The sequence below is a fragment of the Pantherophis guttatus genome, chromosome 3 (genome assembly GCF_059756535.1).
Source record: "Pantherophis guttatus breed Tessera chromosome 3, ASM5975653v1, whole genome shotgun sequence".
Taxonomy (NCBI): Eukaryota; Metazoa; Chordata; class Lepidosauria; order Squamata; family Colubridae; genus Pantherophis; species Pantherophis guttatus.
The window spans coordinates 139,697,320-139,946,549 of record NC_142065.1 but is presented as its reverse complement, the minus strand read 5'-3'; the positions used below and the strand labels follow the sequence as shown (position 1 = coordinate 139,946,549).

The 249,230-nt window shown below is 38.8% G+C and overlaps 1 protein-coding gene across 3 annotated transcripts; it reads right to left on the bottom strand.

Annotated features, from left to right (window-relative positions):
* Positions 1 to 23,176: 23,176 nt before the first annotated feature.
* LOC117662488 (cadherin-6) lies at positions 23,177 to 218,185 on the bottom strand. 3 transcript variants are annotated; one of them, XM_034411936.3, is made up of 12 exons: positions 217,613 to 218,185; positions 103,617 to 103,981; positions 62,365 to 62,659; positions 58,394 to 58,513; positions 55,717 to 55,884; positions 52,662 to 52,849; positions 45,858 to 46,111; positions 36,524 to 36,660; positions 32,039 to 32,160; positions 29,926 to 30,043; positions 29,229 to 29,480; positions 23,177 to 25,790 (listed from the first exon to the last, which is right to left on the bottom strand). In XM_034411936.3, the coding sequence occupies exons 2-12, from the start codon at positions 103,842 to 103,844 to the stop codon at positions 25,300 to 25,302; spliced, it is 2,373 nt and encodes a 790-aa protein (XP_034267827.2). In that variant the 5' UTR covers positions 103,845 to 103,981; positions 217,613 to 218,185; the 3' UTR covers positions 23,177 to 25,299. The 3 variants fall into 3 exon arrangements, with proteins under 3 accessions (XP_034267827.2, XP_060547115.2, XP_087746379.1); XM_060691132.2 differs by lacking the exon at positions 217,613 to 218,185 and adding an exon at positions 216,688 to 216,895; XM_087890253.1 differs by lacking the exons at positions 103,617 to 103,981; positions 217,613 to 218,185 and having other exon boundaries at positions 62,369 to 62,446.
* Between the last annotated feature and the right edge of the window lie 31,045 nt (positions 218,186 to 249,230).

Sequence of the window (249,230 nt, the reverse complement as noted above, 5' to 3'; positions counted from 1 at the left end):
AGTATAAGACAGGGTCTTATTTTCGGGGAAACACGGTATGCACATAGAGATATGTTCTCTGATTTATAGTTAGGGAACTTGTGCGGTTTGAATACATTAAGCAAAGACCTAACTCTAGAGAAGGCTCTAATGCTGGGAAAGATTGAAGGAAAGAAAAGGATGACCAGGAGCAAGGTAGATAGTCTCAGTTAAAGATGCAATGAGTAGACCATTGGAAGACCTCAACACTAGATTAGGGTTGGATTGTCATAGAGAACATCTATGCGGCTGCTAAAAGTTGACAGTGAGTTGATGGCCCATAATTGGTCAAAACTGCCGCACAGAAATGGCTTTTACAAAAATATATTGCTGCATCATTCAGGCACAATTTTCTTCTTTTTTTCCGTTTCACGAGGCCAGTGTGGTTTACCCAGCTTTAGGACAGGTGAGCCTATGAAAACATAGGAGCTAGGATCTCATAAAAGTTTTAAGGAAGAGTAAATGATGTGTAACTGACCAAACTGTCTCTTGAAAAAAACAGGTTCTTTGTCATTTACTCAGTTGGACGAAGAGACCACACTTGATATTAGTGTATGATGGTTAGAACACAACTTCACCGAGTTCTGCAATGCAATGATCGAATTATTGTGGGGAAAGCAAATATACAGGATTCTGGGTCCATTGGTATTTTAATGACCAGATCCTTAATGGCAAAATTCAGCACAGGTACTCCTCGACTAACAACTATTTGTGTGGTGACCAGTGGTGAAATCCAGCCGGATTTATCCGGCTCGTGCGATCCGGTAGAGCCAGCAGTGGGAGGCTCCGCCCACCAGCCTGGACATCATCACATCCCGTCTTTGACCCTCTGCACATGTGTGGAGGAGGCGCGCACGCTCACATTTGCAATCCGGTAGTGAAGGTAAGTGCATTTCACCCCTGGTGGTGACCATTTGAAGTTACAAAAGCACTGAAAAAAATAACTTTTTCACACAACATTTGCAGCATCCCTATGGTCTCATGATCCAAATTCAGACACTTGGCCATTGGCTCACATTTATGATGGTTGCAGTGTCCCGGATTTTGGGGTGACCTTTTGCAACCTTCTTCTGACAAGAAAAATCAATTGTCAGAAGCCAGATTCACTTTACAGCCCTGTTACTAAATTAACAACTGCAGTTGATTCACTTAACAATTCTGGCAAGACTCCATTAAATGTCTCACTTAGCAGCATAAATTTTGGGTTTAATTGTGGTTATAAGGCCGAGGACTACCTGTAATGATTGAACAAAGAAACCAACATGTACATTTCTCATTATCATTGTTGAGCCACTATCTTCTTATATCATTCCATGAGATCTTTGTTTTCTGTAGAAGAGAGGGGATGTCCATAACCTCAAACCAGTGGTGAAATTCAAATTTTTTACTACTAGTTTACTACTGGTTTACTACTACTGTGGGCATGGCTTGATGGGTGTGGTGTGGCTTGGTGGGCATGGCAGGGGAAGGATATTGCAAAATGTCCATTCCCACCCCACTCTGCGGCCAACCAGAGGTGGTTATTGCCGGTTCTCCAAACTACTCAAAATGTCCACTACTGATTCTCCAGAACCTGTCAGAACCTGCTGGATTTCACCCCTTGCTCAAGCCTTTTTTTATAACTATCAAGGTACCCCAGGATCCTGTCACTGAACTTTACCAACTAATCACAAAAGCATGGCGATATGATATCTTATTATTATCCAGTGAAAAAGTAGGTAAAAGAGTATTAAGCCCTTTGGGTAATTTAGCCCAAGAAAACAGGAAGGGAGGGATTTTCTTCCCTTATCTTTGTCTTGATGTATTATATTCATATTCAGACTATGTGTAAAGTTCAAACTGACCAGAATTTATCTTGATGAGCAAATGCTGCTCTTTCCTTCCTCTATGCTTTAGGAATACTGTATTAACAATGTCCTTTAGTTTCCTTTTAACATTATTCATCTGCTACCCGGTTGCAGTACTTTTAGCTGATGTTTTTTGGTGCAAAACATTGACATAACAGAGAGCGCGAGAAGGCAAGCAAAGTTCCAACCAGACATTTAAAAGGAAGTTTTGTCTCTTGGGTCAACTTTGTCCTTTTGTGATTGGTTGTGCATTTTATTTAATGATACTGACCTTTGTAGTGAACGTTGGCTTCTGATAAAGGCTAAAATTGTTGACCTGCTGGGACTTGCTGCTTCAGAAGTGTTTCTTTGTTGTTGTTTTTTTACTAGTTCAGATCTGTAAAGATAAGTCTTTGTTGACTCAATTGCCTTTTATCTCACTTTTGAACCTGTCCTGTATTTTTTGATTGATAAGGTTGACTTGAACCAAACCAGCTTTTCAGTATTATTTTTTTTTAATATGCCTTGTTAAATTTCTATAAAAAATGAAATATTAAAAAAAGAAAAAAAGGTAGGAGAAGGCACAAAGAAAAAAAAACAAGAAATAGAAGAAGGGTGATTTTCAACTTTCTTCAATAAAGTTATAATGTATTTGATCTAAGCTTCAATGATACATAATATTTCTATAATTATAAACATTTCCAATCATTAAATCCTGAATCCTAAAATTAATGGAGCATTTCTTTTGATTTCTAGCAAAAAGTCCTAAAGTAGTGTTCACATAGAAACAAAGCAAGAGAAAGTCTTTTCTTTAATCAAGAACTGAACTGATTGCCTTGACAAGCTGTAGTGTGTAGTTTCTATAGACTAATCTACTACTACTAATCTAATGAGAAAATGGGACTGTTATGGAGGGCTGACCTAATAGGGCTGTGAAGGTGCATAGGCATATTAATTGGAAAAAATAGCCATTTCCTTCAAAATAAATTTAGTTTAAATGTTTATTTATTAAAATTAGAACAATTAACCAGTGGAACAACTTGCCTCCGGAAGTTGGGAATGCTCCAACCCTGGAATTTTTAAAGAAAAGATTGGAGAACCATTTGTCTGAAATGGTATAGAGTTTCGTGCCTGAGTAGGGGGTTGGACTAGAAGACCTCCAAGGTCCCTTCCAACTCTGTTATTTTGTTATTTTAAATAAATAACTTTTAAATTTATTAAAATATACTTGCTGTTCATCCCGCAACAAGGCAATTTGGGGAGGGGAGAAGCTTACAATGTTAAAAGCAGTAAAACCATAATAATAAATATTTCTAATGACAATAAAAATATAAATGATAATTAAAAGTTAGTGTTGTGTGCATGAGGTACGCTTATTTGCATTTGATTTCTCATTTCTGATTGACATCCTTTGGGCCGGACACAATGGTGGGTTTCAAAATTTTTTACTACTGGTTCTGTGGGTTTGGCTTGGTGGGCATGGGATAGCTTGGTGGGCGTGGCTTGGTGGGCAGGACATGGGAAGGATACTGTAAAATCTCCATTTCCTCACAATCCGCTGGGACTCAGGAGGCAGAGAATAGATGGGGGTGGGGCCAGTCAGAATTTTTACTACCAGTTCTCCGAACTACTTAAAATTTCTGCTACCGGTCAGAACCTGCTGAAACCCACCTCTGGCCGGACAGAGACAGCCAAAGGATTGGATATGGTCCAGGGCCCATAAAATGCCCAGGTCTTTTTTTAAAAAAATTTGATTTATATGCCGCCCTTCTCCGGAGACTCAGGGCAGCTTACAATGTGTTAAGCAATAGCCTTCATATTTTTGTATATTTATACAAAGTCAGCTTATTGCCCCCACAAACTGGTTCCTCAATTTACCTACCTTAGAAAGGATGGAAGGCTGAGTCAACCTTGAGCCTGGTGAGGTTCGAACTTACAGTAATTGCAGACAACTGGTGTTAATCACAATGCTATCAGTCTGTTAAGCCTCCAGGCCCTACATTAAGTGTAGCGACTGGTGGCCCTTACACATTAAGTGTGGAATCATCTCTGGATGCAGACATCAAACCTGGTATGAATATATAAAAACAGATCTACTGCTTTTCTGTGGAATTAACTTTTTGTATCAGATTGCTGAGCAGGAACAAGTTTGGAGAGGTAGAAAAAGTGATATGGCTACAATCCAAAAAATATATATTTCCCTTCTGAGAAACTCAGTGAGATAATTGCCTTGCATTTAGTGCACACGTCTTAGATTCAAGACTTGGGATAGATTAGGGCAGTGGTTCTCAACCTGTGGTCCGGGGACCCCTGGGAGGGGGTATAAAATCAGGTATAAAATCTCTTAAGAGCTAAAATCTCTCTATCCTTTTAAATTTAAATTCTAGTCCTGCTGCTAGAGTAAAAAGTGAACCAAATTATTTAGAAAATGATCATACCTCCAAAGGACTGACCAGATGTTGTCTTACAGAATTCGCTACCTCTTAAATCATGCTATCCTATAAGAGATTTCTATGGGCTGATGTTTCGTGCCTCTACATACTCTACTGTATTTCATCCATAGATATGTAAGTGATGATGCAAATAATCGGTACTTATTTATAGAAGGAGCAATAACATCTCTCTTCTGCTACCAGGGCAAAAAACACTGCTTTGAGAGCATTTTTGAAAATCTATTCATTGCTATCACCAAAGGCATAGCATTAAGTCCAGCTGGAGTAAACTATCACTGATATTTGTATATGATACTGTGGTTTAGACAGTCACTTTTAAATTGCCCTTAACAGCTAATAAGAGAGAGTGTCAATGGCACTCGAGAGATTCATTCTTTAATTATGGCACTTTTTAAAATCTAAATAGGTCATAAATTCCAAGAAAATGGTTAGGGAGTTTGTTTAGTAGGGCTCTGTGCCATCTAGTTTAAAGTCACCTTCCAGAATTACTGGAGTTAGCCAAGATTGGTAAAATTCTGGCTGAGATAGCAAGTTCAAAATAAGCTTAATAAACTATGAACGTATATGTCTGTCTTAGATGGGGAAAATTGCCTTACATTCAGAAACTCTAAAGAATCATGGGGACGGATGGAAAAAGTTGAATAAATGTTTAAAATGACATTATCTCGGTAAGCCTAACATTCCATACTTTTATCATCTTCTGATGTCCCTTACATGAAAAAGAAATAGAAACAAACAAGAATGGCCAGAACACTTGAATTTTATGGGACTATTTATTCCGTAATTCCCATTGGCATCTAGCTAATGAGCCTCATGGTGGATATTTATGTAGTGGATACTTTTGAATGTTCCAGTATTCTAATTATTCTTCTGTATTTAGAACATTGCATTCTTTTGTATTTAGCCTAAATTTTTCCTTCCCTACCTTCATAGCTTCTTTTTATTTCTTATTCACAAAAAGTTCAATTTTGTTAATTAAATCCTTTCTTTTAATGTTTCCTTGAAACATTTTTTTGTCTAATGTTACCTTGAAACATTTTTTGAACTATGAACTCATCCCTCTTGGCTGTTTTCTTTTTCATATTACAAAACCTTTTTTTTTTTTTTTGGTGCTGTGATACATTATTTCTATCCATGCATATTATTTGCAGGAACATTCATCCTAGAACTATAATGGACACTTTCTACCATCATTTTGACACTACTGTATAGCTATTTCAAACTAATAGCATTTATCCTATTCATTCTTATTCATTTTCCCTATGGCACATAATAGGTATATACACATAATTTTCAATTCAGTGAGAATAGAGTAGCTTTATTGAATATCAGTGATGAGAAGCAATAAATATGTTGGTTGCTAGCTAGAGATTACTAGATGGACAATAGAAACCAGGAAGAATAAGACTAAATAATATAGTATATTGGTAAGAGTTGAATATTTCTGCTATTTTATCAAGCATTAAGGAGAGTTCTTATTATAATCTCAGAAGCAGATGCATAATAGTAAAAGTTTTTGGCATTATGTGGCAATTCATTTCACTTCTAAAAGATGAATTGAAAATCGGATAATTTAGAAGGCCATGTATTAAAGAACTGCATTACCCATAACATTTGGTTGAGGCATCAAGATTCCTTGGTAAGGAACCTGTCAAATTCCAGAAGGATGCATGTATGGGTTCTAAATGCTCCCTCCTTGCTATTGTAACTGTATAGCAGAGCTTAACTCTTCATCCAAATCTGCATCCTTGTCTAACAGGAGATGAGGAGATAAGATGGTTCATCCTTTGCAATCTTGCTCTTTGGATTGTGTGTTGGAAAAAGACTGGTTTGCTTTTTTTATCAGGAATTATCAGAAAGATTGCCTGATAAGTATGAGCCTTGCCAGGTGCCTATTACTAAGAGTTGCTAATATTGGCTTGGGTTTGCTTCTTAAATTGCTTCCTGATGTGCAGCTTCAAAAGCACAGGTGTCTTGAGAGGAAACTTAATCCAACAAAGCCCCACTAGAAGCGTATCCCGCAGTCCCTGGCAAGATCTTCCTTGACAAGATCTTTAAGAAAGATTATCTTTCTGAATGTAAACCAAACTAGATGCTCCTGTGCAAGGAGAACTTTGGCAATCTGGCTCTTGTCCATCCCAGTTTTTCAGTCAGGACAAAAACATTGTGTCAAATGAAACGGCTGAGTGCATAACTCTCTTTTATGCTAAGAATGTCAATCCCTTGTTGACTTGATTGTTTAAAACGACAAGATATGAGTGCAAAACATTTGGATGATCTCCTAGTGGGTGGCAAAGTGACAACTTTTGCTGCCTTCTAATGGTCTCAGTGTTACGATTAGGAATAATGGAGAATTGCCTAAGGATTATCTGTACCCATTCAGGCCTGGATATGGGAAGAAAATGGCATTGATCATGCTTTTGGGTGATCTCTGGTGGGAGCAGGATGGGGATAGCACATTCACTGACCATGGTATCCTTCTGGATTGGCTTCAGAGGTTGGGAGTGGGTAGAAGAGTGTTGTGCTGTTTCTCTTCCTTTCTCTGAGGCCAGTTCCAGTTGGCATTGATTGGAAGTGAGAAGACCCACTCTTGGCCTCTACTATGTGGGATGCCACAGATTTGGCACTTTCTCCACTTCTGTTTAACATGAAGCTTCTGGGGGAGATCATCCATCACCATGAGGTGAGATATCATCATATGTATTATATATACCGTGTTGTATACCTTTGCCCGTAATAACTTAAGTGATGCTTTCCCAGTGCCTGGAGACTATGGGGGTCTGGATGGCTTCAACTAAACCCTGAAAAGATTGAATAGCTTTAGGTTTTAGGTGCTTCTGTATTGGGGGATTTACCATCTTGGACTCCTGAAATTGGAAATCTCATTCACAATTTTTTTTTAAATACCTAGGCGAAAGAGGGAAGGATTAAATGCATCATTGCATATACTTTCACTAAAATCACACTTCTTGTTCTGCTAGATATGTTAGGGTGTGACTGTTAATGTTTCAGGCATACTCTCTTGAAAATGATAAACTGATTTATTTTTCACTTTTCCCATTCCCATTATGCATATCCATCTCAAGATATTTCTTGGTTCTCTGAGGACCTCACAGAGATGAAATACCAAAGGTAATACTTGAAAAAATAATGGACAGTGACTTCGATTGAGCATGTGGGAAAGCTCACTTTAGGAATTACATGATGGCAATAATAGTGGCAGAATATTGTTATTTTCCTACTCTAATCATATCCTCAGATAGCTATCCCATTCCTTGCAGAAACGAGTCACCATTGTCTGTAGGGCTAATGTCAAGAATATTCTAGGTTGATAAATAAAATCACTTGATAAAATCACTTGATAAAATCATTCTAAGTTGGACTCTGAATAGACAAAATTCTGTTGTGACTGAAAGGAAGTGTTGTGCGGTTACTTGTATGTATGCAAACTTTTTATTTCTGCAGTGAAGAGAGTCCTCAGGATTGGTAGTATTGGGCCATTTCTTAATTATATCCATATCACTCCAGTCTGGTGAAGGCCCACATGGGAGGTGACATGTAGTTCAGCCCATGAACTGATTGTCAGTTTTGGAAACCAATTTTTTTTTTATTTTAGCTTCCTGACTGCCACATATTTTAACCTGGGAAATTGGGAGGTTTTTTTTTTTTTTTTTGTTGGAGCAGTGGAAAAATAGCCATAACAACATTCTTTGCTCTGGTAGTCAAGGACATTTGCCTGCACCTGGATGGGAGTGACTGGGGATTGTTTCCAGTTGAGCCTGAAGGATGGATTGGACCATGTGATGAACTTGTGGGTGTGGAGCAGGATTGTGAACTTTCAACTAGGTGGGGAAAACCTGGAAGATTTCAGATTCAGGTTTCCCCAGATGTGCCAACATGACATCTCTAATAAAGCTAGAGTAAATCTTTAAAGCCCTTCATGGCTTGGGACCAGATTATCTGAGGGACTGTCTCTTGCCGGTCACATCTACCCAACCCATTAGAGTGGGGAGGCAGGGAATGCTGCGGGTCCCATCCCCGAGGGAGATACACCTGGTGGGACCCAGAAGAAGGGCCTACTCTGTGGTGGCTCTCTCTCTGGAACATCATCTCCCCAGAGATTAGAATGGCCCCCACCCTAATTCTCTTCCAGAAGGTGCTGAAGACCTGGTTCTGCCAGCGGGCCTGGGGAACCCAGAGCAGGATGGAACCCATTAAATGGCTCATGTGATCGGCTGTTGCTAGGGCGGGAGGTGGGGGTTAATGGTGATTTTATTATATTAATTTATTTGATTTTTTATGAGTTTTACTGTTTTTTAAATGTTTTTTTATATTCTGTAAACTGCTTTGAGTCACCATAGGTGAAAAGGTGGCAATATATATATATTTATATACATATAAAACAAACAAACAAACAAACAAACAAACAAACAAACAAACAAGTGGAACTTTGAGGAACGTATTGCCTTGGAGTTTTATTTCGTTGGGGGTATCTTTTTGAACCCTGACATTAGTATCAGCTTCATTGAAAAAATTGATGTTTCCACCTGACTTGAAGCAAGTGGTGCTAATTCACTACTTAAGAGGTCATAATGGATGCAACAATCCTGGATAATATTTTTTCCAGTTTCCAACCTTTCCTTTTTAGGGAAGATGTTTAAGAAAATAGCTTCAGTTGACCTTGAAGGAAACAAATCATCTGGACCTTTTTCTTTTTTCTTTTTCTTTTTTTCTTTTTGTTTAAAGACAATGAATTCTCAATTACATACGATTCTTTTTAGCTTTTCCTCACCTATCCATTTACCTTCTCTAGGAATACGCCGTTAGCTTTTATTTTTTTATTAACTCAGATAATCCCAAACAATAATATTCTTCTTCCTCTCATTTGTCCTTCCAAGCAGAATCTCCCACTTTTCATTTTGGCATGTCAGGTGTATATGGATATATTAGACTGTAGCACCAGAGAAACAGAATTATCAGGAATCCCTGAAGACTATTGCTAAATTGGGGTTGGCAACATATTATTGGGAATGCTGAGGAGGGGATATAAGCAGTCATGATCAAAAGAACATGTAACTTGAAGAAGCTTGTAGTGATGTCTACCAAATTTATCATAGACATAATGCTTCAAAATTGTGGCCTAGCTTTCAAATACTTTCCAGTAGGGAAGAGCAAAATCGTTACAAGCACTTTCATATCCCAGACTAAAAATACACACATCGGTTACAAAGAAATGTGGGGCCTGTGTGCCCTCATAATGCTCCATCTTTTCTGAAATCATTGCCCTCCTCTGATGAAAAGAACTACTGTATAGGTGTTTGAGAGGCATGGATGATTCCCCCCTGCTAGTTCTGTTCTCTCAACTAACATGCCAGAATCAGGAATGAGTCAGAGTGAATTATTTGGCTAGTAGTTTTCCCATAAATCTAATGAATACCCAGAGATTACAAAGACGTTCCAACCTGAAAGCTTTCCATCATGTTAGAGGTTCATTTCTCCTCCCTCCCTCCTCAGTTGCTACCCTTCAGTTTGTATCGTTTGCAAAGTCACATTCAAAACTTTGGCAACAATAAAAGAAAATGATAAACCCATGAAACTACAGACACTTTAAAAAAAAGAAGTGATGTCTGTGTTTGTAAAAGAGTACAGTACTCAGTCATATTGATTTGCTTCTGAGAGTTCTTTTGGCTATATCAGGGGTCTGCAACCTTAAATACTCAAAAAGCCATTTGGACCTGTTTCCCACAGAAAAAGAAAATACCGGGAGCCACAAAACCCTTCCTGTGCCTGACTATTTCTTGAGCGGCCACAAAACTAGCATATGTAGTTGAATTAAATGTTCTGAAACTATTCTTTTCTTGGATTTATCCATGGCTGGCCTACCAAGGGTTGAAAAGCTCAATAAATCACGTGCTGGTGGATGTCGCACATTGGCGGTTGTGACCCATATTTTGAGTGACAGGGAGCCTCAGCAGAGGGGCAAAAGAGCCACATGCGTCTTCAGAGCTGCAGGTTGCTGACCCCTGGGCTATATAAATATCATTAGAAATCTTTAACGATCTAACTCTACAAGGCCATTGTTTTGGTTACTTTTATTTCTGTCTCCCTTTCTTATTAAAAAAAGCGCAGAGAAGTAGGATTTTAGCTGGAATGGTCCTCTTATCATCTGAAAGTGAAGGGTTTTTTTTAAAAAAATATGCAAAATGTTGAAAAATACAGGCAAACAGATATCATTGCACTGGTTTATCTCCATGTTGTTATGCGCTTGTAATAATACAAAGAGCAATTTAAATTTATCTGAATGGAGGGAGTAATAAAGATTCTTGATTCTTGATGAAGGAGAAAAACTGTTTATCGTGTCTTGATCATTCGGGAGAGGAAATTTGGGAGACAACTTAAATATGACTTCAGCAACCAGACTTCCTTCTTCAATGGGAGGGATAGTTTTGTTTGTTTTGTTTTAATAAGCCCATTCTACTCATGCAGGCTGGGTGGGCCTATGTTGGATGTTTGTCCAAAGAACTCCATCTGTCAGTTCTTCAGATCTAGAAGAGATTTCTCTGCTGCAGTGCCTGCCTTTTGAAACATCTTACCCTTTAAGGCAGTGGTCCCCAACCTCTCCAGCTCTGTGGACCAGTGGCAGGAGCAGCAGGGGAGGGGATGGTTTCACCATTTTTGCAAATGCAGCTTTGCACATTTGCCTGTTCCCAACCATTTGGGAACAAAACAACTACTTCATAAATGCATGGCACATACTGTATGTTGTGGCTCCATTGCCTGAACCTGGGCTATCGACAGATGCAGACTCTGAGAGTAAGGGAGAGGAATTGGTAAGGCCACCCTCTCCAGGACCCTCCTCTCTGGCAATGCCTCTGGAGGACACCGAAGGCCAAGAGATAGGCCCAGAGCCAAGCACGTCCCCGCAGCCACAGGTGGACAGCGACGAAGGAGATAAGTGCTGGCTGGATCCTCGACAGCAGCGCAGGGAGAAGCATGCGCAGCAGAGAGGAAGGCATGCCAGAGATTAGCTGAGTCATTGGACCACACCCCACAGAGTATAAATGTGGGTGTGGTGGCCGGTTCAGTTTGTGATGAGCAAAAACTAGAAATAATCCATGATCTCTGCGTTACTGGACTTCTGCCTGCCTTGTCGGACTGCATTTGGACTAATCCTTGTATTGCTGAAACTTTGCCTGATTTATCAGAATGCTTGCAGTCTAATCTTTGTTTTGTGTGAGTAAAATCTGAATTGGCAGCTAGCCACTGGGTTGCTGCCAGCTTTATCTTCAAAGACTTTGTCGTGTGGCTTATTAACTCCGAGCCATCTGTGGGGGTGCGTGTGTGGGACGGGGACAGAACACTATAGAAGAACAAACCTGTTGTGGAGGTTTTGTAGACTGCAACCTTATCCACTTACAAATGCACCAAACAAACAAGCCAGAGGAGTTTAAAACAAACTAGCTTAATAAAAGAAACAAAACGAAATCTACAAAAGAATATCAGTAGTCATCTCCCTTTCAGCAATGTCCATTCAGCTCTTTTTGGAGTTGCTCCATGTGATTGGAGCCCAGGTCTTCCTTCCTCAGAAGGAGGCTTTAGTGACCAGCTCTTGTCTTTGACCCGGGAACCGGCTGGCTTCAGTAGATGCAGTAGAGAAGAGTAGAGTAGTGTGGTGTGTTTCCTGCTGGAGAGCAGCTCCTTATATACCTTGTTAGTGTCAGTTACAAAAGCCCGGGAAATTCAAAGTCAGGAGCTGCGCTCTGATTGGCCAATTCAAATATCCAAACCAGAAGCCAATCAATAGGCACAGCAAACCGTGAGAGAAGTTTTCTCTCACAAAACCCATCAGGACAATATTCAGCAGTCCATCTGCATTTGAAAGAGAAAGGCCACTCTTTTGAAGACAGCAAAGTCCACATTTTGGATAGAGAAGACCACTGGTTTGAAAGAGGGGTCAAAGAGGCCATCATTGTCAAAATTGAACTGTCCTCTCTCAACAGGAGGGGAGGGATATGATCTACCTACAGTCTACAATACAGTTTTTTTCAGAAGTTCCAAGAAGACTCCACACACATTTGCACTACTCAGGTAATCCTCAGGACACAGATAAACCTCCAAGTGGCCTCAATGACTCTCTAAAAGAATGCAAATGACCAGCTGTCTTCATGGAGTATAAATCCTTCCATTTCCCACCATCCAGACAGACTTGAATAAGCTTCTTGGATGAGAAGCAAAACATCTTCAAAGGAAAACAAGAAAGTCCAATTGCCTCTTGAAAAAGCACCTTTCGGACAACCATGGATCTGGATGACTGAGAATCTCCATACATATTTTGACTATGTTTTCACAGGGCCTAAAAATAGTAGGTTTCCAATCTTTCCTTTTTAGAGAAGGTTGTAGAAAGAGTGATCACATGGCAACTTCAAATAACCCTGGATAAAGTGAATTATCTAGACCAGATTTAGTCTGCATTCAGACAATGGTTTAGGGATCAGTGGCATTGATTGCATTCATGGATGACTTCTGGCGGGAACAGGATGGAGGTAGTGCATCCATTCTCTTCCTGACCTCTCAGCAGTGTTTGATACCATCAATCATGGTATTCTTCTGAGCTGCTTCTTGGAGTTGTGGGTGGATGGCACTGTATTCTGCTGGTTTTTCTCCTTCTCCTTCCTTCAGGGCTGGTTCCAACCAGTGTTAACAAGGGGGGAAAGATTCAGCCCACAACCCTTACTTTATGGGGTGCCTCAGGGCTCAATACTTTCTTCTCTCCTATTTAATATCTACATGAGGCTGTTGAGTTAGTGGGATGAAATATCACCAATATGCAGATGACACCCAACTCTATATCTCTACCCCAAGCCCCTTGAGTTATTTAATGGATGCCCTACCCCTTTGTCTAGAAGCTGTTGAGGTTCGAATGGCTGTGCCTCAACCCTAGCAAACCTAAGTGGCTCTGAGTATTTTTTATCATCTGGAGACATGTTTATTCCATCTTTGGCTCTGATAGGGTAGCACTACTCCATGCACAATCTGACTCATGTCTTCTACTTGAAGAGCAGGTGGCAGTCTTGGCTAGGAAGAGTCTATGTGTACTTTCAGATGATGTGCCAGTTGCACCCCTTCCTGATTGGGAGGTCTGAATGAGTCACCCATGCTTTCTCATTTGGATTACTGCAATGGGTGCTACATGGGCTGCCTTTGAAGAGCTTTTAGAAGTTTCAGCTGGTGCAGAATATAATGGCACAAGTAGTAAATGGCATCATACACAACACACAAGTAAGACCTCTGTTACTTGAGCTACTTTGACTACTGGTGTATTTCTGAATGCAATCCAAGGTGCTGGTTGTCACTTTTAGAGCCCTACATGGCTTGGGATTTGGTTACTTGAGGGACTAACTGTCTTTGTCCAATTCTATCTATCCAATTTGGTCCAGCATTCTGCAAATCCCATCAGCCAGAGTGTCAGCTAGTGGGAAGAAGAAGACAAAGGAGCCCAGAAGAAGAGAAGAAGGCCTTCTGTGCTGTAACCCCTGCCTTGACTGCAGGGTATAAGAAGTAGGGGTACAGTCTTCAAAGATTAGAATGGCCCTGTTGATCTTTTGTAAAGAGTTTAAAAATTTGACTGTGTCCCCAAACCTGGACTTCCAAATATTTTAAGAGCGTAGTTTCTTGGCTTTACTGCTAACTGTTTACTTAACTTGATTGCTGTCTATATATTTATTGTTTTATTGTTCTATTGGTTTTAAATGTTTCATTGTTTTAAAACTGTAAACTGCCCAGAGTCACTTGGTTGAGATGGATAGCCATAGATACTAAATAAATAAATATGTATAGTCCGAGGCCAGGCTGGAACATGGAGATAAATCTTCCTGCCCAAGATGCACTAAGTATCTTTTTTAGAAATATGAAACTATTGACATAATATTTACTTTACCAATAGAGACACTGATTCAAGCTTGGTCTGTTCCTCTGTCTGGATAGCATATCATTCTAGACAAAGTTGAGTGCTGCACTTTTTTTTTTTTAAAATAGCTGAAAGATACACCATTAGAAACATTGCTTGGCCTCTGAGCATTGGAGACATGACACCATTCAGGTGATATTAGGGAGGCTGGACTTTTTCTGCACTTATTTTTGTATATAAGGAGTTGAAAGGAACTTTTAAGAAGAAAATAGATAAGTCTAATGGAGTATTTGTTTTCTCTTTAAAGTAGAAAATTGCACCAATGATTTTCTATGATTTGCTATATAATTTCAGCAATGCTATCTTGGAGAGGAACTGAGTTAATAGAGAGGGATGTATGTTGTCCTATAATCACTCATTTTTGGTCAATTTTTTAAAAAAATCTATATACTACTAAAACTCTGTTTATAAAGTTCCATTGGGTGAAATGGTGCATCATTGGACAACAAATTTTAAATCAAATGGGATAATTTCCAAAATGTGGGACCCATTACCCTGTTGTAATTGAAATTTCAAGAAAACGAGTCCTTCCAAATTAGTTGAGAGAATGGGAGTGGCAATCCAATTAATCTGGAGAATACCTAAGTGTAAGAGTTGAGTAACATCATTTGCATTATATTATTTGAATTTCAAGCTGGCATGTATTTAGAAACACATAGGCACATGTAGGATTATGTTTCATATTTTAATATTTGTGTATAATATTATATGTACTTAATATTTGTCAAGCTATCTTTTTTAAATATTGAATCTCCTGAGTTAGCTAGTAGCGATGACAGGAAAGAAAATCTGTAGAATATCAAGGGCATTGTAAGGGTATTTTTGTAATTTACAGGTTTCAAAATTGAGCTCTACCTACAGTAGTATTGGAGAAAAAAAGTTGTCATTGTCACTACAAACTAAATCCTGCATCCACTGCTGAGGATTTTGTGCACTGTGAAAGTCATGTGGATTTTACTATCTGAGATACGTCAGCCTTACAGCAAAATGTTTCTCTGTGTTAAGTATGTTCCCATCCTGTCTTCTATCTCAGGTGATTTAAAGCAATTGCATTGGAAGAATAGCCTTTCAATCTTGTCAAACGGTGCCTTCCCCCCCTTAATATATACTCAGGTCCATTCATTTAATTAAAAGAAATCGATATAAAAAGGGAGCATTTTAAGGATTTGAAAAACACTAATCATAGCAAGCACTTTCAAAATTAATGTAACTCCCCCCCCAAACATTATATGGTTAAAGTACCTACATTTATTGTAAGGCATGAACATTAAGGTGATGTGTGTGGAGAGAGAGAAAGGTGTTCTTTTTAAGAATAAGTACAATGGAATTGGATCATAAGAGTTGATCTTAAGGAAGGCTGAGCACTGAAGAATTGATGCTTTTGAATTGCTGGTGCTGGAGAAGACTCTTGGGAGTTCCTTGGACTGCAAGATCAAATCAGTCCAACCCTAAAAGGAATCAACCCTGACTGTTCTTTGAAAGGACAGATAAGTTGAAGCTCAAATACTTTAGCCACCTAATGAGAAGAGAGGACCCTGATGTTAGGGAAGATCGAAGACAAAAGGAGAAGGCAAAGGATGAGATGGTTAGGTAGTGATTGACACAATGAACATGAATTCGGGCAAATTCTGGGAGACAATGGAGGACGGGGGGGGGGAGTCCTGTGCTATGGTCATGGAGTTGTGAAGAGTTGGACATGACTTAGAGACTGAAAACAACAACAACAACAACAACAATAACAACAATGAACCATGGAAAATAACCTTTGAAGAGTTGTCTTCTGCACCAGTTGTGTGGTCAGAGTGAAAGTAGCAACAACATGGTCATTTTTAAAATTTTTATTTTATTTAAAATGTCTTTACCTGAATGCCTAATACTATACAGTTTTAATAAACACTAAATTAATAGACTTTAGAAAACTAAAAGCTTATCGAAAGTGTTATCTGGATGTATTTACATAAACAGTGCAGTCTTGTAGAGAATGCCAAAAAAAAAAAAAAGCAAACAAATGTTTTTGGATGAAACCTGCCCTTCTGCAGGCACCTTGCCTCTCTTCTGGAATTGTACAAGGGTTCAGGTCACATTTCCCATTTGAATCATTCTGAATTCCCCACAATTCTCTCCCACCCTCACCCCCCTCTTTCTGATTATGGACACACACTATGCAAAAAGAAACCTAGGGAGAGAAAGATGGCATGGCTGCACAACATTGTTTGATCGGCCGTATTAGGACAGGGTTTTTTTTCCCCCTCCCTTTTGGAAACACCCTTTGCCTTTACCAAAACTATCACATTTAGAAGACAAGAAAGTAAAACCTTGATTTTACAAACTGGGAGGAAAGAGCGTTGGTAATGCAGGATTTACATAAAGTAAATGTAAATTTTGGGTGATGTATATACAATTATGTTCTTTATTTAAAACAAGTAAATTCCAGTTTTGTCCGTCATATCAAAGTCCATGCACCAAAGAGGTCTGTAAAATTGAGCTTTTATTGTGCACCTGGTGTAAACGGCCCACATTTTCCTTCTTCCTATTCCAAATAAAACTCAAGGCAACTTTTCTGCTTTGCCTCCTAAATTTAGAGTTCACAAATGGCCTTACTTCTGGGCTTTTACGGCAGTTTGATGTGGAGAAAATGGAAGTTAAAAGCCTTCACTGCCATGTGGGTAACTTTCTAAATATCTGCAGCTGAATTGCTGTAAGGTTCAATATGTTTTTAAAATGGACGGTTTTATCTATTACGTATACTGTATACCAGTGGTGGGATTCAGATAATTTAACAACCGGTTCTCTGCCCTAATGATTTCTTCCAACAACCAATGTGCCAAACTGCTCAGAAAGTTAACAACCAGTTCTCCCAAAGTGATGCGAACCGGCTGAATCCCACCACTGCTGTATACCTGTTATTAAAAAACAGGTCAATAGTATATTTCCCTCAAAATTGCTGGTCCATCGCTCTTCCCCTTCCCAAAGACTCTGCTGAGTTTGTCTGAATGTCAGAGGAACTTCCTTGAATTCAATTTGCTTGCTTTAAGGGGACTTTCTTATATGCAAGAAATCTTGGATGAGAACTTTAGCGCTGGAAAGTGTTGATGCGTTGAAGATTGTCTCAGCAGTCCCTACTTTAAACTGCTAATACAGGAAATGTAAGAAATCAATGACATAAAAATAACAACTTGCTTCATTCACTTCTAATAATTACGCCAACCATAGCATTTTCTCTTTAGAAAGCCTTTAAGCTGTTAAAAGACATCAAATACGGTTTCAGTCAGCACTCCTCAATTCATTTGCACACAAATCTCATAATAGCTACTTGACTATTTCCATATCATTACTAGCTATATTACATTGATATGTGGCTATTCTCTCGTATAAATAAGGATGTTCTGAGATTCTGGCCAGTCCTTCAATTAGCAAAAAGTGGCAATCAATGTAAAAAAAATAATAATAAATCAAAATACTCTGCCTTTATCCATCTCCTATGATGATGCAGAACCTCAAAAGTATGTTATATATAGGATCAGTATTAATGTTTATCCTATTAAATGCAAGACATATAGATGTTATATTCCTTTTCAAATGTTCCATTGATTTTGGATACATGTATATTTGTAATCAATAGACAATATCTAGTCTCAAATAGACTAGAAAGACTAGACAAATAGACTATGCTAGAAAGCAAAGGGTCCATTCCTGAGTATGCTGATCTAGAAAAAAAGATTCAGTGATTGAACATAATAATAATATGTCAGGCTCCTAGTCTAAAATCTTTGTCCTATTAAAAATAAGATTTTGCCCAGTTCATTTTGAGTTACACAAGGATGAAGCCCAGGTATTAAAAATAGATGATTCTGAAAGTGCTAATGGGACTATAATTTATTTGTTCATAAATGCTATCAATTCAGATCCTGTTCCTGGGTTCTTGGAAAGTATTTAGTGGGATACATTGGCAGATATGTATGGAATGGCACCATAGTCAGAAGATGTTAAAAGGAACAATTGAGCATCAAAGGACATGCAAAGGATTGTCCTGTGGGTATCTTATTTTAACTCAGAATTGAGTCCTATTGTATTCAATAGGAATTGTGCCTACAGAAGCATTTATAGGATTTCAGCCAGCCTTAATATGTTATGTTTTCATACTGGATTATCTAGTCACATTTCTATTATTCCACCATTAGATAATACAGTATACTATTTTACTTTTTTCCTTTTGTTGTTATTTCATTCTGGCACTCAGAATTCAAGGAATTTTGCTTTGAGTTGCATTTTCTGTTGCTTGAGGAGAAATAAAGGTCTTAGTTATATATCAAAAAACTATGAACCAATGCCCAGATGGGGCCTATTATTGGAAAAATCCATGCTCGTAAATTGCACAAATAAGAAACTTCAGGTGATTAATGCATAATGTGTCAGCCTCCAGAGAAGACCATAATTCATTTTTTTAATTCAGTTTGGCATCTTAATTTTGATGCTAGTATGTTAAATAGTTTATATAATATTTATGCACAAGCTGTGGGTGGCTTACTGTCATTTTATTGACAAGGCGAAACATTTCATCAATAAAATGCAAACTTCTGGCTCAAATAACTGGTATTAGTGTCAGTAATTCCGGGAGGTGGCGAAAGAGCCCTCTAGTTAAGCCATCAGATGTCACAGAATTAGTGTCAGTAATCCTAGCTAAATTAACCTGAGCCATCAAAGGAAATCTGCTGTATCAGGAGAAATGTGCAATCATTGTCTTCATAGCATACACTCAGCATCCTAAACTGTTTGACTCATTTGACAAAAGAGGGTTTAAGGAACACCCTTTTCTATGGCCAACATGAGGCGTTACAGTGAACACTGTTTTCTACACACCTCTGATTTCAACCAATTTAACACTGCTTTTAGGTGGGCTGACAAATGATTAATCTCAAGCTTTACATTTCAGAAGTTGCATATCATACAAAGAACCTTATCAAACACAGTCTATTGTTATCATTATATTATTATATATTACTATCATTATATTAACCTAATCAAACCCAGCATTTTTTGTCACAATTGATCAGCTACATGCATTTGGCACGCAAGTTTGGTGAGCAATTATTCTCTTGTGTTGTTACTTTTCAGCAACCAGTATTAAGGCAGGATGTTGTGATTCAACAGTAAAGAACCCTCAATATTAGTAGGCATTGATAGTTTGTTCTTTGATGAACCTGTTCAGTCTCCTTTGAAAACTCTCCAACAGCTTGCAACAAATTTCACAGTTTAACAAGATGCTACCGTGTTTTCCCGAAAATAAGACCCTGTCTTATATTTTTTTTGAACCTGAAATAAGCGCTTGGCCTTATTGCCATGCGCTCAAAAGCCTGATTGGTCTTATTATCAGGGGATGTCTTATTTTGGGGAAACAGGGTATGACATCCATCTCTCTCTCTCTCTCTCTCTCTCTCTCTCTCTGTCATGTCCCCTCCCCCCTGCTATGTTTGCTCCATTGTTCTGTATGAATGAGCAAAGGAGACACGAAGACAACACATTACATGACATAACAAAGCAAACTCTATTCCTTATGCTCTTGCATATAATATTGTATTGCTGGTATGAAAGAGTAGAGTTTTCATTGTGACATTTTTATACGTATTTGACCCTTTTAATGGCATGTGATTAAGAGCAGACAATTACAGATGGGCTAATGTTCTGCTGCATTTAGTTTCAATGAATTATCTTGAGGTTTAACCATAGGCGAGAGGGAAAAATTCTCCCTACACATTATGTATGACATGCATTATTTTATATACCCACAACATCTGTCTTCTTACCCTCCTCAATTTCAAGCTAAACAGCTTGAAATTTGTGTAGCCTTTTCTTACAAGGGAGTTACTTCAGCCTCCTCATAATTTTAGTTGCCCCTTTTGTAACTTTTCTAGCTCTGCAATAGCCTACTCTAAAATGCAGAATTCCTCACATACTGGTTTGGCACCTACCTCCTTACTCTGTTGTGACCAGGACTATACTCAATACCTTCATTTGTTCTCTCACAAATTTGTTTAAGGGAATTATTATATTGGTAGTTCTATGTTCAGTTCTCTTCTTAATAATGCTAAGTACAAAAGAATTTACCACTTTTTTTGTCACACTTGTGCAGCTGATATTTTCATTGAACTGTCCATTTTGACTCCAAGATGGAGTCATGAACTTTCTTGAAGACTGAGCACATTTATCACCATGAATTATCACCATAAAGTGATTGCTTTAATTATGATTTGTGGCACTAGCTATACTGGTCTAATTCACAAATAATCTCAGATTATAAACCATGGATTATAAACCATCATCCCTAGATTCACTCATTACACTAAATCAAAATTAAACCACATTTTGCATTACCATGCAATGCAGACTCATTTTAGATAAAACTAAATAATATAGCTAAATAACTATGGCTTAGGTTTTTTCAAAGAAATCCCTCAAAATGTCTTACATATAAATTAAATTTCACTCTGATTGTTCCTTATTGCTCCTTCATTATCAAACTAATTTGGATCAACTCCAAATTTATATCTTTTACTTCAGATCAGTGTACACATACTTAATATTAATAATCTAGTTCTCCAAAACAAATTAATCTATTTGTAGCATAAAATAAATTATTTGAAAATTACTGTCAGGAGACAGTACCTAAATTTCACGCTCTCAGTACCTATAATTTCACTCTTTTGTTAAAATGACACTAAAATTGCTATTTGGTTATTTGCAGCACAGTATTCTGTGGAATTAATCTCCTTAAAATAACATAAGTCAAGAGATGTACAAAACCTGAAACATTTAACTGATTACTTTGGAATCTTATGCACTCTTTGATTTGATTTTCTTACTTGCATCATAAGATCAGAAACACACTGATCTTATTTTATTCTATTTTTTTTTAAATGAAAACAGATGATGAATAATTTCATTACCTATAATGTATGATAGCATCCCCAACTTAACTCTTCATTGGGTTACCTACAACTCCCATCCTTTCTCGGTAAGCATAGTTTATCGGAAAATGATAACAGTAGCAGCACCACAGATCTGGAAGACATCAGGTTGGGAAATATAATAGGACATATACATGCCTCAGTCCTACTGATCTCTTTGCCAAAACAGACCTAGCAGTTTTTTAAAAAAATAGTAAACCATAATGTCCAAAAACAAAGGGAATTTCTACATAGCCATTTTTACCCACTAATTAATTTTTTCCATACTGCCCTATAAATACTATATTCTCATCACTATGCCACTCTGTGTTTACCAGCTGCCCATGTTCCCTGTAGCTTACTAATAGTATGTAACTAGTGTCCCATATCTGTTTGTAGTAGTGGTGATGGTGGGTTTCTCCTTTTTTTGCAACAAGAACAAAAATACACCCGAGTCACTGTTTAGCATAATGGCCAATTTGTTTCTCAATTCAATGTACTCTCAAGAGGGAAATGGCACAGTACCATATAAACTTAGTTTCTGCAGGAAAGGACAGACTGGAAGATTTGGGCGATAGCTACCAATTTGAAACCTCTTATCTCAAATTTCTTGTGGGAGTTCTGAAGAATTGTTCTCTGGGGTTGCTCCCCAGTCTCAGCAGAGCTGAAAAGTATTGACTCAGCTGTAGAAGCTTGATTAAGTTATGAGAATACACAAAAGGCAAGTGCTATGCGATGGAGGGTCCCGAAGATGCCAATCTACTTCCAAATGGAACAATCAGTAGTAGTTGTTGTTGTTATTGTTATTATTATTGTTATTATTATTGTTATTATTATTATTATTATTATTATTATTATTATTATTATTATTATTATTATTATTTTATATGTAGATACAGCAGATCTGCTCTGGAAATGCTTACAAATTCTACTTTTTGTGTCATATTTTTGTATTCAGATCTTTAAGATGTTATTAAAGAAAAGCAAAAATTGCTGGTTTGAAAAAAAAACAATTCAGTAATTTTTTAAAACATTTTTTTTTAAAAAAAAAACCCCAATAAATCGGTTTCTTAAAATTGGACAGATTTAAATGAGAGATTCTGGCAATCGAATAACGAGTAATTGGGTTCACGACTTAAAGCAGTGGTTCTCAACCTTTTCTTGACCACGGACACCCTCTAAATACCTTTTGTGGCCACGAATCACGGCCACAGACCACCAAGACTCAACTCAAGATTTAAATCATATCTTCAAGATTTTGTGGATCCCCTGGGATGACATTGCACCCCCTCCCAGGGTTCACGGACCACGGTTGAGAACCACTGGCTTAATGTTTTAATAACAATTAGGCTACAAAGCAGTACTGTTTGGAAGTCTCTAATGAATCAGTGGGGCTCAGTTATGAGTAGATATGCCTAGGATTCCAATATTGAGTTTTTCTGATAGCAGTTTAGTATTTTTTAGCACAGCAAAATAGGTGGGTCTGATTCATTGTCCCTCTGACTTTCTATGTAAACCCTTAGCAATTTTTTAAAGACAACTTTTCCAGCCCACTGGACCTTAGTAAACTTCTGTTAACTGTAATACTAAAAAGCTGTTTTATAACTATATCAGACAAAGGGATTCAGGAACACGCAGTGGTGGGTTGCTACCGGTTCGCCCCGGATTGGGTGAACTGGTAGCGGTGGTGGTGGGAAGCTCCGGCCACCCGCCTGGATGTCTCTGCACATGCACAGAAGTGCCACGAGCGTTTACCCACGAGTGAACCGGTAGCAGCCAAAATTGAAACCCATTATTGGGAACACCTGAATGTAATTGTGCACGTGTGCATGTGCATGTGCACACATGCACCCCCCCTAATAATATAAATATTGCAATAGTAATTACAGAAGAGGAAATTCTGCAATTAAAAGAAGCTATATCATGTTCATAAGCTTGGATCTACGATACGCAAAAATGAAAATAATAATAATAATACAAACATTTATTTTAAAAATGCGGCCATTAAATAAATCAGAGAGCTCATAAGGAACTCCTATTAGACCTCTTTTTGGTGCTGATTGTGAGGCAGATGAGTGGATCAAGGAGACATTAAAGCCAAGGGAGTTCAAGCATGTCATGTAGCTCAAAGCTTTCTCTGCTCTTTTCAGCATGCTCAGCATGCAACTGAATTTCAGGTAGTAGCACTTCAGCCTTGCTTTGTGTCTTGTTTTTGTTTTGCATTTCATTGCTTTTTTTTTTTCTTTTAAATTTTGACTCTGTAACATCTGCCCATGTTTCATATTTCAATCCTATACAGAGCCATCTCTGATGCACCTCATGGCCAATGCAAATGCTTGTTAATTGGTGTGGCTGAAACCCTTTGCTCAGCAGTGGTTTAGCAGCATGAACCAGTGTTCAACTGAATTATTATTGCAAGTCGTATCAAATGCAATTTCCTGCTGCTTGCTTAGCCAGGCACTACTGTAGTACTAGTTCCTTATTTCTCCCATGTTTTTTCCTTGCTGCACAATATAGTACCTGCTGTCGGCTTAATCCTAGGCACTAGTACCAGAGTATTTTGTTAAGAAGGAGGAGGTAGAAATAATAGCAATCCACCAGCTGAGCAAGTGGGGAGTGATAAAGAGAACATAACAGCCTTTGTTTTTTGCTGATATGAGTTGGTATTGAGAAATAATTAATATGAATTGAACTCACAAAATACAGAGTAGAAACCCTCTTCATGTATTATAGATTGGATCCAGACTCTGTCCTGCTTACAATAGAGTGACTTAAATCAGTGGGAATTAATTTAGATATTTCTAACTTGAAATTCATTGATTTCAATTATTCTACTCTTATTATTATTAAGTTGGTTTACTTGAAATCCATACATGTATTTTCAGCAATACTCTGCTTCCTTGATACACACTGTTACAATCTCTATACATTACCTTACCTAATAGACTACTTTCCAGAAATAGAATATTTCTTGCACTACATTACTGTAGCCCACATACTGAATTGGCTAGGACCACTTACCAGGCACATATATACACAAACATATCTCTCCTTTCTTCTCACTTCTGATTGTCCATTATTATTATGTTTTGATAGTTTGAGGAAAGTGACCAATTCAAAATTAACCCTAGCATTCAAAAGACCATTGAATTACTTAAAAAGTATCTTACAGGTAGTTGTCACTTAATGATGGTAGCTGGAACCAACAAGCCCATCGTTAAGTGATGCAGTTGTAAAGCCAATTACCACATTGACCAGGCTAACTTAACAGTGGCAGTTCCAGCACTTCCAATTGTTGTTGTTAAATGAATCCCGCATGGTCGTTAAGCCAGATGTTATGTGATCATGACTTGCAATTTACTGCTGGCTTCCCTATTGATTTTGCTTGTGGGAAGGTAGAGTGAAGGTTGCAAATGATTATGGGATGCTGCAACAACTGTAAATGCAATCAAGTGCCCAAATTGCAATCAAGTTATCATGGGAATTCTGTGATGGCACAACTTCAAGGCTTGGATTGGCCATAAACCCCCTTGTTTGGTGCCATCTTAACTTCAAATGCCACTGAACAAGTGGTTGTTAAGTGAGAACAATTTACAGCTCCCTTGTAGCTTTTAAAAGACCTATACTCTTTTCCTATAATATATAAGCCATATCATTTCCTTAAAATAGGGTGTTCAATATATATAATTTGCATAAAAATGTGTCTTGGGTGAATAATTAAAATATAGGTTATTTGGTGAGCTATAACATTAAGGTAATCCCATTTACAAAATTAGCAGAAACATATTAAAACTAGTATTCCATTTCTGTTTGGGGGGGTAAATTCTCCCTCAATTGCTTTGCCGTTTGGCCGTTGAACTGCCTAAATAAAAACGCGATTGAAAAAATAACAAAGGTTTGGTGGGGTTTCTTCCTCTCTTGGAAGCTGAAATTACAGTGGGAATGACATCAGATCCACAAAGACTGCAGTCAAGAAACAATTCAAACCGATAGGTTTAGAGAACCCTTTCCGAGAATGGTTGATATATAGAAAGAAGTAGCGACATCACACATTTCACTGCTGTTTCTTGAAAAAGGAAAAGGCAACATTATTAGGAGTCTTTATCACTGTCTTCACCACCATACATATCGGCCAACTTCCTAAAACGAGGCCCCCAGTCACTGAGGTAATCATAGTCCTGGTCTCCATCTGTGGTCACCGACTCTAAAGAGCTAAGAGAGTCAGCCACTGAGCCACTGCCTTCATATGCATATGTAGCTAATGAGTCATAAGGGGGTGCAGTTGGATCTGTATCATTCTCCTTTAACCTTTGGCTAATAAAATCTCTGACATCAGTGTTGTCTCGTACCACTGGAGTCCGGCGTGGCATGAACAGCGTTTCTGGCACAATGTCTCGGCGCAATTTATTGTCCTCTATGGCTTCAGGATTTCGCAGCGTGCCAATATCAAAGGCTTGAGTGTCTTCCTCTCCGCCGCCTTCGTCATTGTAACTGACAATGTTATCTCGGATGTCCTCTTTAGAGATGATCAAAGGCTCTTTCTTTCTTTGCCGCCTCAGAGCTGCAAACAGCACCACAGTAACTGGTAAGAAGAAATAAATAAATAAATTGAGCAAAGTCGGCTGAATTGAGAGGGACATTAATTCTCCAGCTAATTAAAACGAAAGCAAGCTACCATGAAATTTGTATTCTTTGGAACTTGTTTTGTTTTCTTTTGCAAGAAGATCTGCAAAATAGTACAATCCATAACTCATTCTCACTTTGGAGCTCATCCTTTTAGGAGTTGTTAAGTACAAGAAAGGTTTGGTGAAATGCAGGGTTCAAGCTAAAATGTAGATGAATTTCAGTTTGGTTTCCTGTTGCAACAGTGCAATCCTTTTAAAGTCACAGAAGTGATTATTTTGAGGCGAGACAAAAGAACAAGAAAATTCAGGTACATCAAATGTTGATGATGAACTGCTGAAATTATTTGAATTTTGTTCTCTAAGGATTTTTTTAAAGTGAGACAGTATCAATATTATACAAGGAAAAAAGGTATAGTAACACTTTAAAAATGTCTTCCTTTAAAACATTTATTGAAGTATATTATAATTCTTTAATCTATGCTATTTAAAAATAGGCAATTTGAGTATTTTTCTAGTTGCCTCTGGTGCTATATTTGCTTTTTGACACTTAAAAAAATTGGGAGCCCAGATTTGGCTCTCAAATGGCCAACTGCCAAAATCTAAGTATGAAAAATTAGGAACTATTATTTAGAACTGGTGGTTTAAAATAGTAGCCCCAGGGATGAAATCTACTTACCTTCCCAACCAGTTCGGAAGTGCACATGCCGACAACCAGGCGGGAGGGTGGAGCCTCGCGCGCCATCGCTACCAGTTCTCTGAACCACCGGCCGCCATCACTACCGGTTTGGCCAAACCAGGCCAAACTGGGAGCATTTCTCCCTGAGTAGCCTCCAACCTTTTGGGCACCAGGGACTGGTTCCATGGAGAGAGGTACCAGAGGGGGTGTGATTCAGAAGCTGCCTGCATCCCACGGATAGGGCTTGGCTTGTTTGCACGGCCTGGTTTCTCGCATGCTGTGGCCCAATGCTGGTCCACAGACCAGGGTTTGGGAACCCCTGGTTTAAAATGTGGACTTACCTCCAACCATTTCAGGAATTACAATATTTGAATGTGAGTGCTGGCATAAATAAAGCTTCAAACACACAACTACCAAAGTTCTCAATGATACTCTTAATAAGGTCTTTCTCGCCTTAGTTTAAACTTAGTTTCTTTTAGTTTAAAGAATAACTAATCCAAATAATTTAGTTTGGAATATTTATTAGATAATTCTCACTAAATTCCAAATTCAAAGATGATTGGCATAAAATAAAAATAGACATTTAGCTATAGTCTCAAGCTGACTGCCCCATTCTTTGCCCAACTTCACTAAAATGTGGAAATAAAAATATTAGTTTTCTTATTGATGGAAATCATGAAATTATCATCTTCTTACAAAAATCTTACAAAAATATTCATGTTGTTAACGGAGCTACTCCATGATTTTCAGAAGATCCTCAAGGAAGACAACTCTACTGAGTCCCTTAGCTTAGTCTTCAAATCATAAATGAAGAAAAATAGAGAGTCTTACACAAATGAGACTGCTTATCCATCCAACCTAGAATTGTCGTTTTTGGCTAGCAGAACTTCTCAGGAATAGTTTTTTCCTCTTAAATGCAGATCACATGGGAAAACCCTATGGTGTTGAATATACAAATAAGGTATCCCTAAAATAACTGTTTGGAAATGGGAAGATATGGAAAGGATCATGCAAAAGTTGCATAGCCTTAACAACTTATCTCATCCTTTGATCAAAATGTTAATCTCTGTGCCATATAAATTCTGTCTCAGTCCAAACGGTCATTTGTGCTCTATATATCGTCTAATACTTTACCAACCAGTGTAAAAATACAGAGCTAATTTGCATTTTTAAATTTATTTTTAGTCTGGTACTCTAATATCACCAGAAATGAGATTTCATTCAAAGAAATAAATATGCAAATTGAATTTGTGCAAAGTACTAAGTAATTCAGCTCAAAATATAATTGTGTTCTCAGTTCTCAAGCTGGTTTTTTTTTCTTCATTTTAATGTGAACTTGTAGAATAGGTCTTCTTAATGGTAAAAAAAAAACATGTTAAAAGCAAAGCTGAGATGTTGCTTTTCTTCTGGCTCTTCAGCAATTCTTAGCATTAAAGCTGGGTCTACTAAGATTGAAAATAAAATATATAACCAAAAGCAAATGAATGATCAAATCATCTGCTTTGTTACTCTTAAAAATAGAATTTGTAGTTTGATTATTTTTGCTGTTTTTGGTTAACTACCTGGCATTAATATTGTATTGCGGATCAAAGGAGAAGAGAAAGATGGTATCAGCTATTAATTGCATTCCACTGCAGGCTATAGCACCACAATGCCAATAATTATTATTTTAAGCCCCATCCTGACAACATAATTTATTGATTCTTAGATTATAGAGTTATAGGGGAAAAAATCAAGAAACTGTCAAGAAGACACCCTCTTCCCCAAAACTGGCAAGACAAGATTTTATATCCAAATAGGTAGAAAACCCCACACTCATTCTCACAAATGAAGTTATCTAGTTGGAAAATGAAATATCTGCAAACAGGCAACTAAGCTCAGAGAGCATCCACAGTTCAATCACTGAGCTACAGATCATCTCATGAATTGGTGAATTTTTTGAAAACACTTTAGAATTCCAGTTGATGAACCGTTCCCACCTGCATCTACCAAACATGTCCTGACAGCATTTTGTTGTTGTTGTATGATTACCTGCTCTGACTTTAAGCAGAGGTAAAGAAAGATCAGAAATAGATACAGCAAAAATTATGAGAGCATAGTTTTCTTGTCATGTTGGTTAGCATTTCAACCCAGCAATACCTCTATCAAGCTGGGGAATGATAGGAATAATAATGTCCTGATTGGAAGTAGAAGGATATTTGTGGCAGCTGCATTTAAGGAATTAGTATGCCCACAGCTTCTTAGTGGGTGAACTTTAAATTATATGTATTTGAATTGATCCATGTGAGTTCCTCCATAATTATAACTGCAGAACATATTTAGGATTAATAATTCTGAACTGTTTATAGAGGATATGTACTTGAGTTTGTTGATTAGATAGCAAACCCACTGTAACTAACAAGTTAGCAAAATAAATTTGCGATATTTGATTCATGTGTAGAAATAGGAAAGATGGCATGAGTATGGAGATAGCTGAAACTGAAATAGAGGTTTTCTCTTTATCACAATCAATGTATTGGGTATCACTATTGATGAATTCTCAGAAGACACAGAAAGTAAAAAATGCATCATGGGCTAATTCTATCTATACTAAAAGATGACTCTACTAATAATTTGTCATAGTTATATTCATGTGTAATATGCTTCCTTTGTTCCTTAGCACAATTTATGTTCTCCATCCTACTCCCCATAGCCCTTGAGTTCATGCAAAGTCCTTTACCTAACAATATAATTATACAAAGGAGAATTGCGATCAATGCGCCTGTGCTAAGGCCAGTTGGGTGGATCAGTGCTTCAGCATTACAGGACAGCATTTTGCCTCTTTGGTCACAGGCACACACTCGAATTGTCACCGTCTCTGTGCTACTCTGAACTGGATACTCATTGTCTGAGATTATCACTGGTAGGAGGTATATATTCATTTCATGACGGTTATATCTCATTTTCTTTGTGAAGATTCCAGCTGTATTATCTGAAAAAAAAAAAAGAATGTAAAAATGTGGTAAGGAATGGGAAGTTTTAATTGTGGAAAGGAAATTAGGTACCTATTTATGTTAAAAGTAAATAAAATATTTAGATTAAAAGAATATATTATAATGGTATATATATGATATACTAGAAATATATGTATAAAAGATATATTAAGATAAGAAAGAGAAAATGTATAAATATGGATTACTGATGTGAAGATGTTAAAAAGAAGATGTAAATATCTGTTTTTGTTTGTTTGTTTGTTTGTTTTTAAAAAAACTGTTTAATAAAAATTATTAAAAAAATAAAATAAAAAATAAATCACTCGTGCCAGAGTAAAATAGAAAAAAAAAATGTGGTAAGGAATGAGTTCTTTCTGAATGTCAAAGCCAAATAAGAAAGAGAGAAAGTATGCAATAAAAAACAAAAACAAAACCCAAGGATACCTTTGTTGTCGTGAAGGGTGAAATTGGAGCTACTGGCTACTTCTGGGGCCAAAGTGAATGAGAATTTGTGCCCACCAAAAGCATCATCTTTGTCAACTGCACTGAGAGTCTGGATGAGCTAGAAAAGTAAAAAATATTGTCATTTTATCTTTACTTATGGCACACAGACCAATATCTACACCTTGTTCTTATTCATCAGAAATAATAAATAGGCTGAAAGTAATCAATTAATAATAACAAACAAGGTAACAAATAGCGGTGGATAAGATATTTTTTTTTATTGTATACTAATCTTTCCTCCGAATAGAACACTTTCCCCATGAAAACTGGGAACTTGGGTGGGGAAAAAGGCTTTTACTGTTGCTTTTGTATTGGTATTGTAATTAGAGAGAGATTTATTAATCCCCCAACATATTCGCATGTTTCAGGCATCACTGAAGGTCAGAGATTAACATATCTGTCTCAGGCTATGTCTCTTTTTCTTCCATTCAATCATGTCTGATGCTCAGAGACTGCCTGGACTAGTTCCTTAATTTTCTTAGTAAGGATTTTTTCAGAAGTGGTTTGCCATTGCTTGTGTCATAGGGCTGAGAGAGAGAGACTGGCTCAAGGTCACCTGGCTGGCATTGTTCCTAAGGCCAGAATAGAATGGTTTTCAGTTTCTAGCTTTATGCCTTAAACACTACACCAGTCTGGCTCTTGTTATATGTTTATTTCTCTGAAAATATTATGCATACGCACGTGTGTTTGTGCATGTATACACACACACACACAAACATACACACACACACACACCACATCATAAAAGTAGGATTGAGGAAAAACATTCCCTCCCTCACTGCAAAATAAAAGGACTTGCAGATTTTCCATAAATTGAACACTTATGGGGGAAAAAACCTCCACTGTAACACCAATCACAATTGGAGACCTGGCTGGCACCAATACCTAAAAGATTCCCTCGATATTTGGAAATATTGAATTTATCAGATCTGAACATCCTTATGGTACACACACAAAAAATACCCTGCTTAGAATTGTCCACAGGTAGTCCTCAACTTACAACAGTTCATTTAGTGACCGTTCAAAGTTCCACAGCAATGAAAAAAGTGACTTATGGCCGTTTTTCAGACTTACGACTTTTGCAGCATCCCCATAATATCACAATAATGTGATAAAAATTTCAGATGCTTGGCAACTGGTTCATTGCTATGCCCCAAGATCATGTGCTCCAGAGGTGGGTTTCAGCAGGTTCTGACCAGTTCTGGAGAACCGGTAGCGGAGATTTTGAGCAGTTTGGAGAACCGGTAGTAAAAGTTCTAACTGGCCCCGCCCCCATCTATTCTCTGCCTCCTGAGTCCCAGCTGATTGGGAGGAAATGGTGATTTTACAATATCCTTCCTCTGCCACGTCCACCAAGCCACGCCCAACAAGCCATACCATGCCCAACAAGCCACACCCACAGAACCGGTAATAAAAAAATTTGAAACCCACCAATGATGTGTTCTTTTGTGACCTTCTGACAAGCAAAGTCAATGGGGAAGCCAGATTCACTTAACAACCAGGTTACTAACTTGTCAACTGCAGTGATTCACTTAACGACTGTGGCAAGAAAGATCATAAAATGGGGCAAATCTCACTTAACAAATGTCTCACTTAACAACAGAAATTTTGGGTTCAATTGTGGTCATAAATTGAAGACCACCAGTATATCCTTGGTTAGGACTTGAATTATAATGTTTTTGCCAGTCTCTGTTTTATGAATCAAATAGAAGATTACACATAAAATAATACTAACTGGTTGTTTGGATTGTTGAATAACCAGAGTTTGGATCTGGTGATATTTGCCCCATTAAGGCTGCAGATTCTCTATACATACTCACCACTGGTTTATCCAAAGAAAGAGAATTTTCTGTCAAAAGGAACAGACGAAGGGCAGAATGGCAGATAGTGAAACAAAGTGCTAGAAAGAACCATCTAAACCATGCAAAATGCCAGTTACAGTCTGGGTCAAGAAATGATGAGTTGATTTCATTTACCATTGCTGACAGCTCCTTGCAACACAAAAGGCACAAAACACCAGATATTTATTTCTTTTAAAACACAAACTGCTAACCTGCTCAGCTTTTGCATTTTCACAGACGAAGGTCTCATAAAACATGACAAACTCTGGAGCGTTGTCATTCACATCCAGGACTTTAATAAATACTGGGACTTGGCTGCTTTCTTTTGGGTTGTCTGTAATAACACAAAGGGAAGGTATTTTAACAGGAGGACAAAGAGGTTTGCTTGTTTGTGGGTTTGTTTGTTTGTTTTTTGCTTTTTCAGGGCGCAAGACATTCGTGAAGTGAATTCAAGCAATGAGTGATAACATTCTTTTACTACCCAGGACTGACAATTTATTGTCTGAGGAATAACAGAAGCAGAATAGACTAGCAGATGAATGGATAGTATGTTATTTACTGCACCTAAGTGTGACATGGCATACAATCCTGTCCTTCGAAGAATGAGAGTGGTTAAGGCTTGGCCTATCTCCTCTCCTTTCCATCTGCTCCTTGAGATAGCTGCCTCATTCTTTATAATAATATGACTGGTTCAAATTCCATCTTATGATTTCCCTTTCCCTTCCATCTGTATAATTCTCTGATATAATGTCACCAAAGAGATCACCACAAATCCATAGGATTCTTTTTCACACTATCTTCCCCTCATCTATATTACTTCTGTTGCTACTACTACAAATAAAAAATGAAAGAAAGGAAAAAAAATTACAATATTAAAGAAGAGCCCTTCTTGTAATTCTTGAGATGCTACTATTTGCACATATGTGGTTGATTAATATAAACAGATCAAGTGGGAATGTGAGTCAGTGATCACCAAGGGTTTAAGGAAAGGGAGCAAGTGGGGGAGGATTTACTATTAGAATTTTCATTTTGATTTGAGTAAAATTGAAAGACAAACTTTACCTGCTTTTATTTTTCTTATCTGTGCTAACATAAACAGAGATCTGACATGCTGTTGCTTGCAACTCTTTTTCCAAGGGTGAACTTCAAAGGAAGCATTGATATAATATTCACTTTATAGTGGGCAGGTTAATCTTTTCTCTTCATCATAGGCAATCTGAAATGCTTTGGTCCACTTTACTATAATGAAATTTTAGCTTTCCATTTCCATATCAGTTTTCTTTATTTTTAGTTTCAGCCTTATAACCTATCTGTATCTTAACAGAAGTCCTGTTGGAAATAAGTTTTCCTGGAAACCATAGTGCCTCTTAAAGGCAAGTTTCCTAACTTTAGCTCTGTTTTCTTATTCACCTTATCAATAGCAATCACAATCACAATAGCATTTAGACTTATATACCGCTTCATAGTGCTTTACAGCCAGTGGTGGGATTCAAGTAATTTAACAACTGGTTCTCTGCCCTAATGATTTCTTCCAACAACCATTTTGCCAAACTGTTCAGAAAGTTAACAACCGGTTCTCCCGAAGTGGTGAGAACTGGCTGAATCCCACCACTGTTTACAGCCCCCTCTAAGCAGTTTACAGAGTCAGCATATTGCCCCCCAATAATTTGCGTCCTCATTTTACCCACCTCAGAAGGATGGAAGGCTGAGTCAACCTTGAACTGGTCAGGTTCGAACTCTTGGCTGCAGGCAGAATTAGCCTGCAATACTGCATTCTAACCACTGTGCCACCACAGCTCTTGCCCCAATTCACATTTTTAATAGATAAATTTGAATATGACATCCTGGTACTCTGTAGATATTTTCAATTGCAATTCCTAGTAATTTCACCTAAAATGTAGAAATACTTATTGCATAGAATTCAACTATCATACTGGCTTCATTTAAGTACTTTATTATGAAGTGCTCCTCACAGAGAAATACATAGTAGGAACAAGCAGCTGGGAAGGCAAAAGGGATTTTGTGGAGAAAAGAAATATACTGGAATTTACTCCTTACTACCCATATTAATTATTACAGTGGGTCTTAATACTATTGCTATGTATGATTGTTATTATTTGTAAGTGATGAGTATCTTTTATGTGTAGTTACCTTTAATGGGCATACCGTATCTGAGCTATAAAATCTGGGGGAACGGGCAATAGTAGCAAATAAAGAGATAAAGACATCTCTGTTTACTGTCATCTCATCATCCTCTAGAATTTTGTAGCCCAGATATAATAGCTTTATATTATACAGGAAAAAGAAGATGGTTTAATTTATTTCAATGCCACATTTATCTTCAGTTGTTCTGATCCTATGAACCATGGAAACTTATAATTGTGCAGTAATGAATATGTTACTCTTTAATGTACCACAAGGCTCTGCTTTTCATCAAATGTGCTCTTCAATATGTTCATAAACTACTTAGATGAGGGAATAAAAGGGGAACTCATCAAATTTGCAGATGACACTAAGCTGACAGGAATAGCCAACACCCCAGAGACAGTCTCAGGATTCAAAAAGACAGACTTAAATAATGGATCCTATTCAACAGCATGAAATTTAATGTGGAGAAAAGGAAGGTTTTATATCTAGGCAAGAAAAAACCAATAGTACACCTACAGATTAGGTGAAACCTGGCTCAAAAAAAGTAACTGAGAGGGACCTTGGAGTCCTAGTGGACGATCACTTAAACATGAGCCATCAGTGTGCAGCAGCCACCAAAAAAGCTAATATAATTCTTAGTTGTATAAACAGAGGCCTAGAATCAAAATCATGTGATATATTAGTACCGCTTTATTAATCTTTAGTAAGACCAGAGGTTGGTTTCAGCAGGTTCTGACCAGTTCTGGAGAACTGGTAGTGGAAATTTTGAGTAGTTCGGAGAACCGGTAGTAAAAATTCTGACCGGTCCTGCCTCAGCTGCCTCCCAAGTCCCAGCTGATCAGGAGGAAATGGGGATTTTGCAGTATCCTTTCCCCGGAGTTGGGTGGGAATGGAGATTTTACAGTATCCTTCCCCTGCCGCGGCCACCAAACCATGCCCACCAAACCATGCCACGCCCACCAAGCCACACCCACAGAACCGGTGTTAAGATTTTTTGAAACCCACCACTGAGTAAGACCACACCTGGAATACTGCATCCAGGTTGGTCACCTCATTACAAAAAAAGATATAATGGAATATATCCATTCTTTGCACCTTGGAAAAAGTGCAAAGAAGAGCAAACAAGATAATTAAGAGCCTGGAGACAAAAACATATCAAGAACGGTTGCAGGAATTGGGTATGGCCAGTCTAGAGAAAAGAAGGACTAGGGGTGACATAATAGCAATATTCCAGTATTAGAGGGGCTGCCACAAAGAAGAGGGGGTCAATCTATTTTCCAAAGCACCAGAAGGCAAGACTAGAAACAATGGATGGAAACTAAACAAGGAGAGAAGCAACCTGGAATTAAGGAGATTAACAGTGAGGACAATTAACCAGTAGAACAGCTTGCCTTCAGAAGTTGTAGGTGCTTCATCACTGGAGGTTTTAAAGAAAAGACTGGATAGCCACCTATCTGAAATGATATAGGCCCGGGATGGTGAACATATGGCAGTTTTTGCCCTCCCCAGACTCCTAGAAAGGCTCTGGAGCCTGGGGAGAGAGAAAAACAGGCCCATTGGGCCATCACATGCCAGGAGCGGGGGTGTGTGTGTGTCATGCACACAAGCATAGGGGCGGGGCACATAGAATTATTGGTGTGGACACACGCATGCGACCCCCACGCGCTCCCCCCACTCCTGGCACGCAATGGCAAAAAGGTTAGCCATCACTGGTGTAGGTTCTCCTGCTTGAGCAGGGGGTGGACTAGAATACCTCCAAGGTCCCTTCCAGCTCTATTCTGATTGATTGATTAAATTGCCATTATCAATTGAAGGAGTGAAATATCACTACTTCCTCCATCACCTTTGCTTGGACAAAACTGGACACAGTGAAGGATGATATACGTGGCTGACATTTTCAAAGACGACAAAACATGCATTTTGCTTTCACTGCAATCTAATTGCCCTGACCCTAGCTCTTGAAGCATATCTACCTGAAAGTTAGTCCCATCAATAACAACTATGGCATAAATGGATTTAAGAGTGATGAGCTGGTTTTTATTTCTCCTAATTAATTCTGATCCTAATTAAGTTAACAGGCTTTCGACAGAAGTAAGTGGCTTTTAAATTTTATTCTTGCATTTTGGTCAATTGGTTTTGGCCTGAAATTCCCAGGAATGAAAAACATACAGAATTTCATTCTCCTCCCTGACGTGATAAATCTGTATCTTTTTAATCTATATAACTTCTTTGCAAATCAGCAACTGCTGACTGATAGTCAATAACCAGAAGAATTCTTCTGGCTTGTTTGATATGAAATGAAATGAAATGAAATGAGGAGCCTCTTCATTTTCTTTCTGTTCAGGCATTCAGTTGCCTCTTCATAAATTATAGCCAAGGGAAAGATGAGAAAAAATAAATAAGCTCTTTTAGGTTTATGTCTTTAACTAACGGCAAGCAACCAAAGCATATAGACCTGACTTCTTTTCAGCCATGCTTGGCTAAAACGCTGCACTTGTTAGAGCAATGGTGTGTGTGTGTGTGTGTATGTGTGTTTACAGGCAACTTACTGATTTCAGCAGCTATTACTGTAATGTTATGCCACAATAACATTTCTCGGTCGAGAGGTTTGGAAGTAAATATTGATCCATTTCCAGAATCAATGTTGAATATTCTGTCCATATCAGTATGCCGATCCACAGAATACCTACAAATAGAAAGACAGATAAGAAATGGGTACCATTTCCATTTCACAGATCTTTTCAATTCCCATTGCTTTCTAAACCTTGGTAGGGAAAAACCAATAAACTTGATCTATTTTTCAGCTTAATTCTGTATCCAAAGTCTCATTCTAATTCCTATTCTGTTGCCTTTTGGAAAATGTATTGGAACATAACTATTTAGTCTGTTTATACACTGTTTTGTCTCTGGTGGTCAATAAACTAAAAAGTGCAGACTTATGTTACTAGAGCTGCATTCCATTGTAATGGACTTTTTTTTTAAGTACATACCCTGTTTTCCCCAAAATAAGACATCCCCTGATAATAAGCCCAATCGGGCTTTTGAGCACATGACAATAAGGCCAAGCGCTTATTATAGGGTTCAAAAAATATAAGTCAGGGTCTTATTTTTGGGGAAACACGGTACAATTGCAGTTCATGTCACTGAATACAAAGTCATGATACCCATACTTATCACATGATCAAGTATAACACCGAGATACATAACGTGTTTAGGGCTGAAGCACATGCATGATACTACAGCTTCAGAAATGGGGAGGGGTCCTTTTCTTAAAAAAAAAATCTATGTTTGCTCGTACATTTATGATTGGATTGAAATGTAACCTCTCCCCTCAAAAATTAGTTGCCTGACATGATACCAAGAAAAAAAAAAAAAAAAAAAAAGCAGAAATGAAGGATAAGCACTAATTCCTGGCTTGTTAAGTCTTTTCTCTACTCCTAGGTCCAAGATAAATTGAAAGGAAAGTCACAATGTTTTAAACTCTCCAATTGATAGGAATTACAAGATTGTACAGTGATTATGTATCTACAGCAATACCAATTACAATAAATTAAAAGTAGCAATCCAACTGTTTTGAATTTCATTAGGACATAATTGCAGAAGGAGTGTGGGAATAACAGGTGGTGAATCTGTAATACAAATGTGCCAGACACTGCAGTAATGGGAACATGTGAGGCTGTGTCTTGTTTCAGGAGCCCTTATTCCATATGTTATTCCAGAAATTCATAGTGATTATGTGGCAGATGATGGCTATTCAGGAAGAAGTTGCTGGCTTGCAGGCACTACAAATTTATAAACTATCATTCAGCCCACTGAAACCATTCATTCATTCATTCATTCACTTACTCACTCACTCACTCATTCATATGACTTCTAGGCAGCTTGCAATAATCCATAAAGAGGAAAATAAAGCTACCCCTCTCTCCAGGAATCAGACCAAAACACTTTAAAAGGTAATACTGCTAGTTAGAGCTCCTTTTAAATAAGAAGTTTAAAGTATTTTTGGCAATCACAACAGAGGCTGGTTCCATTCTTTAAGGGAAACAGTGAAGCTTTCAGAAAGCTTAAAGTTATAAAGATCATGAGATGATTTTTTTTAAGTTCAAGGGAAAGGAACTTCAGGGCTTACTCATATATTCATTCATTCATTCATTCATTCATTCATTCATTCATTCCATGGTGCACTAACTAGGTCTCAAGGACAGGAATAGCCAATGCCATTCTTAATCAGCCCTCAAACCCACCATTAGGACTTTTATCTATCTTGCATCAGATTAAAAGCAGTACAGGTAGTCCTTGATTTACAACAGTTCATTCAGTGACTGTTCGAAGTTATAACGGCACTGAAAAAAACCGACTTAACAACCATTTTCCACACTTACGACCATTGCCACATCTCCGTGATCACGTGATCAAAATTTAGATGCTTGGCAACTAACTCATATTTATGATAGTTGCATTGTCTCCGGGGTCACGTGATCCCCGGATTTTGCGACCTTCTGACAAGCAAAGTCAATAGGGAAGCCAGATTCACTGAACCACCTTGTTACTAACTTCACAATTGGAGTGATTCACTTAACAGCTGTGGCAAGGAAAGGGGGCAAAACTCACTTAGCAAATGTCTCACTTAAGAACAGAAATGTTGGCCTCAATTGTGGTTGTAAGTCGAGGGCTACTTGTATTTTATGACTGTCAGTGTACATAGCAGTGGTGGAATTCATTTTTTTTTTTTACTATCGGTTCTGTGAGCGTGGCTTGGTGGGTGTGGCAGGGGAGGGATACTGCAAAACTTCCATTCCTATCCCACTCCAGGGGAAGGATACTGCAAAATTCCCATTCCCTCCCCACTCCTGGGGGAAGGATATTGCAAAATCTCCATTCCCATCACACTCTGGGGCCAGCCAGAGGTGGTATTTGTTGGTTCTCCGAACTACTCAAAATTTCCGCTACCGGTTCTCCAGAACCTGTCAGAACCTGCTGAATAGCACACCTGGTACATAGTGCTTGCTGTGCTTCATTTGCCTTCTCAGCTGCAATAGTCTTCCCCCTGAGATTCAGAGAGCTTTTACCCTGCTAGCTTTTTGGAAGGAAGTCCTAGCTTTTGTCTTGGGTTCTGGGGTCAGGATGGTCATGGAAACCATTATGTATATTTTTACGATTTGTTAAGGGGGAATTTTGCCTGCAGCCCCTAACTGCGTTGCATTCTATTGTATTTCTTTCATTTCCCCTGTTTTTAATATTTTATGCAGTGCTAGCTGCTCGGGGTCATTAGATTGATGTGGGTGGCTTTATAAAGCCGACTGCAGCTGAGTCACTACTAGCCTCACTTTCTTTCACACAGTTGATCTTATACTATGGCAGCCCTATCAAAGAGCCGTTTCTGTTGAACAGGGAATCTAATAATCAGTGCTATGACAAGACAGGCTCTAAAAGAAGAGAAGTGGATGAGAATAGCTTAGTTATGTAGTTTTTTAACCAAATTATTAAGAGGCATGTTGTAGGTGCATGAAAATTAAATGAAGAAGAAGTTTGGTAGTGTGTAGTCCTTGGTGCTCTCTGGCCTTGGATGTCTGCTTGTAGATGTTTCATTAGCAATAACAATAACACTTAGATGTATATTCTGCTTCACAGTGCTTTACTCTCTAAGCTGTTTACAGAGCTGGCATATTTCCCCCAACAATCTGAGTCCTCATTTTACCGACCTCGAAAGGATGGAAGGCTTAGTTAACCTTGAGCCTGGTGAGATTCGAACTGCCAAATTGCAGACAGCCGGCAATAATTAGAAGTAGCCTGCAGTACTGTATTCTAACCACTGTGCCACCGTGGCTCGTAGGGTTAAGGTGACTGATTTGTCTGAATGCCAAGCTTCCAGGAATTCCCTAGCATTTTGAAATTATCTGGTCTAGGCTGCTCACATGTGTATCACAGGATGTTCACAGGTATAAAACAATTGCTAACAGTTGCAAAAAAATGAAGCTCACTTGTGAAAAAAAATTAAGAACAAAAACCACCAGAACATAGCCTTTACAGCACCTATATCTAGATACTGAAGGATTAACAATCAAGCAGAAAATTAATCAAGAAATTATCAAAGGGAAAACCACGCCCTCACGCCACCAGTAGGACAAGCTACTTTATATAAATAGGGAGCCCACCCTACACTTCAGACAACCATTTGTCTGAAATGATATATTGTCGAGCAGGAGGTTAGATTAGAAGACCTCCAAGGTCCCTTCCAACTCTATTATTCTATGTTCTATTGTACTCACACTTTTGCTTGCAAACTCAGAGAGCATCAAGGATACCACAATTCAAACCCAAGTTAACTATATTCTCTTCTATTGAAAGTTTGATAAGTACCAAAGGATCAGGGGTGGGCTCTATTTACCTTTACTTCTTGCTTCTGCGCATGCGCAGATTGCTTCTCATGACGTCAGGGTCAGTGGGCGGAGCCTCCCACTGGTTTTACTACCAGTTCTATAGAATCAGTCCAAACTGGGGGCAACCCACCACTGCATAGGATGTCTTTTTATCTGGCAATAAGGATTACATGGCAATGGAGGGTTTTTCTGTTAATGTGTGAAAGACTGATTCTTTAATAAGTTCATAGCTAAGCCACCCTGTGTCTTCGGAGAAAGGCGGCATATAAATTGAACAAACAAACAAACAAACAAACAAACAAACAAACAAACAAACAAATAAAGGAAAGTTTAAACTTCTTTCTCTATGATTCCACTGTTGATCTTTCCCTGCCTTGTATTTAATTGGAAAAAAAAATTGGGAAGTAATTCCTAATCAAATGATTAACATAACAAGTGGATAAGCTCTTAATGGTGACCCCGAAGAAGCAATAGGAACATAGGATCGATCTCTTAGTAAAGTTAGGCAGGGGGGAAAAAAAGCAAAAAACTTATCTTTCATCTTGCCTAGGAACTAATCAATAATAAGAAAGGTGCTGTCTTATTTCCTCCCTATGCTCCTTTTTCTTTTACATTAATGATGATGATTAAAATAAACCACCACGGGGCACAGAATTTAAAGATTTAGAATTACTATAGAAAAAAACTATAGGTTTGAGAAAATATTGATTTTGGTTTTGTTTTTTTTTACATTAAGAGATGGAAAAAGAAGAAAAGCAGATTTGCAACAATTAAATATATATTCCAATTGTATTGTAGATCTTGATCTGGAGCAGCGGCCCCAAAACATTTGGGCACCAGGGACCAGTTCCATGGAGAGAGATTTTTCCATGGACTGGAAGGGGTGTGGTTTCATGGCCGAGTACTGGTTCAGTACTGGTTGGGGACCCCTGATCTAGAGGATACATTTGATCCGCTATCCTGTCACTAATTTCATCCTGTTTAAAGAATCCTAGGTCTCTTTTGGTCAAAGACTGCTAATTTGGTTGAGCTGCTGGTGACTATGACTGAAAAGATCATAGCCTATTAAGAATTAAGCTGACAACATCAAACTTGTTTGTACATTTTATAAATTACTATGTGTGTCTGTCAGACTGCAGAATTTTATTCTTTTTAAATCCTGGGAAATAGTTAAATTGGAAGATATAATTTGCAATGGCTCAAAGCTTTGCTGTACTTGGAGTGCACAGACAAGACAAATGATTGGGGAATGTTGAGACAGCATCTGGTCAGTAAATTTCAGGAACAGCCATTAATTTATATGCTGATTATCATCTTCTTATCCTTGTTTCAGTGTTTCAATTACATTTTTTTCCCCACGATGTTGGAGAGACATTTTTGATCACATCTGAAGGACTAAATTTCACTTGAGCTGGTTCTTATCTTCATGTTTTTATTCTGATTGAGATTTCCTTTCAGGCATAGATTCCATTGTAAATGACTATGACAAAGTTCACATCTCATTCAGAGTTTAATGTTGGCTTTGATTTTGGCCACAAATATGTGGAGCAACATTTTTCCTGTGATGAGATTGACTGCCACCCTATTCATTTTTTTTTTGTAGGGAGTGGGGGCAAAACAGAGTCATTGTGAATAGACTAGTAATGAAAGTGTCATTGTTTTGGTTCACTTATACTTTACGAAGTAAATGTTCTTAAAATGTTTTTTCCCTCCTTTTTAAGTAAGTTTGAGTCTTACTGAATCAAGCAGCATCTCAGCCAGGGGTGAAATCTAGCAAGTTCTGACAGGTTCTGGAGAACCGGTAGCGGAAATTTTGAGCAGTTCGGAGAACCAGCAGTGGACATTTTGCGAAGTTCGGAGAACCAGCTAACCACCTCTGGCTGATCCCAGAGTGGGGTGAGAATGGAGATTTTGCAGTATCCTTCCCTTGCCACACCCATCAAGCCACACCACGCCCACCAAGCCACACCCACAGAACCGGTAGTAAAAAAATTTGGATTTCACCACTGATCTCAACTGTAGCTAGCAAGCAGATAGAAAAAGTAGACAAGTGGATTGAAGTCTGAATCATACCTTTGTTCCAGCAATCTATATTATATTACATGTATTGTAGTAAGTCCATGCTTAGCAACCACAAATGAAATCGGCAACTGTGTCACTAAGCACTATGGTCGCTAAGTGGAAAATCACACTACAATGATAGACTTATATCATCACCCCTCATTCAGCCCTTAAGGGAACATCAGGAAATCGTGACATATACTTTTACAGGTAATCCTTGACAAACAACAATTCATTTAGTGACCGCTCAAGGTTACAACAGCATGGAAAAAAGTGCCTTATGACAATTTTTCACACTTATGTCCGTTGAGCATCCCCATGGTCACATGATTTACTTTTGGAAGCTTGACAACTGGTTCATATTTATGACCATTTCAGTGTCCCGGGATTGTGTGAACCTTTTTTGCGACCTTCTGATGAGCAAAGTCAATGGGGAAGCCAGATTCACTTCACAACTGTGTTACTAATTTAACAACTATTGCAATTCGCTTAACACATGTGGCAAGAAAAGTCGTAAAAGGGGGCAAGACTCACTTAATCACTATCTCACTTAGCAACATAAATTCTGGGCTCCCTTGTAGCCGCAAGTCAAGGACTTCCTGTGCTTCCATGATGTCCCTTAATTCTGCTTGTTGCCAGCTGGTTATGACTGGGATGCCACAACCATCGTAGATGCAAGGGTTGGGCCACGCAGCTATTTTTTTTTCTAACACTGTTATAACTCTGAACAGTCACTAAATGAGGCAGTCAGTAAGCAAAGCTTATCTGTATGTCCATTACATATAGTTGTATTGGCCAGTTTATTCAAGCTCAGAATGCTGCATTCTATGAGCGCCTTGATAAACGAATGACAAAATATTGTCATTCAGTGTTTTTCCTTCATAGCGATGCTCCTTGAGCCAAAGGACGAGGAGCTCATTGCACCTATGACTAGAAACTGTCATTTCTAATAGTACATCATGCTATTTATGCCTGAAAAAAACATTCAGCGACCAAGTAGATGGGGGAGATGGCAACTAAAATGCTATTCTATTGACTAACGTACATGTTACTCAAATCTGTTCCTGCCAAAAGCAGGTTTTTACAAATCTGGTTCCTTGGAGATCTTCTCTTAATTGCTTTTTTAAATACAGCACCCTCATGTTTAATGCGACTTGCAAGTTGAATAGATTTCTGGGTCGACAAGACGTGTATGTGAGTGGCATTTCCCCCCCCCCCTTCTCACTAAGCATTTTCATAATGCCATTATGAAACATTCTTTAATGGGAGATCAAAGGACTTTCAAACTGACAGTGCTCCATGATTAGATTTTTCTTTTTAAAGCTACAGTTAAGAAGGGAAAAATTGAGGGTTTTCAATGTAACACTCGGTGTCTGAAGGTTTTATTCCTAACTGTCAAAGGAAACTGACAAATAAGTGACAAGTACTACATATAATGGTCTAATTGCGTCCTCCCTCAAGCTGAGAGGAAAAGTTAGAGCTAGCATTTACACTTGAAATAGGGTATGCACTGGTGGGGGAAGATGGAAGTATTGTTAGCACAGAGCAGCCGTTATAGATCTCGGAAGATACAAAATAACGTTGTACAAAAAGGTCCTTTCAGATCACATTTTATTGCAGGCATGCAGCTTGCACGGAAACACAACCCGTTTCCTTCATCTTTCTTCTAGCATATTTTTTTCTTTCTTTGTCCCTAACTTTGTTTATTTTGTCTGAGTCTATTTTTATACATCTCTCTCCATTTTCATCCTTCTCTTTTTATTTTATTTTTTTTAAAAAATACTATTTATTGAACTTTCCAACCTTTAAAACACAAAACACGTATTTACTCTTATAACAGGTTTTCCATATCGGTATCAATATCTTTCACAACAATCATATTTACAAAAATTCTATTTATCTACATCACTATCCTATGTTATATCCTTATTTAAATTATAATAATATCTACTCACAAATCAATATCATATAGTTCTTATAAATTTTACATTTTATATATTATACTTTTTAGAATTTATACCTTAAGTCCTTAAGTCATCCTTCTCTTTTTAATGACCTCCGTGACATCTCTCTTTTCATTTTTTAAAATTCCAATTGTTTCCCACAGCAACAAGAGTTTCTTTCATTATGCAATGACAAGCAAAGTCCATGGGGAAGCCAGATTCACTTAACAACTGTGTTACTAACTTAACAACTGCAGTGATTCGCCTAACATTTCTGCCAGGAAAGAATGGGGCTTAACATGTCTCACTTAGCAACCAAAATTTGGGGCTCAATTGTGGTCATAAGTCGAGGACTACCTATAATTTAATTATAATTTAATTTCTTATTTGCTTCCCAAGATGGCAAGTCACAGACAAGAAGGAAGGAAGGAAGGAAGGAAGGAAGGAAGGAAGGAAGGAAGGAAGGAAGGAAGGGAGGGAGGGAGGGAAGGTTGGAAAGAACTTCCACTTTTACAGCACATTTACAATACCGTAGAGCAGTGATGGCTAATCTTTTTCTCTTTGCGTGCTGAAAGCGTGTGCACATGTGCATGACAGCATGTGTGCATGACAGCACCCATAATGCAATGCTCCCCATCTGTGCAGGCGTGCATGATCCCCCATGCACGTGCAGGTGACCCCCCCCCCGTTTTGGGCCTAGTAGGCCTCCCTGCAGCGTCCTGGGCCCAAAAATGGGCCGCAGGGGGTGCTGCCCCCCCACATTCCCCCCACGCATGCATGCATGCTCCCACACCCTGACCCCCCCTGCACATCCCAAAAATCAGCTGGCCGGCAGGAGGCGCATGTGCATGCATAGTGGAGCTGAGCTGGGTGACAGCTCGCGTGCCCACAGGAAGGGCTTGCTGCCCACAGCTGGCATGCATGCCATAGGTTCGCCATCACGGCCGTAGAGTGTGACTCAGAGGTGGGTTTCAGCAAGTTCTGACCAGTTCTGGAGAACCGGTAGTGGAAATTGTGAGTAGTTCAGAGAACCGGTAGTAAAAATTCTGACTGGCCCCTCCCCCATCTATTCTCTGCCTCCTGAGTCCTAGCCGATCGGGAGGAAATGGGGATTTTGCAGTAACCTTCCCTTGGAGTGGGGTGGGAATGGAGATTTTACAGTAACCTTCCCCTGCCACAGCCACCAAGCCATGCCCACCAAACCATGCCACACCCACCAAGCCACACCCACAGAACCAGTAGTAAAAAAATTTGAACACCACTGGTGTGACTTTAGTGTTTTGTCTCACTTTATGTTCCCACATATATTGAAAGGGGGAGGGGGAATCCAGTTCACTTTTTGTATGTCCACACTAAGTCATTTTACCAGAGCACCTGTGTACATTGGCACATGCTTTCTGGTCTCCCTTTACTACAATACAATTTTCTCATCATGTTTGTATACCACTGCCTTCTCAACTGACCCTTGCCAGTTAGAGATCTCTGGTCTGTATGCTTACTTGATGGGGTTCTTTGCACTGTCAGGATCTCGGGCTGTTACAGCTCCTATGACGGTATTTATCGGGACATCTTCCTTTACTTCTAATATATAAGCTGGTCTGCTGAAGATTGGAGGTTCATCCACATCGTCTACTTGAATTCTGACAGTAGTAATGTCCTTGAAGGGTCCCAGATAGAGGAATCTGGGATCCACATGTGGATTGCTGGCTTCCACTTTCAGAGTAAACTGTCTCCGCTTTTCAAAATCCAAAGCCTAAGAAGAGAAATATATATACGTATATATTAAGAAGAATTTTGAGAAAGCATCCAGAAAGACCTGTCAATTAGAGAAACATTGAGTTGCAATGAATGAGTTTAGGCTGAATAATTTAATCTCAAGGTTTACAGTCCAATTCGGAATGAACCTCCCTTGAATACAACTTGGAAAACATAAATGTTTGTTTTGATTATAATCAAAGAAGACTTTAATGACCATTCCCTAACAATCATCTCTTTGTCATTATAAATTGATGGATGTGCAGTCTAAAGGCTCAATTTGGAAATAAAGAGATGCCTAAGGCTAATCAGACTTGCTTTTGTAATCACTAGCAAGCAGTATAAAGGTGTAATTGAACACCTGATGGGCCATGCTGCACAGCTGATTATTTCCATTCTATTCAGCATTTCATGAATTGTGCAGGTATATGCAAACACCTACAATACATCTGTAATCCCCCCCCCCTCTGAAAACTCTGATTTAAGATAAAGGTGTTCCTCATCTCTGACTTGTTAAAACATCTCCATTTGGAATAGAGAAACTATCCTTACTGGATTAAGATTTTGAAACAACAAAACTGGTCCATTATTCATGACAACTTTAATCCTACCTATGGCAAAGATTTTCAGCATCCAGAATCTGTTGGGATATGATGCAAAATAGTGAGAGGTTCATCTTCTTATCGGAAGCACAAACACCATTTCACTTTTAGCAAGGTGTTAATGGCATCAGCTTTGTTTAAGTCAACAGAATGATGTTGACACACTTAATTTACAGTAGATCAAGAGTGCATACTGGCAGGAGTTCAAATTCACACTTTCCCATCTTTTCTGAAAGGAACATTCCCATATAGGCTTGCAAAAGACTATCAGCTTCCTTGCCATAACAGAACATTTCCCTCACAAATGAGAAAACAGCGTTCGTTTCGAATGGCCCTTTCTTTTCCTTAAAAGCACAGCCCCCCAAATAGTACACTGTGCAGTCAAAAGCAATCAAGTGTAATATTCAGTAAATTGGTGCAGCAGAAATGCTATCAGCAAGCAAAATGATAACCATCTTGTGATTGCTTACTAACAAGTGCTGATGGTGAATTAATGTTTCTAGAAGAAGCTGAAGGAATTTGCCTTAATGGCTTTTGCTGTCCACAAGATTATTGTGCATCAGCCTTAATGGCATCTACTAGGTTTGTGGATGACCTGTATGCTTGGTAGTAGGTAATCGTTATAGTACCATCAGTGAAAAGCACTATTTCGAGTTTTATACTAGGAGTGTAGAAGAGAATCAAAGTAGAAAACCAGGAACCAAGGAGGTTGCCATATAAGTTTCAGCAGATTTTGGTAAACTGATGTGTTACAGGCAAACTTTTTAATGATTAAAAGTCTTTATGTTTCTCATCAGTGAACTTTATCTGTTCAGATAATAACTGATACAAGAGAATATTTGTAGCTCAGGGTTGAAATGAGAGGTCATTGGTGCTCTGTGAGCTTGGTTGTTTTCTCGCAGACATTTCATTACCCAAACTAGGTAACATCATCAGTACACTAATGACGTTACCTAATTTTGATAATGAAACATCTGCGAGAAAATAACATATCTGCAGTGAGTTCAGTGAGTTTGTAAATAAAGATGCATAAGTTATTTGAAGTGTTCGAAGTTAAAACCCATCCCTCTCCTAGAAAAATGAAATATTTTAGGATATACTAAAAAGGCAGAATAAGGTAAAGGTAAAGGTTCCTCTCACAAATATGTGCTAGTCGTTCCCGACTCTAGGGGGCAGTGCTCATCTCCGTTTCAAAGCCGAAGAGCCAGCGCTGTCTGAAGATGTCTCCGTGGTCAGGTGGCCAGCATGACTAAACGCCAAAGGCGCATGGTATGCTGTTACCTTCCCACCAAAGGTGGTCCCTATTTTTTCTACTTGCATTTTTTACGTGCTTTCGAACTGCTAGGTTAGCATAAACTGGGACAAGTAACGGGAGCTCACCCGTTACTTGTCCACTAGGCAGAATATTTCCCCTAAATAGAAGCAGAAACTCAGCCCCCCACCTTTGTTAATGGGCCATTAAGGCCTGGGCCAGTCTATCCTACATAACCTCCTTCAGGCAGAGCTATATAAGGAATTGCCCAAAGTCCTTTCATTACATCACGACCCAGCAAGGCTCAACCAAACTTGGACTCAAAACACAGCCTACAGAGTTACCCCTGCATGGCCCCATGGGAGTCTGACAACTAATCAGAATACAAGCTAAAAGACAATGCCCAACAGAGGGCATAAAACCAAGGCACTCTCAGCATCTCGCCCCCTTTTTTTCTGCTCAGGAATCCAGGCCATGTGATTCTGCTCAGGAACTCAAGCCATGTGATCCTGTTCATCAATAAATCTTCTTTCCAAGCAACTTCCATGAATCCAGTGTCTTTTTCCCCACTTGGAACTGAACCCAGATGGACATTTCTTCCAACAACTGAACAAATTCCTACTGCTTTTGGAAGTGGAAATATGTGTGTGACTAGCTGTAATTAGACAACAACCTCCTGCATATGATAACAAATATATAAAACTCTTATTTTCAGAAAATAATATGTACACCTTATGTCTTCTCAGGGATGTGGTGTTTTGCCAGCTAGTTTAATTATGTTAAGCATTCAGTACATGAACTTTTTTTTTAAAAAAAAAAACTCTTTTAGTAATTCTAGTGGTAATCATGAGGGGGACATCATTATTAGTCCTAAACACTGCTTGTTCAGTTTGTTATCCTGTTCAACTTGCTTATTTCAAGGCTGAAAGGCTACTTTTAAATATGCTTGTGTGTTTGTGCTAAGGTTTGGAAAAGGTTGGTAAAAAAAATACACGCTGACAAATCACCCTCTGACTCTGAATCTCTCCTTATCAGACAACAACACTTGAGAGCCTTTTTCTATCAGCCAAAAACACTCCTGAGCCTTTTTTTAATATTTAGCCTTAGATCTCTGAAGTGCCCAGGCATGTGGAGACATTGGAAATATTTATTTCCAATTAACAAAACTGGGTGTTTTGTTAATATGATTTATTGGGCTAGGGATTTTCTGTTTTCACTGTGAGTTGTATTGTGTTGGGGGGGGGTGCACTAGGGAGCTCAACCAATCTCATTGTACATATGTTGTGCAGTGACAATTAAGATTTGAAATTTGAAATTTGAATTATTTATTTGTTAAATTTATTGGCCTCCCAGCTCGCCATGGGGCTACTCTGAACAGCTTACAACAGTTAAAGCGGAAAAGAGAAATGATTAAAAAATATATAAACATAACAAAAGCAATGAAACAATAAAAATCAACAATGAAAGTACAATAATATGAATTAAAATATAGGCGGAGGGAATGGGATGTACATAAGCATCCATTACTCAGTTCTTACCCTCATGCGTTCAGGTAAACATCAGCAACCAGCTATTTTTAATCTTTGTTAAAGAAGGGTTAGGGTTAGAGTTAAGGTTAAAGAAGAAAGATAAGGCTGATGAAATAATTATTTAATTGAGGCTATCAATCTCCATGGCAAAACAAATGTATTGAATTAAATATCCTTGGTGCCCTACTTTGTGCCGTATGCAGTAGCAGCTGGCACCAATCACTTATGTTGCCATCACCATTAGGAGAGTGCTAGATTGGCTTCCACTGACTGACTTCCTCAGTCAGTTTCTGGGATCTATTCAAAGTGTTGGAATTCTTTATAGCCCTACATAACTTCACCAATTGGTATGTATAAGTCTCAGTATAAGGATCCCATTTGGAGATATCCTTGGTATATGATGGGGGTCCAAGACAATGTTTCTTGGTGGGGACATTCAATTCGGGTGGAGAAGTCAGACTGATCTCTGTACTTTGGTGTTAAAGAGGTGAAGACTAGACTATTCCCCAGGGCATTTGAGGGATGACATCCAGGTTTGAGAGGGTATCTGTGTGACTACGGTACATGGCTTTATCATTTGGTTTTATCAAAATAACATGTTTATTATGTTTTGGTTTTGTATTTTATTAGCTTATTGTTGTTTCATTATTGTAAGCTAGTGTCAGCCCCGACATTCAATAGTTTACAAATCTAATAAATAAATGGCACATGTGTCTTCTTGGCACATCTTGAATACCAGGGGCATCAACTTAAGACAGCAAGGACTTTAAAGTAAACAACTCTTTGTACACAATGAAGACAAATATACATGTCCAAGGATAATGTTGCAGGATCCAATCACAACAAAAAAACTGACCCAGATTGGATCCTTCAACATTTTGTACCGTCTAAAAAAATTGGATATATACTTGGATTTGGCTCTACTTTCATTTCAGGGTAATTAAATGCTTTTTTTTTCATTTATGAACCTTATAAATGTATATGCATATGATTCAAATCATTAACTATAATTCACAGGCCGGCAGGGCCTCTGGTATTCAAGCAACCATATTTCATATTTAGCCTTCACAAGAACAGTTACTGCAGATGAAGCACAAATGGAAGTCTTACGATAGGTTTAGAAATCCACAGGGCTGAGGATTTCAATGCTAGAATGGATTCTGAAGAGTCTCCACTGGGGACATTCAACAAATGATAGGGCAGTGTGGAAATATATTAGCCAAATTAATTTTGTTGTATCTCCTGGGCCTTGGAGTCAGCTGCCACAATAGAGATACTCTGAAAAATATGTCAGTGAAATTCCATGGCCACACCTTTAGCAGGAAGGGAGTTACAGAATCCTTAAAAAAAAAAAAAGCAGGCAGGACATGGCTTATTATCTATTAACTTTCTTATAACATTGTTTATTTATGATACAATTTTTATAACTCACCTCAATCAAAAGACTTTAGACAAGTCACAACAGACTAAAACATATATAAAAAGCTAAATCAATTAGAATAGACCAGCTCGCCCAAGACAGATGCCAGTAATGTTCAATTAGGATTGAAAGCTTGCTGAAATTATAAATATAATGCTAATGTGGTCTTTCTAGTCAACTCTAAGGCCATATTATAATTTTATTCTGTATCATAGTGTACAATGCCAAAGGCTTGGTGATTGTTCAAAAGGACATAAAAGGTGTAATTAGTTTTAAATGATAATGAAATAAGAACAAGTCACCCATAAAAAATACTTGAGTATTCAGATGCAAATTATGGTTTTGTCATCAATCCATCTCAAGGTTCTTTTTTTTCCCCTTGGTGGCATTCTGCTCTTCAGCTTTATAACTCAAGCTTTAATTTACCTTTGGCATTCTCATATGGATTTCCAGATTCAGTGGATAACTGGAAGGGATCTAATTAGTTTATAGTGAAAATTTTAAGGTATACCACCCTTATGAGAAATGCCAGCGTAAGACTGGAAGCAAATCTATGATCCGTTAAATGAAATGCTTGAAATGATAGTTCATTTTTCATTTTTCTACTACTGCTCCTTGTTATTATTTATTTATTGCTTTCAGGGTTTAGTTTTTCTCTCTTTTTTAAAAAAAAATCAGTGTGTGAATCTGGGATATGGAAAAAAAATACTGTATTTCTCTCCTGAGGTTTTGAGTAATTACAGCCTAAAGAACATTTTGCTCTCTTTTATGTAGAGATTAATAGAGCTAAATTTACAAAATAAGAGAGCTGCAGCTGGTAAGCCTTGTTCTTCTTTACCCTTAAATAACTTTTAAATTATGGAACAGATAAAGCTCTGTATTTGCACACATCAACTGTTTAAATACAGGAGGGTATTTTATGTTCACTTATTTTTAATGTGCTGCACTCTGAATTGTTAATTGATTGATTCAACAAGATTCTGTTTAATGGATGACTTTATCCTTGTGGAATTAGAACTGTCACCAAAGATCTTTTATATATTAAGGATTTTACCCAGAAGACACATTAAAAATGAGAATATCTTTCTGGATAAGACATACAGTCCTCTTACTGCCATAGTCGCTAAATCCCTTTTATCTTTAATACACTTTATTTTGCCTCTTCAATTTTATTTGTGTGCAGATTGCATATGTGCGTGTGTGTGTGTGTGTGTGTGTGTTTGTGTGTGCACATTTATATTTGGTCTATGTATGTTTAGTTTTATCAAGTTTGAAATGTTTTCCACTTGTATCTATTCCCTGAGAACCTGGCTTTTTCTACAACATTCCCATGAATTTAGAATGTATTGGGAATTATTTAAACAATACTTTGTGTTCAAAACAAATGCGAAGGGGCAGAAATGTTGAGAATTAATGTAATAACTGAATGCAAAAATATTCCTTGCATACCTCTGAAGTGTAGAATTTTGAAACAACCCACAATCGTTCTATCAGGCTTAGCTGAAAATATTTTCAGAGACCATGCCAAGGTATTCAAAACATGCACAAGGACTGCACTATAAAACTTAAAAAGTATTACCCCCCCCCCACTACATATCTTGCATTAGACCATACATACAACTGTAGGAATCCTATATTATTCATTAGGTTTCTGAATCCAATAGATCTTTTGTTTAAGAACTTCTTAAAAACTTCATTTTGCAGGTCACAATAAAAGCTGGAATGAAGCATCTTAGAATACACACCTTTTTTACAATTACAATGCCTTCTTGTGTTTCCTTGTCTGTTGTAATCCCAAACATTTCCGAGCCATCCCCTTCAAGAATGTTATATTCCATCTCGGCATTCGGACCCACATCCGCATCATTAGCCTTTATCCGTCCAATTGGTGAATTAAGGGGTACAGATTCTCCTATTTTGAATTGATAGGCACCTAAAGGTAGAGATGGGAAATTCCATCAGACACAGTTAACATTGTTTCAGCTTAGTTTAGTTTACTTTATTGATTGGCCCTTGGGCCATATCAAAGTGCAGAGTGCCAGACACATTACTAAAATCTGATAAAAACAATTTAAAATGGAATTGGATAAAATACAATTTAAAATGCAATTGGAATAAAATATGATTTAAAATGAAATTGGAATAAAATACAATAATTTAACATATAGATAAATAAAATATGATAAAACTACATTATTTCAGCATTTTTCAACAATCTCTTTAAATTTTCCTGTTACACCTGTTAGTTGCCTGTATACACACCGATAGTTACTACTAGATTGCAACTCCTTTAAAAACAGGGAAGACTTTCTTCCTGCAAATCAGTGGCCTGCTTCACATGATAGGCTACAAAGAATTAGGCAGGGCTGGGAGTTAGTATTACATGAATATTATATGCCATTAACCCATATAGTTAACTAGACATTATTAGTCTTAACCTCAAATGGCTACAGATTTATTTGTGGCTAAATAAATCTTCACCATACAAATAACTTACCATAATTGTTTGTCTTTTCCAGGTGGCTCTTTAGACTGTACAACTATCTTTTCTCTACCTATTTAGAGAGGTTGGGGATCAAATCTGGGAACATCCTCATGCAAATCATGTGATCTAAGACAAAAGGGTCCTCCCCCTCACCATTATCTCTCTGCCAAGCAAGCTCCATGATTAGTTATGCAAACCGAAAAGTGCACAAGCATTAAAATGTGGGGTTTCTATAAATAAAAACTGGTGGAAGACTTCTTTAATTGCAGTAGTACGATGCAGAGGATTATCAAACTGGTGACTATGATACACGGTACTTTACTCTGAGCAATTTAATGGCAGCTGCAGATTAAAGAGACAGCTCTTGCTTTTGAATCTTGGCATTCCGACAGCACTACCTGTGGCAGGGAAATGGTACTACATCAACTAATTTAGCATGAATCAGTGACACAAAGAAGAAATCTGAATCTGGCTCAATTTATTCTTTCAGTCTGAGGAGATTATATTCTTTATACTTAAAGGGAACTGTTTTAACTTCATTTGTTTTTTACAAGCTTGCCAGACAGCCAAATATTCAGAAACCATTAGGTGACCAAACCTTTTAGGATAGAGAAAGGTGCACAGTCCAACATAGGTTTTTATCTATAGCCATTATCTTTTCTTTAAAGCCAATTTCATCCTGTGCCAAACCAGGGGTGAAATCCAGCAGGTTCTGACAAGTTCTGGAGAACCGGTAGCAGAAATTTTGAGTAGTTTGGAGAACCCGCAAATACCACCTCTGGCTGGTCCCAGAGTGGGGTGGGAATGGAGATTTTACAATATCCTTTCCCCAGGAATGGGAAGGGAATGGGGATTTTGCAATATCCTTCCCCTGGAGTGGGGTGGAAATTTATTTATTTTATTTATTTATTTATTACATTTCTATACCACCCTTCTCCCGAAGGACTCAGGGTGGTGAGGAAATGAAGATTTTACAGTATCCTTCCCCTGCCACCCCCACCAAGCTATGTCCACAGTACTAGTAGTAAAAAAAAATGATTTTCACCACTGTGCCAAACTATTCTCTTTTTTTCTTTATTCTTAGCACAACATAAGAAGCCATTTTTACCCAAAGAAGAAACTAGAAATATTTACGATATCAAATAAAAACATGCAATACATTTCAGTAATTAAAACTGAGCATCACCAAAGATCGCCTTCTGATGTTCTGCACTGCAAATGACCCACAGATACTTTGATGGGGACTGTTTTGTTATTGTGCCTCTGAATTGTTGTTTTACAGTATCTGCAAAGCTTGGGGCATTTTCAGAGCATCTCACATTATAAAGAGCTCATGTCAACAGGAATTTCCTGCTCCCCATACCCACAGGCTGATATTTGCCCTATATTATGAATATTTCTTCAGCAGGGGGAAAAAAAGAAAAAATAAATTCATTTCTCATACTTTTCTCTCCTGAATTTTTTTTTCCCTTGTAGAAAAAAGAACTTGACAATGCCTACTTGGGTAGTAGTGCTTTGCAACGGCATGGAGAATTCCTTGCCTCTGGAGAGCAAATATTTCAGGCCAAAGGATTCTAATCCAACCTTCTCCCAAATGGGTAAGTGATCTATGGATCTGTGTGTGATTTTCACAGTATTTGGTAAAAATAAGAGCCAAAAAAAATGCATCTTATGTAGGTGATTTAACTAGTGAAAAAAGGAGACAAAAATAAATGATGTAGACATAGATTAACAATTGGACTAATTTTCTCTATTATATTTGAATTGGTTCCTAAGTGATTTCTTTTGATCCTTTAAAATGGTACATTACAACACCAGAATAGCTGAAAAGAAAACTCTTATAAGTAATTGCCAGTAGTTAAGATGTGAACTAATCTGTGCCTTGAATAACAAGAAAAATAGAGGTTTTTTTTAAAAGAAAACAGAGAAATAAACTGAAAAATAGAGGAAAAAAGTAGGGAACAGCTTTCCCACAATGCAAAAAGGGAATAAAATAAAATTCTACTTAGGGTAGCTAGTTACTTAACATTTTAATGATATGTTGTTAATCATAAGGTCTAAATTTCCTTTTTAATGAAATCTGTGAATTCAAAGAAGATAAATACATTATGAAATAGAGCTTTGGCTGTTTTTTTGGTGCTTGCAGAGATCTGTAGCCTAATGTTGACAGTAAATTGTAAAAAGCCATTCCTTTCCCCTCAGCTAGGTCCATTGACTTTTCCATGTATATACTTGTACATAAAGTTCCTATTATTTGATTGCCAAAATGTTCTATGGATGTAACTAAATAAAGAAAAAATATATCTTTCCCATACTCTGGGGGAAGCGGGGTGGATTGTCATTGACATCAGTCAATGTGATGTTCACCGTGGTGGTTCCTGATAATCCTCCCATCTGACCTCCCATATCCTTGGCTTGGATGACTACTTGGTACTGCTCCCGGTTTTCTCGATCCATGTTTAGCAAAGCTGTTTTGATGATACCTAGGAATGAAAAAAAAAAGAGATTTTTTAAATATGTTATTCTAAGTCAGGAGTGTCAAACTTGATTTCATTGAGGGCTGCATCAGGGTTGTGATCAGGGTTGTGACCTTGGGGCAGGGGTGGGTGTGGCCAGGATGGGAATGGCCAGTTTGACATCACTCGTGTCGGGGGCATCTGTGGTGGCCCAAGCGCTCTGCCAGCGAGAACGGTCTCCAGAGCTGCATTTTCAGCTGTGATTTAGATTTAGATTTGATTTGATTTATATACCGCCCTACTCCCGAAGGTCTCAGGGCGGTGAACAGCCACAGATAAAACACATAAATACAAAATTTAAAAGCAAAGTAAAACCGAATTAAACAATTTTGGCCCAAGACAGATTTAAAACACCCCAATAATTTAAAACAGATTAAAATTTACATTTTAAAAAGGGAAAAAGGGAAAAGATTAGGCCAGGCAAGCCTGATGGAATAAAAAGGTCTTAAGAGTGGCGGAAGGTGCGCAGATCCGGGATCCTCTGTATCTCCAGGGGGAGCTCATTCCAGATAGTAGGTGCCCCCACAGAGAAGGTTCTCCCCCTGGGGGCCACCAGTCGACATTGTTTGGCCGACGGCACCTGGAGGAGCCCCTCTCTATGAGAGCATACTGGCTGGTGGGAGGCTATTGGTGGCAGCAGGCGGTCCCGTAGGTAACCAGGTCCTAAGCCATGGAGCACTCTAAAGGTGGTAACCAAAACCTTGAAGTGCACCTGGAAGACCACCGGGAGCCAGTGCAGCTCGCGCAGGAGAGGTGTTACATGGGAACACCATGTCGCTCCCATAACCACCCACGCGGCCGCACTCTGTGCCAGTTGGAGCCTCCGGGTGCTCCTCAAGGGGAGCCCCATGTAGAGAGCGTTGCAATAGTCCAGGCGGGAAGTGACGAGGGCATGAGTGACCATGAGTAAGGAGTCCCGATCCAGAAAGGAACGTAACTGGCGAATCAGGCAAACCTGATGAAAAATCCTCCCGGTCACGGCCATCAAATGCTCTTCTAAAGACAGCCATGAATCCAGGAGGACGCCCAAGTTGCAAGCTCTCTCCGTGGGGGCCAGCGATTCGCCCCCAATAGTCAGTGATGGCGCCAACTGACTATATCGGGATGTTGGAAACCACAGCCACTTGGTCTTGGATGTTGAACAAAAGGGGCAAGAGGACCGACCCTTGTGGCACCCCACATATGAGGGTGAGTGGGTGGGTTGAGCTCTGTTTTCTTTGGCAGAGGGCAGCAGGAACCGTTTGGCCCTCCCAAACTCCATTTTTGCTGGCAGAGGCACTGCGGGCGAGTCTTTCGCTGTTTCTAGAGTGGCCCTGCAGGCTAGAACTAAGCATCCCATGAGCCAGATCTGGCCCCCGGGCCTTGAGTTTGACATCCCTGTTTTAAGTAATACTTCATAAGTCAGAATGCAGTGCCTCTAAGATGAGATAAATAGTTAGATAGAGATACAGAGATAGAAATTAGATAGAGATTAGATAGAGATTGAGATGGCGACAAAGATAATGCAATGCTTCTGCTTTATACCTCTCAGTATGAGCCAGTTGTGAATTGCTGGACCAACAGTTATGATGACAGTATCTACAGTGTAACAAATATGTCCGTAAAGGAATTCAGTAATTTCTATACTTACTGCTTTGATGCCCCTACTCCTTAATAGGGTAACTCATGTACTTCAAAATGAAAAAACAAAACAAAACCCATATTCTATTATGAATTTTAGCAGGTCTCTCTCTCTCTCTCTCTCTCTCTCTCTCTTTCTCTCTCTCTCTCTCTCTCTCTCTCTCTCTCTCTCTCTCTCTCTCTCTCTCTCTCTCCCCCTCTCCCTCTCCCTCTCCCTCTCCCTCTCTCTCTCTTTTCTTCCATATGAGCTAGTGTGTTGCAATATTGATATAGAATCAGGCAGACTCAGTCTGAAATCTTTGTTAAATGTTGGGAAAGCACTAGGTGACATTCAATCAGTCATTGTCACAACCTAGCTCACAAGTTTGTGTTAGAGAAAAATTGGAGGAGGGAGTGCCACAAAGGCACTTTGAATGTATGAGGAAAAGTTTGTCATAAAAGCTGAAGTAGGCCGCAAACTAAATACGAGGAGAAATTTGGTAAGTCTAGTTCCATTTGTAAAAAGACTTTTGATTAGCAAGATCTTTTTCCTGCATATAATTCCTTTTCTTTTCTTTTTTCTTCCACATTCAAAGTCAAATGACTGTGCTAAGCACAGCTTTAATGGAACCATCTACATACCCAATGTTTGCTAAATGGATTTGCATCCAGGCTAAGTTCTGCTTATTAGGTTAAGATATTCTGATTAAAAAATGTATCATGCTTATAGACGTATTGCTCTGTTGGAACTTGCAAAGCCTGCATTGAGTCAAATGGATTTCTTTGAAGAGTTTGCCTAATGACATCCTAGCTTGACTTAACAAGTCATTTTAAATTACGGAAGTTATCAGAGTATGACAGATTAAAGTCCTCTGACCTGACTCAGACTCAACAGAAAAATATGGCTGTCCCTGGAGAATACTGTAGACAACTCGAGCGCTGTTCCCATATGTAGGGTCATCGGCATCCGTTGCAGTGACTTGCATGACAAATGTACCTGTGACAATGAAATACAGAGTTATAAACTGGTGGATCAAAGGATGCCATTTCAACTGAATTTGGGTTTGAGAATAGAATTTATGAGGACAAGTCTGATACTGCAAATTTTGAAAATCTGCCCTTGGAGCACTGGCTTGACTAATTTTATGAAAATTAGCTGTAAATATAAGCATGCCCACCCTGCTTTGAAAGATGGAGTTGTTCCAATGTTTTGCAATTGGCTCAAAGGAATCACAATGGCATTGTGTCATTCGTTTTTCAGTTCATTGACATTTATTTTACAAATAGCAGTTATCAAGCTGAAAAGGAGATTTAACCGGTATGAAGGGGCTTTCTATGTTCTTTAATGGAATCAGTTCATGCTTGTGCCTGCTGTTTGAAATAAAAGGAAATCCTTATTCACCTGTTGGAAACAATGAAAGAAGGGCAATTCTGACAAGCCACACGAGGAGAAAAGAAATTTCTGCTTATCATGGCTTTTTCTCTCGCTCCGTCTCCTCCCCATATGGCTATTCTTGAAAGATCAAACAATTTAAAGAACAGGCAAGCAAATGGCCAAATTCAGACAGACAAAAATGTATTTTTTTCTGATATGAGAAAATAGCTTCTGGGGTAATAGCAAAAAGAGAGTGTGCTGAAGAACATACAATACAGACAAGCCCAGAGAACCAGATCCCAAGTAACTGATAGCATTTTGGCTAATCTAAAAAGCAAAAACAGAGTCAGAAGATTGGTTGAGGGTCCCCAAGGAAATCCAGATCTGTAGGCAAAATTTGAAGATCAAAACACAATGCTAGAAAAGGTGGCAAACACTTTTTTGCCGTGATACTAAGAAAACTGCATGGCGATATCTATATAAATCAGCACAAGCCTGGCTTGATTTGAAACTGATTTTATAAATACTCCAACAATTATTTGTTTATATAGTATACACATGCACATTCTTTCTAAATGCAGTATCCTATAGAAGTGGGCACTCTTTCTGGCCTGGTGACTGGATTTCTTCTTCCTGTCTGGAAAACTATCAATGGTGGGTTTCTACTGGTTCACCCCGGTTTGGGCAAACCAGTTGTGGCGGCGGCGGGAGGCTCCACCCACCCGTCCGGCCGTCATCACGGATGCTCTGCATGTGTGCAGACGCGCCACACGCGAGCAAAACAAGTGCACATACACTCCCGGTTCCAAACCAGTAGCGAAGGTAAGTGGAACCCACTACTGTGCATCCTGTGATGGATGCTTAAAAATGAATGAAAAATGTATTTACTTATTCTATTTATATTCCATTTATATTCCATCTGTCACACTATCCAAGACCCTGGATAGTGTCTTGGAAGCATAACACGTATCTCTATTTCATTAAAACAACCTACGTTTTTTCAGACACCTTTATGAGTCGGGGGGGGGGGGGGGAAACCCTTCTTGAAGCAGTTCAAATTAATGCAGCTTGTATCAAATTCAAACATACTGGATAAACATAAGAATGACAATACAAAAATATTTAAGAGACAAATATTAATGAAATCTGAAGCTTTTTTTTAGGTATGATGAAGAAGTCATTTGAAAAACAATGGGGTGCTATTCCTTCACATGGTGACGGCTGCACGGAGTGTACTTGCCAAACATTGGAAAGAAAAAGAGATGCCAACTGTTGAAAAATGGATTTTGAAATTGACTGAATTACCAGAGATGGCGAAATTAACTGCTTTGATTATATATACCGTATATATGTAAAAGGGGAGGAGAATTAATTGTTTTTTCGTTTCTTTCAGAACCCAGACAGGGTGGATCCTACATGTTAAATGTTAAATTTAATTGACCACTTTCTCCCCCCGCCTTTTTTTGTACACTATTTTTATTGTTGTTGTTATAGTTGTTAGGGTTGAATGTATGTTTTTGTTTTGCTTCATTTTGTTTGTTTGTTTTCCTGTTTTATATATTATTTTCTAAGATAAAACAATCATTTCTAAAAAGAAAATACTGATTGGATTGAACATTGAGAAGATTAGAGGGGAAAAAGGGAAAAAAGCCTCAAAAATGGGCCAAAAAAAGCCTCGAAAATGGGCCAAAAAAAGCCCCGGAAACAGGCTGAAAAAAGACTGGAAAAGGGCCATAAAAAAAGGCCCCAAAAAAGGAAAGCCAAAAACTTTTTTTTGTTGTTTTCCTCTTCTAAATTTAGGTGCGTCTTATAGTCAGGTGCGTTTTATAAGCTGAAAAAACAGGCTGAAAAAAGCCTTGAAAATGGGCCAAAAAATCCCTGAAACAGGCCAAAAAAGCCCCCAAAATGGGCCAAAAAGCCTTGAAAACATGCCAAAAAAAGCCTCAAAAATGGGCCAAAAAAGGGCGAAAAAGGGCCCGAAAACAGAGCATGCGTAGGCCAAAAATACTGGCAGGTGGGCAGGGCTTTGGCAATATTTGGTCTATAAGACATACAGACATTTTCACCCCGTTTTCAGGTGCAATATGGAAGTGGTTTGCCACTGCCTCCTACTGGGTATAGTTTTTAAATTTCTCAGTGTAGCTTACAGCCCTGCAATTTCCTTGTGGTCTTTCATCCAACTATTAAACAAGATTCACGCCTGCTTAGTTTTCTAAGATCAGCCAAACTCAGCAAAGTGTTGCCTACCTGCTGGGCTGATTGAAGATAGATAGATCCCAATGCTGGTACATGGGAATGCTACAATAAAATAGCTGCATGACACATGAAAATCAGTTATTTATTAAGTTCATTAACTTAATCAGATGCTAATGTGCCCAGCTGAATTCTCCTTATTTTTGTCAAATAGACATAGTTTATCTTCATTCAAGGCAAAAACATTCCAATATATGTGTATCAGTGGTGGGTTTCAAAATTTTTTACTACCGGTTCTGTGGGTGTGGCTTGGTGGGCATAGCATGGCTTGGTGGGCGTGGCTTAGTGGACGTGGCAGGGGAAGGTTACTGTAAAATCTCCATCCCACTCCACTCCAGGAGAAAGTTACTTCAAAATCTCCATTTCCTTCCAATCAGCTGGGACTCGGGAGGCAGAGAATAGATGGGGGTGGGACCAGTCAGAGGTGATATTTATTGGTTCTCCGAACTACTCAAAATTTCCGCTACCGGTTCTCCAGAACTGGTCAGAACCTGCTGAAACCCACCTCTAATGTGTATACTATGATTGATGCTACTGAATTTTGATTTAAGTGGAAATACTAAGAAAGCCAAAGGGAAAAAAATAGCATGGGTTTATGAATAGTTTTCCAGTTAACAAAAATTAAAACAAATTAAAACATGTATTGCAATATAATCTCAGCTCCAACTACCAAATCTTTGTTATTGTTCAGAAAGCTGTTCCGAGTAGACATCGGCACCTAGAAATCAGCACCTAGAAATTACTGTAATATTTGTAGAAGGGCATATGTGAAAACAGTTGCCAAATAAATGGCAGTAAATACATGTTTATTACAATTTAGCCTAATCTGAAAACTAACTATTAGAGGACCTGGTTATACAGAATATACTTTCTATGTAGTAAGGATGATTTTGAATTGTCCTCCTTCTTTCTTTTATGACCATGTGCTGCATAATCTAATCTTACTAAACCACCATCTTATCAAATGGATCCTACAATGATACCAGATGCTTATCTGCATCTACAAACCACTTTTCTCTGTCATCTTTCTTCCAACACAAGTGACTTAATGCAGATCTTCTGTCTTTATCTTTTTCCCCCTCTTACTGTAGAGCAGAAAAACGCACAGCTGGACATGTTAAGTACTCGTTGCTTTGATCTTTGTAATCCCAATTTTAGCACTGCCATTTGACTAGCTAATGAAAACTAATCCCAACATGGTTGAATGATCTGACACCTACCTACATCAGACATTTCTGGGACGCTGGCATTGTAAATGTCCTTTGTAAACAGGGGCTCATTGTCATTGATATCGTGGATCTTAATGATAAACTCTGATTCTGGTTCCACAGGCCTCCCAGTCTTTTTGACGATAGCCTGAGCACGAAGAATGTAAACAGGCTTCTCTTCTCTATCAAGTCTTCTCGTGGCCTGGATATCTCCAGTGTTTTCATTGATGATGAACAGGTCACCTGCTCCATCTCCAGAAAGGATGTACTTGAGTGAACCATCTCCTTTATCCTGGTCAGAATGAAGCTGTGAGAGAAACAAGAATTTTAAACAAAAGCATATCTGGAAAATTCTTCCAAAGCTTCACCTCTGTCAACCAAGATTTATGGTCACACAATATTTTGGCTAGAGTAAGTCAGGGAGATTATTTATTACATTGTACATCTCACTCCTCTCTAGAATATTTCTATAATGAGCGATTTCCAGCCATTCTAGTCTTATTAACACAATTATTATTATTTTTTTTAAAAAAGGAAAGGGATTATTGTAAGACAGTTTAGACACTCTGAAATGTTTGGATGGTGATCGCTCTTGCTAAAGTTTAATTTTACTACGTAGCATCCATTCAAATGGGCAACTCTGTACTTGGGATGCCAAGAAACTTAATTTCTTTCACTATCCAAGTATGTGGACCGCAAAATATGGCTTTTCGTTTCATATATAGGCTTGTCAAAGTGCCAATAACATCAATAGGTAATGAAAATGATTATGACTATAATAATATATTTCTGGAGAAAATCAATCTATGTGGTCGCTAAGAGTCGACATCCACTGGATGGCTCATAATCAATCAATCATCATAATAATATATTCATGAATATAATAATGGCTGGGACCAAAGCAGCCATTAAAGAACAATTTGTGTGTGTCAGTACTTTTGAGTCAGTATTGACTCCTGGCAGCTGCCTGGACAGGTTTGTGCAGTTTTTTTGGCGAGGTTGCAGAAGTAGTTTGCTCTGGCCTGCTTCCTGGGGTTGAGAGGGAGAGGACCTCACTCAAGGTCACCTAACTGGCTAAGTGCCTAAAATGAGACTAGAATTCATGATGTCCTGATTTCTAGCTTGATGCTGTAAGCTCTACACCAAATCGACTGAAGGAGCAAATTAAACTAGACATTTGTTTGTTAGGAAAACCCTCTTTCGAAGATGGCATTGGCACCAGCATAAAAGTAAAGTTCCCTATTATTGGCATTTTGTTTAGAATCCCAAATTGGGATGGTTTTTTTTCTAGTGTAAATACCAATTTCAGATTAGAAGTTTTCTTCAGACTTTCTTCAGGAAAGAAACGTTTCAATTGTCTCTTTTTGCTTGCTATTATCCCAGTAATTGTCCCCTCCTAAGACGCTGCTATTTGTATTAGGGAGAAAAAATTCCCTTAAAATCTAGCATGCTAAATACAAAGATATGCTAAATATGCCAATTTATCTCTGATTTTAAATTTTGTGTGCTTATTTCAATGCATTTATTTATTTATTTATTTATTTATTTATTTATTTATTTATTTATTTATTTATTTAAATTTCTATACCGCCCTTCTCCCGAAGGACTCAGGGCGGTGAACAGCCAGAGGATAAAACACAGAGATACAAAATTTAAAATAGATTAAAACAAATTAAATAGTTTAGGCTGAATTTTAAAATACCCCATAATTAAACAGATTAAAATTTGTGTTTAAAATTTAAATTTAAAAAAGGAGAATATTTAGGCCACGCCAGCTTGATGAAATAAAAACGTTTTAAGCGCGCGACGGAAGTTGCGAAGATCCGGGATCCTCCGTATCTCCAGAGTTCCTTTCAGGTGGGGAGGGGGAGTAGAACGTCTAACTCCTTAGCATCAGAGCATGTGAATATAATACTGTATATGAAATACTAATGATCTGATGGTCATTTTGAAAAATCCTTTCTTAGCGAGCACCTAGAAGCCAAGAGGAACATACGTGCCAAATTTCAAGTTTTTAGGCTTTACTGTTCTGGAGATTTTGTGATGAGTGAGTGGTATTTGGCTTTTATATATATAGATTTAAATAGCCTTATGAAATATATATACTATTGAGCCAAAAATAAGAAAATTATTCCATACCTCATTTAGAGTGGTAACAAGAAATTACAGAGAAGACACCTGAGTTTTTTTTTCCTGATATACAATTTTAAGGATGCCAGATTAAACCAACAGTTTAGCCCTGGTTTTCCCATACTTTACTCTATAAAATGAAAAACTGCTCAAGAAAATAGCAAGAAAAAAAAATATTCCACATGCAAGAAGGAAAGGTGAATGCCTGAGATACAACACAGATAGGTAGCCTATTTATGTTGGAATGAATAAATAATACAGAAGATGAAATTTTTAAAAAGAATATTTATGTTTAGAACTGATGAATTCCAGGCTGAGTTATGGTACAAAATATGGGACATTGCAAGAAGCCATTTTACAACTGGGAGGCCTGTCTCTGCTGAGACCAAGAGATGGGACAAGTAGTATTTTTTGGTCACCATAATTGTTTGTTTGTGTCAAATTTATGCAGGAGGAAAATGTGTTTGTACTGGATAGGCAGTTTTGAGTTACATATATTCATCTTCAAAGAACGGTAGCATATGTACTTGCAACAGACATTGGGAATAAGGATGGGATTTGCATCATGACATCACCATGCATATGTTGGCATTTTTTGGGGATCACTGTAGCTTGTCGTAGATGCTGCTGTCATAATTATTAAATTACTCTATTTATAGCATTATTATAATTATGTCCATAATATGCTGTTTTACTTGTAAAAATCTGTGGAGTCAATTAAAATCCACACGCCATTCTGATGAATTATGTATTTTACATTGTGCAGAGCTCATTTGGCAGAGCTGTAAAGCCATCATATTCAATGCAATCTTCCAGAATAATTGTTATACATTTCCTTGCAATTAAAATCTAAAGCATAAAGAGAGATCTTTCACTTGAAGCAAGGAGACCAAAGTTAAAATTCTAGCCAGCTGTGAAATAAATCTGCTCATAACGACTCTCTCTGATTTTTGTAAAATAAAATGGAATATGTATGTCACCTTCATGTTCTATAGAAAATAACCCACTTTAAATATAAGGAATACATGTGATAAAACTAAACACAAAGGTGTGGATTAATGTATCCAGCATAGCTTAAATAAAATGGGTCTTTTCCCACAATCACCCATCACCTGGAAAGAGAAACTTGTGAGTCCAGAACAGTAGTGAAATCCAAATTTTTTAACTACTGGTTCTGTGGGCATGACTTGGTGGGCATGGCAGCGGAAGGATACTGGAAAATCTCCATTCCCACCCCACTCCAGGGGAAGGATGCTGCAAAATATCCATTCCCTCCCCACTCCTGGGGGAAGGATATTGCAAAATCCCCATTCCCAACCCACTCTGGAGCCAGCCAGAGGCAGAATTTGCTGGTTCTCTGAACTACTCAAAATTTCCACTACCGGTTCTCCAGAACCTGTCAGTACCTGCTGGATTTCACCCCTGGTCCAGAAAAAGTTGTTTTAAGGTGCTCTTGAGAGGTACTACGGTAAGAATATGCCATTGAATCAGTTTAGTGCATTAAATCTGATAACCTGCAAAGCTCTAATAAATATGATAACAATGTAGCATTCAAACCATATGTCAGCCTTCCCCCCTCCTGCATTCTCTGCTTATTGGTTGGTGCAAACAGCTGTCCGTTGTTGCTTGAGGTCATCAGGTAAAGGAAAAACTGATATGCATTTTCAGTTTGAACCTAAAGCAAGCTTATTCATTCAATCAATTTATATATCAACTGATATACCATATTCCAATTATATTAATTTTGATCACCACAAGCAATTCGGGCCAATATACAGTAATGTAAAGAATACAAGTTATAATGACAATGGGGAAGAAGAATTAAGGAATAACCATGTGATGGAAATAATACTATTGCACAGCCAACACACGTCCCAAGCAAATCCCAGGGCTGTTGAAAGAACTAGGACTTTAGAGTTTTCCTAATGGTCAGCACTGTCAAGGCTGGGTGAATTTTGAGGGATTTGATACCATTTTAGAGACAAGGAGTAGCCCCAGATAAGAATAACATGATGGGACCAGGGCCATGCTGACTGCTGACACTTCTTACCGAAGAGGTAGAGACCACTGAAAAAAGGCAATCCCAAAAGTATGAGAAGCCCTGATTCGTGAAGTCCCAACAGTTCTTTTCCAGAAGGCAACTGGACTCCATTTTCCTTGAAGACGTTTTGCTTCTCATCCAAGAAACTTCTTCAGATCTGACGGAGTGCTGGGGGAATGGAAGGATTTATATTTCTTGCAGTCACCTGGTCATTAGCACCCTTTCTGAGAGTCGCTGAGGTCACTTGGAGGTTTATCTGTGCCCTCAGGGTCACCTGAATAGTGCAAATGGGTGTGGAACCTTCTTGGAACAGCTGAAAGGGAAAAACAAAGTCCAGCAGTTGCTTTTTGAAAAATGATTATCCTTTGGGAGGATAATCATGACCTGGGTGACTGAGAATCTCCACAGACCTGAACCATGAAGGTTTACTAGGAGATCCTTGATTTTTCAGTTTTAATATGATATAGAACAGAGTACCAGAAGAAAAAATGCCATTTGCAAAGATATTGCAGTTGTTTCAGACTGTTCTCTCTACATTTGTCCTTGCTCTAGTCCTATGCTTCACATAGACTATTAGCAGTGGTGGGATGCTGCTGGTTTAACAACCGGTTTGGTGAGTGTGTGCTTTGTATGCGTGCCTAAGGCGCTTGCGCTTGCGTTGAAAATGGAGCATTTAGAAGCTCAGCTGCTTACCTTCCAAGTCAGCAATGGTAAGTAGAATAGTGAGGAGGGGGAAAATCAGCTGTGTTGAGATGAGCTACAAAGCAGGAAATAAAGGACAGGATAGAGCGGGGCTGGGTGGGCGGGGCCAACTGATCATCGGCACTACTGGTTCACCCCTAACCAGTCCAAACCGGCTGAATACCACCTCTGACTATTAGTTGTTATTGCTGTTCATGCAGAGACTTTAACTCTTTTCATTATGGGATGGGATGCTGCTTTAGTTATGTGATACATTAGCATATTAGCATAAAGCATTTCTAGAACATACACACAGAAACACACACACACACACACAAATAAAAGCAATATTTGAAACCAAAATACTCAGCTTTTATTCCAAGATTTCTTGGAGTTTCATGAAATGGTATAACCACTTTTCAAATTAAGCCAATATCAATTGAAAGTCAGTACCAGATGCTTAAAAAAATAAATAAATAAGTGTAGTCTGTTTTGGTCAGTTAATCCATTTGCAATGGCAACTTCTTCTAAGGTATTTCCAATTAAAACGTTTATTGGACAATCACCTTGCCTCATTTATTATTTTTTTAGAAGGGGAATGTTGGTGTCCAGAATAATTATCTTCCACTTGTGACCGTCTGCGTTTTCCCATGCTTTTTCCATCTTTTTACTAAGTTCAGGAAATTCACTAAAGGAGAAAATAAACTATCCACATAAAAAACTTTGACTGGTCATATTAGGAATGTTTTATTTCAATAACCCATGGAAAAAAGGCAACAAGATCTAATATTGAGATCTCATGTTGGGCACAGCCAGCTGGTCAGGTTAAACTGCTTGGCCCAGTTCACGAACATATATCAGTAAATGTATTTTCTTCATTCTTTTAATGCAAGACAAGTTAAGGAAAGTGATATATGGGCTATTCTGCGTTTGTTTTTCCTTCCATCCCCCCATAATATGCTAGGGTACAAACAACTATCAACCACTCTCCTTAATATGTGTAGGAGTATGGAGGTGAATATAGATGAATGCTTAGGTGGCAGGTTGCAAAAATGGAGTCAGTCAGGCTATTTCTGAATCTGGGTCTCGTATTCTTCTGAAAGAATGCAGAAATAACTATGATGATAGGTCATAGGCATGGAGGAAAGTCTCAAGATCAAATGGATTGGGAGGAATTGATAATGTGTGAGCATCATCCTTGGCTAAGAAGGGAAGGGAGCTGTTGTAAGTGGCTGGATCTGGCAGTATCCAGATGTAGCTCATGGAGTAGGAAAAATAGACTCCCATCCCTTCCAAACTTAAAGCAATAGCAATGGGAAAAAGTGTGGTCATGTGAAATACCATGTGGGCTGAAGCAACAAAAACCTGTAACACAATCATTAGTGTCACCTAGCTGAAGCTGGATCGCCTAGTTTAAATTGTTTTTCGATGCAGTACAGATTACCTCTCTCTGGAGAAAGTTTAATGCTTGTTCAAAATATCAGCAAACCTGTACATAAGGGAATGTGCATGAAACTGGACAAGTGCTTGAGAATGAGCAATGGCATCAGTGGAAGCCAGATGTTCAGCTTTCTTGCAAGGCAAACAAAATAATCATGGAGGGCAATGTCCAGTGACTGGAGGAAAAAGGGCAGGTCCATTACAGGCTGAAGTGGCCAATAGGAATGGGCATATCCCAACTCCTGACCCTGTCTACAACCAAATCTTTGATGAAGTATGGCAGATGCTATACCCGTGATGGCGAACCTATGGCACATGTGCCAGAAGTGGCAAGCAGTGCCTTCTCTGTGGGCAGGAGAGCCGTCACCCCAGCTCAGCTATGCATGCATGCGCGCCTCCCACTGGCCAGCTGGTCTTTGGGTCTCTGCCATGCATGCGGGGGGAGTGGGGCGCATGCGGGGGGGGTGCATGCACATACGTGGAGGGGTGGGGCACAAGGGAGGGTGTATGCATGCGTGGGGGCTGCATGTGCATGCATGGAGCTGCGTGCGCATGTGTGGGGCTGCGTGAGCATGTGTGGGGCTGCATGGGGGCTGCGTGTGCATGCACGGGGCTGCATCTGCATTCATCGGGGCTGCATGCAGGGGGCACATGTGCATGCACAGGGGACACAGGGACGGGGGCCGCACGCACATTGCATTTTGAGGGTTTGGGCATACTTTGGGCACTTGGTCTGGAAAAGATTAGCATCACTGTGCTAAGTACTGTACTGGGAAAAAAGAGAAAATGCTCCCAAAACACCCCTTTTTAACTTGCCTCAGCTATGAACAGGGAAAGAGATAACATCATCCTAAGGACAGGGGGTCAATAAATAGTAATTGGATCATGTTCTTGCCATGGTTAAGAATAAATTTCTGTAAAAACAGAATGTGTGATTTCCACTTCTCATATTAATATCATATGGCATTAGCATCCTATACAATAAGCTGTTCAAAATAAGATGTGGCTTTGCAAACAGGCTCTATCAACCTGTCTAGCGCCCTACCAATCAAATGGCTCTCAATGGATTGCATAGAATATAACACAAATTTAAACATCCACAGTCTGAATAAAAAAGCAAGAGAGGCTATTCAAAAGTCATAAACACAGGCTATAAAAATTGGAGAAACAAACTTTAAAAAATGAGTCATATGTAAGGGTAAGAAAGTGCCCTCTCAAGTATTTCAGTTTTTAACAATTTCAAAAAAGAAAAAGAAAAAAAAGCAAGGAGGAGCTAGCCTGATCTCTTGCTATAGTAATTCTCATGAAAAAAAAGTTTTAAGTTTATGTTTAAAACAATTAGTTACAACAATTAATGAAAATCTACATTGAGACATTTTATTAACTATAGAAAAAAATAAAAAATAAGTAATATAAAAGGTAAAGGTAAAGGTTCCCCTCGCATATATATACTAGTTGTTCCCAACTCTAGGGGGCGGTGCTCATCTCTGTTTCAAAGCTGAAGAGCCAGTGCTGTCCGAAGACATCTCCATGGTCATGTGGCCGGCATGACAAACACCAAAGGCGTACGGAAAACTATAGAACAAAAGTTTTACTTATAAAACTTATAGAACAAAAAATATTACTTATTTTTCATTCAACTATAGAACAAATGAAAAATAAGTAATCTACTTATAGAACAGCCACATTAACACATCATTAAAAGACTTTGTAAAATGAACACTTGTTTTTTCCTGATGCCAAAAATTAGTCTTTTCAAACTCTACTTTGCTAGGGAATGTCAGGGGAAGGCTATCATTGAAAAGGTGTTGTTGGGTAGTCACTTCCCACTTCTGGGCATGTGACAGCGTAGAATTTTGTAGAAATTGAAGATTCTGAACCATCATCAAAGTCAGCTCAATACTTTACAGTACTCTAAAGAGGAAGTTGTTAGCTTATGGGTTACCACACAGAGAATATCTGAGAATATCAAGATCGCATGCGGTGTTAATACGACTTTATAATGTTTTGGTAAGGCCACATTTGGAACATTGCATCCAGTTTTGGTTGTCATGGTGTAAAAAAGATGTTGAGATTCTAGAAAGAGTGCAGAGAAGAGCAACAAAGATGATTAGGGGACTGAAGGCTAAACATATAAAGAACAGTTGCTGGAATTGGGTATGTCTAGTTTAATGAAAAGAAGGATTAGGGGTGACACGATAGCTATGTTCTAATATCTCAGGGGTTGCCACAAAGAAGGAGTCAAGCTATTCTCCAAAGCCAAGCTCTTCTCCTGAGGGCAGGAGAAGAAACAATGGAGGAAAACTAATCAAGGAGAGAAGCAACCTAGAACTAAGAAGAAATTTCCTGACAGAACAATTAATCAGTGGAACAACTTGCCTCCAGAAATTGTGAATGCTCCAGCACTGGAAGGTTTTAAGAAGAGATTGGACAACCATTTGCCTAAAATGGTGTAGGGTTTCCTGCCTGAGCAGGGGGTTGAACTTGAAACCTCCAAGGTCCCTTCCAACTTCTCTTCCCTTCCCTTCCCTTCCCTTCCCTTCCCTTCCCTTCTAGTATCCCAATAGATTGTGAGGTGGTGAAAGGTGCTATGTTCTTTAGAAGACCACTACAGACAAAAATGGACAGAAAAATTATCCAAACTTTAAACTTTAGAGGAAATTTAAAACTATTCAGAACAAGCTGGATTTAAAATGGAGATACAACCCATCTATCATTAGCACTTCTATCTTATCTGGAATGAGCTTCAGGGTTTTGGTCCTCATCCAGCCCATTACAGCAGCCAAGCACCAGTTGAACAATTCTGAGGCCTCACCTGAATCTTATGATATTTTACTGCTAATGCCTAAATGGTCTCTCTCTCTCTCTCTCTGCTTTCTTGCAAGGATTGAACAACATGGGGAGAAAATGATAGAGAGTCCCATCAAATAAAAATCATAAGAAAAAAAATTCTCAAGAACTTTCTTTTGGAGAAGCATTTCAGAGTTAACCTACTCAGACCCAGAAAAATGTCACGGTATTGAAAACCAGTAAGAGATCCAGAACATTCAACAAGTTGCTCTCTCCATTTTTCTTCTTTGGTGCTAATTGTTCAATAGGGGACTAGACAACTTCAGTGCCAAATCCAGGTCTAAAGCCTGATTGAAAAGGTGTGCAAAATTCATTTCATCCAAGGATGTGATCGATCACTATAATTCATAGTTAAAAAGCTATTTTCTTTCTCTTTCTTTCTCGCCTTTCTCTTTAAATGTTAGACAAAGTTTCAGAAGGGAAGTGATGAATTATTTCTTTTCTACATTCTAGAGCCTGCTAAAGTTTCATGGCACATACGTAGCAAATGAACATTAGCATATATTTTCAGCTGTTCATATATGACCCTCCTTTCCCCTGTATATCTTCCTTCTAAATTATTCCAAAGAAAAAGATCAGGTTGAAATTTATAAACTGCCCTGGAGACATTTTTGATTAATTAATTTCTTTTTTTTTCTTTTTATTCTTTTTATTTTCTTTTTTTTACTTTTTTTTTATTGCAAAAGTTTTACAATTACATTTTCACCCCATTTCCCCCCCCCATCCCACCCCCCGCTCCCCACCCTAACCCCCCTCAAACCCCCCCTAACCCTCCCCCCCTGACTTCCATGAAGTATAATCCCATCAAAGTCCCCTTTTTACAAAACTTGAACCCCTCAAACCCCCTTAAAAAAAAAAAAAAATCCCCCCCCCCTCACAGTATTCATACATTTCTATTTTTATATAATACTTTCAATGAAAAACTATTTGGTATTTCCTAACTTGATATTTGTTCTGCACATAATCTATCCACTTTTTCCATTCCCATTCATAAGTCTCTTGTGAGCGATCTTTTAAAAATGCTGAAATCTTCGCCATCTCCGCAAAACTGGCCATCTTCAAAGTCCATTCTTCAATAGTGGGTAAAGACTCATTTTTCCAATATTTACCTATCAATAACCTCGCTGCTGTGATCATGTACAATATCAACTTAATTTCATCCAGTGTAAAACCCTTTACTATACCCAATAAGAACAATTGTGGGGAAAATGGAATTTTTCTCTTCAAAACATTCTGCATAACCCACCATATTTTAATCCAAAAAGCCTTAACTTTCTTACAATTCCACCAAACATGATAATATGTAGCATCTAAACAATCACATCTCCAACATTTTGGCTGAACATTAGGATACATACAGGATAATTTCTTGGGATCTAAATGCCATCTGTAAAACATCTTATAAAAATTTTCCCTCAAATTCTGCGATTGTGTAAATTTAACATTCTGAACCCATATCTTTTCCCATGTTTCTAACATCACTGGTTCTTCAAAATTTTGTGCCCACTTAATCATACAATCTTTAACCAATTCAGTTTCTGAATCCCTTTCTAACAAAACATTATAAAGCCTTTTAATATGCATTGGACCTTTCTCTTTTATATGTCTGACCAATTCTTCCTCATGCAACATAATACATTTTTGATTAATTAATTGAAACATTAAGAAACTCTTACCATTTCAAAATCACTGCACTTCCCCTGACTATTCCAGTAACATACAGCATTGAAAAAAGTGATTTATGAACATTTTTCACACTTACGACTTTTGCAGCATCCCCATGATCATGTGCTCAAAATTCAGATGCTTGGCAACTGGTTCATATTTATGACCGTTGCAGTGTCCCGGGGTCATGTTATCCCCTTTTGTGACCTTCTGACAATCAAAGTCAATGGGGAAACCAGATTCACTTAACAACCAGGTTACTAACTTATCAACTGCAGTGATTCACTTAACAACTGTGGCAAGAAAGGTCATAAAATGAAGCAAAACTCTCTTAACAAATTCTTACTTAACAACAAAAAATTTGGGCTCAATTGTGGTCGTAAATCGAGGACTACCTGTATTAGTCATCATGGCTGTTAAAGTTAAGTTTATGCAAACTCAGAGAGTTATCAATGAGCCCTCCGTGAAGTAAAATATTCTGTTCACAGGTGATGTTTAAATTGATCTTTTTATTTCATTTCCCATGTCTGTTAACTAAATGAGAAAGCTATACTGACTAGAAGAGCAATTCAGCTGGCTGTGCTTGCAAGGAGCAGATAAAGATCCAGCTCTATTGGCAGCTATTCCCAAATACACCGTTGCAATCTATAATCTCTTTGTACCATTTTAGCACTTAGGAACTGCTAAAATAGAAGAAATGCATTACAAGAAAAAAAGGCAAAAGAGGATGCAAATTGCAGAGGTGTGTTTATATGCCTTTATCTAAATTTAGAATTGCCATAATTTAAACAGAATATAATTAATCTCACTGTAGGGGGAGATGGCAACCAGTCTACCTGCTCAGTGGTATATGCAATGCAGTGAGCTTTGTGCAGATCTGTACATTGGGCAAACAAAACAACCACTTCATAATCACATGGCACAACATAGGAGAACAAACCCATCAGGACAAGACTCAACAGTCCATCTGCATTTAAAAGACAAATGCCACTCTTTTGAAGATAGAAAATTCCACATTTTGGGCAGAGGGGACTGCTGGTTTGAAAGAGGGATCAAAGTGGCCATCTATGTCAAAATTGAACACAGAATTGAAGCTTAAAGTGCCTGGTGAGCATCAAAGGAATCCCAAACCCTGATGAGACAGAGGAAGCAATGGTTTAATTTGTTACTGTATTATCTGTAAGAGCTATCAGATCAGGGATGAAATTCAGCAGGTTCTGACAGGTTCTGGAGAACAGGTAACGGAAATTTTGAGTAGTTTGGAGAACCCCCAAATACCACCTCTGGCTGATCCCAGAGTGGGGTGGGAATGGAGATTTCGCAATATTCTTCCCCCCAGGAGTGGGGAGGGAATGGGGATTTTGCAGTATCCTTCCCCTGGAGTGGGGAGGGAATGGAGATTTTACAGTATCCTTCTCCTGGAGTGGGGTGGGAATGAAGATTTTGCAGTATCCTTCCCCTGCCACGCCCACCAAGCCACGCACCAAGCCACACCCACAGAACCTGTAGTAAAAAAAATTGAATTCCACCACTGTATTAGATGTATTAACAATGATGCCTTAGCATTATCTGTGAATGTGGCTTCTGTAAAAAATTGCAAAAACCTCTCTTTCCACCAAAATACTGACAATATTATATTTAAAATCTAGGCACATTTTATATTTTTTCAAATGTAAGTGGAGAGGGCAAATTTATGCTCATTGATGACTGATGGCTTGAAAATGATAAAACTCAGGAGTTTGCACAGCAGGCAAGCATTTTAGAATTGCCACAAACCTATATGTGATATGTCACGGTTTACAGCTTATTTATACTAAGGATGTTTTCTCGTTTCTGTGGTGATCAGATTTATGATTTGCTGGTACCAACAACATGCAGAACAAAGTATTTCAAACACTGAATGGGAGCTAGGTGATTTGCTGTCAAGCTAAAATACTGGTTTGCACATGGCAGATGCTGACTTCATTTGCATTGTTACTTCTCCAAAATGCTCATTTTAAATCTAAGATTTCTGTGGCAACAGCAAACAGTTTGTTGTGTACAAAGGAAGCAGTTCAACCAGGTATATCATATCAAGACTGAACAATATTGAATAAATGAAATTGTCAGCTTACACCTAGTTTTTCTTTCATGTTAAAATATCCTTTTTACTTTAAAATTTTTTATTTTTCCTACTGATAAAACAAAAGACATTAGAGGTTTGTTTTCCTGCTGCTTGTTTTATTAAAACATCTAGGAACGCTAATCCCAGTGAGTCGGTAAAAGTTGCAAAAATTGTTCCATCAAGATACCGACTGTATTGCATTTAAAAACTAGGCACAGTTCTATTTTTCTTTCAAATGTTAATGGGATGGTGCCAGTGGTGGGTTGCCCCTGGTTCGCACCAGTTCTATAGAACCGGTAGTAAAACCGGCGGGTGGCTCCGCCCACTGACCTTGACTTCATCAAAATGCTTCTGCACATGCGCAGAAGAGCACGCACACACGCACGCATGCGAGCGAGTGAAGCAAATATGCGGCCCCATTGCGAACCGGTAGTAAAGGTAAGTAGAACCCACCCCTGGATGGTGCCAATAGTGACAAAAACAAACAAACAGGAATGATTGATTTGTCTGATACTGGTGTACAATTGGTGTACAGTTAATTTGATAGTAACTCAGAAATTTCAGTTGATTGTCTACAACTGTTTTGTGTATATCTGAGTTCTCCTCAGTTGGTTACTCTTTATTATTTCAGCATAAGATGACTGTTCAGCTTGCTTCAGATGTTTGTCCCAAACATTTCTAGTCAAATTAGGTTAGAGAAGATCCAACTTTGTATGCAAAGTAAATCCCAAGAATAACATTACTGCAGTTTGAGTTGTGTTGTGTGCACTGCATTGCAATAATTTGATTCAGTATGATGTTTTCTTTGTTCACAAAGCATTCTTAAAACTTTGAAGCAGGGGTGAAATGCTCCCGGTTCGGACCGGCTCGGGAGAGTAGGTAGTGATGGCGGTGGGCAGTTTGGAGAACTGGTAGCAAAAATCCCTGCCCCCACCCCTCATGCCCAGCTGAGCCGCGCGATCATCAGAGCCTTTTTTTTCTTTTAAATGGCTCTGACGAGCCAAGCTCTGACGACCCCAGCTGAGTTGCCTGCTAATCGGTAGCAAAAATCCCTCTCCCTCCCCCCCTCAGCTTGCTTACCTTAGCTGCTGGTTGCAACGCCTTGCTGTAATCCCTGCAATCCATTGCATCAGCAAGCAACTGAATCTCCCTGCCTGCAATCAAGCAGGCAGGGAGTTGTGGACTTCAACTCCCAGAATTCCTCAGCCAGCAAAGCAAAGCTGGCTGAGGAATTCTGGGAGTTGAAGTCTACAAGTCTTAAAGTTGCCAAGGTTGGAGACCCCTGTTCTATTGGGTAAGTTTTTTTCCCCTTTGGGAGCTTTAAGAAAATAGTTAATTGGGGTTTTTTTTAGTTGTTCTTTTTTTAGATCTAGCCATTTAAAGTTTAGGAAGTTTTAAATTTAGCTGCTTTTATATAAAAATAAAAATAAATTAAAATAAAATATTTGTGCAGCTTTCTGAGATTTAGTGTGTTTCTGTAGTGTTTCACTCTAACTACACAAACACACAAAATCTCACAAAGCTGTATGTGGAATTTTGTGTGTGTAAAATGTGAAAGTTGGTTTTTTGGGCTTTTTGTGGCTGTGTGAGGTTCCTGCTTGTTGCAGGGGCCATTTTGGGTCTAGCATAGCTGCTTTTATATTGTGGGTGAGCCAGTTGTGTTGTGTTGTGTTTTGTAGGTTAAAAAAGGGCAAAGAAGTGACATTGACTTGGCCACGCCCACCTGACCAACAAGCCATGCCCTCCCAGTCACCTTACCACCAAACCCCGCCCACTAATTAAGCCATGCCCACAGAACCGGTAGCAAAAATTTTTAGATTTCACCCTTGCTTTGAAGAAACATTTCATCCAATCTGTTCATAGCTGGATGATAAGATACTGTTGTTACATGCATGATTCTATTTTTTTTTCCAGAAAGTTCCAAAACTTTTCCACTTCAGATTGTGATCCCTTGCCACTCACAGGTAGTTGTGGAACATCTGTACTTCCAAAGAGTTATTTCAGACAATAATACGGATACAGAAAACATACCTTGTCATTTTGTATAGATTTCCACCACAACTAAAAAGATTGTGCTCATAACAAGCCTGCCAACAATTCTGTGCAGGAAACCCCTTTGCCTCCAAAGATGCAAAACACAGTTGCCAGCAAAACATCAGACAATCTGTTCTTCAAACTATGGTCACCAAATCCTGAAGCCCAACTTTTCTTGTGAGATACTGGCCATGAAAGGCTACATCAGTACATTAATATTACAAAACCTTCATGAATTGTTTGCAAGACAGATCAATCCTTCCGGTGAAGTAGTGCAGGTTTTTTTTTTTTTTTTTTTTTGGTGTTTGGGGACCTGTTAGCAACCTGAGAAACTTTGCAAACTGCTCACTACTACCATTACACCTGTGAACTGCTTTGCTCTTTACTGTTCTGAGTTGCACCTCCTTCAATACTTGAGTTTTCAAGTATGAATAGTATGATGTCTCTCAGCCCCCACTTGGTACAACTGCTGTTAACTGTCAGTTTATCACAGCTTTGATAAAACTCCATAAAATGTGCTTTTTGCAGTTTATTCCAATCATTCCGGGATTGCTGCATAGATTTTAGATAGATTTCTCTGAAACTTCTTGGTTGTAATGGAAAACCCTCAATCTTTGTGAGAGAAACATGTCAAAAAAAAAATAATCCATCTGATGTGGATTTTCCAGATCATTTGCCCTGTAGAGGTAAATAAGGCAATTTGTGTGATTACATGTCATTTTGAATTCTAGTCTGTATGTGTGCCTCCCAATGGACAAGTTGTATTCAAGTCGTTGCTGTAAACATAATCTCTTTGTTGGGGGTTGGAGGTGAGTAAGAATTGACAGTTGAGGCTGATGAACAGTGATGAGAGTAAACTCCCTTCTGTACAAGTAGTTAACCTATTCGACTTCCCAAACCAAACCTTCCCTGCCTATTTGTGCATTCTTCTTAATATCAGTTATTGAACATTATGTAAAAGCTTTGTAGCATTCATACCCATCTTTTGTGACATGTGACATAACCACATTGATACCAAATGGCAATGGAAAGCCCTCCTGCCCCAGAAGAATGAGATATTTTGAGGAATATTTAAAAGACAGGATATTATATTTCTCCAAAGGGAGAAATGGAGAAATGTTTTCTTAAGGGAGACAGAAACCAGCCTCAGTCTCCCTGCCCCAAGAAGAAACTGAGGAGGCCAGCTTTTAGAAATGAAGATTTGGTAATCCATTCAGAAAGACTGGCTCAAGCAGAAACTTCAGATAAGCAACACAATAAGCAACACAATTAAGCCAAAGATTGACAAAATTAGCTCTGACAAACACCTAGGATTTGCATTTCCTCTTTTGCCTATAGAGCCAGCTATGACCCCTACAAAATCCCTACATGACCCCCCCCTAGGAATCCACCCACTTTAAATTCCATTTTGTCAGCTGCCCCAGAACCACAAACCCTGGTGGTTCTGTTCACCAATAAATGGACCTTCTTTCCAATCAGCCTCCAGCCTCCATTTTGTTTCCAGCATCTTTCTCCCAGATTGGAACTGAACCAGATGGATTTTCCTTCCAAAATGGCTTTGTAAGCCTACTTCCCTGGTAAATACAGGTTATATGAATAATGCTGAAGTGGTTGAAATTAGGGAGAGGGCTTTTCTGATTCACAGGGTGGGGAAGGGGAAAGGTAATTTATTAGTCTGCATTCTTTTGCAAAGTAAAATAAGATCCCCATGTGGTGTAATGGTTACATATATCAATGTACCATGTTATGGCCTGGATTGGTCCATTTTATCTAACAAGTAACTCTGTAAAGACCCACCACCTGAATAAATTCATCATCTTGCCAGGTAGAACTAGCAGAATACTAGTGATACGGTGCGATAGAGTCCCAACCCTGGTCTGTGAACCAGCACCAGTCCATGGCATGCCAGCAACTGGGCCGTGCAAACAAGCGAAGCCCCATTCGTGGGATGCAGGATGCACAAACCCACGGTCACTCCAGTCTATGGAAAAAAACTTTCTCCACAGAACCAGTCACTGTGCCCAAAGATTTGGGGTCGCTGCTCTGGGAGACCCAAAGGGGTGGTGGTACATATTAAGGGGCAAGGTCAGGCAAATGTTTCAAGATGCCAGATGTTGCACATCAGGCCTGTTTTATCTTTAAAAAGTTATTATGCCAAGTTGTCCAGTTTTTAATGAAAAAATCCATCCAGTGTTCTTAGTTCTTAAACTGCCCTTGTCGTTATCCCACAATATATATCACAGACAGCGATTTTACTCATTTCTTTTTTTAGTGGGCTGAGATGAATTAAACTCACCATTTGGACAACACCAAGACTTGAATATTTATAGGCCTAATAACAATCAGGAAAGCATATTTTTCTTCAAAGATTCATGCAAATTTAGGGACTTGACCCCAGTTGAGAAAAGACTTAAATCAATTTCCAACCATTTGAAAGGTATTAACCTTGAGGGACTAAACATATAGTTACAAGTTATTGATTCAGAACATATGCCAATTGCTCTCTGTCTCTCCTTAACCTTATCTAAATATGCTGCTCCTAGTGCGGAAGATTGCTACCATTGATCTCTTGAACAGAAGGAATCACAGTGGACACAAGAAGCTTGAGTTTATCCAATGTTGCTTCACACTGCACTGCAGAAATTCATATCCAATACCTTACACATTGCATAGGGTATTTCTAAATCTGAAAAACAATTGTACTGCTTTTTAAATGGAGATAAATAAAATATAAAGTCATATTCTCAAACAAAACTATTTAGCTAAGTTTTAACTAATATTTCTTTTTTTAAAAAAAGAGCAAAGAACTGCAGCAATAATTAAAACACTGCACTCAAAATCTCTCTGTACTATGTACAATCTAATACCCTGTTTCCCTGAAAATAAGACATCCCCTGATAATAAGCCCAATTGGGCTTTTGAGTGCATGTGCTAAAATAAGCCTCTCCCCAAAAATAAGCCCTCCATGAAAATATTTAAACGCAGAGCTGGAAATCAGGTAAAACGGCAAGAGGAGCCCCATCTTGCTTCACTCGCCCCAAAATAATAAGACCTCCCTGAAAATAAAGCCAAGTGCTTATTTCAGGGTTCAAAAAAATATAAGACGGTCTTATTTTGGGGGAAACATAGTACTATAAATATTTGTATACAGCAGGCATGTCTAACCATTTGGCTTGCCTGGGCTGTACTGAATGAAGAGAAATTTGTCGTGGGCTTCATATAAAATATATGAAGTAGTTAATGTATGTAAAAAATAAATGTCCTTTAATTTTTAATATTTTTATTACAACCTGGGGGAATGTATTACTAGCTGTCCAGGGCCCCATGTGATCTGTGGCCATGGTTTGGACACGCCTGGTTTAAAGACTTTATTGAATCCTCTGTATTACAGGACTAGTACATGAAGTATTAGAATATGGGTTCAGTGGAGATACTAGATTAGCAGGCCATAGTTGCATAATTTACTTGTTGTTTAATTTGAGTTTAATTGCAATTATGGGAGCTGGGATTGAAAATAATTTGCATATAAAAGTTTAACAGAAGAGCCAAAAAGAATGAATAAGATTGATAAAAATAGGAGGAGCTCTTGAATCCTTTTATCAATATGGACTAAGCAGCATAGGTGTAACCAGGATCTTTTCAGGATGAACCAGGGAGTAGTGATGGAAAATTCATGATGAATCCAGGAAAAATGATCAGTCACACATCAAGGTCAGGACAAAGGACCTAAGTTCTTTGACTAATTAGGAATGACTTAAGCAGCCATCAGAGTCCTGAAAATATACAAAAGAACCATTTGAGGGATGCTTAGATTTTCACAGGGACTACCACCATTAACAAGTTGCTGAATCTGCTTCTAGAATCTTCGACTTTCTGGTTGAATCAGTCATCTATCCACCTATACTGTAATATAACAAGGCACAATTTTTCAACAGTTCTGTGTAAAAAAAACCATTTTGCCTGGCAGATCAATTAATTCATAGAGAATGCCTCTGAAACAAATAGCTACAAATTACGGAATTAAGCAAGAATATTCCTCAGACATAAGCTTGATACTAGTCTACATATTGGTAAGCCCAGCAGGCATGAAAATGTCAGCTTGGTGTGCGACATGATCCTTGAATATTCTCAAGACAGGAGTAAAGGAATACCTCTTCTGAAAGTAGGAGGTACTTTCAGTGCTTTGAATTGTACATTTTTGGCTGCAAGGTACCATGAGTTGGAATGCCTGACCTAAGGATGTGGAACGGAAGTTACAGTATTCAACAAGGAAGTCATAACCTGATGAGTTATGAATCCAAGAGCTGTGGCTGAAAGTGATATACAGGTAAACTTCGACTTACAACAGTTCACTTAGTGACTGTTCAAAGTTACAACAGCATTGAAAACAAGTGACTTATGTCTGTTTTTTCCACATACGGCCATTGCACATGATCAAAATTCAGAGCTTGGCAACTGGTCATTTTGCGACCTCCTGACAAGCAAAGTCAATGGGGAAGCCAGATTCATTTAACAACCATGTTACTAACTTAACCAATGCAAGGACTCACTTAACAACTGTGGCAAGAAAAGTCATAAAAATGGGGGCAAAACTCACTTAACAAATGTTTCACTTAGCCACATAAGTGTTGGGCTCAATTGTAGTCATAACCTGAGAACTACCTGTACATGAGCAAATGATTCCACTTTGTGAAACAAGTAGGCTAAGAGAACTTCTTTATATCTTAAGAATTTTTTGGGCCATTAATCTGTTATTCATATTTATTTGATACTTATTTTTTCTTCATTGATTGCTCACTGATTCTATCATCTATCTATCTATCTATCTATCTATCTATCTATCTATCTATCTATCTATCTATCTATCATTATCTATCTATCTATCATTATCTATTTATCTATCTATTTATCATCATCTATCTATCTATCTATCATTATCTATCTATCTATCTATCTATCTATCTATCTATCTATCATCATTATCTATCTATCTATCATCTATCTATCTATCATTATCTATTTATCATCATCTATCTATCTATCTATCTATCATTATCTATCTATCTATCTATCTATCTATCTATCTATCATCATTATCTATCTATCTATCATCTATCTATCTATCTATCATCATCTATCTATCTATCTATCTATCTATCTATCTATCTATCTATCTATCATTATCTATCTATCTACCTACCTACCTACCTACCTACCTACCTACCTACCTACCTACCTACGTAATCTGGTTACACATGGCGATTAACTGAATAAACCCCTGCAGTTTTCTTGGCAAAATTTGCCATTGTGCCATTGCCTCCTTCCGAGAGAGAAAGTTATTGGTCTAAGATCACCCAACTGGCTTTGTGCCTAAGGCGGGGTTGGAACATATGGTCTCACAGCCTCCCATTTTCTAGCCTGACGCTTTAACTACTACACAAAACTGGGTCTTTTTTTCCTTACATATACTTATGCCATATTCCTAAAGCATATTTCTTAAAGAGATTAAGCTCCCCTGAACTCAATGGGATGATTTATCTGTTAATTGTATATCTTATTAATGCACCTTGTTTTAGAAAAAAAAGAACATGATTTTGCATACAGATGTTTTATAAGAAATAGGTGGCTATTATGTAGTGTGAGAAGTATAGGAACATAAATAGGATTATAGATAGAATTAAGCTGAATCTCAGAAGCCTACATGGATTGGGCTGTGCTGCATTGATTTTTGTGATTCTGATAGGCGAAACAGGGTATTTCTGAAATGAACCAGAGACAACTGCAAAAGAGGAAGGCATTTTGCCTGCAAAAAAAGTAATAGATATATTTTTTTCCCTTTGTGAAATACCAGAGGAGAGGAGAAGTGAAGTAATACCAAAGAATACAGTCAAATGACTGACTACATCACGGAATAAATACTTTCATTTTCATCTGAAAATGCTCACCAGGGGTTCTCCAATCACAATGATTGGGAAGGGGAGGGTGTTTATCTGTAGCAAAGATTGAAATACTGAATTAAACTGCTCTCTGCTTGTAGCCACTGCATACCCATAGGAGAAAGTTAGCATACACAGATATCTGTGGGGAGGCATTGGGTAAAATAGGTATTAAGGCACAAGTTCTGCTCACTTTCTACCTATATGGGATGTTGCAAGGCAAGTGTGAAAGAGTGGTGCTTCCGTTGTGATGCCATGATGCAATTTTTGTCATTTTGGCATCATAATGGTTAACGATGCCGAAGTTAGCATAGCCAATTTGGTTAAGAAAAATAAGCACTGTGCTATTTATTTTTGAAGATATCCAAGAATATCAACCTTGCCTGACCACCTTTCATTTCTCATAGATCTAAACATGTGAAATAAAAGTTCACATGATAATGATTTTCCTTTACTTCATAGCCCGAAACTAAGTTAATAAATGGAGAACATGTTCTCTGTATGCCCTTACTTGACTTCTCATAATATAAATACAGATCCTTGCCATCTGAAGTTCACAGACTAATTTTCAAAGCAATGCTTTACCACCCAGCTGGAATTTGAAAACATGATATCAACAATAAGAAAAATCTCTGGAAATTCAGTTTCCCACAAGTGTCTGAAGGAGTAGTGAGAAAGAAGAAAATACTTCAGTAAATACACTTCAGTAATCAATAAGGAATATACCAGGGGTGGGTTCTAACTGGCTTTACTACCGGTTTTACTACGACCGCTTTGCGCGCGATCACCTCTTCGGTCGCATGCTTTGTGCGCGATTGCTGCGTGCATGCTCGGTTCGCTCGCAGGCACACCAAACTTGAGCTTTGCACAAGCGCGTTGCGAATCTGCCCAGCTGAGGTGCGGCAATCCGCTCTACCACACCTCTCAGCTGGGCGAAAAAAGCAAACATATAAGGTCAGAATAACGCAGGGGCGGGCGGGAGGGCCCAGCTCCCAAAGACAGAGAACCGATTTGGTGACGTCATATCATCACCACTACCGGCTCTCGCGAACTGGGCCGAACCTGGAGGAACCCATGACTGGAATATACAAATCTCAATACAGTATTTAAAGATTCCTCAAGATCTAATTGGGGTAGTCAAGCTATTCTCCAAAGCACCTGAAGGTAGGACAAGAAGCAATGAGTGGAAATTAATCAAGGAGAGAAGCAACTTAGAACTAAGGAGACATTTCCTGACAGTAAGAACAATTAATCAGTGGAACAACTTGCCTCCAGAAGTTGTGAGTGCTCCAACATTGGAAGTTTTTAAGAAGATGTTGGATAACCATGTGAGCGCCCCCACCATTTGGAATCAACTTCCCTTGGGGCTCCGGTTGGCCCCTGACCTTCGCACCTTCTGCTGTGAATTGAAAACCTGACTATTTATGTCCCCCGGCCTGGACTGATGGGGTAGTATATTTTAATTTTAAAAAAAAAAAACTTTCTTGATTTTTATGTATATTTGTTGTTTTTAACAGTTGCTTGGTCGACTGTCGTTGTGAGCCGCCCTGAGTCCTTGGAGATAGGGTGGCATACAAATTTTATAAAATAAATAAATAAATAAACAAACTATTTGTCTGAAGTGGTGTAGGGTTTCCTGCCTAAGCAGGGGATTGGACTAGAAGACCTCCAAGGTCCCTTCCAACTCTGTTATTCTATTCTATTCTATTCTATTCTATTCTATTCTATTCTATTCTATTCTATTCTATTCTATTCTATTCTATTCTATTCTATTCTATGGAGGAGATTTGATACTGGTTAATAAAATTATGTATATTGGAGAATGATCAGAGAGAGGATTTTCCAATTGTGGGAAACCCTCCCCCCAAGAATGAAATGTTTTTGAGGAATATTAAAAAGGCAGAATAGAATATTTCCCCTAAAGGAGAAATGGGGGAAAAAAAACCTTAAGGGAGGCAGAAACCAGTCCCAGTCTCCCTTCCACAAGCAGAAACCTAATAAGCAACACAATTAAGCCAAAGATTGACAAAATTAGCTCTGACAAACACCTAGGATTTGTATTTCCCTTTTGCCTATAGAGTCAGCCATGACCTCTACATAATCCCTACATGACCCCCCATAGGAATCCAGAAAGTATAAAAACCCACCCACTTTAGATTCCATTTTGTCAGCTGTCCCAGAATCATATGTGGTGGTCCTGTTCATCAGTAAATGGATGATGAACTTCTTCATCCATTTACTGGAGGCTGGAGGCTTCTTTCCAATCAGCCTCCAGCCTCCATTTTGTTTCCAGTATCTTTCTCTCAGATTGGAACTGAAGCAGATGGATTTTCCTTCCAACACTTTCTTATGTAATACAAGAATGCCAAACCATTAAATAAAACTGAAATGGTAGCAGATTAAGGCCATATTAAAAATATTATTTTCATGCTGCATAGTTCATCAAAATATGTTGAAGAGATGATTTCCAGAGAAGAAATGGTTTGTGCTTTTTTGTTTGACAAAATAATGAAGTTTGCTTTATTATTTGCAGTTATTAATTATTAAAGTACTAATTGAAAATAATTAAAGGATTATGATCAATGTATTTTATATAGTCACTTTTACAACATTGCTAATTTTATATCTTATAAAATAGCATCCATTTAGCGCCACTATATGTAGTTTTAGATTGCATGTTTTTAACATAACTACACAGCAAAAGAAACTGTGGTAAATGGAAAGATTTAGTAACAAATAAATGAGTAAGCAACTATAAGTAAGTCTGATAGGAAAAATATACAAGGTGCATTAAATTATGTATATTTTTAACTTTATTTTTAATTAAAAATGGACAAGTGTAACTTAAATTATAGAGATGTTGAAAAATATTTCAACACAAAACAGAATAAGGCTTTCTTTAGAACAGGGGTCTCCAACCTTGGCAACTTTAAGACTTGTGGACTTCAACTTCCAAAGCTGGCTGAGGAACTCTGGGAGTTCAAGCCCACAAGTCTTAAAGTTGCCAAGGTTGGCGACCCCTGTTCTAGAAAGCTAGAAAGTATTACCAATTTTCTTTGAGACTGTTGCTTTATCCAAGTTCTAACCACATGTTATTTTCTAAATGCACAGATGGGAAAAGTCTACATACACTCAACTGGCTTTCCCGTATGTTGCTTTCTTCTGTAGGGAATGGGGAGCAATTCTACTTCAAAAAGTCCAGCCCCCTTTCCAGCTAAAGGAAAATTAGCTGACCTGTCCATCCAGTTGTTGGGCATGACAATCAAAATCTGAGAAAATCAAATGCAAGAATCAAAATGAAAGATTAGTTTACCAGTTAGATGGAGTTAAAATAAGAGAGTGCAGCTTTCATCTTGTTTTTGCTTTTTTAGGTGGGGCTTTGAGTATTTTTGGCTGATACTGGTTGAAAGTAGGATAAAGGCTAGCCGACAACAGCCAAGTTTGAGTCTAATCATTTGGACAACAAGATAGACCTAGTAAAGCTAGTTGCTCTATAGATTCTCTGTTATTTTATAGAATGAAACCCACGTCGTGCAAATGTATAGCATTTACTTGAGATTTTGGGATTGAAGAGCAACTGATCCTTGAACTGATAATGGTTGAGACTAAACTCTCCAGAACCCTTTTTCTTTTGGCTTCCTTTTAGCTCCCTAACCTGTCTACATATCAATGATGGTCAACCTTAACAAAATTAAGAAGTGTGCACTTCAACTCCAAGAATCCCTAAGCCAGCATTAGTGTACAAGTGGTGCTCATTCTGTTCTAGTCTTTAGCAAGTATCTTACTGATGGAACAAGCTGAGCATTTCCTTTCTCCTGGTACATCAGTGGCAGAGGGGATTTCTTTGGAGCTTTCCCCAGAAAACATAAGGAAGGTAATGCAGGGTTGAAGAAGAAGGATTTGGTGACTTATCATGGAAATTAACAATAGCCCAAACCTGTGATGGCGAACCTATGGCACGCGTGCCACAGGTGGCATGCGGAGCCATATCTGTGGGCACGCGAGCGTTTCGCTAGCTCAGCTCCAGAGTGCATGCGCCAGCCAGCTGATTTTTGGGCCTTTTGGGCCTTTCCCAGAAATCGGGAAACGGGACGTTTATGGCCTCTGGGGAGTTGGGAAGGCCGTTTTTGCCCTTCCCAGGCTCCTAAAAAGCCTCTGGAGCCTGGGGAGGGCAAAAAAACAGGTCTACCGGGCCCACAGGGCCATCATGGGCCAAAAGCGGTGGGAGCGCGGGGGGGGTCACGCGTGCATGCACGGGGGCGGGGTACATTGAATTATGGGTGTGGGCCCGTGCGCGCTCACCCCCCCCGCACTCCCCCCGCTTTTGGCACACAACGACAAAAAGGTTAGCTATCACTGGCACCTTGTCTTTGCCTGAATTCACTAGAAAAATCAAACAGTGGTACAATGCTGTAATATAATAAGCAGACAGCCGGTGGAAATGCGTTCAAAACACAACTGAAAAAGAAGAAAGCAAATCTTTTCTATTAAACCATTCCTTAGAGGAACTTCACTTTTATTCACTCTAAGATTTTTCAGCTATGGCTGAAAACAGACGGTATAAAAAGATCCTCTGGAATAAAACTAGCAACTCTCTTTGAACTTCTCAGTTAAGTGCTTTAAGTAAAAGGGAAACTCTATAAATCCACTATTCCCTGTAATTCAGAAAGGAAATAATGTTCCCACTTCTCTTGACTCAATAGCAAAATGTTACCATCCTCTGACTATTCATTTAAAAAATGGCTATCGCACTCATGTGAACAATGGGAGCTAGAAGAGTGGGCCATTAATAACAAAAGGAAAATACATCTTTGGTTTATGGCCAATATAAATTGAGATAAGTAGCAAAATTTTAAATCTGATGCTCTAAGAGTTATGATATAGAGGTCTGTGCAGGTAGAATACTATAGAGATAATATTATCCTTGAAGGATAAAGAGTGAATAAAGAAGCAGGAACATTCTTATAGGACAAAAAAAAAAGGTATGCTGATCTCAATACACTGTCTATGGGCCTTACATTTTTCTTAACACAGATTTTAACTAATGAGGCAGAACATCCTAATGTAGAAAATCGGGAGTTAAACCAGACATTAGGCGATTATCATTTTTAAGAGAAAGATTTTAAAACCATAGCCTTCTTTTGGAGTCAATAATGAGGCAGAGTGATGTGGCATATAGTGCTTTTGATGCATATCCCATTTCATTTTTGCCTTGAGAGGCAGTTTGGATAAGTAGTACAGCACTTCATTATGAAATAATATATATATAACCCAGTGGTGAAATCCAAATTTTTTACTACTGGTTCTGTGGGCATGGCTTGGTGGGCATGGTGTGGCTTGGTGGGCATGGCTTGGTGGGTGTGGCAGGGGAAGGATACTGCAAAATCTCCATTCCCACCCCACTCCAGGGGAAGGATATTGCAAAATCCCCATTCCCTCCCCACTCTGGGGCCAGCCAGAGGTGGTATTTGCCGGTTCTCCGAACTACTCAAAATTTCTGCTACTGGTTCTCCGAACTGCTCAAAATTTCCACTAGTGGTTCTCCAGAACCTGTCAGAACCTACTGGATTTCACCCCTGATGTAACCTCAAAAATATATTCACCTGTATTTGACAGTATCTATGGTAAGGAACAGCACTCTAAGCGCAGAAGCTGTTTCTCCCTAAAGATCTTGTAAGTACAATGTGATTTTGAGGGGAGGGAGATTCTAACAGCCTCAATTGTGTGTGTGTGTGTGTGAATGTGTGTATGTAAGAATTCATGTTTTACTGTGTATATTGGCTGGAGTTCCTTTATGATTTCTACAGTAATGTTGGCCTTCCATTCCATTTGTACAGGTAGTCCTCAATTTACAACCACAATTGAGCCCAACATTTCTGTTGCTAAGTGAGACATTTAAGTCTCACTTAAGACTTAAGTGAATTTTGCCCCATTTTACGATCTTTCTTGCCACAGTTGTTAAGTGAATCACTGCAATTGTTACCGTAAGTCAGTGACAGGGTTATAAGTGAATCTGGCTTCCCCATTGACTTGGATTGTCAGAAGGTCACAAAAGGGAATCACATGATTTCAGAACACTGCAACTATCATAACTATAAAATTATTTGCCAAACATCCAAATTTTGGTCACGTGACCATGGGAAGGCGGCAATGGTTACAAGTGTGAAAAACAATCATAGGTCACTGCAGTGCCATTGTAACTTCGGACAGTCACTAAATGAACATATGACAGCATAAAACTTCACTTCCTGTCCAACCAGAAGTTGGGAAATGGGCCGTTTCTGGCCTCCAGAGTGCCTCCAAGGTGGTGGGGAAGGCTGTTTTCGCCCACCCTAGTCTCATAGAGAAGATCTGGAGCCAGGTGAGAAAGAAAAACAGGTGTACAGGGCTGTTGCATGCCAGTAGGGAGGGGGGTTGTGCACGCATGTGTGGGGGCGTGGCGCATAGAATTATGGGTGTGGGCACATGGACACGTGAACCTCCCTCGCCCCCCCTCCTGGCACGTGATGGCAAAAAGGTTAGCCATCACTGGTCTAGGCCATCTAACCACTGAAGTGCAGCATCATTTATATCATGGGTGTGGAACTATGGCCCTTTTATGACCTGTGGACTATGAGCTGGCTCAGGAATTCTGGGAGTTGAAGTCCACAAGTTATAAAGGGGCTGTAATGACCCACCTCTGGTTTATATGAAAAAACAACAACCAGATACTAGACCGGTATATACCCTCCGCTTACAGGGAGTAAGAAATTTGTAAATTAAACACATTCATTTGAAATGTGCAAATTAAGTATACACATTTAATTTGTATTTAATATATATTTAAATGCATATTTTATGCATATACATATTGATGATATATTTGTAGGACAATTGGTATCTTCATATATGATACACTTGTAGAACGATACATATAATGATATACTTGTAGGAAAATTGACATATTCGTGTAATCTCCATCAGATTATATACAAGAGCAGACCATCAAGTAGACAATAAAATGAATAAAACAAAGATTACACTTTTTTCTTTCTAAGACTTTTGCACAGAACCCATTCATCTTAACTTTTTCAACTCTATGAAAGTTCTTTTCATTAGCTGCCTATCTTGGAGATTTAAATAGCTCGTTATCAGTTCCAATTTAATGTGTTTTCTTCAGAGAGACTCTGAGGAAGAAAAAGAATCTATTATTTTACTTGCTTAGAAAACAATCACAGTCATGTTGAGCCATGAAGAAAGTATTCAAAATCCATAGCTGAGCGATGTCTTTGTGAAGATCAATGGAAATGTCAACCCCCCTCCCCCCCAAAAAAAGAAGCCTTTAAAATTTTTAAAACACTTAACTGTACATTTAAAAAAAATTGGAAGGGGGGGAAAAAAGTTACAATAGGAATTTCAGCCACAAGACCAGAACTAAGACCACACATGGAATACTGCATCCAGTTTTGGTTGCCATGTTATAAAAAAGATAATGAGATTTTTAAAAGGGTACAGGGAAGAGCAACAGAGATGGTGAGGGAACTGGAGGCTAAAATATATTAAGAACAGCTGCAGAAATTGGGCATGTCTAGTTTAATGAAAGAAAGGACTAGGGGTGACATGTTAGCAGTGTTCCAATGTTTGAGGGGCTGCCACAAATAAGAGGGAGTCAAACTATTCTCCAAAGCATCAGCAGGCAAGACAAAAAGCAATGGATGAAAACTAATCAAGGAGAGAAACAACCTAGAAGTAAGAAGAAATTTCCTGACAGTTAGAACAATTAAATGAGTGGAATGGCTTGCCTCCAAAAGTTGTGGTGCTCCAACACTGAAGATTTTAAAGAAGAAATTAGACAACCATTTGTCTGAAATGGTTAAGGATTTCCTGCCTGAGCAGGTGGTTGGACTAGAAGACCTCCAAAGCCCCTTCCAAACTCTGTTATTCTGTATTTTATTATGTAAGTTCAAATTCATTATGAAGAAATGTTTATGGAATGAATGCATAATTAGAATTAAATATTGTCAATATCAGATTACACATATGAACAGAAGAAAGAAAATGACTACTGTATTCCACAGCTTTGAAAAATCAAGGGCTGTAAAATCTCAAAAATATCCTCCTATTATATTACCTGGTGGCCAATATCTGCTGTTGATTTTTATTTCTGCCATAAATATTAATTTATTTCATATTTATTTTATTTCATATATTAATATATATGAAATATATTCATTATATTAAATATTAACCATATTTCATATACTACCAATCTAGGACAAAAAAATACTTCAAGTTTGGAGTAGGAACTTTCCACATGAGAGGAAAAAGATTTTCTTAGAAGTGGCACAAAGTTCTTGGATATTATGTCATGGTCAAGAATATTTTTGCTTATCAGATGGACTATATTTTCCCTTCTATGTATTCCAAAGAAATCATTCCAAATCTGGTAGCAATATGAACTTCCTAGTCCTATTTCTGTCCACTGATGACCATGCAAGTTTTAGCTGGTTCATTTTCAGACTGGCTGGATGAGTATGAAGAAGGGATTGCTCTTCTAACTACTTCATTGTCAAGATTATTTATTGATATGAGAAGATCATTCACTTGTACCTAGTGAGAAGTTGGTCACCATAGAATCTTTCCCTACAGAGAGAGGGTTGTGTAATGCTTTCTACATTACACAAGCTGCTGTAGTGAACATCTGAATTCAGGAGGAGAGGGTAAAAGTACATTAAAAAAAATCCACAAATGTTTTACCGGAAACAAATGAATAAAACATCTCTTTCTTTCAGCAGCAGGTTACAGCTTCTTACTAGATGATGGATGTACTTGAAAGAAAATCTCATCTTTTTCTTATTGACAAAGGTGACCCAGTGGAAGCTGAGCATTCAATGCTGGCCACTCTGTAGACATATACATTACTCATATACTGAGAATAAGGGAGGAGGAGGAGGTGTGCTGAGAACAAAAGAGAAGGACGCTGGAGCCCAAGCCCTAAGCAATACTCTTATTACCTTTCGGATCCAAAATGAGAAATTTGGTCCGCTCTGCAGATATGCATGCACAACACAGAGATACGCTGTATTGCTAAGACTGCAAAAGATAGGCATTATCATAGGTTTTTAGGCAGTGGACTATCTGTCACAGGAAGCTGCAGACTGTTAATTTTTAAAGCGGGTGAGCTGATACGCATGCTGTGAAGGATGAAATGGTAAAATTGTGGAGCAAATATTGCATTTTGTTCTAATACCGCCCCATGAGAAATATCCTCTGCATGATGCTAATTTGATTATTAGAGACAAGGTTTAATGAAGTCTCCTCCCTGATGGCAGGGCAATGAAAAATCAAATAGAGTTCGAATCCTGAAATGATAAGAATCTGAAGCTCCACGACTGTATTCATCCTTAATGCAGGGCTATCTGGAGGAGATGAAATTAAGCACATAGCTTAGGTGTTCTCTGAAAAAATAACTAAAGTTTATTCTCAGTCTGAATTTCATTATATTAAGTACAGGCTGCAGAGAGGCTTTAAAATCAGTGAATCACAATCACCAAGGGTTCCAAAATTTTAAAGTTATTGCCACCATTTGCCCAATGAGGCTTATAAGACACAAAGAGTGCACGGAGTATGACACTGCAGTGTAAACTTTGCAAGCCAAGTTGGTGAAACGTTCATGCACTTGGGCTCGGAGGACAACTTTGGAGTTTATAATAATGTGCATTACACAGAGGAGAGCAAATGGTTGCAGAGCAAGCTTTAGAAAGACTGCCTAAAAAGCACTGTTTGCATCTACAACAAATGGAGCGGTGCAGAATGTTCCTATTGTATGTGCCCTTTTCTAAAATAGTGTATCCCAGTTTCCACCTCTTCTTCCAATAATTATTCTTTGGCTCATCGCATGCTCACTTCTCCTTTTCTTCCTTCATTTTTGCACTTCTAGGAATCTTGAGTTCCTACAATCAAAGATGAATGTGCTTGCATAGATGTACGTAAATTTTCTTAGAGGTATGCATGGTACAGTATTTCAAGGATTAAATTTGCTGTATTGAAATGGAGGGTTACAAATTCAAGGTCTGTGACGTGAGGGGAATAGGGCAGGAACAGTAAAGGCCTTATGCTTCTCCCTGCTCTTTCCTGGCATTGCTGAGATAAATTGAGTCAACCACCATGGTCGACTGAGCCAAGGTGGCGCAGTGGTTAGAGTGCAGCACTGCAGGCTACTTCAGCTGACAGCTAGTTGCAGTTCGGCAGTTCAAATCTCACCAGGCTCAAGGTTGACTCAACTTTCCATCCTTCCAAGGTGGGTAAAATGAGGACCCAGATTGTTGGGGGCAATATGCTAACTCTGTAAACCACTCAGAGAGGGCTGTAGAATCACTATGAAGCTGTATATAAGTCTAAGTGCTATTGCTATGGTTCCTGGGTCACCACCAGTAGCAACCCAAGCAGGGAAATGACTGGTTTTCTGCATCATCCTCCATTACAGAATAACAGAGTGGGAAGCAATTCTTGCTCAAGCAGGAAACCCTATACCATTTCAGACAAATAGTTGTTCTGGAGGTTAAAAACCTCCAGTGTTGAAGCATCTACTACTTCTGGAGGCAAGTTGTTTCACTGATTAATTGTTCTAACATGTCATGAAATTTCTCCTTAGTTCTAGGTTGCTACTCTCCTTGATTAGTTTCCATCCATTGCTTCTTGTCTCGCCTTCAGGTGCTTTGGAGAATAGATTGACTGCATTCAAGTTTTGCAGGTTATTAAAGGTATCATTCATTGCTGAGAATCTTCTAGAGTATCTTCTACCAGACATTTCTGCCTGTCCAATAAGATCTAGTAGGAAAAGCACCTTTTGAGTACCAGTTTTAATGAATCACTTTTTTTCATAAAAAGGGATATATTTTTTCTCTAGTGGTCTCTCTTCTTTGGAATGGTGTTCAATGAAAGATCAGATCAGCACCAACTATGCTGCTAGTCAGGAAATGCTCCAGAATGTTTTTGGAAGTTTTATGAGTCTCCTTTCAACAGGAGGCAACTGTTGCTGTTGGCATTGTTGGCCTTGGTGTCTCCATGGATTCAATTGGGTTTTGTTTTGTTTTTTTCTTTTCTCCTTTTAATTTTTTCTCTTTTACTGTATTATTGTGAGCTCTTTGGAGCCTTATTGGAACTGAGCTGCATATAAATTGCAGAACTAAATAAATAAACACAAAGCCAAAGGCAAAATGGTACTGTAGGAAGCAGAGCCAGTTACCAGTGTGTACTCCCTGAGCCCCAACACTATTGTTGACCTGCCCAAGCAAGTAAAAATCTATCTAAATTGCTACAACTCAAGAATTCTAATCTGAAACTGTGGCTGGGAAGTGAGTGATTAGTACATGGCCAGCCATGAAGCAGAGTTAGTCTGATTTTCTATTGTGATGCCGTAGAGAGCTAGAGATCAACTAATAGATTCCTACCTATGTACCTTTTGTCAATCCCTACTCAATAACACAAGCACAGAAAAAAACAGTTTACATTTTTTTTCTAAGCCCTTCTCTCTAAAATTCCTTCTACAGGTGAGTTTTGAGTTTCAGGTGTTCTAAAGGATGCTAAGCATATAGCATGATTAAGCATTCTATTAAATGCTAAAGATGATACAATTTTATCTCATAGAGAGGGAGAAAGGGGGGGGGGGCAATGGTGCCAAGACAAGGTGGATATTAGATATGGGACATCTGGAAGCAGGAGATGGAAATTAATCAAGGAGAGAACCAACCTAAAATTAAGGAAAAATTTCCTGACAGAACAATCATCCAGCCTCCAGAAGTTGTGAATGTTTCAACCATTGAAGTTTTAAAGAAGAGATTGGACAACCATTTGTCTGAAATGGTATAGGGTTTCCTGCCTAAGCAGGGTGTTGGACTAGAAGACCTCCAAAGTCCCTTCCAACTCTGTTATTCTGTTAAATTGTTGAGGAAACATATTCCTGGTGCTTTGTGTATGTTGTGTGAAGGATTGAGGGAGATCTAGAAGGTCTCCAAATACCCTTGAGATAAAAATTCATGGTAGTATAGGAGATGGCAAAAGCAGAGCTTCCTGAGTGACCAAGGAGGATATTGTGTTCATCAAACAGCATTCAATTAGAACTGGACAGTGCAGCTGACCAGGTCACATGGACAGCTGACAAAGGAAACTGATAGTAGCATTATAACATGGTAGGTTAAATGCCCTACAGCACAGATGTTAAAGATCAAGTGGTGCAGCAGAGGCAAAAGGGCTGCTGGTGGTAATGGTGCTAGCAGTATGTTCAGCAGAGGCCAACCTAGCAAAGTGGTGACAGTGAGAGCCAAGGTTGCTCAACCACAGTGTTTGAAAAGTCCAGGTACTTAGGTGATAGCACCCACTGGTAAGAGGTTAATGATTTTCTGGAGGACCATTCTGCATCCTATAGTTGTTGCCAGGCTTCCACTCTGGATAATGGAGTCAAGTTGTCCCCTATATGTGGTTGTGAGACTAGAAGAATATTTTTGTCTATTTCATCTGTTGGTAAATGCTCCTGGAGCCTTCCATCTCTCTGCTATCTAAAGAATTGGTTTGTAAATCAGAGCAGACTTACGATCAACAGAGACCATTTTGGTGAATGGTGAGAAGAGATGAGTGGCAACCAAGGTGGAACAGTCAGCAGTGATGACTCTTAGTTTGTCTCAGTTTTTTTTTTTAAAAAAAACCTTGAAAGTGCTGATTTTTATCACTGGTTGTCCAGGTGAGAGAGGGTGGGAGCTGGAGTGTAATGTAGTGTTTGTATGGATGATGGTGGCAGGAGGTGGTTGTCTGAGTTACTCAGTATTGTAACTACATTGGCAGTGGTGCTCCTCAGACTTATGGCATTATCTACCTTAAATCCATCTTCCCTGGATGCACACATTTAGAGGTCACTTGGAAATTAATGGTTATCATGGAAACCATGGAAACAGAAGAGATAAGAGATAGAGTGCTGCTGGAGGAAAATGAAAAGTAAACTCAACATAGCATGGATGTGATCCTTTATTAAGAATTAACTTGTGGCAATAAAAGCAGCAAAATGTTAACTATTTTCTGCTCTTCCCATAGTTTCAGATAGCCAATTGGTGGCCCTGTTCAAGATCACTGGTCCCTTCATTGTAAAGAGGGGCAATAAGAACATTTAAGAGGCCATTGTGAGGATTATTCAAAGCATGGCAGATAAAACTGCCTGAATCTGCTGCGAGCTGGAGTCAAGCTTGTAAGATCCTATGGAGCTGACAAAAGTACAGTCTTGGTTATCTAGGAAGGTTTTGATCTTGTTGATCTTGATGAAGTAGAAACAGTCCTTGAGGCTGTAAGTGTGACCATCTGTGTACTATTCCCATGTGCCTGGATGTCAAGGATTCCTGGGAAACTACATGTTGTTGGAACCGAGCAATGGTAAATACATCCTTGAGGGAAAAGTGGTTATGCCAGTTCTTAAAAAGAAAGTGGTACATCCCCTCCTCAAGAAGCTATAGAGGGATCCAATGGAAAACCTTTTGTCCTATTTCAAACTTTCCCTTTTCTCCAAGCTGATTAGGATACAGCTTCAAAAGACCTTGGAAAAAGCAAATTATTTGGATTTCTTTCAGTTGGGTTTTACATACAGCTATAGTACAGCATTGATCATACTTGTTGATCTTCAAGGGGATTAGGATGAGTATGGTGCATCTATCTTGGCTCTCAAAAACCTTCAGAATACCATCAACTGTGGTATTTTGGTGGACCAACTTGAGGATTAGGAGTAGGGGAGCATGGTGTTGTTCTTTCCTCCAGTGCAAAGGGAGGGAGCGGAGGAATCATGTATCACACCCAATACGAACCTTCCATACTTTCAGCTGAATGGCTGGAACAGGCCATTTGTGCATGAAGATAGGCAGACTGATTCTGTCATCTGAGAATAAGAAGGTTGCAAGAATGAACCTGTGAGATGTTGGGGGTTGAGCCCAAATATTTATCTGCTGTTAGAATTAGAAATAAGCTTATTGCCAGCCTCATTTTCCCCCTCTTATTCTTGAGGGAAAACCTCTGTTTTCCTTGCACTGATTTGTTCCTGGAGTATTTTATTAACTTAACATGGATCAATAATAAATATCATATGGCTTATATACTTTCCTTCACTACTTCAAAAGAGCTTACCAAGGCTCAAAACGTGAACAAAGAATAAATAGCAGCTAATGTGGACTTGATTTTGTTAAATGTAATTTATTAGAAAGTTAAATCTTGCCCTTTTTAGAATCACTGTGTATTATATTTCACACCTTTCATTACCTCTGCCAAATGCAAAGTTTCCTGGTACAGCATTTTACATTTTTGTTGTTGTTTTAATTTAAAACTTGGAATTCAACCAGCCTTGTCTATGTTGGCAGCAGGCTTCAGACGAATACTTGACAGAAGAAAATGAAGAGAGATGGTGTAATGAGATGCTTGTTACTGAATGATGGTTGGTTTAATGAACTCTTCTAGGTTGCCTAGAGGGTTCCAAAGAAAGAGATCAATATTAAGGAGCTATGCATCTAATTTGAAGAAATGAGGTTTGATCCATTTTCCAACTTCTGTTTTTATGTTCCTCTTCTACGTCTGAGGCTGTGTGTTTGATTTTGTGAATACAAAATCAAATGTTTAGGTTCTTTATAAAATCCTTCCCCCTCTCTTCATATCCACAAACATTGTAGCTGCCTATGATTTCACTACATTGTTATGGATTGATGGTACAGGGAATTTTTATTCATGTCAGTAACTTAAGGATGGAAAAAGCAGAGAAATCAAGTGGGTGTATCTACAGGGGAAAAAAAGAAGGCTAGGGGAAAAAAAGGTGTACAGAATGCAAAAATAAAAAAAAAATAAGAGTTTTATGATTTTTCTCTTTGCTAGCCATGAATGTAAATAAAATAAAATAAAATAAAGCCAGCCACCCAAACAGCCTGACAAACAAAATTTAAGGCTGGCTGTGAATTGAATAGCAGGTGAAGAGATGGGTATTTTCATCTGGGAGAAAGTTAGAAAGTACTAAGCTTTAACGAGTGAAAAGAATTTGCACAGAAAAATGTGTCTGAGTGGTAAAAATTCAAGGGAGAAGATCCTTTCTCATCTACATCAGTCTGTTGTTTTAAATGAGGGACAGGGCTTATTGAATTGAGAAGAAGTCAAGTCAGCACCTCTGTCTTTACGCTTAAACATACTGTAGCTAGCCTGTATTTCCTTCTTTTGGAAAGATTCTTTCTGAACAAAGAGTTGGATTCAAATTGGCTTTCCCAACAGGCGCTAGAATCCGGTGAAATTTTCAATTCTGACAGGCTTTCAAAATCCTGTTATCATACCTACCACAGCAAAGTAGCATTCCTGGAATCCTTGCAGCATCTGTTTCCTGGCCTGGTCTACTTCAAAGAGTTATCAGCTGCGACTGGTGGAACAAGTGTGAGACCCCAGCAACAGCGGATTGTAGGTTGAGAATTCCAAAGAGCTTGCTAAACTGACTCACACAAACAGCACCAGCCAGCAGTAAGACACCCCGCCCCCAATCTTATTTTCTTTCCATCTTCAAATTCCTGGGAGGTCTGCCTGCCATCAAACATCTACCACCTCCCCCACCCCATCTACAATTTGAATTTACATATGGAAAAGTTTCTCATTTTCTTTTTCCTCTGAATTTTTGCCACTAAATACTAAGGAGGGTATGACTCTCTTCCTCCTACTTCTTTAAAATTTGGAATTTATTCTTTTAAAACACTCTTTAGTTAGAAGATCTCAATTGCATATTAATTCCCACATAACGTATCAATCCAGCAGGGATTACCGTTCTTAAGTAATCTCATCTGGGCATTAATTAAAAGATCTTATAAAGATTGAGAACTGTTTCTAACTTAAAGGAAACTCTTCAGAATACCTTTTAGATTAAAGAGTAGCTGTAAACATAAACAATATAACATCCTTGCACATTTAGCTATTGACGCACTTATATGGATTTTGCTCTAAATCATGCGACACTTACATTTAGTCTTCATATTCCATGTATTTCCCATTCATACCTCATGGCTAACTGTTCAATTACCAAGACATGAATTGCTCAGGCATCCAAAAACACATAAAAGGCCAACTGTGAAGGGCCGTTGGCCATGGCATTAATAACACTTACACAACTTGTATCTGTTTCTAGCTTTACAGTTATGCCATTTCCTTGCTTTGCTTCCCAAACTCAGTCTTGGGTTTTATTATCTATATTTTAATTAACAAGGTTTCCTTGTAATTTTATGAGCATAATTAAGCCTTTTGAATGGCAATCATTTTGGAAACAAAATGATGAAGTGTTTTAAGATCTTTGTTCCAAAGAGACACATTAGATTAAAAAATGATCATTTTTTTTAAATTACTAAGGTTCTGATGGACATATTAGCATTGCAGGAGCACTTTCTGATTCTTTTTGGGGCACAAAGGAGGCTCTTGTTATATATCTAAACCATATTGCCCAATCCATTAAAAAAACTGTACATTTTGGTAAATGAAGCAATGCTTCTCTCTTGAGTTTCTGTCACAAATTTGCTGAAGCAGTTAGCTCTTATTATATAATGAGCTCTCAAACAAGCAGGAAAATTATGATTTATCAAATTAACTAGCCCCAAATTGGAGAAGCCAATGATATGGGATTTTTTTCCCTTTGCCTTCTGTATTTTGCAATATTGTGATGCAAAGCATGATCCCAACAATGCAAAGCCTTCTAACTATGTGTCAGGGAAATATTCTGAATGTTGCTTCCAAGGACATTTTCATTCATTCTAGCTGAAGGGACACATAAATCCAGAAACCCGTGCTTGAGATCTTTGTTATTTTTCACATAATAAATGAAAAATATGGAGACAACAAGCTCATACAGTTGTCTTTCCATAGAAACATTTCTGATGATTCACCATAAAAAACTTAATAAACCCATTTAACAAGAGTAATAATAGTCAGTGTCTGTGTTAATTATTTCAGAACAAAATAATTCATACAACATATGATCAAACCCCTTCATGGATTACTGCCTTGTCGTGGTAAAGGGTCTTGCGTAGCTCAATGAAGCTATGAGCTATGCCGTGCAGGGCCACCCAAGATGGACACGTCATAGCAGAGAGTTCTGACAAAACGTGATCCACTGGAGAAGGAAAGGGCAACCCACTCCAGTATCTTTGCCATGAAAACCCCATGGACAGTACCAAAAGGCAAAAAGATATGACGCCGGAAGATGAGCCCCTCAGGTCGGAAGGTGTCCAATATGCTACTGGAGAAGAGCAGAGGGCTAGTACTAGTAGTGCCAGAAAGAATGAAGCAACTGGGCCAAAGCTGAAAGGACGCTCAGCTGTGGATGTATCTGGTGGTGAAAGGAAAGACCGATGCTGTAAAGATTTTTTCTCCATAGGAACCTGGAATGTAAGATCCACGAATCAAGACAAGCTGGATGTGGTCAAACAAAAGATGACAAGACTGAACATCAACATCTTAGGAATCAGCGAACTAAAATGGACAGGAATGGGTGAATTTAATTCAGATGACCATCTTGTATACTACTGTGGGCAAGAATCCCTCAGAAGAAATGGAGTAGCCTTCATCATCAATAAAAGAGTAGGAAAAGCAATACTGGGATACAATCCCCAAAATGACAGAATGATCTCAGTTTGAATCTGAACAAGCCATTCAATATCACAGTTATTCAAATCTATGCCCCAAGCACTGATGCTGAAGAGGATGAAATTGACTGGCTCTATGAAGCCCTACAGCATCTTATAGAATTAACACCAAAAATTATGTCCTTATCATCATGGGGGATTGGAATGCTAAAGTAGGAAGCCAAAAGATAATTGGAATAACAGGCAAGTTTGGCCTTGGAGTACAAAATGAAGCAGGGCGCCGGCTCATAGAATTCTGTTAAGATAATACGATGGTCATAACAAACATTCTTTTCCAACAGCCCAAGAGATGACTCTACACATGGATATCACCAGATGGTTAACACAGAAATCAGATTGACTATGTGCTCTGCAGCCAAAGATGGAGAAGCTCTATACAGTCAGTAAAAACAAGACCAGATCATGAGCTTCTCGTTGCAAAATTTAGACTTAAATTGAAGAAAGTAGGGGAAAGCACTAGGCCACTCAGGTATGAACTAAATCATATCTCTGATGAATACACAGTAGAGCTGACAAATAGATTTAAGGAATTAGATCTGATAGACAGAGTGCCTGAAGAACTATGGACGGAGGTTCACAACATTGTACATGAGGTAGCAACTAAAACCATCCCAAAGAAAAAGAAAGGCAAGAAAGCAAAATGTTTGTCTGAGGAAGCTTTGCAAATAGCTGAGGAAAGAAGGGAAGTGAAAGGCAAGGGAGAAAGAGATAGATACACCCAGTTAAATGCAGATTTCCAGAGAATAGCTACTGTAGAAGAGATAAGAATGCATTCTTAAATGAACAATGCAAAGAAATAGAAGAAAACAATAGAATAGGGAGGACCAGAGATCTCTTCAAGAAAATTGGAGATATGAAGGAAATGTTTCATGCAAAGATGGGCATGATAAAGGACCAAAATGGCAGGGACCTAACAGAGGCAGAAGAGATTAAGAAGAGATGGCAAAATTACACAGAAGAACTATACAAGAACGAGCTTAACATCCCTGATAACCATGATGGGGTGGTCACTGACCTCGAGCCAGACATCCTAGAATGTGAAGTCAAATGGGCCTTAGGAAATCTGAGCAACAACAAAGCTAGTGGAGGAGATAGTATTCCAGTTGAGCTATTCAAAATCTTAAAGATGATGCAGTAAAAGTGCACTTTTAAAAGTGCAGTAAAAGTGCCAGCAAATTTGGAAAACTCAACAGTGGCCACAGGTTTGGAAAAGGTCAGTTTACATTCCAATTCCAAAGAAAAGCAATGCCAAAGAATGTTCAAACTATCGCACCATTGCACTCATTTCACATGCTAGTAAGGTTATACTTAAAATCCTACAAGCTAGGCTCCAGCAGTATGTGGATTGAGAACTACCAGAAGTACAGGCAGGATTTTGAAGAGGCATAGGAACTAGAGATCAAATTGCCAACATACGCTCGATCATGGAGAAAGCTAGGGAGTTCCAGAAAAACATCTACTTCTGCTTCATTGACTATGCTAAAGCCTTTGATTGTGAGGATCACAACAAATTGTGGCAAGTTCTTAAAGAGATGGGAGTACCAGACCATCTTATTTGTCTGTTGAGAAACCTATATGTGGGTCAAGAAGCAACAGTGAGAACTGGACATGGAACCACTGATTGGTTCAAAATTGGGAAAGGAGTCCGGCAAGGCTGTATATTGTCACCCTGCCTATTTAACTTATATACAGAGCACATCATGAGAAAGGTGGGTCTAGATGAATCAAAAGTTGGAATTAAGATTGCAGGGAGAAATATCAACAACCTCAGATATGCAGATGATACCACTCTAATGGCAGAAAGCGAAGAAGAACTAAAGAGCACGGCCCCGTTGCGAACCGGTAGTAAAGGTAAGTAGAACCCACCCCTGCAGTGGCTTGTAGTATGTTCATGACATTACTTAGCCATCACTGAAGTGATATGAAGTCATAGGTGTGTAGAATCAATTGTAATAATCCAAAAATGAAAAAAAAAACCCCAATCATCACATCATCATAAGACAAACCATCTCTTTTTGTATTTGCATGCTGGTATTAGATACAAGCATGTAAGCCATATGGTTTGCATTGTGACTTTTGACATACAGTATATTGTCAGTTAAGCCCCTTTGCTCTCCTGCAAATGTCGGTAAATGAAATTTGTTATTTTACCTTTCTTTTAGCTCAGTGATATTTCAATGAGTCTAGAAGATATTATACATCAGTAAAGGGGAAAAAAATTAATCTTCCAACAACTTTTTTCCAGATTTACAAGCAGCTAATTTAACAATCAATGGTGACAACCTCACATGTATTTCTGACTCACTTGTATATAAAAGCAGGAATATTTACATGTATCTTCATGAAGGAAGAAGTTCTACTAAAATACATTTTAATAGGTCTTTAAAACTTAAATAGTATTAAGTTAACATCCCCCTGCTGAAATTAAAAGGGCAAGTTTTAAGTTCCTATGCTGGAACTCAACAATGTATAATTTCTGAAACGTTTTTTTAGCAATCAAATTGCAGATTTTATTCTAAACATGTATGGTTGTTTATGTAAATATCACAATTTCTTTCATCTTTTTCAAGTTGTTAGCTAAGCTCTTAAATACTCCCCATAGTACTTTCACAAGAAGTACCTCTACTCCTAGAGACATTGATTAAAGACAGCTGGTGTGGTGGCACAATACCCATGCCATACTTTGTTTTAACCATTAGGAAAGAATTAAAGTATCCTACCTTGCCAACGTACTGATAATCAGAGCCTGTGTATTCCTCCAGAAGGAAGAACTGATTCCACATCCAGCTTCTTTTGGAACGACTAAGCTCCTTTCTGCTGTTTCTAGATAAATCCAAAACTTTTGGGTTTTCTGGAAAACCAGTAGTTTTTTGGGATAATGGTATAGAATAACTTTGGTGAAGAGGACCAAACCAAAACAGGAGCCAGAAGCAATGATAAGTTCTCATGATGGCAGTACAAAATGATGCTGAAGTGATGATTTTCCCTCAACCTCAAATGGAAGCTAGTTCTCTGTGCTGAAGCCAATCACATTCCTTCTTTGTTCCTTAATGGTTTTTTTTTTCCTTTAAGTCTCGGAGGAATTCTGAAAGAGAAAGAAATGACAATTTATCAAGCATTTAGAAAAGGCTATTTAGCACTCAGTGCAATAGCGGAGATGACAAAAAGGTAGATGCCATTGCTACAAAGAGAATATTATATGGTTCTTAGTTGCAGATTGCCATTTACATAAAGCGAATGCAACATCTCTGTTGAGTAGGAGGAATAATTGTGTAATTTATTATGTTTGCTGTTCTACTTACTTGAAATATATTATTTTTGGCAATTTGATTATGTCTTTTACATGGTTCATGATAACGCTATTTATTTTAACAACAAAAAAAGTTGGTTTTCAGTTGGTGCTAATTGAGAACCATATGGCATAAGTGAAGACTTCCTCCAGATGCATAAACCATGCACTGTATCATTTGTACATTTCTTGATTAGCCATAGATAATGAGGTGGAGCATGGTCTAATCAGTGTACCCTAGGGAGCTATGTGCCTGTTTGTATTAATGAATAGTACTGAAAAAATAATTTAGAACCCTGGGTATTTTGGTGGTTCATTTTTAGCATTTGTCCTGTAGGGTTTTTTAAAAAAATATATTGATTCATCTCCCATCCTTTTAATGATGGACCAATCCATTTCTAGGAAAGGAATTCCATTTTTTTGTGTTATATATTTGAAGAATTTCATTTTTCTCATATCTTGGTAAATTATGTTTTGTTTTATCTGTCACATTCAATTCATACCAGCAGAAGCTAATAATAGGACATAGAATGTGAGGATCAAACTATCTCTTATCTTGAAGGACACCGAATAAATGTACTGTAAAAGAAGAGTGTAATAATACTACTTTCATTTAGAAAAGACCTACATATGCAATATTGCTATGTTTGAGGAGGAAATGGCATGGAAGATAAATGAATCCAACCTTTCATATGATTTGTTGGAAGAAGTGAAACTAGTAAACATAAGGACTTGAAAATGGGACATATTAGTAAATTGTACTAGACAGAAGAAGACCGGAATAACAGCAGTCTTTATCAACTTCCCTCAGACAATTTAACATCAGGTTACCACAGTAAATCTCAGCTTTCCAGACACTTAAAACTTTATTCAGCAATGACTCTCAATATTATTCAACTTGATTCAAGTTATTATGGACTGACTACAAAAACAAAGTAAGAGAAAGGACAGTGTATGAAATTTTTAAAAAGAAAGAAAAGAAAATGGAAAAGGAATAAAAACACCTAGGTCATATATTCGTGGATTTCAAGGAATGGAAGTCATATTTCATTGTCACAGACAAGAAGGAAGACTCAGACACAACAGATGGTTTGCCATTTGCAGAGCAAATAAGGCAAGCCTGTATATAAGGTCTGTGCTTCAGTTTTAAGACTAAGACATTTCCTTCTGCCTTTCTAAGTTAACAGATGCTTGGTCCCTTTCTTTATGGTTGTGGGAAGTAGTTCAACTCTGTTGACATAATGCCTCTCTATTGCTGCCTTGCCAGATTCATCTCTAGCTCACCTCCTTTTCTATTTTCTCCTTCTCCTCTCTGAACTTGCTGTTATTAAGTGCTTCTCACTCTGCCTGCTTTAGGACATAAGTGGCTCCTCTTCCATTTCCATTTCTTCTTGGTAATACCTTCCTCCTTTTATGTCTGTCCACCTAACTGTCCACCTAAGGGGGAGGGATTTCCATTTCTTCTTTGGTTCAAACTGGTAAGAATCTCCCCAGTTTCACGCCTCCCCTTTCAAGACAACAGATAGCAGGAAGGAACGAAATTATTTTCAATTCTTCTACTTTGTCAGGAACACCCCACATTCAGAATTCTTCCTTTCATAATCTTTGGGTGGAATAATATCTATCTCTCCTTAATCATACAACTATATTCCCCCTCGAATAATGTCTATTGCCCCTCCATATCAGAATTGGTAGCAGATTATACGTCTGATTGCATGGTTAGTGGCAGCTTGGTCTTATGCAAGTATTGCAAATTGAACTGTCAAAGCGATATGGTGTGTAAATGTTATCTTTCACCTCCCAAAAATGTTCAGTAACAAGAAATCTGTAGGAGAGGATCAGGCGGAGCCTCAGGAAGGGGTCAAATTTGTCATAAATCACAAGTCCTTGCATGCCCACAAGAGTTCTAAGCCCAGCCCAATTGAATGCTTTTTTATTCCCACTCATTTCCCTTGATTGTTAATAGGTCAGATTTTTGTAGACAGTTTAAACTTGCAATAAATCTTTATACTCATTTGAATTGCTCGAATCTCCTGATTTCCCTGCGCTTGACTAAGCCCTTTCAATGAATCATATACTGTATTTTTTGGAGTATAAGACACACTTTCCCCACTAAAAGAGGCTGAAAATGTAGGTGCGTCTTAAACTCAGAATGTAGCTTTTTCAAAGCTTTTTTTCAGCCCTAACAAGGCACTAGCGAGTGAAGTGATCTTCCTTGCCTGCTCCCTCCGACTCTCAACTGTAAAGCCTTTTTTCAGCCCTAATGAGGTGCTAGCGAGTGAAGCGATCTCCGTGCTTTGCCTGCTTTTCTCATTGCTTCTCTCTCCAAAGATCAGTTGTGCTTTAGAAGCTGTTTTTTATCCCCAAGCAGGGGATAAAAAGTGTGTGTGCTCTCTCAAAACCAGCAAACTAATCTGTTGAAGCTGACCAGACTAAGGACGCTAGCCAGATGAATACCTGGTAGGCAGATTATTTTTTTCCTATTTTCCTCTCCAAAAACTAAGCTGCGTCTTATACTCCAGTGGGTCTTATACTCTGAAAAATACGGTATTTTAGCTTGGCCCTGCCAGGCTAAGATCCAAAAACATGTTCTACTTCAGTTTCTTTTTCTTCTCTCCACCAGTGGAAATGGTGATCTGCAGAAAGTACCTTATAAAGCTATATTATTAACAAATAGAAAAGAGTAAAAAAAAGTTATTCAAAAGTGCTATTGTACTGTTGTACAATATCATGAAAAATTATGCCAAAGAAAAACATGTTGCTTCATTTTCTTATCAGTTGTAACACTGCCTTTTCCAAAAAGGATACTTTACATATTTCCAAAAAACAAATCCTTAAATGTCCAAAATAATATCACGTTTCCATTTTTCAGAAAAAGTCTTCTGACAACCACCCATGCCTCATACAATAATCATTTCTTCAAAGACAGAGTAAAAAAGTTTTGAGGAATAAGTCAGCATCATATGCAAACCTTTAACATTTAAGGATTTCACCGTGAATGCACTGAAAGAATACTAAAACGCTATTGCAAAAAGATATTAATGGTTCCAAAGTCAATAAATTCACATTGTTTTTATTTGTCCGACCTGATGGCTATCCTTTCAAATACATTATTTGGTTAGAAGAATTCTATTTTCCTGCAACAATAAGTCAGATAGCAACCAGCCAAGCTATGAAATTGAGACAGGAGGAGATAAATGCTACCTATTTCTCTTCTGCAGCTTTTGAGGTCCATCAGACAGCATTACAGCTGATGCCTCTGAAGAATTCTGGAAGTTTTATTATCTGAAATTTTAATTTTTATCAGTACAAAATAAAGGACTGGCAATAGTGTCCCGTCCCCCCCCCCCCATTACTAAAATGTTTCTGGGCACTGAATCCATTTCAAATCTCATTTGGGTATCTATGGATAAATGTGTCACAGAGAATGGTTGGAAGCTATTGCTTATGGTTAAAGTCCTAGTGCAAAAATAATTCACTTTCAAATATAGATGAATGGTTATGAAAAGTTTGATAGATAATGAAGATGAAAGCAAATCCCTTATATTTTAGACATTGGTATGGCTGCACATGCATTCTATGGATTTAAAAAAATAATAAATGCAATGTATGTGTGTGCATGTGAATACACACAACAATAAAACAAATCTTTTGCAGATTTTATTGTAATTTCCTTGATTGTTGTGAGCCGCCCTGAGTAGGGTGGCATACAAGTTTAATAAATTATTATTATTTCATACTGTTCTGATTTCAGAGGTGAGGACGATTTTGATCCTGTTGGCCTTTCATAAGGCCTTGAAGATCTGGGCCCCCAAATATGGGATGCGTTTCCTGGCTGTAGTGGCATCTATGTTTGCATTTTTTCTCAGCTGCCATAGATATTTAATTTTGTACTCCACTGTAACTGTTTTTAATTGTTTTATGATTGCTGCCCAGAGTCACTTGTTAGTCCTTGACTTACAACGGTTCATTTAGTAATCATTTAAAGTTACAACAGCACTGATTATGATTATTTTTCACACTTATGATTGTTGTGGCATCCCCATGGTCTCATGATAATAATTCAGACTCTTGGCAACTGACTCATATTTATGATGGTTGCAGTGTCCTGGGGTCCTGCAATCATCTTGTGTGACCTTCTGATAAGCAAAATCGATGGGGAAACCAGATTCACTAATAGTCATGTTGCTAATTTAACAATGGCAGAGATTCACTGAGCAACTGTTGTAAGAAGGACTGTAAAATGGAGCTAAACTCACTTAACAAATGTCTCACTTAGCAACAGAAATGTTGGGCTCAGTTATGGTCGTAAGTCAAGGATTACCTGTAAATAAATATTAATGGAATAGCAATAAACCAGAGGTAAAACTGAGATTAAAAAAAAACTGCTAATGATCATATAACTCTGAACCAGTTAATGGAACAATATTCAAAAGAACCTGATCTTCTTTTCTTTTCTTTTCTTTTCTTTTCTTTTTTTTTCTTTTCTTTTCTTTTCTTTTCTTTTCTTTTCTTTTCTTTTCTTTTCTTTTCTTTTCTTTTCTTTTCTTTTCTTTTCTTCTCTTCTCTTCTCTTCTCTTCTTTTCTTTTCTTTCTTCTTTCTCTCTCTCTCTTTCCCTTCCTTCCTTCCCTCCCTCCATCCAGGGGTGAAATCCAATTTTTTTCCCTACTGGTTCTGTGGGTGTGGCTTGGCGGGCTTGGCAGGGGAAGGATACTGCAAAATCTCCATTCCTTCCCCTTCTGGGGGAAGGATATTGCAAAATCTCCATTCCCACCCCTCTCTGGAGCCAGCCAGAGGTGGCATTTGCCGGTTCTCTGAACTACTCAAAATTTTGTTACCAGTTCTCCAGAACCTATTGGAACCTGCTGGATTTCACCCCTGCCTCTGTCCCTCCCTCCCTCAGAACAAATGAACAATTTTAAAATAAATATGGTATATGTGTGTCTGTGCACACGTGCGTGCGTGCATGTGTGTGGATTATTTTTCCAAATGTCAAACAAATAAGGCCCCAAATTTATCAAATATCCTTTGAACAAGTAACTCACTATATCCCAGGAAAGTGCTATTTATCAATCAACTCACAGCAGTCAATGTGCATATGTGACTGGGAAAACAAATAGGCTTCTATTAAATTGGTAGAATTAAATGGCATAAAGGAAATGGAGGAGGGCAGTGCTGATGCCCACAATACTACTACTAACAGCCTTCTGATTTATTCTCCTATTTTCAAAATGAACCTCCACTTTCTTAAGAGAGGGTTTGTGATAGATTCTTTTCACACTTGCGTGGTAGAGTTATTTAAACCCAAACAAGGTAACTTTATAGGACGTAGGGAACTCCTCCTCTCTCTTTTATTTTTGTTTGAAGCTTTGACTGTAGGCTGGATGAATGCACTTTCCCCATCTGGGCCTGGGAAAGAGGAATTCCACAGGTGAGTTAATTAGAGCAGCCACGGGTTGAAGTCCTGGCGGGCTGCCAGCAAACAGCAGGCTTGTCATCTCGCTTGCTCTGAGTAGAGAAGGAAAGTGACTGATGAAGAGTTTTGTTTTCGCTCCAGGTGCCTGGATTCCTCTTCCTGGGAAGGAAAGCTTCTGTAGGAATGTATGGAGCTGAGCATCTGAACCCACTGATTATTCTGTCATTAGTCCAAGCTGGATGGCATGGGGAGGAGGTAGTGGAGCTCACCCTGTCTGAGGCATCTCCATCTTTTTCTTTTCTTTTCATTACCCCCATAGATGAAACCAGCGGTGAGCCATTATTCTTTCAGTCAAGCTGGAAAGAGCCAAGGAAGATGGAGAGGCTGCCCATTTAAAGGAACAGCCCTCCAAATGTCAATTGGCAGGGAGCAATGGCTCCTCTGAGGGGACTTTTCTGCACTTCAGATTGGTCGTTTTTCACCGCTTTGATATCGTGGAAGAGGTTTTTAGAGCAGTCCTGGATGAAATATGGCTTTTGAGGAAGATACCACAGCTGTTAAATGTGATGGTTTAATGTCTCCCTGGCTAGAATATGCTACGGATATCCATAGCAGGGAGTTAATCATGAAAGATCTTATTTTCGCACGAAATCTTTATCTGACAGAAATCCAGGGTCTTCACATATCCAAGCCACTTTACAAATCAGGATTTACATGAGCACCGCATATTAAATAAAACATGGTATCTTTTCCTTTATTCAGTATCATATGGCTATATAATTCAACTCATGGAAATAATAAAAAGAAATGAATCTGCAATTCTGGGCCACTTGACCAGATTGGATCCCTAGCAAAAGAGAAAGTGGAGGGATTTGTATACACGATGAACAAAATATTCTGCATGGAAAGTGAGGCAAAAAGCAATAGGACACCAAATGTTTGGAGGATATCTGATAGATTTAGCTTGTTCTCATGCCTGCAGAGTGATGTATTTCCAAAATTCTCTTTTTTGAAGAAGCAATTAATGAAATTAGTTATCTTCTTCTTGGCTGTTCGCTCTTTTTCTATTGTCTGTCAATAATTAATTACATTTGTAGAGCACTCGACTCCCAATGATTCTGGGTAGTTCACAAGTAAAACTGTTGTACAAATACAATAAAAACACGAATAAAGAATAAAAGATAGCAAAAGTGACAGAAACCAGACTGGAATGGACCAAAGTAACAGACACCCCCAACCAATAGGGGGCTTCAATGAACCTCACCAAAGGCTGGCCAAAGAGCCATGACTTTAGAGCTCTTCAAAGTACCAGAAGGTTGGGGGCCATCCAGATCTCAGAGGGCAACCTCATCCCAAAGGCATTAGGCATTAGGCAGGCATTATAACTGAGAAGATGCATTTCTGGGACACCCAATAGATACCATTTTTAAATGAAGGCAATCTGGACCATGAGTGACAACAACTGTCCCAAGGGCCTACTGTGTTCTAGTGATACATAACTCATTTGGTAATGTAAATCTATCTATCTATCTATCTATCTATCTATCTATCTATCTATCTATCTATCTATCTATTTCTAAGCCATAAAGTTGTCAATTTATTCAATTATTTTTATTTGCATAAAATGATACCTTAAAATTATAATAAATTATACGCACACAGAGAGACATATAAATGTATTCTTATCTAGCTTTTTATTTGCTATCTTCACAACATAAATTCTTTTCTGACATAATGACAGGAGTTTAGCTATAAGCACAAATTTAGTCAAACTGTTAGGAGGGAAAAACGGACTTCACATTTTTTCCTCCAACTTGACATCAATTAAACTGTTTTCTAAATCTAATATCTATAAATAATTTCTCTCAAAAACCTTTAAATCCAGGGAGCAAAAGAAACCACATTCGTTCTGCCCTTTAGGAGGTTTTGTTTTTATTATTTGTACTTTGGAATTATAGATAATACTTCTGAAATGTTTCAGTGGAAAGTGACAGCATTCTTTAGTGGAATAAAACTAAATAATTGCCTTCATGGATAATACGGTGATATACATACCTTAAAGAAAAAGAACGGCAAGATACCAAACTTTGTGCAGAGTTAGATTAATGAATTTGGACTCCTACCATCAGTATTACCGAAAGCAATGACAAACATTATGAGCTTCTTAGATAGGGCCGAGAATTAAGATAAGTATATGCAAGAAAACTTAACCTAGATACAGTAATTCAGCTCAAAACCTCCTATCTTAGTTTTGGGAATTGAAGCTTATCTTTACATCTCTAATGTGCCCAGCTATATTCCATTATACCAATCAACCCAATAATTAATGATATCGGTATTCATTAATTCAGAAGTGCTTACTAAGCTTACTACTTATTTAAGCCCAGCTTTTTACTAAAAATAAAACAGTTTGAAGAACTCAAAAGAGTATTTAGGTAGTATGTGACATCTCAAATATTTTACAAAGGGAGTGTACATCTTTTTTCAGATTCCCCATTGTCCATATTAACATATATTCTCACTTTCCTCAAGCAAAAGATAAGGCACAGAGCAGAAGTTGGAAAAGAAAGAGACCATATTGTGTAGTAAAGGTAAAGGTTTCCCTCGCACATATGTGCTAGTCGTTCCCAACTCTAGGGGGCGGTGCTCATCTCTTTTTCAAAGCCAAAGAGCTAGCGCTGTCAGAAGACATCTCTGTGGTCATGTGGCTGGCATGACTAAATGCCAAAGGCGCATGGAAAGCTGTTACCTTCCCACCAAAGGTGGTCCCTATTTTTCTACCTGCATTTTTTACGTGCTTTCGAACTGCTAGGTTGTCAGAAGCTGGGACCAGTAATGGGAGCTCACCCCATTACACAGCACTAGGGATTCGAATCAACAAGCTCAGCATCTTAGCCACTGAGCCACCCCATCCCTATATTGTGTAGTACTGTATAGTAAGCATGGGTCTCTACTGCAAGCTGTAGTATATACTTACCAGTAAGAAGAAATATCAGAAAACTCCAACTCTGGTGAAGAGCCTTGTTCCACTTCAGACTCCAAATTAAGTGAGATTATATATACTTCTATAACTGGATCAACTAAATCTGAAAACCCTCTGAAAATCAAGATACCAAGTTTACATCAAATTTAATAGGGCATCACACTCTGTGGCTACTGTACCCAAGTACTAATTCAGATCTTGGAGTAATTAAAGAAGTCAGTGATACTTTCTATTTCAGAGCAAACACAATAATCAACTGGACAAGAAGTATTCAAAAGCCCCAGTTAATCTCCCAAGAAGCTTTCATACAGTCTTGGAAACCCTCTTTCTTGTTAATAGGATTATGCTCAAGCCCTCATTTGCTTTGATCAAGTTGTATGAAAATCTTCAAATATGTGATTGCTCAACTCAGCACTCAGGTGTTCAGTAGGGTAGATTTATTGTTTCAATCAACAGGAGAAAAGAAACATGCATGTTGAATTTTAGAAAGATAAATCAAGTTTTTATCTAACCCTTTGAACTGTCTACCATCTGAGGTTTTCTTGGTAACTAGCTTCCCTTGCACCTCGTTGCCTCAGTTAAAATGGGCACACCCGAAAGAAGAACTTCTAAAAAGATTTAAATACCTATGAAGTTCTTGCTACAGAGAGATAGATTTTTCACAAATTCATGTGTCAGCAGATATATGCAAACTGGAAATTATCTCCATGGAGATTTATAATAGTGCCATGTGAGTTTGGGGATTTATTTCACTATTTCAAGTCTTTTTTAATTCCTTAGAAGAAAGTCTTGTTGTCAAATTAATACAGATCAATAAATTACAGTCACCCTGTCTAATTTTTTAAAATTTATTTGTGTATATTTATTTGATGGGGCTCATATTATACTCCAATTCAAAGGACTTTGAGTGGAGAGGACACTGCAAAGCATTAGGGGCTGATGATGCAACAGTGGCAGTTTCTACTTGTCCCGGCACCCAAAATCAAAAACAAGACCTAACATCTGAATATCTAGAGAATTGTGTCGGTAGAACAGGGGTGTTAAACTCGCAGCCCACGGGCTGGATGCGTCATGCATTGGCCACGCCCTAGTTTAGCGAAGGGGAAAAAAGTCACAATACGTCACGTGAAGACAACGTGATGACATGAGTTTGACACCCCTGCTGTAGAACATTGTGACACTAGCCACCTCATCTCCATTGCTCTGAATTTGTGGGACAAAGATATAGGGAACTCATTTACTCCCAATTTCAAAAAATACATTTTTGCATCAGTTTTATTTATTTTTTATTTATTTGTGCATTTGCTTTAGAAATAAAAATAGCTTAAGTTAAGAGTATATGGATGTGTGTGTGTACGGTGTATAACAGAGGTGGGTTTCAGCAGGTTCTGACCAGTTCTGGAGAACCGGTAGCGGAAATTTTGAGTAGTTTGGAGAAGTAAAAATTCTGACTGGCCCCACCCCCATCTATTCTCTGCCTCCCAAGTCCTGGCTGATCCTGGCTGATTAGGAGGGAATGGGGATTTTGCAATATCCTTCCCCTGTAGTGGGGAGGGAATGGAGATTTTACAGGTTCCTTCCCATGCCACACCCACTAAGCCACGCCCACAAAGCCATGCCACACCCACAAACTTATACCCACAAGTAAAAAAAAATTTGAAACCCACTACTGGCAGTTGCTTTCCTGAACAGAAAGTGGAAGGGCACATTAACTGGGGACAATATGATAGCCTGCAGTGGCTTATAAGCAGGTATGTCAGTCCAGACAAGATTTTCTTAAACCAGCTTAGTGCCAAACTGGCATCAGCACAGGAAAGGGGCAACTTAAGGTCACAAGGCAGATATGCCCATAATTTAAATATATAAATGCACAACTTCATAATTGTCACATGTACGAATCTTTATTTATAAGATCTATTCCTTACCTCCCTCCAAAGGTTCAAACTTATTAAATGGGCCCAAATGGATATCACAGAGATGCTAAAAAATTAATGGGGCCATTGTACATTGGGGTCAAGTACAAGCAAAAATGGAAGTCCAGTCGTAAAAGGAAAAAGCCATTCCTGCATGTACACCAACACACTCAGATAGAGAAGGAAGAAACATCTATCACTATCACTATAGCAGTTCCTAATTTGTCCCTGTTTGGTTGCGTCACTCAGCTTGCCAACACTGAATAACGTTTGGGGTGAGTTATTGTGCAGGGTACACTCAATAAATATTGTAGTTGAACTGATTGAATTGCCTGGGAGCACTTAATATAGTTAAAACAGAAAATGAAGAACATAGTATGAACTTGAAGGATATAAGCCTGATACAGAAAAAGAATGAACAAGAAACCTCCAATTCTGTTTACTTAAATATGAAGATACAGCGCTTTAAAGGATAGCTTGAATAATGCTTATGTTTCCATTCCTGATGATATATAGCACTGCAGAGCCATTCATAATGAACTTGATTTAAAATAGCAAATAAGCAGCTCTGAGGCAGCTTTCAAATTATGTTTCTTACAAGCATTACCCTGAAAGCTTTCTTTCATTTTCTGCGTTATAAATTAGATTCTAAACTACTTTTCCTCGTCATCCTCTTCTCCATGGATCAGCCCTTTCTAAATTATAGCCACATATACCGAAAATGCTATTTCCAGAAAAGAAGAAAAAGAAATGAAAAAAAGGCCAATTGGATGTTCAATCATATTGAATATTTGGATCAGGAAATACCGGTAACTTCATATTATATACTGCGAACTCCGGAACTTAAGATTTTAAAATTTTAAAAGAATTAAAATTTTATTTTACTAAGCTTTTGTCACCGATCTGCTGACATTGTCAGCAATGTAATGGTAGTTTAATACTCTGACGATGTCAGCAGATGGCTGACGAAAGCTTAGTAAAATAAAATTTTAATTCTTTTAAAATTTTAAAATCTTAAGTTCTGGAGTTCGCAGTATGCCTGCTTCTTTTTTTACTAATATACCTGGAACTCGTAATTTTAGAATAATTTGTAATATATATATATATATATATATATATGTATGCGATATTTTTGCAATCAGGGTTTTTTCCTATGTTGAAAGATGTTAAAATGGCCATGGTGGGATGAAATCTCTATTCATCGCTTTCAGGCCTGTCAGACATTTTATGTTGTTTCTTCTGAGACTTATGGGAGACTGGGATAGCACTATTTCGGCCTTCTTGGACCTCTTCAGCCAGACACACCCATATTTTATGACTCCTCCCTGTAGAGGTCAAATATTTATTTCTATATATATATATATACACACGCATATATGTGTGTGTGTACACACACACACACACACATACACACACACACACACACACACACACACACACACACACACACACACACACATCTCCCTATGCCAGTGTCAACTTACTAGACCTTTTGAGGTTGAAATTGCCTGGCAAAGAAAGATATCTGTTTGGAAAAGGTATTGGATTATCAAATGGAATATATGTATTTATGCATGTATTTATTGCACAAATTTATATGGCTGCCCATCTCATACACACACACAAAATGATTCTGGACGGCTTATAAAAAGCTATAAAACAACATATACAATGATGATTCAGGTAACCATCAAAAGACTCCATACCATCTGTGTACTCTCATAATGAATCACTCCCTCCTGATCCATCAACACCATGAAAACTGGAAGAAGCAATTTCCATAAATGAACTCTGGATAACCATTCAATTGTACTATGTTTCTCATCTACATACTTGAGTGTTCTTTTTTTTTTTTAAGAAAAGTTGTTCTTGTATGGTCATAAATACACCAACTGGCTACTTCTAGAACTTGCTGGATATATATATATATATATATATATATATATATATATATATATATATTTTCAAAACTAGAGCAGGTCACTTCTTGCCTCCAGCATTGGAATTATCTGAGGGGAAGATTTTAGTGCACATTCTTTATGGTTCAGAGCTTTGAGGAAAATAGAGGATTTGGAAGCTTTTTAAAACAAATGTTAAAACAAGGGTAAGCATCTGATGCCCTCTAGATGTTTTATAGTTGAATACCCACCGGTTTCTGGTGGCATGATCTCTGCAAGCAAAGACTGTGGCAGCTAGAAGCAAAATATCTAGAAAGTCCTGGTTTTAAAGATTAATTCTGGCACTTTCTTGTAGGACATGAATCCATTTCTATTTGGGATTTACCATTGCTTTTTATTATAGTAAATAAAGCAATTTTCTCTCATTTGAAAACTGAAATATCAAACTTAGATGTCATTGGATCAATATTTTTTGTTTTATTTTAAATCTAGGTATAAGGGTCATTTGTTTTTCTGAAAGAACGGTTCAATTTTTATTTTTACCAGATTGTTCATTTTTGTTTTTTTGTTTGTTTTTGTTTGCAAATTCTTTAAGTAGATCTGAAGGTCAGCATCAAAGATTGATTATACTCGCATCAAGTTCATAAGTATTTGAAAATTATTTAATAAATGCGATTTAGCGAATGCAACTAGGTAAATATGAGGTTAACCTTCCATTATAATTTCAGTTATCATGAGTTAAAACCAGCATTTGTGAAATTACATTTACAGACTCATACTGTTGTCTTCTTTGGTAAATAAATAGGAAAAATGTTACAGAAAATTTTGGACTACATAGATAACTAATATGAGAATTCTTGAATCAATTTTCCAATTCAAGAATAAGCTCCTCCATTTCCATGCTCTTGCGCCATGTGAATGATGAAAGGCTGAAGAATTGTAACTCAAAATATCAGGAGAGCACCAGGATAGCTTCTTTGGATCTTAGACACTTCACATATCCAATAATACTAATGACTGAACAATTGTAAATTCTTAAGAAACCTGTGGAGTGGGGGACTACACTGCATACCTTAAATCCCTTTTAATTAGGCAGTTATAGCAGAGAAACTAATTGGTTTAGGATTTTCAGACTGTGAGGAAAGGCACTAGCTACAGGTACTCTATTTATTGTACATTTTACAATAATTGGTAATTCATGTTTTTCAGTCTTGCACTAAAAGCACTTGCAAAATGTTATTCTATAAAAAATATGAATGTATGAACAGAACAGAATAGAATAACAAGAGTTGGAAGGGAACTTGGAGGTTATCTAGTCAACCCCTGCCCAAGGAGGAGACCCTAAACCATTTCTGACTAATGGCAATCCAGTCTCTTCTTGAAAGCTTCCAATGATGAAGCTCCCACAACTTCTGAAGGCAAGCTGTTCCATTGGTTGATTGTTCTCACTGTCAGAAAATTTAACCTTATTTCTAGGTTGAATCTATCCTTGATCAGTTTCCATCCATTATTCCTTGTCTGGCCTTCAAGTGCTTTGGAAAATAGGTTGACCCTCTCCTCTCTATTGGAAATAGAGCTGTTCCCTCAAATATTGGAACACTGCGATCATGTCTCCCCTGGTCCTTCTCTTCACTCAACTAGCCATGCCCAGTTCCTATAATCATTCTTCATATGTTTTAGCCTCCAATCCCCTAATCATCTTCATTGTCCTCTGCACTCTTTCTAGAGTCTCAACATCTTTTTTATAGTGTGCTGACCAAAACTGGATGCTGTGTTCTAGGTGTGGTCTTACTAAGGCTTTATAGAGTGATATTAGGACCTCATGTGATCTTGATGAATCCCCCTGTTAATGCAATTTAGGATTGCATTGGCTTTTTTTGGCTGCTGCTGCTGCTGCACATTATTGGTTCATATTTAATTGGCTGTCCACTAAGACCCAAGATACTACTTGGGTCACAGTTACTTCTATTAAATCTGGTTTCTCCCAATCTCTATGTGTACTTTTGGTTTTTCTTGCCTAAGTGTAAGGCTTTACTTTTCTCTACATTGAATTTCATTTTGTTAGCTAGGGCCCAGTGTTCAAGTCTGTCAAGATCCATCTGGATCTTGAGCCTATCTTCTAGGGGGTTGGCTATTCCTGCCAGGTTAGTATCATCTGCAAATTTGATAAGTTCCCCAGGGTCTAAAATTTGGCATGACTGACTTCCTGTTTGCTGCTGGCCGCCGCCAGACGTTCCTTTGGGATCGTCAGCTTCCACTGCCTGTCAGAGCCGCCTTCACAATGGAACGGCGGCTCGAAAAAACTCCGTTTCCATGAGGAAATGGAGATAGAGCCGGCAGGGGTGGGTAGAACTCTCTGCAGAGTCCCAAAAGTTTTTCTTTTTCTTTTGGGACGGAGCGGATGAGATGCCCCATATCCCCAGCCGTTGCTTCGGGCTTTGGGAGACCTCTGCTAATGCAGAGCCAGGCGTCAAGAGCAAGCCTGTGAATCTAACAGATTACTCAAAGAAAATGTGAGCTGGATCTGTAATACTGAACCGCAAGTATTTTACTTATCTTTTAAAAAAATTACTTAAGAGAAAAGACGAAAGGAAAGGGGGGGAAAAAAGCCTTTTAAAATGGCGCTTGCAGCAGCTGGAGAAGAGGCAGAAAGGAAAAGTCCTTCCGTTTTCTATTATTACAATGTAGCGGAATAAATACCACTGGTTACATTTGTAGACAAAACTTCGCTCCTGTGTTTTTCTTTTCTTTTTTTTCCTGAAGACTTGATATTGTTGTTGATTGGAAAGAAGTTTTTTCTCTTGTTTTTTTTTTTCTTTTCTTTTTAACAAAGCCTGCCTGGGTGGAAACATGGCACTGAGATTTACAAAGTCAGATAAACAAGTAGGGGGGGGGATTCCCCCACCAACAATTTAAAGGAACAAGTTTTAACTCTTCAGTCTCAGAAACCTGATTTTAATATAATAGAATTTCTCTTAGAGGAGATTGAAAGAAGGGATGAGATTGTGAATCAGCATCTTGAAAAATTTAAGCAGGAAATTAAAGAATTGGTAAAATCTAAGTTTGATTTTTTGGAGCGAAAAATTTTAAAAGTGGTTAATGGATTTTCAGAATTTATGATACAGTTGGATACAAATACTAATTTACTAGAGTCTAAAATGGATGAAATTCAAGATAAATTGGACAATAGAATTCAAAAAATTAAAAATGATTTGATAAACACTCAGGATAATAGCTCAGAAGAAAAACCTAAAATGGATGCTGACCAAAAGTCTGGTAATGTAGAAAATCTGCAACAGAGGATTGAACAAGAGGTTCTAATGGTACAATATAATTTTACAGAATATGCGATAAGACTGCGAGGTTTGCAGGAAAATAATAGAGATGATTTAAGGAAAATATCTTCTGAATTTCTAGCTGGGATTCTAAAGGTTCAACCTGATGAAGTGTTTAGTAGGATTGATAGAGTTTTCAGAATAAATTCCTGGATTGCTAAGCAAAGGCAACTGCCTAGAGATGTGGTGATTTATTTTACGGACAAGGAAATTAGGAATAATATTGTGCAAAATTCCTTCAATTCTAATTTGCAATTGTATGGAAGAAAGATATGGATCTACAAGGAACTCCCACCTAAGATATTAATAGAAAGGAAGAAATTTGGTTTTCTGGTGTCTGAGTTAAAAAAGAGAAATATCCCATATAGGTGGAACGCCCCAGTTGGTATTATACTGAGACATCAAGGAGAAAGATATCAGTTAAATACTATTGAAAGAGCGGAAGAATTTTATCAAAATAGGTTGAACATGAATTTAACATCTTCAGGTATAATACAGGATAAGCAGAAGGAGCTGGAAATAAAGGGAAAATATCGAATTACAGAGACTGTACCAGATAAATTGCCTTTGGATTTATCGGATACCCCAGCTGGATTATCTACAAATTTGAGAGAAGTGCCATCTGATTTTAATGTGATGACTTATCAAGGCAAGGACAAGCATGGAAACCAATTAGAGGATATACAAGGGATAAAAAAGAAACATGAGACACAAAAACAAAATCAACAAGACCAATCTACAAAGCAGAATGAAAACCGACCAGTTGACACACAATCTGTAGAAAGGAAACCAGGATGGAAGTCAAACCCACAAAAAGAAAACAAAAAAAGAAATAGGTTGTACAAAAATAGAAATTTTTAACCCAAGCAACAGTGAAGCCAGTGACTTTAAAATATGAATGATTATGTGAAAACATAGAGGAGGCGACATATTGGTCAATATTATCCTGAGGATAGTGGCAGATCTCTGCATTGCCGTAATTTTGGGACGTGGAAAGAGCCTCAAACTGATGGATTTGAATTATCTACTTTGAAATTTCTTTTTGTGTTGATAAATATATTATAATTATCTTGAATCATAAGGCAAGAGAATCATGCTGGGGCATGCAGAAGATCCGGTTGTTACCCACCACGATGATGGAAATCAATAATCCTGATGAAACCCACAATTATTATTATATGGAATATAATCATAATGTCACTCGGGTGGTTGTTTTTACTTTTATACATATAAGAAGATATTTACTACTGATGGGGGCAGATATGATTGAAGATCTTGAATAAACTGTTGCATCAGCAAGCTATGTTACCCTATTATGGATGTTGGTTTTAACAATCCAGTGGAAAGACCTCAAAGAAGATATTATATGGACTATAAAATTAAAGTTATTGTCTTTTCTTTTTTTTTTTATTTAGATATAATGGAACATATATATATATATTTTTAAGTAGTGTGGGCAGTGAATTAAAGATATTAAGAATTGTTGTGTATGGTAAATTTGCAGGACAGTGGGTGAATAAGCTAGCTACAGACTGATTAGTTTAAGAAAAGGGATTTTTAAGTGATACATTTAGGGGAGTGGAGGAAATGGATAGAGTGGAATAAATGTTAAATTAGATTTTATGGGGAGGCCGCTTTGAAATGTTATAGTAATATATATAGAAGATTAAATATTAAAGTAGGACTTATCGTATAGTTTTAAAGTGGAAGGTGGTTTTGAATTGTTGTAATAATATATAGATATAAAACATTATTATGTTAAATTAGAAGTTATTTTATAATAGTTGAGACTTCCTGTTTGCTGCTGGCTGCCGCCAGACGTTCCTTTGGGATCGTCAGCTTCCACTGCCTGTCAGAGCCGCCTTCACAACGGAACGGCGGCTCGAAAAAACTCCGTTCCCATGAGGAAACGGAGATAGAGCCGGCAGGGGTGGGTAGAACTCTCTGCAGAGTCCCAAAAGTTTTTCTTTTACTTTTGGGATGGAGCGGATGAGATGCCCCATATCCCCAGCCGCTGCTCCGGGCTTTGGGAGACCTCTGCTAATGCAGAGCCAGGCGTCAAAAGCAAGCCTGCGAATTTGACAGATTACTCAAAGAAAATGTGAGCTGGACCTGTAATACTGAAGCGCAAGTATTTTACTTATCTTTTAAAAATTACTTAAGAGAATAGAGGAAGAGAAAGAGGAAAAAAGTTTCTTTTTAAAATGGCGTCTGCCGCGGCTGGAGAAGAGTTTGAGAGGGAAAGTTCTTCCGTTTTTTATTATTACAATGTAGCGGAATAAATACCACTGGCTACATTTGTAGACAAAACTCCGCTCCTGTTTTTGTTTTTCTCTTTTTCCCCTGGAGGCATTGTTGCTGGCTGGAAGTCTTTTGTCTTGTTTTTTTTTTTTTTTTCTTCTAACAAAGCCTGCTTAGGCGGAAACATGGCACTGAGGCTTGTGAAGTCAGACAAACAAATAGGTGGGGGGGATTCCCCCACTAAGAATTTAAAGGAACAAGTTTTAACTCTTCAGTCCCAGAAACCTGATTTTAATATAATAGAATTTCTCTTAGAGGAGATTGAAAGAAGGGATGAGATTGTGAATCAGCAACTTGAAAAATTTAAGCAGGAAACTAAGGAATTGGTGAAATCCAAGTTTGACTTTTTGCAGCAAAAAATTTTAAAAGTGTCAGAATTCATGATTCGGTTGGATACAAATACTAATTTACTAGAGTCAAAAATGGATGAAATTCAAGATAAATTGGACAATAGAATTCAAAAAATTGAAAATGATTTGTTAAATATTCAGGATTATAGTTCAGAAGAAAAATTTAAAATGGATGCTGACCAAAAGTCTGGTAATGTAGAAAATCTGCAACAGAGGATTGAAAAAGAGGTTCTAAAGATACAATATAATTTCACAGAATATGCAATAAGACTTAGAGGTTTGCAGGAAAATAACAGAGATGACTTAAGGAAAATATCTTCTGAATTTCTAGCTGGGATTTTAAAGATTCAACCTGAGGAAGTGTTTTGTAGGATTGACAGAGCTTATCGAATAAACTCCTGGACTGCCAAGCAAAGGCAATTGCCTAGAGATGTGGTAATCTATTTTTCAGATAAAGAAATTAGGAATAAAATTGTGCAAAATTCCTTCAATTCTAATTTGCAATTGTATGGAAGAAAGATTTGGATTTACAAGGAACTCCCACCTAAGATATTAATGGAAAGGAAGAAATTTGGCTTTCTGGTGTCTGAGTTAAAAAGGAGAAATATTCAATTCCGGTGGGACGTCCCAGTTGGTATTATATTGAGATATCAAGGAGAAAGATACCAGTTAAATACTGTTGAAAGAGCGGAAGAATTTTATCAAAATAGGTTGAAAATGAATTTAACGTCTTCAGATATAATACAGGATAAGCAGAAGGAGCTGGAACTAAAGACAGAGACTGTACCAGATAAATTGCCTTTGGATTTATCGGATACCCCAGCTGGATTATCTACAAATTTGAGAGAAGTGCCATCTGATTTTAATGTGATGACTTATCAAGGCAAGGACAAGCATGGAAACCAATTAGAGGATATACAAGGGATAAAAAAGAAATGCGAGACACAAAAAATTAGGATGGAAGTCAAACCCACAAAAAGAAAACAAAAAAAGAAATAGGTTGTACAAAAATAGAAATTTCTAACCCAAGCAACAGTGAAGCCAGTGATTTTAAAATATGAATGATTATGTGAAAACATAGAGGAGGCGACATATTGGTCAATATCATCCTGAGGATAGTGGCAGATCTCTGCATTGCCGTAATTTTGGGACATGGAAAGAGCCTCAAATTGATGGTTTTGAATTATCTACTTTGAAACTTCTTTTTGTGTTGATAAATATATTATAATTATCTTGAATTATAAGGCAAGAGAATCACATTGGGACATGCAGAAGATCGGGTTGTTACCCAATACGATGATGGAAATTAATAATCCTGATGAAACCCACAATTATTATTATATGGAATATAATTATAATGTCACTCGGGTGGTTGTTTTTACTTTTATATATATAAGAAGATGTTTACTACTGATGGGGGCAGATATGATTGGAGATCTTGAATAAACTGTTGCATCAACAAGCTATGTTACCCTATTATGGATGTTGGTTTTAACAATCCAGTGGAAAGACTTCAAGAAGATATTATATGGACTATAAATTTAAAGTTATTGTCTTTTCTTTTTTTATTTAGATATAATGGAATATATATATATATATATTTTTAAGTAGTGTGGGCAGTGAATTAAAGATATCAAGAATTGTTGTGTATGGTAAATCTGTAAGACAGTGGGTGAATAAGCTAGCTACAGACTGATTAGTTTAAGAAAAGGGATTTTTAAGTGATACATTTAGGGGAGTGGAGGAAATGGATAGAGTGGAATAAATGTTAAATTAGATTTTATGGGGAGCCCGCTTTGAAATGTTATTAAAGTAGGACTTATCGTATAGTTTTAAAGTGGAAGGTGGTTTTGAATTGTTGCAATAATGTATAGATATAAAACACTATTATGCTAAATTAGAAGTTATTTTATAATAGTTATAGTATAATGTGTTTGTTTTTTTTTGTTTTTTTTCTCTTCTTCTTTTCTGAAATGTATGGATAAAGGGGGATTTATAATACTTTTAGTAAGTAAAGGTCAGTATTTTGAGGAGGGAGTAAGTAATCTGTTATGAATTAGGGTTTTTTTTTGTTACGAAGAAGTCACAGGGGGGGAAGGGTGGGGAGGGGGGGTTAGGGAGGGGGGGAGGGGGGGAAAAAGGGGGAAAAATTTGTATTTGAAAACCTTTTCAATAAAAAAAAAAAAGAAGTTATTTTATAATAGTTATAGTATAATGTTTTTTTTTTCTTCTTCTTTTCTGAAAAGTATGGATAAAGGGGGATGTTATAATATTTATAATATTTTTAGTAAGTAAAGGTCAGTATTTTGAGGAGGGAGTAAGTAATCTGTTATGAATTAGGGTTTTTTTTGTTACGAAGAAGTCACAGGGGGGGATGGGTGGGGAGCGGGGGTTAGGGAGGAGGAGGGGGAGGAAAAAAAAAAGCGGAAAAATTTGTATTTGAAAACTTTTTCAATAAAAATAAAATTTGGCATGACTCACTTAACAACTGGCTTGCTTAATAACAGAAATTCTATTCCCAATTGTGATCGTAAATCGAAGACTACATGTAGCCCAAACAATACTCCATCTTTCTTTAGGAGGCTAACTATTAACAAGTATCAGATTCATATAAAGGTAGCAAAGCACTAGATCATTCTGGAATGATCTCCTGTCCTACAGGTCAGCGGTCCCCAACCTTTCTGACTTTGTGGACCGGAAATAGGAAAGAAGGGATGGTTCTGTGCAAGCAGCGGGTATGCACGCTCATGCACACAGCTCCATTTGTGTGAGCAGCGAGCACACACATCTGGCATTCACACAAATGGAACTTTGCACACAAGTGGGTGCCCCTGCTGCTCGCACAAGTAGAGCTGTGTGCACGAGCGTACTCATCCACTGCTTACACAGCCTGGTTCCGAAAGGGCCATGTCCTGCTACCAGGCTACGGTCCAGGGATTGGGGAACTCTGCTACAGGTACAGATTCCCTCTCCAGGAAGGACATTAATGCAGTGGTGAAATCCAAATTATTTTACTATTGGTTCTGTGGGAGTGGCTGGTGGGTGTGGTGTGGCTTGGTAGGCATGGCTTGGTGGGCATGACAGGGGAAGGATATTGCAAAATCTCCATTCCCACCCCACTCCAGGGGAAGGATATTGCAAAATCTCCATTCCCACCCCACTCTGGGGCCAGCCAGAGGTGGTATTTGCCAGTTCTCTGAACTGCTCAAAGTTTCCTCTACTGGTTCTCCAGAACCTGTCAGAACCTGGTGAATTTCACCCCTGCATTAATGGATTTTTATTCCCCCCTCCCAGGGGTGAAATGCTCCCGGTTCAGACCGGATTGCCCGATCCAGTAGCAATGGCGGCGGGTGGTTCAGAGAACCGGTAGCAAAAATCCCTGCCCCCCCCAATGCCCATCTGAGCCACGCGATCATTAGAGGCTCTTTTTTTTTACTTTTAAAAGCATTTTTTCTAGAATCTCTTCGGCCGAAAAAATGCTTTTAAAAGTAAAAAAAAAAGTCTCTGATGATCGCACAGCTCAGCTGGGATTGTCAGAGGCTTTTAAAAGCATTTTTTCCTGCAACCTCTTAAGGTTGTAGAAAAATATGCTTTTAAAAATTTTTTAAAAATTGGCCACGCCTACCCAGTCACATTACCCCACCACCACCAAGCCACGCCCACAGAACCGGTAGTAACAAATTTTACATTGCCCCCTCCCTATATTTGTGTGCTTGGTTTCCTAGTTGTTAAGCTATTTCTTCTTTGCTTTAATATTTCACCACCATACTTAGGAAGTTTAAACAGCTGTGACTTTTAGGAGCTGCAGTCCAAGTTCTCTGGAAAGCACCAGCTCGGGAAGGACTACTTTATGTAATTGTTCCAAAGATTTGCAAAGAAAATCTGGGATTTTCTCTCAAGTAAAAAAAGTTGAAGCCTGTTCCTCCCCTTCTCCCTTCTCTAGTTTTAGATATCAACGTCAGCAAGTTCATTCAAGATGAGAAGGTATAATGTAAAACATCTAATGAAAGTTATGGGGGGGGGGAATCTACAAAATGCATTTTTCAAGATTTGTTTTCTTCACATGCCTCCAATTCTGCCCTGCAATAACTGAAGAAAATGACCCCTACATATCCAAAGGTGCTGAACCCATATTCCCCAAAGCGTGAGCAAAATAATGTGGTCTGAACTCTGGATGAAGCTAAGAGGCCAAGTACCTCATACTAAAGCAGTAAAGATGATGCCCATCCTTAATTTAAGTATCAGTGAAATACAGCAGTGAAAATGGCAGAATATAAGAGGTTATTGCTGGAGTGAATTCTATGCATACGAATCATTTCCTTTGCATGATTCCTAGTCAAATTCAAATATTTCCAAAGCCCCATAAATATGTCATTTAAATGAACTATTTGAAAATAGCGAAAATGAGAATGGCAGTTAGCAATCAGAGAATTCCAATTTATAAATCACATTTTCACTTATTGTGCTGGTAATGACTGTTTTACCCCTGAAAATGCAGCAATCATTCAAACAGTATATGGGTAGTTGCCGAAAGCAGGACTGGAAGAGAAGCACAATTAGGGCTATTTTATTCCTGTTTTGTACGGGATATTGACTTTTAAAATATGTACCCTGCACTTTGATTACCTAGAGGGTTTGAAACAATGGACCTATTGGCTTGTTCAGGATGGTGTAGATGATTATTACTGGACTTTCTCCTCTCATTGTTTAGCACACATTGAAATCCACATTATGTTCTTAAACTCCCATACAGCATAGTTCTAAGAACTTTTGCTGTTGTTCAGTCACTAATTGTGTCTGATTCTTTGTGACCCCATGGAGCATAGCATGCCAGGCACCCCTATCCTCTACCATCTCCCAGAGTTGCCCAAATCCATGTTCATTGTGCAGATGACACTGCCTAACCATCTATCTCATCCTCTGCCGTCTCCTTCTCCCTTTGCCTTCAGTCTTTCCCAACATCAGGGTCTTTTCCTGTCTTCTCATTTGGTGGGCCAAAGCATCTGAGCTTCAAGCTTCAGTACCTGTCCTTTCAAAGAACAATCAGGCTTGATTTCCTTTAAAATTAAAGTTGTAAGAACCAGAAAACTCACATTTTGTTCAATATTAGACATGAACTTCTTTTTTTAATATTCCAATGAAAATCAGTTCTACATGTTCTGGGGAGTCTTTAACCTTCCTGTTTGCTCACTTTGTTTCAGAAATCATCCACAACTAATCAACACTCAAAAGAAAAAAAATCTCCATTACTAGAAAACACAATATTATTTCCTCTTTTTCTGTTGTTTGTGTGCGCGGGCTACCAGGAGGCAAGGAAATCTGTCTAATATGTGTGTCCCATGTCTTTATATTAACACATATAAAAATGAAATGGTCAGTTGATTGCAAATATGCTATTTTGAGCTAGAGAGGCCAAATAAGTTTGAAAAGTTCATAATAACAATGCAAACAATCATGGCTCTAATCATAGCAAGTGTAGGATTGAGTATCCTGCACTTACTATCTCATAAAGAGTCTTCAGGTTTTCTTTTAACTTCAGCAAGTTGTTCATTAAAGAAAAGTTTTAAAAATCATACTAATTCTTGGGTATGCCCAAAGAAATAGTTGAAACTCAGCTTACTTTTTTTCACAGACAGATTGTTGATATACCAAAGGTCATGATACTTATTTACTATCTGAAGAACACTATCATTTTCAAAATTTTACTCCCCACTAGATATTCTCTCCCTCCCCCTCCCCCCTCTGTCCCCCCCACCACCTTCACCCATCTTGACTTCTACAGAGAGGCACTTTTATATTAAAATCTTGACGCTTACTTAATACCACTTTTTACTAGTCTACCATTTCAGGGGCTTTAGGATTTACTGAATAAGCTAATATTCCCCAGCCGTAACTCAAGAGCTACAGTAAGCTCAAAAGATTGAGGCTAATATCATGCTTAAGAACTTCAAATCCACTTAAATATAGAGATGTTATTATCAAATGTGTGGAGATTTGTGACTGCAGCTAGTGTATAATTTACTAGTTTTGTTTGGAGCGTGGGATGACAATCAGACAGATAACTGACATATGCATTTTCCCCCCTTTTAACGGTAGGTTGCATTAAAGTTAGGGATATGGAGGTGGAAGGCCTCAAAAAGGAGGTGTCAACTTATTTATTGTTCCAGATCTCATCAGGCCTTTATTCATTCTGCTTGTACAATGCTATTACGGGGGTTTCTTTTCTAAAAACGGCATGTGGCATTTCAAGAGAATATCTCTTTTGTTCAACGGAAAACAGTACGAGTTACAGTTTACTATTTGTAGCCCAGGTAATCTGGAAGGTACTACAAGATATGTGCAAACTATCTTTTATGTCCAGGACTCATGGAGCGAGAGAAATTGGAAAAACATGCATTGCCCATGTCTCATCCACTGGAGCCCTTGATTTCCAGGAGCTTAGCTTTTGGCCATTAAAAAGAAGTCTACCCCTGCTTTTGAGATTCAAATGTATTAATTAAATATTATTCAGAAGAGGGAAGCTGCTAGGAAAGCAATTGTGACCACACACTATGTGTCGAGGGATCCAGGGAACTTTAGAATGTTATGATTATGGAATACTTTGTGGAAACAGTCTTGGGACACGGGGGGAAGAACTGCAGGTTATAGAAGGGTCAAACAAGTTGCAACTGTGTCCCCAGAAGAAATGGGGACATGGCAAATGTTTCAGAATGGAATTCATTTATTTATTTATTTATTTATTTATTTATTTATTTATTTATTTATTTATTTATTTATGATTTATATGCCGCTCTTCTCCGAAGACTCAGGGTGGCTTACAATGCGTTAAGCAATAGCCTTTATACTTTTGTATATTTTATACAAAGTCAGCTTATTGCCCCCACAATCTGGGTCCTCATTTTACCTACCTTAGAAAGGATGGAAGGCTGAGTCAACCTTGAGCCTGGTGAGATTTGAACTTGCAGTAATTGCAGGCAGCTGATGTTAATAACAGTGCTTTAGTCTGCTGCGCTACCAGAGCTCTTATTGGCCAAGTCTGATTGAACACACAAGGAATTTGTCTCTCAATAAGCTCTCAAGTGTACATACAAACAACAAAGTAATAGATCATAGACAGTGGTGGGATTCAATTTTTTTTACTACCGGTTCTGTGGGTATGGTTTGATGGGTGTGGCAGGGGAAGGATACTGCAAAATCTCCATTCCCTCCCCACTCCACTAACCGGCTTTCCAGCTCCATTCTCCTGTGCAGGCAACAAAAGAAGACCCAGCCGATCAGCTGGTACTCAATCAGCTGGGACTCGGGAGGCAGCAAATAGATCAGGGGAGGGGCCAGCCAGAGGTGGTATTTGCCGGTTCTCTGAACTATTCAAAATTTCCGCTATCAGTTCACCAGAACTGGTCAGAACCAGTTGAATATAAGGTGACCAGACGTCCCGCTTTTGGCGGGACAGTCCCGCTTTTGAGCAATTTGTCCCGCGTCCCGCGGCGTTTTAAAAAAGTCCCGATTTTTCATTCTGCCTCCTGAGTCCCGGCTGCCTCCTGAATCCCCGCTGATGGCTAGAGGGAAAAAAAACTCTTTAAACTCTTGCCGCGGGGCTTCAAAGGGCCGACCTACAGCTGATCAGTGTTAAAAAAAAATGAATAGACCCATGCCTGCAAAAATAGAAAAAACAGCCCCTGTTAACAGCTTCCGCTAGGTTAATTAGCTGCAAAAAGCTGCAAAAAGTTCCTGGAGCAGATTTTTTTCCCCCTAGCTATACTGAAAACAAAGGCGAAAGCGAAACTAAACCTGCAACGTGACAAAATGAGGCAGAGAGAGATTTCTTTCTTTTTCTTTTTCTTTTTCTTTTTCCTCACCAAAAAAGGTAGGTACAAAACTGCAAACAATGGGAAATTTTGGGCAAAAGAGGAGAGTTCAAGATTTTAAAACACAAAAGAAAAAAAGCTCTATTTAACTAGGGAATTGTAATAATTGAGATACTATTAATAATTGTATATTGTGTTGAAAGCAGAAATGGTTAAGTTGTGGTTTGGAGGAATATATGGGGGAAATTATTTGGTTTATTATTATTGGTAAATATAATTAATTGATTTGTAAGAAATTGGATTGCATGGAAATAATTGGAATATTCATGTTCATATTGATTAATATACAAAAAAGATAGTTATATAACTAATTGATTTATATTAAAATGTTGAATTTGTATTAAACAACTGTATTACATAATTACATAATTAACCAATGTGAGGATGGATATAAAAATAGATGACAATGGGAAGGGGTATAATATAGAATAGAAGGGAAAAATTGAATTTGATTAAGATTAGAGATGAGGATGAAGGGTAATATTGTTTTTTTTAAAAAAAATAGATGAGGAATAAATATGGCAAAAAGGAAATATAGAAATTGTAAATTTAATTGAAATGACTAAACGCTGTTTAAATTTGTGAACCAGCCAAATATTCTGTTCAAAGAAAATACATTGTATGTTTGTATGTGTGTTTCTAATTATTGCCATTTATTCATATTTGTTCTCTTTTATTCTTTAAAGTTTAACAATTCATTCTTAATCTTAATATCTTTATATTTGCTTGGGGTTGGCTTTCTTCCCTTTCATCTTTTTTATTGTACAGTAATCTTTCTCCTCAAACCTACCACCACTCTCTTTTCTTTCCTTCTTACTTTCTCTTCCCCCCACCCTCTTTTTCTCCTCCCTACTTCCTCTTCCTTTCTCCTTCTCCTCCTCTCTTCCTCCCTCTTTTACCCTCACTCCTACTCTAATTTCCATTCCTTCATCCCTCTCTATTGCTGTATCCTTTAATGCATATGGACTACTCAGAGGGCTGAAAAAGTTATTTTTGACTGGTCCTCACACTTTTGACCAGTCCTTGAACTTATGACTGTCCTCACATTTTACATTTTTGCCCTATCTTGTCATCATGGTGAAGAGAAGCAGTTGTGAAATGAGTGACATGGTTGTTAAGAATGCTGCATGGGCATAAATATGAGGATGGTCATAAGTGTGAGGACCAGTCAAAAGTGCGAGGACCTGTCAGAAATGACTTTTTTCAGCCCTCTGGTTAGTCCTTTTGTGCATATGGACTACTCAGAGGGCTGAAAAAGTTATTTTTGACTGGTCCTCACACTTTTGACCAGTCCTCGAACTTACGACTGTCCTCACATTTTACATTTTTGCCCTATCTTGTCACCATGGTGAAGAGAAGCAGTTGTGAAATGAGTGACATGGTTGTTAAGAATACTGCACGGGCATAAATATGAGGATGGTCATAAGTGTGAGGACCAGTCAAAAGTGTGAGGACCTGTCAGAAATGACTTTTCAGCCCTCTGAGTAGTCCCTATACACATAGCCATGGCCACCCGGTCACATGACCAGCTAGCCACGCCCACCCAGTCACATGGCCTCCAAGCCACGCCCACAGAATAAGTCACGCCCACAATGGTGTCCTTCTTACCAATGTTAAAATCTGTTCACCTTACCCTATACACATAGCCATGGCCACCCGGTCACATGACCAGCTAGCCACGCCCACCCAGTCACATGACCAGCTAGCCACGCCCACCCAGTCACATGACCAAATATCCACGCCCACAAAATAAGCCACGCCCACAATGTCCCTCTTTACCAATGTTAAAATCTGGTCACCTTAGTTGAATACCACCTCTGATCATAGATCATAAAGCATAAGATACAAACAAACAACAAGTGATAAATCATAAGATACCAATAGGAGAAGGAAGAAGGGAAGATGAGAATGATAATAGCAATACAGCCCTACTACATGGGTAAATATCTTTAGGCAGGGCCAGATTTAGATGAAAAGAGGCCCTAGGCTATTCCACTTATGAGGCCCTTTCACCTATAGTGAAAGTGTAATTTTAATTTTGCTAACAATTTGAATGTAGGCCCCTCTTGATCTTGAGGCCCTAGGCTGAAGCCTAGTTAGCCTACAGGAAAATCCGGCCCTGTCTTTAGGCATAAGAAAGTGCTGTGGGAGTTAGGGTTTAGCAGAGTGATGGCATGGGGGTGGGGGATACTACCTTTGTGTCTAGCTGTTTTGGCATGCAATGCCCTTTAGCGGCATCCTGAGGGGAGAAATTGAAACAGTTTATGTCCAGGATGTGAGAGAATGTGAAAAGGGACCCTCCCTAGTTTATTGGGCTGAAAAGGTGAGGGAGGAGACATATATTTCAATTGAAAGATTGTTGTCAGCCTCACGTGGTAATCCAGACAAGAAGCACCCCAAGAAGTACTAACTCTGATTTTACTATAAGGCAGTGGTGGAATTCAATTTTTTTTACTACCTGTTTTGTGGGCCTGGCTTGGTGGGCATGGCAGGGGAAAAATACTGCAAAATCTCCATTCCCACTCCATTCCAGGGGAAGGATACTGTAAAATCCCCATTCTCTCCCCACTCCTGGGGGAAGGATATTGCAAAATCTCCATTCCCACCCCACTCTGGGGCTAGCCAGAGGTGGTATTTCCAGTTCTCCGAATTATTCAAAATTTCCGCTACTGGTTCTCCAGAACCTGTCAAAAGCTGCTGAATAGCACCCCTGCTATAAGGTTACATTAACAGAATCTTACAATTCTGAAAGTAGATCTTTTCCCCTCTCAAGAGGATGGGTCCCTTCTGAGAGGTTTGTTATGCGCCCCCCCCATTGCTTCTGTGGACTCAGTTACGACTTGTCCACCATTGTCTAATCTGCGGCTCTTACTCCTGTTTGCCCAAATTCACTCCTCATCACAGGATATTAGGAGTCACACAAATGGGTAAAAACAGCCCTTCAGTAATTCTGAGTTTCCAGCTATACAGGTAATCCTCAATTTATGATCACAATTGACCCCAAAATTTCTGTTGCTAAGTGAGATCTTTGTCAAGTGAATTTTGCCCAGTTTTACAACCTTTCTTGCCACGTTTGTTAAGTTATTCAGTTATTAATGTGGTAACAGGGTTGTTAAGTGAATCAGTCTTCCCCATTGACTTTGCTTGCCAGAAAGTCACAAAAGATTGCCTGACCCCGAATACTGCAATTGTCATAAATATGAGTCAGTTGCCAAGCTTCTGAATTTTAATCACATGACCATGGAAATGTGTCAACAGTCGTAAGTGTGATAAATGGTCATGAATCACTTTTTTCAATGCCATTGTAACTTTGAAAGGTCACTAAATGAACTGTTATAAACCAAGGACTACCTGTAGTGTGATAAGAGTTAAATTTCAAGTACCACATCTCTCCTTATTACCACGGCATTGTCAGCCACAGTTTAACACTGGCATTACTTCCCTTAAAATAAAAGTTAATACTTTTTGAACCATTTTCCTCCTGCCTGCTCCAACTCCATTTTGGGGTGGGGGAGGGGAGCATAAGGCTCACAGTGGAATGGAAATGGCAACCCACTCTACCCCACCAAAATAAATTGCAATAGACGATAACTCCTTCTCCTCCCTCCTTAAACTAGCTTTTAAGCCCTTAATTTATAGGATTGATCTTTTGTTTCTTCCACCAAACCTCATTAAAGTATAATGAGAAAATCTTTAGCAGAAAGGTTGGAGCAAATATGCTGCTGCCAGCATATTACTCTTTGCAATTGCTATTCCCCTCCTCCCCTTGCCATACTTTTGATGATAGCTGTTTTTCTGGCATGGGATTGATTTTATATAAGTTTCCAGAGGGTGGTTTTTTGTTTTTTTTTTGTATTTCTGTAATTAGATTCAAGCTATATATGCAAATTTTTCAAACCCAATGGCACATGAAATTCAATGCAGGAGCTGCAATGTGGTGAGAAATATACCTTGTATCATCACAAGGTAGTCATGGTCATAGAAGTATTTGGTCAAAGGAAAAGTAACTGATCAAATCATCTTTTAGAAGGATCAACAGAGAATGATTTTGTTTAGAACCGTGACAGGAAAAATACTGACTTCTCTATTTCGGACCTAAGTCTTGACCTACAACCTATTCTTACTGTCAGCCCCTCTGGAATCACCTGTGCTTCGCCAAGCAAACACCACATACGCCCAAGAAAATTTCTCCAAAATCCGGTTTAATCATAGCTTACGCGGTGGTTTACAGTGGGCACTGAAGCCTCATACAGGGCAAAGTCGGAGACGCTTGCTTAGTCCGCTAGTGTAGTTTTATAGAGCGGCTTTCACCACCCTATATCCTCCACAGCTGCACAGTTTTGAATCTGCCACTTGTTCTATTTACTCTCAGCTGCACAAGATCATGACGTCATCTGCAGCTCCATGGTTGTGCTCAAGGAGTCAGCATCGGATGCGGCTTCAAGACGTCATCCACAGCTCCCCGACCGAAATGCTAAGCATCAGACCACTAACTGCTGATTCCCCCCTCTTTCCATATACCGCCCACCACCTAATATCACCGTGTAAGCAAGTCTAGGCGTGACACACCCCCTCCACCATGTTTTGTTGATGAACTTGTTTTGGAGCCTCCTCGCTTGGGTGTTCATGATGGTGTTTATTTATTTATTTATTTATTTTTGAATTTGTATACCGCCCTTCTCCCTGAGGACTCAGGGCGGTGAACAGCCAAATAAAAACATCAAATACAAATATTAAAATACAGTTAAATATATATATATAAATTTGGCCCCATTAATTAAAACAATAAACCAAACAATTAAAAACACTTAAAAAGAATTAGGCCAGCCCGGCTTGTTGGAAAAGGAAGGTTTTAAGGGCACGGCGGAAGGCACTGAGGTCATGGATTCTCCTTATTTCAGGGGGCAACTGATTCCAGAGGGTGGGAGCCCCCACAGAGAAGGCCCTCCCCCTGGGGGTCACCAGCCTGCATTGTTTGGCTGATGGCACCCCGAGGAGGCCCTCTCTGTGGGAGCGCACGGGTCGATGGGAGGTCGTCGGTGGCAGCAGGCGGTCTCGGAGATAGCTAGGCCCTATGCCATGGAGCGCTTTAAAGGTGATAACCAACACCTTGAAGCGCACCCGGAAGACCACTGGGAGCCAGTGCAGCTCGCGCAGGAGCGGTGTTACATGGGAGCGCCATGCTGCTCCCGTCACTACCCGCGCTGCTGCGTTCTGGACCAGTTGGAGCCTCCGGGTGCTCTTCAAGGGGAGCCCCATGTAGAGAGCGTTACAGTAATCAAGGCGAGAGGTCACGAGGGCATGAGTGACTGTGCACAGGGAATCCCGATCAAGAAAGGGCCGCAACTGGCGGATCAGGCGAACCTGATAAAAGGTCCCCCTGGTTACAGCCGTCAGATGTTCCTCCAAGGACAGCTGTGTATCCAGGAGGACTCTCAGATTGCGAGCCCTCTCTGTGGGGGCCAAAGACTCACCCCCAATAGTCAGTGATGGAGTCAACTGACTATATCGGGATGCCGGGAACCACAGCCACTCAGTCTTGGAAGGGTTGAGCTTGAGCCTGTTCCTCCCCATCCAGATCCGTACAGCCTCCAGGCACTGGGACATCACTTCAAGGGCATCATTGGGGTGGCCTGGGGTGGAGATGTACAGCTGAGTATCATCAGCGTACTGATGGTATCTCACCCCAAAGCCACGGATGATGTCGCTCAGCGGCTTCACATAAATGTTGAACAGGAGGGGCGAGAGGACCGACCCCTGAGGCACTCCACATATAAGAGGCCTCGAGGTCGACCTCTGCCCCCCTGTCAACACGAACTGCGACCGGTCGGAGAGAAAGGAGGAGAACCACCGTAACACGGTGCCCCCCATCCCCAACTCTTCCAACCGGTGCAGCATGATACCATGGTCGATGGTATCAAAAGCCGCTGAGAGGTCTAACAGGACCAGAACAGAGGAGCAACCCCTGTCCCGAGCCCTCCAGAGATCATCAACCAACGCGACCAATGCCGTTTCCGTGCTGTGCCCAGGCCTGAAACCAGACTGGAACGGATCCAGATATTGTTATTTTTAATTTATTGTATGTCTATTGGTGGTCGATGACCGTAGTAAAATTTATATTCCTATTCTATTCTATTCTATTCTATTCTATTCTATTCTATTCTATTCTATTCTATTCTATTCTATTCTATTCTATTCTATTCTATTCTATTCTATTCTAAACTCTTTGATGCCATTTGGTACTCATCTGTATTTCTACATCCCAGATCTGGCAGAATCTGGTTTTATCTCATTTTATCCCTGCAGTAGGCTGTGAAATAGCTTGAGCTAAGGAAGAGAGTGCCCCAAAGTCATCCAACAGTCCATGACCACTTAGGCTTTCCAATCTAAAACAGCCTGATCTCTGACACCTTAACTGCAATGTTTACTGCCTTGATGCGCTACGTCGTAAGTATGCTGAAATTTATACCTTTTTCATTAAACAAAAGATACAAGAAATTGCAATGATTTTGGGGAGACTGAATAAAAGGCCGCCTGATTCAGTTTGTGTGCAGCAGTAAATCAATTCACCAGATGCAGTTTCTCAAAGCCCAGCAGTGGTAAAGGGGCACCAGAAAGTCCTTCAAGGGTGCAGCAAGGTTTGAACCCTGTAGGTAGCATAGCCTAAGTGAGAATAACAGAGATAGCACTGCCAAGAATTGTGGTAATAATGATAAATATTAAAGGCAGTATTTATTGATTTCTTTGTTTAGTTGCTGCTCATCTCGTATCCAATGACACTTACGTTAGATATAAGCAAGTAAGTAAATAATGTTCTTGGCTACATCGAGCAATCACACTGTGGCAATTTATAATTGGATAGGATTTAAATTCAACTAAGAAGGCAGGTAGAAAGCTGGGCTGTGTGCAGTCACATTCAGGTTTCAGGACGAAAACAGAGAAGGTGACATCTTGCTTGGTAGCCAAGGTGAAGCACCAACAGTGTCAACACAGATAATGCTAAAGTTGAGACTTCAAAGATCCAGAGCCAGAGGCTCCCAAAGTCCAGTCCAGAGGCAGCCATAAGAAACAAGAAGCAAGTGTGAAAGGCAACTATCCAATGGCATGCAAGTTCAGGAAAAAGGGGTGAGACAAGCTGACACGAGTTGTAAATCCTAGAACCGTGATGGCAAACCTATGGAACGCATGCCACATGTGACATGCGGAGCCATATCTGTGGGCACATGAGCGTTGCCCTAGCTCAGCTCCAGCGTGCATGCATGTGCCTGCCAGCTGATTTTTGGGCTTCCGGGCCCACCAGAAGTCAGGAAATGGGCCATTTCCGGCCTCCAGGGGTGGGGAAGACCAAGAAAGCCTCTGGAGCCTGGGGAGGGCAAAAAACGGGCCTACCGGGCCCACCGGTAACCTTTTTGCCATCGCGTGCCAAAAGTGGGGGGAGTGCAGGGGACATTGAATTATGGGTGTGGGCACATACATATGTGATCCCCCCACTCCCCCCGCTTTTGGCATGCAATGGCAAAAAGGTTAGCCATCACTGTCCTAGAATCTGAGACAGAGCAAGGATACATCAAAACAGCTACAAGGTGGGAGAATTATTTTCAATGGTCAGCAAAGTAAATAGATAAGGGAATGACTCAGTTATGTGTGCTGTCATTCTTGCTTGCCATGTAGCTAACCATATTGCCTTTGTTTTGTCCTTCAAAGTTCCTGGTGCTTCCTGGGCTAGGCAAGTCTTAGGATCTTTCCCCTCATTATCTCAGTCTGCTCCAGCTGCTTATTTCTGCTTCAGGTGAGAAATCCCTTGCTGGCTATTGAGGCTGACCACTGGTTAAATCAGGCCCTTCTTCCTCTGACAAAGAAAAGTCACTGAGGCCATTTCAGGTATCAGGAATGAGATGGAACTAAGAGATCATTTCTCTTTTCATTATTGAAAACATGCTTTGACTAGCCAGACCTGTACATAATTCCAGCTACTGTTATCATTGTCTTTCTAAAGCAATAAAAAAATTGCACATTCTGAAGGAAATGTCTTTAATATCAACGCCACTGAAACAATCTCAGTCTTATTTCTAAATTTACCATGTTGTGGGTTCCAAAATCCAGATGACCAGTAGAGGGCAGCAAAACATTAGCGTTTTCAATAACATTTTGCCATCTGCTGGTCATCTGGAGTTCACATTTCTTGGGGTTTAAAATTACTTACTTGCCATTTAAATCATTGGTTTTCTTCATGTAACACATGAAGTACACATTTTTACAGAAATTAGCTTAATTCATCGCTAGAACATATGTTTGTGGGCTTGATTTCAAGGTTCAGACTTGACAATTGTATATAAACTTTCACATTGTACTTTTTCCCCAGTTCCATAAAAAGACAAAATCTAACAGGATCTGAACCAAAGGACAATAACAGATAACAATAACATATTTCAGTTACCAGAATTTATTTCACGATTTGCCAATATTGGTCCTTAGTAAACTTAACTTGCCTCCAATTTTGGAAGCCTATCCTGAAAGCTTTAGGTGAATCTTCCAGAAAATGGCATCTCGTTTGCTTTCCCAGTTGGCTTTTCCGGTTGTAGCCATCAGCATTTCAGAAGATAATTTGAAACTAATTACCTATTCTCCCAACTGTCTTTCTGCCATTCTTCTAGGTAGAGGATTATTTAAATTATGTTTTAAAGCTTAACATTATCAATTTATTTTGTTTTAATTCTAAATGTCACTATTATTATTAATTACTTTAAGCAGCTCTTAAGATCACGGATTAGAAAAATGGAGTCAAACCTGCAAAAAAGAGAAAGGATGAAGAGATACTAACCCATATATCTGCTTTTGCGCCATTAATACACATTTTTTTATCTCTTAAGAAGAAGAAAAAATAAAAAAAATCAAACTAGATATTCTGGTTTGGTGTGAATGTGCTCACTTACTTTCTTATTATCAGTATGTTACATTTGACCATCTTCTTGCTGCACAAATTTATGGGATAAAACAGAATGGTTCCCCCAACACCAAGGAATTATTACACTTACAGCAATACATAGGTTGATGATGCTAGAGGATGGTTGGATTAGGGACCCAAGGTCAATCTTGGTAAATAAGAAATGAATGAGAATTGACAAGATAATTCTCTTCAGCATTTATGATTTAAACCTTTGAAGGGATAGAGCTGCCTTCTGCCCTTTCAATATACATGTGGAAGAGGAGGACTACATGAGGGATGAAATGCATAATGTTTTTATGCTGTGAAATTCAATCTATATATGATAGATGTTAGCAATAACTTGCTTTGAGCCCTTGGGGCCAAGGCAAGCTATAAATCTAAATAAACACTCCGTGGCTTGCTTCATTTTATTGTATCCAAACATAACACAACTGGATAAATCAGACTTTCTAAACGAAAAAGAGGTCACCACTTAGCTACAAACCAACACAAGCTGTCTGGAGAAAGTCCCAAACTAATCTTGCTAATTCCATTTAGAAGGGCCTGAAAGTATTTAATTTGTCATTAAGCATTTCATCAGCCAGATACTCTGAAAAGCAATTGTGTTACATAGACAGATGTTTGATTTGTGATGTAATTTCCTTGGTTACACAAATTGTTTATTTATTTATATCCCACCTTTATTATTTTTATAAATAACTCAAGGCAGTGAACTTCTCCTTCCTCTTCCTACTTTCTCCACAACAACAATCCTGTGAGGTGGGTTGGGCTGAAAAGAGAGAATGACTGCCACAAAGTCACCCAATCAGCTTTCATGCCTATGGCGGGAGTAGAACTTGCAGTCTTCTGGCTTCTAGCCTGGTGCCTTAACCAGTATACCAAACTGGCTGTCAGATTAATAGTATATCCTCAATATATCATTCCTGCAATCTTTACCACATTTTGCTAGCACATTTTGAAATGAAGGGAGGAATGTCAAAAGATTAACTAAGATTTTTTTACATTAAGCAGAATGGAGGTTAAGTTTTAGGAAAAACTAGACAACTTCTTTTCATATATAAGATAGACCAGTGCAATTTCCCCATTGACTGCCAACACCCCCCAGCCAGCCCTAACTCATCAAGAGCTATCCATGTTTCCCGCTTCTCCTTCTTTCACTAGCTATTAAGAGATTTCAAATTTTGGGCTTCTTTCCAAAGTTACCATTGGTTGCTCACTTTGCTGTCAGCATATTGGCCACAAGGACCAGAGGGAAGTGGGAAAGAGGGCGGGGAGACCTCCCCCCCACATCTTCCCTGGCACCTACATCAGTAGTGGGTTCCTCTTACCTCCGCTATTGGTTCGGAACCAGGAGTACATGTGCACGCTTGCTTCGCTCGTGCGTGGCGCTTCTTTGCAAGTGCAGAGTGTCCGTGATGATGTCTGGGAAGGTGGGCGGAGCCTTCTGCCTCCGCCACTACCGGTTCGCCTGAACTGGGGCAAACCGGTAGAAACCCACCACTGACCTACATACAATCTATATGTTTCTGGGGAATAAACCATTTCTATGCTCTCTCTGCATTCCTATTTTAGCATTAGCTAAGTGACTAAAATTTCCTTCCTTCCTTCCTTCCTTCCTTCCTTCCTTCCTTCCTTCCTTCCTTCCTTCCTTCCTTCCTCCCTCCCTCCCTCCCTCCCTCCCTCCCTCCCGAAATCAATTAAACGATAACGTTCATGCAGTAGGTTTGGGAATTAAATGTGTCTCATGGCTCAATTAATTTGAGCAGAACTGCTTCAGTATCTGAACTAAGATTTAGTCAGCAAACAAACAAGTTTATCTGAGGTCATATAATCAGCTGTATATGCATAGGATGCATAAACTTATAATAATTAAAACAATAGAGGCGACATGGTATTTTGTAGTCACCAAGAACTTATTAATAGAGGGGAATATTTCAAATGGAACAAAACTCCAAAATTAATTAGCATTAAAATTAGGTCTACCCACTGAAAGACAGATGTGCTAGCTGGAAAGTGGTTCTTAAATTATTCGGTTTGCATAAACGACTCTTCCCAGCATGAGTGTAAAATGTTTTGAAATATCTCCGGTCATTTTTATGGTTTAACCAATGTCTTCCACAAGATGTGAGCCAGAAGAAATCCAGCATCGTCACTCCCCTTTGCAGGAACAGAAAAGAAATAAAACAATGCTGGGAACTGCGGTTGCCAAGCAAGACTCATTGTAAAACACAACATAGGAGCAGGGAGTGTGAGACACCAGAAACTAGTGTCACTGCTACACTTTTTAGATGTGCAAGATGAATGTCTGCAGAAACTCCCGGGATAAGAAGTCATGTGAGGAAAAAAATTGCACTTCATGAAAAAAGGAATGTATTTTTGGAACTGGAAATTGCTGTGGCCAAATTAGACTGCCCATATTCTAGACTAAAATATTGTATTATTTGGACATAAACTCAAACAAAGGTCATTATGATCCAATAACCTGAAATAATTGCATTCTACCAGCAATATAATTCTTACAAGTCTTATTTCCTAAAAGAAGATACGAGTCCCAAATCCTCCATCCTTTGTATCTGAGCAGCAAGATCAATCCTGAAAGAAAATTAATTCTGTTTATTTAGCCTTTCCACTCCAAAATAAACAAAAAATAGAATAGCCTCTTGCAGGTCAAGAATATAACATGTTTTACATGCCCAGATAGTAATGTAATACACAAGCTGAAAAATAAAACCACTCCACCATAAACTATTCATAAAGCAAACCCTATGTAGCCAAAAGACAATGAGAAGATGAGGCAATGTTTGAATTTATCATAAATTAAATTTGGTTCTGAAAAAGGTGATAGTGACCCCCAGTTTCTTTAAGGTTTTAAGAAAGGATTAGACAGATTCACGAGTGATTCTGTCAGTGGCTTCTGGACATGATGGTTATAGATATCTGCAAGTGCCAAGCTGGGTATGGCTCTCAGTACTAATTGCTGAGAAACTACAAGGCATTATTGCACCCATATCTTCCCCGGAGATATTTATTGGACACTTTAGAGAAGAGGATGTTTGATCTGCTGCAATCGAGCCCTTTTCATGTTCTTATCAAAGGATTTTGTAGATTATTTATTCAGTAACAAAGTTTCAAAAATAAAAGGTTATAGTTAAAAGGATCTGGCTTTTCAAGGGAATGTTGAGCTACAAATGGCAGCCTTCCAGCTGAGAATAATGTCCCCCCCACTGTAGGAATGATTGTTAAGAGATTTGGAAAATCTCAAACAAGAAAGGAAAACATCTCAAACGTGGAGGAAGATGGGACATCAAAGCCTGCTCAACATGGACCCAACTGTTTGCTACCCCCCCTTTTTTTCATAAACAGAAATATAGCAGATATTTAAGGAGCTTCACAGTAAACAATTCTTTCCTGTCTCTTGTACTAGTGAGCTGGCATGATCACACTTCAATTTAGAGACTACAGAGAAGATGAGTCATATATTCTCTTTCAATTAATTGTATTTCATGTTGTCCCTTAAGTCTTCACCCCACCTTAACATCATCGTAGTTATTGTTATCCTCTGCATTTGATTCAATTAAGAAAAGCAGTGGGAGGCAAATGCAATTCAGAATGAACCAGGAAATAAAGAACAATTTCAGACACTGGGAGCTTCTGAATTTTAGAAGCATAACATCGCTCTTAGTGAGACATTAAAAGACACATACAAAAGCAGGCCGAGGTGTTGTCGAGGTTCAAGTGTGCAGAAAGGCAGGGTTGGTTTTTCTTCAAGGTCATTGCAAATTTTGCAGATTTCAAAAGATCGCTAGCCTGTATCGACATTTATTTCATGCTAAGAGCGATAGGGAAGCCTCTGTTAATAAGGAGCTGAATGACTTCATTCCAAACCCATGCATGGGTGTGAAGCTTCAATAATGAGATATAATTAATAATTCAGAAAAGGAGGACTTAAATATATTGATGTACCATTCCATATTTTTATGCTGTGGGACATTGGGGTGAAAGGGTGGGTCAAAATCAGCAAGATGGCAGACGGAGCAAGGATCACTCTTGTATCTGCATCACAAGTATGTTTAAATGGGGCAGGGCTTAAACCGTGATGCTCTGACTGCCATTTTAAAAAATTTTTTACATCATCTCCTCCAATTCCTATGAATATACTTATGCCAAAACGAGCTGCCATTCATTAATCAAATCCAATTTTATGGGAGAACAAATCAGGCATCAAAGTAGATCAAAGATCAATGGAAAGAAAGAGAGACTGGAACAAAAGCTGTGAAAGACAATCGAAGTGAAGAATAATTGAAATATAAAGACAGGGGTTGTCTCCTCACCAAGTTTGCTTCTAGGAACTGATAAATCATTCATTTAAAGAGAAAGACAGTACAAGCTGGTTGCAGTTGAGATGGCATAGCATGGGTATGATAAGACTCAAGTGATTAGGTAACCGGTGAATTTTTTAGAGTTAAACTTTTGGGTCTCTTCTTCCTACTGGATTATGATATGAAAACTCCTGATGTTACAAAACTCCAAAATCTACCATAGTGGACATATGAAAAAGTTTACATCCAGATATTAACCAGACACATGTATGTTAATGAGGGAACAAACATCAATCCAGTTATTTGCAATTCAATTTTCTCTTAATGTGAAGCTTGAGATATATTAAAAATAATAGAAAGAATTCACAAAGTTTGGGACAAATCTTGATCTATATCTGTATTCAGTGGCATAAACTTTTGGTTAAATGCAAATTATAACAAATCCGAAACTGAAAATTCCCCTCAGGCTTCTAGATTACAAGAAACTGAAATACACAAATGGTGTTTTATATATGACTCCATGTAATTTGAAATAATTTGACTGAGGATGTGAACTCCTACAGTTTGCCATCATATTGTACCTTCTTCAAAAGTTGATAGCTATGCCTCTGAAGAACTGCTGCCTAATAAAAAACAAACAAACAAAAAACAAAATAGCTTCCCCAAAATAGCACTTACTATTGCAATTGTCCACAATGAGTCTTTTATAAACAAAAGGAGGGAGAGATAAGACTAGGGTTTTTGGAAGCTCCATCCAATCCAGATTTTGCTGATATTGTTATAGTTAACTGTAGACTAAGTTTATTGTATAAACTTCCTAGATTTCAGCTCTCATAACACTCAACAGTATCATGAAAGAGTTCCACAAATATGGTTTGTAGAACATGCAATAATGGCTCACTAAACAGGTAACATGAAGTCCCATTTTAGAAATCTATATTCACAGATGAGGCTTACCCGAATTAAAATAAATCTTATTTTGGCTTTGCCTAATCTGTGGATCCAAGTCATGTGAGGTTTTAAAGCTAGACACCTCTAATGCAATTCTTTTCCTTCATTTCATAGAAATCGAACTAAAACATTATCATAGACTTGTCTGAGTAGTGTGATCATTCAAGAACATTCCACATCATCACAATTCTTAGCCAATCACGTGATCTTCACTATGACTAGGATAGCCCATTATAAAATGTTTAATTAAATTTAAAAATTTACAGCATTTTATGCAAATCTAAATTAATACATCAAAATAAACCATGGTAGAGGTAGTCCTCGACTTAGCACAATTGGTGCTAAACAGAATTTCCACTGCTAAGCAAGGAGGTTTTAAGTGAGTCACACCCAATTTTACAACTATTTTTGCCACAGTTGAATGAATCACGCTTTATGAAATGAATCTAGTTTACCCCATTGACTTTGTGTGTCAGAAGCTAGCAGGGAAGGTGGCAAATGATGATCACATGATCTCAGGATGCTACAACCACCATAAATACATGCCAGTTGCCATGCATCTGAATCCTGATCACATGACCATGGAGATCTGTGATGGTCATAAATGCAAAGATTAGCCGTAAGCCACCATTTTCCGTGCCATTGTTAACTTCAATGGTCGTAAGACTGAATGGTTGTAAGTCAAGGACTATATTTTTAATAACCCTATTTATTCTCTTTTTATATACAAAATACACCTTATTCACATGCAGCTAAAAAGTAAGTTTTGATACGTTTTTAAGAAAAAAAATTCTTGACAACTGATCTATCCACATTAACGATGGCTAAAAATTGCCTCTATTAATCTTAAAGCAATATATATCATGCGTTAATGCCGCTGCAATATTTATTTTCTCAGTTCAGTATTTGATTAATCTATTTTTAAAAGTCACTTAATTGACTAAACTACCTTTAATCTGTTGACAGTTAAGGCATAAATGAGATGCTCTTCTAGGTACTGTCAGTGATAAACTGCCACTTCATCATACACATTTATGTATGTGTGCTCTAATCCTATTCCTTTATGTGGCTTGGTTTGTTCGCATAGAATTCTGAATTAATGCTTAGAATGCAAGTCTTCAGCTGTCATTTGCATATAATACAATCAAAGCAAATCTGCTTGCTTATTTCAAAAAGCTGCCAAAGTGGGTGCAGTCTGCATGTAGGGATAGGAGTGCAAGGACAGAGGTCATGGAGGAAACTCCTTCCTTGAAAGAAGTGGGAAGGTGTGGCTCCCTTGATATGTATTTCCAGCATAAGGAGATTTATTTGGGCAAAGTGGTGAAGGAAGTCACACGTACTGTAAGAATATGTGCCTTTCCAGGATTCCATGCACCTTCTGTTGTGATCCAGTATTTTTGAATGTAGTACAAAGCTGTCTTTTCCCAGGTGGGAATAAATATTGGATTGAGTGGAAAAATAAATTGGGTTGTTGTTGTTGTTGTGATTCTCCAAGAGTTGGAGAAGAGGAGGAAGGGACTTTGGCATTCAAGTCTTCACAGCAGCTACTGTTGAAAATGACAATCCATTTCTATTTCTAATTCAACCATTCCTAGTCTAATGAAAAGAAGGGCGAGGGGTGACATGATGGCAGTGTTCCAATATTTAATGGGCTGCCACAAAGAACTGGTCAACCTTTTCTCCAAAGCACCTGAAGACAGGACAAAAAGCAATGGGTGGAAACTAATCAAAGAGCTAAGGAGAACTTTCCAGACATTAAGAACAATTAACCAGTGGAACCACTTGCCTCCAGAAGTTGCGGGTGCACAATTGTGTTTAAGAAGAGATTGGACAATGATTTGTCTGAAATGGTATTGGGTCTCCTGCTTCAGCAGGTTGTGGGACTAGAAGACCTCCAAAATTCCTTCCAACTCTGTTATATTAGATGTTCCATGTTCACAAGCTAATAGGACTAAGGGGAGCTTCAAATCCACCTTCATATCTAGTTGAGCTCTTAACTTCTCTGGATAAAAGGTCAGAGTTGAAGGCCAACAAATACAGGATGTATAGGATGGAATAAATACAAGGAAGAAAAAGTAGTTCAATTGATATGGTGCCTGGGAAAATGATAAAGGAATAAAAACAAAAAAATGACTGTAATATATTTGCACCATTCTGATGAACTTAGTTGGAGTGCTCTCCACTGATCACAGAAGATAAAATCTATTGGAATCCCCTTCTCCAAATATCTTCCTCTTAGATTTATTGATTAATTAGAAGAATTCAGAAACTTTTTGCTACAACTTACAGTAGCTCTTCTACCACAAGAGCTTCATTGTAATTAATTATCTGACCTTTCAATGCTGACATCAGAATTTATTTATTTATTTTTACTATGTGATTATGTATTGCTTTATGATTTTATAATATTTATGGTATTTCAACATAATTTAATTTTTGGAATTGACTGATTGAATGTTGTTGGTTGACTATACTTGTGATATATAAATATATACAATTTAAAAAGCTAGGAATATTTCAAAGCATTTAAATTCAACAGCTACTTACAGTAAGTCACTATTCAGTGTCAGATGGCATTAGATTCTTCTTCAGGTACAGAGAGATATTTCAACTCCCTCCCCATTATTTTGTGTAATTTATTCTAAACTGAGAAAGAATTTGGGCACTTAAAAGCAAGAAAGCTTGCATTCCCCCCTCCTCACAAATGACTGAATAAACAGATGGGCAAAGAAGATTTCATTAGTTGCATAACTCACCCAAGATATGACTTAGCTGAAATTGCCTATTTAATTTTTTCTTTAAAAAAAAACATTTGTAGTGAACAATTTAGAAATACACGCTCCTTTTGCTGAAAAACTGTTTTGGTTGTTTAATGGTGACAATTTAAGCAGAATAATCAAGTTTATTAGTATAGCTTAAAAGCCTCTCTTGTGAATCTCCGGCAACAGCTCTAATGCTGGGAAAGGAAAAAAGAAAGAGAAGAAAAGGACAAACAGCAGCAAAGAGCATGGACTCCATTACATTGGTGATGGGTGGACTGTTAATAGAATGCCATGGAGAAAATCTACATGGTCACAAGGAGTTAACACTTAGGCCCGGGATATTTGGCGGACCATCTGCAGCCAGCAACAGCTTCCCATCGCTCGGTGCGCTCTCACAGGGAGGGCCTACTCAGGGTGCCGTCGGCCAGACAATGTTGGCTAGTGACCCCCAGGGAGAGAGCTTTCTCTGTAGGCGCACCCACCCTTTGGAATCAACTCCCTCTGGAGCTCTGGATGGCCCCCGACCTTTGCTCCTTCCGCTGTGGGTTGAAAACGTGGCTATTTCACCTAGCCGCCCTAGACCGATGGGGTTTTTAACAGAATTTAATGGGGTTTTATTGGATTTCTTTGTCAATTTTATTATGGACTTTGTTTCAATGGTTTGTTTGTTTTTGTTTATTGTTGTGAGCTGCCCTGAGTCCTGTGGAGATAGGGCGGAATATAAGTCCCAATAAATAAATAAATAAATAAATAAATTTGATGGAACATCATCGATCAATCTGTGATAGAAGCAACAAGGATAACACCGTAGACTGAAAGGAAGGAAGTCTCAAACTTCCTCTCCCAGAATCCTCTGGGTTTATGCTTCTGGAAGTGCTTTCTTGCTTTAATATACTGTAGCTGCTTACTAATTACTGTTGCAGCCAACAGTTTTTACCTGATATTTTCCTTTCTATCACTAAGAAATAAGAAAGATAAAGATCCCACAATCTGCATATTTTATTGGCGAGTAAAAGAACCAACACACCACATACATGGTAAAAATAAAGTAATTTCTATAGTATATCCTTTTCTAACTATAAAATTTTTCAGTGGAGCAAGAAGGGCGTAGACGCTGTGTATCTGTCTGGAGGATTTTCAGGGACACAGACAGTAACAGAGTTGGGAGGGACCTTGGAGGTCATCTAGTCCAACCCCCTTCTCATGCAGGAGACCTGTACTAGGGATTCGAACCACCGAACTGCATACCTTTCTGATTGACAGTGTCTTAGCCACTGAGCCACCTATTCAGACACAGGCATAGGATGAGAATCCACTTATATTGAGGATTGACAAACTGAAAGGTAAGGAGTAAGGGAAACTTGAGGGTGACACCACCAATAGGGTGGAAAGAATATAACAAGGAAAACCAGATATGAGTTGTCAGGAGGGATGGCATGGAATGTACCCTAGCTTATTGACAGCCAAGTGATACTGTCTTAATAGCAATAGATTATAATATGCTATATTTTACTTATATGGTACATTAGTACAGATGCAGTACCTGTCTGTGTAGAAAGTGATTCTAATAAAGAAGCAACTTGGTACAATTAAGAAAATATCAGCGTTTACTGCACTAAACATGGATATCAGTTCCCTAACATGTAATTCTATAATATAATAATGGCAGCAAACAGATGGATAAAAGTCTGTCTCTCTGCTACCATCTATTGGCTGTCTAAATTTTTTAAGCCAACAACTGGAAATTGATCACTCAAACTTATCTAGCCAGCCATCCACCATCTAAGAGCCATGATGGTGCAGTGGTTAGAATGCAGTATTGCGGGTTAATTCTGTTGACTGGTGACTGCCAAGATTGACTCAGCCTTCCATTCTTCTAAGGTTGGTAAAATGAGGACCCAGATTGTTGGGGGCAATATGCCGACTCTGTAAACCGCTTTGAGAGGGCTGTAAAGCACTATGAAGTGGTATATCAGTCTAAGTGCTGTTGCTATTTCCTTTAACTACAGTAGCATTTCACCAACCTTCTATTGTCTCCTCTTTAAACTGAAATTTAAATTAAACCCCAAAGTATAGGCTGAATGTGAAAAATCTGAACTTTGCAGGCAAGGCTGAGTAAACCCTCTGAAGCTTTAACTTATTTCTTTAAGCAGTATCCATTGTCACCAAAAGCAAACTTCTACACTGAGTGACTGAAGATTACAGTTGAGAACTATTGGATGTGCTGTGGGCTGCTATAGTTTGCTATTAGTGCCTGTTATAGGCAGACACTTCAATAACAGAGAAGGGGGGAAAAAGTATAGAATAGAATACAATTGATTCACCCATCAACCATCTTGATGCATCGACATAAAATCAAATCCACAATTCTGCAGGAGAATGTGGGCTGTCACAAGATGCTGCATAGATATGCCTGCAATTTACCTTCTCACTTTTTTCCCCTCCTGTTTACCCAGGTATTTTTGCTCCCTGTACAAATTTGCTGTAAAAGCCTCTGGGAAAAAAAAATACAAGGTGGCATTATTCTCCAAATTTGTCACTCATCCAAATTGCTTTAAATGTGGGGATTATGATCTGCAGTTGGAGGAAAAGAAATCAGTTGACACTACAGTCACTTCATGAAAAACAATTGACAGAAACAGTCACTCTACTTTAAAAAAAAAAAAGGGGGGGGGCTCTTTGGTTACATCTCCCTTGCAGTTGTCAGGAGCTTTTTCCTTCTGCCAGAGAAGAAGCCCTGAGAACCTCAAAGCCTGGTAATACATATTTCTCTTTCAAAAGGAGATGTGTGAGTTAAATAATTCATTCCACATTCCTTCCTCTTATGAAATAGAATCCTGAACCTAAAAGGGTGGGATAGACTGACATCTTTTCACAAAATGTTTTTAAAATTCTTATTGCTTAAAACCAGTACAGTTCCCTTCCCTTCAAATCAAGTTGGGAATCATGCTTCCCTAACTGATTTGATCTACTAGATTTATATTCAAAGGCAAATGATCTCTTAATTATGTTGGAGACACAACATCGAGACAATCAAGACCACCGGGCCTTCCTTGACAGCTGTTCAGAACTCACTTTGGCCTCACTTTTATGGAAAGAGGGTTAAGTCAAGATGATTCAGGTGGTCATTTTTATCATCTTAAAGTATAGAGCAAAATGCTACTGTTGGATATGGATGCACTTGGATGGGTGTATACTTTGAAATGGAAGAGACAAAATGTAAGTTGTCTTTTCAATTACAACACCTTACCTGGTGAATTTAACTGTACTGGCATAAGCCTGATGATGGCAGATGGGATTCTGCCGAAACGTCGCTTCTACCCTTTTAGGGATACATCCACAATTACACGGGAAGAAACCCGAAATATTAACTATACACACACACACACACACACACACACACACACACACACATATATATATATATATATATATATATATATATATATATATATATATATATATATATATATATATATATAGGTTTTCGCGGGTGTTTGTATGTTTCTTGGCAACGTTTCGACGAAGTCTCATTCGTCATCTTCAGGCTGATGTTCTCGGCTTCGTGCTTCTAGGAGCAATGTGTGTGATCGCAGCTGTTTCTTCCTTTTAACTGCCAGTGGGGGTGTGAACTGATTGGGTGGGAGCTTGGCTGTGTTCTGATTGGGTGGAGGTGTGTTCTGATTGGTTGGGGGTTTGGCTGTGCTCTGATTGGATGGGGGGTTGGCTGTGTTCTGATTAGCTGGGTGTGTGTTCTGTTTAGGTGGGGGCTTGGTTGTGCTCTGGTTAGTCTGAGTAGCAGGGGGATTTGAGCTGGTGAGCTGTGTTGCTGTTTGGCTTCGTGTTCGTGGCCGTGCCAACTCTTCATGGTGGGTATCAGTCTGCTTCATATATGGATTGGGTTTAAAGTGACTAATGATGCAGCTGTGGTCTGGCTTCTGGTCCGGGGTCGTGTCTCATCATTAGTTTGGGTTTGAATCTGCTTTCTGCGTGGATATGTGGTGGTTGCATCCTGTGTGGCTCTCGTGAGTGTGGGTCTGGTGTCAATCTTTGTGTTAGGGACTCGTTTGTCAATAAGGGCGGGTTTCCAAATGGCTGGTAGGCGGGAGGTATCATCTTGTTTATTCATGCTATGTGGACGTTTTTCTATCTCGATGGCTTCTCTGATTATTCTGTTGTTAAAGTGGTCAGTTTTGGCAATAGTTCTGGTCTTTTTAAAGTCAATATCATGTCCTGTGGCTTTGAGGTGTTGGACCAGGGAAGAAGTTGGTTCCTCTTTTCTGACTGAGTTCTTGTGTTCTTCAATGCGTGCACTTATTCTTCTGTTGGTTTGTCCGATGTATGTGGTGGGGCTGGCAGTGCATGGGATTTCATATACTCCTTGATTTTCTAACTCAATTTTGTCTTTGGGGTTTCTTAGGATGGTGGATATTTTTTGGTTTGTGCAGAATGCTGTCTTGATGTTGTGTTTGTGGAGGATCTTGCTGATTTTGTCTGTGGTGCCTTTTATGTATGGGAGGAGGGCTTTGCCATTTTCTTGTTCTCTGTCTTGGATTTTAGTGGGGGTTTCTTTTTGGATTAGGTTGGTAATCTTTTACCAAGCTTGATTGAAATTGCTTGAGGTGTTCCAGAGTTATGCTGGAAGATACATACATACAAACAGCCATATATATATTTGTTTTCATAGATTTTCATGGGTACAGATATGCAAGTCTTAGTGTATTCAGGTCTTTTCCCGTGTAAGATTGAGAGTATCTTGGCAACGTTTCAGCAGAATCTCATCTGCCATCATCAGGCCTGTGCAAGGATTCTTTAATAGCAACAGCCGTTACTGTTTCAAATCTGGTGCTGGCAGCATGCTTTGTTGGGTAATCTTTTACCAACCTAGCAATTTCAATCAAGCTTGGTACACAGATGACTTACTCTTTGGAAAGAAATACTGTGGGGGTAAGACACCCCTAACATCCCTCGGAGTGTGTTCTGTTAAGATACAGCCTGTTGTGCCTTAAAATGGCTTCTACTGGACTGCCTTAAAATGGCTTCTACTGTATAGTATAGTGGAGTTGCCATGGTAATGGCTTCACAATACTCCACAAGGGAGCTCCCTCTGGTAGAGGGAAAATCGAACATTAGAAATTACGTTTGGTCCGGACATTTTCAACAAGGCTTTGATTATTCTTGAGGACAAATGTATGGCCATGATCAATAAAACATTACTGCAACTCAGCCTGCCTGCACCACTATGAGACCGACACGACATACTTCACACAGATTACATACGAGAAAAGAACTACAACTTTGAACAGCTTAGTGCATATATCGCAGACAAGAAGCCACTTCTAAATCAAGATCAGAAAAACGCATATGAAATGATCATGGATCAGCTAGCAAAACAACAAGGTGGTATCATTTTACTTGACGCTTTTGGGGGCACAGGGAAAACATTTTTAACCAATTTAATTCTTCCGAAATCAGGGCTCAGGGTGAAGTTGCTCTTCCTGTCTAATACGGGATTGGTATAAATAAATACCCGGGCAACTCTGGGTTATCAGCTAATTAAAAATAAATCAATGCACTGTTTCAAAAGCGATTTCTTTGTCTTTAATGATCAACATTTGGAGATAGATTCTCAAGATCTATGAAAATACTCAAAGAGATAGTGCTCTCTCTCTCTCTCTCTCTCTCTCTCTCTCTCTCTCTCTCTCTCTCTCTCTCTCTCTCTCTCTCTTTCTCCCTTCCCCCTCAATTTGTGAATGGGACCAAGAAAAACAGATCCATCCAATTAAGCAAAAGCTCATATCCTGAGCTTTTAAATTCTGTATTTGAATATATGTTACATGATGCTTGTGATGTTAAATTAGAGTTACCATCTTTTATTCTCCTCTTCCCCATTCTCCCTTTTTTTCCTATTGTTAAAAGCTGAAGGGCTGACAAGTGTGGCTTTTTTCCCACTGGAAATGCTTACTGAATTTGGCTGGTGCAAATGAGTGAGAATTACTTTTTCTTTTCTTTTCTTTTTATTATTAAGAAACGAGAATGCTTAATACATATGTACAACTTTCTTCATGGAAAAAACATTTTTAAAATGTGAAAATTAGTGAAATTGGCATTTTTATTTTTGCATCTTAATCGCTCTCTGTGTGCAACAGTTTTCTAAACTTATTTATTATCTAGATATAAATTTAGAAGAAATCTCTCTAATAGAAATGCAACATATCTCATCATAGTTTGTTATGACCAGGTGACATTTCTTCCTGCAATGTGTCTGTTGTTGGACACTACTGTTAATGTTAGTTAGTTAGTTGTTAGTGGAAAACTTCAAGACTTCTTTCTGCCTTAAAAAAAAACCAAACTTTTAAATTCTGGATTGGAATAGACAACCCTTTAAATATAGGACATCTTCAGTAGAGGATTATAGTCTGGCAGCCTTTCAGTGAAAGCTGAAGGATTCTCCTCTAAAGTAGAATGCAGAGCCATCCAAATTTCAGTAATGTATATGATTCACAAATCATATTATGTACAGACATTTCGTATCAACTGTCATTACTTCAAAGGCAATGGCTTTTCTGTATAAGCACTTTACACATTCACCTGGGAATTATTATGTGCTAAGAGTGTCAGTTGCAGGTACAATGTAAGACTTAACACTAAGTTCATCCTGCCAACTGGTTATCTTTTGTGTAAAGTAGAGGTGAATATTTTAAAGTAACTCTACGTTAACGGGGCCAGCTCTAGAGATTTTCGTGCTAAGATGGACAAGGCAGCAATCATCCATTCCTAAAAATGGGAATCAACTGGATTAGTTGAATCTTGCTGTTGCATTTTATTTAATGTGGATGAATGTCTTGGATCATTTCTTCTGTGATCAAATGCTTAATTTTGGAAAATAAGACAACCGTTGTGTCATGCACCACATGTAATTCTGTTTTTCAGTGCAATATTAGCAATAGCAATAGCACTTAAGACTTATATATCGCTTCACAGTGCTTTACAGCCCTCTTTAAGTCTTTTACAGAGTCAGTGTAATGACCCCAACAATCTTTTGTTTTTAACAACCTTTAACAACATTTTAAAAACCTTGAATGGATGGAAGGCTGAGTCAACCTTGAGCTGGTCAGGATTGAAGGAATTGAACTCCTGGCAGTACGAGCAGAGTTAGCGCGCAATATTGCATTCTAACCACTGTACCACCACGGTTCTAATATTCTCCACAAAAAAGCTTGCAGGATTCAGGAAGGACTGATGGAGTTGGGCCCTGAAGAGCAGTGGTGAAATCCAATTTTTTTTACTACTGGTTCTGTGGGCGTGGCTTGGTGGGCGTGGTGTGGTGTGGTGGGCGTGGTGTGGCTTGGTGGGCATGGCAGGGGAAGGATACTGTAAAACCTCCATTCCCACCCCACTTCAGGGGAAGGATACTACAAAATCTCCATTCCTTCCCCATTCCTGGGGGGAGGATATTGCAAAATCTCCATTCCCACCCCACTCTGGGGCCAGCCAGAGGTAGTATTTGCCGATTCTCTGAACTACTCAAAATTTCCGCTACCGATTCTCTGAACTTCTCAAAATTTCTGCTACCAGTTCTCCAGAACCTGGTAGAACCTGCTGGATTTCATCCCTTCTAAAGAGGTCTTTTATCTCTCATTATAATACTCCATATGCCAAGAGGCATATCTGTGCAAAGGAGGCATTACATCAACCATTTTGGTAAATGAGTAAAATTCCACTCTTTGTTTTTTGTTTTTTTTGTTTTTGCTTATTTATGTAATCTTCAGCCCATGAAAAGCCAACAAAGCTATGACAGGAAAGGGACGAAAGGCAATGCTATTTGTAAGATTGCCATCCTAGTTTCTTTGAGGCAGGAGTTTGGTCAGAAAGCTTTAAAGCTAAGCCCTGCTGTGCCTTCTAAAAGATGGTGGCTGCAAGTTGACTGGTTCTCTGGAAAGCAGTAATCTCTGAAAGACGTCCACAACTGGAGCACTACTTCTGAAGTGCTCCAGCAGATTAAAAACAGTGGGGCAAAGAAGAGGGAAGCTGCTGAGTACTTAATGGCACTGGAAATAGGCAATTTCATACAGGGACAAACATAGCTACAGTTCATGACCTTGCCTGGCCCACACACCCCTGATTACAATGAAGGATCAAGTGAACGCGACAGAAAATTGAGCTAGTTCTCTTCGCAAGTTCTCATTGGTAAATGGAAGTTTAAAATACTTCAGGAAAAAGGAAAAATAATATATATGTTTGTGCGAAGTTACAATAATGATGGATTTTATTATTATTATTATTAGTTCCAACTGAGGAAAACATGACTGATTGCAGCTAACGGCAACCTATAAAAAATACTTAGGTTAATTGGAGCCAACGAGGCAGAGATGCTTAAAAGAGTTATTTTTCAGCAGCGTTTGTGCTCACGTGTGCATCCTCCTCGTGTTTATTGCTAATTTTCCTACTTGTTCAAGTCTCCAAAGAGAGAGAGAGAGAGAGAGAGAGAGAGAGAGAGAAAAGCAAATGAGGAAGGTAGCAATTATACAGCTTTGAAGCAGAGATGCACTTGAGTCGCAGCAGAATTGTTTTACTTACGTACATGATTATATTTCACCTTTTTAAAAAGTATCTCTGAGCCAGAAAATCCACTAGGTAGCTTTTTTGAAAATAGCTCTCCGTACTTTTTCTCAGTTGAAGTTTATGGCAGAATACCATGTGTTGAATTAAGGACACCATAACTCCTGCATCATCTAGTTTAGCCTTTCTTGACCAGTCACTGTTCAAGAAGTGAAAGATTATAACTCCCATAATTCAATGCTGGTTTGACTTTCAAATCCTTGCAGGTTCTATGTGGGAGCTGCTTGCAAGTGAGATGAGTGGCCATAGAAATTTAACAAATAAATATCATATATCATTAGCATGTTACTGCAACCTTAGCCCTACCCTACAAATGGTCTTCAACTTACAAATGTTCATTTAGTGACCATTCAAAGGTACAACAGCACTGAAAAAAGTACGATGTATTACCGTTTTTCACACTTATGACTGTTGCAACATCTCCAGGGTCATGTGATCAAAATTCAGATGCTTGACAACTGGCTGATTTTTATGACAGTTGCAGTGTCCCAGGGTCATGTGCAGAGGTGGGTTTCAGCAGGTTCTGATCAGTTCTGGAGAACCAGTAGCGGAAATTTTGAGTAGTTCGGAGAACCGGTAGTAAAAATTCTGACTGGCCCCGCCTCCATCTATTCTCTGCCTCCCAAGTCCTAGCTGATTGGGAGGAAATTGGGATTTTGCAGGAACCTTCCCCTGGATTGGGGACAGAATGGAGATTTTACAGTATCCTTCCCCTGCCACACCCACCAAGCCATGCCCCGCCTACCAAGCCACAGCCACAGAACCGGTAGTAAAAAAATTTGAAATCCACCACTGGTCATGTGATCCTCTTTTGTGAGCACTTAACGAGCATGTTACCAACTTAACAACTGCAGTGATTCACATAACAACACTTAGCAACAACTGTATCAAGGAAGGCCATAAATTGGGACAAACCTTAACAAATGCCTCAATTAGCAAGAGAAATTTTGGACTGAATTGTGGTCATAAGTCGAGGACTATCTGTACTCTAACACTGAATTAGGAGGCCAGTCCATTTGGACTAGTTTTTTTTGAAATTGACTAGTAGGCAGTTCTCGACTATTCCACAGATGCATTTTGATTTTCTTCAGAAATCATCTGAAGTTATGACTGAGCAAGGAAGTCCTAACTAGTTTGCTAACAACAATTAAAGCAGTACAGTACAGGCACAGTCATTCAAAACAGTATCTCTAACCTTAGGGACACAGTCATGAAATTGGTAAAATAAGGTTAAGTCTAGGCAAGTAAAAAGAGACATAACCTTGGGCAAATTCAATCAAATATAATAGTGAGTAATAAAATCTACGCATTGCTGGTGAAACATCAGCACACAGTCCTTGTCTCATGTGGTGTTCCTGGGAGTGATTCACCAATAAATGAGAGTAATAGAGGTTGGAGGCACAGAAAGACCTGAAATGTTTCAATACTGTATGAACAAATGGGTGAAAGAGTGTAAGGGACCCAGTGATTTTAGTGTGAAAATGAAGAAAAAATAAAAATGAAGAGGTTGTGAAATTTGGATGCAAAGAGATGTTAGTAAAATGAAAAAGGGATGACAGATGAGTTAAAAATGCAATAGAGTAGGGAGATACTTAATACCTGGAGAAAGAGGATGAAAATGTTGTGGAAAGAAAAATAATTAAGGAAAGACTCAGGGTGGAAAGCTGAAGGTAAAGGATCACAAAGATTTATCGATGCAATAATTTGTTAAGAGATGCGAAGCTGAAAATGGAGAAGGCATAATAATAATAAAAAAAACCTAATAGAGAAAAATAATTCCGTAAAAATTGTTAGAATGACAGATCTTTAATAAGGACACAAGTGAAAGAGAAACTTAACATGGAATAATTTTTTTAAAAACACTGAAAATGGATACCAAAATGCTTTTCTGTGACTAATGTTAACTGTGCACTTTTCCTGGAGTTAATATAAATGGAAAAATGGTTCCCAAGAAGAATTTGATTGGTGCAAGCTTGATTTATTATCAACACATCTATTTCCACAATGGTAAAGCTGCTACTTGTTTGCTGTCACATTCCTGTCACTTTTATTTATTCATTACATACAAAAACAGAAAGAAAGAGTTTTGCTAACGAACCAAGGGAGAATTGATTTGTATAAAAACATTTTCTCAGGCCATCGAGATGATATTTGGAAATGTGCACAAATACATCTGTTCCTGAAAGAAGAAAAAGGAAGTCAGAGGAAATGTTCCTGCTTTAATTAATACTATTTATATATAAAAAGGCCCAGAAGAAATTCTAAATAGAAGACACACTTCGGTTTACACTTGAATAGTATAAGTAAATAACCATGGACATAATAATTTTTCCAAAACCTTGGACTACTAGCTATATTGAGGTTTATGTAGCTGGATATCTCTGGAGGGTACTAGTTTACATTACATTTCTGCATCAATTTATTCTGAAAACGAAGTGCAGAAACAGATCTGTTTTCCTATCCTCTGGCCCAAAGAGGGAGATATAAAGAGGAAGACTGATTCACCAAGGTGCAAATATTTCAGAGATTACTATTTCATTTATGAGGATATCACAGAGAAAGATTTCATATCTGTGTTCTTGAAAGAAGAATGCTGCAAAAGCAAAACAGCCCCATTCTAGAGAAGATAACAAAAAACTTCTATCAACTTTGCTAGCCATATCTCTTAGTAGGCCAAAACTCTGGAGAACTGTTCTTATATTAGAGCTGTTAAAATCATATTTAAGGGACACGGTAGCTCAGTGGCTAAGATGCTGAGCTTGTCGATTGAAAGGTCGGCAGTTCAGCAGTTCGAATCCCTAGCACCGTGTAACGGGATGAGCTCCCATTACTTGTCCCAGCTTCTGCCAACTTAGCAGTTCGAAAGCACATAAAAAATGCAAGTAGAAAAATAGGGACCACCTTTGGTGGGAAGGTAACAGCATTCCATACGCCTTTGGCATTTAGTCATGCCAGCCACATGACCACAGAGATATCTTCGGACAGTGCTGGCTCTTCAGCTTTGTAACATTCCCCTAGAGTGGGGAACAACTAGCACGTATGTACGAGGGGAACCTTTACCTTTACCTTAAATCATATTTCTTTTCTCATTTACCTGGAGAGCAATACTGCTGGAATGGAGCTTATCCTTGAGTACACCTACAGAATATAGACCTGTACCATGAAATATTATTAATGACATTGTGCCAAAAATATCACCTGAACATCTTCAGAATGACAGGGCTTTAGTATTACAAGCAACTGCTTAACAAGCACAAATGATTTCACCTTAGGCTAGTTTATTAGACTTAACAAATGGGGGATTTAAAGGAGATTTAGGATGAGCTCTTAGACCCTTATATATGCAGAAAATCAGCAAGCCCTTAAAAAGTGCACTTAAATTTTTAAAGGTACATTTAAAGAATATATTTTTGAGGGTACGTGTGCTCTCGTTTGGCAAAGAATCGTATTTTTAGGGTTTTAGAGATAAAAGCTGGATATTGTAGAATGGGAAACCCCTTTGCATTTTTTTTTATAATCCCTGTACCATTCTGGTATCTAGACTTCAATAAACTTTATTGCTCCATAGTTGCAATCTTACATCCATTTATGAGAAATAAACTAAAGCTATCATGTCTATTCTACACAAATCCAGACAATCATTAGATGGCAGCCCAGACAGACAGTAAATCCTATTTGCGATGATCTGGTAGACAACTGGATTCTAGCAATCCAGACTTGGTAGCCTTAAAAATATACTCCATGAATTCCATACAATTCTTTTTTAAGTAGAAAGATTCAGTTGAACTGGAATAGGGCAGAGAGGTCCTTATCACCATAAATTGGACTAGTGGTCAGAAATGCACTTCAAGGGCAAAGCATTACCTTGATGAAGATGCTTTCTAACTCAACCTCTTTTAAGGTTGAGATAGACTCTTATCCTTATTGCCTATAGTAAGTGATAGTAGCACATCATTAAGCAAGGCATTCTTTGAGAGATTATTGCTTCTAAATCTCCATCATAGCTTTCTACGATTCATGAGACAATCCTACTTAGAATACTATATACTGCCTAATGCTCTACAGCAGGGGTGTCAAACTCAATTCCCTCCCTCCCTCCCTCCCTCCCTCCCTTCCTTCCTTCCTTCCTTCCTTCCTTCCTTCCTTCCTTCCTTCCTTCCTTCCTTCCTTCCTTCCTTTTCTTTTTCCTTCCCTTTTCCTTCTCCTTCCTTCTTCCTTCCCCTCTTTCCTTATTTTTCCTTCCTTGCTCTCTTCCCATCTTTTCTTCTTTTTCTTTTTCTTTCCTCTATTCCTTTCTACTTTCCTGTTCCTTCTTTCATGCTCAAATGCAAAAAGGGAAACGTTTCTCCCTTTGTTTTTATAGCCCTCTGCCAGCTAAAATGGAGCCCTGGGGGGGGGGTGCACATGCCCCCCCAGCCCCATTTTTTTTTGGCAGAGGCACCATGGGTCTGTCCTTTGCTGTTTCTAGGCCAGCCGTGTGGGCCAGATCTGAGCACCCTGCGGATCCTGCCCCCGGGCCTTAAATTTTGACACTGCTCTACAGCAAAGAAATGCAGAGCATGATCCTTCAGGCCTACATCATTCACTGACTATAAGGGAAATGAAAACATCCCATAGTTGGGGGTCAAGAAAACTAAGAAATTATATAATATGTATGTATGTATGTACGTACGTACGTACGTACATACATACATACATACATACATACATACATACATATATATATATATATTCCAAGATCAATTCAAATAATTTTATAGCTAAGCACTAAAAGTCTATTTTTCCTAGTCTTAAATCAGATTTTGCCAGTCCAGTAGACTCCAACTGTGTTTTAACTGCAACTCCTTCTGTTTCCTTTTAGCAATACAATTGCTAGGGAGCGGGAAGAAATTTGAGAACATTTATGTTTTTCTTTCAATACAAAAACATCTACCAAACTGTTGGGCTTTTGAGGGGAGGGAAGCTATCTTGCTATATTTGATGTTTCATTCTTAAAGAAAAGCTTGACAGTGATTGCTATACGAAAGAAAAATTTATTTCAAGATTTATGATGCTTAAATGTTAGATGTCATTTTTGGCATCTGATACCACAGAAGATATTTCTGGTGCACCCGCTCACTCGACTAATTCTGTTATGTGTGGGTGTTTTATATTTAATTTTTTATTTTCTGCATTCTTCCTTAAAATGTAAAGTCAGTGTCATACTAGAAGATATATAACAGTAAATCCAAACCAGAACTTCTTTGCATAACCATAATACTAACCCAGAGATAGCTTCTCACAAGATGCAAATTTAAGAATAGATAAAATTGTAATTGTAATTGAATTGTAATTGCAATTGTAATTGAAATGTAGGAATTGAAAAGATGTTCAGAAAGTATTTTATTCAAGAGTGATTTTTACTCTGTTGAGTAAAAGATTGCCTACATTTTTTCTGTGTGCCTTCGAGTCATTTTTTTTTAAATTTTTATTTCTGGCAATTATACGGATTAAAGAAACCCTGTGGTTTCCTTGGCAAGGTCTCAGAAATAGTTTGCCATTGCCTGCTTCCTAGGGCTGACACAGAATGACATCTCAAGATCACCCATGAGAATCAAATGGGACTAGAATTCATGGTCTCCCACTTTCTAGCCTGGTACCTTAACCACTACACCAAACTGGCTCTCAAGCTGTGTACATTACTAATGCATTTTCTCACTCCTTCCTCAGTCTTTATTTAAGAAAACAATTATTTATTATTTATTATTTATTTTATTTTATTTAGTTTGTCAAACATGTATGAGATAACAGGTGTAAGTATAAACATGGACATGAGCACAGGTAATGAGTACAAATAAATGGGACAGTGGGACAGGGATGGTAGGCACACTGGTGCTCTTATGCACGCCCCCTTACGGACCTCTAAGGAATGGGGTGAGGTCCACCATAGACAGTTTAAGGTTGAAACTATGGAGGTTTCAGGATGTAACAACAGGTCGGGTAGAGCATTTCAGGCATTGAAATTGTTGCTGAAGTCGTATTTTCTACAATCAAGTTTAGAGTGGTTTACCTTGAGTTTGTATCTATTGTTTGCCTGTGTATTATTGTGGTTAAAACTGAAGTAGTCATTGACAGGTAGGACATTGTAGCAGACAATTTTGTGTACTATACTTAGGTCAGACCATAGGCAGCGTAGTTCGAGGTTGTCCAAGCCCAAAATTTCAAGCCTGGTGGCATAAGGTATTCTATTGTGAGCAGAGGAGTGGAGTACTGTTCTCGTGAAATACCTCTGGACCCGTTCAATTGTATTAATATCTGATATACAGTGTGGATTCCAGGCAGACGACCTGTATTCGAGAATTGGTCTGGCAAAGGTTTTGTATGCCCTAGTTTGCAGTTTGATGTTACTGGAGAATTAGTTTTAATCCATCTATTAGTAGATTTCAGTAGAAATAGAAAATCTTCAAAATTACTTTGCCTGGCTGTTAAATGTATATTATTTTGCTTATTGCATATTAAACATTTCTATTCCACATTTTATCAGATTGCAGGAAGCTGTAGAACAGCATAGATGGTAAATTATACACAGGCAGTAAGGTGACAAAATAAATCCAAAGAGACAGGGTGAGAAAAACTCATTATCGAAGGAATCCAAAAACTTCCAAAAACCTGCTGGAATTATTCTAAACAGAGGGTTAGACAGAGGATGATGGGCAAAGATAAATCCAGCTGCTGCTTTGATGGGATAGAAGGGAGTAGCTTTCTGGTTAAATGATGGGAAGATGCCATGACACCTTAGCTTCAGCAGTGAGGATGAAGGACTCAGGAGGAGCTGGGAGGTGCAATAAAATGAGAATTTGCAACAGTAAAAAACTTCCCAACCCAATGCAAGTTAATCAGCTGAATGGCACAGGTGCTCCCAAATCTGGCAGAACCCCAGGAACATAGCTGTATTCTCAATGATAGGACAGTGCAACTCTTGCCTGGGGAGAATATATTGAGAAGAGTAATAACATTTCTCTTAATGGGCCAGTCAGATGGGTCGGTAAAGTACTGATGCAGGAAAGGCTATTTTACGGGGGGATATGTGGAACGTTTCACAAAGCTTTCAGTATTTAAATCTGGTATGGAATATAGCCATGAAAAGATGAGATGGCGTGTGTAATAGACCAGTAATTAATTACAACTAGAAAGGATCAAAATAAACTGTTCTCACTATGGATGAAAGAAAAAGGAAGGGATTGAATAAAATGAATAATAGTAAGAATAGGCTTCTCCCTACTGTGTGTGTGTGTGTGTGTGTGTGTGTGTGTGTGTGTGTGTATGTATGTCTTTGTGTATGTACATGCATATATATATGTATGTAAATAATGGGGGTGGGGATTAATTGGGGTGCATTCTACCTTGCTCCAACCTAAGTGATTAAATAGTTTTGGAAAACTGCATTATTTTGTTATATGTTTAGATTCAATTTAACTTAAGGATCTATTGTCTATGGAGATTCTCAGTCATTCAGGTCATGGATGTCCCAAAAGTGCTGAGGAAGCTACTTGGATGAGAAGCGAAACATCTTCAAAGAAAAACCAGAAAATCCAGTTGCCTTTTGAAAAACCACCTTTGAGTTAAAGATTTATTTTAAGAAATCACCCTTCCACAAAATGTTATTAGAAACCTAACCTTCCCTTCCCTTCCCTTCCCTTCCCTTCCCTTCCCTTCCCTTCCCTTCCCTTCCCTTCCCTTCCCTTCCCTTCTGTCAGCAGGAAAGAATCTCAGGCTACCAATTGGCTAAAGAATTGGTTTTGAACTCATTTACTGCTTCTGAATTCCAACCATATGGCTGATTGCTGTAGGAGACACAGTGTTGGACATGATGGTGGGCACTGAATTGATGCAGCAAATCTATTCTTACAGGTGGTAAGAATAATTTCCTAATCCTCTTTAACGCCTGTCTTTTTCTCCCTTTTCTCCCACTCTTTTCATCTAAAAAAAATATATGGAGGGCATATTTGCATGAGGCCACAAATCCATTTGCACAGTACCATGGGATCCATTTTAAAGAAAGTGGTAAAATGAGGCAGTGGGGGCAAGGGGGAAATTAGATTACATATTGCAGTTCTGCATTTCTTTTGTATATGAAATTTTTCAGGAAATAAACGTTCATTTTCACTAGACAGAATAAGTATCCACTTGAGGGAGCTCCAAACTTGAATAGCTGTTTTGCATACTTAATATAAACCTCAGAGTTGACAGTGGCAATCTATTTGTTGCCTTTTCAAAAGCCAGGAACTAGAAAATACACATTCATTTCACATAATAATTTCAGGATGTAAGAAAAACAAGTGTCAGCCTTCAACCAACAATCTCAGCTGATGGTTACTGTTTTGTTTTTGTTTTAAAAATGTGACATGTAATGCAGATAGAGTTCATTTTGTGGCTTCTGGCAATGCGTAAAATAACTTTTACTTAAAAAAAAAGAGGCATACACAAACCTTCACACAAGTTAACTAGGACCAGAAAACTGAGTTGGACTGAAATTTTTATCTCTTCCCTTTCTTTCCTGCCAGAGAATACCAGGCCAATTAACCATTTCAGTTAAACAAGCTTATGTCCAATTGTGCACTTCTGAAAATTAATACTGACATGTAATCAGAGGTGGGTTCTACTTACCTTTACTACTGGTTTGCAACGGGGCCGTGAGCATGCGCAGAAGCGTCTGTGATTGCGCAGAAGCGTTCTGATGACGTTGGGGTTGGTGGGCGGAGCCTCCCTCCAGTTTTACTACCGGTTCTATAGAACTGGTCCAAACCGGGGGCAACCCACCACTGCAGGTAATGTCTACTTTTTGAATTGAGAAATGTTCAGCTTTGGTGGAGAATGTAATTTCAAGGGATTAAAAAAAAAACATGTCTAACTTTACAAACAGCATATGTTGTTCTAAACAGAGACTACATATAAATGTCCATTTACTTATAAATTAACTAACAATATAATTATTTGCCAAAGGTGGCTCAAACAAATGTCCCTCGTTTCTGTAAAGCTTCAACATTTTTGCTATGTTTAATCTTAACGGTGGATTATATTTGCTTTTTTTTTTTTTTTAACAAGAGTCTATTGAGAACATGATTTAAATTAAGCTTTGAGGTTGATAGATTGTCATAACAATCAGGTAAATTGAAATTATTATGTTGGCAAATCAGCGTGATTAACATAAGACAAATGAACATATTTGCAAGGCAACAAAATTGCAAAACACAATCTCTTTTTTATGAGCCTATTATTTTCTTTGGTAGATTTGTCTGTTTCTCCCATTCAAGTATGCATGGGAGATGTGCCCTGTTTCCCTCAAAATAAGACATCCCCTGATAATAAGCCCAATTGGGCTTTTGAGTGCATGGCAATAAGGCCAAGCGCTTATTTCAGGATTCCAAAAAAAAAGAAAAAAAAGATGGAGTCTTATTTTTGGGGAAACACGAATAAAATAATATCTAGTATCTAGATATTAAAGATATACACCAATAACCCCATTTTTCCACCCAGGTTTCCTAACTTTTTCTACCACCGTCTGCAACCCTCCTTGTTGTAAATAAGCAACAGATTCAGGTTAACAAGGTTGTATTGAGTAGGAATGAAAGCTAAAGACGTAAGTGTTGGATTTTTGTTTCTTTGACTCTGTTTATCTTCTCCTGTTTTCTTGATGTTTGGTATTTGGTAGGAGAGAAAATGATTACATGTATTCCATCATTGCTGCATTTAAAAAAATTTTTTTTAGCTTAAATAAAAGTCTTGTTAAAGAAGAATATTTAAATCTACTAAATCTACTAAATTTAATAGATTTAAATCTAAATTTAAATCTACTAAAGAAGAATATTTAAATTACTAAATAGACTCACTGGCAAACTTCAGCATAATCTATTGATTATAGTCTAAAAAGAATAAGGATAAAGGGCAGTTATATCCAACCCAGTGGTGAAATCCAAATTTTTTTACTACCGGTTCTGTGGGCGTGGCTTGGTGGGCGTGGTGTGGGTTGGTAGGCGTGGCTTGGCGGGCTTGGCAGGGGAAGGATACTGCAAAATCTCCATTCCCACCCAACTCCAGGGGAAGGATACTGCAAAATCCCAATTCCTTTCCCACTCTTGGGGGAAGGATATTGCAAAATCTCCATTGCCACCCCACTCTGGGGCCAGCCAGAGGTGGCATTTACCAGTTCTCTAAACTACTCAAAATTTCCACTACCGGTTTTCCAGAACCTGTCAGAACCTGCTGGATTTCACCCCTGATACCTGCCCTTTGTGTCCTGATCAATGTACACTTGAGGTCTTCATGGCAGTGTGACAATATGCAATTAATGTTGCTAGTTTCTGGGCAAGATCTGTTTAACTTTTTAAATGCTTGTCATATTTTAATCTGGTATTTTATATTTTAAATTTGATGTCCTATAATATGCCTTATTTTAATTGTGATGCTTTTGACATGAATAAACAAACATTTTGATCTCTGAACACTAAATAGTATGTTTGAGAGTTTAGAACTTGGATTTTACATTTCTGCAAAAGATGGCAGCAAAAACTAGAATTGTTTGTATTTTTATATCACCTGTGATATCCAGAAGTCTTCATCCCAGAACTGGCATATCAGTAAAAATTCCATGTTTTAGCAGCATAATAAATTCAAGAACAATATTGGGTTTAACTCATTGTCTACCTTTGATCAGAGTGGATTATGTTTGCTAAAGATGTTAATATATTAAATACTTAATAATTTTAGTTCCTTTGCTGTACAGTTTTCTTTTTTTAGAAGTAACTCAAAACCCCTAGGGAATAATTTCTGGTTCAGCAATATAGTCTCTACACCCAGAAAACAATACAGTAGTAATGCAATGATAAAACACTGAAAAATCCAAAATTAAGTTTTATGGGTTAAAATAAATGTCAGCTAGCTGAGCGAGACATCTTTTCTGCTTGCAACCAAGCTGTTTCCAGTTAAGGTGAAGCAATACTAAACTAGAAGGACCAATGGCTGCAGATGTTCATGTTATGCTCTTCAAATTCTTTTCTTAACAATAGTCAACTGTCTCATTATCTGAATAGATGAAAGGCAGAGTAACACATATACTCTCTGGGCATTTTACAATGTGGAAGCATTATTTGCATATTGCCCCCAACAATGTGGGTCCTCATTTTACCAACCTCAGAAGGCTGGAGTTAACCTTGAGCCCGATCAGGATCAAACTCCAGGCTGCGGGCAGAATTTGCCTGCAATATTGCACTGTGCCATTAGGGCTCCTTACTTACTTGAACTACTTGGCCTTGTATTTATTTATTTATTTCATGAATGGCTGATGTTAACAATCCATAGTCAGCTCTGAATACATCTTCATCCATTCTTCCCCATTCTAAAGTTGGTTTCATAGCTCCTTGAACCATTTATGTGCAGTTAGGTTGCCTTTTTTTTTTTGCTCTTTTTAGAAGAGTATCTTGTAATTTACATGACGGCATTCCAATAATATAAGTAAATTCTACTGCATCTGCACAACTCTGTAGCTAGTACATTCTTCAGAAAAATTCATTTCAATACCATGTGCATTTTCAAAGTGAGGTATCCTCTGAAGATTTGTTTCAGGGAACCTGGTTAGAATAACAATCACCCTGCCTTCTATTCAAACAACCCTCAAGTCAAATGGGAGAAGCAGAAAAGAATAGGTAGGATGTCACAGCACACACACACAAAGTAACCCACAGCACACACACACAAAGTAACAAAGCTTGGCAATCAAACCCAAGACTTCAGACCCAAGTGCCCTTCCCTTTCACAATGTTGACAGAACTTTTAACAGTTTATCGGTTTGTTAGAAGACAGGTTTAAATATTTTGCCAGATTTGTTATCTGTCCCAATTATAACAGTCACACTGCTGAATGCATGTTCCCAGCGTTGTGAAGAAGAGCATGCCAATCCAATCTGTTCCTTACTTTACTTCTCACTTGTCAGTGTTTCCCTGCTTGTAATTATTTTGGTTCACAGATCCTGTTAGCTTTTCAATGTGGGTTTCCAACTCCCCTCCTCCGTCTTCTCTTATGTTTGTTTTACTAGAAAAACGTTCAGATTAGCATGCAGATGGCTTTTTGATCACAGTTTTTTTCTCTCTCCCATCTATCTTTCCCATGCTGAACAGCATATTTTGTTTTCTTTTCATCTCTGTTTTTTTTTTCTATTTTGAGTTCAGTATATTGCCATTGTATTGCATTATAGACATAAACACTGTTTGGGGTTTTTTTCCTCTCACTTTTCCAGTACAGAGAAAAACAAATGCATGGATGTGAGGAAAGGCAAGAAAAAGAAAACAGTTGCTGGTGACCCTCAAGGTAAAAACAAACAAACAAACAAGTGAGTATAGTTATAGTACTCAAGATAATCTCAGTTTGCTTACTGCTCTTAGAATAAAGCTGTGTAAACCAGGTTACAGTTTAGGGATTAGGGACTTTTTTTTTTTTTTTGCAGTTCAGATTGGTAGCCCTAAATCCGTGATTGCGAACCTTTTTGGCACCAAGTGCCCAAATTAGAACGTCTGTGTGCGCATGTGCATGCGTGTCAGAGGTGGGTTTCAGCAGGTTCTGACCAGTTCTGGAGAACCGGTAGTGGAAATTTTGAGTAGTTCAGAGAATCAGTAGTAAAAATTCTGACTGGCCCCGTCCCCATCTATTCTCTGCCTCCCAAGTCCCAGCTGATCGGGAGGAAATGGGGATTTTGCAGTAACCTTCCCCTGGATTGGGGAGGGAATGTAGATTTTACAGTATCCTTCCCCTGCCAGGCCCACCAAATCACACCCACCAAGCCATGCCACGCCCACCAAGCCATGCCCACAAAACCAGTAGTAAATTTTTTTGAAACCCATCCCTGATGCGCGTGCGCTGGAGCCCCAGAAACTCAAAGACCAGCTGACCGGTGCGCATGTGTGCGCCGGCTACCTTGTCTTTTGGTTTCTGGCACGTGCAAGTGTGCCAGCCAGCTGGTCTTCACGCATGCCAGAGCACTGGAAATTCAAAGACCAGCTGGCTGGTGCACTGTTGTGGCCCGCCAGCAGCCTGCGTGGATCGTGACTGATCCTGACGACGAGAATACTGGTGTGGGGTCGCGCCAGCAACCTGCACAGCCGGCGCTCATGTCGGACAGCATGGAGGCTGAAGAGGATGTGGTGCCAGAGGCAGAGACTCAGCCAGGGCCTTCAGAACCTCCACTCTTCAAGTGGAGAGAGCGAAGTGGAGGAGCCTCTCCTCAATGCTCGAGCATGTAGGGCTGCCAAAAGGCAGGAATGGCTACTCAGGAGGAGGAGGTCTCCTCAAGAGTAAGGTTTGAGGATAATTGGCCACTCCCTTAGCCTATTTAAGTCACACACAGTTAGTAATTTCTTGCTGGAAACAACGTGTAATTATTACAGAGCATTCTGGAGAGTGAGTGTCTTATCGTATCTTGTTTTCTGGGCTGGTTGCCAACCTTTGCTGGACTTTGTTTATTCTTGGTACATTATAACTTTGATAAGGACCGTTGGTGTGTGTCACAATCCTTGGGAATCTGGAGCTGGGGCAGAATATGCACATGCGTGTGCTGGCTACCTTGTCTTCTGGTTTCTGGCGCATGCATTCATGCCATCCATCTGCTCTTGGCAGGCACCAGAACCCCAGAAACTCAAAAAACAGCTGGCTGGTTTGTATGCGGGTGCCGACCACCTTGTCTTCTGGTTTCTGGCGCGTGCTGACCAGCTGGCCTTCACCTGTGCCGGAGCACTAGAAACCCAAAGAGCAGCTGGTCTTAGGGTTTCTAGGGCTCTGGCACACGCAAAGACCAGGTGGCCGTGCACATGTGTGCACCAAAAACCAGAAGAGCACCTGGCGATGGCGTGCGTGCCCGCACAGAGGGCCCTGCATGCCTCCTCTGGCACGGGTGCCATAGGTTTACCATCACAGTCCTAAATGATGCTTATAGAAAATGTTGCCATGTGAAGACTTCATATTCAAGGTACTTGGTTCTGTTACATCCCCTAACTAGATTCTTCAACAAAAATAACCCTAAATTCCAGTATTTCATCATATATCATGGCCTCTGCTGAGGGATCATGCTTTCTAGATAAGCCTGTAGACCAAAGCCAAGGAATACCCGAAGTTCATATCAAGTCCACCCAACTGAAAGAAATGGTCTCTTTGAGCATGGACTTTGACCATGGTCTTAACCAGGAAGTTGCCACACTATTGTAAGTCACAGAAGTGATGATATGGCTGGAAGAAGCAAAAGACTGTGTGGGTTCGAAGCCTATTTTTTCCAAGGATTGTTTTCTTGAAAATTACATACTTACACAGACATCCTGAAAAAATACACACAATCTGCTCATAAAATAAAAACTGATTTTAACATGATCATATTAATACTGAACTCAGTTGTGTTCAGAGTAGGAGGGAGGAATTTCCCTCACAATAGTCATGATTTATATAGTGCTATCAATGTCAGTTACATGATTCTTTAAAGAGTGGTGGATTGTTCAGTTCAGGGTTATGTTAGAAGCCCTGTGCCTTAAGTGCTGCATCCCTGGTTAATTTTCCCAAGTTACTCAAGCTTTGTTACAAGTAGCTTATGTTGCTGGGTTGCAGAGAGGAGTGTGCAACTAGGTGTAGTCAACTGAAATTGGGAGAATCATTCTGCAAAGCACAATTATGGAACCTGGAATTACAGCAAGCCAGTAAGATTTGGATTAATATACATCTAAGGTCCAAGCAAGGAAGGAGGACGTTATGCCCCTTTATTACAACAACCTATCACCATTTGTTCCTCCTGGTATTAACAGATGATCTTATTGAAGTTGAAATTCTTTAAAAATGGGGCAAGGACTAAAAAGGCTCTGATCTAGTGCTGGTGTTAAAAGGCCTTGTTTCTAACCAAAGATATAGACAAGAACTTTTCTTATCATAATTAAGAATGTGTAGACAGGAATGGGTAAACTATTAATTCAATATCTTATTTTTTCCAGTGTTCATTCCAACCCATTTCCAAACTCGTAGATTTGTAAATTATTTTGAAATCTTGTATAATAACCTTATTTGCAGTTCCAAATGACTTTCTCTGAATATATTTTGAAATGCAATGAGAGGGGGGGGAGGGAAAGAAGGAGGGGGAGAGAGAGAGAGAGAATAATAATATTTTCATATATTATATAAGCTATTTTGTGCAGATTAATATTAGAGACAACAGAATTTCTAATCCCGGGGTTGATCCATTGAAGGAAATAAAATGATATTTAGTACCAAAATAAATCTATTATGTAGAAATGTTGCAATAAAAAACATACTTCTGTAATTAGTAACAATATTCTACTTAGTATATTGATTCATGACTGAAAATGCTAATCAATGTGACATTTGCAGAACATTAAATTTATTTATATATTTGAATTTATTAGCTGCCCAACTCCAATGAATTCTGGGCAAAATGAAGTTTGATCTTCAGAGTATCTTAATTAACCAAGGCTCTTGTCAACAGATCAAGCTAAATAATTAAGAAGGTACAAGAAGGACTAATCCGTGAATGTTTATTGAGTTAACTGGTCAGTAAATACATCCTCAAAGTGTTTCAAGGCATCGTTAATTAAGTAAACTCTCAGAATTCCTTTGGTTGGGTCTTACTCTCTGAGACTTGATTGCATTGACATCTGTCTATTTTATTTTATTTATTTTATTATTCATATTTCTATGCTGCCCACTTTCTGAGGTCTCTGGGCGGCTTACACCAAAGACAGTATACTAAATAGCATATTGCCCCCAACAATCTGGGTTCTCATTTTACCCACTTCGGAAGGATGGAAGGCTGAGTCAACCTTGAGCCGGTGAGATTTGATCCGCTGATCTGCTGAACTAGCAGTCAGCTGAAGTAGCTGCAGTACTTTCAATCTAACCACTGTGCAGCCTTCTGTTACCATCTTTGGATATCAGGGACAATAATATGGTCGCAATCTAAATGTATTTTTCCACTTGTATTACTTATTTCCCAACTTTTGAAATATGATGGTACCACAAAAGTAATTCCCAGCAAGCATGGCCACAATCTGGGGAATATAGAAATTGAAATAAATAAATTAATATGCTATAAATACAGCATATTAATAAGTAGAATAAGTAGAATTGCAGGCAGTGGAATGCTATGGTGCTTGAGATAGATGCAAATCCTACTATGTTCGTTGATGATTACTATATGAATTTTTTTTAATAAAGGAATTCAGCTTCAAGCTGTGAAGGAGCAGTTCTAGCCAGCATGGATCCCAATCCACATCAGCAAACAAGCCAATATAGCTTATGTTCAAGTCCTATGGAAAAATTGGGATATAGCTAATTTAGTAACGAGGAACTCTTAAATCCCAAAAGATTTGTTTAGCATAGTAGCACTAAACTGCCTTAAGCTATTTATAACTGAAAACAGATTTAATGACATTTGTTCATATGCTTCAAACCACAACCTGTCTCAATTTAGAAATAAGTGACAACCATTACAGATAGTGCTGTTACTTAATGAATTAGAATTCAAATAAAAGTCTACAAATAATTAAGGGGTGGGGTGCTGGTTTCTAACAAAGGTCTCTAAATGTTTACCTATAACATTCTGAACTCATTCTCCTCTTCCCATTTAATACATATTTTAAAGCCAAATTTACAGAGGACATAAGACACAAACAAGCAGCGTGTTTAAATTTCTTCAGGCAATGTATTTAAGGATATGGAACAGGAACAGGAAACCCTTCATCAAAGTCAAATTCTTTTTACAAGGAAATAGGTGGAAATATATTTTCACTCAGTGTTCTTCAGGATAAAAACCTTTTGTTCAAACAGCGTTTATAGGGTAAAAGATAAAAAAGTCCCCACGGATTTTACTTCGCCAGTCGGTGCTGACTATAGGAGGCAGCGCTCATTTCCATATCAAGGGCCATTGACCCAGCGCTGTCTGAAGATGCTTCTGCAGTCATGAGGCCAGCATGATGTCATGGAACGCTGCTCTCTCTCCACTAAAGTGGTACCCATTTATCTACTCGCATTTGCATGCTTTCGAACTGCTAGGTTGGCAGGAACATTTATAAAGCTTTACAGAATTCACTGTTAAAATGGGCTTTCATGTTCATCAGTAATTTTTAAACTCTCCAAATGTTTGCTACATGAGTAAAATTTATTGCTGTTTTGACATATAATAACTAAATAGCCTTTTTTGAAGCAATCCAAATATAATTATAAATTTTGCATCTAAGTGAATCTGATCTGATCTCTGAATTTCAAATATAATAATTAGATGTATATTCCTTGATTTCTGATGAATTTTTAATAACACTAAGCCCAGACAATAATTCTGAAGAAACTGAAATACTCAATGCTCTTTGATTTCACTTTTCTTGATTTCTAATTACAGATCAATTATCATATAGTTATGATTTCAGATGGATGTTTGTTTTTCTTTCACATAAAAAGAAATGATTGCTACCTTAACTGTTAATAATTGGAAAAAAGATATTTGGAAGTTTGATATTTGATTTTCTGTTGGTGTCACTTAATAATAATTATTTTTTTTTTACTGTGATTCAGAACTAGCTCATTCATTTGCAGGCTATATTGTTTTACATGGTAGACCAACCAGGTTCTGCTAGCTGTAGGGTTTTGCATCTGAATGGCATGAAAGTTTTAGGCACTCCACCTTCCAAAATGGAAATGCTATTTTAAGAATCAGATGTGCCAGATTTCATATTTAAATGATCACAGTATCCTGAGGAGCTTGGGAGTGGGAGACATGGTTCTTCAGTGGTTCTTCTCCTTCCTCCAAGACCATTTCAGATGTTGTGAGGGGGGTGTATCAGAGTCCCAGGTCTCTACTTTGTAGGTTGCTGCAGGATTCAATTCTTTCCCTGTACCTATTTAACATCTACCTGAACCTGCAGGGCAAGATCATCTGTCAGCATGAAATTTAGCCAATGGTTGTATCTCTACCCCAGGCCATTCAACTGATGCTCTGGAGATGCTTTCTTAATTCTTGAAATATGGGTGGGAAGAACTGGCTTTGGCTCAACTCTAACACCACCGAACAGCTGTGAGTTTTATCTCCCCTTCCCCCTGAATTTACTGATGTGCCATTTTGAACTCTATCTTCAAACACATTTCTTCAGTCACTGTTGGTGTACAATATTTGGCTCTCCTGGACTCACAACTTGTGCTTAAAAAGAAAAGAAAACAACAGATGGCAGCCATGGCCAGGAGAATCTTTGCAACAATACATCTTGTATACTAGTTGGGCCTTTTTCAAGAACGGGAGATGCTGTTCATGGTTGCACATGCCTAGTCACCTCTCAATTGGGCTTTTGCAACTTTTCTGTAAATGGGCCTGGCTTAGAAGAGCATACAGTTGGTCCAGAATGCAGTTACATGGGCAATAATGGGCATACCACAGAGCCAAGATACTTGCAGACCAATCATTCATTATTTCTTCCCATCCTACTAAACCTCTCAGAACCTGTTCTGGGACCCCTCAGTGAAACATTGTCACCTGGTGGGGCATCATGAGCTTGCATTCTTCATGTGGCACCACCAGCCTTATAGAAGCTTCTCCCTTGAGGAAGTCAGTAAAAACCTGGCTTTTCTCCCAGGATGTTAATGAGGCCAGAATGGTGTGTTTGTTATGTGGATGTTAGTTTCACTGGGGTCTAAAAATTCTTTAATGATGTTTGATAATTGTGCTGTGTTTTGATTATTGTCCTTTGTCCAGAGTTTATGTTGGTAGATCGGCAACAATATAACATTGTTAAACAAACTTTATGTGTGATTTTACAGATAGTCTATCTTTCCTTTTGTGAGATTTGTGGTCATCTGTACGTGCTCTTCCAAACTGTTTCAAACTTTTTCATCCTAATAGAAACAAACAGGGATGGTGCTCTTTTACAGTGGATGGTGTTCCATTCCAAGTTTGAAATCATTTGTTCAAATTCCTATTAATCTTTATAATTAAATTTGTGACATAGAAGGCTCATTCATTGTACTTTGCATTCTTTTTTTAAAAAAAAAATACAGACCCAATTTTTAAAAAGTGATGCATTCCGAACTGTAAATTGTCTCATTTAATAATCAGATTAAAAAAGAAGTAAAAGAGATTTTAGGTATTGCATTTTATATGTAATTGAAAATTAGGTAACAGCTGAATGTCTATAAGCCACATTTGATGTAAGAGAATTCTAAAGATAGGGAAAATAATTGCTACAGAATAAGAAATCCATTCAAGGTTTCCTGTCTTTTGAAATGTTAAATTTAGTTCCTCCTCAAATTTTAGGACTTTAACTCCTCAAACTTTAATATTCTGGAGCCTGTGCTAAGAAAATTGGTTAACATTCCTTTAAATACTCGTAGTTTTTCCTGATACATTACCCAGATGTGAGGGAATAAAGTTGGAGTTGCTGTCTGCCCTTTGGAAATGGAGATGAAGCCAGGCAGAAACACTTCCTGCCCCTACTTTCCTCGTGCATTCATAGATTAATTCACAACTTTATTAATTGGACTCATTCAAATTGGTGTCCAATCTGACTGTGATAATTGAGCCACATTCTGGCATTTTCAAGGATGTGCCAATGACCAGCCACATCCCATCCAACCTCTTAGCTTAATACAAACATTAAGTATGCAGATATGTAGATGCATAGGAGAAAATGAGATGCCATACAGGTGAGGTGAGGAAGTGAGAGGCAATGTCTAGAATTGACAGCTATTAGAGACAGGTCAGACTATTAGTCAACTGTCAGGCCTACCAGTTACACTAAGCAGCATATCCTGATGTGAGTCTTGCCTGGAGTTTGGCTCAGGAGCTCATTTGGAGTGCTCAGAAGCAATATATCTTAAGAGCAGAGCCTGGAGTTTGGCCTGGAGCTCAATAGTAATTAGAAGAACAACCACACTGAAACAGCACCTCATCCCAACTAGTGCAAGAACTTTTGGAAAAAGGCAAAGGTTGTATACTACTTTATAGACTTTGAGACTTTTTGTCTTAACTGAATATTAAAAGGCCAAGTATAAAGGATTGAGTATTAAATACATTAATGTGGAAACAGCAACTTGCCAAATCTAGAAGGGTGGAGTTAACCCAAAGTAATAGACTTTTGTTGGAGAAGTTGTGTGCAGCAATAAAGCAATTTTGTACATTTGGGGTAGACTGTGATATGTCCTTGGAAACCAAAGAACCCTCATACCAGAGCAAGGGACAACTTGATCATTTTGCAGCATTCACAAACTGGTTGATTGATAAGTGTGGTAAGACCACATTTGGAATGTTGCATCCAGTTTTAGTTGCCACAATATAAAAAAAGACATTGAGACTCTAGAAAGAGTGCAGAGAAGAGCAACAAAAATGATTAGGGGACTGGAGGCTAAAACATATAAAGAACAGTTGCAGGAATTGGGCATGTCTAGTTTAATGAAAAGAAGGACTAGGGATGACATGACAGCAGTCTTCCAGTACTTGAGGAGCTGTTACAGAGAAGAGGGGGGTCCAAAGCACCTGAAGTCAGAACAAGAAATAACAGATGGAAACTAATCAAGGAGAGACAACCTAGAATTAAGAAGAAATTTTCTGAGAGTGAGAACAATCAACCACTGGAACGGCTTGCCTTCAGAAGTTGTGGGTGCTTCATCACTGTATGCTTTTATTTATTTATTTATTTTATTCAATTTGTATACCGCCCTTCTCCTAGTGGACTCAGGGCGGTGCACAGCCAAAACTAAAACACATACCAATACAAAATTTATTTTTTTTTAAAAGAATTACATGACTTTGGCCCAAAATTTAAAACATTCAAACTAAAACCCATTGACAATTTAAAAACTAAAAAACTAAAAAAAAAAAAAGAGGGGGGGTTCACGCCAGCCCTGCTTGATGGAAAAGAAAAGTTTTTAGAGCATGGTGAAAGGCCCGGAGATCCGATATCCTTCGTACCTCCGGGGGCAAATCGTTCCAGAGGGCAGAAGCTGCCACAGAGAAGGCCCTCCCCCTGGGGGTCGCCAGCTGACATTGCCTGGCTGACGGCACCCTGAGGAGTCCCTCTCTGTGGGAGCGTACTGGTCGGTGGGAGGCTATCGGCGGCAGAAAGTGGTCCCGCAAATAAAATCTCCTTTTAAAAGGAGATTGGACAACCATTTGTCTGAAATGTATAGTCTCCTACTTGAGCAGGAGATTGGACTAGAAGACCTCCAAAGTACCTCCCACCTCTGTTACACTGTTAACTTTCAATAGACTTGTAGGTTATTCAAAGTTTTTGTATTAATTGACAGATAGCTTGGTCTTTTCCTATACATGGTTTGGTGCTGTCCAAGGTACTACTCTATCAGATTCTTCCTTATAGAGTTTTTGCTGGACTCCAAACTCTAGCTTGTGCTCGGAATTCTTCTTGGATTTGCACCATAACCAGGTTGCATATTTTTTCAGATATCTTGGTAGATGTTGTATTATTTTTTTTAAAATAACAGTTAATGTAATGAGTAGAGTTTTGGCTTTGGAGATGAAATAGGACTTATAGATACAATTCACCCCAGTAGTACACTGCAATGTTATTATACTGATGTTCCTCATTGGGAGTTTTTCTTCCTCATCTAGTTTCATCAAGCAGATATATATATCAAGCCATTAAATAGAATAAGGTGATATCAAATAGGTAATGAATATTTTGTAAACATTTTGAGGCAGAATAGATGAATAGATCAAACATTGGGAAGATCACAGCATTCTATGTGCCTCAGCATATAGTCACGATGGCCACATGACCACAAAAATGTCTTGGGACAAGATTGGCTCCCTCAGCTAAGAATCTAAGACCGTGATGGCGAACCTCTGGCATGCATGCCACAGGTGGCACGCGGAGCCATATATATGGACACGTGAGTGTTGCCCTAGCTCAGCTCCAGCATGCATGCGTACACCAGCCAGTTGATTTTCAGGCCTTTTGGGCCCACCAGAAATCGGGAAATGGGCCATTTCTGGCCTCCGGGAGGGTGGGGAAGGCCATTTTTGCCCTCCCCAGGTTCCTAGAAAGCCTCTGGAGCCTGAGGAGGGCAAAAACAGGCCTACCGGGCCATCACATGCCAAAAGCGGGAGGAGCACAGGGGGGACCGTGGATGTACGGCACGTGGATGTACGGGGGTGGGGCACATTGAATTATGGGTGTGGGCATGTGCACACTCAACCGCCCACGCTCCCCCCCTTTTGGCACGCGATGGCAAGAAGGTTAGCCATCACTGATCTAAGATGACCACCATCCCCTAATGGTGGACACAACTGGACAGGATAAATCTTTATCTTTTTTATTTGGAATATTAAAAAAAACCTTCATAATTTCAGACTATTAAGCCTGAAATATTTTCACATGTTTGGCCCTTTTGTACTAGGGAATTTGACAAAGAGTTTTAAGAGGCAAAATCAATTCAGAAGGTTTAAAGAGCCCATTTGTACCAAGAAAATGAATTTAATTTGTTAGGTTATGGGGAGGGGGGAGGGGGTGCTTTAAGACAGGGGTTTCCAACCTTGGCAACTTTAAGACTTGTGGGCTTCAATTCCCAGAATTCCTTAGCTCTGGGAATTGAAGTCCACAAGTCTTAAAGTTGCCAAGGTTGGAGACCCCTATTTTAAATAGGGGTCTCCAAATAAATAGGGGTGCTTCTAAATAAAAAAGAGAACAAAAAAGGTTGTTCCTTGGTCATGGTATTGAGAGATAAATGTAACCCATGGAAAACAAATTATCCACTTCTGCTGTTTTATAGGGCTTTTTATAAGGCTAGGCCTTACGTCTGGGCTATGTGGTAAAATAATTTGAGAAAATATTTTCAGAATCATGTCATGCACGTTGGAATGATCTTTTCATTTGTAACCCCTTGTCCCCTATTACAACCAAATAATGCAATGCTGAAATTTGAAACAATTTTAACTTGACATAAATCCAATGGTCTGTATTTTTCTATAACCATTGTAATAATGGTTATTGAAGGGGCGATCCATAGTGATGTTCACGTTTGAGTAAAATGCCAACCAAGTGAGCAGATGCTTTTATTTTTACAGTAGGGAACAAAGATGATGTGTGTGGGGGATAGGGGGAAGAGAATTCAGTTGGTACTAGAAAAGAATAAGTTTTCTGAAAAGTTACTATGGGGTATGTATGAGAAAAAAATGGCTTTAAAATGGTTACTTTAAAAATGCTGCTATAATTTTAACCATACTGGTTATAGGACTTTGGTTTTTTTCCCAAACAATAGTCTTCTTCTTTGTGTCCAAGAGGCAACTACCAATAGATAGCATTGTGGAGAATACACAAATGGTGCTATAAAGACCTTTTGAAAGAAAAAAATAAACTTATGGGCCATTAAAAAGTAACAGTCGACAATCTTTATGTAACCTTTTAAACAGCAGCTTGCCTCCAATCTAGAGTCCATCTATGATAAGCTTATACAAGAAAATGAATTTTTAACTTACTACATTTACCTTAATTTTCAATTCTAGAGATGGTGCATGGGAGCCTTTTCAAACATAATTAGATGATATATTTAGATAGATGATAGATGGATAGATAGATGGAGATAGACAGACAGACAGACAGACAGATAGAGAGAGAGATAGAAATATAGAAAGATGATAGATAGATAGATAGATAGATAAATAGATGATAGATAGATAGATAGATAGATAGATAGATAGATAGATAGATAGACAGACAGACAGATAGATGTTGTTTGTTTATGTTTATGTTTTATTAAATTTGTATACCGCCCTACTCCCGAAGGACTCAGGGCGGTGAACAGGCACAGAATAAAATACAGAAATACAAAAGTTAGAAACAATTTAAAACCAAATTAAATAATTTAGCCCAAGACAATTAAAAATCCCAATAATTTAAAACAAATTAAAATTTCAGTTTAAAATTTAAAAGATTTAAAAGATATGATAGATATTGTATTTGCAACTGCCATCCATCCCCCAAAAGGATGGGGCAATGATAGATGTGGTCCTATCCAGGTAAAGGACACTCAATTATAAAATATTGGCACGAAGTTTAGTGTCTGATAATCAAAATCTGGCCACTTGGTCAATGGTTAATGTAATGAATATCCTAAAACAAAATAACAACCAAGTTACATGATGCCAGTTATTTTCAATGAGTAGTGGGATATGTAATATTTTAAAATGTTAATTACATGGCTAAAATACACTATAAATGATAACTATAATAAACAAACACCTACAAGTCCTTCTCGGATAAAAATATTATCCTGTATCTCACATGTAAGCCAGATTCTTTGATACTATGATTAATGAAGTATAAGACAAGAAGGTTGACAATATTTTCTTTACAGTATGATTTACATAAGCTTGTTTAAACACACACATACACACAAACGTCTTATCCATGTATGGTTTGTTCCAGTATTTTACTTATCACCAGATTGTCCTTGCTCCCCAACATCTGACCTGGATCTTGTTAATCCGGCCAATGTCAGCATGACTCTTTTGGTTTCTGTCACTCTCATAACTGAGGTAATGAAGTGAAGGTTTAGCAGGTTTTTGTCTCCTATCAGTGAGATCAATGGGATTCAAATCCCAGTCTCCCATGTCAAAGGATAGTGCTCTAACCATTATGCTGCTCAGCCACTATACAGATAGTGTACAGATAATGTACAGATGTACAGATACATCTGTATCTATATACAGATACAGGTACAGGTTCATGGACATGGAGACAAGTTCAAGACTGTAACTACCATCAACAACCTCTTCTACATGGATAACATCAAACTGTATGCTAAGAATGGATGAGACATCAACTTGCTGATTCATTTAACAGTTTTACAGTGAGGACATTGAGGTGTCATTTGTAAACCAAACAGATTAACAGAGTTGGAAGGGACCTTGCAGGTCATCGAGTCCAACCCCCTGCCCAAGCAGGAGACCCTACATCTGCCTCTACCTAGGATCAAACTCACAACCTCCTGATTGTGAACCTCTAGGCCATCAGGTCTTGGATTTTACAAGTGTGGCTGGATAATAGTAAAGAGAGGAAAGGTAGTTTAAACTGATCTGAACTACCAACACTTGGAAGAACTACAATGTCTGGCATTAATAACATCTGGAAAAGTAAAGACATCAGTCTCACAACCAAATGCAAATTAGTTAACACAATAATTTTTCCAATTGCTACTTATGGCCACAAAATGTGGACTCTGAAAAAGGAACATAGGAGAATAGTGGATGCCTCTGAACTGTGGTGCTGGAGGTGACTATTACACAACAATGGACTGAAAAAATAACAAAGAAGTCCAAGACTATGCCAGACAGAGATTGTCATACTTTGGTCATGAGAGCTGACTCATTTGAAAAATCAATCCTGTGGGAGTGGTCAGTGTAAAAAGGAGAAGGGGCCACTCTAGTACCTGCTAGAGGATGACACTGGGATGACCATGGCGAATCTGAAGAAGGCAGTGCGAGACGGGTCTATGCCAATTCACCATGGCTAATTCACCACAGCCAACTTGCTGCAGGACAACTTGCCATGGTCAACTCACCACAAGACAACTTTCTGCTGGACAAAAGTTACACTAATACAAAAAAAAGATGGAATAGAATCATTAAAGAAAGGATGCAAAAGAAGGGACAGAATGAAATGTGAATGGCAAACATTAAAATATTTTTTATTCATTTGAAATAATTAAATAGAATTGTTAAATTGTCCCGCCGCAAGTTGGCTGCAAGCAACAATGGCAGTGGCAAGTTGTCCCATTCCTGTGAGAGACAGAGGGGTATGGAGAGTGCTGACCCATAGAGTGGCCGAGGGTCAGACGCAGCTGAATGGCTGATGACGATGATGATACAGTACATATTCAATATATTTCCTCAAAGGTAACTTCTGTTGAGTTCCAATTTCTAGATAGGTTTTACATTTCTTAAAACTCCATTTATATTATATCTTTTTCTCAAAAATATGCTGAAGTAGAGAATAAAGTAAATATATAAACATATTTATTTAATTAGATGTATATGACCACCCATCTCACTATGGCATCCATGGATGACCAACAACAGATAAAAATACTATAAAACTACAAAAAAAAAATCCCACATAAAGCAATCAACATATGAAACCTATTATAAACTATACTATACCAATAATTCAGGTAAATGTGAACAATTCACTATCCTTTTTTCCCAGTAAGCAGCAGAAGGCATCAATAATTTCAGTAAAGGAATCAATGAATTTATTCACAATTACAACACAGTTAATTACTTCTGAAAAAAGGTATCACATATCATTGAGCTAATTAATTACTTGAGCAGTATCAGAATCGTTGCATCTTTGAGCTATTGATCAATGGACAATACGTAGGATTACTAGTCCTACAATGGGGTAGAATTTACAACCCAATAAAGTAGTTTCATTTGCAGGATGGTATTTAGCTGAACAGGGACTGAAATCTAAATTTTCTAGCTGCTAATCAGACTTCACCTCCATTGCCTCCTTAATGATGATATCATTTTGAGTCACTTCTAGATCACTGCTGTACACTCTAAAAAGTGTAGTATAAGTGTGAATGAGTATGTTTTATTTATCTGAAGTCATGTTTTAGCCTCTGTAATCTCTATAGAGAGAAATGCACATGAATGTGTGTGTGTGTGTGTGTGTGTATTCCAGTGGTAGGATTCACATTTTTTTTACTACTGGTTCTGTGGGCATAGCTTGGTGGGTGTGGCATGGTATGGTGGGCATGGCAGGGAAAGGATACTGTAAAATCTCCATTCCCACCCCACTCCAGGGGAAGGTTACTGCAAAATTGCCATTTCCTCCTGATCAGCTGGGACTCGGGAGGCAGAGAATAGATGGGGGTGGGGCCAGTCAGAGGTGGTATTTACCGGTTCTCCGAACTACTCAAAATTCCCACTACCGGTTCTCCAGAACTGGTCAGAACCTGCTGAATATCACCTCTGGTGTATTCCTATTCTTATTATAAAAGAGTATATTCCTATCTGTATATAATATATACATGTGTGTGTAATTATTATCTAATGAGAACAGAATCAATAGAATTTTACCTAAGTTCTATTTGATTTGACAGAACTTCAGTCACAAGTTGATTTAATATGGTTTTGCTCGCTGCTCAGATTACTTTCAGAAGAGTTGCTGCCAGTCAATTAATTAAACAGCCACCAAACTTTCAATCAGTCTCGCCAACCTGGTACCTCTCAGCTGTGTTGGACTTTTAAGTTCCCAAATCCGTATATAATTTGAAGCTAGCATAACTTGCAGGGAGCAGATTGTGTCTGCCTTGAGAATGAAAAAGTAATAGATATTGCTGAAATGATTAATTCATCTTCTTACAATAAGCCTGAATAGCAATTAGTTTTGGAGGGGGGGGCTGAATCCACCCATATTTGATAATTGGGGTGTTAAGGCCTGGGGCTAGGGCCTTTATGACTAAACTGCCCGTTAAGGCATAATTTAGTCAAATTAGACTCAAAACCAGGCTGGCAATGTCATGTGCTTTGTTTATTAAACCATGGCTAATAGTGAACGTTTCAGAGGACTAATAGCTGATGCAATCAAATTGCACGTTGCATAGAAGAACTGACAATTGCAAAAAAAAAAAAAAATCTTCTCGCTTCTCAAATCAGTTTCTTTGATTCTGTGGCAAGGAGGGGAGATGTGATCGGAGCGAACAGCCTCTATACCCAAAGTTGCCAATCCCCCCTCCCATACACACAAAAAAAATCCCCACCAAATTGTCTTTAGATTTTCTACAGCAATCAGCAAAAGTACAAGGCGAGAGGGGCAGAATTCCAAAGAGGCTGGAATTGTGCGGTGTGCTGTTCGGTTCAAAATGTGCTGCAGAAGAGGATAAAAATGTAGCAGAGTTCCAAAAACTCTGAGGACTGGAAGAGGATAACCAAGTATACAAAGCTGGTTCCACCCCCACAACAAAAGCAGGATTTTACATGGTCAGCTGAGGGCAGAATTTAGCCCGAAGACATCTCAAGTACAACTCTTGACCTTCAAGACTATTTTGTTTTTCTTTCTGCAGTTGCTGCTTCACTCTCCCTTTCTCCCCATTTATTTAGGCAATTTCTCAAACTTGGGCTTCGACTGTTGTCACCTGAGATCATTTAGGAGGTCTTTTCTGCGCCAAAAACAAGAAGAGACAATGCACAAAATAATTCTTTTCCCACACAAACGTTGAGACAAGCATCACTCCTCCACAGAGCAGAGGTAGACAGGTAGCATCCAGGCATCTTTCTTAAAAGCCTTTTCCTTTTGAAGAACATCTTTTCCCGCCCCATAGCAAAGATCCTTTCCATAGCAACAACACTAACAACTAGTGCAACAAATAGGAAGGTGGCATACTGGAAAGTAAACTGTCAGCACCTCGCATATTTATTTCCAAGCAATAAACAATTCCCCTGGAGTAGCAAAGACAGAAGATTAGCAAAGTAGTCCACATCAAATAAACCAATATTTTTGAGGCTGGCCTTACTCATCCTGGGAGATGTCTTCTGGAAATCTGTTATGGCAGCCATTTTGAGTCCTCCTATGATATGCCCTCAATGTATCCCTATCCCAAAACAGGTTCCTGTAGTGAATAGGGAGGAATCTCTTTCTCAAAGATTCAGGCAGCAAACATTAAAAAAAATAAATAAATCTGATCTCTCCTCCAAGAAGGTACACAGATAATCAACACCTGGGAAAATCAAATGCTACAGATCAGACTAGGAGTCGAAAGTTCCTGTCTCGGTGAGTTTTTAGAAAGGGAAAGGAGTAGCTCCATTTTGTTTTCATTCTTTATGAAGGAGTTGCAATATCTGTCCCCAGGCTGATTCTAAGCCCTATAAGCAACATCCCAACCTTGGGGAATCTGGGGTTGGATAGCCAAGAAAAAAAATGACAAGGCAATAGTGGATTTAGCTCAGTGGTGGGTTGCCCCCGATTCGGACTGGTTCACAAGAACTGGTAGTAAAACCGGCGGGAGGCTCCACCCACTGACCCGGATGTCATCAGAAGTGATCTGCGCATCACGTGGGCACGATGCGAACTGGTAGTAAAGGTAAGTAGAACCTACCTCTGATTTAGATGCACATTGGAATTGGAATGTTGTTAAGACTGTGATTTTTTTTTCAGATTACATTTTTGTGGATTTTTTTCAGTACTTATTTTTTAACCTCTTAGGAACTAAACAATTGCATTGATATGGCAGAAGAGTATTATTCAAACTGTTTGTGAATAAGTATGTGACAGGGCAGTCCATTTTGGTTTTTCCTCCTCCTCCTCCTGCTCCTCCTCCTCTTTCACTTGCTGACCCTTTAGTATCTATGTTGTTTTGTGCCATAGACTATAAAAATAATTCACTAAATGGATAGAAATTGATCAGGATATTTGTTTTTTAATTTCATTTTCAACATCAGCAATTTAAGTGTTCCACTTCAGGTAGTCTTTGACTTACAACAGTTCACTTAGTAACCATCCTGAGTAACAGAGGCATTGAAAAAAGTGACTTATGAGCATTTTTTCACAGTTACAACCTTTGTAGCATCCCCATGATCATGTGATCAAACTCCAGATGCTTGGCAAATGACTATTACTGTGTCCTAAAGTCATGTGATCACCTTTTGCAATCTTTTGACAAACAAAAATCAATAAGGAGGCCAGATTCACTTAACAACCGTGTTACTAGCTTTTCAACTATGGTGATTCACTTAACAACTGTGGCAGGAAAGGTCATAAAATGGGGCAAAACTTACTTAACAAATGTCTCACTTAACAACAGAAATTTTGGGCTCAATTGTGGTCATACATTGAGAATTACCTGTATTCAGTTCCATTTTCTGAATACATCATCCCCATCCATCAAATTGTTTCTTTAAAAGTGTAGAATAGAGTAAGGATCTTCCATCTGTGTTCTACTGCTATAATCTACATAAAAGGGTAAAAGCCGGGATACCCAAAGACTCATCTCTTTGTGATTTTCCATGCTAATTACTCACAGTATTGTTTCCAGTTCTGGAAAATTCTGTCACAGTTAGGATAGATGGATGTAAATAATGTAAATTCTTGTCTATTGTTCATATTTCTTTCTTCCCTGCTTTTGCCTGTTTTTTGATTCTGTTAGTTTTTTGTGTTTGCCGATATTTAATAAATAACAATCAAACTACTTTTTTTTTTTTTTTTTTTGCAAATTTAACTTAGTGGTGCGTGTGCTTGTTCTGACCTGGATATAGGTTTAAACTGGGAATGTGCTGGATGCAAACTAACCTGGAAATTATCCTCAGTAATATTTCAACATCATACTGGTTAATCTGCATAAAGCAAATTATCAATGAACCTGCACCAACATAATTCAAATTACCCAATACAATGCCAAAGGATTACAGAATTGACTCCCTCTCTTCTTAGCTAACTGGATTCATCACCTTTGAGATTTTTTTTTTCTCCTCAGGCAGCAGTGATGTACTGCTAAATTCTGAAGTGTGGAGCTTGTCATTTTAACCCCTAAAGTCATCTCTCCAAGGAGAATCTACAAACATGCCATGACATCGTGCTTTTGATATTTATTCTGTAAGAAGCTAACACTCTGGCTGAGAAGTCTATTACGGAACAGAGAATCTGGTATTAAACCACAAATAAAACCTTACAAAAATAAAACCTTACGGTGCATTTCTATAATCCTAGGCATCTTGTAAACTTCTCTGAGATTTAATGGTGTTCAGTTTCAACATGAAAAGGAAACAATATTGCAAGACAACAATATTGAAGAAGGATGCTCTCAGTCATCTGAGGCATACCAGACTAGGAAACAAAAGTTATGAATGTTAAAACTACAGTTATTGTAAGGTTATTGTAATAGAATCTTGCAAATCTGAATGTGCCCCTCCCTCTCCTCTCTCCCTCTCCCTCTCTCTCGCTTCCCCCACTCGGTCCCTTCTTCCCTCCCACCTCTTTCTCATACATATATACACACACACTCACAGTCTTTGTGATCAACACAAAGTTCTCACTTGAGGCAATAATGACCAGGCTCAGATTATCCTGCTTGAAACACATTATGCAAAGATTGAGTTCTCTGGAAAAAGATCTAATACTGGGAAAAATTGAAAGAATGAGAGGACAAGAATGACCAGCAGTAGGGTGGATAGATTCAGTTATAGTGACAATGGGTCGAAAGGTAGGAAGATATTGAAATAACAGGTTAGGGATAGATGGACATGGAAAAAAATCTATTTACCGGTATGTGGTCAATAGGAATCGAAACGACTAGATGGCACACAATCAGTCAGTCAATCAATATCTTCAAAATCACTAGAGTGGGTGAAGTCTGAAATTATTTCTCAAATGACTTTTCTGATGCTTTCTCAAAGTGCTTCCTTCTCAATCTTTCTCAAATGTCCTTATATTGCCTTTCTCTTGTTCTCAAGGTGATTCCTACTGCTCATTACCCTAGGAATGGTAGAGAAGCAGTTGGGGCCTCCTTTCAATATTTATCTCATTTTATCTTCTTTATGCTAACTTGTTACAATCACAGAGAAACATGGATGCCATATTATTACTTCATTCTTTTGCCAGACATGGAAAGCATGTTAATTGTCCAGCTGAGACACTACTGCTGTTGCTTTCACACCATTTCATTAAATGTGATCAAGACAGTTATATGGTTCTTTTTTCCTTTTGGCTCATGAGTTTTGGCCCAAGAAACATATCAATATTTACCAATTCATCTAAATACATGCTACTTTAACATCCCTTGCATGTTTGTGAGTTTAAATAGATAGTAGGGTAAATAAAAAACATGAAAAATACCAAATCTGACATTTTAGGGAAAATACAAAGGAAAGTTATGCTTTCTTGTATGATCTGGTGCCAAACCTTAACAATTTCACTGAAACGAATGCTTGAATCATCAAATGTGTCTATGCCAATGTTTTTCTCGCTTTTGTGTTTGCTAAACAAACAAAAAAAATCTTGTGAAAATTGGAACAAGTCATCCTGTCCAGACTTCCCAATCTGGCCTCTACAGATGTGCAGGAATATAGTTCCCATCATCCTAATCTGAGACTGGAAAGCCACAGTTCATTCAACTGACATGTTAGTTACAGGAAAGACTGATCTGTTCAATTCAGTCTAGAGTTTTATTTCTAACAATATCTATTCTGTTTGCTCTGGGAAGTTTCCAAGCAGACCATGGAAACAGACTCTCTTCAGCATTGTTAAAACATATACTGTCTCGGAGCACAGAAGCTGTTTTTGCTGATACATTTTGTTGGACCAAGGCTTCAAATATTCCAACTGAACAAGCTTTCAGGACTGTAGCAAAATTACTAATGATAAATTTTGAAAGGTTCACATTAAAAAAAAATATCCCATCACCCTCCCCAAAAAGCAAAGGAAGGCTTAAACATCAAAATAATAAGTGCCTGTTAATCTTTTATGAAGATAGGAGTAGTTTCTGTGCAGTGTGGTTTAAAGTAATACCAACTTCAACCATATTCTTGCCTAAGGCTGGAAATCAGCCAGGATTTTGTTCCTTCATGGTTGAAGTCCTATTTTCCTGCTGGGCGCTGTATGACTGGCTCAGTGATTTGGGCTTCCTTCAAATAATCTTATGTTGAAGATCTTCTGTGCGTGGTGAAATCGCCTTATTAGGAACAGGCGTTGTATTTATATCATAAAAAAAAAAAAACGATGAGGAAAAATAAAGGAAGGAATGTTATTTATACAAACTGACACGGCTGCATTGTTGATGTAAAAGTGGTAATCCATAATCCATAATTCACTTTCAGAAATGAACCCATCATATTACATCACGGCATGACAAATTGCTACTGTCGTGCTATCCAGAAATAAATTACACAGAAATGTTCCTGTCATAGCAGAAACTTCTTTGCGCCTTAAAAAAAAAGCAAAAAAGCAATGTCACTACAAGGTTATTCTTTTGTTCTTCCAGGGGACTTTCTTATCACCGGAACCATCTTTCAGCTCCATTTTATAGTCTGAGGAGAATAAAATCACAGGCCTTTTCTATTGATGAAGAAAAAAATTGTTCTGCATGTGTCTGTATTGGGGGGGGGAGGGGATATGTCTGTTCTCTTTTATTCCTTAATTTTATTTGTATCCGCCACTCTGTGTATAAGTGTGTGTGTGTGTATGTGTGTATGCATGTGTTTGCATGTATAACAAGAGCACCCTCCTCAAGTTTGTCTTTCTAATGTTTCCCTAGGGCTGCTCCTTACCATTTTATTGTTTATTGTGCAAAAAAAAAAAAAAAAGCCTATTCATTTCTTTGAAATTCTTGATTATGATGCCATAGATAATAGCAGAAAATTCTTAATTATAAACAAGTTCCTCCTCTTTCCCCCCCCCTTCTACTTTTAGTGGCAGGGACAGGCATCTCAGGCCAACTAAGATAATCCATTTGCCTGCAGATAAGCAAGGGAGGGAATAAGAGAGCAGACACAAACAACAGACACTTTTAATTTCATTGGGCTATTTTTCAATTATTTAATAACAAATGGGGACTGTGGGGTGGGTTAAATTAGCCACAGAAGCTTCGCATCAGTGTGAAGTGAAGCTCCTTTGCAGCTGCTTAATTAATCAGTTTGGCTCCCCTCTCTAAATGAAACAGTTTTTCTATCCCCCCTCTATCTTTTCTAAAAATCTCACCACGGGCTCTGCATCCAGTTAATCTCGTTTATTTCAGAAACGAGCTCTGCTCCATGCTATATCTCATCGAGTCCTGGCAATGGAATTGAGTCATCACTCATGTATTCGTTCCCACAGATGAGGGCAGTTTTGCACTTGGCAAGTGCCGTTGCTCCTAAGGTATTATGAAGTGTCCAGACAGCTGTTTAAATAATTGTACCTCTCTTGTGCAGAATAGTTACTTCCCGAGATTAAAAGGGGGGAGAGAGGAAAATAAAAACAACTTGCAAATAATGAGTTGCTAGGAAAATGAGACCATAAAAGCAATGTTCTTGATGAGGCTGTGGAGTGCGGCTCTGCTCATTTTGGAAAATCTAGAGTACCTATTGACAAGGATCCTAATGCCCATTTTTTAACAAATAAATACATTCAATTATATATTATTTTCTCTCTGGATAAGAAGGCACATTCTTGTCCTTTGGGGCTGGGCGGGGTTGGGGGTGGGAGGCACCGTTTTGCGGTGGTTCTCCTCCTACCTCTCTGACCGGTCGCAATCTGTGTTGACAGGGGGGCAGCGGTCGACCCCGAGGCACCTTGCTTGTGGGGTGCCACAAGGGTCGGTCCTCTCGCCCCTTCTGTTCAACATTTGTGTAAAGCCGCTGGGTGAGATCATCCGTGGCTTCGGGGTGGAGTTCCATCAGTACGCTGATGACACCCAGCTGTACATCTCCACCCCAGGCCACCCCAATGATGCCCTTAAAGTGATGTCCCAGTGCCTGGAGGCCGTGCGGGCCTGGATGGGGAGAAACAGGCTCCAACTCAACCCCTCCAAGACCGAGTGGCTGTGGCTTCCGGCGTCCCGATATAGCCAGCTGACGCCATCGCTGGCTATTGGGGGCGAATCACTCGCCCCCACGGAGAGGGCTCATAACTTGGGCGTCCTCCTGGACGCACGGCTGTCATTAGAAGATCATTTGGCGGCCGTGGCCAGGGGGGCTTTTTATCAGGTCCGCCTGATACGCCAGTTGCGCCCCTTTCTAGATCGGGACTCCCTACGCACAGTCACTCAGGCACTCGTCACTTCCCGCCTGGACTACTGCAACGCTCTCTACATGGGGCTCCCCCTGGGGTGCACCCGGAGGCTCCAGCTGGTCCAGAACGCGGCCGCGCGGGGGATTTTGGGGGCGACGAGGCGCTCCCACGTGACACCTCTCCTGCGCGAGCTGCACTGGCTCCCGATGGTCTTCCGGGTGCGCTTCAAGGTGTTGGTGACCACCTTTAAAGCGCTCCATGGCTTAGGGCCGGGGTACTTACGAGACCACCTTCTGCCACCAATAGCCTCCCACCGGCCAGTACGCTCCCACAGAGTGGGCCTCCTCAGGGTGCCGTCCGCCAGACAATGTCGGCTGGCGACCCCCAGGGGGAGAGCCTTCTCTGTGGCGGCGCCCACCCTCTGGAACAACCTCCCCCCAGAGCTACGTACAATAACAGACCTCCGGATTTTTCGTCGGGCCCTAAAAACCCATTTATTTCAACTAGCTGGGCTGGCTTGAGTCAAATTTTAAACGGATTTTAAATTGGAATGTTTTAATTACGGCCAAAATTATTTAATTATTTTAAACAGATTTTAGATTTTGTATGTTTTGTATGTATGTCTTGTTTTTACTTTGGCTGTTCACCGCCCTGAGTCCTACATTGGAGAAGGGCGGTATAGAAATTTAAACAAATAAAAATAAAACTCAAATTAATCTCTTCTTTAGCATCCCATTGCTATAACAATTCTCATTTCCTCTCTTAGTACAGAGTTTCTGTTCCATGTGCATCTGTCTATAGCTCAGACACAGATAAATTAGTATTTATGTCAGCTGACTACAACCTTACCTTTGTTATTAGTGTCTGGAAACTGCATCTACTCCTACAAATAGAAAGCCCTTCACTGGCAGATCCAAATGCCAAATTAAAGGTGTGGGTTATATCTTGTACAAGCATTTGGAGGACAAAACTAACTGCAGAAGACAAAGATATATACCTTTGATCGGGGCTGACATGAAGGTACATTAGTGAATGTTTACTGTTCTGAAGAAGAGCTTGGCAAGAGGAGAGAAGGAGAGGGAAAATGGAATGCTTTTATCATCTGTTTGTGGCCTTTGCATAACCTCTTACTTGGTTTGTATTGGCAAGGTCTTTGAAGCACCTTGAATTGGCAGTTCCCAAGAAGAATGATCATTCCCATTTGTTAAATACAAGGAAATGCCTGATGAAAGCATTTGGTACTTCTCATATATCAGAGAGTTACAGAATAACAAAATAAGAGAGTTGGGAGGGATGTTGAGACATCTTCTAGTCCAACCCCCTGAGTAAGCAGGAGACCCAGTTAGGAAATTCTTTGGTGTTATGGTGCCAGTATATTTCTAGAAGCCAGTATATTTCTGTCATCTTTAGCATTTTCCAAATATGTCTGTGAAGAAAAGTTTTGGAAATGGTACCATGGTCTAGATCAGGAGTGTCAAACTGGCAGCCCATGGGTCAGATGCATCACACACAGGCCACGCCCACCCCAGCTCCGGAAATGGGAAAAACATCGTGAAACATCATGTGATGGCATGTCAAACTTGTCAAACACCTGTCAAACTTGCCACATCGAGTTTTATTTTTAAAAAATCTATGTTCTATAGATCCGTGATGGCGAACCTATGGCACGCGTGCCACAGGTGGCACGCGGAGCCATATTAGTGGGCACGCCAGCTCAGCTCTGGGGCGCATGCGCCCGCCGGCCAGCTGATTTTCGGGCCTTCTGGGCCCACCAGAAGTAGGGAAACAGGCTGTTTCCTGCCTCTGGAGGGCCTGGGGGGGTGGGGAAGGCCCGTTTTTTTTCTTACCTGGCTCCAGATCCTCTCTGTGTATCTGGGAATGGCGAAAACAGCCTTTCCCACTTCCTTGGAGGCCCTATGGAGGCTCAAAGGGCCCATTTCCCCACTCCCGGTGGGACAGGAAGTGACTTTTTTCCTGTCCCCAGCCTCCAGAGACTCCTAGAGAGGCTCCTACAGACTCCTAGAGAGGCTCCTACAGACTCCTAGAGAGGTTCTGGAGACTGGGGACAGCAAAAAATGTCACTTCCTGTCCCACCGGGAGTTGGGAAATGGGCTTTTTCAGCCTCCGTAGGGCCTCCAAGGGAGTGGGAAAGGCTGTTTTCGCCGTTCCCAGATACACAGAGAGGATCTGGAACCAGGTAAGAAAGAAAAACGGGCCTACCAGGCCATCATGTGCCAGGAGCGGGGGGGGGGTTGCGCACACATGCGCGTGGGCACGTGCGCGTGCAACCCTCCCCCACCCCGTCTCCTGGCACGTGATGGCAAAAAGGTTAGCCATCACTGCTATAGATACTCAGAGTTGTTGCTGGCGAATGATACAATCACTTCCCTGCAGCTACCTATTGTAAATTTAAAAAAAAAAAAATCTAGCTGTTACAAGGCTGATATTGTATGTGTGCATATGTGAGAAAGAAAGAACATAAGAAAATGAAAGACATGTGCATGGGTGTTGGATAGCATGCAGTTCTCCCTGAAGAATATAGTCCTTGGGATGCAAAATCATGCATTAAAAGGAAGAGCTGAAAGAAAGGCACAGCAATAATGTCTGGAATATTTCTGTCTATTGCAAAATGACCTCGTTTACATTTGATAAGGTTGCTTGCGCCAAAGCAAGCCACAGCTGAAGCTACAATGCTTAGCAAGTCCTGGGCTGAAGGGAGGGCTGCCAATAGGATAGATGAAAAAAAAATGGTGTCAATGGTAATACATGTATCCTGAGTGAACAGCCTGCATCCATTTTTGCAGGCAGCTTGGGAGAAATACTGTATTCCATTCAGAGATGCCGAAGATCTCGAAGTCTTGTTAGGTCATCCATTCCAAATAGTCTGTTGAACCATAGCGGCCAGGCTCTAGGCAATGTCGTGTTTTCTCCTGCCCTTTTCTGAAGCAATGGCCCCTGACAGAAATGCACATTAAAGGCACCGCATCCATGCACTGAAACTCTGATGGGTGGTTTACAAAATAATCTGCCAATGCAGAAATCCCTTCCTGTGACCAGCAGCCTCTTAGCCGCTTTCACTCTCTAGGTGGCATCACAGATTAAGTAACTCATGTATGTCTTGACCAACAAGGCACATCACCAGCCTTTTCCGATAGTCGGCAAGTGAGGGAAGCATCGGGGGGGGGGGGGACCTGCAGCTTGAAATAACAAACCCACTAAGATGGCACAGCTAAAGTCTGCCTTGCAAATCAGGAGATTCCCAAGCTGTCTTGCTAAATTTAAATCCACTTCAACCTACTTATCCAAATTGTCAGCGATGAACAAATTGTTGTTATAAATAAGGTCCACCGAGTCTGGCTGGTGAAAAGTTCAGTGTAATAGATCACCAGGAAAGGAAGGGGAAGGTTGTGCTTTATAACTCTGTGTGCTTCTGACAACAACATCCAGCAAGCAAACGGCGACTTGTGCTAATCGGCCTGATGAAATTTCAACCAGTTGCTAGGAAGAAGGAGACGTTCTGATATGCTTGCAGAGGATGATCTACGGTCAGGCAGAGCATATTTAAGCAGCTAGGCTGAATCGGTGTTGTGGGGCCCTGGGACAGTGAAGTCCCCTCACCTCTCTCTTCCTTGCCTCTGTCACTGCTGCCAATTTAAAAGAGGGTTCTACTTAAAGAATAGATAGGAAAAAAATCACCCTCCTGATCTCTATTCCCTCCCAGCCAATACAAAACCCCCATTTAAACTGGTTCTGGCTATGTTCATGTTGGAATGGCAGACACCAAGAAATTCCGGGCTGCTTAAATATAAGGGATCAGCCAAAGTTATCTAAGTGTTTGGGGAAGAATAATGATTTAACAATAGCGGCTGCACCAATACAGGTAGTCCTCGATTTACAACATTGCACACAATTTTTGAGCACAGAATTTCTGTTGCTAAGCGAGACATTTGTTAAGTGAATTTTACCCATATCAATATATAGGAGCGAGATATGGCTCTGTATCATTTACAGCAAGAGTCCACAAATTATGAACCACAGGCTACACCCAGCCCTCTGGAAGTTCCTTTCAGCCTGCCAGCTCCTCCAATGTTCTGTGTTCCAATCCTTTCCAAACAGCACAGGGAAAGAAATATGGAAATGAAGGTAGGATTCCCTCAATTTTTCCAATGGGGGGAAGTTTGCAAGCCAGCTGAAGGTTGTTGGACAAGGAAGGGGAACCATCTTAAAAATTTGATCCATTGGATCAACCCCCCCCCAAAGAAACATTGTCTGAACTGACTCAGGGTTGGTCAGACAAGGAAGAGAAAGCCAGTTAGAGGGTCTACCTGAGAGTGGTGGTGGGGGGAGGAGAGATCTGGACTGGCTGGGCCCTGGCCTGATCCAGCATAATTTATCTCTGTTTTTATGCTTGCTAATGTTTGACATTTTTCTTATATCATTTGTCCCTCCCCCCCCCAAAAAAAACAAAGCATTGTTACTTTGTAGTTGTCAAATTTGTTTTTTGCGGTTGTTGTGAATTTTGAGCAAAATAAAACACATTCGTTCAATTAAATTTTGACCCCGAATGTTTTCCTTTGAATGTTTGCAAAATATCCAAAGTGGCCCTTAGTCTGAAAAGTTTGGAGACCCCGATTTAAAGGGTCAAACTAGGCTTTCTCTTCCGTGCCCTAGAAATGGGAAACATTGATCCTTCAAACAATGAAAGGAAGAACTGAACATAAATTTGTAGAGCAAAGCAGGAGAAAAGGAAGATTTTCCATCTCTCCAGCATCCTCTGATACAATGTTTTAAAAGGAAAAAGAGGGGCCTTTGCTTCAGAAACCCACTATTTCTATAGTCAACCTCCTGATCTCTACCTATCTCTATAGAAATAAATAACATATTTGGTCACAAATTTATACTACGGTAGGACTTTATTTCTGTTTTAAGGGACCACCAAGTCTTATTGGCTCCAATTCTGTTTTCCTCCTAAAAAAAAAATAAAAAAATCACAGCTTTTATCCTTCCTTCCTTCCTTCCTTCCTTCCTTCCTTCCTTCCTTCCTTCCTTCCTTCCTTCCTTCCTTCCTTCCTTCCTTCCTTCCTTCCTTCCTTCCTTCCTTCCTTCCTGGATTTGCTGTGATCTGGGTAGTTCTGTAATTTATCTTCTTCATTATTGAATGTTTGTGCCTTATTGTTTAAACTACTGCATTTTAAAACTATTTTTTAAACAATAAAAATGGATAAAATGTGAAAATGATTTATTTCCCAAAGAGGCAGAAAAGAATCCTCTAGTTATAGTCTAATCTGACATAGCCAGAAGAAATTCTACAACATTTATTTCAAATTTTGGCATGTTGACTTTTTAACACAACTCTTTAGATCTCTCAGACACTGGGATTAGAGGTGTTACCCTAGAGATAGTAATCCTGAAAGATAAATAGTGGAAACAGCATTGGCGTAAAGACTCAGATGACTTCTGGGACAAGACCCAGTGGTGGGTTTCAAATTTTTTTACTAATGGTTCTGTGGGTGTGGCTTGTGGGCATGGCATAGCTTGGTGGGCGTGGCTTGGTGGGTGTAGCATGGGAAGGATACTGTAAAATCTCCATTCTCTCCCCAATCCAGGGGAAGGTTACTGCAAAATCCCCATTTCCTCCAATCAGCTGGGACTTAGGAGGTAGAGAATAGATGGGGGTGGGGCCAGTCAGAATTTTTACTACCGGTTCTCCGAACTACTTAAAATTTCTGCTACCAGTTCTCCAGAACTGTTCGGAACCTGCTGAAACCCACCTCTGTACAAGAGGTTTTGTATCTACTCTACAGCCTTCAATTTTTTGATCCTAGCATCCTACTATATAGCCTGATAACCAATACAGGGCCAAAGCTTGCCAAGATTGCTTCAAACTGGCCCTTAAGCAGTGCAGTTTCATAATTATTGATCTTGGTTTACAGAAGCTTCCTATTATTTCATATGGAGCATTTCCCTTTAACTCCTATCATTCTGTGCTATTCAGCTATTTTACATTCTTCATTAAAAATATGTTTGCCAGCTGATTTAAAATCTGAAAACATGCATATTTATTTTTTAAACTCACTAAAATGATCCTTTATGTAAAAACTCTTATTATGGAAATAATAGAAACAGGATTTCCAGGTATTTAGAATGAAGCTTCTTCACATATAGGACACTCGTTAAACCCGATCCTGTAATTTTAGATGCCAATACTATAGAAGGATGGAATTGGCTTAGATGAGCTTCTTTAAATGGCCTTAGGAGATATATACATAGAATTTTTACAAGAGACATACAAAACTGCCAGGTGAATTGGGATAGAGTACGTTTGTATCCTGTGCTAAAATTATTAAATAATGTTGAACTACAACATTTCATTCTCTTTCTTTCCCAGTTAAACTTTACAGAAAATAAAGTTTCTTGCAATGACAGGCATTAGAGATGAACAATGCTACCATTCTGAAACTATATTCCTTTGGCACGGAAAAGAAAAGAATACAAAATTAGAAAAGCCCGAATAGAACAAATAAAAAATATATCTTCTAAGGGATCAGAGATGATTACTTACAATCTGCTGCAGCCTTTATTGTTTTTGGTTCTTATGTGTAAACCTGGTCAGGTTTTGTTTTTTTAAAAAAGTGTTATAAATATTCTACAGGCAGAATAGCATTATAAACAATGCTACAATAATCTAGTCAGGCCAAAGTCTCAGATTGTGGCATGTGGGGTCAAGCTGCATTTTGAAAAAGAGATTTGTGGGAAAGGAAAGGAAACGGGGGGGGGGGGGGAAGAATTCTTTAGACATACTTCAAAGCCGCTGTCCTTGGATACGCCTTTTGGGCAGCAAAAGTTAAGGCATGAGATGTGAATGGTGGCTGCATAAAAATTTTAACTGCCAAGGCCTTGTTGCTCAGATAGACTATTCCTGTCACTTGCTGCTTGGTGATATCGTGGCTTGGTAGCCTTTGGCAGAAGCTGGCTGCTAATGTTCAAAAAGCAGAAACACAATCTAATTATCTCTTTCCTCATCAACAGTAGTAGTGAAGTGTGCCTCCTCCTTAGATCATTGCCTTTACGAAGCTTTCAAGAGTGCTCGCCTTCTGTAGCACATTTTGGTTATTCCATTTTTTTTAAAAAAAAAAAGCATTTAAGATTATTCCAATAATACTAACTCTGCTTGGCATTTTGAAGTCCATTTTGCACACATGTCAAGTTCTGCCTGAGGTTGTAGTTCCAATTCTTCCGCACTCAGTCAACAATATGATCTATCCTCCAATCCTACGTGCAACCACTCAGAAAGAATTGTGTCCAATGGAGTTTGATGAGCCTTAGTCAAAGAGAGGATTGTAGCTTCGAGCTATCTTTAATATATCCATTCCTTCTTCTTTCTGAAAGCCTGAAAGCCTGTTCCTAAACCGATGCCTCTGGTGTCACCAATAAAAAAAAAAAAAGACACTATTGTGCAGCTGTTCCATACTTTTCTACTTTAATATTTTTTGGTGTGGAAAGAAACAAGAGAGATTTTTTTTTAAAGGAGAGGGTCAAAAATGGAGTGTGTGGATGAGTGGATCTCCACAAAAGAATTCTGTGCTCAAACGTTATGTTTAAAATCCTCATCCAAAAGAAACATAACGACGATTTCATGGAATTTCTCTCCCCACCCCCCACTTTCCTTGGGTGCACCTAGCTTTAAATTAGCAATTCCTAATATTCCTGTTTCAGTCATATTTTGCCAAACTATTGCTTTCTGTTCCCTCTTTTGTGATCAGCTTTAATGCCTTAACTCCCCTCTCCCTTATTTTAAAAACCTGATGGTAAAAAGGCCAATTTATACCCCTATTATGGATAGTAGGAACACTATGCAAATGTAGAATCTCATCTCTTACAATAGCTTTCCTCAAACTGGCTGAGGTGAGTTGAATTTCAGTAATAATTCCCAGTCAGTGTAAGCTGCATTCATGCTGTTAAGAAAGAAAACGAGATGTAGGCTCCCAAGCATCTATGGCCCTCCTTGGAGAATGTAGTATTACTACCTTGTATAGGTAGTCCTTGACTTACAACAATTCATTTAGTGACCGTTTGAAGTTACAACGGCACTGATGATTTTTCACACTTATGACCGTTGCAATATCCCCATAGTCACGTGATTAAAATTTGGATGCTTGGCAACTGACTCACATTTATGACAGTTGCAGTGTCCCTGAGTGACGTGATCCCCTTTTGCAACCTCCTGACAAGCAAAGTCAATGGAGAAACCAGATTCATTTAACAACCGTGTTACTAACTTAACAACTGCAGTGATTCACTTAACAAATGTGGCAAGGAAAGTCGTAAGAGGGGGCAAAGCTCACTAACACATTTCTCACTTACCAGCATACATTTTGGGCTTGATTGTGGTCATAAGTCGAGGACTACCTGTAGTTAATTCTGCTCAAATTAATCTGAATTGTTATAGTAGCAGATATTTCTTCACTTATATATTTTTTTTCTTCAGTGCTGTTGGCAGCCAGAACAAAATATGCCAGGCAAGAATGTTGTGCTGAGACATCATAGCAAATTTCTTTTGAAGTTAATTGCAATCAGCTACGATTTGCAGAAGCTCAACTAGGATTAGAATTGATAAATGGCAAAAAATTACTTTCTCCATTCTCCAAGGCATTCAAGTAGGACAGCCTCGAATATCAAAATCATTCACTCTCTGAGCTTTTAGGTATGGATAATGTTATCCAAACTGAATCATAAATAACAAGAATTGGAGAATAAGGGATTCATGGTACAAAACTATGCATTATTCCAAAACAATTATTATTCCCCATTGCCCTCAATGCCTGATTCCCAAATCCCTTGGAAAAATGGGCAACAAGATTCAAGCCAATGCCTTCCTAAACTCTCAAACTAAGAGAGTTTAAGACTGTACCACCAAAATCTGACAAGACACTAAATTATTAGACACTTAGACACTAAAAAAATTAGACACTAAATAAAGGTGCCATATTTTTTCACCAGTTTTCACTAAGAAATTAAATAAAATAGCTGTTATTATTAGAGCTTTATCTGATGGATGGATGGATGGGGGGGGAGGGAGGGAGGGAGGGAGAGAAGGACAAATGGACAGTCAGATAGATGATAGATAACTTTCAACTCAACTCAAAGGATAAAACATACCTAATAGATAATATTCCTGCCTCCTATTTTTTTCTCCACAACAAACCTATGAAGTTAGTTGGGCTGACTGGCCCAAAGTCACCTACCGATAGCCAACTTTTGTCTGTCTGTCTGTCCATCTGTCCACCCATCATCTATCTATCTATCATCTATCATCTATCTATCTGTCATTTATAATATCTTTCTTTCTTTCTTTCTTTCTATCTATCTATCTATCTATCTATCTATCTATCTATCTATCTATCTATCTATCAGGGGTGGGTTCTAAATTTTTTTACTACCGATTCTGTGGGCATGGCTTATTTTGTGGGTGTGGCTTGGGGGGTAATGTGACTGGGTGGGCATGGCCAACTTTTTTTTTTTTTTTTTACTTTTACAAGCATTATTTCTACAACCTTAATAGGTTGCAGAAAAAAATGCTTTTAGAAGCCTCTGATGATCAGGCAAATCATCTGGGATTGCCAGAGGCTTTTAAAGGGATTTTTTTCCCTACAACCTCCTCGGCTGGAGAGGTTGCAGAAAAAAATGTTTTCAGAAGCCTCTGAAGATCCCAGATGAGCCACGTGACCATCAGAGGCTTTTTAAAAAACTTTTAAAAGCATTTTTTCAGCCGAAGAGGTTGTAGAAAAAATGCTTTTAAAAGTTTTTTTAAAAAGCCTCTGATGAGGTAGGCGGGGTAAACAAGTGGCGACTGGGCTGGGGACTGGTTCGGGGGCGTGGCCAGCCAATGGTATTACCGGTTCTCCAAACTACTAAATTTTTTTGCTACCGGTTCTTGTGAACCAGTGCGAACCGGGAGCAACCCACTACTGCTATCTATCTATCTATCTATCTATCTATCTATCTATCTATCTATCTATCTATCTATCTATCTATTTATCATTATTCTTTCTATCTATCTATCTATCTATCTATCTATCTATCTATCTATCTATCTATCTTTCTATCATCTATCTGTCATTTATCCCATCCATCCCATCATCCCTCCATTGCTCCATCCATCCCTCCTTCCCTCCATCCGTCCATCCGTCTGTCTGTCTGTCTGTCTATCTATCATCTATCTGTCATTTATCCCATCCATCCCATCATCCCTCCATCGCTCCATCCATCCCTCCATCCCTCCATCCCTCCATCCCTCCCTCCATCCCTCTATCCATCCATCCATCTATCTATCTATCTATCTATCTATCTATCTATCTATCTATCTATCTATCTATCTATCTATCTATCTATCTATCTATCTAATTTGTACAGCCACCCAGTTTACATGAAATTGACTCTAGGCTTTCATGCTTAAGGGAGGCCTTGAACTCACAGTATCTTGTTTCTAGGCTAACACTTTCATCACTACACCTCACTAGCTCTCCAGAAGTGTTAAACTTCTGATATGTCGAAGGCATCTATAAAATGCAAGGAGAAGAAGTGGAAGTCAAATCTGTCACTCTACCAGCAGTCATACTAAACAATTATATATACATACAATCGGGGGTGAAATTCAGCAGGCTCTGACAGGTTCTGGAGAACTGATAGCGGAAATTTTGAGTAGTTCAGAGAACCGGCAAATACCACCTCTGGCTGGCCCCAGAGTGGGGTGGGAATGGGGATTTTGCAATATCCTTCCCCCAGGAGTGGGGAGGGAATGGGGATTTTGCAGTATCCTTCCCCTGGAGTGGAGTGGGAATGGAGATTTTGCAGTATCCTTCCCTTGCCATGCCCACCAAGCCACACCACGCCCACCAAGCCACGCCCACAGAACCGGTTGTAAAAAAAATGTGAATTCCACCACTGCATACAATTTTAATGATGTAAAATATAAAAAGTAATATATTAAAAATGCAGTCCACAGATACACTGCTGGAAAATCCGAAGGACCAGTTTGAGAGCAGGCTGTCATGGAGAAAATATATCTATGTGGTTCCTAAGAGTCATCATTGCGTAGATGGCCAAAAATGTTGTTCACCTAAGATGTTCAGAATTTCAAAGGCAGAGACAAATGTCACAGTGAGACCTAGGCTCCTTCTTTTACGACTGCATTTTACTGAACTGTGTGCAGATATACTGTATGTGTGAATTTATTAAACCTGTAAAAGGAAATAGATATCTGCAACACACACATACCAATGATGCACAAATTATTTCAGTGAAAGTTGCTCTATATTTATGGATAAAATACACCACTTCAATCTGGAAATTATAAAGTCAGGTCTCGTATAAAATCTTGAATATTACCTCTGTTTAATCTACAGCTCTCTTTCATGATTTTAAGGGTTACAATATGCCACAAGTTAAATACGAACATGTTCCTCTTCTGCGTTGTTCATTTAATAGCAACAAAAGATACCAACTGGTGTTAGGAACCTCCAAAGCCTCTTCTTGATCAGTTATTCTTAATAACTCTTCTTGATCAGTTATTATCTTGAAACTGGCTTTGGAATGAACAGACCTTCAAATATTTGAACTTTTGAAATATTAATACTGTTCCTGCCTCCTCCATCAAAGATCCCTGCCTGAACATTCAATCCTGGATTGTTAATTATACATATTCGAAATAACAATTATGTGATCATTATATATGGTACATTATTTAATTTAGCTATATGTCTCTATGCTGAATAGAGAAGGCAATTTGTTCAGTTCATGTTCTCATGCATGCTTAGCCAAACTGCATTTTGCTGATACTCGTATCATAGTGCAATTGCGCATTTTAACAATTAAAGAAATTAATTAATACACAAATTTGCACGTAAGAAAAGTGCATGCAAAGGGACGTCAATTCTCATGCAGGTCTTTTAACCAAATGCCCCATATGAAGAAAAAAGACTGAATAAACTTACGATTAGAAATGAAAGAAATTGATTAAAATTAGCCTTGGGCAGATTGGTCCATTGCTTCAAAGAAGCGAACCCCATTTGAATCAATGGGATTCTGACCTAAGCAGTCCCACCATTCCTCAAAGCTCCTCCTACAGCTACTGGCCTCTTGATTTGTTCTGCCATAACATGGCTTCAGATACCAGCCAATGGTATCTGAAGTATGTTATGAAAAACTCTAGTCTTTTGCTGCAATCTTTCGATGATACAATTTTCAGCAAAGCAGAGGTGGACAGCTCTTGATAACTGTGCAATCCTGTACTTGCTTCAGAAGGAAAAAGAAAGCACATGCTTTATTTTGAATGCTAAAAAAATCTAAACATACATACATCTGGTTACATCCTTAAGTTCTAGGGATGCAGAAACATACATGCTAGGATCAAGATAAAAATTTGGGGATAAAATGAATAACCAATATATAATCTTTCATGGATCACAGGCCACTGCATCGGATGCAACATGCTCAACATCAGTCCTAAAACCTTTCCCAAATTTTTCTAGTGACCCAGCCATTAGTGTTCTAAAAAAGAACATCAATCCTTTCCAATAGGCAAAATAAGGCAAATGGTTTACTTGGGTTTGGTATGCAAAAGGTAGACCGAGCATGTTGTTGGAAGAAATATCCAGATCCAGTTCCAATCTGGGAGAAAGGGATTGGAGACAAAATGGAGGCTGGAGGCTGATTGGAAAGAGGGTCCATTTATTGATGATGCAGAACCACCAAGGGCGTGTGATTCTGGGTAGCTGACCACATGGAGTTGAGAGTGGGGGTATTTTTACCTTCTCTTGGGCTTTGCACTTGAACTTCCTGTTCCTGTGCAAGAACATGTACTCTATTGGCTGTTGTAGGAGTCATAGCTGGCTCTGTAGGTTTTCTGAGCTAAGTTTGGAGGGTGATGCTTGATAGTGGGTTAATCCTATTAGGTCCTGAAGGGTCAAGTCTTAATCCCATCCCCCTGGAGCTGACGGTGTTTTGTTTTGTAGATAGGCTGGCCCAATCTTTCTCATTGGACACAAAATATCTGCTGGGGGCTATTAAGAAAGGTGGGGGCTTTCCAAGAGCATGTTTCTTCATTTCTCCTTTAGGGAAATATAACCTTCTGCCTTTTTAATATTTCCTAAAATATTTCATTCTTCTAGGAGAGGGGTGGGTGCTAACGTTCTACAATGTGCATTTGCTGCTAGCATAGGTTTTAATCTTTTTTTTTTCTGCAGTAGTTGGCCTTGGACTCATTGATTAACAGCTTTCAGCACAGCCTTATAATATTATGTGTTCCTTTGAGGGTTTTTTTTTTATATATATATAAAATTTAGGTGCTACCTGACTCCAAAATGTCTGAGTTTGTTCAAGGTTACGCCCAGATATATATATATTTTCCATGGAGATTAAAGCTGTCATTAAGCAACCACTTATGATATATTGTATTTTCAATATCTACCTGCATTAACAGAAGAACAAGAGGACCTTGCTAAGTTCAGATTCTGTTTGCAGGCTGTGGCCCACCACTGTTCTTTCCCACTGCAAGCAGTAAAACTTTAAATCCTATATGCATCTCCTGAAAAGCCGCAACTCCACTAAAGATTAATAGGGTTTATCTGAAAGTAAATAATGTTAAATTTTACTTAGCACTGCAACCCTCCGAACATTTAACCTGAAGGATGCTTCACTGATCATAATTCTCAGTAAGCGTATTTAGCATGGGACTAATTTTTGGCATTTTGTCTACAGCATAATCTCACGCACATCGAGGAAAAGCCCCAGTGAGCTTAAAGGGAGTTGCTCCTAACAAAATGTGCACCTTAGGTTGAAGCCTGAGTTTCTGGCCATGAGATATTTAACAATTGGGCTTTGCCTTTTGTCACTCTTCTCACCCCGCAGTTTTAATGCTATTTCCATAATTTTAGCAAGCATATACAGATGCAAACAGTGTGGGATTCAATTTTTTTTACTATCGGTTCTGTGGGCATGGCTTGGTGGGTGTGGCATGGCTTGGTGGGCATGGCAGAGGAAGGATACTGTTCTGCCCCAGCTATGGACCCCAAAGAATGCAGCACATACAAAGTCCATTCAAACCTTAGTTTACTAAATAAACCAGTTTTTTTACAACAACCAGTTTTTTAATTAACTGCATTAACAGCCGCCAAGAATTCAAAGAATAATACTAAAAGCTTACTGTGGTTGGCAGAATGCCCAGAAGCATTGCATCAGCAGGAAGCTGATAAGATAAGCAAGACAAGACACGAAGGTATGTGAACAAAGTTGTTCCTTGCAAATTGCTTCAGTCGATGTTCCTCCTTAAATAGGCTAAGGGAGTGGCCAATTAGCCCCAAGCCTTACTCTCAAGGAGACCTCCTCCTGAGGAGCCACTCCTGCCTTTTGGCAGCTCTGCGCGCCCATGCATCAAGAAGAGGCTCCTCCTCTTCATCATCTTCACATAAGGGAGCTTCTGGAGGTTCTGAAGGCCCTGGCTGAATCCCCGCCTCTGGCACCACATCTTCTCCAGCCTCCACATTGTCTTACTCGAGTGCCAGCTGAACAGGTTGCTGGTGCAGCACCACACCAGCCTCCTCGCTGTCAGAATCAGTTACTAGCTGCACAGGCCGCTGACGGGCCACAACAGATACTGTAAAATCTCCATTCCCTCCCCAGTCCAGGGGAAGGTTACTGCAGAGGTGCTATTTACCAGTTCTCTGAACTACTCAAAATTTCCACTACCGTTTCTCCAGAACTGATCCAAACCTGCTGAAACCCACCTCTGGATGCAAAGGCTAGCAAACATAAACATACCTAACAACTACAGGTATATTTCTTTCTTTCTTTCTTTTTTTTAACTTTCATTCATTTTGTTTTCATTTGTGATACTCCTGATTTTTTTTTCTTGGCTCAGGGATAACAGGCTTGAAAGCAGTAGTGGGACTACAACTTCCAGCTGCCGGAACTTTATCTACAGCCAAATCCCACCGAGTTCAGTGTATCTTATTTCCTAATAAGTATACTTGGAAATGCAAACTCAGTGGGGTTTACTTCCCAGGTAACCATATTTTGGATAAAGCTGTCAGCTGCCTTTTTCCTCTGCTCAAAAAGATACCGAAAAGCAGTGGAGAGATAGATGCCTGAGATCTTTTGAAGAGCCTGGCAAGAGCAGAATCTCTGACCGCTTTGAATGCTCACTGGAGGCGGGATCATCTCAGAATGCCAGCTTCCATCATCTTGATCAGTTCACAACACAGAGAATTTACACCATTATTAACTTCCTTTTAAAAAACAACCAGATTTCTCTTCTGATCTGTGATTGGAATTGCCAAGTGCACGCCCCATGTCATTTGTGGGTGTGTCTATCAGGGATGAAATTCAAAAATTTTTCCTACTGGTTCTGTGGGCGTGGTTTCATGGGCATGGCAGGGGAAGGATATTGCAAAATCCCCATTCCCACCCCACTCTGGGGCCAGCCAGAGGTGTTATTTGCCAATTCTCTGAACTACTCAAAATTTCCGCTACTGGTTCTCCAGAACCTGTTAGAACCTGCTTGATTTCACCCCTGGTGTCTGCGTTTCCAGCCTAATGCTACCCTTTCTGACATACCATTTTCTGGTGTTATACCTCTCATTAAATTAGAATGCAATTGATTCTATGCAGTGGTGGGTTTCAATTTTTTTTATTACCGGTTCTGTGGGCGTGGCTTGGTGGGCATGGCATGGCTTGGTGGGCATGGCTTGGTGGGTGTGGCAGACGAAGGATACCGTAAAATCTCTACTCCCACCCTACTCCAGGGGAAGATTACTGCAAAATCCTCATTTTCTCCTGATCAGCTGGGACTCGGGAGGCAGAGAATAGATGGGGGCAGTGGCAGTCAGAGGTGATATTTACCGGTTCTCTGAACTACTCAAAATTTCCACTACCGGTTCTCCAGAACTGGTCAGAACCTGCTGAAACCCACCTCTGATTCTATGGGTCCTGATCCTTTGGAGTCTATGGGCAGAAAATTAAGACAGTACAGTATATAGTATAGAGAAGTTAAGCCAATGGAAATTGCTTTTTTATAAATGGGGGGACTGGCTTTGCTCTAAGGCCAGGTTTAATGACCTGTTGACCTGCCACAGTCTTCCCCAGCATACCCATTCTGTTCCTCAAAATTCCCCAGTCCTCATTAGCAGAGTTTAGGAGCCTGGAGATCTTAAGAGCGAGAAAATGAGGATTCTCCAAATGGTAGAAGTGGAATTGTTTGTTGCTGAGGCTAAGCCATAATGAATACAACCCATTCAAGTTATAACAGAAAAAAACCACCTCTCGACTTTTCATTCCTCTAGTAATCTGCAGTCTTCTTTCATTGAACTGAGCCTTTCTCTAACCTATTCCTGATTTGACACCACAGTTAGTCAAAACAAATGGAAATGCAGAACAGATTTGCTATCTATTATCTCGCACACCATTGTAAACGTTATAAGGAGATAAAGGAATCACTTTAGCAGGGAGCAATTCAAAGATGCTAAACAAGCACCACTAGTGCATTTATGAACAGTTCTTGTTACCCATTCTCTTTGGGTCTTTGTGTGTGTGTGTGTGTGTACATGAGTGCACATCATGTGCACATACAGTGTAAGACAACATTTGAAGAGCTAGGATGCATATTTTATATTTAAAATAAAATCTAATATTACATTTTGACTATAATATTCATTCTGGCATGGCAGCCTAATTAATCCATAAATGCCTCCCCATATTGCCAAAGGCAAGGGCATCATTAAATGGATTGGTTTGAAACACAACAAGTTGGCAAGGATCCGAGCTTGAACAGATGGAAGATATATAGCCAATGAGCATACAGTATTTGGGATATGGAACTGTGTCCTGTCATGGTGATTTATTATAATGATTGGTCACACAATCAGCCAGATGTTTAGACTGGATTTGGTATTTTTTTATCTACCTATCAAGTCCTTCCCAAGGACCTGGGATAGCCAGATGTTGTTGGATGATGTTGAAGGTATTGTCGCAGGATGTAAACTGTTCCAAGTGAAGCTGCCTTTTGCATTTGACGGATGGTGATTTTGTCCATGCCAATGCTTTGCTGCTCCAGATGTTTTGGGATCAAGTGGTGCTTTAGATGTTTTGGAATTGCAGCCAAGGCATCTATTACTATTGGTAGTATTTTTGCTTTCTTTTGCCACAGTCGTTTGCAAGCCTTTGTATGTTGTGATTTTTCTCCAGTTCTTTCTCTTCTCTTCTGCTGCCTCTGGGGACTGTCATGGATGTAAACTGTTCAGAGTAAAGCTGCCTTTTGCAATTCATTGATGGTGATTTTTGTCATCATTATTACTACTACTAATATTTTAAATAACCTCCCAGGCAAAGATATTCACAGATGGAGCAACAATAGCGGTGTGCCTCATTTCCAAAGAGAAGTTTGAGAAATTGGATTAAGACTAGATTATGGCATTGGTTAAAAGATTAACTAGCTCTATGATGGATTTTTCTTACTGATGAGAATGATTTTTTCTCATAATCCTGAGGATTTTCATAGTGGTCTGGACTGAAATCAAGAAGAGGAAGTGGATAAAAAACACTGAGCGTTCAAAACTCTCATTCATAGCCAGGGTTTCAAACATGATTAGAAAAGTCGCTTTACGTCATTGTACATGCAGGACAGACCGAAATTCAGAATGGGCTTTTAAATTTTGGGATATATTTTGTGTGTATGTGTTATTTTCCTCAGTTTGCTAATCAGTGAGAAAATGAAAAGGGGAATAACCAGCAGGGCTAGTAATACTCAGAGCTGTGGCTGAGCCTCTATCAACAGAGCAGAAACTTGAAAAAAAAATTGACTTTTGGAGTTTGATGGTCTTCAGTTTTCATTGCAATAACTAAGCTCTACAAATCCACACACGATCTACGGAACAAAAGTATTGTACATATACCCAGGATCCCTATGACTTTAATAGAAGAGAATATATCTTCCAATTTAGGGTTGATCTGTGTAGTCACGGGTACCCTCTGATCTTGCTTGTTTGTTTGCAGATGTTTCATTACCTGACTAGGTAACATCATCAATGCTAGTGAGTGAGTGAGGTTTGATCGCTGTTTACCCTCTTCCTTATGACTCTATCATGCCAATGTGAAAGTCTCTGATAGAACAAAAGTTTCCAGCTGACTTGTCAAGGGCCTGGTGGCTCAGCAGACTAAAAGCATTGTGATTAACACCAGCTGTCTGTCATTACTGTAAGTTCGAATCTCACCAGGCTCAAGGTTGACTCAGCCTTCCATCCTTTCTAAGGTAGGTAAAATGAGGACCCAGTTTGTGGGGGCAATAAGCTGACTTTGTATAAAATATACAAAAGTATGAAGGCTATTGCTTAGCGCATTGTAAGCCACCCTGAGTCTCCGGAGAAGGGCGGCATATAAATCAAATTTAAAAAAAAAATAGAAGAAATCAGGAGAAAGGTTATTGTACTGACACACTGAAAAAACTGAGAATCTTCCTTCATTTGTAATTTTCAGTGGATCTGCAAAATCTTGAAGTTCAAAATTGATCTCCTGTCTACATGACACTTTCCCCATCTCATCTTCAGCATATTATTTAAAAGATATGATATGTGCTCTAGTCCATAAGCACCTCCAAGTCACAGAGTCTAAACTGTACTGTCCTCTCCTACACACTTTAGGAGATGAGTTTATATACAATTCCATCAAACCAAGCAGAACACAAGGAAAGTCAGATCAGCATATTCTAAGAGGTTATAAGCTGTAGAAAAAGTAGATTGTGCTAAGTACAACAGGTCAGATTGACTTGGGGGGGAATTTCTGGCGTTAAACAATGCACACAAAATCTTTACACTGATTCCATTCATATATACAGTATGTGCATGGACGGTGGAATGGTGAACTGGCCTCTTGGAAACAAGACAAAGAATGGCCAAATGGTTAAGCTCTACAGCCAGATGGAAGGATGCAAGGATATGATTGGGTTCAAGCAGTGATTGATTCTTTCTTGATGGAAGGGATGATTCTGTCAGCTCTTAATGAGATATTGGTTTGCTCACTTCTCAAGGATCATCACTTGACCCAAAAAGTCTGGACAGTTTTTGTCCCATTTCCAACCTTCCCTTTTTAAGGAAGGTGATGGAGAAAATGGTTCTGCTATAGCTTCAAAAGGACACTGATAAAATAGATTAACTGGACTCCTTTCAGTCAGGCTTCAGGCCAGGATATGGAGTGGAAATGCCATTGATCAAACTCTTGGAGGACTCTGGTGGGAGCGGGGTTGGATTATTGCATCCATCTAATCTCTTCTTGACATCTCAGCAGCTTTCAATACCATCAATTATGGTATCGTTCTGAACTGGCACTGGGAGTTATGGGTGTGTAGCATTGTGCTGTGTTGGTTCTTATTCTCCTCTGGACTAGTTCCAGTCAATCTTGATAGGAGTAGGGAGCTCCAGTCCACACCTTGATTCTTCTCCCTCTCATGTTCATATACATGAGGCCACTAGGTAAACTCATCTGACAGTTTGGGTGAGGTTTCACCAGTATGCCAATGATACTCAACTTTATAGTTCACCTAAATAATGATGTGACTATTCTGTTTCACTGTCTGGTAAGATTGAGTTGTTTCTGGTGTTTGGACCGTCTGGTATTGGTAACCTTTCATCATTGGCTTTAAATAAGGTGGCACTGGTACAAAATTTGGGAGTCCTCCTGAATTCAGAGGTGTTCTTCTCCAAAAGCAAGTGGTAGTTGAGGCTAGGCAGGCCTTTGCACACCTTCCTGCCCTTCAAGGACATTCCCTCTGCCCTCAGCGCGGCAAGAAAAAAAAAAAGGGGGGGAGATGGAGGAACAAGCAGGAGACAGCAAGAGAGGAATTGGCTGAAAGTTTACTCATAAGCAGGAAATGAAGGAAAGAAAGCACAAGGCTTTATGAGAGGAATATCAGAGTCATGACTGGGGACTGAAACAATGTTGGCTGGAGAGCTGGAATTTCACCATGAGGAGAAACCATTTGGAGATCTTGCTAAGAAGAGAAAGATTCTAGGATAGAGAGAAAAGGGAATGGAGAACTGTCACCATAAAGGCACCATAAATGATCAGTTAGAGGAGACATTGGCAAAGTCACTTAGAGTGAATTCATTTTGGATGGGTTGGAAAGCAGAATTATTTGATCGTTTGATGTTCATTCAACAACTTTGTATATTGTTGAGTTCCTAATACCAGTGTGGATCTCACACTATTTTCAATGACATCAGTAACAGAAGTGCAGTGTCTACAATGAGAGATGGGATGTTTTCTTCCTTTATAAAATGCCACCCTTAAAGCTCTCCCCACCCCAACCTAAGAAGAGTATAGCAGCAGGGGGGGTGATGGGAATACATTCTGGAGGACTGCTTGGCTGATCTCTGTGTGGAATCAGCTCTTACATATGCCACATGATACAGAAAGGAAAGAGCACTACAATCGTGTCCATTCAAAAGAAAGCTAGTGTGGGGATAGATGTGGGGAGGAGACCAAACTGTCACACAGCAGTTTGAATGGAATTATCGCTCCCGTCAGGTGCAGCTGAGATACAACAGAAAGAGAAGGTAGGAAATGTAACATATACAAGGGGTCAAAAGAACCCTTCAGTAAAATGTGTTAAACGCAATGTATTAAATACAATGCATTCAATGCATACGTCTATTCATTACACCCTGCCTTAAACTGTCGGCCAATATTTCAGCAGGCAGGGCTTTGAAAATCCTGTTTCTTAAAGGTCAAGACACCAGAAGTAGTCAACTATACAGAGCTTTTGCTTGTTCTTCGGTCAATCAGATGTGGATTTTTGATTTTAGAATTGTGGGTTTTTGACAATACATTGCCAAAATGGAAACTGGAAGAGTCAAAATAGCAATGACATAAACAAATTCAAAACCTTCTGACATTTTGGCTCTGCTTTGTTCTCTTGCCAAGTCTGTGTCACTTATATGGACTATTTACATCTCAGATTGATGTGCGCTATGAAGCCGAGTCTGAATGTATCCAGTTGTGAAAATGAAATCATCAGTTCTGTATCACTCTGCCTTTTCGGGCCAAAATATAAGCACTATCCAACCAACATTAATTACTTTTAATGAGGTGATTTTATTCAGAGAGAGTTAGTTCTGGTTCTTAAGCTTCCCATTGAAATTGACTGGTCAGAAAACAAACATATTGGGGTTAGTTGTTTGAATGGGAATACATTTGAATAGGAATATTTCTTATGGCATCAAAGAACAATGATAACTAAGTATTTCATTGCCAAACAGAAGTCTGCTGTATTTATGTATTTATTTACTTGAGAATTAGGATAATTCCAATAAACGATGTATTTTATTGATGTTTAATATATTCCTTCAAATATTTGTGACGGCTACATAGCTTTTTTCTTTCAAAGGAAAAAAACAAACAAACCCAGATCCAGGGAATTATAGACCAATCAGCCTGATAACAATACCTGGGAAGATATTGGAAAAGATAATCAAGCAACAAATCTGGGAACACCTACAAGCAAGCAAAGTTATAACCCTTAGCCAACATGGTTTAGTCAAAAACAGATCATGCCAAATAAACCTTATTTCATTCTTTGACAATGTGACTAAATTAGTGGATCAGCGAAATGCTGTGGACATAGTACATTTAGATTCCAGGAAAGCATTTGATAATCATCCACCTATAAGATAAAATCAATCCTTTGCACATTGACTGATATTGCCATAACATCATCCCATAACAGATTTGTAAGTGCCTGAAATGCTCCAGAGAATCTATTGCTAGATCACATCCACAGAACTTAAGTATTCATGCTTTCATGAATTAGGATTTTATGGTCTCTGAGACAAACATAGGACCAACTGATACATTATTGGATCAATGCATAGAACACAGGACACCTTCAAAGTAGTTTTCACCTGACATGGGAGGATGGTTTGAATATTTGGGAATATATATATATATATATATATATATATATATATATATATATATATATATATATATATATATATATATATATATATACACATATATATATACACACACACATACACAATCTCTCTCTGTGTGTATGAGAAATATCCTTAACTGTTATATTAAGGATCTGTTGGATGCTAAGAAATTGTAGGATTTTGAATTGAAGTGGCTTCCTGGATTTTATTTTAAGGACATATAGTAGGTTTCTGGTCCAAGAACCATACTTGACCCTTAAATGGTATACTAGAGTCCACCCTTCAAAATGTGGGTGGAGCTGAAACAAAAAGGAGGTAGGACAGGACAAACATATCAAAATATCGAAATTATCATGCACAGTTATAATTCATTCCCGTACCTAAATATCTCTCATATAACGTATTTCAATTCACATGTAATTTTCTGATATTGGCTTCCAAGAAGTATTGAAATATGAAGCTAATATCTTTTTTTTCCAGAAAAGCACCATGACAAAATTCAGATTTCACCTTCTACCAACATTCAATCGCAAATGTTCATAGCTTTGACTTGGTAGTCCTTCCTTCTACGCCCATATAAATAAAAACATCTAGGTGGGCCAATGCCAACAATTACAATAAAATGCTGACCTATAAGTGTAAACGTGACATTCCAGAACTCAATGGCATGTCCATATACTGAAGCATCTTATTGTTTGAAAGGAAAATTATGCTAAATAATTCAATCAAGGTCAGATAGGGAACCTTCGTCAAGAGCAAATGATCAAGACCAAGAACCTAGCTCAAAATTAGCAGTCCAGTATAATATCTTGATGAAAATCTCACCATTACATTTTAAAATAATTCTTTGCAATGGATAGATTTTTCTCCACACATCACATTTGATTTATGACTTGGATTCTTTGCCTGTAAAATTCAGAATTTAGAGGAAAAGGAAGGCTTGAAAAAGTATTGATAATACGTTTTTTTAGGCAAGGTAGATCTACAGGTGCCGAAACAGAACTAATTTCTTGGTGAAAGAAAAACACACACTGCTGTCTACCTTCACTGGCCATTCCTACTTCAGTCTCAAGACAGAAGCCAATAAGGACAGAAAATCTGATTCTATCAAATTCCAATAGTATAAAACCTTTCAGATTTTCAGAAAGCCATAAAGTGCACATTGACTTACGCACCGAGTCAACAGGAGAACTGATTTACTAGCCCACAGGATTGTTCATTCAGGTGCTTATATGTAAAACTACAGATATGTTCTCCAAGGGAACATTAGCAGTAGACTCCTAGTCATATCAACAGTGCATCCTTCTCAAATTTTATTTTTAAAAAAACTATACAGAAGACTACATTGATGGTATCCAACAATAACCCCAAAAAGCAATAGAAAAGACCCCCACCCCTTTGCTTTTCCATTATTTTACAGGTCAGGGAAAACATATATTCAAAGTGCAAATCTAAATGAAATAACTTAAGTGAACTCATAAATACATACATTGCGTTCCTTCCATTTTACGAAGTGCACTATGCATGCTTTGAGACCATAGTCAAAACAGCTGATCTACAAGCATTAGGTATGTTATTGCCTAGAGTTACTTATAAAGTAATAAAAATGGGATAGCAATAAACAAAGAAAATAAAGAAAATCCATACCAATAAATGAATAAATATAAATGCACACCAATAATAAATAAATATAATATATTAGCAGAGCCTGACTCTGCTAATCTTTAGTGCCAACATTGTTAATTCCTCACATCAGAATTATTACCATGTGGCAGGTTAATGTTTATGCCGATGCATGATCGTAAATCATGATTTAAAGCTTGGTTTTGCAGTGAGGTTAATGCTGTGACCGATGGATTAATTTCAGTTTTGCTAGCTGTTTCAAATTTTGTAAACTTCCATAACAAAGTTGCTATCTTAATAAGCTTTAATACTAGAACCATTGAAATATACACCCCTCTTCCTCCCTCCCTCTCTCTCTCACACACACACATACACACACACAAAATAAACAATGAAATAAAATGTGCTCAAGACTTGCAGCATCACAGTTAACTAGGGAGGGACCTCCCCTTAATTTTCCATTCCAAAATGTAAACAGGCAGGTTATAAGGAAGGAAAAATCTTCCAAGATAGTAAAATATTTTGATGAAACTTTTGTTCAAACTTTCGTACAAGTTTTGGATACCCAATGACCAACATTCCATGCATGCGGAAAAAGAACTGGAATGCATCTTCAGTCGGCTCCTCATATTGGTTTTGGTGCCACAGCTTTTAATGATCTACCCTTTCTGTCCATAGGCATAAGGAATATTCAACTGCAGGCGATTTGCTCTCACTGTACATATTGAGAGAAACGTCTTTTAAATGGTAAGCAGTGATTTTTATCAGTCTTGTTCTTTTTTTAATCAGCGTAATCTTTAATAGGCTAGCCTTGAGATACATGATTCACTAGTGTGAAAACTATTCTCAGTAGGAACTGGGACTTTAATCCCTAAAGGGGACACTTCCAAGGCCCTCAAATGGCTGCAGAGGATAACTGCAAAGGAGCTACCTCCAATCTGAATAACACTGACTTGCTTTTAGGATCTCTCCTCGGCTTCTAGTGTCCGTACAACCAGTGACTTGGGTTGCAAATTGCTCAAAACTAGAGGCAGAAAAAGCTAGGAAACGGACAAAGGCTTGGGATACAATCAGTGAGAAGCGATTGGGACTTGCCGCTCTTTATTAGCACATTCAATCTACTTCAGTGATATTGAATCACTTCCTTTGACAAAGGCAACCGGACAGAGATCTGTGTTTGCCTCTTACAAGAGAAACAGCGAAGAGCAAGGCTCATCTGCAGATTCCCCATCCTGCTTCACAAGGAAAAGATGCGTCCTTAAAAAAAAAAAAAAGAGGCAAGACATGGGGGTGGGGGGGATGCTGACGTCGTCAATCATTCTCATCATGTTAGAGGAGAGGGTGCTCTCAATCAATTTGCCAGAACGTTTAAAGTTCAGGGCAAAGATTTACGGCGGAACCATCACAACAGCCAAAGAAAGCTCCTGCTGAGAGGAAGAATGGAAGAATTTTTATCTAGTAAGCTCAGAGATGCACATTTCCACCGAACACTTTCCCCAAGGTACCTCCCCTGTAGTCCCTCTCTAAAAAGCAAGGCAGGGAAATATTTACATGTGTGTCTATCTAATGCAAATATCTTTCATGTAATCCCACATCTAGCATCGGTTTTCTAAATGTAAATTTGCACACGTATCTGAACACATTAAGCATATAATGTTACACCGAACTTTTAACAGCAACAAGCAAGATCCATGCTGGAATGTTTCATCTACAGAGTAATTTGCTGGTTCCACCATAAATGCAGGATCCATCAAACTATTTTTCTTCAGTAACCTATTTATTGGAGAACTACCTTGGTCCTGTTGGAAGATGTTTGCTCTTCAGACATGCAGATTGGTGCGTGTCTCTTAGACCTCTCGGGGGAAAAAGGTCCGAAGCATCCATCTCCCTCTCCCAAGTGAAGTCAGAAAAACTTTTAAGTAATCGGGAGCCATAAAGAAAGATCCCTTGACCTCTTTGGTGCTGAGGAGGAGGAACAGCAGATGTGCTCTTGATCCCTTTCTGGTTAAAGGCAGCAGATGTGCCGCTGAGCCGACTGTAATCTTAGCCATTACACTTCATGATCCTTGAATGTCATCAGGAGTTACCGCGTCTACGACTGACTATCCAACTGCGTTTACAAAGCGCTGCATTTAACTCTCCATAAAATATGGATTTTATTGCAGCACTGTCAAGACCTCATTCACAAACCGCTGACCTCGGGGCCGTTTTACCTATCCCGCAGTTCCTCCACCAGCTTTTTGAATTAATACACACATACATGCCTCCTCCGTGTTTCAATATCTAGACTTTCGTCTCATCCTGAATTTTTTCTAGAATCACTTAGTGCCGATCTATATACGTCTTCACACCATCTCATCTCTCCACACCCACACACCCCACACTACTACTTCGTTTAACCTGTAAAGGATTTTATAGTTCAGCAGCGTTCTCCAGCCATTCCTTCTTCTCTCGGCTCTTCCTAACCCGAAAGCCCTTCTTTCCATCGCGCATCCCTTCTAAATTAGCATCTTACCACCGGCTCTCCTTCTTTTCTCTCTCTCTCTCTCTGCTCCACAAAAGGAAAATCAGATCTCCGGAGAAGTTTTCTTTTCTTTTGGGGAAAAAAAAAAAAACCCAGCAAGAGGAGGCTTTATGAGCTTCCTGGGATCCGGCAAGCATCGCAAACGGCAGCCACGCAAGACATCCGACTCCTCTACCTAACGCGGACAGGGACCTTACCTACTCCGCCCTACGAGCCCATTCATTTCAGGCATCCAATTGCCACCCTATCCGTGCGCCAAGCGGACACGCCGTCGCCTTTCCCCCCAGCCTTCCAGAGCGCTGCGCTGCGTTGCCCTGCCCATGTGCGAGCCCCGGCTCCACGTTTGCCCACCTCCCCCACCCCCTCACCCCCGACTAACGGACCTGCCAACTTTTACAAACAACGAGGAAGGCTGAATCTTGGCGGCAGTCCAAAAAAGAAAAAAAGAAAAGAAGAGAGAGAGAGAGAGAGAGAATGAGAGAAAGAGAATGAGAGAAAGAGAGAGAGAATGAAAGAGAGAGAGAGAGAGAAAATGAGAGAGAGAGAATGAGAGAATGAGAGAGAAAGAGAGAAAGAGAGAGAGAATGAGAGAGAGAATGAGAGAGAGAGAATGAGAGAGAGAGAGAATGAGAGAGAAGAGAGAGAGAATGAGAGAGAGAGAGAATAAGAGAGAAGAGAGAGAGAATGAGAGAAAGAGAGAGTGAATGAGAAAGAGAGAGAGGGAGAGAGGGAGAATGAGAGAGAGAGAGAATGAGAGAGAGAGAGAGAGAGAGAGAGAGAGAGAGAGAGAAGTAAAGCAAAAGAAGCCCAACGCCAAGCCAAGGGAAGAAGAGCCGCTTTGCCGGCAGGTTCCCGCAGACTGGGGGTGGCGGGGCGCCTTTCCCGGAGCTCAGAGCCTCAGCCCGTCTCGCCTTACCGTAGGGAAGGAAGGCGAAGGATGCTTTAGCCGCTCCGTTTTACAAAGCCGGGCAGGAAACGCGGCCAGCGTCGGTGGCAACGGCGCCGCTTCTCCGCCTGCCTCTCTCCGCCTCCTCTGCTGGTGGTGCGGCGGGAGCGACTTGCTTGGACCGGGGCTCTTCCGTCTCTTGCTCGCCCAGCATCCCTTTACAACTCTGCCTTTCGTGGGGGCTGGGGCTGGGGGTGGGGGAGAGGAAGCCAAGGCAAGAGGGCTCTCACGGGTCGATGCGATGCTCACTCAGCCCTCGCCAGGCTCTGAAAGGGGGAGAAGAAATCGAGGAAGAAGAAGAGGAGGAGGAAGAGGAGGAGGAGCAAGAAGAAGAAGAGGGGCTCGATCCCTCGCCCGGTCCTTCTCAGACGCTCAGCTAGTGGACGCTCCCGTTGCTGCTGCTGCTGCTGCGGCGGCGGCGGCGGCTGCTGCTGCTCTCTCTTGCCGCGCCGCTTCGAAAAACTGCAGCCTCCGAGAGGAAGGTTAAAGGCTGGGGGAAAGAGAAAGCGCCTCTTCCAGGCACCCAGCGATTTGCAAGTGAATGAGATGGGAGGGACGAGGGGGAGGGCTTTGTGGAAGGACACCCCCACCCCCACCTCGGCTTGTCTGAATGGGTGACAAAGACTGGCTTTCTTGGTGGGGGGAGAGGAGGAGGAGGAGGAGAAGGAGAAGAATCGCTCCAGCAAGTCCTCATCCGGCCAACAGCCATCAACTAAGTGTGTTCAGGCATTTGTGTGCTCCTTGCATATGCCTTTAAGATGTAGATTTATCTCCTCCGCCCTGCCTGGACCTCTCTGTTACTACATAGTCCCGGTTTAAAGTCACCCATCTCCAGATTTTTGGCACATTTGGGAAACGAATTTGCTGCTATGAGCTCTGCCACCTTAGCATTGAAATGTAGAAATTAAACAGCGCAGGTGCTAAAAGAGACCCTTGGGCGAAGCCTTGTAGGTAGGCCCCAACACTAGAAAGCTGACTGGAGTGGCCAAGATTGTGATTTGATTTACAACTATGTTTTTGTAGAAAGGGAGGAAAGGGGGTGGTGGTGGTTAGGACTGGGGCTCAGTCTCTGACTCTGGGCATCCAAATACAAGCATCTAGATTCTTCTGCTTTAAGATGGTGAAATGGCCTAGAAATTAGGAGGCTGTGAGTTCTAGCCCTGCCTTAGGTATGAAAGCCAGCTGGCCAGTCACTCTCTCTCAGCCCAACTCAACTCATAAGGTTATTATGGGAAAAATAGGAAGAGGAAGGATGATTAGCTATGTCCCAAAGGTGCTTTTTCAGGAGACAACTGGACTTCCTTTGTTTTTTCTTTCAAAGACGTTTCGCTTCTCATCCAAGAAGCTTCTTCAGTTCTGTAGCTCTTCCTCAGAGCTGAAGAAGCTTCTTGGATGAGAAGCGAAAAGCCGTCAAAACAACAGCAACAAAAAACAAGAAAGTCCAGTTGCCTCCTGAAAAAACACCTTTGGGACAACCATGACCGGGATGACTGAGAATCTGTACAGACTTTTAGTATTAGGTATGTTCACAGTCTTGAGTTGTGCCTTATACAAAATAATAATGCTGACATAAAAATCTAGTCAATAAAATAAACACTTCTAGTGATCCAAAGCCTACCACAGGTTCCCCTGCTGAATTGTGCTGTTTATGGGTCCCCCCCACTAAACTGAGTATTGTCAAATATTAAGAAAATATTCCTCTTTCTTAAATACATTGTTCTATAGCCCGTCTTATATAGGATAACCTTTTAGGTACTTGAGAACGGTATATGATCCCTCATTAGTCTTTTTTCTGAAGGCGAAAGGTCTTAAGATCTGTCAAACATCTCCCTAGAATTTACTTTCCCGTCCTGGATCATCCTTGTTGCTTTCCTCTGAGCATATTCCAAACTCTCAGAGTTCTTACAATGTAGTACCTAAATAGAATCCATTTTCAAGGCAACCAACCTAGTATAAAATATAATATTAATCCCATGTATTAATCCATATGTCTGTAGATGCAGCCTGAAATTACATTCGGCATTTTTGCAGCCCTGTCCCCCTGTTGACTTTTGCAGTGTGCTTGACTTTATGCTAATTTAAAATAATTTTCAAGGTGAATTCAAGATGATGCTAATAAATGAAAACTCCAAAAGTCTTTTGAGCCAGAACATTTAAAAACCTGCATTATCTCAACATGCCCTTTCTTTCAGTTAGCTCTACTTTCAGTTAGCTCAATTGGCTATGATGTAAGTCAGCAAATTTTTCTACCTGTGGCACCCAGGTTGTGAGCCTTCCTTTCAAGCACCTTTAGAGCTGTTTGGTTTAAAGTTCTCTTGACTGCTGAAACTGTTTTCAGTATTAAACATGATCTCTTCCTTCCTCGTCATGGGCTCTTCCTAAATTAATTCTCATGCGGGGTGCAAAATTCAGGGAATTGCAAGTCTTCCCATCAGCAAGAGACCCTGAAAAGAAGTGGGTGTCTGCTTTTATTTTTTATTTTATACACATACACAAATAATTTATTATATTACTTTAAATAATATTTTGCCAATTGAGCGTAAGGGTTTTTAAGAATATAGACTGCCATAAGAAGCTCTTGAAGTTTAAAGATTAGGTACTGAAATCTTTTTATGAAGCAATTACACTTTAGATTAGAGCTAACCATTAAACTCAGATTTAAATCCAGAGCTTTCTCCAGTATGTCTACCAGTACTCTTGTTCCTTCTTTAAATATTATAAAAACTCTTTTCTGTATTATTGGGGTTGGCAGCCAAAGCCAAAATATTACCCGTTTGTTAACTTGGAATTCAAGGCAATACTTTTATTTGCATTCTATGATGTTCAGAGTATTTTGCATACATTATTCATATAATTCTTGAATATAATTATTCTACTATTGCAGATGGGAGCTGACAAAAGTTAGTTTGAGGTTTTAGTTGAGCTGAAATTTAAAATTGGATTGGAGCTTTATTGTTTTTCTTTTATTTTTCTTGTTTTTGTGCTGTGTAAATACATTTTTAAAAAGAAGTAAATGCAACCTGCTCAGCCTGAAAGTTAAAGCTTGTCTACCAAAAGACCCATAAAGGAGGGGGTTATTTTTTTGGGGGGGGGAGAGATGTGGAAGGTAAAAATGAGATTCCTAAGTGGTGTGAAAGCATTTTGCTGCTCAGAGTTAAAAATACGGTGACAGAGGGAGAAATACATGATCAGAAATGTAGGTTTTGATTAATAGCTATCTAATCCATTGACTTCAGTAGATTTCATAAATAGTGCCCACTTTAAAAATAGTAAAATATTCTGGTTTCTCTTTGGATCACATTTTAAATGTAAATGTTGTTTTATAGTAAATTCCTGCATGAATAGGAACTACTAGGTCTAATGTCTATGGGCATTCTCAATCATCCAGGTCATGGTTGTCCCAATGGTGCTTTTTCAAAAGTCAACTGGACTTTCTTGGCTTTTCTCGAAAATGTTTCACTTCTCATCCAAGAAGCTTCTTCAGTTTTGGCTGAATGGTGGGGAATGGAAGGATTTATATTCCTTAGCAGTGCTCTGGGTGTTAGCACTCTGACGGTCAGTCATTAGCTCTCTGAGAATCCTTGAGACCATTTGGGGGTTTGTCCGTACCTTCAGGGTCACCTGAATCAGTGCAAACAGTGCGGAGCCTTCTTGGCACTGCTAAAAGTCCCTCAGAATACTAAAAACCAGATGACTTCTAAGGTATATAAATCCTTCCATTCACCACCTTTTAGCCAGAACTGAAGAAGCTTCTTGGATCTTCAAGAAAAAAAAAAAATCAAGAAAGTCTAGTTGCCTTTTGAAAAAAAAAAGGATCTTCGGAACTACTGGGTCTAATACCCTGTTTCCCCTAAAATAAGACATCCCCTGATAATAATCCCAACTGGGATTTTGAGCGCATGCGCTAAAATACCCCCTCTCCGAAAATATTTAAACGCAAGTGCAACTGGTCCCCACCATTTCCTCTGGTTAGGGTTAGGGGGCAGAGCTGGAAATCAGGTAAGATGGCAAGAGGAGCCCAGTCTTGCTCCGTGTGCCCCAAAATAATAAGACATTCCTGAAAATAAGGCCAAGCACTTATTGGGGTTCAAAAAAATATAAGACAGGGTCTTATTTTCAAGGAAACACGATATATGAAGAAATATCTGAAGGCTGAATGTACCCTTTATATCATTTTGAAACATTAGTCACCCCAAAATAGGACCAATTAATTTTCCTAATCACTGGGGATATTGTTTGAGAAAATTTATCCTCCAAATCCTCCAAATTCCTTAAGAAAAATCCAGGCCGTGAATATCATCTCTACTAACAGACCATATGTGGCTTACTAGACCAGGGGGCGGCAACCTTAAACACTCACAAAGGTCCTAATCGGAAGCCCCCATTCAATTCTGGAGCTGACCGGAAATCCAGTTTCCCCACCATAGAGTCTCCTCCTAGCATGGCATCCTTTTTCCTCTGGCAACTGGAAGTCAGTTCCCCCACCATAGAGTCTCCTCCTAGCGCGGCATCCTTTTTCCTCTACCTGTCCTAACCGAAAGCCCTATCAATTGTGGAGCTGACCAGCAACAGGGAGCTGCAACAGAGGGATGAAAGAGCCACATGTGGCTCCAGAGCCATGGGTTGCTGACCCCTGTACTAGATAAAAAGTTTGTTCAACTAAATAGACACTAGAAGAGGCATTTCCTATATGTGTGAGAAGCATTCCCTGTGCATGAGAATATTTCTTTTAAATGCCAGGGTTTTTTTTTTTTTTTTTTTAAGAAAAAGACTTAATGTTAATTTTTATACAATAGTATTTCTGCCAATTGAGACTGAAACTTTTCAGCTGAGTAAAGTTTGGAGTCATTTTTCAGTTAATGCTTGGAGACATCCATTACCTTTATAGTACAAAAGGCTTTACTTCTAGAGAATATAAGTGTCCTTTCTGCTCTATTTCTGTGTCAACTATTGTTCTAAACATGTCCTCTTCGAGAAAAAGTATTTTAGTAGCATTCATGGCCCAGTAATAACTATGTCATCCAATCATACTCAATAACTCAAAAAACAGAGACATGGCAAAAATTATTTAACTTCAGCAAAATCTGATTGAAAAAATTCACAGTCACAAAATGTTTAGAGAAACAATCCAGGTTTTATAGATCGAGTTTGCCAAATCACATACTCTCACCTTGTAGAGTTGTTTAAGTATATAACAGGATTATGTACAGTATGTTGCCTTGAGCTCTTCTGAAGAAAAAAAAATGTATTAAGTAATATAAGTTAAATTATTTTTCATGGAACATGAATAAATTTCTTGCATACACTATGGAAGAAATTATTCTTTTGTAATACCAACGTTTAATGAAAGGATACTATAAATACTCACCACAAGAAAAAAAGTAAGCATTAATCATATTATGGCAACACCACTCTTGGTAGGAAGTAAGTATCACTGAACTTTAGCAACTATTCAAAGATCTGAAAGACCAGGTTAGGGACAGATCATCATGGACAAAATCTATTTATGTGATTGCTAATACCCTGATGGTACATAATCAATTAATCAGTTGCATAATATGTAAGTGTATTCCGTAACATTTCATTGGTTCTGAAATTATTCTATAATCCCAGCCTAATGGTTGGGAATAACCATGGCCCAATGGTAGGAACTGTACTCTGTATGCAAGAAATTCCAATTTCTGACATACTGAAGTCAGAGACTGAAATGGAATTTATCTTCTAACCTCAGAAGTTTCTGTCAGTCAAAGTATATTGAGCTAGACAAATTCCTTATAAAGCACCTTCATATGTTCACAGAATACTTAAAAGCAGCAATCCAGGTAGGCTGGATGAATGCGATTGAGTTTCAAAAATATCTTGTTCCAGATCAGGAGATGGTATTCCAGTCTATGTTCTGCTGAGATGTTTCCCCTAACTTTTTAAGAGTGCACAACAATGATACATTGACCTGTCTGTTTTTCATTATTGAAAACATTTGTAAAGCAAACTGCTCTTTTATTTTATTTTCTGCAGTTTGAGATCAGTAGTGCCAGAATATTAACATGGTGTTGCAGAATAGGAGAAGCATGCCCATGAAGTGTGATTTGCATCTGTTAACATGAAATGCAATTTTTTTTCCTAATAGTATTGTAAGTCAGTAGTCCAAAGAATTATAATCTTCAAAACAGCAATTGATGAGTCTCAGACTCAATCCTATCAAGACTGAATAGCTGTGGATATTGGCGGCACCTGATTCTGGATGATTCTGATTCTGGATGATTCTGATTCTTGGATGGGGTTATATTTTTTCATTCAAGGGTGATGCACTATTTGGGGGTCTTCATGGACTCACAACTCCTATTCAATCAGTAGGTAGCATCTGTGGCAGGAAGGCACAGCTTCCTCTGCTGCACTATTGCCACCCTTTCCTGGACTGAGAAGTCCTTCAGTTTTTCATGACTCGTCACTCCATAGCTCAACCATTGTAAAGCACTATAAAGAAGAAGGCTTGCCCTTGAAGACCGCTTAGAAGCTTCAAGTAGTCCAGAAATCAGTGACATGGGCAAATTACATAGATGTCTTGATAAATCTGTGGCTCTATAACCTGCAGTGTTTACTTATTCTGAAAGTAAAGGTGTTCATACATTCTGCCTATAATTGATTTCTACTCAGTTATGGCACCACAAATGTCAATTGCTTGATAATTATAGTTATTAAAAGATTGGACAATGGCAAATGGATATTTATCAATGGCTACAAATTATGGTTGTTCTTCATTATCAGTATCTGCAGAACAACAGTGGAAGATAATTTTTTCCTTGATGTACTGTTTATGGCTTCCAATTGGTCACTATTTGAAGCTGGATACAGAACCAGATTGTCCTTTAATAATCAGATTTTTCTTATGCTTACATTTCTGTTTTCTAATTTCTCTTACATTACTCTTTATAGTGCAGAAAAACTGACTCTTTATGGAATTCAGTATAAATAAATAAGGTTCCCTTTGGATCTCTAGGCCAACTATGATATAATTTTTTTTGATGGTCCATAACTGTTTTCATATGATATACCATATTATTCAGACAATAAGACGCACCAGTGTATAAGACGCACCAAGATTTTGAAGAGATAAGCAAGAAAAAAAGTTTTTGCCCTCCCCGGCCCCCAGGAGCACTCTGCAGGCCTCCCAAACTCTCTATATGTCCTGTTTTTTGTAAAAATGGGGCACGCAGATGATTTGAGAGGCCTGTACAGGGGGCCCCTCCTGGGGGTTGGGGAGGGTGAAAACGTGACACATGGGGGGTGTGGGAGGCCAAAAATGGCTCCATTTTTCGTAAAAATGGGGCCATTTTTGTCCTCCCCAGCCCACAGGAGCATTCTGCAGACCTCCCAAAGCCTCTGCCTGCCCTGTTTTTTTTTTGTGAAAAATGGGCACGTTTTTCGCAAAAACAGGATGCTCAGGGCAGGGCTTCGGGAGGCCAAAATTGGCTGTATTCAGTGTAAGATGCACCAACATTTCCACCCTCTTTTAGGGGGGAAAAAGTGTGTCTTATACACTGAAAAGTACAGTAATTCTGCTTTTATGATTGTTTACACACATATACACAGATCTATACATACATGAACATTATAATATAACTGAACCGTGGTGGCACAATATTAGAAAGCTAATATTAGAAGGCAAACTTTGCTCACCACCAGGAGTTGATCCTGCCAGGGCTCAAGGTTGACTCAGCCGTCCATCCTTCTGAGGTTGGTAAAATGAGGACCCAGATTGTTGGAGATAATATGCTGATTGTGCATATTAGAGAGGGCTGTAAAGCACTATGGAACAGTATATAAATCTATGTGCTATTGCTATAATCTGATTTGAAAACAGTCTAATGGACTAGCAATCTAAATTGAAAAAAAAGTATCTTTATGTATATTGATATACATATATATGATACACACACACACACACACACACACACACACACACACACACTGAACATTTCAGAGTCCATTTTTCTTGAAGAAAAGTGTTATACCACAAATATTTTCCAACCAACTTGATCCTACCTGCCCTTCTATCTCCAAATGAAATGGAATCATGGAAAATCATATTCACATTCATTGGCCACCATAGTCACTTATGAGTCATTTGATGAGATACACCATTCGATTCTAAAACCAACATCTAAAAATCTACCTAGAAGTAAAAATCAATCATTTTGAAATTTTTGGAAGCAACTTACTTGCTTGAGATATAGGGCAGTTACAATTTCTCTGCTTAAAATAGAGCAAAATCAATGCAGCTTGAAACTCAGAATAGACGTAACTGAATCATTTTTGTATCCCTTATCTACTTGGTGTTTTCCTTTCATAGTCTTTTCACAGGGCACAATAATTCCAAGAGTACATACCTTTGCCTGGAATTCAGATTTGTTTAATATTTGGGTTCCTCATTGGGATAAATGAAAATATTTTATTTCAGGAACAGGCTTGGCTTATATCCCAATCCAAATGGGAAAATAGGCCCGTAAATCCAGTTATCTGAACATACAGCCATAGCAGACAGAAGGTATTATTCTGTACGTCAAGCAGTGGTGGTATCCAGCCAGTTCCAGAACCGTTAGCGGTGGCTGCAGGAGGCTCCGCCCACCCACCCAGATGTTATCATGTCCCATTTTTGATGCTCTGCACATACACGGAAGGCCCTGCGCATGCGCGGAAGTGCCACATGCACTCCCATTTGCAAACCAGTAGTGAAGGTAAGTGAATAATACCGCTGATGCCAAGCAATACATATGCACTTCTAATCATCCTTACAAAAAGTTCTAAGAGGTAAGCAAACACAATCCCCAATTGTTTACTTGTATGGAAGAGTCTGTGAGCTTTTCCCATCTAGTTCTTGAGTCCTGACAAGTTTACAACTCCGATTAATCTATCCTACATTGATGCCTCTTACATGTAAAGAGGCTGAAATGATATAATGCACTATTCCAAACAATAATTTATTTACTTATTCAAGGGAAGCAGCAAATGCAAGGCCAGCTTGTGCAATGCCACACAGCACAGAGATGTCTGGCCATCCGCTGTAAACCATCAGCTGATAGTATGAATTATGAAGCAAGAATAATATTATCTTTGCCTGTATAACTACAGATGTTATTGATGACCACAGTTCCTTCCAGACCTTTGAAAATCCAGATGCGTTGTTTGACCCATTGACCTTCTGCAGTAATGAGTTCCACAGGTGGATGATACATAGCATAAATATTCCCCCTTTGTTTGTGTTCTATGCTGTCTTGAATGCCTATGGCATGCCCCATTCTCATCTTATGGGGTCAGAGCCAACCCTGGCCCCTGCCTTTCTTTGAGATTGACTGGTAGCCTGCTTTGAGACTGGCTTATCTTCTTGGGCCTCACATTCTTTTGAAATAAATTTCAGCCCAAAATGTTTTCTCCTAAATGCCACCCAGTAGTTTTTAACCACGTATGTTAACACTGGTATTCTCCACGTGTTTGAGAAGGCATTTGAATTACATTACATTGATATATTAATGGATTTGCTTACACAGAAAGCCACAGAGAAGATTCACCATTCTTATTTTTGTTGTAGGGTTCTTCTGCCTGAACCATGAAATGATAATTTTCAGGTCACCTTAAATCATCTCAGATACAATACTTTTTCCAAGGAAGCAGTTCCCAAAATTTAGCTGTAATGTATTTTACTGTGCATTGAAGAGCCAGGTACGATTTGAGATGACTCAGGACTATGTAACTTTTAGAAGATGGGAGATCCCTGCTCCAGTGGTGAAGTGTACTAAGCTTAGGTACAATAGTAGAAGACATATTGTTTTTCTGAGCAACACTAGATAACTGTAGACTATAGGTTTTTTTTTCTCTCTCTCTCATTCTCTCTCTCGCTCTCTCTTGCTCTCTCTCTCTCTCTGTGTGTTAAGTGATGAGACCTGCAATATAGAATAATTGACCCTATGAGTTACCTGTTTGGTTCTGATGCTAGATGCAAATACAAAGTATTTAATTCTGGGTCATGATGTCATATTTTTGGTCATTGTAGCTGACAGAGGATACTGTACTGGAGGCTATCATTTTAACTTTCAGGAAAAATGGACGAGATTGCTGTGACAGAAATTGGAAAGGAAACTAGATCCAGTTGTTAAAGCACAACCAAATTCAAGATAGATAGATAGATAAATAGATAAATAAATAAATAACCAAATTCAAGATCAGAATATTTCTGTCAACACAATTAGTCCTGCTAAGGCATGGAGGACTTGGAGATGTGATTTCTTTCTCTAGGCATTTTGCACACAGCTGATTAGGTTGAAAATCCCAGTAAAAATTGAAGGTACAACTATAGATTGGAGATTAAAAATGCACTCAGATTCAGAATGTATCTGTATGTGCATACATGAAACCTCTTTATACATATACATACACACACACACACACACACACACACACACACACACATGCACTTTTTTCGAGTCTTTTCCTGTGTAAGATTGAGAGTATCTTGGTGACCTTTCGACGAGATACCACTCGTCATCTTCAGGCTGGTGTCTTCGGCTTTGTGCTTGTGTGAGGAAAGCGTGATCAGAGCTGCCGTCTCTCTATAAATACTGGTGGGGAGGTGTGGGGTGCTGGCTTTGTTGTTGTGAGCGGGTTGGTTGCCAGTGTTGTTACATCTTGATTAGTTGATGGAATTGATGTTTGCAGATTAGTCAGCTGTTTCGTAACATCCTGTGTGGGGGAGGTCCTTGATGTGTGCCCATTAGTCTTTTGTGTTTTAACAGAGACCGCCCTCTGCTACCAATAGCCTCTCACCGACCAGTACGCTCCCATAGAGAGGGGCTTCTCAGGGTGCCGTCGGCCAAACAGTGTTGACTGGCGGTCCCCAGGGGGAGAGCCTTCTCTGTGGGGGCACGTACCATCTGGAAGGAGCTCCCCCCAGAGATACGGAGGATCCCGGATCTGCACACGTTTCGTCGTGCTCTCAAAACTTTTTTATTTCAGCAGGCTGGCCTGGCCTAACTCTTCCTTTTAAATTTTTTAAATCGTTTGATTTGTTTTATAAATTGGGTGTTTTAATCTGTGTTTCGGCCAAAATATTTAATAATTTTAAGGGACTTTTAATGTTTGTATTATCTGTATTTTATCTCGGCTGTTCACCGCCCTGAGTCCTCCGGGAGTAGGGTGGTATAGAAATTTGATAAATAAAATAATAACAACCTGGGTAATGGACTGTGTGTTAATATCCTGAGTTCTAGTATTGTGATATCCTGAGTTTTTTGATATAATGTCCTGAGCAGATGGCTATGATGCCACATCCTGGGCTTTGGTTTGGCTCCGAGTTTGAGGTCTTGCCATGTGTTCATGGCGTGTGTCAGTTTGCTTTGTATGTGGATCGGAGGGGGGTGCCGCCGTGGTCTGGCTTCTGGATGGTGGTTATATAGTTGGATATATATATATATTCTATAGCCACCCATAGCAAATTGTCTGTTCTGGACACATAAACCAGGTATATTAATTTATCATCTTGCCTCTAATAAACATCTATACAACTTATCTAAAAAGCCAGACCCACTATTTTTTCTTAGATATAAATCAACCAAACATCTAAAAACAATCCATTCTTTAGCACTAACCATCAAATTTGTTCTCTGACAGGTTCTGGAGAACCAGTAGCAGAAATTTTGAGTAGTTCGGAGAACCGGCAAATACCACCACTGGCTGGCCCCAAAGTGGAGTGGGAATGGAGATTTTGCAATATCCTTCCCCCAGGAGTGGGGAGGGAATGGAGATTTTGCAATATCCTTCCCCTGGGATGAGAATGGAGATTTTGCAGTATCCTTCTCCTGCCATGCCCACAAGCCATGCCCACCAAGCCATACCAAGCCATGCCCACAGAACCAGTAGTAAAAAAATTTGAATTTCACTGCTGCCTGGCTTGGTTCTGAATGCAGATGTTTGGACTTTTAGAACTTTTTAATTAAGCAATGTATTACCAATGCAAGCCAACTGGAGAGTTGTTAAGATCGCAGGCTTTTAAAAACTCTGTTCTGGGGGAAAAAATTCACAGTCATGAAATATCATTGAAAAGTCTGCCAAGCACAAGTGGTTTTACAGGTCATCATTCTATAAGATAAAGAACAGGCTTATGCTGAAGCAGACCGTAGTGATATCTCTGGAATACATTCCTGCTTGCATTTAAGTGTTGCGGGAGAAATCTTTCCTGCTCTTGCTACGTGAGATTATTTAAACCAGAGACTGAACGTGGGATCAAATGTGCTCTACCGTTGAGCTATAGCATTTAATAAATTTGCAGGCTTCACCCAGCTTTGATCTACTTTGTCTGAATTTTTTAATTAAAGACTGCAATCTATCTTTTTTCTGTTATGTTTATACTATAACATATATAGCATTTTAATAGTATAATGTAAAAAATCCATCCCTGCAGTGTCACATTATATAAAACAGCTTTTTTTTTCTTATGCCTTATGTAAATGAGTACATAGAAAATCAAGTGAGCTTCTAACTGCAAAAGCATGGGAATAATAATAATTATTATTATTACAGGTTATTGCATACAGGTTATTGCGTACAGGTTATTGCAATGACCTTAATCAGTTATTACTCACAAAATTGTGAATATTTCCATCTGCCATAGAATGGTATCTTTTAAAAATATAACCTCAACTTTTCTTTTTTACCTTTCAAGGTTATGTGCTCTTGGCCTGTTTCTAGGCAGTAAATGTCTCCTATATTTTTGTAGCATGCATTCTGTGCTAATTTAATTTTGCTGGGTGTTTTGAACTCTCTTTTGATCTCTCTTTCTTTCTCCTTTTTATTATTTTTGAAAATTGAACCTGCACATTGTAATTCAATTGTTTCTGCCTGGCACTTGGGAAAAGATAAAACAGCTTTGCCAGGCTACAGAAGTTCAGATTTCTCTGGAATTCAGGAGCTTGACAGCCAATTAAAGAAATGTCACTGATTAAGAAATAATTTTATACATATTTACATCTCATTTGAACGGGAGCATATTTCACTGCTGTGGTGTCCTTCAAACCCTTAAAATGAATGACTAAGAGATCTCTTTATTAAAGTAAATGCCTCTATGCTACAAACTACAACAATTAAGAACCTTCGCTGAGGTAAACATTTTAGATCAACCCGACTACCTATCTACCTATCTACCTATTTATCAATTACCGGTATGTTACCTATGCATGAAGGAGCAGAAACAGATGTGAAGACTGCCTCACCTCAAACAACTATCATTGAAGCTGGGTATTTACTCTTACAGTTTTCAAGACTCTGCATTTACTCCAAGCTAGCATTAAAAATACCTTCCTGAAATTTGTGTTTTCTTCGCTTCCTTGGTTTTGCCAACTATGTAGATTTGAAAAATATATCAAGAGAATGGCCAGCATTTGACTGGACCTGGGTTAGACTTAGCCTGGTACAATGTACCTCTTCTTATAGTCCTTGCTGTCATCTGAAGTGATGTCTAAAGTTCCCATAACAGGAAGTCGCTACTGAGTTCCTGCATATTTTCTGTAACAGCTGTTTATAGCAGGGACATCTGGAAATACCCCATCTTTAATTTAATACCTTCTTATTAAATTGCTTCATGTAAATTTCAAGAATAGGAACAGTAATGAAATTGTGGTGATGATGATGATAATGAGGCAATGCTTATTAAATTTGCCACCAAAAACAACAGCAAAACACAATAGAATGCTGAAATAAGTAGCGAATGCTAGCTCTAAAATTTAGATGGTACAATGCAAAACCATAGACTATGAACAACAGCACCGATTACAAAGAGATATTAATCAACAACATCCAGTTCCATATGCCACAAAATCATTCCCCAAAGGTCCTCTGGAAGAATTTGATTTGCAGTCCCTTCTGGATGATTATCAATGAGGAGGTCAGTTTAGCTTCTAGAGCAGTGTTTTTCAAACTTGACAAATTTCAGAAGTGTGTACTTCAACTCCCACAATTCCTCAGCCAACCATGCTGGCTGGGGAATTCTGGGAGTTGAAGTCCATGCATCTTAAAGTTGCCAAGATTGAGAAACACTGATCTAAAATGTAGGTCCCATGCAGTGGTGAAATCCAATTTTTTTTTATTACCGGTTCTGTGGGCATGGCTTGGTGGGCGTGGTGTGGTTGGTGGGCATGGCTTTGTGGGTGTGGCAAGGGAAGGATACTGCAAAATCTCCATTCACACCCCACTCCAGGGGAAGGATACTGCAAAATCTCCATTCCCACCTCACTCTGGGGCAAGCCAGAGGTGGTATTTGCTGGTTCTCCAAACTACTCAAAATTTCCGCTACCGGTTCTCCGAACTGCTCAAAATTTTTGCTACCAGTTCTCCAGAACCTGTCAGAACCTGCTGGATTTCACCCCTGGTCCCATGATTGGAAAATGGTGTGTTCTGGCTTTATTCCATCAACTCGCAACACTGAAGTTAGTCCTTCTCTTTATACCTAAGTTTCTAAACTAATACTTAAAAAAAAACCTAAGACTTATATTACGTACAAGTCCTAAGAGAAAGGAAACCTTTCATGGTGATGAGCATAGAGAACATAGTTAATGTTTCCAGTGAAGGGAAAACAAAAATAGAAACAAAATGCAGGAAGTATAAGAGAAGACTCTGTTATCATATTAAAATAATACAATGGCAGGAGGGGGGGATTTGAATAGCAGCTTAGATTATTAAGACCCTTTTATATTTTTTTTGTGAGTAGTAGTAACCTATATGATGACAACTCATTGGGGAATTAACACTCTTATTTTGCCATTTCACTGCCTTTCTTTCCTTCCTGTGACTATTTTAAGAACTGTAAAAAGATGGATTAAATGTAGTTCAATTCAACAGAAGACAGTGCTAAGTGGTAAGAGTGAAACTTGTAATTTGCTTGTTTTTTCCATGAATCTGCATCGTTCAAAGTGGAATTTTAATTGGAGTGTCATTCCTATACCCAGTTTGAATGCCATAAAATTATTAAGTGTCATCACCTCTTTTGAGATGCATGATCTCTTTTCTGGAATCCACTTCAAAGACCTGAAAAGTCTTGAATCCCCATCTTTTCTGGAGAGAAATCTTTTTTTTCTTTGCTTTTTTTTAAATGGAAACTTTTGACTCTGCACTGTATGTGTATAATAGGTTATTTGATTCTTATAACATTGTCATTTGCAGTTTCCTCGATCAGTTCCTGCAAATAAACGTTCAGGTTGCAGGTAACACTTCAAGTTTTCCACTGCATCAGTCTTTTGCAATTCCCCAAGGCTGCTTTTAGCAACTCATCTGCAAAAATGCAGCTATCCTTCTTTTCCTTTAGCTACAAACCAGTTTCACTCACAGAGCTGAGATAGAATACAAATGCCATTGGATTGGAGCAGCTGTTGTAACTCAGAAGCTATTAAGCACTAACAAAGGAAACCACAACATCTCAGAGAAAATTACTCCATCACTTTGCATAACTGTACAGCAAGTCCCATTTCAATAAAACATGATCATATAATGAGTGACATCACTTATGGTTTGGTAGTGTAAGTTAAACTCTTTTTTTTTTAAAGCTTTACAAAGCAAGCTAGATGTTTCTGATAAAAATAAAACTTTAGAAAAAGGAAAAAGATTCATGCATCCATGTATAAAATTAGCTTGATGCTTTAACATATTTTAAACTGTATAGAAATATACTATGAGCCATGGTGGCGCAGTGGTTAGAGTGCAGTACTGTAGGCTACTTCTGCTGATTGCCGGTTGCCAGTAATTTGGCAGTTCAAATCTCACCAGTTCAAGGTTGACTCGGACTTCCATCTTTCCAAGGTGGGTAAAATGAAGACCCAGCTTGTTAGGGGCAATATGCTGACTCTGTAAATAGCTTAATAGCTGTAAAGCACTATGAAGCAGTGTATAAGTCTAAGTAATATTGCTATTGCTATCATATCTTCTCATTTCTACAATAAAACTGTCAGATGTAAATGCCTTATTCTCCAATGTGTAAATAATGTATATATGGAACATCAGAGGTTAACTTATTCTTTGGACTTTAATGTATTCATAACTTACCACTCCCATTCCTAGCTCCACCCCTTGTATATATAAGGAGCCACCCTCACCATTCTCGTCGCTTCTACCTTGAATATTCAGTGAATATAGAATGCCTATCATAATTAAAAAAGAAATATATTTAAAGCTTTAACTTCTATTATCTTTATTGAGTCTGATCCTGAAAATATTGCAACAAGCTGGTAGCAGAGGATGGTTAATTGACTCAATAAGTAATTAAAAATGTCCAAGAAAGATAGGCCCAACACCAGGGCCTACAGCAAAGAAATAGAAACTGATCAAGAGATGATCAACGAATCCACCAATGCGATTTCGAGAGAATCCGAAGAATACACCACTGAAGAAGAAGAACTAATGAGTGAAAATAATGACCAGAAAGAAATCGAAATAGAAAATAACGAACTCAGGTCAGAGATATTAAAGATACTAAAAAGCCAAAAGAATGATGAAAGTCTCATCGCGGACCTCCAGGAGATGCTGAAGAACAGCGGAGCAGCGAGAGAGAAAAACGTCATTAAAGAAAAACCCAAAGATCAAAAAATCGTAAGTGAGATGACTACTGAGAAAATAGTTGTTAAAAAGAAAAGATGTGATCCCGCGCGAAATTTTGAATGGCAGCCATCTTGGTTTCAACGAACTTCAAAAGAGAATGGAGCAGAGCCAATCAAAACGCTCAGTTCAAAATTTCTGGCGCGAAAAACACTATCAGACGAAGAAAGTGAGAAAGAAGTCTCAAACTCTTCAGATGATCCAAAATCAGAAAGTGAAGACGATTTAACAAAATCTCAAGTAAAATCAGCAATGAAAACGCTTTTTGCTGCTTTTGGGCCAAGACTGAAAATTACCAAGACATCTACGAAGAAGCAAGAAATCAAACCGGCGACTCAAGACCTGCACGCTCCCATCCTGACTTCGAAAGCGACGACGCCCGAGCCCAGAGAGCCATGCCGATTTCGCCCTACACCACAGACAAAATCGAATACCAACGCACACAAAAAGAAGAAAAGAACCGTCACCACCACCAGAACCCCAAAAACCGAGCCAGAGACCGACTCATCTGAGGAGGAGCGGATCGAGAGAGCTGAAAGGGAGAGAACCTTCCACGACGCCACCAAAGAAGAAATGAGCAACGCGCATGTGCGAAACTACGTAGACGACCCAGAAGGACTTGAACTGGCCAGAGAACCGCGCAGACTCATTGCAAGCATCCCAATGCCGTTCTGTAATTTCCTGCACTTGAGAGATCACGGACTGCCCCAGGTTGTAAGTAATGGACAGAATAATGTAGGTAACTTACCCAGTGACTTCCCAAAACTTAGAATTGATGGCATTAATTTACAAGAGTGGTATCAACAGCTTCAGGTTATTTTCATGAAAGAAAATTTACTATTCTTTATAACTAGCCCTCCAAGAAGACCTTGGACTTTAAAAATAGATTGTTTACATCATAGAGCATTTTTCATAATAATATCTAGCGTGTCTCCTGCAATGTATCATAGCATCAAACCAAACCTAACTGTATCAGAAATAATTCAATGCATGTTTAATCTATTTCACAGCGATAGCGTAGCTACAACCACAAGAATGTCTAAGGATTTCTTTTCCTCTAGAGTAAAACCAGGGGTTTCTATAAGTGAGCATTTGATAAATCTAAACAAAATAAGAGCTGAGCTACAATTGAGGGGGGAAGTGATTTCAGATCAAACAATGAAAAGTGTTATTATCAATTCGCTTGATCCATCATGGGATAGCTTTATGTCACACTTAGATACCATTAATTTGGGATATTTATCCATAGAAAGTCTATCTAACAAATTGATAGCAGAAGACAATTCAAGAAAAAATCGATCCAGTAACCAAACAGACCACAAACCTTTTAGGAAAGTAGTCTTTCAAGATAAACATAATGAGGCCTTTAGATGCTACAATTGTGGATCCAGGGAACATAGTAGAAGAGACTGCCCCAAAGTCTCAAGAGAGAGACATAGACCAGAATATAGGAGCAAATATAATTACAGACAATCTTCCACAGATAGACACAAATATAGAAGCCCACCAAATTACAAAGAAGGTAGAGGGGGTAGAGAAAATTCAAAAGAGAGGAAATCTGGGTCACTGAATGGGCTAAATAAACAAGACAGCACCAGAACACAGCAGGATGAGAATAACAATTGGCTTATTGATTCTGGTGCAACAAATCACACCACCAACAACAAAAGTATATTATCTTCATTTATAGAAGATAAGTTTGCGATAAAGGTAGCTAATCAAGAAAAGGTTCAAGTACTAGGCAAAGGAAATGTGACCTTGCCTGGTCTAGGGAAAATAGAGGGGGTATTATTAATCCCAGAAATACCTCACAACATACTAAGTGCCATAAAATTAAGCAGAGAATCTGATATCAATATAGTTTTCTCAAAGGGGAAAGCAACTATAGAAAAGAACAAAACAAATGTAGGTACTGTAATGATAAAAGGAGGTCTACCCTATCTGATAACTAAAGAGAGATGTTTACATAACATTGATTCAAATATGGAAGATTGTATTGAAGCAGATGATGAAAATGTCAGTAACAGTGACAATGATGAGTGTAGAATAACTCATGATCACAAAAATACATACAAGGAAAAGAAACCAAAAATAGGTAAACCAATTCATGATGAGTGTGCTCACATCTTACACAGGAAGTTAGGACATGCAAGCTTTCCTGTAGTACAAAAAATGACTGAACACGCAGAAGGTGTCAAAATAAAAAATTGTGAAAATTATTTGGAATGCTCAGTATGTAAGTCCACCAAACTAAAAACCAGTCCCAGACCAAAAAAATCTAACAGATCAACTAACAATATTTTTGATTTGGTACATATGGACTTAGTTGGTCCATTAAGTCCCTCAATTACCTATAGAAAACGTTACTTCCTAACAATAGTGGATGACTACAGCCGATATGGTTTTGTTTACACATTAAAGCACAAGGATGAAACATTTCAGAAATTTAAGGAATTCTACAAACGTATAGAAACACAACATAATATCAGAATAAAGCAAATTATGACAGATAGGGGATGTGAGTTCATGTCTAAAGAATTCTCCCAATGGTTAAAGGATAGAGGAATGTTACATTTCACGTCCAATCCTTTTTCTGCATTTCAAAATGGAGTTGCAGAGAGGAAAAATTCCACACTACAAACCATGATTAGGTGCACATTAGAGGATGCTGGTTTAGGCAAACAATTTTGGTCAGAGGCATTACATTATTCGAATTACACTCAAAATAGAACCTGGTCCAGTATTGTGAATAAGACACCATATGAGGTGATGTACAATAGAAAACCCAAATTATCACACATGCACATATTTGGAGTCACTGCAGACGTACACATACCTAAACAATTGAGGAGAAAGGGAGAAAACGTATCCAGGAGATTAAGATTCATGGGATACGAAACTGGAACCAAAGGGTACAGATTTATTGATAGTAATAACAAATTTATAGTATCCAGAACAGCTGTGTTCCATGAACAGGCCAATTGGTCAAAATTGCACCTTAATGAAATATTTCCTAATAAATGTAAAGATACGATATCTTGCGAGGAAGGAACAACAGAAAATCAAAATATTAACAAAAGTAAGAACAAAACCAAAACTTGGACTAATAGTCAGCATAAAATAAAGACAGACACATTAACAAAAAAGGAAGCTAGATATTTGCATGATAACCATAGCAAGCCTGAAAGAACTATTAGAAACAATAGAAACCAAATACCAAATAAATACAAAGATTACATAATGCATATGAATGGAGAACAAATAACACCTAATACATATGAAGAAGTATTGAAACTTCCACATGAAGAAAGAGAAAAATGGGAACTAGCTATGGAAAAAGAGATGGAAAGTTTACAAGGATTAAATGTATTCACACCTGCGATCGCACCTAAGGATAAAACAATTATAGGTACCAGGTGGATTTATAAAATTAAGAACTTAGAAGGAGGCAATACCTTATACAAGGCTAGACTAGTTGCACAAGGCTATGCACAAAAATATCCAGAAGACTATACTGATACATATTCACCCACAGTGAGAACAGAGAGTGTCAAAACAGCCCTTGTAGTAGCATCTGCACTCAATCTGGACGTATTCCAATATGACATACAGACCGCATACTTACATGCAAAATTAGATAAGGAAATATATGTAAGAGCACCACACAGTCAATACACTAATAAGAACGAAATTTGGTTATTAAATAAGAGTCTGTACGGATTAAAGCAATCCGGCAAAAGATGGTACGATTGCTTGGTAAAAGTACTTAAGACCATGGATTTCAACGCCACCACTGCTGATAACTGTTTCTTTGTAAAAAAGAGTAATGATCATATTGAATTTGTATTAATTTACGTGGACGATATTTTATACATTGGAAAGCATAAAGAGAGCAGGGAAATCTTTGTAAATAAGTTAAATGAACACTTCTCACTGAAATCTCTGGGTAAAGTGAATAAATACCTTGGTGTGCAAATTAACAAAACTAAAAGGGGATTCAAACTTACACAGAAAGATAAAATCATCGAACTCCTAAACAAATGTAACTTAAATAATGCTAAAACCTGTGACACCCCTATGCAAACTGATTTTCTTAGAAACACTGATGAATCTTCCCCTGAGTTTAAAGACAACACATTTTACAGATCAGTTATAGGTTCACTCCTTTATATATCTAATTGGACTAGGCCAGATATTGCATTACCTCTCAATCTATTGTCAAGATATGTTAGTAAACCAACCTTGTATCATTGGGAAGCTGTCAAAAGAATTCTAAGATATCTGAAGGGTACATTAGATTTTTGTTTAATGTTGGAACCCAATAATGACAGAGAACCAAAAATTACTTGTTATGCTGATGCAGATTGGGCTGGTGATACATCATGCAGAAAGAGTACTTCTGGTTATGTTTTTCTATTGAATGATTGTCCAGTTTACTGGTATACTGGTAAACAAGAACTAGTAGCCACTTCTACTACAGAAGCGGAATATGTTTGTTTGTCCAAAGCTGCAAATAACCTTGTATGGTTCAATGATCTGATCACTGATGTTTGGAAGAAACCCACCTTACCATTTATTATGCATGAAGACAATAAAGCGGCCATTGAAATATCCAGATCCGATGCAATTGGACAAAGGTCCAGGCATATTGATATAAAGTTTAAGCATGTGAGACAACTGTCTCAAGACGGATTCATTAAAGCAATACATTGCGATACTTCTGAACAATTAGCTGACATATTAACAAAACCCTTACCTTCTAAACAACACAAATATTTAACTTCTAAATTATATGTATTATATTGTCCTGAATCAGAATGTAATTGGTGTTGTGTAACGAACCGGCATTTAGAGGGGGATTTGTCAGATGTAAATGCCTTATTCTCCAATGTGTAAATAATGTATATATGGAACATCAGAGGTTAACTTATTCTTTGGACTTTAATGTATTCATAACTTACCACTCCCATTCCTAGCTCCACCCCTTGTATATATAAGGAGCCACCCTCACCATTCTCGTCGCTTCTACCTTGAATATTCAGTGAATATAGAATGCCTATCATAATTAAAAAAGAAATATATTTAAAGCTTTAACTTCTATTATCTTTATTGAGTCTGATCCTGAAAATATTGCAACAAAAACATATGTGAAAAATCAACAAAGAGCCCATATATTGAATCCATTCTTTGTCATTTGAAAGGAATCTTCAGCTATGTTCGATTAATCTCTTCACCAAATCCCAGGCTTGATATAGCCAGAGTTCTTAATAAAATATCAAATCCTGCAATTTAATTTTGGAGTCTAATTCAGCATCACATGTATAACTCTTATAGCTACATTTTAGCTTATTTTTATCATGTACGCATGCATGTACTTGATTGCTTTACACCAGGGGTGTACAACTGGCGGCCTGTGGGCTGGATGCATCACCTGCAGGCCATGCCCACCCCAGCTCTGCGAAGGGGAAAAATGTCACAAAATGTCATGTGACGGCAATGTGAGGCGGCGAGTTTGACACCCGTGCTTTACACAGTCTGTAATACCGACCAGGACCAATATAGGCTAAATAGCTGTAAGGCAGTCTTTGCAGCTTTCTTGCACGGGTGGGAATAGCAGTGTTCTGGAAGAAAAGGTACATGCTTTGGCTCTGCAAAATATAGTATAAACAAGTCTTAACTCGTACATCATTGGAGCAATAGCTCACTTGTTAAAACTTCACAGAAAATTGGTACAAACAGCAGAAATGCATACTGAGGTTTTAAGCTGCCAGTTTTGTAAGCTGAGCATATTTCAAAAAAAGGGGGGGGAGGGGAGGAAGTAACGATGAATGCAAAACTGCTTAAATAGCCCGTGCTGGCTTTTTTTTTTTTTTTTTTTTTTGAGAAATGGAAAGTACTGCTTCAGCATAATTCTCTGCAAATATTAATTTGTCAGTAACTATAAAAAAAATCATATCGAGGTTCAATAACTCATATCAAAATTTGGTGTCTGATGTCAGATTTTAGTTTCTGAAATTGACAGTGATGAAAACTATGCATCTCTGATAGCAGTGAAGTTTAGCATCTCACTTATTTGACACCAATAACACTCCATGTTTGGTCAATTCTTATAAAGCCAGTCAGATCATCCTAAATTTTCACAGAATCCAAAAGATAGGGGAAGAACATGTAAGATGAAAGCACTTCTATAAATAAATAAATAAATGAGAAATATGGATTACATGTGTACAAAACACAGTATAACAGTCATACAAAGTCATACACTACCTGTGTTTCCCCGAAAATAAGACCCTGTCTTATATTTTTTTGAACCCTGAAATAAGCGCTTGGTCTTATTGCCATGCACTCAAAAGCCCAATTGGACTTATTATCAGGGGATGTCTTATTTTGGGGAAAACAGGGTAGCTATAATCAGTAAATTAAATGTGTAGCAATTCAAAATCCAACCATAAACAGTAAGATGGCTTGGCTGACATGTTATTAAATAGGAAAGACTAAATAAGAGGCACTTGAAACAGAGATTAATTCATTCTATACTATGCACATGGACAACTGTTAGTGGTTGTTCAGAAACAGCATTTCTCATTTTGCCTGCAAATGTTATTCTAAGACCTCCAATAGTACTTTTGAATTTCAGCAATAGAAATATAGAGTGCTCTCCATAAATTGTGGATCAATGGCAGTACTTTCATATTACTTGTTGAAGCACTTCATCCTTTTCTATAAATTATAAGTGGATATTTATATATTTATATAAATCTTCCCTGGCTGATCAAATTCTGGTTATCTATAGTTTATTTGTTATGGGCAAATCACCTGGTCATTTGGAAACAATGGACATGGTAGCTCATTAAGCTGATGGGTTCCAAGATTTTTCTTGGAGGTTTCTTGTTTCAGGAACTGACAATCCTTCTAAAGTTCTGATTAATCTCTTGAACATGGAAATATATCTGCTCAGTTGAATATCCTATTCTTGAACACACAGCAAGATTAGTTCTTTGATTCTCTGATGCACTGACATCACAGAAAAAAAAATGAGGCCTGATGAAAGAAAATTCAGGATGAATATTTTTAGGTTAGATGGGCCTACTCTGTGGTAATATTGATGACAAATGTTTAACAAGAGATCATGTATCAGGTGAATTTAAAGAAAAGGAGTTTATTGGCGTTAGAGGGACATGATTTGAGATTTTAGTTTGGATGGTTAAGTTTATGGTATGATAAACATAAAGTATTATCTATCTATCTATCATCTATCTATCTATCTATCTATCTATCTATCTATCTATCTATCTATCTATCTATCATCTATCATAATTTTGTTAGACATGCCATACTGAGAGTTTGGAATAGTTATAAAGCAAGATTGTCTCCTAAAATTCCCATAGTTTGTTATCCAAGGAAGCTTTCTTTAGAAGAGAAATGATGGCTACAGAAAACCAGTTGATTTATGCTGATTTATTGACGTTTATTGACCAAAATTAAAAATAAAAGAAGAGTTGAAAAAGGAAGGTATATTTATCAATAGTTTGCTTATGTACAATTGGTTCAAAGATTCAAATTGGATTAAAAAGAATTAAGCTTTTGGAGATGAAAAAAAGAGTCTTCGAAAAGGATTTATGTACTCAGAACGAACACTTTATTGCAAAAGTATATAAATTGTTATAGAAAGTGAATCAGCATGAATATGTTAAAGATTTCATAATTAAATGGGAAAAAATTCTGGATATGTTATGTTGGAAAAATGGGAAAATATCTGGATTAATGGATTGAAATTCACATTGAATTGTAACTTGAAATATTTTTTTTAATAAAATGATATACTGTTGGTAATTAACTCTTGAGAAAGATGTGTCAGGGAATAATACTAAATAAGTGTTGGAAATGTAACCAATGTGAAGGTATCTTCTATCATCTTTGGTAGACATGTAAGAATGCCAAATGGTATTTGGATCGGATATGTGGCTTGATTCAGAAAATAGTAAAAATGGATATAAAGTTTTTGTTTAGGTATCATGGAGGTGATTTTGTATCAGAACTTAACTCATGTGATATTTAATCCTCTAAGAATTATGTTGACTTGGTGAAAAAAAAATCATATTGCACTGATTTCATATAAGGCTGTTAAATCAGCTGGGTTTAAACAAACATACATTTATCCCATTGATACAGATGGAACTAAGTTCAACCTTGATTGGACCAACCTTTTGCTGTTTCATTATTAGCTTAATGAAAAAGAAATATTTTCAAACTTTTTTTTTTTTTTTGGTAGTTTCCAGAAACATTTGCGATGCCAGGCTTCTTTTCTTTTCTCATAAATCTTTCCTGTTGATCAACAGCCGGAGAGATTCTCATAAAGAGTATGTCAACAGAACATATAATTATTGCTCTCTGACAGATGGAATCTGGCAAATGCCCAAACCCTTCTCTTATAGCTGTGTATGGTCCCAGCAGGAAGAGTATCAAAAGATTCTACCTGTCTCTTTTCTGTAAACATCTACTGCTTGTGATTCAGAGTAGGGATAGAAAGAGTCGGAGTTCAAAGAGAGCTTTAAAATGTGAACTTGTCAAAGCTTTGGTATTCCATCAGTTTAGGATGACACCCTAACATCATTGGTGTAGTAGCCTAATCAATTTTGAGGGAAATAAGTTCTTGCACTACATAAGGATAAAGTAAAGGAATAAAAGCTACGTATTAGTAAATACATACTTTCAAGAAAGGTAATCACCTGGATTTTATTTTTTTGAGTGACTGCAAAATAGAGCAGCTAAAGCTTTAAAGAATAAACTTGGTGTGTGTGTGTGTGTATATAGCTAGAAGGCAAAAGGGCCCGGCGAATTGGAACTTCATCCTGCTTTCTCTTTAATTACCCTATTTTTTAACTCCCAATTATGGTTTAACAAATGAGCCACTTGTGCTTTTCTCTCTCTCTTTTTTAAAAGCGTCATCCTTCCTATCGATCTTTAGATTTTAAATTTGAAAAAGCACTAGTAGGCTACTTGGATGGATTACTGATGGTTATTCCTCATGGATATTCTTAAAAATATAACTGTAGCACAGGGCTGTCAAATTCGCAGCCTGTGGCCCGGATGTGTCATGTGCTGGCCATGCCCATGCCCGGTTTAGCGAAGGGGGAAAAAGTTGCGATATATCATGTAACACCGCCATGATAACGCAAGTTTGACACCCCTGCTGTAGCATGAAATGAATGAAACACATCTATTGTATTCGGTAATCAGCTCCTGCTATTGGCCAGATTTTGATAATTTTTCTGCCTTCCTTGTACCATGTCTTCATATATGCCGAGACAAGCATACACAATCAACAATAATTCACAGCAATGAATCTTTTGTTTTGTGTGGATATAGATAGAACTGAGCTGAAGTGGTTTAATCTGAAAGGATTTCTGAGGGGACTGTGTTCCATCTTTTCCAACAAATACAACAGAGTCTTAAGGCATCTTAAAAATTAAGCTTTTGTGGATTATGGCTCATTAGATGCATGCAACAGAGATCTAAGAAAGGATTATAAAGATGTGCAGCTTTCTCAGAACCAAACATCATCAGACATCACATGAAGTGCCTGGTGATCCATAAAATTCTATGTGACAACAAATCTGTTAGCCATTAAGATGCTAAAAAGTTTTGTTGTATCTTCTCAATAGGTCCACACTCAATTACAGTAGCTATGAATCAACTGAATATATACTTAATGAAAGCTAACAAATTCCAGAAGCATCTACAAGTCTAAAAAGGCTATAATCAAACCTTTTTTGTGTCCTCTAGATGATTGCTGAGCATAAGACGACTCCTTGTGTGATTGTCTTCAATTTTTTATTACCTACCCAGGTTCATCAGAATTATGCCAGTAATTTCAGCAACAGCCCTTGCAATTTCTCACTAATTAATTCTTTAGAAGAAACAACCCCAAATAGGGTTTTAAACCTTCAAGATAGGTTTAATGTATAAAGATTTCTTTAAGTATCAAAGGGAGGGGGAAAAATGGCTTGGATCTACTTCCTCAAATAACATTTTTCCTTTTCCCTGAATATCTTATTGATGCTTGAATTGTCTGTCTTTTGAACCACTCTGTATGATGAGATATCTGCCTAGGAAATAACTTGAATCTTGGGGCAGATCCCTGTTTTCTGTCTGACCCATGACTAATTATTTTCTGAATGCAGAAACAGTAATTTTGTTTATACCCAGTTGCAAATTCACCCCCTCCCTTTTGGATTTTCCAGCTTTGATTCAGAACTGCTGCTTTCTACCTGAGCAGTCTTAAGCCCTACAGAGTGGGTGGTCTCCAGCTTTTTGTTCCATTCCAGTAGAAGCCTCTTCTCTCAGTGACTGTGGAGCCTGGCACGCTCGATCCCTTGCAGTGGCTAGTTGCTACCCTGGCAACCATTTCATCTTGAGCTGCCAGGCTGCTATATTGTCTGTTGGTTGGCAATTCCATTTTTTTTCTTTAAAAAAAATTGCAATTGATCCAACCATGGCCTATTAAGTCAATGAACTATAGAAACATATTCTCCATTTAACCCTTACATCTCCCAGTGGGCACCTTTTCCATTTCTGTCTAAGGTGGGTGAAGCTTCCTGTCCTTATTTTCTCACCCTCTCTACACATCTCTACACAGTTTCCCTGTTGTATACTTTATTTCTTTTAAGTATATCTTTAGGTTGAAGTTGAGGAACATTACTTATTTTGTTTCTGTGAAGTTAAGCTAACTATTCTTCCTTGCCACCGGATTTCTATAGATCTAGAAGGGAGGAGGGAGCAAAAAAATCCAACCTGTTCCCAATTGCTTTGATTATTGTAGCATTCAAGCTAGGGTTAGTACTTCAAGGGATAAGAAGAAAAAGAGAAAGAATGTGTTGAAGGAGATATATGGCAAACAAAATCTATGTTGCAAACATATTTATTTATATATATTTTAATTGTTTTTTAATATTTGTATTTCATGTTTTTAATTCTGGCTGTACACCGCCCTGAGTCCTCAGGGAGAAGGGCGGTATATAAATTGGAAATAAAATAAAAATAAAAAAAATAAATAAAATATGAGCCATGGTGGCGCAGTGGTTAGAATGCAGTACTGCAGGCTACTTCTGCTGACTGCCTGCTGCCAGCAGTTTGGCAGTTCGAATCTCACTGGCTCAAGGTTGACTTGGCCTTCCATCCTTCCAAGGTCAGTAAAATGAGGACCCAGATTGTTGTTTGGGACAATATGCTGATTTTGTAAAACACCTAAAGAAGGCTGTAAAGCACTGTGAAGCGGTATATAAATCTAAGTGCTATTGCTATTTGTATCTGAGAAAGCAAATGAAAAAATACAGGAACTAGTGAGGGAGGAATAGTCCCTAAAAGGAAAAAGCACAGAGTAATAGACTAACCCACACAGGAACCAGTAGGGGAGTCTGGCCTTCCCTCATGGATTGAAAGGGTAAAAAACAAGGAAATGGCCAACCAGTTGACAATACTCTGACCCCATTGTCAGGCCACTGCAGTTCCAGACTGGGATATTTGAAGTTGGCTGAAGGTTTATGGAGATTCTCAGTCATCCAGGTCATGGTTGTCCCGAAAGTGCTTTTTCAAGAGGCAACTTGAATATAATATAAATCCTTACATTCTCCACCATCCAGTCAGAGCTGAAGAAGCTTCTTGGGTGAGAAGCGAAACATCTTCGAAGAAAAAACAAAAAAGTCCAATTGCCTCTTAAAAAAGCACCTTTGGGACAAGATGGCTGAAGAAAGAAGCAATTTCAGCTACAGTACAGTACTGAGTAGAATCAAACCTCCATGTACATTCCTTTGGGGTTGTTTGCATACATATCTACACATATGATGGTGATTAAAAACTGAAATTGTAACCTGAGTTAATCCTACTGAAGGCACTCCAACAGATGTGATGTGAGGAGCCACCCAAATGCTTGCTGTTTTATTATTAGTACCTGTGATGGCACATTAACACGTGGAATAAAGCCCCTGTTATGAGTGAATCAGACAAAAGGTCATGCTGTGTTAAGTGCTTTGTGAAAATAAAGTAATATGAAGCATGCTAATGAATTTGAGACGTTTCATTGCTACAAGCCAGAGATGCCTATGCCAGATTCCTAGCAGCTACTCATCTAAATTGCATTTGTAGTCAAAATACATCTGGCTTTTCTTTTCATTCCCCCCCCCCATCCCTGCTAGAGGCAAAAGAGAAGGGCTGCTACTACAGTGTGCCCCGTTATGGATTCTTTCTCTCAGGCCTCCTGGTTGGGAATTGACAGTTTGCAAATCAGATGCTCGGAACTGAAAGATGTTCATTGAAGGTAGGAACAAAAACTGCCGCTTATTCTGATCTCTGGCACTGTAGATTATCCTTTGAACTCAGGAACTGTTTGCCTCTTCTTTCCCTCCAGGCTAAACTATGAGCGGATCTAGGTCTAGTTTGATTTATTTATTGGTCACCATTGACAGCAAGGGGAAAAAAAGGAAGTTTATATGGTGTGGGAAAAGAATTTGCAATTGTTCAGTCAAAACACAGGAAACTGTTTGGAGAAAAAACAGTCACTGTACTATATAGGCCAGGGGTCAGCAACCTTAAACATTCAAAGACCCACAAAGGTACTAACCGGAAGACCCCGTTTAATTCTGAAGCCGACCAGAAGTCCGGTTCCCCCATTATAGTCTCCTCCTAGAGCAGCATCTTTTTTCCTCTGCTGACCAGAAGTCTGGTTTCCCTACCATAGAGTCTCCTCCTAGCACGGCATCCTTTTTCCTCTACCTGTCCTAACCGAAAGCCCTATCAATTGTGGAGCCATCCAGCAACAGGGAGCTGCAACAGAGGGATGAAAGAGCCACATGCGGCTCCAGAGCCACAGGTTGCTGACCCCTGGTATAGGCAAAGCATGTATTTTCAGGTAATTTCAAATCGTATCTTTATAATAGTCATAGACCATCATAAAAGTAATCTGGTTTAGGAAATTCAGGTACTCCTCGACTCAGGACCACAATTGAGGCCAGAATTTCTGTTGTTCGGCGAGACGGTTGTTAAAAGAATTGTCCCCAATTTTACAATCTTCTTTGCCATGGTTATCAACCAAATCACTGCAGTTATTATGTGAATCATGCAGCTGTTAAGCAAATCTGGCTTCCCTTCTTGACTTCGCTTGCCGGAAGTTGGCTGGAAGGCAGCAAACGGTGATCCCATGGCCCTGGGACTCAACAACTCTTGTAAATACATGTTGGTTGCAAAGCACCCAAACTTTGGTCATGTCATTGTAGGGATGCTGTAATAGTTGTAAGTGCGAGGACTAGTTATAAGTCACTTTTTTCAGTGCTGTTGTAATTTTGAACAGTCACTACATGATTGGTTGTAAGTTGAGGACTACTTGCTCAAAGGAATTGACCTGTGTGAATCTTTATACTTATATGATGGATAGAGATATTAGTCCATCATATATGAGGAACCCAATGGTAAAATGTTACTTGCTCCAAACAGAAAATTTTATTCAGGATTCCAACCACCTCTTGCCTCTTAGCAGAATATTCAATTCTTTACTCCTAAGCTTTGCTTTTCTACGTGTCGTTATAAATAATTCATCTATTAAACATATTCAATCTTTACTGGCATGGGCTTGGGTAATGGTAATGATTTCTCAGGGTTTTGCAAATGTTGATGTTCTCCCAGGCAAAATGTTCTTTCTCTCTTTAGCACCTGAGGGTAGGACAAGAAGCAATGGGTGGAAACTAATCAAGGAGAGAAGCAGCTTAGAACTAAGGAGAAATTTCCTGACAGTTAGAACAATTAATCAGTGGAACAACTTGCCTCCAGAAGTTGTGAATGCTCCAACACTGGAAGTTTTTAAGAAGATGTTGGATAACCATTTGTCTGAAGTGGTGTAGGGTTTCCTACCTAAGCAGGGGGCTGGACTAGAAGACCTCCAAGGTCCCTTCCAACTCTGTTATTCTATTCTATTCTATTCTATTCTATTCTATTCTATTCTATTCTATTCTATTCTATTCTATTCTATTCTTTTCCTTTAAAAAAATTGAATTCACGCCAATCAAACCGATTAAATGGAAGGAGCTTGGGACTTTTGTCTCTGCCTGTCAACATGACTACTGTCCTGTTGGACTACTGTCCAACAGGACCATATTTGGCACGCATGTATAAAGGGAGGTAGCAAAAGAAAGTCTTGAGTTTGCAAGTAGGTTAGATTCAGTGGAAGACTGCAGAGAAAAACAGTTCCCCCATACAAGGTGGATAGATTAAGTTACAGTAGTGATGGAGGTACCATTGGAAGCCTGAAAAAGCAGGTTAGTGATAGATCCTTATGGAGAAAATCTACTTATGTAGTGGTTAGGAATTGAAAATGACTTGATGGCATATAATCATAATCAACCATGCAGGGAGAACTCAAGAACAGTGGTTCAGAATGCTGCTGGCTGCTCCCTTCCGAGGACCCCTTCCTCCTCCTTTCTGGTCATGTGACCAGAATGGAGACTATTCAGCCAATCCTGTGTTTCCCAGTACACACTGCAAATAAACGAGAGAAAGGCAGCACAGAAGAGAACCCACATAGACATGTAGCTATGTTATTTTATTACATGGGGAAAAAAAGATGTCTAATGGCTAATTCTGATAAAGAAATAGGAAAGAATTCCAGAAGTTTTCCTTTGCATATTTTTAATGTGGGGGGGGAAAGGTAAAGAGGCCCTTTGATGCATCTCTATGGGAGAGACATTTGGATCACAACTTGTAATGCTACTGTGCTAACTGCTCCTGTCCCTCCTTCCTTTTTTGTAATATGAGCTTGAGTAGAGGATATGCAGGTTACCTGTGCATATCAGGACATACATACATATAAATAAATATATGCAGATAAAGCACAAGGGAAAAGCTTCTGCTTTGATTAGAACTTGATCCACGCACACACACAGGCAACACTTATATACCCACTCTGATTAGA

Excerpts from the sequence above, each read along its gene's own strand:
- LOC117662488 (XM_034411936.3), bottom strand. The coding sequence starts at position 103,844 with ATGAGAACTTATCATTGCTTCTGGCTCCTGTTTTGGTTTGGTCCTCTT. Across the intron at positions 52,850-55,716 it reads TCCACCCCGCTTCCCCCAGA|GTGCCTATCAATTCAAAATA; the intron begins GTATGGGAAAGA and ends CTCTACCTTTAG. Across the intron at positions 30,044-32,038 it reads AAAATGCAAAAGCTGAGCAG|CTCATCCAGACTCTCAGTGC; the intron begins GTTAGCAGTTTG and ends TTACTTTTCTAG.